The following is a 254,861-nucleotide window of genomic DNA, read 5'->3' as shown; positions in this document are numbered from 1 at the left end:
CGCCTGTTTTTACAGATGTACGTTTGATGCGCTACCACAAGCACATCTTTTTCTTCTGCTGATTTTATTTATCATTTTATCCATTTGTTTTGTTTTTTTCATTCTTTATCTATAATATTATTATACTGTCTAATATATGTTTATTAGCACTTGGTTCTTTTTGCTATCAGCAAATAATTGGACATTATTGTTTCCGTTTAGGAAGTGAGGCTGTGGATGGTTTATACCCATTTTAAGTCTTGGATCCAAACTAGGTCAGAGCCAGAAAGACCTCTTTCACACTGTGGTGCCAACCTGGGTTATTCCCGGGTTGGCGCTGTTCACACTGCACCTGTATGCAGTGGAACTCTTTCTCTGGCGCTTGGAGATGACAATCTCCAAGAACAGAGAAATCCTAATCTCCCCATGCTATAACCAGGACCTGAGTCAGACGACCCGGGTTACCCATCTACACTGAAAGGTAACACAGGTCGTTCCCATGTTAACCCCTGCAAGCTACCTTGGTTGGATTGCCAGGTCGACCTGGGAATTCAACCCTGGCCCCTTTTAAACAGAGCAGAGCAGAAACCCAGGTTTCAGCTGTGGTATAAAATGGGTACATTTTGCGGCTAGAGGGTAAATTTACTGTCTAGCTTCAAATCACAGCATGGCACAAAGACCAGTTATTTCTGCATACTTGCCTATCCTCCCGGAACAGCTGGGAGGCTCCCAAAAATTGGATGGTGTTCCCACCCCTCCGGAAAAGTGGGCAAGTCTCCTGGCTGGCCGCAAGTCTGAGGATTTTATTGGCCTTACTCGGATGGTATTGTGCATTGTGTGCAGTCTCTAACCATCTGCTAAAAATAATGTGCAGTTACTATGTAATAGTTATTGTGATATTTACGTACCTGCATGTATGAAAAGTTCAAGGATAAAGGTAACTGAAAACAACAGCTGCATCCTGGGAAAAACAAAGGAATAAAAATGGTTTGAAAACCACCTGACAGTACATATTAATGACAAACATAATGTATATTTCCAGGCACTCAATGTCTCTGGGGCTGATTCTGTCGCACGCTATTGCGACCACTTTAGAATCTTTTCCCATAGTTGTGTCTGCGACTTTATGCCAATGCTACTGTAGTATCAGCCCTTCCCCTGGTGTGCAAACGTGTGTCTGACTGTACAAGGACTGAGACGCTCGCATGTATACTGTAATCAGTGGTGTAACTAAGGGGGGTCGAGCAGGGCGTGTGCCCTGGGCGCAATAGGACCGGTGGCTCGCGGGGGGGTGCCACCAGTCATGGTCCGGCCCACCCTAGTTAGGCAGTGTAGTGCCGACCGCAGTGAGAGCGGTCAGCATTACACATTTACACAGGACCGGCACTAGGCTTCCCAGCGCCGGTCCTGTCCTGCACAGTTGAGCCCCTACCCTCCCCCTGAGCGCTTGCCCAATAGCGCCAGGAGGAGGGTGGCAGGCGGGCGGGCTCAGGCTGTGCTAACATACACATCACCGCTGAGTGGCGGCGATGTGTGTGTTAATCAGCAGCCAATGAGAGTCAGACAGACTCTCATTGGCAGCTGCTGCACACAAATCTCCGCCAGTGTTGGCGGAGATGTGTGTGTTAAACAGCAGCCAATGAGAGTCAGATAGACTCTCATTGGCTGCTGCAGTGCCCACTGTAAGAGCCGGCTCCCTTCTGGCACCTGCAGTGGGTAGTGGGAGATACGTCATGATGTCATGACGTCTCTCCCATAATGCAGAGCGCGGTGGGAGACGGAGACGGAGCAGGAGCCGGAGCAGGAGCGTGGATGCAGGTAAGTTTTATTTTTATTTTATTTTTTTGCTATGTATTTGGGGGGGCACCTCTACTGGGGGCAATAATCGGGGGGACTACTACTTGGGGCAATAATCGGGGAGACTACTACTGGGGGCAACCTATACTGGGGGCAATTATTGGGGGGACTACTACTGGCGGCAACCTTTACTGGGGCAATAATTGGGGGGACTACTACTGGAAGCTACCTCTACTGGGGGCAATTATCGGGGGGACTACTACTGGGGGCAACCTCTACTGGGGGCAATAATCGGGGGAACTACTACTGGGGGCAACCTCTACTGAGGGCAATAATTGGGGGGACTACTACTGGAGGCAACCTCTACTGGGGGCAATAATCATGGGGACTACTACTGGGGGCAACCTCTACTGGGGGAAATTATCAGGAGGACTACTACTGGGGGCAACCTCTACTGGGGGCAATTATCAGGGAAACTACTACTGGGGGCACTATATAAAGGGCACTGCATAGGGGGACCACAACTGGGGGCACTGCATGGGGGGGACTGCTACTGGAGGCACTATATAAGGGGAACTGTATAAAGGGGGTCTACTACTGGGGCACAAGGGACACTGCACTGGGGGCACTAAATAGGGAGGGGCACTGGATAGTGGGGACCACTGCAGGGGGTTGCATAAAGGGGATTACTACTGGGGACAATGAATAAGGGGCACAACTGGGGGCCTGTATAAGGGGACCACTACTGGGGGCATTGTATAAGGGGAACTAATGTGGAGCTGCACAAGGGGGACCACTACTGGGGGTACTGTACAAGGGGCACTACTGGGGGCCTGCATAAGAGCCACCACTACTGGGGGCACTGTACAAGGGGCACTACTGTGGGCCTGCATAAGAGGGACTACTACCGGGGGCACTGCATAGGGCGGACTGTATAAGGAGCACTACAGGGGTTAAGGTGCATATGGAAAGGAATGTTAAGAGTGACAAGAAAGGGGTATATGTGTCCCGTCGACACGCCCCATTGTTAAGTGACCCCGCCCCTTGTGACCATGCCCATTTTTTGGCGTGCACGCCTTCGGGGGGGGGGCTCCATTTTCAACATTTGCCCTGGGCTCCAAATACCCTAGTTACGCCACTGACTGTATTACTGCTTGGCGCATTTATAGGCGCCATCATTGGTCGTACCATCAAAACTTGAACCAGCCCTATGGCAGGTGCAGATTTTCCATCTGAGTATGGCCTCCTATGTAAGCTCTGTGTCCACAACCAATCCAGCAACACTCACATAACACGCCCATAAGACGGACCATCTTCCTGTGTCTGTATAGCCACCTCCCAGTCACCGCCCAGGAACGCTGAGCACATTACCAGTACATTTCTGATATCATGTATCTCACTCACAGCTGCACCTCTGGGCCTCATGCAGAGCTGTACGCTAATGCAATGGCAGCTGCGATTCCATACGCAGATGCTTTGCGAAAATATGTTCATGCAGAAGCCACCTGGAAATGTATTCGCAGATCCAATCAAGTGCCTAGAAAGACGCAGCGGTTGTCGCAGATACTTCGATAATCACCCATCTAAGTAACCCTGTCGTGCAGAATGGCTGCGTGATCTGAGACAATGGCGCCAAGTTTTCTGCATACGGGATCGCAGTAGTATGCTGAGACATGCCCAAAAAATGGCACACCTGAGTTTTTACTGCCACTCCCTGTAGCTGCCCCCAAACGGTACCCGAATGTCAATCACTTGGTATAAGAAATTCTCACTGCAAGCAGCATCGCTAAGGTATCTTGGTGCATGTGCAGTCGGTCGATAATCGCTCAGCTGTGTAAATATTGCCATTCAATCACATGTGAATCAGCCCCTCTGTGCTACACACAGTGTAACGTATGCGCTTTAGGGGTATTTAGGGGATTTTTGTGCATACGCAATAGTAAAAAAAACACTCAAATCCGTGAACATCGGCGCTGCGTGTGACTCAGAATCAGCCCTCTATGGCCACATAAACAACACATGTTATAATTATGAATGCTGCCATTCATGGAAATCTCATTGTGAACTGTGAATCAAAATGAAAGTCTGGCTGTCTAGGAAATTATTAATGAAGAGACACAGGAGCTGATTCTGCAAGGATCGTAATTACAAAGCTGCACGCAGGCTATAGATAGATGATGTATGCATGCATGTTATAGATAGATAATGTATGCATGCAGGCTATAGATAGATGATGTATGCACGCAGGCTATAGATAGATGATGTATGCACGCATGCTATAGATAAATGATGTATGCATGCAGGCTATAGATATGATGTATGCACGGTGGCAGCTTTGCAATTGCAATCCTTGCAGATATGGTAATGCAGCAGGAGGCATCACGCCTCCTGTGCATTACTGATTAGAGCTGCGTTGTCCAACACAGCATCGGATAATCTGCATAACATCGGCCAGCTACGGTGACCCATGGGGTCACGCAGCCGGCCGCCGCAGTTTAGAGGAAGAGGCCAGGAAAACTCAGTCAGATGACGGAGATCCTGGCTTCTTCCCTCCCACAGTACTTTTCATACCACATTAGCACCCCCTTGTGTTATCCTGATGTATTTTTGTGTCCTAAAGCTTTTTATCTAGACTTGCAGATGTGAGTGCAGTCTGAGGGGCATAATTATTACAATCCGCATTTCAGATGCAGAATGGGATGTGATAAATTCACCCAAAATCGCAATGCAAGGATGTATCAAATATCACATGCATGGACAGAGGGTCTGACTCAGAGCCGGACGCTCTGAATCAGGATGTTTTTCTTTTTTGTTGTTGTTGCGGCCTCCTGGCCACTCGCTAAGCTGTGGGTGACCACCCACAGCTTTTGCGGGCGGCCAGGTGATGGTCGCGATGGATGCGACCATCAGGGCTTGCAACGAGACCCTTGTGGTAGGGTCTCGTTCGTCGCAAGCCCCAGAGAGCTTCCTGCTCTAACAGAGCAGGAAGCTCTCACTGACATCACTGGTGATGTCAGTGGTGCCTCCCACAAATGGCAGGCGTTCCTTCGGGAACACCTCCGTTTGTGTATCCACCCCCCGCCCCGTTCAACATCGACAGCCGCCCCTTTTGTAGTGAGTCCCGGAGCGAGAGAATTTCTCGCTTCGGGGCGGCGGCGCGTGGTGTGCATCGTCTAGTGTGTACCTAGCATTACACTTACCTGCAACCAGGGCCCGGTGATCAATGATCTGGTGAGCTCCTCTGTGACTCTGGTCAGCTGATCGCTGGGATCCTGCTCTGTGACCCTTGTCATCTGATGTGCACTGTAAACTGAGATGCTTCTTTACAGCTCCTGGTTCACAGACCAGGAGCCTGATGATCAGCTTACCGGAGTCACTGAGGAGCTCACCGGATCACAGATCACTGGGCCCTGGTTGCAGGTAAGTGGTTTATTTTCTTTTAATTTTCTTTAAATTCTTTTACAGTAATCAGCTTGTGGTCTATGATCACAGGCGTCAGCTCCCAGATTTGCTCTGCCTGTCAGAGCAGAGCAGGAGTCAGTGAAACCAGGGAAAGTCCTAATAACGCCATCTCCAAGTGACGTTATTATCACAGGGCTCACACCATTATTTTTTCTTTTACAATTTTTTAAAATAAATCTGTAGTTTCTTACGAAAACTGCTCCAAAATCCCTATAATACAATTAAGCAATACTAAAATAATGTGAAAAGGGTATGAAAATAACCGTTTTCACATTATTTTAGTAAAAATAATATTGATTAATTATTATGCCCTATGGAATTTATTTATGATGCTTGGGATTGTAAAACTCTGCCTTCTCATCGTGTTTATACCCCATCTTTAAAAGGTCAATGCCTTTACTAGCTGTGTCTTCCTAGTAAAAGCATTGCCCTTTTAAATATCGAGTATAAACCCAATCAGACAATTGTGGCTTATTTAGACTTGAACACATACTGTATATGCTCACAGTACGTAAGTAGAGAAAGAAATCCATAAAAAAAACATTTTATTGTGAATAGGTTGAGTGTGCAGCTCCAAAACAGTGCCAGGTGTATAACAGGCGCAACAAGTGTGTATACCATACTCGCTGGCCACTGTTGGCAGTGAGGCATTTGTGTCATTATGGCATCACACACATGGGGCAAGGTAATGATGACGACATTCACTGAGAATCGTATTATCACACACCCGCATCCTGCCCATTACACAAGTAAGAATTGGAAGGGTAACATGCTGTCCTTGAGTTCCAAAATTCATGAGTCCTCTGGACATTACGGGAGAGTAATTGTTGCATAAAGAGTTGGATTGATAGTGTTAGTAGTATTGTCACATTAGCCTATTTGTACATCATTTTATAATATAATGAAGTGTCATGTACAAAAGAGAGAATATGTATTAACAGCATTGTTAATAAAGATAAAAGTCATATATTCCATATAAAATGTAATGAAACACAAATATAAAAGAAAAATACATTTGAAATTAAATTCAAACACCTGATGTTTTCCCTTTTAAGAATAACATCGGAATCTTGTTTCCTGCCGTAGTCCAAATAGAAATGTAGGATGGCCAGAGACCATCAATAGTTAACAATAATCAATGGTTTGCCAATGATGGTCCATGCTTTTATCATCAATGGCTGAGATCCAGTGGCTCTCTGCCATTGATGGCAGGGAAGGTGTCAATGTTGTTTTATTCTCTCCTGCCCAGGGGCACAGAGCTTAGCTGCGCCTACAGTGCCCCACTCAGTACCACCCTCTTTTCTGATTTACCCTGTCACTTAGCCCCACCCCCATTGTGTCCCACCCCGTTGATTAGCCTGGTGTCCGCAGTAGGAATGCCCATTGATGGTTTCCCATCGATCATTTCATGCCATCAATGGAAAACACTGATGGCACCATTGAAGGTGGCAATCAATGGTGATCCCTTCATTGACCATCCCTTTGGAAATGTAAATTAAGTAATACAAATAAACAGCAGTACCAGTGGTGGCTCCGGAGGTGAGGCTGCACCGCAATCCAAAATTCAAATAGGGGAGTCACACCAACTGCCAGCGAGTCATGGTCAGCGATGTTTGGCAGCATTTGAGGTGGTAGTTGATGTTGTTCCCCTATTTAAATTTTGGACTACATTGCAGCCCCACCTCTGGAGCCACCACTGGCAGTGACATTATATATTATAGACGTGGCACTAAATAATGAAATACTATCAGCTGGTGAGGTCAAATGAAAGCAGCAATCATCATCATCATCATCATCATCACCATCATCATTGCATATCTTTGAATTAGCCTTAGAGCACCCACAAGAAATATGTCTCTTAAAAGGCAATTTTGCAGATGCGCACACATTTATTTGTTTTGCAGTTACGGGAATACAGCAGTACTATACTTTGCTTATGTTGAACATACCCTGATCCTACTCTCCAGGCATAAGGAGACACATTTATAATTTGTAGTATTGAAATTATTTACATAAATTCTGCTGTTGACACTTTGGATAGATAGATAGATATTAGATAAATAGATAGATAGATATATGATAGATATGTGATAGATAGATATGATATAGATAGACAGATATGAGATAGATAGATATATAGATATGTGATAGATAGATAGATAGATAGATATATATGAGATAGATAGATAGATATGAGATAGGTAGATATGATAGATAGATAGATAGATAGACATGAGATAGATAGATATATATGAGATAGATAGAGAGATAGATAGATATGAAATAGATAGATAGATACGATAGATAGATAGATAGATAGATAGATAGATATGAGATAGATAGATAGATATGAACTAAATAGATAGATAGACATATGATATATATGTGATAGATAGATAGATAGCTAGATAGATAGATAGATATGATATACATAGATAGATATGAGATAGATAGATATGAGATAGATAGATAGATACGATAGATAGATAGATAGATAGATATGAGATAGATAGATAGATAGATATGAGATAGATAGAGAGATAGATAGATATGAAATAGATAGATATGATAGATAGATAGATAGATATGAGATAGAGAGATATAGATAGATAGATAGATAGATAGATAGATAGATATGAGATAGATAGATAGATAGATAGATATGAGATAGATAGGTAGATAGATAGATAGATAGATAGTTATGAGAGAGATAGATAGATAGATAGATATGAGAGATAGATAGATAGATATGAGATATATAGATAGATAGATAGATAGATAGATATGAGATAGATAGATAGATAGATACAGTAGATAGATAGATATTAGATCAGGGGAGGGGAACCTTTTTTCTGCCGAGGGCCATTTTGATATATTTAACAAACAGGCCACGCCCCCTCCATGTAAAGTCGCATGGGGGCTAGGCCGCAATCGCCAGTGATTACAGCAATGCCCAGATCATCCTGAGGATGCTCTGGGGAGCTGTACGGACAGCAGTGTGACCCGCTGAAGCGTCCTAAGAGTGCTCCAGATGGCACTGCTGAATAGATTCTGGCTGCAGGGTGCCATTCTAGGCACCCTGCTAGCCAGATGAGGCTAGCAGAAAAAAGTTCAGAGGGCCAGACCAAATGGTTCCGGGGGCCTTATACGGCCCCCGGGCCTGAGGTTCCCCATCCCTGTATTAGATAGATAGACAGAGAGACAGACAGACAGATATGCAGTGGCGTAACTAAGGGGGATCGAGCAGGGCGTGTGCCCTGGGTGCCCTAGGACCGGCGGTGTTTGTGAGGGGGGCGCCACCGGCCATGGTACTGGCCCACCCTAGTTAGGCAGTGTAGTGCCGACCGCAGTGTATGCGGTCAGTGCTACACATTTACACAGGACCGGCGCTAGGCTTCCCTGCCCCAGTGCCGGTCCTGTGCTGCACAGCCGAGCCACTTCCCTCCCTCTGAGCGCTAATCCAGTAGCGCCAGGAGGAGGGTGGGAGGCCGGCTCAGGCTGTGCAGTTTGCACACACATCACCGCCAGCGCGGCAGCGATGTGTGTGTTAACCAGCAGCCAATGAGAGTCAGACAGACTCTCATTGACTGCTGCAGCGCCCACTGCAAGAGTCGGGCTGGAGCTCACTCATGAGCTCTGCCTTCCGGCTCTTGCAGTGGGAAATGGGAGAGACGTCATGATGTTTCTCCCATAATGCAGAGTGCACCAGCCCAGGAGGACTGACATGCGGCGGCGGGAGCAGTGGCTGGAGCCGGAGCATGGATTCAAGTAAGTGTATTTTTTGTAATTTTTTTTTACTTGTGTGTCTGCACATCGCGGGGGGGGGGCTTCTACTTGGGGCACCATTACTGGGGGGGACCTCTACTGGGGGTGGGGCACTACTGGGGACTACAACTGGGGGGGATACTACCGGGGGCACTGCATTGGGAAGGGGAACCTCTACTGGGGACTACTACTGGGGGGAGAAACTTCTACTGGGGGCACTGTATAAGAGACTTACTACTAGGGGACCACTACTGGGGGTACTAAATAGGGAGGACCACTACAGGGGGCACTGTATAAGAGACTTACTACTAGGGGACCACTACTGGGGGTACTAAATAGGGAGGACCACTACAGGGGGCACTGTATAAGGGCACTGGATAGGGGGGATCACTACTGAGGGCCTGCATAAGGGGGACCACTACTGGGGGCACTGCATGGGGGGACTACTGCTGGGGGTACTACTTAAGGGGCTTACTACTAGGGGCACTGCACTGGGGAGACCACTACTGGGGGCACTAAATAGGGAGGACCACTACATGGGGCACTGTATAAGGGCACTGGATAGGGGGGATCAATACTGAGGGCCTGCATAAGGGGGACCACTACTAGCGGCACTGCATGGGGGGGACTACTGCTAGGGGCACTATAGAAGGGGCTTACTACTAGGGGCACTGCACTGGGAGGACCACTACAGGGGGCACTGTAGAAAGGGACTGGATAGGGGTGATCACTACTGAGGGCCTGCATAAGGGGGACCACTACTAGGGGCACTGCATGGGGGGGACTACTGTTAGGGGCACTATAGAAGGGGCTTACTACTAGGGGCACTGCACTGGGAGGACCACTACAGGGGGCACTGTAGAAAGGGACTGGATAAGGGGGATCACTACTGTTGGCCTGCATAAGGGGGACCACTACTAGGGGCACTGCATGGGGGGGACTACTGCTAGGGGCACCATAGAGGGGCTTACTACTAGGGGCACTGCACTGGGAGGACCACTACAGGGGGCACTGTATAAGGTGCACTGGATAGGAGGGATCACTGCTGGGGGCCTGCATAAGGGGGACCACTACTGGGGACACTGCATGTGGGGGGGACTACTGCTGGGGGCACTATATAAAGGACACTGCACAGGGGGTACCACTACTGGGGGCACTGCATAGGGTGGACTGCTACTGGGGGCACTATATAAGGGGCACTGCATAAGGGGGACCACTACTGGGGGCATTTCATAGGGGGGGCCACTACATGGGGCACTGCATAAGGGATACCACTACTGGGGGCACTGAATAAGGGGAACTAATGAGGGGCTGCATAAGGGGGACCACAGCTGGGGACATTGCATACTGGGGGTACTGTATAAGGGGCACTACTGGGGTTAAGGTGCATATGGAAAGGAATGTTCAGAGTGACGATAAAGGGGTGTTTGTCTTGTTGACACGCCCCATTTTTAAGTGACCATGCCCATTTTTCACCGCCTTCGGCGCACGCACATGGCGGGGTTGGGGGGCCTCCATTATTACATTTGCACTGGGCTCCAAATACCCTACTTACGCCACTGCAGATATGAGATAGATAGATATGAGTTAGATAGATACAGTAGATAGATAGATAGATAGATAGATAGATAGATGATTGATAGATATGAGATAGATAGATAGATATGAAACAGATAGATATGAGATAGATAGATAGATAGATAGATAGATAGATAGATAGATAGATAGATAGATAGATAGATAGACAGACAGATGCGAGATAGATAGATAGATATGAAATAGATAGATAGATAGACAGACAGACAGATATGAGATAGATAGATAGATAGATATAAGATAGATAGATAGATAGATAGATAGATAGATAGATAGATAGATAGATAGATAGATAGATAGATGATCATTTTTAAATTAAGTTTTTTCAGATCATTACTTTTTTACAAATTTGATATATTTTAATTTTATATAAATCTACAAATATCAGAAACCTTTTGCATAAGTTGACAAAGTAAGAGGTGCTAGGCTTGAGCTTTGTATTTAAGATCTTAGAGACTTGACCTTTTTGCTGACATATCATGGAGTGCGTTTGATATTTGCATACACAAATGAAGCCTGGAGAGTGCTAGGCAAATACTGTTGTTATACTTTACTTTACCTGGTCTTACTATTTGCTTCTCTGATTACTGAGATTTAAACAATGAAATGAGTGTAATACATCTGCACAATATATATAATAGTCCTTTTATTGGATTGTTTAAGCTGTTTCTATGAATCAAATGTTCTGAATCCAGTGTATTTCATAATACTCACTATTGTTTATTTTATTTTTAATCTGCCCCAAACTTCTCATCAGCAACTTTCTGTATGATTGAGTGAACAAAGGGAATCAGAAAGCTTTAATCCTTGAGCATTTTATTATTAATTTTTATAGAATTCTCTTTAACAATTGACACCCCTCCCCCTGTAATGTTGATACCCTCAGATATTATCGCCCCACCTCTGTGGCTTATTTCTGTTTTTCCCAGTAGTTTAATTCCTCCCCCACCCCACCCACCACAGTCACCATAGCTCCCTAGCTCCCATTCATTGATTACAGATCCCCCTTTTTGTCCTCCCAACTGCCCATGCTCTCCCTCCCATCCCACATATCAACAACCAAGCGCGCCGGAGTATGTGACAGGCAGCTCAGAGGGGACCTATCAGTCAGTCCCCTCTGAGCAGTAAGCAGCACACAGAGGGGCTGGTGATCACACATCAGCCCGCTTTGATTGCTTTCAGTGATCTAGTGCTTAGAGAAGGGAACTTCAGTTCCCCTCTAAGCACTTTTGCAGTGCTGGAAACAAGACATTCTGGGGCACAGAAACTACCGCCGACATCACAGCCTGGCCCTTCACTGTAGTCTCATACACAGTACTGAAGTATAGGTTGGCCGGGAGCATTAATAGAGTGGCAGAGAAGCAGAGCCTGCGGTTGCAAGGGATGCGACCATGGCAGGGTAACGGCCCTGCTGGTGCCCCCAACAGTTTCTGGAACCTGGAGCATGAGGTCCACCAGCTCCACTCTCGCTACACCCCTGACCACAACACCCAATTACACTATCAGTAGGGAGTACTGACTTCAATAGTGAACTCTATTCTACTTGCATTTAATTTCTCCTGGCATCGGTTAATAACGTTAAGGACCGCATCTCCTAGGGGAAACCAACCTCTTGCAGCCCGTAAATTATAACCTTAAGTAACCTCACAGTTTTCACCATTGACTTCAATGGTGGGAATCGCTCATTGGCTGAGAGGTGGAAGGCTCGCCTCTCTCGGCCAATGAGCCCTCAGCACTGGGATTTCTCTAGTGAAAACCCACCACTCAGCCGTCATTTAGGAAGTACTATCCTTAGAAGACAATACAATGTCCGGTGGTCCGTTAATTTTCGGGGTTGTTGTTTTGCCAAGCCCTGTGGATGCCTACTTTGGAATGAAGAGGACTTGATCCACTCATAGGGAGATTTGAGTATAGAACTTTATTTACAGGTACCCTATAGTTAATGTACTTAACTTACGTTACATCGTCCCAATTCACAGAGGGCTGTATTTGTTACAGGAAGATCTGATACCATTATTTAAATATTTCGCCACTGTATAGATTTAATACTAACTTTAATATGAATTATATATCTTTTTGATGATAAAAAAATGTCTATGCAGTACGGGTATAGTTTTAGTTTTAAACAGTACCCAATAAAAGCTATATTTTATCTTATATTACAATAAAGTATCTTACACAAAAGTGCCCCAGCAATTAGCCCTTCTCTCTTTTTCTCTCTCCTTGTTGTGTATCCAATTATATTTTGGGTTATGGGAGCACCACCAATGATCTTCAATTATCTATTATTATAAGAAAATTATGAAGATTCTTTTTGGTTTATGTTTACGGACCTCTGGGTTCTGTGCAGAATCTTCTTTTCTTTGTTCCCTGTATTTTGGCAACATGGGCTGGCTCTGAATAGCCTGGTGCTGGTTGTGCTTAATACAGAGGACCCCTACGCAGAGCCGGCCCTAGCCAATTTGGTGCCCTAGGCAAAATATTGACTGGTGCCCCCTTCCCCTACACACACACATATATATATATATTTATATATATATATTTAATACACAGAGTGGTGGTATATGGCGCTAGTCTAATCCTTGATTAGTAATATCAAATGTCTCTTTCAACAACAGTCCGTTCAATATTTCAGTCCACTTTAAATGCACTCCCCTGTTTAAAGGGGTGGCTGCTCTTCTTCCCAAACAGCTGTCATTCAACCAGCTCCAATAGTGATCTGAAACGAGGTGGAAAACAGCGCCTCCTAGTGCAGTAATTTTAAGGTACAAATAAAAAATCCTTCACCAGGACTTATAACCCTCTATGTGCTGGAGGTATACCTTATATGGTGGAATGCACCACTTGATAATTCACATATAATGACTCCAATAGCAACCATCAGATCCTTATCCTTTTGGCACAGTTCTGTAATTAACCGTCCAGTAAGGCTCAGAGCAAGCATGAAAGAAATTTAGAATAACATAGTGTAATTCCACAAACACAAATGTATTCACAAATAACATCCAATATCAAATGCCCGTACATGAAATAAATTCAATAAAAGCTTATCTGAAGTGTATCGTCTCCCAATCGTCAGAAGATATAGTATATGACCTTATCAGCTCAACACATTTCGTCCTTGTCTTAACACTTGGACTTCATCAGGAGGAATGACCTCCTGATGAAGTGAAGGATTTCTTATTTGTACCTTAAAATTACTGCACTAGGAGGCCCTGTTTTCCACCTTGTTTCAGATATATATATATATATATATATATATTTATATATACATATGTACATATACAGTCAGGTCCATAAATATTGGGACATTGACAGAATTTTCAGATTTTGGCCTCTATTCACCACCACAATGGTTTTGAAATGAAACAAACAAGATGTGCTTTAACTGCAGATTTTCAGATTTAATTTGAGGGTAATTACATCCAAATTGGGTGAACGGTGTAGGAATTACAACAGTTTCAATATGTGCCTCCCACTTTTTAAGGGACCAAAAGTAATGGGACTATCAACTCAAAAGCTATTTTACGGACAGGTGTGAGCTATTCCCTCGTTATTTCATTATCAATTAAGCAGGTAAAAGGTCTGGAGTTGATTCTAGGTGTGACATTTGCATTTGCAATCAGTTGCTATCAACTCTCAATATGAGAGCCAAAGAGCTGTCACTATCAGTGAAGCAAGCCATCATTAGGCTGAAAAATCAAAACAAACCCATCAGAGAGATTGCAATAACATTAGGTGTGGCCAAATCAACTGTTTGGAACATTCTTAAAAAGAAAGAATGCACCGGAGAACTCAGCAACAACAAAAGACCCGGAAGACCACGGAAAACAACTGTGGTGGATGACAAAAGAATTATTTCCCTGGTGAAGAAAAACCCCTTCACAACAGTTGGCCAAATCAAGAACACTCTCCAGGAGGTAGATGTATATGTGTCAAAGTCAACAATCAAGAGAAGACTTCACAAGAGTGAATATAGAGGGTTCACCACAAGATGCAAACCATTGGAGAGCCACAAAAACAGGAAGACCAGATTAGAGTTTGCCAAATAACATCTAAAAAAGCCATTACAGTTCTGGAACAACATCCTATGGACAGATGAGACAAAGATCAACTTGTACCAGAGTGATGGGAAGAGAAGAGAAGGAAAGGAACTGCTCATGATCCAAAACATACCACCTCCTCAGTGAAGCATGGTGGTGGTAGTGTCATGGCGTGGGCATGTATGGCTGCCAATGGAACTAGTTCCCTTGTATTTATTGATGATGTGATTGCTGACAAAAGCAGCAGAATGAATTCTGAAGTGTTTTGGGCAATATTATATACTCATATTCAGTCAAATACTTCAGAACTCATTGGACGGTGCTTCAAAGTGCAGATGGACAATGACCTGAAGCATACTGCATAAGCAACCAAGGAGTTTTTTAAGGCTAAAAAGTGGAATGTTATGCAATGGCCAAGTCAATCCCCTGACCTGAATCCGATTGAGCATGCATTTCACTTGATGAAGACAAAACTGAAGGGAAAATGCCCCAAGAACAAGCAGGAACTGAAGACATTTGCAGTAGAGGCCTGGCAGAGCATCACCAGGGATGAAACCCAGCGTCAATGCGTTCCAGACTTCAGGCTGTAATTGCCTGCAAAGGATTAGCAACAAAGTATTAAAAAGTGAAAGTTAGATTTAGGATTGTTTAGTTTGTCCCATTACTTTTGGCCCCTTAAAAAGTGGGAGGCACATATAGAAACCATTGTAATTCCTACACCGTTCACCTGATTTGGATGTAATTACCCTCAAATGAAATCTGAAAGTCTGCAGTTAAAGCACATCTTGTTTGTTTCATTTCAAAGCCATTGTGGTGGTGAATAGAGGCTAAAATATGAAAATTATGTCAATGTCCCAATATTTATGGACCTGACTGTATATATATTAGGGGTGAGCGGGTTCGGATTTCTGAAATCCGAACCCCCCCGAGCCCCCCCGATCTGAGTCCGATCCGGGTCAGGCTCGACTTTTCCCGCCTGACTCGGATCTGAAATCGAGGCAAAACGTCATCATCCCGCCTTCCGAGTCTCGCGGGTTTTGGATCCTATATAAGGTACCCGCGTCGGCTCCATTTTCTCACTCGGCTGTGGACAGTGAAGAGGGAGGGTGGGAGTTAGGGCTGTGTAGTGTAGTGTAGTGTAGTGCTGCTGTTGTCCACTACTTCAAAGTCCATAGGGGCTGGCTGTGTTGTGCTGTGCTGTTGTTGTTAATAGGGGCTGTGTCCACTACTTCAAAGTCCATAGGGGCTGGCTGGACTGTGTTGTGCAGTCAGTTCTCCATAGGGGCTGTGTCCACTCCAAAGTCCTGTGCAGTGTCCCAGTCCTAAAGGGGTGCTGTAGTGTTGTCCAGGGGGTGCTCTGTCCATCAGGGGTGCTCCCCCCAAGTGCTAAAAAAATAATATATTTTCTGTTTGTGAATTGTGTGCGCAGTAGCCGCACGTGCATCAACAAAGTAGTGCCAAGCGTGCGCCTGTGTCATAAGTAAAGGGCCGGCTGGCTTGACCGTTAAAGGGTGCTGTAACCCCCAAAGTACACTCCAGTCCAAACCAAAAAAAAAATAATTTTCTGTGTTTGTGAATTGTGTGCGCAGTAGCCGCACGTGCATCAACAAAGTAGTGCCAAGCGTGCGCCTGTGTCCTAAGTAAAGGGCCGGCTGGCTTGACCGTAAAGGGTGCTGTAACCCCCGAAAGTACACTCCAGTCCAAACCAAAAAAAATATTATTTTCTGTGTTTGTGAATTGTGTGCGCAGTAGCCGCACGTGCATCAACAAAGTAGTGCCAAGCGTGCGCCTGTGTCATAAGTAAAGGGCCAGCTGGCTTGACCGTTAAAGGGTGCTGTAACCCCCGAAAGTACACTCCAGTCCAAACCAAAAAAATAATTATTTTCTGTGTTTGTGAATTGTGTGCGCAGTAGCCGCACGTGCATCAACAAAGTAGTGCCAAGCGTGCGCCTGTGTCCTAAGTAAAGGGCCGGCTGGCTTGACCGTAAAGGGTGCTGTAACCCCCGAAAGTACACTCCAGTCCAAACCAAAAAAAAAATTATTTTCTGTGTTTGTGAATTGTGTGCGCAGTAGCCGCACGTGCATCAACAAAGTAGTGCCAAGCGTGCGCCTGTGTCATAAGTAAAGGGCCGGCTAGCTTGACCGCTAAAGGGTTCTGTAACCCCCGAAAGTACACTCCAAAACAAAAAAATATATATTTTCTGTGTTTGTGACTTGTGTGCACTGTGGCTGCACGTGCATCAACAAAGGAGCAGCGCCAAGCGTGCGCCTGTGTCCCATAAGTAAAGAGCCGGCTGGCTCATTTCTTAAAGGGTGGTGTAACCCACAAAGTGCACTACTCTCCAGCAAAAATAAAAAAATATTTTCTGTGTTTGTGTGCGCTTTAGCCGCACGTATATATCAATATAACATAAATGGAGGACCAAACTTTCTCCGATAAAAATAAAATAGGGAAAGATCAAGAACCACTTCCTCCTAGTGCTGTTGCTGCTGCTGGGAGTTGTTCATCATCCCAGAGAGGAAGTAGGAACATCACTACTTTTACTAAACAATTGACCCTCCAACAGTCCCTAGCGATGAGGATGAAGTACGACAGCAGTCATCATGAAGCAAAACGTATAACTGAGGCCTTGACTGCTATGTTGGTGTTAGACGTGCGTCCGGTATCCGCCATTAGTGCAGTGGGATTTAGACAATTGATGGAGGTAGTGTGTCCTCAGTTCCAAATCCCATCTAGATTCCACCTGCATCCTCAAAGCAGCAGCGACAAGCGTGCGTCTGTCTGTTAAAGGGTGGTGACACCCTCAAAGTGTGCTACACAAACAATTAAAATATTGTTCTTTTTTTTCTGTCTTTGTGAAATGTGTGGGCTGTAGCCGCACCTGCATCCTTAAAGCAGCAGCGACAAGCGTGCATCTGTCTGTTAAAGGGTGGTGACACCCTCAAAGTGTGCTACACAAACAATTAAAATATTGTTCTTTTTTTTTCTGTCTTTGTGAATTGTGTGGGCTGTAGCCGCACTTGCATCCTCAAAGCAGCAGCGACAAGCGTGCGTCTGTCTGTTAAAGGGTGTTGTAACTCTCAAATTGCTCCAAAAAATATTTTTTTTTTTAATGTGTTTGTGACTTGTGTGCGATGTAGCCGCACTTGCATCCTCAAAGCAGCAGCGACAAGCGTGCGTCTGTCTGTTAAAGGGTGGTGACACCCTCAAAGTGTGCTACACAAACAATAAAAATATTCTTCTTTTTTCTGTCTTTGTGAATTGTGTGGGCTGTAGCCGCACCTGCATCCTTAAAGCAGCAGCGACAAGCTTGCATCTGTCTGTTAAAGGGTGGTGACACCCTCAAAGTGTGCTACACAAACAATTAAAATATTGTTCTTTTTTTTTCGGTCTTTGTGAAATGTGTGGGCTGTAGCCGCACCTGCATCCTTAAAGCAGCAGCGACAAGCATGCGTCTGTCTGTTAAAGGGTGGTGACACCCTCAAAGTGTGTTACACAAACAATAAAAATATTCTTCTTCTTTTTTCTGTCTTTGTGAATTGTGTGGGCTGTAGCCGCACTTGCATCCTCAAAGCAGCAGCGACAAGCGTGCGTCTGTCTGTTAAAGGGTGGTGACACCCTCAAAGTGTGCTACACAAACAATAAAAATATTCTTCTTTTTTCTGTCTTTGTGAATTGTGTGGGCTGTAGCCGCACTTGCATCCTCAAAGCAGCAGCGACAAGCATGCGTCTGTCTGTTAAAGGGTGGTGTAACCCTCAAAGTGCGATCCACAAACAATAAAAATATTCTTCTTTTTTTTCTGTCTTTGTGAATTGTGTGGGCTGTAGCCGCACTTGCATCCTCAAAGCAGCAGCGACAAGCGTGCGTCTGTCTGTTAAAGGATTACATCGGTGACAGCATCCAAGTAGGCATGTCAGACAGTCCGTACCTGTACTGGCAGGAAAAAGAAGCAATTTGGAGGTCCCTGTACAAACTGGCTCTATTTTACCTGAGTTGCCCCCCCTCCAGTGTGTACTCCGAAAGAGTGTTTAGTGCAGCCGGGAACCTTGTCAGCGAAAGGCGTAGGAGGTTGCTTCCACAAAATGTGGAGAAGATGATGTTCATAAAATGAATTATCAACTCTTCCAGGGAGACCAGCCTCCAGAACGTACAGAGGGACCTGTGGTTCCAGCAGGGACAAATTAATACTCTGTGAGGATGAGGTTGTACACACTGAAGAGGGTGAGGAATCGGTGGATGAGGAGGATGAGGATGACATCTTGCCTCCGTAGAGCCAGTTTGTGCAGGGACAGATTAATTGCCAGCTTGTTTTGTGGGGGCCCAAACGAACCAATAATTTCAGCAACAGTTGTGTGGCAGACCCTGGCGCTGAAATGATTGGTTTGTTAAAGTGTGCATGTCCTGTTTATACAACATAAGGGTGGGTGGGAGGGCCCAAGGACAATCCATCTTGCACCTCTTTTTTTTCTTTGCATTATGTACAGTTTGGGGCCTAGTTTTTCAAACTGCCATCCTGTCTGCCACTGCAGTTTCACGCCTAGATGGGTCACGTGTTTGTGCCGCCCACTCGTGTCGCTTAGCATAGTCATCCAGCTACCTCGGTGCAACCTTTTGGACATAAAAACACTATTGTGAGGTGTGAGGTGTTCAGAATAGACTGGAAATGAGTGGAAATTAAGGTTATTGAGGTTAATAATAGCATAGGAGCAGAAAAACCTACAAATTCTGTGATTTTAGCTGTTTTTATGCTTTTTTTCTAAAAAATACAGATCCAAAACACAAAACCCAGAACCCAAAACACGGAAGGGTGGTTTTGGCAAAACCAATCCAGATCCAAAACACGAAGAAAGATCCAGATCCAAAACCAAAACACAAAACACGAAAAGTGGCCGGTGCACACCCCTAATATATATATATATATATATATATATATATATATTTACATAGATACATATATATATACATATATATATATATACATACATACATATATATGTACATAGTAATGCCCCTGTAGTAGTGCCCATATACAGTAGTAATAACCCCATAGTAATGCTCCTATAGTAGTGCACCCATAGTAATGCCCCTGTAGTAGTGCCCATATATAATAGTAATACCCCTATAGTAATGCCCCTGTAGTAGTGCCCCCATGGTAATACCCCTGTAGTAGTGCCCATATACAGTAGTAATATCCCCATAGTAATGCCACTGTAGTAGTGCCCCTGTAGTAGTGCCCATATTCAGTATTAATACCCCCATAGTAATGCCCCTGTAGTAGTGCCTATATACAGTAGTAATACCCCCATAGTAACGCTTACCGTAATTCCCGCTCCTGCATCTGCTGCCATACTGTCCGCCCGGCTGCTCCTCGGAACTATGGGAGAGACGTCACAATGTCTCTCCCATTGTGCGCATGGGGAGAGCCAGAAGCTGGAGTTCAGGAGAGAACTCCAGCCTCCGGCTATCGCGGCACTGCAGGGAAGGAGCCGGGCGCCTGCTGGTAATAACATCTCAGCGGGCATCCAGCTTGGAGCCCCACTGCGGCACCGGGCTGGAGGACACTGGCACCGCTGGCACAGCCCCCTCCTAGTTGTGGCCCTGCCAGAATGAGCTTCTGTACAGAAGCTCATTCTGACCTGGCCAAACGCTGAGCTGGTGATTGGAGCTGAGCTCCGATAATGGCAGCACCGGGAGGGCAGTGGCAGGTGGGGTGGGGGGGCAGCGGCAGGCGGGGGGCTGCACAAGGTGGGGGGGAGCAGCAGCAGAGCGGTCGGATGCACCTGTGCATTCCAGTCGCCCATAGCCATTTGCTTATAATGCCTATGCCTAGGGCCGGCTCTGCCTCTATGTCGTTTGTCCCCTGTATATAACACAACCAGTACTGGGTCTCCAAAGCCCAGTACTTTTGGGGAGGGGGGCCATGCCATTTTGTTTTTATTTTTACACAGGTTTTAATTTTTTTAAACACAGAAGCACAGACAGATCTTCCTGATCCGTGCATGTAGAGTTGTCAGTGATGGTTAAGTATGTTCATATGTCAAACTTGAATTGAAAAAGGTATTCTATTTGAGACTTCTATCTGGGTTCGTTTTTGTGTCTTTTGCGGATGAATTGCATTATATTTTGGCCGCGATGACATATACGAATCCTTAGTAAATTTCCTATTGATATCTATGGCAAAAGGCTGCCCATGTGGATCTATGTGTCCGAAAACATGTCACTATCCAAGTTTCAGGTTTTCTCTACAGCTTTTTCTGTTTCGAATAGGACAAACTTTTTGGGGGGATTTTTGCGCTTAGTAACTTACGAATATGCTTTTAAAGGCTGATTTCTCCACATTTGATGTCATTCGAGCTTAGTAAATTTACCCCCAAGACTACAATAGCAAGTCATGAAGATTTAAAAAATGGGGAAGCTGTGGAAGGGAATATGCTAGGACTAGTGAAAGTTTATATGTTACAGTAAATATTGGGAGACAGACATTCAGCACTATACTGCAAAGATATGCCAGTATTAGCCCTTGATGGCTAACAATTGGGATTTTTATTCGGCCTGAAGTGCATGGAGGACCACAATGCCGGCAAATACAGTGAAAAAAACAGTGATGGTTGGTAGAGACAAAACAGTGATGAAGCCCTGGGCTCTATGGTACAGTATTTTAATGTACTAAGTTACTAGGTAGCACATTGATTGTGTATGAGGTAGGACCAAAAAAGTATAGTTGAAGGTATTATTGGCAGCACTTTGTTCTGTGGCTTCAGAGAATGAAAACTCTGCATCTGGGAGGCTAGATTGGGAAGACTGACTTTGCAGGTTTGACTTGTACTAAATTGTGTCTCCAAGTATTTACTGAACTTGCTGAACGTAACATGAACACAGCTATTCTGTCATTACTAGCATAAGGGGCGGCAAGTACAAGGTGCGCTAAACTAAAAATTCAGGCATAAAATGTATGATTAGTAATTTTGCCAAATTTCTTGTAGGTGCCAAGATAGCTGCCTTTATCCTCCGCTGCTAGAGAGCCACCATATTCATTTATTATAGAGACACATACTGTGTGTACATACTGTGCTTCCTGCAGTGGCAGATCTAGACTTTTCTTTTAGGGGGGGCGGTTTAAGAATGAATCATGACTCCTCCCCTCTCTACTTTTTCCTCCTCCCAATTCCAATCCTGGCTCCTCCCATTTTAGAGGCAATAACCTTAGGACATAGCTTTGTGTATCCATTCCTGTCTTTATCTATTTATCTTTTTGCTTCTTCTATTCATTTTGTCCCCTTTCATTTCAAATTTCACATTCTTCTCACTTGTCATTATGCCCTGTCCTAAGCACATATTTTATGCACATCACCTCTCCCCTTATATAGTTTATGCCCATCACCCCGGGGAGTCCGCTTTACAATTACTGCAATCTTTGTATTTTTGTGAGCACACTTTAACGATCAGCCCGTACTCTCACCGAAGTGACTGAGCACACAGAACAGTGATAAAAACACACACAAAGGCCCCCACATGAGAGAAAAAACATACACACAGGCCCCCACATGAGATAAAAACACCCACACAGGCCCCCACATGAGAGAAAAACACACATACTGTACAAAAGCTATCACATGAGATAAAAACACACATACTGTACATAAGCTATCACATGAGATAAAAACACACACACAGGCCCCCACATGAGATAAAAACACACACACAGGCACCCACATGAGATAAAAACACAAATACTGTACATAAGCTACCACATGAGATAAAAACACACATACTGTACATAAGCTATCACATGAGATAAAAACACACACACAGGCCCCCACATGAGATAAAAACACACACACAGGCACCCACATGAGATAAAAACACAAATACTGTACATAAGCTACCACATGAGATAAAACCACACACACAGGCCCCTACATGGGATAACCACACACACAGGCCCCTACATGAGATAAAACCACACACACAGGCCCCTACATGAGATAAATACACACATACATAAGCTACCACGTGAGAAAAAAATACACACACAGGCCCCCACATGAGATAACCACACACACAGGCCCCTACATGAGATAACCACACACACAGGCCCCTACATGAGATAAAACCACACACACAGGCCCCTACATGAGATAAATACACACATACATAAGCTACCACGTGAGAAAAAAATACACACATAGGCCCCCACATGAGATAAAAACACACACACAGGCCCCCACATGAGATAAAAACACCCACACAGGCCCCCACATGAGATAAAAACACAAATACTGTAGATAAGCTACCACATGAGAAAAAAAAACACACACACACACAGGTTCCTACGTGAGATAAAACCACACATACAGGCCCCTACATGGGATAACCACACACGCAGGCCCCTACATGAGATAAAACCACACACACAGGCCCCTACATGAGATAAAACCACACATACAGGCCCCTACATGAGATAAAAACACACACACAGGTCCCTACATGAGATAAAACCACACACACAGGTTCCTACGTGAGATAAAACCACACATACAGGCCCCTACATGGGATAACCACACACGCAGGCCCCTACATGAGATAAAACCACACACACAGGCCCCTAGATGAGATAAAAACACACATACATAAGCTACCACATGAGAAAAAAATACACACACAGGCCCCCACATGAGATAAAAACACACACACACAGGCCCCCACATGAGATAAAAACACAAATACTGTAGATAAGCTACCACATGAGAAAAAAAAACACACACACACACAGGTTCCTACGTGAGATAAAACCACACATACAGGCCCCTACATGGGATAACCACACACGCAGGCCCCTACATGAGATAAAACCACACACACAGGCCCCTACATGAGATAAAAACACACATACATAAGCTACCACATGAGAAAAAAATACACACACAGGCCCCCACATGAGATAAAAACACACACACACAGGCCCCCACATGAGAAAAAACAACAACACATATATAAGTTACCACATGAGAAAAAAACACATACTCTGCCACATAAAAAAAATCAAATAAAAAATGTCTATATCATTGTTCATCTCACTGTCAGCCTCAGACTGTGAGCTTGGGGTGGGCTGCTGTGGCATCCTCCATGTGGCTGCTTGGCGTTGGTGACTAGAGCAGACTCAGAGGAAGCAGTGACAGTCCTCTCCTCTCACAATTACATAGCAGTCGGTGCCAGGAACCCCCGAATGGCTCCTAGATTGTAGTCTCACACTCACTGCCACAGCGCAGCCTCCGCCCTCCTCCACTCCAGTAAGAGCCATGCTAAGGCTCAGATTTGTGAGTCAGGCAGACTGTGTTCATAGACCGCGGCTGATGCCTGTGCCTGCCCCCTTAATTCTCTCCGCCTCTGGACAGCCACAGCAGCAGGCTGTCAGAGAGGCAGGCACAGGCAGTACTAAGAGAGGATCAGTCAGTAGTGCAGATGGGTGGGAGGGCAGCGGCAACCGCAGGTTCCTCCACAGCTCACGTCACCCCAGCCTCTGCACAGCCCGGAGCTGCACCGCTGCCTGCAGGATTAGCAGGTGGGTGGGGCTGGGGCTGTGTGTTACGGGGGGCGATCGCCCTTATCGCGCCCCCTGGATCCACCACTGGCTTCCTGTTCTGAGTCACCAGTTGTGAATCAGGCTGTGTCTATGCCACTCTCTCTCCCATACCTTCAACACTCTTAAGTGCTGCTGTAGACCTGCAGTTCATATGCTCCAGGAGTAGAGAAGATATGAGGAGAGCAGCTGTCTAAGACTTTTCTATTCATACTGTCATAGTATAAACTGCATGGCAAATGGCACCATCTCTTCATAACTAAATCCCCTATACTTTGCACATCCAACATCTAATAGTCACCCAGTAGCTTAGCAATAGATTAGCAGCTGCCTTGGAGATCTAGCTTTGACCCCTACATGATGCACAGGAGGTTCCACAGTTATTGATGATTTTGTACTTTTGGAGCTTCCATAATGAAGACAGTGCTGGAAATTTGTCCATGTATAATGTGAGTTATTATGCTAACGAGATGGGGGGGGGAGGGGAGGGGGAGATGGCAGCTTAGACTTTGCACCAAGGTGTAGAACCTTTAGCTACTCTACTGACATTGAAGATGAACATTGGCCAGTAGTGAGATGTAAGATAGGTAAGTTATCAGCTTGGATGATTCTCTTTAGAATATATGCACTTAAGCAGTTGGAGAGAGGGGAGAGTCTCTGTGTAACACACACCAGCAATGCTAAATATAGTTCTCTTTTGCCATATCTAGTCAGCAACCGAGGTGAATCTCGTAGCAGTACTGGCTCTGTCTGTGTAATATATGGCTGGCAATATGCATGAATGATATTTTGCTTTGCTTTATGGCGTTATTTAAATGAGATTCAAAGGGGGGGAGAAAGGCATTGAGGGGGCATTCCCTGCTTAGTGTGTGACCAAAGGCTTTAGAAAATTACAATTGTGAACAGGTAGTACAGTAGGTTTCCTGGGAAGACACCTTTTCACTATTTCCAACATGTACATTCATACCAAACTCATAGATATGTAATAGTAGACAGCTCCCAAAACTAATAATATAAGAATTAACAGCACTGTATACCTAAAGATTGTATAATATGAAAATAAATCTATAATAAAATGTAATAATAAATCATATTATATTGAATATGTTAAAACTTTCCAACATGCATAGGAATTCTGGCACATAGAAAGTACATATATGCACAAAACATATAACTCTATACAGCTTGGTTGAAGAAAGGTAGAGCTTTTTATTCATTGCTGCAATTCATAAAGGGTTAAAAAACATAGAAATCCATTGGATATTTAGAAAATCCAGTTAAAAATAAAGTCTCAGTTGAAATAGCAGATGGCACTTTGTAATCATTAGTAACTGGCCTCAATATAATGGTCCGGAATAATATCCAGCAAGTTGTTACCAGATTTATTTTTGTCCACATATGCTTTATTGTAGTTTCCACCTCCATCTAATATAGACAACAGTTACAGCATCATAAAAATGTGAGCCAAAACAATTGGATATACACAGCAGTTACTCTTCACAATATGAAATAAAATATTGTACCTGCTTAATATTGCAGCAATTATTCCTGCTGGATGGCTGATGCTATTCAGGTCTGTTCATCATTCATTTCTACTGCTTCTAGCTATTCATATTGCCTCACGTCTGATTTTACTATGCAATCACAGATATTTTACTAACACTGGATGCTTTACTCATGGAAATAATGCTTCATGTCTTTGACTTATCACCAGCATGTGCACAGCAATAATTATAGAGACAGAATAAACAGAAAAGAGGAAAAGTAGTTCAAAAGGCGCTGTCAGATAACTGATTTTAATGCAATTATTAAAAAATATATAATGTATAAAAGTACAAAGAAAATGTATCAATATATAACACAGATAAAAATCACATGTCAATTATCACAAATAATCAGTCATGATTAGTATCTAAATGCAGAAGATAGTGATGAAAAAAGGAAAAAATGGACCAGTGGATTTTCTGTTGCTGAGTAATTCTATCTTGTTGGTAGTAACACAGTTGTAATTCTGTATCCACTTAAATGAACAAATTATGTCCACAGCTTTCCTTTAGGTTGTCACATTTGCAAGTATTCTATATACAAAAACATATGTACACACCATGAGAAAAACAGTAGAGTTTAGTTCTTCAATATCAGGAGAATTATTAAAAATCAAAAATTTCTCCAACTGTAGGTCGGCATATGTGATCTATTTAATTACCTGCTCGTATGGCCTACAATATGTGGGACGCACGACCAGGCCATTACATGGTCGTTTAATAGTAATAGTAATACAGTTGTACTTCTGAAAAACAAGAAGAGCAAGGCAAGATTTTAATGTCAAATGCACTGTTAGATCCAGTATTTACTGTAAACATATATCTAAAATATTAAATCTTTATTAGTTGCTATTAAAATATATAATTATCCTAATGAGAAAAAATAAATATTTTTTAGGTGAATATTTTTTAAAATTAAATTAAAGATATTATAAAGTTTAGAAATGTGTTTATTAGATAGCACTTCAAGTATCAAATGTATGGGGTGTTGTTAAATGATAACTGGATAATAGTGAGACTTATTTCCCCAGTGTTCGGGTTTTAAAGTTCATGTCATATTATCCCTTTGTGATTCAGAGAGAAATATCATAAACTTTATTGTAGTGGCAGGGATTTATTTTTTAACAGTGATCTTCAATTGTAATCAGTTGTTTATGGTCACTGGGTATAATTGCCATGTAGTAATTATTGTTTATATCTCCTTGTTTGTACAGCATTACTATTGCTCTTATGCAAACAGTGGTTTCAAATCATTTTCTTCTTTTTCCGATCCTGAGAATGTTATAATTTATATATCACTGTATCATCATTTGTTACAGTGACAGAAATGATTTACTTATTAATCTCTCACTGTGTCACTTTACTTGTGCAGCGCTGCTGTTAGTTTGCTACAGTAATAACTGACACATTATCCCGGTTATTGATTCTAATTCGGGGAGATATTATGATCTCTGTATTAGTATGTCATCAGTTATTGTAGAGAGAAAAGAGGGAAAATAAACAATTTTTCTTTGTCGCTCAATAGCAATTCCCAACTGTATCTCCTTATTTGTTCAGTGTCACTGTCATATTATTGTGAACATAGACTAGCATTTACTCCTCTATTCTCAGAGGCAATTATCAACTGTATCTATTGTTTAGATAGTACCACTGTTACTCTGTTGCAAAGCATAAATTGATATTCACTCTCACTAATTATACTTCTATGTCTCTCTCCAGAACTAATCTCCGTGCCGTGCTTGAAGTCTCTTTTATCTATACAATATAGCCTTAAGCCGGACAGTCCCAGTCACATCCCCCAATGTTGATGTGCTATTTATATATATTTATATTATAGACATATTTTATCAGCACAATGTTGCTGTGTCCGGTGGCAGCAGGTGGACTGCCGACATGCGTTTCGCCGTACAGCTGCTTTTTCAAGGCAGTGTAATCCATTGTCCTCCATATCCTCCTTTTATACCATCTTAGTAGACATAATTCGCCTGTTCAAATTTCGTTCTCCTGCTTATCTCTTGATTGGTTGTCAGTTCTCACTTCATGTGCTAGTGTTTGTTTACGTCATCATGTACGTTCCTTTTGCTACATTATTACCTGAGTGTTGGTTGATTCAGTCAATTAACTATTTTTAGTATATATTATATTATACCATATCAAATGGCTCTCCCTATACTTTATTAGTTGGAAGTGCTGATATTTATTCCATATATTGTTTTGTAAAGGGAGCTGTGTTTATGCCGTATAATAAATATTTAGGATTATAGTATCAATTAGTAAATCATTAGTATGTCTTTTGGCTCTTAGCATGCTGTTACTTTCTGCCTGATTTTTTTTGACCATATAATCATATTAAAGTTCATTACGGTTTGAAGATGTCTATTATTTATGATGGTTGTAAAACATAAGTGCATATTTTCTGGATATAAAGATAGTATGTCCCTATTGATATGGGGTAACCACAAAATGGATAAATCTCCAGGCATTAGTTGTATTGCGGATTATCCATAAATGAATCCCCATTTATTTTGATGTATTCTCATCTTGTTATTTTTAATTTTAATGAGAAGGCATCAATTTTATTGCAGATTTTTCATAAATAATTCACATTTATTTTGATGTATTCTCATCTTGTTATTTTTAATTTTAGTGAGAAATTAATTTTTTTCTACATATATTTTCATTTACCAATACAAATTGTATTTATATTCATCAAAGAATAGGCACTTAGAAATATCATATAGGAGTGAAAGGGAAATTAAGGTGTATTATAATACTTTATATGGGAATTGTCCTTGCTGTCATGGATCCTTCATGTATGACTTCTCTGTCTTAATTATTATATGTAACATCCTTTAATATATAGTCCCGATCCTCATGGATATATTTAATGTTCTTATTATTCTAAAGGGGATTTGTATTTATATTATAATTTCGAACCCTATATAGAGAAATGTGAAAATGTAATTGTAAAATGTGATGGTGAGAATATATAGAATAATATTTAAATGTGAATCCATGAAAAAAAATTTGCTCTTGAAATCAATGTATTATGCTAGTAGTACATGCTTAATTTCATTCATTTGTGATATTTGATTAATATTTGTCTAATATATCTTCTTTTAGTAGATGTCTATTATCTATGATAGTTGATACCTTTGTAAATATCTTGTATATATAATATGTCCCCATTAATATGGGGTGACCACAATTATATAAATCTCTGGTCATTACATTTTTTGCAGATTATTTATAGATTATCTACATTTGTTTTGACGTATTCTTATCATATTATTTTTGATGAAAGGTTTCTTTTATTTACTAGTAATCAATATATATATTCATCAGAAAATAAACATGTAGTGGTGTCATGTGAAAGAGATGAAGAGAAAAAGTATATTGTAATGTTTAATGTGAAAATTAACCATACTTCATAGTCCTTCATATATAACCTCTCTATATTTATTATTATATGTAATTCTTTAAAAAATAATCCAGATCCTCATAGACATATGTGTTGTTATTATTGTTCCCAAGTGAATATATATTTATATTATTATGATTTTAAACTCATATACCACAATAAACAATAATTTTTTTATTTTTACAAAATGTGGAGGTGAAAATATAAAAATTAAATATAAAAAATATGCAAACATGAGTATCTAATATGTGATTCACTGTTAAAAATAGGTGTATTGTGTTGATATTGCATTCTTAAAATCATACATCATATATATAGTGATATTTAATTGATATTTATCTAATGTGTCTAAAATACTTACATTTATACTTTTATTTATTCTCAGTGTCTTGTCTTAATGTATGTGAAATTATGGCCCTCATTCACACCTGCTCGCAAGCGCTATGCGCTCGCAAGCTGGTCGATGGTGGGGCACTGTGCATGCAAGCTTCAGAGCGAGTGAGAAATTCACTTGTTTCGGGCCTTGCTACAAATGGGGCGGCTGTCATTGTTGATCGACAGCTTGTAGGCAGGGAGGGGGGTAGAAAAAGGAGGGGGATTTAACCCCCTATTGTACCTCAGCACACTGAATAATACCTGCAACAATATATGAAGACTATATGATCATAGAAATTCAGAGATATTAGTTGCATGCATTTGCAAATACATGGGAGGCTGCTGGGCCACGTCACGGCTTCTCTGTTACCAGCAGTCCCTAACACTAAGAGGTTCACGTCCGGGGCGCAGTGCACCCCAAAAAACGTCCAGCCCAGGACCCCCCCAGGGCATCACACGAAAATGGAAAAAGAGTGACAGTGCAGTGTAAAGTATAGCTGTGTGTGAGTAATCATTAAGTGTGGAATGAGAGGTTAAAATATATGTGAAAAAAGGGGGGGGTGGCTGGACAAACTGAGGTGTTCCTGAAGGAATGCCTGCCATTTGTGGGTGCCCCTACTGACATCACTCGTGATGTCAGTAGTGAGCTTCCTGCTCTATTAGAGCAGGAAGCTCACTGGAGCTTGCGGCAGACGAGACCCTACCACAAGGGTCTCATCGCAAGCCCTATGGTCGCGATGGTCATGATCATCACCTGGCCACTCACAAAAGCTGTGGGTGGTCACCCACAGCTTAGCGAGTGGCCACGAGGCCGGCTAAAAAAAAAAAGTGTCCGCCCTCATTCAGAGCGAGCGCTCGCTTTTTGCGAGCGGCTCTGAATGAGGTCCTATGTGTACGTCCCCCCTAAATATTTAATGAAAGAATTAAAAAAAGGGGTGAAGAAAGTAAAATCATACTGTGTATACGTAAATTGTTAGCTATATATAATGTGAGTTCCCCTATATTCAAAATCATAATACTTATAGTGTTTATGTGTCCATACTGTATTGGGTTATTATTATTATAATTATCATTGTATGTGTATTAAGTTCAAGTTTATCTTATATGTAGTTCCTTTTGTTAAATTGCTGATCTCTTTACCCTTCCATAAGTCCATTCCTCTCCAATCTGTTCCACCAAGGTAAGTATTGGTATCTTCTTTCTTTTTGTTCATCTTTACTTTAAGATGTATTTTCAATTCATTATTTTGTTTTTGTATTTGGCAGGTTGAGGTGTGACGATAGGTGTTTACAAGTAGGTATTTTCAGACATATAATACTGTCTAGGTTAGAGAAAGGCTCCATATTGGTTATGTTCGTTCAATCCATATTGGTCCATGCTCTTCATCAGGAATATCATTCTAGATTCTTTTTTCAGCAATTCTTTATTGATATCTCCTCCTCTTATCCCTAGATGTATCTACTCGACACCAAAAGCTTTTAGATAGTGAGGATCCCCATTGTGTTCTTTCAAGAAATTTCTTGCTGCACTTGTTATGAGTTTAAAATTGATCCTGTCATTTTGGCATTTCTTACATTCTGCGCATGTTCAGTAATTCTTTGTCTTAGTTGTCTTTTAGTCATGCCTATGTATTTAAGGCCACATGGACAGATAATACACTAAATTAGCCCTATTGTTTTGCAGTTGATGTAATCTCTGATTAAGATGTCCTTTCCATACCTATCTTTAACTTCTTCTTTTGTACTATGTATTTACAAGTAGTACAGTTACCACATTTGTAACAACCTGTCATTTTTGTTGTTGAAGGATTAATTTGTATTTTGAAGTGACTATGCACTAATCTTTTTCTCAGATTATCAGATTTGCGCCAGCTGACGTCAACTTTATTCCCCAGTATTCTTTCCAAGTCTCCATCTGAGGTGAGTATTCTCCAATGTTTTTGTAATATACTTTTAATTTGTTTCCCTTCATTACAGAGAGTACCAATAAATCGAACGTTGTCTTGTTCGTTTTTTTTCTTGTTTTCATTGGTTGGAAAGATAAGAGTTACCCTGTTCTTCTGCTTGGCTTGATGGTAACCAGATCTTATAATTTTATTACTATATCCCCTCCTTCATAATCTGTTAGTTAATTCAGCTGATCTTTCTTCAAAAGTATTTATTTCTGTACAGTTACGTCTTGTTCTTAGGAATTCTCCTTTTGGAATCCCTTTAATAGTTGCTGGAAAATGCGAACTATTTGCATGTAAAATGCTGTTGGTAGCAGTCTGTTTCCGGAACATGTCTGTGATAATTTTCTTTTCTTCTGTTACTATAATTTTAAGGTCTTGGAAAGATATAGCTTTCTGGCTTGTCTCACAAGTAAGTTTCAGATTAATGTTGTTCTGATTTAGGTCTTCAATGAAATTTAGGAGGTCTGTCTTCGTCCCTTCCCATATAATCAATATATCATTGATATATCTGAACCAAGCTATTATATGTTCAGCATATCGATCATTTTTCCATGAAAATACTGTTTCTTTTTCCCACCACCCGAGGTAAAGATTGGCGTAAGTTGGTGGAGGACCTCACATACTTAACCAATAATTACTACATGGCAATTATACCCAGTGACCAAAAACAACTGATTACAATTGGAGATCACTGTTAAAAAATAAATCCCTGCCACTACAAAAAAGTTTATGATATTTCTCTCTGAATCACAAATGGATAATATGACATGAACTTTAAAACCTGAACACTGGGGAAATAAGTCTCACTAAATATGAATTAATATCCAATTGTCATTTAATAACACCCTATACATTTGATATTTGAAGTGCTATTAATAGACTATAATTAGTCCGACGGCAGCAAGGACACACGGTTTTAAATCTGTATCACCTTTTTCTTATATCTAATAAACACATTTCTAAACTTTATAAATATCTTTCATTTAATTTGAAAAACTATTCACCTAAAAATTATTAATTTTTTCTCATTAGGATAATTATATATTTTAATAGCAACTAATAAAGATTTAATAACTAGATATATTTTTCCAGAGAATTTTTGATGAAAAATAAATACAGTGCATTTGACATAAAAATCTTGCCTTGCTCTTCTTGTTTTTCTAAATACTGTTTTCAAGATTGTGGAATTGCACCTCCATAGGTATACAATTTGACATATACAATAACTATACACTATGGGGAAAGATTAGAATCCACTAAACAAATACAATAAACTCTGTTTTTATACTTAATAATACCAATGGTGCGGGAATACACAATTTTGTTTGTATAAAGTGATTTGACTGACACTAGCTCAGTCTTCTAGGATCCCAGCACATATACTATCCATAAAATAACTAAATTGTCCTAATTAAAACACTATATACAACATATAAATTTAACAACAAAAACATCCAATATGTTCTCATTTAGTCTTACTCAGGATCTCATGAGCAGACAAGATAAGAGGAAAACTGATGCTAGCTCCATTTTTGGAGGACTCACAAATAGAGGTGAAGGAACAACAATAGCAAACTGGAGCAATGAACTTATGGAATTAAAATATTTATTACAAAAACAAACAAAGACTTTTTGGAACAAAACCATGTTTGATAATTATCAGCAGCATAATATGGCTCCAAGGGGTCTACGGCCAAAATTATTTCCGTCCTTCGAATTAGAGGAACCCTTAAGAAAAGAGTGGGAAAAGAGCCTTCTGAAATGCTCAAGGGAATTCATTGACATTCTCATCAAACATGATGAAAACACTTTGGAACAGTACAACAAGGAGATTGCAAGTATAGGGGAAAGATTAAAAGAATTTGAAGTTATAGACTCATTTCAGCAAAGCTATTTAAAATATAAAACTGAATTAGAACAATTTGAAAAAAATTTAATTGAGAAGAAACAACAAAAATTCCAACCAGATAAAAACCACTATACAACTGACAACATCTTCAAATGGAAGAAAAATTCAGAGGAACAATAATCAGAAACATATGTATAAATATTCTACTGTACTTCTGAAATTGAAATGGCAGAGGGGGAAACATCAGAGGGTTCAATCACAAAGAACCCATCATATAGAGGAATAAGATATGCATATTTTTTAGGACTAGGTCAGAAAACTTCTATAGATCCAATAAACCATACAGAAGGACCAGGAGAGGGGGAAAGAGGCACAAATCAAAGAATGAGAGAAAGAGGGGAATGGGGCCAGACCATACAAAGAGAGACACAGATACTTCAAGAAATAGAAGAGAGTGAAAATTTACAGATTGTGAATCTCTCAGATAGAGAATTGAATGAACATCATCATAAAGTCCTCTCTAAGGGGATATAATTTTCACCTACAAAACCTATGAATAGATTTGAAGTAGAAAAAGATCTCAATCTTTTTACAAAAAAAATTCTCCTTAAGAAATTCTTCATCAATAAATAAAAATCAACAGACACCCCTTCAAATACAATAGAGGTGGATCTGAGATTCAATGAAGAAGATATACAAGCCCTAGAAATTCTAGAAGAATTATCTGAAAAAAACAGAGGAACATCAAAAGAAAAAACTAAAGATAGCTCCTTAAAGAAGAAACCTACCTTTCTTCCAGGTGTCCAAATCTGTCCTCAGGTGCAATTATATATGGAACAAGTCTCTAAAGAGCTTGACAAATTATACAAACAAAAAAATAAAGAAATTAATTTCAACCTATCTAAAAAAGAATACCAAGCATTACGAGAAATCGAAAAATGGGACGATATTGAAATTAAACCCTCAGCTAAAGGGGGCAATATTGTCCTTTGAATAAAAGAACATTATGTAAGTGAGGTCCTCAGACAACTAGAAGATGTCAGTTGTTATAAAAGATTTATATTTAACCCCACTGCAAATTACCTTGATGAATATAAAAGAATCATTGAGAGAAACTTGAACCAAGGGACCATCACCAAAAAAGAAAAGAATACCTATGGATGAAACACCCAAAGGTTCCAACCTTCTATGCCTTACCCAAGATCCACAAAAATCTACTGCAACCACCCGGAAGACCAATAGTATCAGGGATAGATGAAATAACAGAGAAAGCGAATGTTTTTGTGGACAAACATTTATGAAAATTTGTAAATGAATTACCATCATATACAAGGGACACTTTGGATGTCTTGGGTAAACTTAATGACATAACAGTGACTCCAGAAATATGTACGTGTGAAGTAGAGTTACTCTATACTAGCAGCAACCATCAACAAAGCATAGAAGCAGTAAAATATTTCCTCGACTTGGAAGGAAACTACAATTTTAATACCTTTATCTTACAACTGCTTGAATTTATACTCACAAAGAACTACTTCACCTTCAATGAGAGGTATTACCTACAAACCCGAAGTACAGCAATGGGCACAACATGTGCACCAACTTACACCAATCTGTACCTCGGGTGGTGGGGAAAAAAAAACGGTATTCTCATGGAAAAACAATCGATATACTGAACATATAATAGCCTGGTTCAGATATATCATTGATATATTGATTATATGGGAAGGGACGAAGACAGACCTCCTAAATTTCATTGAAGACCTAAATCAGAACAACATTAATCTGAAACTTACTTGTGAGACAAGCCAGGAAGCTATATCCATCCTAGACCTGAAAATTATAGTAACAGAAGAAAAGAAAATTATCACAGGCATGTTCTGGAAACAGACTGCTACCAACAGCATTTTACATGCAAACAGTTCGCATTTTCCTGCAACTATTAAAGGGAATCCGAAAGGAGAATTCCTAAGAACAAGACGCAACTGCACAGAAATAAATACTTTTGAAGAAAAATCAGCTGAATTAACTAACAGATTATGAAGGAGGGGATATAGTAATAAAATTATAAGATCTGGTTACCATCAAGCCAAGCAGAAGAACAGGGTAACTCTTATCTTTCCAACCAATGAAAACAAGAAAAAAAATGAACAAGACAAAGTTTGATTTATTGGTACTTTCTGTAATGAATGGAAACAAATTAAAAGTATATTACAGAAACATTGAAGAATACTCACCTCAGATGGAGACTTCGAAAGAATACTGGGGAATAAAGCTGACGTCAGTGGCACAAATCTGATAATCTGAGAAAAAAATTAATCCTTCAACAACAAAAATGACAGGTTGTTACAAATGTGGCAACTGTACTATTGTAAATACATAGTACAAAATAAAGAAGTAAAAGATAGGTATGGAATTTTATAATTAAATGAGAATACATCAAAATAAATGTGAATTATTTATGGACAATCTGCAATAAAATTAATGCCTTCTCGTTAAAATTAAAAATAACAAGATGAGAATACATCGAAATAATTGTGGATTACTTATGGATAATCCACAATAAAACTAATGCCTGGAGATTTATCCATTTTGTCACTACCCCACATTAATAAGGGCATACTATCTGTATATCCATAAAATATGTGCTTATATTTTACAACCATCATAAATAATAGACATCTTCAAACCGTAATGAACTTTATTATGATTAGATGGTAAAAAAAAATCAGATAGAAAATAACAGCATGCTAAGAGCCAAAATACATACTAATGATTTACTAATTGATACTATAATCCTAAATATTTATTATACGGCATAAACAACGCTCCCTTAACAAAACAATATATGGAATAAATATCAGCACTTCCAACTAATAAAGTATAGGGAGAGCCATTTTAAATGGTATAATATAATATATACTAAAATAGTTAATTGACTGATGTATAATTCAATCAACACTCAGGGAATAATAATGTAGCAAAAGTAACATACATGATGACGTAAACAAACACTAGCACATGCAGTGAGACCTGACAACCAATCAGGAGATAAGCGGGAGAACGAAATTTGAACAGATGAATCATGTCTACTAAGATGGTATAAAAGGAGGATATGGAGGACGATGGATTACACTGCCTTGAAAAATCAGCTATATGGCGAAACGCGTGTCGGCGGTCCACCTGCTGCCTCCGTACACAGCAACACTGTGCTGATAAAATATGTCTATAATATATATATATATATATATATAGCACATCAACATTGGGGGATGTGACTGGGACTGTCCGGCTTAAGGCTATATTGTATAGATAAAAGAGACTTCAAGCACGGCACGGAGTTTAGGCCCAGAGAGAGAAATAGAAGTATAATTAGTGAGGGTTAATATCAATTTATACTTTGCAACAGAGTAACACTGGCACTATCTAAACCAGCGGTTTTCAACCGGTGTGCCGCGGCACACTACTGCGCCGTGTGCAGTTGTGAAGTGTGCCGTGGCGGCGGTCAGAGCTGCCAGGCACATAATACAGTCATTTGTGATCCATTCATCTCCCCAGGGAGGCTCAGGCACACCCGGGTCGTCACCTGCCTAGATGCAGCGGCATGACATCACAGGTCACGCACGCCGTGTTGCCTCCTGCAAGCCCGATCGCCTTCGCTAGTGACTGAGTCGGTGCTTCCTGCTCGCACCAGTGACAGAGCCATGGCTTCCTGCCGCCCCGTGCCAGTGACCAGCCGATGCTTCCTGCCTGCCCCGCACCAGTGACCAGCCGGCGCTTCCTGCCTGCCCCACACCAGTGAGAGAGTCACTGCTTCCTGCCTGCCCCGTGCCAATGTGAGCACTTCCAGCCCACCCTGTGTTTGTGACCGAGCCAGTGTTTCCAGTCCAGGAAGGGGGGGTCAGTCAATCTGCTTTTTTTTTCAGTCGTGGAGCAATGTGTTTTTTTCCCCTGTGGGGGCCAATGTGATTGCTTTATTTACTGTGGGGGCCAATGTGATTGCTTTACATTTGTGGTGGCCAATGTGATTGCTTTATTTCTGTGGGGCCCAAAAATGTGATTGTTTTATTCCTGCAGGGGCCAATGTAGTGTGTTTTATTCCTGCGGGGGCCAATGTAGTGTGTTTTTTCATAGGTCGTGCACGCCAAATCGCCGGATGGTGTGCCTTGACAATTTTAAAATCTTGTGTAGTGTGCCTTGATTTAAAAAGGTTGAAAAATCACTGATCTAAACAAAAGATACAGTTGATAATTGCCTCTGAGAATAGAGGAGTAAATGCTAATCTATGTTCACAATAATATGACAGTGACACTGAACAAATAAGGAGATACAGTTGGGAATTGCTATTGAGCGACAAAGAAAAATTGTTTATTTTCCCTCTTTTTCTCTCTACAATAACTGATGACATACTAATACAGAGATCATAATATCTCCCCGAATTAGAATCAATAACCGGGATAATGTGTCAGTAATTACTGTAGCAAACTAACAGCAGCGCTGCACAAGTAAAGTGACACAGTGAGAGATTAATAAGTGAATCATTTCTGTCACTGTAACAAATGATGATACAGTGATATATAAATTATAACATTCTCAGGATCGTAAAAAGAGGAAAATGATTTGAAACCACTGTTTGCATAAGAGCAATAGTAATGCTGTACAAACAAGGAGATATAACCAATAATTACTACATGGCAATTATACCCAGTGACCATAAACAACTGATTACAATTGAAGATCACTGTTAAAAAATAAATCCCTGCAACTACAATAAAGTTTATGATATTTCTCTCTGAATCACAAAGGGATAATATGACATGAACATTAAAACCCAAACACTGGGGAAATATGTTTCACTAAATATGAATTAATATTGAATTGTCATTTAACAACACCCCATACATTTGATATTTAAAGTGCTATTAATAGATTACAATTATGCCGACGGCAGCAAGGACACACTGTTTGAAATCTGTATCACCTTTTTCTTATATCTAATAAACACATTTCTAAACTTTATAAATATCTTTAATTTAATTTTAAAATATATTCGCCTAAAAATTATTAATTTTTTCTCATTAGGATAATTATATATTTTAATAGCAACTAATAAATATTTAATATTTTAGATATATTTTTCCAGAGAATTTTTGATGAAAAATTAATACTGGATCTAACAGTGCATTTGACATAAAAATCTTGCCTTGCCGTTCTTGTTTTTCTAAATACTGTTTTCAAGATTGTTGAATTATAGGTATACAATTTGACATATACAATAACTATACACTATGATTAGAATCCTCTAAATAAATACAATAAACTCTGGTTTTATAATTAATAATACCAACGGTGCGGGACTATCCATCTTTGTTTGTATAAACAGTTGTAATTCTGTATCCACTTAAATGAACAAATTATGTCCACAGCTTTCCTTTTTGTTGTCACATTTGCAAGTATTCTATATAGAAAAAACATATGTCTACCAAGCTGAAAAGTACTGAGAGTCTCCAATAAATAGTATATAAGCTTTTGTTTAGTTCTTATTTGTATCTGGAGAAAAAAGCATGTGGGAGATCATGGATATTCGTAGTATTTCCAACATATACTCTCTTGTATCTAAGTGCATGACTAGTATTGCAAGAGATAGCCAAACATGTGCAATCTGCCGATTTTTTCAAAGGTCCCGTTTTTCCCCCCAGTTTTATAGTAAAACACAGGGCTCACAGAAGGTGTAAAATCAGTCAATTTATCCCTGCTATCACTTCTCATTAGTGGCATGCATGATGAGCAGCCACAGGGTACTGGGAGCCAGTGGTAGGTATTTATAACATGTAATTGTCTCCCTCGTTGATTTCCCTTTTGTGGCCTGAGCCTTGCTTGGCGAGGGATGTGGACAAGCATCTTCCTCCACTGCCGTAATCTGTCTGCAGCTCAGATTCTGTGTAGCCATGAGGAGTATTAACGGTGTAGACCAGTCAGCACTTTCAGGTTGGAGAATGAACAGGAAACAAGTCTCTACGCATTTCTCCGCCGCCAATGATTTCATTGGCTTCCTCAGGAGACAATGGTGCTTGTGTTTTACACCAGCTCTTTTAAGTCCAGCGATCAGCTGTATGTGCTTAGATAATTGGATCATTCAGTAATTAAGGCTTTTTCTTCCAACACCAAACTGGGTATTTTGTATCCAAAAATTTAGATTACTTGTGATCCAGTAATATATTTCCAGGTAGTTTAAATCCACTCAGAGATACTTATAGCATATGCAGATCACTATATAAAAAATATATTTACTTCTAATCATGACAATCAATATTAATATCTATGTATATTTTAATCCAATTCTCCTAAAACATACAATGGCTTTGTATTCTTCTTTGAACAATTTTTATTTATTAATTATTCACTTTTGATTTATTTTAATTTCAATTAGTATTTATTGGTTGTGTTACAAATATATATACAGTCAGGTCCATAAATATTGGGACATTGACAGAATTTTCAGATTTTGGCCTCTATTCACCACCACAATGGTTTTGAAAAGAAACAAACAAGATGTGCTTTAACTACAGACTTTCAGATTTAATTTGAGGGTAATTACATCCAAATCGGGTGAACTGTGTAGGAATTACAACAGTTTCAATATGTGCCTCCCACTTTTTAAGGGGCCAAAAGTAATGGGACTGTCAACTCAAATGCTATTTCATGGACAGGTGTGAGTTATTCCCTCATTATTTAATTATCAATTAAGCAGGTAAAAGGTCTGGAGTTGATTCTAGGTGTGACATTTGCATTTGGAATCAGTTGCTGTCAACTCTCAATATGAGATCCAAAGAGCTGTCACTATCAGTGAAGCAAGCCATCATTAGGCTGAAAAATGAAAACAATCCCATCAGAGAGATAGCAAAACATTAGGTGTGGCCAAATCAACTGTTTGGAACATTCTTAAAAAGAAAGAATGCACCGGAGAGCTCAGCAACACCAATAGACCCGGAAGACCATGGAAAACAACTGTGGTGGATGACAAAAGAATTATTTGCCTGGTGAAGAAAACCCCTTCACAACAGTTGGCCAAATCAAGAACACTCTCCAGGAGGTAGATGTATATGTGTCAAAGTCAACAATCAAGAGAAGACTTCACAAGAGTGAATATAGAGGGTTCACCACAAGATGCAAACCATTGGAGAGCCACAGAAACAGGAAGACCAGATTAGAGTTTGCCAAACAACATCTAAAAAAGCCATTACAGTTCCGGAATAACATCCTATTGACAGATGAGACAAAGATCAACTTGTACCAGAGTGATGGAAAGAGAAGAGAAGGAAAGGAACTGCTCATGATCCAAAACATACCACCTCATCAGTGAAGCATGGTGGTGGTAGTGTCATGACGTGGGCATGTATGGCTGCCAATGGAACTGGTTCCCTTGTATTTATTGATGATGTGAATGCTGACAAAAGCAGCAGAATGAGTTCTGAAGTGTTTCGGGCAATATTATATGCTCATATTCAGTCAAATGCTTCAAAACTCATTGGACAGCGCTTCACAGTGCAGATGGACAATGACCCAAAGCATACTGCAAAAGCAACCAAAGAGTTGTTTAAGGCTAAAAAGTGGAATGTTATGCAATGGCCAAGTCAATCCCCTGACCTGAATCCGATTGAGCATGCATTTCACTTGATGAAGACAAAACTGAAGGGAAAATGCCCCAAGAACAAGCAGGAACTGAAGACATTTGCATTAGAGGCCTGGCAGAGCATCACCAGGGATGAAACCCAGCGTCTGGTTATGTCTATGCGTTCCAGACTTCAGGGTGTAATTGCCTGCAAAGGATTTGCAACAAAGTATTAAAAAGTGAAAGTTAGATTTAGGATTGTTTAGTTTGTTCCATTACTTTTGGCCCCATAAAAAGTGGGAGGCACATATAGAAACCGTTGTAATTCCTACACCGTTCACCTGATTTGGATGTAATTACCCTCAAATTAAATCTGAAAGTCTGCAGTTAAATCACATCTTATTTGTTTCATTTCAAAGCCATTGTGGTGGTGAATAGAGGACAAAATATGAAAATTATGTCAATGTCCCAATATTTATGGACCTGACTGTATACATAAAAAGCATACAAATATCCAAGTATACCTACATGTACACAGATATTGATGCGTACACGTACATATACAAAATTGAAAAATTTATAAAATCCTATGATAGACTAGAATTGATATTGCTCTATTTTCTTTAATTGTTTGATCAAATTGATATATGATAATAACCCTAAGATATAAATATATCAACCTAAAAATCAGCCAATCAACATAAATATATCATGTGTTGTAGTACATATATAGATTCTCCGTATCTATACGATGCAAAAGAATTTGCTCTATAAAATCCCAATTTTTGCATAGAATACTCCTCTAGGGAGTGCATGTGTCTATAATTTGCATTTGTACAAGAACTATCTCTGTGTAAATATGCTGTCTATGCCATCAGGGTTGATCCTCATCCAATAAGGACGTACACAGAAACCTCAGAGAACCATCAAAATAAAACTAAGAAACTAAAATTAAGATTAATTTTCTCTTGCATTCCCCGTTGTTCTATTCATACTATTCTAAAAGTCAAATCGCTGTTTACTGCTCTAGAAAGAGAATTCTTAAAATATTAACCAGGTCTACTATGGTTATAACAAACATTAATTATTATAGTTATGACCTTCAAAAGACATTTAGGGGTCTATTTACTAAGCAGTGTTAGGAGACAGAGTGAAAAGTGATAAGGTGCCAGCCAATCAGCTCCCAACTGTCACTTTCCAAACACAGCCTGTGAGATGACAGTTGGAAGCTGATTGGCTGGCACCTTATCACTTTCTTATCACTTTCACTCTGTCTCCTAACACTGCTTAGTAAATAGACCCCTTAATTATATAGTGTCATTCAGTCCCTCTGGCATGAGGGTCCGTAGGCAAAAAATCCAGTATCCATGTTTGCATAATAGCCCAAATCTGTCCCCTCCTCTCTTGGTTGGGCTAATCCACTCAATTACTGTTATTTTAATAGAATAAAAATTGTCTTTCTGACAATATAGCACATGTTTTGCTAAAGGGAGTGTACTATTTTTCTTGTACCAGTATCTTCTATGTTCGAGGAAACGACCATGTAATGGCCTGGTCGTGCGACCCACATATTGTAGGCCATACGAACAGGTAATTAAATAGATCACATATGCCGACCTACAGTTCGAGAAATTTTTGATTTTTAATAATTCTCCTGATACTGAAGAATTAAACTGTACTGTTTTTCTCATGGTGTGTTCACATGTTTGGCAGCCGTTTTTACCACATTTGTACTGTCCCGCTGGTCTTTGTGGTAAGCAGCTTTCTGATATTTTTTCAACTGGAAAGTTTATTTGTTTATTTGGGGGTCTACTATAGTGGCTTGGGGCTAGTTTGCATTTAAGGTTATCCGATTTTCTAAATGTCACTGTAATTTCTAATTGTACTGAAGAGTTAAGAATTTAATCTAATTTTAAGGCTGGTAAGTTCTTTTTAATTATTTTCTTAATATCATAAGCATATGAGTAATATTTAGTAATAAAGACAGCCGATTGGTCCTCCCCAATAGACACATCCTCCCCCGCTCCCAAAAGGGACCTTTCATCAAGCAGAGTGGTCCTGTCTATAGTGGCGACTTCACTCAAGGCCTTATTTAGAACAGATGTGGGATAACTTTGGCTATCTAAGTTTGGCTATCTCTTGCAATACTAGTCATGCACTAGGATACAAGAGAGTATATATTGGAAATACTACGAATATCCATGATCTCCCCCATGCTTTTTTTTCCAGATACAAATAAGAACTGAACAATGGCCCTCATTCAGAGCCGTACGCTCTGAGCAGAGCGCACGCTCTGAATGAGGGCCGGCCTCCATAATTATGGAGCGTCCTCCTGGATGCTCATATAGCTGTGGGTCACCACCCACAGCCTATACGAGCGTGCAGTTTGATGGCCGCGATGGTCTTGACCATCGCGACCATCGCCACTGCGTGCCGGAGCCTGCGGTTGAGGTTTTCAACCGCAAGGCCCGGAGTGATTTTGGCTCTATCAGAGCCAAAATCACTCCCACTGACATCACTAGTGATGTCAGTGGGCTGGCTTCTGACGGTAGGCGTTCCCTTGGGAACGCCCCCGTCAGGGAGGCACGCCCCCGGCACGCCCACCAAAGGGGGCGTGCTGTCAATCAACATCGACAGCACGCCCCCTTTGATCAGACACAACGAGCAAAGGAAAGTCCTTCGCTCGTCGCGTCTGGCGCATGCGCACGACGGAGCTCTCGCCATCGTGCGCATGCGCAGTGCACAACATCGACCCACTTGCGAGCAGACAGCCGCTTGCGAGTGGGTCTGAATCAGGCCCAAAATCTTATATACTTTTATTGGAGACATATGTTTTTCTATATAGAATACTTGCAAATGTGACAACCTAAAGGAAAGCTGTGGACATAATTTGTTCATTTAAGTGGATACAGAATTACAACTGTGTTACTACCAACAAGATAGAATTACTCAGCAACAGAAAATCCACTGGTCCATTTTTTCCTTTTTTCATCACTATCTTCTGCATTTAGATACTAATCATGACTGATTATTTGCGATACTTGACGTGATTTTTATCTGTGTTATATGTTGATATATTTTCTGTGTACTTTTATACATTATATATTTTTTAATAATTGCATTAAAATCAGTTATCTGACAGCGCCTTTTGAACTACTTTTCCTCTTTTCTGTTTATTCTGATCGGTGGGTGTGTATATTTACCACCTTTTGTTCAAGAGGCAGCAGTTAGATTAATTATTTTTATCCAATTTATCTGGAAGGTGTAGCGCCAGATTTCTTTTTGTTGTTTATAGAATGAATCAGTCTTTTAATAGAGAAATCTCACTTCAATATGTTTAAAAATAAATAATTATATTGCATGCTGTACCTCTTCCCCAGACACGGCCTCCCATAGAAATAGGCCCTCAGGCTTAATTGCAGACAGTGCAGTGTTGACAGGAATAAAAATTTTCCTGTCACCACCAGTGGCCATCTGAAGCACAGCACATTCACTCCCCGAGTCCCCGGCCAATTCGCAGCTTCACCCACAACCCACCCAGCTGCCAGTTGCCTGAAGCCCCACCCAATCGTTGTGGTCTGAAGCAGTCACCCGAAGCTCCGCCAACCTTGGCACGGCTATCCGAAGCCCCAGCCACATAGCCACACAAAGCTACACATTTACAGTTTGTTTGCTGTCATGTCATCGTGTGCATGGTGGATTCATTTTACCTGGGGATGTAGATATTGAAGATAAACCATATGAAGAGTGTTGGTCTCCAGAAGAAGCAGAAAGCAAAAAGGAAAGGAAAACCCAGAAACATAAAGAACTCTTCCAGTGGGTGGATTTTGAGAAGTGAGTGGACATTAATTATTGTTTCATGTAGGTAAATACAGGCTCAGACTTAAATCCCCATTCAGCAGTTTTGCAGTGCCTACTCCCATCCCAGGGCCGTATGGAGGGCGGTGCGGCCGATGCAGTCACACAGACGTCTCCCACAGTCTCATGGGCTCTGTATAGCTGCTCGGAGTGTCCTTAGGATGCCCCAAGCAGCACCCTAGTTACCTGGTGAAGTGGCAAGGGGCGCAGGGTTATGACGTACTGGTGCTCTGTTACTGGGCTGCCTATTCCTTTAGAGTGACATCATAGACTGTGTTCTTCTCCTATACATATACTATACAGGACAGTGCTGTTGTTGTCTTCTTGGAGTATGTCCCATACATATGCTGCTGTTATGCAAATAGTAACTAATCTGTCTCATCATTACATGCGGTATGTTGATCTCCATTACAAAAACGTCCGTCCCAATAATTAAGAATGCAACTTGCTGCATGCTACAGCGGTGGCTACTTAACTACCGGAGCTGTCCCCGCAATCCCTAATGCAGGGTACACATTAGCGATTTTGCGACTGACCGCTCCATATGTCATTCACCTGCTCCATTGACCTTGCAGGTGTCAGCAGCTGGGTCACTCTGTCATACGTTCATGCACAGACGATGGAACGACCCCGTTGTTGGGCAGCGGAGGCACGCATAGTGGGTACACACTAGAAGATGTGCCGGATACATATTTTCTAGTGTGTACCCACCTTTACACTACCCCAGCCAACATAGCTGACTGCACATGTGTGACCTGAGGTCTCACAGTGCAGAGGTGGTGAAGGGATCCACTTGGATCCCTCTTCGCAACCTCAGACCTCCTTCCCATCAGAAGGAGCGAGGCTCCAGGAATTATCACCTTCTGAAGTTGTTGTTGGTTCCCACAATCAAAGTAAAGTTTGCTGAATACTAGGCGGCCATTACAGAAAACATGTGGACTAGCATTTCCGCATGTGTAACAGGTCTGTTAGGGATCATGAAAAGGCCCCTAAACACCTTTTTCCTTTTAAAGTTAAAGTCTGCCTTAAATGTCCATGCATCATCAATAATACTATAATACTAGTGTAGAATCTTTAGCAAAAGGCACAAGACATTATAAACTAAGTGCAAACTGCTTTATAACTAATCAGAGTGCTCACTCATAGATAATTAACACAATCAGTCATTAAGTTACACAAAATGCTGCTTATTGTAACTAGGGGTGTGCACCGGCCACTTTTCGTGTTTTGTGTTTTGGTTTTGGATCTGGATCTTTCTTCGTGTTTTGGATCTGGATTGGTTTTGCCAAAACCACCCTTCCGTGTTTTGGGTTCTGGGTTTTGTGTTTTGGATCTGTATTTTTTTGAAAAAAAGCATAAAAACAGCTAAAATCACAGAATTTGTAGGTTTTTCTGCTCCTATGCTATTATTAACCTCAATAACCTTAATTTCCACTCATTTCCAGTCTATTCTGAACACCTCACACCTCACAATAGTGTTTTTATGTCCAAAAGGTTGCACCGAGGTAGCTGGATGACTATGCTAAGCGACACGAGTGGGCGGCACAAACACGTGACCCATCTAGGAGTGACACTGCAGTGGCAGACAGGATGGCAGTTAGAAAAACTAGGCCCCAAACTGTACATAATGCAAAGAAAAAAAGAGGTGCAAGATGGAATTGTCCTTGGGCCCTCCCACCCACCCTTATGTTGTATAAACAGGACATGCACACTTTAACAAATCAATCATTTCAGCGCCAGGGTCTGCCACACAACTGTGGCTGAAATGATTGGTTCGTTTGGGCCCCCACAAAACAAGCTGGCAATTAATGTGTCCCTGCACAAACTGGCTCTACGGAGGCAAGATGTCATCCTCATCCTCCTCATCCACCGATTCCTCACCCTCTTCAGTGTGTACATCCTCATCCTCACAAAGTATTAACTCGTCCCCACTTGAATCCACCACCACAGGTCCCTCTGTACGTTCTGGAGGCTGGTCTCCCTGGAAGAGCTGATAATTCATTTTGATGAACATCATCTTCTCCACATTCTGTGGAAGCAACCTCCTACGCCTTTCGCTGACAAGGTTCCCGGCTGCACTAAACACTCTTTCGGAGTACACACTGGAGGGGGGGCAACTCAGGTAAAATAGAGCCAGTTTGTACAGGGGCCTCCAAATTGCCTCTTTTTCCTGCCAGTACAGGTATGGACTGTCTGACATGCCTACTTGGATGCTGTCACCGATGTAATCCTCCACCATTCTGTCAATGGTGACAGTATCATATGCAGTGACAGTAGACATGTCAGAAATTGTTGCCAGGTCCTTCAGTCCGGACCAGATGTCCAAACTTGGTCCTGCCTGCCCTGCATCACCGCCAGCGGGTTGCTTAGGATACCTAAGTTTTTTCCTGGCAGCCCCAGTTGCGGGAGAAAATGAAGAAGGAGCCGTTGACGTGTCACGTTCCGCTTCAGCTGACAGTGTGTTCACCAGCAGGTCTTTGCACCTCTGCAGGCTTGTGTCGGCCGGAAAGAGAGACACCACATAGGCTTTAAACCTAGGATCGAGCACGGTGGCCAAAATGTAGTGGTCTGATTTCAACAGATTGACCACCCTGGAATCCTGGCAAAGCGAATGAAGGGCTTCATCCACAAGTCCCACATGCCGAGCGGAATCGCTCCGTCTTAGCTCCTCCTTCACTTTCTCCAGCTGCTTCTGCAAAAGCCTGATGAGGGGAATGACCTGACTCAAGCTGGCAGTGTCTGAACTGACTTCACGTGTGGCAAGTTCGAAGGGCTGAAGAACCTTGCACAACACGGAAATCATTCTCCACTGCGCTTGAGTCAGGTGCATACCCCCTCCTTTGCCTATGTCATAGGTGGATGTATAGGCTTGTATGGCCTTTTGCTGCTCCTCCATCCTCTGAAGCATATAGAGGGTTGAGTTCCACCGCGTCACAACCTCTTGCTTCAGGTGATGGCGGGGCAGGTTCAAGAGTGTTTGCTGGCGCTCCAGTCTTCGGCACGCAGTCGCTGAATGGCGAAAGTGGCCAGAAATTTTTCGGGCCACCCAAAGCGTCTCCTGCACGCCCCTGTCGCTTTTCAGAAAATTCTGCACCACCAAGTTTATTGTGTGAGCAAAACATGGGACGTGCTGGAATTTGCCCAGATGTAATGCCCGCACAATATTGGTGGCGTTGTCAGATATCACAAATCCCCAGGAGAGTCTAAGTGGGGTAAGCCACTGGGCGATGATTTCCCTCAGTTTCTCTAAGAGGTTGTCGGCGGTGTGCCTCTTACTGAAACCGGTGATACACAGCGTAGCCTGCCTTGTAACGAGCTGGCGTTTCTGAGATGCTGCTACTGGTGACGCTGCTGCTGTTGCTGCGTAAGGTGATACATCTACCCAGTGGGCTGTCACAGTCATATAGTCCTTAGTCTGCCCTGTTCCACTTGTCCACATGTCCGTGGTTAAGTGGACATTGTGTACAACGGCATTTTTCAGGACACTGAGGACACTTTTTCTGACGTTTCTGTACAGTCTCGGTATCGCCTGCCTAGTGAAGTGGAATCTAGACGGGATTTGGAACCGGGGACACACTACCTCCATCAATTGTCTAAATCCCACTGCACTAATGGCGGATACCGGACGCACGTCTAACACCAACATAGCAGTCAAGGCCTCAGTTATACGTTTTGCTTCAGGATGACTGCTGTCGTACTTCATCCTCCTCGCTAAGGCCTGTTGGAGGGTCAATTGTTTAGTAAAAGTAGTGGTGTTCCTACTTCCTCTCTGGGATGATGAACGACTCCCAGCAGCAGCAACAGCAGCAGTGGCAGCAGTAGGCGTAGCAATGCAGGATCCTCCGGAGGAATCCCGGATAGGAGAGTCAGTCATGCCAGTGATATGGCCTGCAGGACTACTTCCGATCCTGACTAAGGAGGAAATTGACGAGGAGGGAGTTGACGGTGTGGTTTGCAGGCGCTTGGATACAACAGGACAACGGGATTTAGGTGTCCCTGGACTGCTTACAGTCTGAGCCAAAGTTTCTGAACTTGACAGTAACTTTTTATGAACGCGCTGCAGGTGCCGTATAAGGGAGGATGTTCCTAGGTGGTTGACGTCCCTACCCCTACTTATTTCACCTTTACATATGGTACATATGGCAAGACAGTTGTTGTCCGGATTTGGATAGAAATATTGCCAGACCAAAGAGGTGGAATGTTTGGTCTTCTGCCCAGGCATGACCGTGATGGGCTTTTTCATCCCACGGACAACAACTGTCTCCCCCGGAGCCTGATTTAAACAAACCACATCACCATCAGAATCCTCCTCGCCAACTTCCTCCTCAGCGCCAGCTACACCAGTATCCTCATCCTGTTGTACTTCAACAGTGACATCTTCAATTTGCATATCAGCAAGTGGACTGTGGGTGCTCCTTTCAGCACTTGCAGGGGGCGTGCAAATGGTGGAAAGAGCCACCTCTTCCCGTCCAGTGCTGGGAAGGTCAGGCATCGCAACCACCACCACACTTGGACTCTCCTTGGGGATTTGTGATATCTTCTTAGAAAGCACAGTTCTTCGCTGTGCTTTTGCCAGCTTAACTCTTTTGATTTTTTTAGTGGGAGGAGTGCTTCCATTGTCATGTGAAGCTGAACCACTAGTCATGAACATACTAGGGATCGACCTTAGCCGTTCCTTGCCACTCCGTGTCGTAAATGGCATATTGGCAAGTTTACGTTTCTCTTCAGCTGATTTAAATGTCTTTTTCAAGGTCATTTTCCTGAACTTTGCCATTTGGGATTGTATGTGCCCTCTACTATGACATTGGGCATCGGCCTTGGCAGACGACGTTGATGGCATGTTATCGTCTATGTCATGACTAGTGGCAGCAGCTTCAGCACTAGGAGGAAGTGGTTCTTGATCTTTCTCTATTTTATTTTTATCGGAGAAAGTTTGGTCCTCCATTTATGTTATATCGATTTGATATATACGTGCGGCTAAACACAGAAAATAATTTTTTTTTTGGTTTGGACTGGAGTGTACTTTGTGGGTTACAGCACCCTTTAACGGTCAAGCCAGCCGGCCCTTTACTTATGACACAGGCGCACTCTTGGCACTACTTTGTTGATGCACGTGCGGCTACTGCGCACACAATTCACAAACACAGAAAATAATTTTTTTTTGGTTTGGACTGGAGTGTACTTTCGGGGGTTACAGCACCCTTTAACGGTCAAGCCAGCCGGTCCTTTACTTATGACACAGGCGCACGCTTGGCACTACTTTGTTGATTTGTGTGCGCTACTGCGCACACAATTCACAAACACAGAAAATAATTTTTTTTTGGTTTGGACTGGAGTGTACTTTCGGGGGTTACAGCACCCTTTAACGGTCAAGCCAGCCGGCCCTTTACTTATGACACAGGCGCACGCTTGGCACTACTTTGTTGATGCACGTGCGGCTACTGCGCACACAATTCACAAACACAGAAAATTATTTTTTTTTGGTTTGGCCTGGAGTGTACTTTCGGGGGTTACAGCACCCTTTAACGGTCAAGCCAGCCGGCCCTTTACTTATGACACAGGCGCACGCTTGGCACTACTTTGTTGATGCACGTGCGGCTACTGCGCACACAATTCACAAACACAGAAAATAATTTTTTTTTTGGTTTGGACTGGAGTGTACTTTCGGGGGTTACAGCACCCTTAACGGTCAAGCCAGCCGGCCCTTTACTTATGACACAGGCGCACGCTTGGCACTACTTTGTTGATGCACGTGCGGCTACTGCGCACACAATTCACAAACACAGAAAATAATTTTTTTTTGGGTTTGGACTGGAGTGTACTTTCGGGGGTTACAGCACCCTTTAACGGTCAAGCCAGCCGGCCCTTTACTTATGACACAGGCGCACGCTTGGCACTACTTTGTTGATGCACGTGCGGCTACTGCGCACACAATTCACAAACACAGAAAATAATTTTTTTTTTGGTTTGGACTGGAGTGTACTTTCGGGGGTTACAGCACCCTTAACGGTCAAGCCAGCCGGCCCTTTACTTATGACACAGGCGCACGCTTGGCACTACTTTGTTGATGCACGTGCGGCTACTGCGCACACAATTCACAAACACAGAAAATAATTTTTTTTTGGGTTTGGACTGGAGTGTACTTTCGGGGGTTACAGCACCCTTAACGGTCAAGCCAGCCGGCCCTTTACTTATGACACAGGCGCACGTTTGGCACTACTTTGTTGATGCACGTGCGGCTACTGCGCACACAATTCACAAACACAGAAAATAATTTTTTTTTGGGTTTGGACTGGAGTGTACTTTCGGGGGTTACAGCACCCTTAACGGTCAAGCCAGCCGGCCCTTTACTTATGACACAGGCGCACGCTTGGCACTACTTTGTTGATGCACGTGCGGCTACTGCGCACACAATTCACAAACACAGAAAATAATTTTTTTTTGGTTTGGACTGGAGTGTACTTTGGGGGTTACAGCACCCTTTAACGGTCAAGCCAGCCGGCCCTTTACTTATGACACAGGCGCACGCTTGGCACTACTTTGTTGATGCACGTGCGGCTACTGCGCACACAATTCACAAACACAGAAAATAATTTTTTTTTGGTTTGGACTGGAGTGTACTTTCGGGGGTTACAGCACCCTTTAACGGTCAAGCCAGCCGGCCCTTTACTTATGACACAGGCGCACGCTTGGCACTACTTTGTTGATGCACGTGCTGCTACTGCGCACACAATTCACAAACACAGAAAATAATTTTTTTTTGGTTTGGACTGGAGTGTACTTTCGGGGGTTACAGCACCCTTTAACGGTCAAGCCAGCCGGCCCTTTACTTATGACACAGGCGCACGCTTGGCACTACTTTGTTGATGCACGTGCGGCTACTGCGCACACAATTCACAAACACAGAAAATAATTTTTTTTTGGTTTGGACTGGAGTGTACTTTCGGGGGTTACAGCACCCTTTAACGGTCAAGCCAGCCGGCCCTTTACTTATGACACAGGCGCACGCTTGGCACTACTTTGTTGATGCACGTGCGGCTACTGCGCACACAATTCACAAACACAGAAAATAATTTTTTTTTTGGTTTGGACTGGAGTGTACTTTCGGGGGTTACAGCACCCTTAACGGTCAAGCCAGCCGGCCCTTTACTTATGACACAGGCGCACGCTTGGCACTACTTTGTTGATGCACGTGCGGCTACTGCGCACACAATTCACAAACACAGAAAATAATTTTTTTTTGGGTTTGGACTGGAGTGTACTTTCGGGGGTTACAGCACCCTTAACGGTCAAGCCAGCCGGCCCTTTACTTATGACACAGGCGCACGTTTGGCACTACTTTGTTGATGCACGTGCGGCTACTGCGCACACAATTCACAAACACAGAAAATAATTTTTTTTTTGGTTTGGACTGGAGTGTACTTTCGGGGGTTACAGCACCCTTAACGATCAAGCCAGCCGGCCCTTTACTTATGACACAGGCGCACGCTTGGCACTACTTTGTTGATGCACGTGCGGCTACTGCGCACACAATTCACAAACACAGAAAATAATTTTTTTTTGGTTTGGACTGGAGTGTACTTTCGGGGGTTACAGCACCCTTTAACGGTCAAGCCAGCCGGCCCTTTACTTATGACACAGGCGCACGCTTGGCACTACTTTGTTGATGCACGTGCGGCTACTGCGCACACAATTCACAAACACAGAAAATAATTTTTTTTTGGTTTGGACTGGAGTGTACTTTCGGGGGTTACAGCACCCTTTAACGGTCAAGCCAGCCGGCCCTTTACTTATGACACAGGCGCACGCTTGGCACTACTTTGTTGATGCACGTGCGGCTACTGCGCACACAATTCACAAACACAGAAAATAATTTTTTTTTGGTTTGGACTGGAGTGTACTTTCGGGGGTTACAGCACCCTTTAACGGTCAAGCCAGCCGGCCCTTTACTTATGACACAGGCGCACGCTTGGCACTACTTTGTTGATGCACGTGCGGCTACTGCGCACACAATTCACAAACACAGAAAATAATTTTTTTTTTGGTTTGGACTGGAGTGTACTTTCGGGGGTTACAGCACCCTTAACGGTCAAGCCAGCCGGCCCTTTACTTATGACACAGGCGCACACTTGGCACTACTTTGTTGATGCACGTGCGGCTACTGCGCACACAATTCACAAACACAGAAAATAATTTTTTTGGGGGTTTGGACTGGAGTGTACTTTCGGGGGTTACAGCACCCTTAACGGTCAAGCCAGCCGGCCCTTTACTTATGACACAGGCGCACGTTTGGCACTACTTTGTTGATGCACGTGCGGCTACTGCGCACACAATTCACAAACACAGAAAATAATTTTTTTTTTGGTTTGGACTGGAGTGTACTTTCGGGGGTTACAGCACCCTTAACGGTCAAGCCAGCCGGCCCTTTACTTATGACACAGGCGCACGCTTGGCACTACTTTGTTGATGCACGTGCGGCTACTGCGCACACAATTCACAAACACAGAAAATAATTTTTTTTGGGGTTTGGACTGGAGTGTACTTTCGGGGGTTACAGCACCCTTAACGGTCAAGCCAGCCGGCCCTTTACTTATGACACAGGCGCACGTTTGGCACTACTTTGTTGATGCACGTGCGGCTACTGCGCACACAATTCACAAACACAGAAAATAATTTTTTTTGGTTTGGACTGGAGTGTACTTTCGGGGGTTACAGCACCCTTAACGGTCAAGCCAGCCGGCCCTTTACTTATGACACAGGCGCACGTTTGGCACTACTTTGTTGATGCACGTGCGGCTACTGCGCACACAATTCACAAACACAGAAAATAATTTTTTTTTTGGTTTGGACTGGAGTGTACTTTCGGGGGTTACAGCACCCTTAACGATCAAGCCAGCCGGCCCTTTACTTATGACACAGGCGCACGCTTGGCACTACTTTGTTGATGCACCTGCGGCTACTGCGCACACAATTCACAAACACAGAAAATAATTTTTTTTTGGTTTGGACTGGAGTGTACTTTCGGGGGTTACAGCACCCTTTAACGGTCAAGCCAGCCGGCCCTTTACTTATGACACAGGCGCACGCTTGGCACTACTTTGTTGATGCACGTGCGGCTACTGCGCACACAATTCACAAACACAGAAAATATATTATTTTTTTAGCACTTGGGGGGAGCACCCCTGATGGACAGAGCACCCCCTGGACAACACTACAGCACCCCTTTAGGACTGGGACACTGCACAGGACTTTGGAGTGGACACAGCCCCTATGGAGAACTGACTGCACAACACAGTCCAGCCAGCCCCTATGGACTTTGAAGTAGTGGACACAGCCCCTATTAACAACAGCAGCACAGCACAACACAGCCAGCCCCTATGGACTTTGAAGTAGTGGACAACAGCAGCACTACACTACACTACACTACACAGCACTAACTCCCACCCTCCCTCTTCACTGTCCACAGCCGAGTGAGAAAATGGCGCCGACGCGGGTACCTTATATAGGATCCAAAACCCGCGAGACTCGGAAGGCGGGATGATGACGTTTTGCCTCGATGTCAGATCCGAGTCAGGCGGGAAAAGTCGAGCCTGACTCGGATCGGACTCGGATCGGGGGGGCTCGGGGGGGTTCGGATTTCAGAAATCCGAACCCGCTCACCCCTAATTGTAACATACCTTCATATTACATTGTGTTTAAAACCTAAGCCTGTCAATTACTTTGCAAAAAAAATCCTTAATGTTACCGCTTGGCAGGACCATTGCGGCACATGGGCAGTGTGAAATATACGCATGCGCAGTATAAAAAAAATCATCCATTTGCGAAAAACATCAGCATTGCGACCGTCTCTGAATCAGGCCTGTAGATCACACCCTTTTACAAAAAAATATCATTATTTTTGTTATAGCTCTACTATAAAGTGGTTGAAGGTAGGCGCTAGCTATGCCCTCCATGGAGATAGCTAGACCCCACGTCACAGGCAACACTCCCTGTGCAAACCACACTACTAGTTATGCAACCACATTAATAGTCACACTGCACAGCGCTCGTCACACCCTCGGTAGCAGTACACAATAGGCTCTTAATAAATTTCAGCTCCAGGCCCATTTGGACCTTAATCTGGCTCTGCCGAGGCCAGGGATTGTGCTTGTGGACGCATATTTTCTGACCTCCAAGGCTGCCAGCCTGAATAAGCTGGAGCTTACTTAGTCTGGCCAGTGCTGCCGCCATCGAGACCGATAGTCGCGTAGGGATCCGAGGCAGCGTCTACAGACACTCGGATCGCTCATACTGTCAGGAGGCATCTACTTCCTATAGACGCCTCCTGCAGTATACAAATATTTGCTATACAGTATTGCACAGCCGCTTCTTTGCATATGTTATACGGCACTCACTGCGATGCTCTCTGTGTTGTGTTATACGGCACTCACTGCAATGCTCTCTGTATTATACGGCACTCACTGCGATGCTCTCTGTGTTATACAGTACTCACTGCGATGCTCTCTGTGTTATACGGCACTCACTGCGATGTTCTCTGTGTTATACAGCACTCACTGCGATGTTCTCTGTGTTATACGGCACTCACTGCGATGCTCTTTGTATTATACGGCACTCACTGCGATGCTCTCTGTATTATACGGCACTCACTGCGATGCTCTCTGTATTATACGGCACTCACTGCGATGCTCTCTGTGTTATACGGCACTCACTGCGATGCTCTCTGTATTATACGGCACTCACTGCGATGCTCTCTGTGTTATACGGCACTCACTGCGATGCTCTTTGTATTATACGGCACTCACTGCGATGCTCTCTGTATTATACGGCACTCACTGCGATGCTTTCTGTATTATCCGGCCCTCACTGTGATTCTCTCTCTGTATTATACGGCACTCACTGCGATGCTCTCTGTATTATACGGCACTCACTGTGATTCTCTCTGTATTATACAGCACTCACTGCGATGTTCCCTCTGTATTATATGGTACTCACTGCGATGTTCCTTCTGTATTATATGGCACTCACTGCGATGTTCCTTCTGTATTATACGGCACTCACTGCGATGTTCCCTCTGTATTATATGGTACTCACTGCGATGTTCCATCTGTATTATATGGCACTCACTGCGATGTTCCTTCTGTATTATACGGCACTCACTGCGATATTCCCTCTGTATTATATGGCAGTGTTTTGCACTCTATATTATTATTTATTTATTACCAGCTATTTATATAGCGCACACATATTCCGCAGAGCTATTATATGGAAGTCCCTGTGATGCTCTCTGATATATATATATATATATATTAGGGGTGAGCGGGTTCGGATTTCTGAAATCCGAACCCCCCCGAGCCCCCCCGATCCGAGTCCGATCCGAATCAGGCTCGACTTTTCCCGCCTGACTCGGATCTGAAATCGAGGCAAAACGTCATCATCCCGCCTTCCGAGTCTCGCGGGTTTTGGATCCTATATAAGGTACCCACGTCGGCGCCATTTTCTCACTCGGCTGTGGACAGTGAAGAGGGAGGGTGGGAGTTAGGGCTGTGTAGTGTAGTGTAGTGTAGTGCTGCTGTTGTCCACTACTTCAAAGTCCATAGGGGCTGGCTGTGTTGTGCTGTGCTGCTGTTGTTAATAGGGGCTGTGTCCACTACTTCAAAGTCCATAGGGGCTGGCTGGACTGTGTTGTGCAGTCAGTTCTCCATAGGGGCTGTGTCCACTCCAAAGTCCTGTGCAGTGTCCCAGTCCTAAAGAGGTGCTGTAGTGTTGTCCAGGGGGTGCTCTGTCCAACAGGGGTGCTCCCCCCAAGTGCTAAAAAAATAATATATTTTCTGTGTTTGTGAATTGTGTGCGCAGTAGCCGCATGTGCATCAACAAAGTAGTGCCAAGCGTGCGCCTGTGTCATAAGTAAAGGGCCGGCTGGCTTGACCGTTAAAGGGTGCTGTAACCACCAAAAGTACACTCCAGTCCAAACCAAAAAAAAATTATTTTCTGTGTTTGTGAATTGTGTGCGCAGTAGCCGCACGTGCATCAACAAAGTAGTGCCAAGCGTGCGCCTGTGTCATAAGTAAAGGGCCGGCTGGCTTGACCGTTAAGGGTGCTGTAACCCCCGAAAGTACACTCCAGTCCAAACCAAAAAAAAAATTATTTTCTGTGTTTGTGAATTGTGTGCGCAGTAGCCGCACGTGCATCAACAAAGTAGTGCCAAGCGTGCGCCTGTGTCATAAGTAAAGGGCCGGCTGGCTTGACCGTTAAGGGTGCTGTAACCCCCGAAAGTACACTCCAGTCCAAACCAAAAAAAAAATTATTTTCTGTGTTTGTGAATTGTGTGCGCAGTAGCCGCACGTGCATCAACAAAGTAGTGCCAAGCGTGCGCCTGTGTCATAAGTAAAGGGCCGGCTGGCTTGACCGTTAAGGGTGCTGTAACCCCCGAAAGTACACTCCAGTCCAAACCAAAAAAAAAATTATTTTCTGTGTTTGTGAATTGTGTGCGCAGTAGCCGCACGTGCATCAACAAAGTAGTGCCAAGCGTGCGCCTGTGTCATAAGTAAAGGGCCGGCTGGCTTGACCGTTAAAGGGTGCTGTAACCCCCAAAGTACACTCCAGTCCAAACCAAAAAAAAAATTATTTTCTGTGTTTGTGAATTGTGTGCGCAGTAGCCGCATGTGCATCAACAAAGTAGTGCCAAGCGTGCGCCTGTGTCATAAGTAAAGGGCCAGCTGGCTTGACCGTTAAAGGGTGCTGTAACCCCCAAAGTACACTCCAGTCCAAACCAAAAAAAAATTTATTTTCTGTGTTTGTGAATTGTGTGCGCAGTAGCCGCACGTGCATCAACAAAGTAGTGCCAAGCGTGCGCCTGTGTCATAAGTAAAGGGCCGGCTGGCTTGACCGTTAAAGGGTGCTGTAACCCCCGAAAGTACACTCCAGTCCAAACCAAAAAAAAAATTATTTTCTGTTTGTGAATTGTGTGCGCAGTAGCCGCACGTGCATCAACAAAGTAGTGCCAAGCGTGCGCCTGTGTCATAAGTAAAGGGCCGGCTGGCTTGACCGTTAAAGGGTGCTGTAACCCCCAAAGTACACTCCAGTCCAAACCGAAAAAAAATTATTTTCTGTGTTTGTGAATTGTGTGCGCAGTAGCCGCACGTGCATCAACAAAGTAGTGCCAAGTGTGCGCCTGTGTCATAAGTAAAGGGCCGGCTGGCTTGACCGTTAAAGGGTGCTGTAACCCCCGAAAGTACACTCCAGTCCAAACCAAAAAAAAAATTATTTTCTGTGTTTGTGAATTGTGTGCGCAGTAGCCGCACGTGCATCAACAAAGTAGTGCCAAGTGTGCGCCTGTGTCATAAGTAAAGGGCCGGCTGGCTTGACCGTTAAAGGGTGCTGTAACCCCCGAAAGTACACTCCAGTCCAAACCAAAAAAAAAATTATTTTCTGTGTTTGTGAATTGTGTGCGCAGTAGCCGCACGTGCATCAACAAAGTAGTGCCAAGCGTGCGCCTGTGTCATAAGTAAAGGGCCGGCTGGTTTGACCGTTAAAGGGTTCTGTAACCCCCAAAGTACACTCCAAACCAAAAAAATATATATTTTCTGTGTTTGTGACTTGTGTGCACTGTGGCTGCACGTGCATCAACAAAGGAGCAGCGCCAAGCGTGCGCCTGTGTCCCATAAGTAAAGAGCCGGCTGGCTCATTTCTTAAAGGGTGGTGTAACCCACAAAGTGCACTACTCTCCAGCAAAAATAAAAAAATATTTTCTGTGTTTGTGTGCGCTTTAGCCGCACGTATATATATCAATATAACATAAATGGAGGACCAAACTTTCTCTGATAAAAATAAAATAGGGAAAGATCAAGAACCACTTCCTACTAGTGCTGTTGCTGCTGCTGGGAGTTGTTCATCATCCCAGAGAGGAAGTAGGAACATCACTACTTTTACTAAACAATTGACCCTCCAACAGTCCCTAGCGATGAGGATGAAGTACGACAGCAGTCATCCTGAAGCAAAACGTATAACTGAGGCCTTGACTGCTATGTTGGTGTTAGACGTGCGTCCGGTATCCGACATTAGTGCAGTGGGATTTAGACAATTGATGGAGGTAGTGTGTCCTCGGTTCCAAATCCCGTCTAGATTCCACCTGCATCCTCAAAGCAGCAGCGACAAGCGTGCGTCTGTCTGTTAAAGGGTGGTGACACCCTCAAAGTGTGCTACACAAACAATTAAAATATTGTTCTTTTTTTTTCTGTCTTTGTGAAATGTGTGGGCTGTAGCCGCACCTGCATCCTTAAAGCAGCAGCGACAAGCGTGCGTCTGTCTGTTAAAGGGTGGTGACACCCTCAAAGTGTGCTGCACAAACAATTAAAATATTGTTCTTTTTTTTTCTGTCTTTGTGAATTGTGTGGGCTGTAGCCGCACTTGCATCCTCAAAGCAGCAGCGACAAGCGTGCGTCTGTCTGTTAAAGGGTGTTGTAACTCTCAAAGTGCTCCAAAAAATCAAAAAAATTTTTTTAATGTGTTTGTGACTTGTGTGCGATGTAGCCACACTTGCATCCTCAAAGCAGCAGCGACAAGCGTGCGTCTGTCTGTTAAAGGGTGGTGACACCCTCAAAGTGTGCTACACAAACAATAAAAATATTCTTTTTTCTGTCTTTGTGAATTGTGTGGGCTGTAGCCGCACCTGCATCCTTAAAGCAGCAGCGACAAGCGTGCGTCTGTCTGTTAAAGGGTGGTGACACCCTCACAGTGTGCTACACAAACAATTAAAATATTGTTCTTTTTTTTTCGGTCTTTGTGAAATGTGTGGGCTGTAGCCGCACCTGCATCCTTAAAGCAGCAGCGACAAGCGTGCGTCTGTCTGTTAAAGGGTGGTGACACCCTCAAAGTGTGCTACACAAACAATTAAAATATTGTTCTTTTTTTTTCTGTCTTTGTGAATTGTGTGGGCTGTAGCCGCACTTGCATCCTCAAAGCAGCAGCGACAAGCGTGCGTCTGTCTGTTAAAGGGTGTTGTAACTCTCAAAGTGCTCCAAAAAAAATCAAAATTTTTTTTTTAATGTGTTTGTGACTTGTGTGCGATGTAGCCACACTTGCATCCTCAAAGCAGCAGCGACAAGCGTGCGTCTGTCTGTTAAAGGGTGGTGACACCCTCAAAGTGTGCTACACAAACAATAAAAATATTCTTCTTTTTTCTGTCTTTGTGAATTGTGTGGGCTGTAGCCGCACCTGCATCCTTAAAGCAGCAGCGACAAGCGTTCGTCTGTCTGTTAAAGGGTGGTGACACCCTCACAGTGTGCTACACAAACAATTAAAATATTGTTCTTTTTTTTTCGGTCTTTGTGAATTGTGTGGGCTGTAGCCGCACCTGCATCCTTAAAGCAGCAGCGACAAGCGTGCGTCTGTCTGTTAAAGGGTGGTGACACCCTCACAGTGTGCTACACAAACAATTAAAATATTGTTCTTTTTTTTTCGGTCTTTGTGAAATGTGTGGGCTGTAGCCGCACCTGCATCCTTAAAGCAGCAGCGACAAGCGTGCGTCTGTCTGTTAAAGGGTGGTGACACCCTCAAAGTGTGCTACACAAACAATTAAAATATTGTTCTTTTTTTTTCTGTCTTTGTGAATTGTGTGGGCTGTAGCCGCACTTGCATCCTCAAAGCAGCAGCGACAAGCGTGCGTCTGTCTGTTAAAGGGTGTTGTAACTCTCAAAGTGCTCCAAAAAAATCAAAAATTTTTTTTTAATGTGTTTGTGACTTGTGTGCGATGTAGCCACACTTGCATCCTCAAAGCAGCTGCGACAAGCGTGCGTCTGTCTGTTAAAGGGTGGTGACACCCTCAAAGTGTGCTACACAAACAATAAAAATATTCTTCTTTTTTCTGTCTTTGTGAATTGTGTGGGCTGTAGCCGCACCTGCATCCTTAAAGCAGCAGCGACAAGCGTTCGTCTGTCTGTTAAAGGGTGGTGACACCCTCACAGTGTGCTACACAAACAATTAAAATATTGTTCTTTTTTTTTCGGTCTTTGTGAAATGTGTGGGCTGTAGCCGCACCTGCATCCTTAAAGCAGCAGCGACAAGCGTGCGTCTGTCTGTTAAAGGGTGGTGACACCCTCAAAGTGTGCTACACAAACAATTAAAATATTGTTCTTTTTTTTTCTGTCTTTGTGAATTGTGTGGGCTGTAGCCGCACTTGCATCCTCAAAGCAGCAGCGACAAGCGTGCGTCTGTCTGTTAAAGGGTGTTGTAACTCTCAAAGTGCTCCAAAAAATCAAAAAAATTTTTTTAATGTGTTTGTGACTTGTATGCGATGTAGCCACACTTGCATCCTCAAAGCAGCAGCGACAAGCGTGCGTCTGTCTGTTAAAGGGTGGTGACACCCTCAAAGTGTGCTCCACAAACAATAAAAATATTCTTTTTTTTTTTCTGTCTTTGTGAATTGTGTGGGCTGTAGCCGCACTTGAATCCTCAAAGCAGCAGCGACAAGCGTGCGTCTGTCTGTTAAAGGATTACATCGGTGACAGCATCCAAGTAGGCATGTCAGACAGTCCGTACCTGTACTGGCAGGAAAAAGAAGCAATTTGGAGGTCCCTGTACAAACTGGCTCTATTTTACCTGAGTTGCCCCCCCTCCAGTGTGTACTCCGAAAGAGTGTTTAGTGCAGCCGGGAACCTTGTTAGCGAAAGGCGTAGGAGGTTGCTTCCACAAAATGTGGAGAAGATGATGTTCATAAAATGAATGATCAACTCTTCCAGGGAGACCAGCCTCCAGAACGTACAGAGGGACCTGTGGTTCCAGCAGGGACGAATTAATACTCTGTGAGGATGAGGATGTACATAACACTGAAGAGGGTGAGGAATCTGTGGATGAGGAGGATGAGGACGACTTCTTGCCTCCGTAGAGCCAGTTTGTGCAGGGACAGATTAATTGCCAGCTTGTTTTGTGGGGGCCCAAACGAACCAATCATTTCAGCCACAGTTGTGTGGCAGACCCTGGCGCTGAAATGATTGGTTTGTTAAAGTGTGCATGTCCTGTTTATACAACATAAGGGTGGGTGGGAGGGCCCAAGGACAATTCCATCTTGCACCTCTTTTTTTTCTTTGCATTATGTACAGTTTGGGGCCTAGTTTTTCAATGCCATCCTTTCTGCCACTGCAGTTTCACGCCTAGATGGGTCACGTGTTTGTGCCGCCCACTCGTGTCGCTTAGCATAGTCATCCAGCTACCTCGGTGCAACCTTTTGGACATAAAAACACTATTGTGAGGTGTGAGGTATTCAGAATAGACTGGAAATGAGTGGAAATTAAGGTTATTGAGGTTAATAATAGCATAGGAGCAGAAAAACCTACAAATTCTGTGATTTTAGCTGTTTTTATGCTTTTTTTCAAAAAAATACAGATCCAAAACACAAAACCCAGAACCCAAAACACGGAAGGGTGGTTTTGGCAAAACCAATCCAGATCCAAAACACGAAGAAAGATCCAGATCCAAAACCAAAACACAAAACACGAAAAGTGGCCGGTGCACACCCCTAATATATATATATATATATATATATATATATATATATATATATATATATATATATATATATATAATTTCTCTCTCTCTCTACTAATAAAATACATTACATAACTGGTACTGTGTGATAGAAAATTTGTATCTTCCAACCCCTTCCGGGAGGAGATATTTTTATGGACCACCAAATCACCATTATTTTGACTGCGTCTGTAACAAGGTAACAACCACAAATCTACCAGGTTGTTACCTTGATACAGGAGCGGTAAAAGTTAACCATTGCTGCCATGGTCCACCATTGCCATTATAGTTTTTAAAACAACAGCAGCAAAAAAGACAGTTAATTTATTAATTTACTGCAGTGGCTAGGGATGTGGGATGGACACTTATAGAAATATGCCAAAATCAGTGAACAATTTTGGATTTTTTTTCTTATCTTATTAATCTAAAGGAAAGGCAAACCAAACAGTTCTCACTCATAATTTTTTTTCTTCTTATAGCTCCACTATAAAATGGTTGAAGGTAGATGTCACATATGCCCTCCATGGAGATAGCCACACCCACACACTAGGCATGCCCCCACATCACTAGTCAAATCACCACAGCGCTGATCAAACTCCCCTGCGGTGGCACACAATAGGCCCTTCATAAATTTCAGCTCCAGGCCCGTGTGGACCTTACTCTGGCACTGGCCACTAGTGTACTCTCTGCATTATATGGAGGTCACTGCGGCACTCTGTAAATATATGGCGGTCACTGCGGCACTCTCTGCATTATATGGTGGGCACTGTGGCACTCTGCATTATATGGTGGGCACTGTGACAGTCTGCATTATATGGTGGGCACTGCAGTACTCTCTGCATTATATGGTGGGCACTGTGACACAGCATTATGTGGTGGGCACTGTGGTACTCCCTGCATTATATGGTGGGCACTGCAGCACTCCCTGCATTATATGGTGGGCATTGTGACACTCTGCTTTTAGTATATGCTGGGTACTGCAGCACTCTCTGCATTATGTGGTGGGCACTGCAGCACTCTCTGCATTATATGGTGGGCACTGCAGCACTCTCTGCATTATATAGTGGGCATTGCAACACTCTTCATTATATATGGTGGGCACTGTAACACTGCATTACATGGTGGGTACTGTGGCACACTGTATTATATGGTGGGCACTGTGGCATTCTGCATTATATGGTGGGCACTGTGACAATCTGCATTATATGGTGAGCACTGTGACACTCTGCATTACGTTTATGGTGGGCACTGTGACACTCTCTGCATTATATGATGGGCATTGCGACACTCTTTGCAGTATATGGTGGCACTGCGGCACTCTTTATTTATATTATATGGTGGGCACTGTGACACTCCATATTGCGAATATGGTGGGCACTGCGACAATCTCCCTCATTATATAGTGAGCAATGTGACAACTCTCTCCATGGGGCACAAAGTACAGCAGGCGTTGACACCTTAATGTAACAGAACTAACAATGGGTTTTTCCATCACTGTCAGTGGCGTAACTAGGGGGGGACGAGCGGGGCTCATGCCCTAGGCGCCATCGGTCAGTGTGTTTGTTTTGGCAACCAGCCAATGAGAGCCAGACTCTCATTGACTGCTGTGCTGCCCCCACTGCTGGAGCTGGGCTAGAGCTTACTCATGAGCTCCATCTTCCGGCTTCCACAATGGGTGATGGGAGAGATGTCATGACGTCTCTCCCATAATGCAGAGTGCTCCATCCTGGGAGGATGGAGGAGTGGACGGCAGCGGGGGTGCGCAGAAACAAGAGCAAGGATTCAGGTAAGTGTTTTTTATTGTACGTGTTTGTCTTTGTCTGGCACTGCTGGGAGGGCTTCTACCGTGGGCACTGCATCAGGGGGACCACTGCTGGGGGCACTGCATAGGGGGGACTACTACTGGGGGCACTGCATATGGGGGGCCCACTACTTGGGGCACTGCATAGGGGTAACTTCTACGGCGGGCACTATATAAGGGGCTCCACTGGGGGCACTGCATAGGTGTACCACCACTGGGGGCACTGCATAAGGGGGACTACTACTGGGGGAACTATATGAGTGGCACTGCATAGGGGGAACCACTACTGGGGGCACTGCATAGGGGGGGACTACTACTGGGGGCACTATATAAGGGGCACTGCATAGAGGGGACCACTACTGGAGGCACTGCATAGGGGGGACTAATACACTACTACTGGGGGCACTATATAAGGGGCACTGCATAGAGGGGACTACTACTGGGGCACTGTATAAGGGGCACTGCATAGTGGGGACTGCTACTGGGGGCACTGTAGAAGGGGCACTACTGGGGGCACTGCATAGGGGGACCACTACTAGCGGCACTGTATAAGGGGCATTACTAGGAGAACTATATAAGTGGTACTAGTGGGGGGCTGTATAATGGTGCATTACTGGGGGCACTGTATATGGACACTACTATAGGGGGCACTGCTACTGGGGACATTGCATAAGGGGCACTATTACAGTGGTCATTGCAAGAGGGGCATTACTACTTGGGGCTATTAAGGTGCATATGGAATTGAAAGAAATGTTCCCAGAGTGACGAGAGATGATGGTGTGTCATGTTGTCAAGCCCCTATTTTCCAGTGACCATGCCCATTGTGGCAGGTGGCTGCACCCACTTTTTCACCGCGCGACTTCGGCATGCGCACCTACTTGTGGGGGGCTCCGTGTTTTAACTTGCCCTGGACTCCCAATACCCTAGTTACTCCACTGCTGACCGCACATACATTTCAGACTTTACAGTGCTGATAGCTGTATCCAAGCTAGCCCAGGGTGACTAGAGCTACAGCTTCTAAACCCTATGCCTTTAGGGAGACTGACATAAAAATTATTACTTACCTGGTTTGAAACTATAACTAAAATACCAGATTCAGCGTTATTGTTGTTATTTTTAATTTGGCTCTGGACATGTGCATTTTTTTAAATTTTACTTATGCACCTCTGATAGCTGGCTACACCCCTTTAGCTTTGCACCGCCTCCCTTCAGTGGACCCCTACCATTGCATTCCCCCTGTGGGCCCTTCATGTCCCAGTCCGACCCTGGCGGCAGGTCCGGGGGCGGAGCCTACTGCAGACGCTGGCCAGTGGTCTTGGCAAACTGGAGGCATGGTGTAGTGTATTGGTTACTGGGTCGGCGGGCCCCCTAAGCTGCCAGGTCCCATAGCAAGCACACCCCTTGCTCCCTCTATAGTTACTCCTGTGGAAATGTGGGCAGATTATCGAAAATTTTCTGTCTTTGCTGACCGATCAGATAATTGACTTTGACGTTAATCTAACCCATTGGGACTACAATTCATGGCTGACATTTACCGCTACAGCCGCTGCACCCGGAAGGATAGGGACGCTCACCTCCGGCTGATAACTCTAATTGTGAACAAAGATTAAAAGACTACCTGAATTAACTTCCCCTTTCTCTCCACCTTAGCTATAATCACTAGCCTGATCTTGCAGGTACTCCACCCCCCTCTATGCCAAGCGCTTATGTTTATTTAAAACAAATCCTTAGAGCAGTGCGACTCCTTAATAGAGGATTTATTTTACACATTATACTGTACATGCTCCATTTGAGTTTTCTCTAACAATAATACCATCAGTATATTTGCTGTTCATGCAGATACTCTTCAGTAACACCAAACATATAATTAACCCATCCAGGCGCAGACCTTAATAAGTAATAAAAAATTGAAGGAATGCGCTTGTAGGTGTTTTTAAACCATTTTATCAGCAAATTGCCAAAACCGTCATACGCACTATACAATAAATCAGGCCGATTACCCGATTATTGGCAAATGTAACCAATAATTGTAAAGTGTGTACCTGTGTATGTTAGAAAGTTAGAAAGTTTTCAAAAACTTTCTATTCTCTTCTTGGCGAGTGACTAAACAAATGATGAACCACTGACATGTTTAATATAGCACGTACGTCCTTAAACACGAAATAATAAAAAGTGCATCTTTTGATTATAATCTTTATGATTTGCAAAGTCCAGCATATTATGATACTCTGAATTAAAAATCTTCTACTTTGACAATAAGTTTTGTATTACCACTATTAATCTTGCTAAATGTCTACCACATACTAGGGATGGACGTCGATATCTCATCTTTTAAAAAGATCGACTTTAATCACGATTTTTTAATTGATTCTGGAGACATGGGGCCTGTTTCAGAAGTGTACGCAGTGGCGATGTCACATGCAAGCGGTCGATGTTTTATGGCTGCTCATACTCCTCCGAGTCCCACTGTGCGTGTGTTCTGATGGTTAATGCTCAGAGATGCAAAACGGATTTGGATGTAGGGCTTGTGAATTTCAGTGGTTATTCCTGTGAGGTAACAATTGGCTGTCTAGCAGATGTGGGCGTGTCACAGGCAGCAGCTGCATCTAAAAGTGCAGTATCGCTTACACATGTTCAGATGGAGAAATCGCACATGCCATTGGGCTGGTGCAAACTTTGATTGTGCAACCAAGACGCGCTGAGATGGATTAGCGCCGCTGCCAGTGGGCGCTTAAATAGGAAGATCATTGGTTGTGTGCACCTCTAATTCAGGTCCATGATGCTTTAATAGGATCGACTTATAAACACTGATACAGCAGCAATATACTTACCTGGACCCCGGCGTCTAATTTTTTAAATTTAAATTGTGCATGCGCAATACTAACAAAGGTGTTGTCAGGTTGTGGGATTTCTGATTGCTTACTATTTCAAACCTGATTCCATTTGGGTCACATGTTCTGAACTTCCTATGGATCACAGACCTCTAGTATAAAGCCTGTTACTAACTGTGTCTCAGTGTCTGTGCAACGTTACTTTCAGGTCTTTCTTGGACTCCTGCCAGATCCCTGCTATGCCTGTGGTTTGCTGTGGACTTTGCTATATCTCTGCCCGTGTTTCGGTTAAAGTTCTGATACTGGTTACCAGCCGCACTACAGAGCTCAGCATTGCCATTGCCTAAGTATTGTTATTCTGCTCCATTGCTGTGGTTGAATCCCCTGATGGATTATTTATTCCGTGGACATTGAACTCACCTTTACTACAGTTGTCAACTGCACCATTACAGTTATTGTCGCCAGACCCTTAGTGCATCGCAGGGCTCAACCCCACTCCAGATCCCCGTCACACCACAGGGCTCAACCCTGCTCCGGACCCTCACTACATCGCGGGGCTCAACCCCACTCCGGATCCTCGTCACACTGCAGGGCTCAACCCTGCTCCGGACCTTCACCGCATCGCAGGGCTCAACCCTGTCCCAGATCTTCACTACATCACAGGGCTCAACCCTGCTTCGGATCTTCACTACATCACAGGGCTCAACCCTGCTCCGGATCTTCACTGCATTGCAGGGCTCAACCCTGTCATGGAACTTCACTGCATCACAGGGCTCAATCCTGCTCTGACTTTAAGTACATCACAGGGCTCAACCCTATTCTGGATTTTCACCACATCTCAGGGCTCAACCCTATTTCGGATCTTCACTACATTGCATGGCTCAACCCTGTTCCGGATTTTCATCACGCTACAGGGCTCAACGCTATTAAGGTCCATTATACCATCCTGTGGTCTTGCTTCATATTGGACTCGGGGTTCCCTACCACATTTGTATCAGAGACTTTATTTACATATAGGAGTTTACTCCTATATTGATTACTGCCTATCTGAACTTCTGTGTTGTTGAGACTTTATGTGAAATGTTGCTACAATATTCTGCCTGTGAATAAATTCTGTTTACTTTTTTTCCGTGCTACTGAGATTTCATGAAAAGGTCATTCCTAAAACCACCTCAGTTTATAATGCCCAGTAGGCCTGACTCCTTCCAGGAATCTCAAGTGTCGGCAGCCGTGACAGCTCCTTGGCCTGAGAGAGAGAGAGAGAGAGAGAGAAAGAGGAGAGGGAAAAGGAGAAGGAGAGGGAGGGAGAGAGAGAGAGAGAGAGAGAGAGAGAGAATTGTGGAAGCAATAGAGAGGGAGGGGTGAAACAGAGAAAATTAGAGGGGGGAGATGGGAGGGGGGGACAAGACAAATAGGAGAGGCAGGAGGGAGAGGGGGAGGTGGAAGGAATAGAGAAGATGGGAATAAATAGGGGGAGATGGCAGAAAAATCAATTTCTTGCACAGGTGGTGGCAATAGCTAGCGTACAGGCTATGACATATTACTATATGTGCACATTCAGATGCTGATTCTGAGTTGGACGCAGCAGCAATATTGGATGTGTGTCGCCCTCATTTTCTGGGAGTGCCAAAGCCAGGTTCTGTGTCTTCCGGCCAGGGTTACTCAGATTGCTGATGGTCTCGCAGAAGATTCGATGCTGCATGTTAGGATTATTTGTCTTCTGCTGCATATGAAATCTAGAAATCATGGTTTCCTATAAGGCATTGGGCGGGATGCATGATGTATCGCATTTGGGATGCGGTGCATCCCACCACCCCTCGCATGCATGCCGGCATTAGCAACGCCAGTATGCATGACGCACACCGCAATGGACCACTCTCTCGGTAAGAGTAGCCCTTTGCGATGGAGGGACTTCCCGGGTCTATGATCCAGAAGCCTCTGGCGTCCTTCTGCGCATGCACCGCGGGGAGTGCTGGGATTGGATCTATCTCACAGCACTCTCCCAATAGAAGCCCATAGGCTTCTATATGGTAATGCCAACAGGAAGTCACTGCAACCAAGCCCTGGAGTACATTGCATTCCCGGGCTTGGCGCATATGAGAAATAAGGTCAAACCTGCATTTTCGGGGTTTGACTGCAGTTCTTGCTTTGCTGCATCCCACCCAACATCCTATTATATTTAGGAGTTGCTGCATGGACAATAGTGTAATTGTTAGAAAGCAGTGTTCTCCTGTAATTGTCTCCTCACATGCTGGGCACTAGGACCCAGAGTCTGGACTGGAACCATCTTTACTGTGAGAGTGACATGGTGGGAGACAGAAGTCTCCTTCTTAGCTCCTAAACAGAATCTGGTTAATTCCTGTATGTAAAACTGTTCCAGCATCCCAGCAATGCTACCCATTTGCAGCATACACTCAACGACTAGTGTACAGTACATGTAACAGTGAGTTTGGCTGTACCTGCTATCTCTCAACAAATCAACACCACTGGCTAAGTACTGTAACTGGGATGTCCGTAGTTTGAGTCATCAGCGTGTTGGCGCCTACATTTGCAGTATCGACACCTGCAGACACATCATTTCCAACAGTAATACAAGCATGTACAGTATATGCATTTATATAAATGTGATTTTCTTGGTTTATATGTAAACTTATGGCATTATAGCAACTATTAGCAGCTTAACATTACTTATTGTATTAAAAAAAACATTAAGAGTAATTTAAGTACTAGCTTTTATTGGGATGTAGTTAGTATGCCAGCGGATGGGATGCCGGCTGTAGAAATCCTGGCTTCGGAACCCCAACCCGGGACTAAAGATAGGTGGCAAAATCTGATGCCAGTCTAGATCCTGACGCCGGAATATCGACAGCTGCCATCCCGTACTAAGGTACACTGGGGCATCTTAGCTATGAGGGGGGGGGGTTATGTTTAGGCACCACGGGAGGGTCAGGATTAGGCTTGGGGGGGTTTAGGGTTAGGCACCACTGGGGGGGCTAGGGTCAGGCACCACTAGGGAGGGATTAGGGTTAGGCACTAAGGGGGAGTGGTTAGGTTTAGGAACCAAGGGGGGAGGGTTAGGTTTAGGCACTAACAGGGAGGGTTAGGATTCAGGTGAGAATGGGGGAGGAGGGTTAGTATACTTACCTGACCCCTGTCGGGACACCGAACATCGGGATGCCGCTGTCAGAGTTTTGCCAGCAGGCATCCTGACTGCTGATATTTCATACCCAATCCCTTTCATTACATTACATGTTGAACAATACAGATAAAATAATTTAATTTAATGCAAACAATAGTCCACAAGTCTTAGAATCCTGACTATAAAAATAGAGAACACGGAGTCATGTAAAGTTCTATTTATTGTATAGCAAGAGTGCAACATGCAATCATCACCACCATAGCAACATTTTTGGAGGACTGGAGAGACTGGTCCCTGCACTCTGGAGGATCTTGCCCTCTTCTGGGCATGCACCAGGGAGCAGCAGTTCCAGGACTCTAATGCCAGGTTCCCTTCTCCTGTTGCACCCATGGTTGTCATACCACAGTTGTTTAGTACATGTTTTAATTTTAGACAAACACAAATGATTCTATAGTCTCAAGATAAGATGCATGCATGCTTTGGATCCCGTTTTGATAAGACTCAAAATAGACCTCCTTTAGAGGTACCCTTCTTAAAGTCACGAATCCGCCAGTGGCCGGTATCACTCCTGCGTGAATTGCTGCAGCACAGATGCACGAGTTCTAGGGTAAAGAAAATACACAGAATAAAGTACTCTGCTAAACATCAGATACCTTTTAGCAAGCAACTAACACCTACACATAGTGGAAGAAATAATTTTGTGCACCGGACAAAAAGCTTCATAGTGTGGCATTAGTGTGTATTTATCTTCTTTTCACATAACAACAAGGAAAAATCACCTGAAAGATCAACTAAGGAAAAGTGATCCAGTTGGAATGTGGATTAGATATGTGCATACGAAAGATACTTATGAATAAGGAGATTGCCTAAGGGAGCTCCTGTTTCATATATGAAGTGTTAAGGCAGAGGTGGCCAAACAGTCAATCACGATCGACTGGTCGACCATAGGCATGTGATCAGTTGATCACGTTGGCCTGTCCATCAGCGTCCAATAAAAATTAGTGTGATTCTTATTGGCTGCTGCGCTGAAATTACCAGTGGGGATCTGCTCCGCGGCTGGCTGCCATGTTTTCCCAGTCAGGTGCGAGTCACTAGCCAATAGGAATCATGGTGATTTCTATTGGCGGCTGTTCCGATGTCACTGCTGGGGTCGTGGTTTAGTGCCAGCCAATAAGAATCAAGGTGATTCTTATTGGCTAAAGCTCTCAGATGGCACTGTCCATATTGCTTCAGCATTACTGCCTGCTTTTTGCTGGTAACGCTGAGATGGAGCAGACATGTCAGGAGAGCTCACCGTTTGGTACCTTTGGGGGGTAAAACATTTGGGGGGCTGGAGTGAACAGCAGCTGCAGAAATACTGTGCCTGCTATAACATTTATCTGTAAAATGCAGGATGCTGTGTGCTATTTTTACGCAGCCTTACATTTACTGTCCTGTGGGTCAGATTCACTAAGGATCTCAATTCTGCTTATAAGCACACAAAGCAGTTGCTGATATCAGCGGTGCTATGTAAATGTTTGTATTAGCAACACGATCGCAGCCTGACATAAGGACGCCCACTTGCCCTTACTCACATCCGTATACTAGGGCAACATAGTGAAACAATTGTTACAATCGAGTAACATCGGACCCATATGCACACTGGTACAAACCCTGACCTCACTCAGGAATTGCTAACAGCCACGCACGCTATCAGTGCTATGGCTGTGTATGGCCATGCAGTGGATAATTTATGCACGCCCATGCAACGGCATTGAAACGCATTGGCACGCCTGCGTTCGCCCGACCGCCCCCCCGTCACCACCCACAAAGGCCACTTCCTGTCAATCACTCTGCTGTGGGTCTGCGCAGGCCCGCTGAGAGCCGCGGCGGGCCCGGGTAATAGGCGGCGTGGCCTAATCGCGGGAGGCGTGGCCACGCCCCCTTCCCGAAAAAACAAAAAAGAGGGAGGGAGGCGCTCTCGGCCCCCTCAGCCCTGCTCAAAGCCAGGAGGGCGCGATCAGTGTGATCGCTCCCCCCCACAGGCATAGGAGACTGCTGTGGCTGTTGCTCAGCAACCACGAGCAGTGTCCACTGCAGCTCAGCACACGCTGTGTGCTGGGCTGCTGTGAGGGAGGGGGAGCAGCGCCGGGCCCCTCAGGAAGCCCGGGCCCCGGTAATCTGTACCCGCCCCCCCCCTCTCGGCGCCCCTGGGTCTGCGTAGCATCTGCCATTGCACTCCTGATCGCAATAGCTGGCATGTGTAGATCGCAACAATTCGCCTATTGCGTGCGTATTAGCAACTGCGTTCCTTGCTGAATCAGGCCCTGTGTCTGCTGTAACATTTATCTGTAAAACACAGGGTGCTGTGTATTATTTTAAAAGCAGCATTAAATTTATTGTCTTGTCACAGTTGAAAAGAATATCTATTTAAAATATTAAGGCCGCTGTGTCACATTTTATAAAGCAGCACTAAATTAATTCTGTTGAGGCCGGTGTACCTCTATCTACAAAACACCAGTGTGTCATATTTTATAAATTAGCACTAAGTTAATTGTCCTGAGGCCGGTGTACCTCTAGCTACAAAATGCCAGTGTGTCATATTTTATAAAGCAGCACTAAATTAATTGTCCTGAGGCCGGTGTACCTCTAGCCAGAGAGCCAGGGGCAGAACTATGGGACACAATGGAGGCGCCTGCCGCCGGGTGCCAGCACTGTAGGGACACCTCCTCCATTGCCCACAATATATTCACCCCACTTAGGGCTGTAAATATGTACCCGGAGTGTACCGTCACGGCTGCCCAATACATGGTATTTTCCCTTTTTTTAGGGGGGGCAGGTACCAAATTACAACTTCCCTCCGGTTGTCTGGGATGAACTTATGCCACTGCAGAGAGCTATTTTTTTTAAAGCAGATCTAAATGATTTGTCTTCACAGCGGCTTCAGGCACCAGGTACACTTTATTGAGTGAGAGTGGGTTCATTTACTTTTCCCAGTGGCTGCTAGTCTTTACAGGCTCCGGGAGGTGGTGGTGGTGGGGGGGTCCTACAGTGCTGACCAATCAGCAGTGATCGGTAGCATGGCAGACACTCGGGGAGAGTGCAGGAAAGCAGAGGGACCGGGATTCTCTTCCTGCAGCCGACCCAGGGGCGGATTGGGCCACCGGGACGCCGGGCCAGTTCCCGCTGGGCTGGCCCCCTTGGTGGCTGGTGACCGACCAACCCACCCCTCACCCTTCAATGACTGTCCCCTTCCGGCTCTCCCCCGTTGCGCTGCTGCGATCGGAGCTTAGCTCCAATCTGGCAGCTGAACTGTGCAGCAGCACGGCCCCCCTCCCATGGTTTCCTCTACACCGGCCGTCCCGCTGCCGTGATCGAGTAGCTGCACTGTACAGTGTGTGCACAGCTTCTGCACAGTGCAGAAGCTTAGTAACACTGTCACCGACTGACTAGTTGAAAAAAAAAATGGCCGACGGGGGAGCTGCTGCGTATGCCCAGACGCAACAGCTCCTCCCATAAGCCTTTGTGGAGCCCGGGTCTGTCAGTGAACATTGACAGACCCGCCTCCAGCCCCTATGCAGCGGCCCGCCTCCAGCCTCATACACGCCGGGCACAGACGCAACTTCACTGTGTGCCATGTCCCCTCCCTCAGCCTCCATTGCCTGCATTCGGGCCACTCTTTCTTTGGGCCATCCCGTCCTGTGGCCTGGGGCTGTAGAAGCTGTGTCTGGGACGGAGAGGAGCGGGACATGGACACGGATGGCAGCGGCTTTCCCAACACACTTTGGATGTCAGTGCGGAGAGAGAACGACGGCGGTGAGCTGAGATGACCCTGGAGTGGAGGTCATTCTTGTTCAGCTTCTTTCACTTCTAACCAGCCCGCTTATTCCCACCACTACTCCCATTCAGCCCCATGCTCCACACTACTACTCCCATCCTGCCCTCTGCTCCACATTACTACTCCCATCCTGCCCCCTGCTCCACACTACTACTCTCATCCTGATCCACACTACTACGCCCATCCTGCTCCACACTACAACTACTATCCTGCCCCCTGTTCTGAACTACTACTCCCAGCCTGACCCACACTACTACTACTCCAAGCCTGCACCTGCTCTGCCATTACTGCTGCTACTACTCCCATTCAACCCCCTGCTTCCCACTACTACTCCATCCTGTCCCATGTGTCCCACTTCTATTACTACTCCCATACTATTCCCACTACTGCTACTCCCATCCTGTCCCATTTGTCCCACTTTTATTACTACTCCCATCCTATTCCCACTACTACTACTCCCATCCTGCCCATGTGTCCCACTACTATTACTACTCCCATCCTATTCCCACTACTCCTACTCCCATCCTGTCCCATGTGTTCCACTACTATTACTACTCCCATCCTATTCCCATTACTGCTACTTCCATCCCGACCCCAGCGTTGGCGAAGTTTATGACGTTTGTGCTCCAGGTACTAGTTCTGGTGGGGACGTACACTGTGCACCCTATTTTTGTTCTTGTGGAGGACAAGGTGTTTGTATTTTTACCTCTGGGGGCCAATGTATTTGTTTTTTCTGTGGTAGCTGGTGTGGGTTTTATTTGGTTCTAGTCGAGGCTACTGTGTTTTTACTTTTTTCATGCGGGGGCCAATATGTTTTATTACTTTCCGTAGAGGCTATGTGTTGTTTTTTCTGTCAGGTGTGATTGTGTGTATTTTTTTACTGTGGAGGTCAATGTGTGTCTTTGCTTTTGTGAGGGCCAATAGGTTTTTATTATTTTCCTGTGGGGGCCAATGTGTTTTATTTTTTCCATCTAAGTATGGCCTCCAATGTGAGCAATTCAGCGTCTCTATAGCCAACTCCCCTGTAACCACCTAGGTACACCTAACACATTTCTAATACACTACTTGGTGCATGCATCTGAACCTGCACTGCCACTCAGACATCTGTCCATTGTTTTTGATCTGCACATGTGTCTGAGTGGCAGTGCAGGTTCAGATGCATGCACCAAGATTAGTATTAGGTGTTCCTAATACACTACTTGGTGAACTAGGTGTTCCTAGGTGGTTACAGTGGGGTTGGCTATAGAGACACTGAATTGCTCACATTGGAGGCCGTACAGTACTTAGATGGATGATCTGTGCCTTGTATAGGGCTGTTAAAAGTACCAATGGTGCGGCTGATGGTGGGATCTACTCACTAATCCTTGGAGAGATATAAAATGGAGAAAGATGTCCCAGCCAATCGACTCCAAACTGTAATTTTTCCCGCCCCTCGACGAACCCCCACCTCCTCAACAGATCATTAGGGCTGCTTCCATAAAATTCCTGGGCTGGTTTTCCATCCCAATCCGCCCCTGAGCCGACCACACTGTTTATCTGACTGGTTGCATTATTGTGACCAGATCAGATAATGCACATCCTGGTGTGGTCTTAAAAATGCGACCATGGCAGGCGTGTGGTTAAACTGATTTATTGTTCATCGTAAAATAATTTTTTTTATATAAATTGTGTTTTAGCACACTATCTGAATATGAGTGAGTCTACAAGATAAAAAAAAAACTATCATTTTCATGAGGAATGGGAATATGAAGGTTTTTTTACAATGTTTAAAGACAAATGTATGTTTAATATGCCGTGCTAATATTGCTCTGGTGAAGAAGGAGAAGTTACAGAGAAATTACTCAAGTCTGCATAAGAAATATAATCAAGACTTTGCACTTAATGATGAAATAAGGAAGACTAAAGTGAAAACTCAGGAGCGCAACAGCTCACATTCACAAAACATATTTTGCAGGCCCAGGCAGCCGCTGAAGCATCTTATCATATTACACATATTTTAGTGAAGCACAAGAAACCTCTCCAGGATGGTGAAATGCATACTTACCTACTCTCGCCGGAATGGCCGGAGGCTCCCAAAAATCAGGTGGTACTCCTGGTTGTCCGTCTACCCCTGGAGCCCCCTACTCTCCCTCCCACACCCTCACAGCAGAGGGGCTAATGATGCGATACGCGCTGAATCACATCATCATGTGTAACTGGGAAGGGCCTATGATGATGAGCTCATGTGGTCACGCCCCCAATGTGCTTGGCCATGCCCCCTTATGCTGCGGCAGGCCCCATGCTATCCCAGAGGAGGCAGACCGTATGTCGGCCAGTATTGTGAAATGTTGAAGGAAGCTTTCCTTAATGCCGGAAATGTTTTAAAAAAAGACATCTTGAAAGCAATTAAAGATATGCCCCTATCTCAAAAAACTACAGTTAGACGAGTAGAGCAAATTGGCAATGACTAACCAAACTGAGGGGTCTATTTAGTAAGCTTTGTTAGGAGATAAAGAGAATGGAGATAAGGTACCAGCCAATCAGCTCCTAACTGTCATTTTTAAAACACAACCTGTGACATGGCAGTTAGGAGCTGATATAGAGGATACTTCTCAATTAATTGTGTTTATAAGAATGATATTCACTGATATGAGTTACAAGTAGGGGTGTGCACCGGCCACTTTTCGTGTTTTGTGTTTGGGTTTTGGATCTGGATCTTTCTTCGTGTTTTGGATCTGGATTGGTTTTGCCAAAACCACCCTTCCGTGTTTTGGGTTCTGGGTTTTGTGTTTTGGATCTGTATTTTTTTGAAAAAAAGCATAAAAACAGCTTAAATCACAGAATTTGTGGGTTTTTCTGCTCCTATGCAATTATTAACCTCAATAACCTTCATTTCCACTCATTTCCAGTCTATTCTGAACACCTCACACCTCACAATATTGTTTTTATGGCAAAAAGATTACACCGAGGTAGCTGGATGACTATGCTAAGCGACACGAGTGGGCGGCACAAACACGTGGCCCATCTAGGAGTGACACTGCAGTGGCAGACAAGATGGCAGTTTGAAAAACTAGGCCCCAAACAGAACATACTGCAATGAAAAAAAAGACACCCTTATGTTGTATAAATAGGACATGCACACTTTAACAAACCAATCATTTCAGCGCCAGGGTCTGCCACATGACTGTGGCTGAAATGATTGGTTCGTTTGGGCCCACACAAAACAAGCTGGCAATTAATGTGTCCCTGCACAAACTGGCTCTACGGAGGCAAGATGTCGTCCTCATCCTCCTCATCCACCGATTCCTTGGATAAAACAGGAAAAAGGGATTTAGGTGTCCCTGGACTGCTTACGGTCTTAGCCAAAGTTTCTGAACTTGACAGTAACTTTTTATGAACGCGCTGCAGGTGCCGTATAAGGGAGGATGTTCCTAGGTGGTTAACGTCCCTACCCCTACTTATTTCACCTTTACATATGGTACATATGGCAAGACAGTTGTTGTCCGGATTTGGATAGAAATATTGCCAGACCAAAGAGGTGGAATGTTTGGTCTTCTGCCCAGGCATGACCGTGATGGGCTTTTTCATCCCACGGACAACAACTGTCTCCCCCGGAGCCTGATTTAAACAAACCACATCACCATCAGAATCCTCCTCGCCAACTTCCTCCTCAGTGCCAGCTACACCAGTATCCTCATCCTGTTGTACTTCAACAGTGACATCTTCAATTTGCATATCAGCAAGTGGACTGTGGGTGCTCCTTTCAGCACTTGCATGGGGGCGTGCAAATGGTGGAAAGAGCCACCTCTTCCCGTGCAGTGCTGGGAAGGTCAGGCATCGCAACCGCCACCACACTTGGACTCTCCTTGGGGATTTGTGATATCTTCTTAGAACGCACAGTTCTTCGCTGTGCTTTTGCCAGCTTAACTCGTTCGATTTTTTTAGCGGGAGGAGGGCTTCCATCGTCATGTGAAGCTGAACCACTAGTCATGAACATAGGGAAAGACCTTAGCCGTTCCTTGCCACTCCGTGTCGTAAATGGCATATTGGCAAGTTTACGATTCTCTTCAGATGATTTAAATGTTTTTTTCAAGGTCATTTTCCTGAACTTTGTCATTTGGGATTGTATGTGCCCTCTACTATGACATTGGGCATCGGCCTTGGCAGACGACGTGGATGGCATGTTATCGTCTATGTCATGACTAGTGGCAGCAGCTTCAGCACTAGGAGGAAGTGGTTCTTGATCTTTCCCTATTTTATTTTTATCGGATAAAGTTTGGTCCTCCATTTATGTTATATTGATATATACGTGCGGCTAAGGCGCACACAAACACAGAAAATTATTTTTTATTTTTGTTGGAGACTAGTGCACTTTGTGGGTTACACCACCCTTTAAGAAATGAGCCAGCCGGCCCTTTACTTATGGGACACAGGTGCACGCTTGGCGCTGCTCCTTTGTTGATGCACGTGCAGCTACAGCCCACACAATTCACAAACACAGAATTTTTTTTTAATTTTGTTTGGAGTGCCCTTTGGGGGTTACAGCACCCTTTAACGGTCAATCCAGCTGGCCCTTTATTTATGGGACACAGGCGCACGCTTGGCACTACTTTGTTGATGCACGTGCGGCTACTGCGCACACAATTCACAAACACAAAAAAATATATTTTTTATTTTGTTTGGAGTGCCCTTTGGGGGTTACAGCACCCTTTAACGGACAAGACAGCCGGCCTTTTACTTATGGGACACAGGCGCACGCTTGGCGCTGCTCCTTTGTTGATGCACGTGCAGCCACAGTGCACACAATTCACAAACACAGAATTTTTTTTTTTATTTTGTTTGGAGTGCCCTTTGGGGGTTACAACACCCTTTAGCGGTCAATCCAGCCGGCCCTTTATTTATGGGACACAGGCGCACGCTTGGCACTACGTTGTTGATGCACGTGCGGCTACTGCGCACACAATTCACAAACACAAAAAAATATATATTTTTATTTGGTTTGGAGTGCCCTTTGGGGGTTACAGCACCCTTTAATGGACAAGCCAGCTGGCCTTTTACTTATGGGACACAGGCGCACGCTTGGCGCTGCTCCTTTGTTGATGCACGTGCAGCCACAGTGCACACAATTCACAAACACAGAAAAAATATTAATTTTTTTGCACTTGGGGGGAGCACCCCTGATGGACAGAGCACCCCCTGGACAACACTACAGCACCCCTTTAGGACTGGGACACTGCGCAGGACTTTGGAGTGGACACAGCCCCTATGGACAACTGACTGCACAACACAGTCCAGCCAGCCCCTATGGACTTTAAAGGAGTGGACACAGCCCCTATGGACAACAGCAGCACAGCGCAGTACAGCACAGCACAACACTACACTGCACTGCACTAAACTACACTACACAGCCCAGCCAGCCCTAACTCCCACCCTCCCTCTTCACTGTCCACAGCCGAGTGAGAAAATGGCGCCGACGCGTGTACCTTATATAGGATCCAAAACCCACGAGACCCGGAAGGCGGGATGATGACGTTTTGCCTCGATTTCAGATCCGAGTCAGGCGGGAAAAGTCGAGCCTGACTCGGATCGGCCTCGGATCGGGGGGGCTCGGGGGGGTTCGGATTTTAGAAATCCGAACCCGCTCAGCCCTAGTTACAAGGAGGAGTTTTTAACATTCTTTCCTATGAAAGGAAAAACTAGAGGTGAAGACAGTTACCAACAGTTTGTTACTTTTACCAAGGAAACTAGTCTTCCTCTTAAGCTGGGTAAACACTTGTTCAATCCACAGCAGATCAGACCGCAGATCAGACTGTTTACACAATCCTACTGCAGACCTGCTTGCAGATTCTACATCCAAAACTCGCTACTCACTTGTCCAATTTTTCATCAGACCTTCAATCTGTGTCCGCTGAAACAGTCTGCTGAAAAAATACATTTGGCTGTGCTGGAAAGGGGATTTATTAATGAGGAATTTAAATAATTATAAATAATGGTGTAGAGGGGGAGGTTGTGAATTTATAACCTGACTTGGATTTATATCCTGATTGGATGGGGACAGGATTTCAGGTTTCCAAATAAACAAAAAATACAAAGGCCACCCACAGAGGCATAACCATCCCCGGGCTCATTGAGCTGGCCCTGGTTCAAAAAATACAGGGAACAAAACGTTTAGGGGTCCCCCATGTTTGATGAACCAGCACCAGGCTCTTGGAGCTGGCACTGGTTGTAAAAATATGAGGAACAAAACAAGTAGGGGTTCCCTGTATTTTATGAACCAGCACCGGGCTCCACTAGCAGGGGGGCTAATGATACAGCCAGGGGACACACTTGATGGGGTCCCCCGGCCAAAGCATTCATCCTCCCCTATCTGGTCAGCCCAGGCCGGGGATTCCTGAGAAAGTGGGAACCCCCCCAATAAAGGGATAAAGGGATCCCCCCACTCCAGGGCACCCAAGGCCAGGTTTGAAGCCCGGAGCTATCACTGCTACCCCTGGGCGGTGGGTGTTGAGTTGATAGTCCATTAACAAAAACATAATATTGTCTTTACAGGTGGAACTACAGGTTCCAGCAAGCCTCCCTGCATGCTGGTACATGGAGAACCACAAGTACCAACAGGCAAGACAATAAGGGCCTGCTGGTATGTATAGTACCCCTGTAAAAGAAATGTATTGAAATAAAAACACAACACAACACTGAATGTTTTAAGTTTTTTTGACTGCACCTTCACCTGGGGGGGGCGGTGGTATTTAAGCTCTTTTGCATGGCCGCCGCCCAACCAGGACTTCCCCGGCATCTTCACCATTCAGGAGCTCTTCCTTGCTCCTCCTCGGCCGCCAGACTGACTCCCGCCACCTCACGGTGGCTAATATTAGCCGACATGATGATGCCACTTTTTAAATGGGATGCCGTGCCATCGCCTGCTGCCAATCTCAAGGTGACTAGCCACCTCCCGCCGCCACTGCCACTGCCATGCCCACGCATCCTGCCTGCCCACCGCATCTAATGGTGTGTTGGGCTGCCAGGACCGGAGATCGGTCGCCAGCTCCGGTCTCCACAGCCTACACTCTACAACATCGGTCGATTGGTCATCGGTTTGGTCTCCTAGTATTTAAGCATGTTTAAAAACCAGGAGACCTGACAGGCAACTAGGATCGTGTCTGCGGGTCAGTCGGCGGCTGGTACACACTTGTCCAATGTTGGGCAGACTCGTTGGTCGACAGTCGGATCTCCCGCGGATTGGACAAGTGTGCACCCAACATTAGCAAACGTGTGTGCATTGCTACTGATAGGTCCCCAGCCATGGTTGGCAAGAGCAATGGGTTTCTTGCTGTGTCAAAAAAATGAGGCGTTTCTTGATTTTACAAAAATCAGTTGTGTTATACATCAGAATGGACTGTGGGCCTGATTCAGAGCCGGAAACTCTGACAGAGCGCTCGCTCTGAATCAGGGCCGGCCTTCTGTTTTTTTAGAGTGGCCTCCTGGCCGCTCGCTTAGCTGTGGGTGACCAGGAAGATGGTCGCGATGGTCAAGACCATCGCGACCATCGGGCTTGCGACGAGATCCTTGTGGTAAGGTCTCGTTTCCGCAAGCCCAATAGTGCTTTCGGCTCTAATAGAGCCAAAATCACTCCCACTGGGCCGACCCCAGGCGTTAGGCGTTCCCATGGGAACGCCTCCGTCTGGGCAGCCATGCCCCCGGCCCGCCCACCAAAGGGTGCGTGCTGTCACTCAACATCGACAGCACGCCCCCTTTGGTACGAGACCCGGAACGATGGATTGCCCGCTGCTATCCGGGTCTCGCGCATGCGCACGACGGAGCCGGCTCCATCGTGCGCTTGTGCACTGGGCCACCATCGACCTGCTTGCGAGCACATAGCGCTCGCGAGCGGGTCTGAATCAGGCCCTGTGTGCTAAAGTTTTAAACATGGCTGATGTTATGGACATTGCAATGAAAATCGTAAATTCAGTTTGTGCAAGGAGTTTACAAAGATTACTTTTCCGAACTCTGCTGGAGGAAAGTGAGGCTGAATATGAAGACCTACTGTTGTATAATGATGTCAGGTGGTTTAGTCGGGGGCAGTTCTTAGAACGATTCCAATCCTTGCTGCTTAAAATAACTGAGTTCTTGGAATCACTTGGAGAACGTTCATCTCCGCTGCATGATGCATCATGGTTGCTACAGTTAGCTTTTATAACAGACTTAACCAGTCACTGCAATGCATTCAGCCATGAACTTCAGGGCACGGATAAAACATTTTTCAATTAATTAGTTCCATAAATGCTTTTAAATCAAAACTGCAGTTTGTAAAGTCACAACTTGTAAAGGAAAATACGTAGTACCTTGCAGTCCTGTGTTTACCCCCTATTGTTCCTCAGCACACTGAATTGTACCTGCAACAATACATGAAGACTATATGGTGATAGAAATTCAGACATATTAGTTGCATGCATTTGCAAATCCATGGGAAACTGCTAGGCCACGTCATGGCTTCTCTGTTACTAGCAGTCACTGACACTAAGGGGTTCACATCTGGGGCGCAGGGCACCCCAAAATTGTCCAGCCCAGGACCCCCCAGGGCATCACATAAAAAAGGAAAAAGGGTGACAGTGACACTGCATTAAGGTGCATATGGAAAGAAATGTTCCCAGTGACAAAAAGGGTGTGTCATGTTGACACGCCCCATTTTTTTGTGACCACGCCCATTTTCACAGGCACACGTACATAGAACGGGGGGGCTCCATTTTCAAATTTGCCCTGGGCTCCAAATACCCTAGTCACACCACTGTTGGCATGACCCCTCCCTTTCATGCACCTGAAGAGTACTGCATGATTGATTTGAGCAGCTGCCATTTTCTGTTTGTTGTTAGGAGTTGCATGAATGAGCCAGCATTAGGAGGGCATGCTAGTTCTAGTAGTGCTAGTTGGAATACCCAGGGGTGACTCCCAGGTAAGCTGGCTCTCAATTTGGATGCATTTATGTATGTGTCTTTATCATTAGGTCTTACAATTGACAAAATAAATATATGCCTGACCTTGCTCAGAAATTGCAAATCACGTAGCACGTAGTGAGTACTCAAGCTGCGTACAAATGAGTACTCAAGCTGCAACACGCGTTCAAACAGACAGGTATGCCTGCGTTTCTTCTACCACTCCTGGGTCACCACCCCCAAACGCTGACGTCCCTTGATCTGCGATGGCTTTGTATTTGCGTAGGTGATCGCAGTATGATCACAATGCTAACTCACACACGCTCACTGTGGTGCATGCTCAGTACGCTACGCACCATCGGCTGATCTGCATACACTGTTACTGTTGTGATCCATAATGAATCAGGCCCTATGGTAGATCACAAAATATTTTTGTCATTTAGTGTAGATCACCAAGTGCAAAAGTCTGGCAACCCCTGGCTTGAGGGGTCTCTCACCTTCCTTTTCCACCAGTTCCTCTCACAGTAGGGTGTTTGTGAATTTATATAGGTAATGCTATGTTTGTTTTTTATATTGATGAGAATATGTAACCAGAGAAAGTTCCAAAGTGGATCTACAGTTATGAGAAAGCAGTCAGTCAACTAATAAGGAAATGATATAGTTACTAATTGCTCCTAGTTTCCAGGGACAGTGGACCTTATTTAGAGATGAATACAAGTGCCGTTGCTGCTGCAATCCTGTATGCAGCTAGTGTGTGACAATATGCAAATGTCACAGCTGTTGGGGTTTGGTGCTCAGACGCCCACTTGCAGCATCTCAATTCCTCCACTTGTGTACAAAGGCATAGCCATCGGATGCACATTGCTTGATCATCAAACTTCTGAGTAACCTTATGGCTGCGCAGTATGGCCGACGGGACTAAAATGCTGGAATCTTAACAACAGTGTATGAGAACACAGTCGCAGACTGTGACATGCCCCTGAAATGGTCGTATCATGGCAGCATTTGAGCCACCACCCCCCTTTACTGCCCCCACAAATGGTCCCTGTCAATCACTTGACATAATGGCACAGTGTGACTCTGACACATGCGCAGAAGAAAAACATCAACCATCTGCAAAAACATTGGCATTGTGTCCATCTCTGAATCAGGCCCAGGGACATTTTTTCCTTGTGCGAAATATATAATAAACATATAAACTTATGGAAAACATATATGTATATTGTTGTCAGGAATCAACCTTACCCATGGGGTCATGCTGCTCTGTCCTGGCGGGGGTCCCTGCCTGGAGGCTCTCAGGATAGTGCACTGTTGACAGGCTTCCAGCGTGGTGGTGGTTTCAGGGGTCTGGATCTCCGGCTGCCTTCCCGCTGGATACGGTCACTGGGCACCATATCGGTCCTGGCAAGCTGAGTGCACTGTTGATGGGCTCCCGGAGCGGTAGTGGTCTCACAGGCCCAGAGCTCTGGTGGCACTCCTGTCGGCTCCGGACACTGGGTGCCGCCATGTTGGTACCAGTCAGCTGACCACTAATCTCCTGTGACCCAGGGTATAAATCCCTTCCACTGACAGCATCCGGTGCCTGAGCTTTGTTGCTGTTAGACATCCAAGGCTCCAGCTCCCTGGCTAGCTGTCTACGGATCACTTGTCTACTCCAGCGGTGATTCCACTCCATCTCGAGTTGTGCTATAGTCTGGTCCCACTCCGGTTCCAGTTGTGCTATAGTCCGGTCCCACTCCAGCTCCAGTTTGTGCTATAGTCCGGTCCCACTCCTGCTCCAGTTTGTGCTACAGTCCGGTCCCACTCTCCAGTTCATGCTACAGTCCGATCCCAATCCAGCTCCAGTGTGTGTTACATTCTGTTTCCAATCCAGTCTTAGTTTGTGCTACAATCCAGTTCAAGTCCCAGTGTCTTATCCCAGTGCACCTTTCCTTCCAGTACTGCAGACTGCATACATATATTACCTATTACACCTATGAGGAAGTGTTACATACATCCTTCTCTACTCCAAAGCTACCAAGTTATCAGTGAGCAGGTATCTAGGTCTCTCCCGAGAAGTCCAGAGTCCCCAGTCATGACAGTAAGTTCAGGCCTCATGAACTCGGAGGAGTACCCAGGTACTAACGCCCTGCAGACTTTGATCTAGAGGGGTATCTTGTAATCCCTTAGTAGTGATTGTGAAACTAGACCAGTGTATACATCACTACAATGTAAGTGAATAAATAAAAAAAAATGCAAATGTGCCATTAGCAATTTATTAGACCAATCAATATAAAATGAATATATGAATGATAAAAAATAATTTAAGCATAATACCACATATTATAAATCCATAAAACATAGAATAGTGTGAGAAAAATGTTCCTCAGAAGCTATGAAGTATGAACCCAGTGCTAAATCAATCAGGCTGAGTAGTGGTAATAAAATATCGATTAAACGGATGCAACCACAATGTTCCAACTCGTGATTTGTATCAACTTGTGTCCACATTAATAAGGGATAATAAGTAGATCTTCCAGTTCTGTTAGGAGTAGAAAATAAATAGATATATGTGGTGGATATGACACTTGCAAGCTCCGGACTGTATAGCGAGGGAGAGAGTGGTTAAAGCATATAGTGTATATCTGCAGCCACGTCCGGTCTAACTGAAATTGATATTAAAGTCAATGTCTCTACTCCAATATATTACACAGGAAGAGTGTTCCTTTCTTGCCAAAACAGCTCCCCGACAAACTCACTGGCAGTGGGTGCTTAGGATAATATCATGTGGGCACTCACCGCTGTAGGTGTGGGATTTAGGCCGCTCCAAAGTGCCGCTATAGATGGGGGATACTGCCTTCAGCTGAGAATGAGGTGCTTATCCCGCAGTAATTCAAACACTTGTCGTGGGTGCCTATGGGGTCTCGTATGAACGATGCAGTGATAGCTGGGCTGGAGGAAGTCTCTGTGCTGCTGCAACAAGTCTCCAAAAGTTCAACTGATATCATTCCCTAATGCTTTTCTTTCTTAGAAGGATTTCATCAGATGGGTGTGTCCAGACCACGGACCTGCTACATTAATAAACCTTACTTCATGAAGGTTAATAGGATACCTGTAGATCATTCTTGGTAACCCAATCATAGGTGTGTCTCGTACTGGGTACTATGAAGTCTCATTCTTACTTGTGCTTAAACTGCAGCCCTTGCAAAATATATGAAAACGTGTATCATACAATACTAAAAACATTGTAAAGCATGCTACTAATACAATATGACGGCACATTTACATTTAAATAACATAACCTGTAGTGGTACATGTATATAAAATAAATAAACAAATAGAAAATAAAAAATAAAGAATTAAGAATAAATTTATAATAAAAAAATGTGCATATAGACAGTTTATAAAAGACATATATTGTGAGACATAGATATATATATATATATATATATATTTATTTATAAATCAAGAAATGGCATCACTCCGAAGACTTTAAAACTTTAGTGTAACAACATAGTGTTCATATTGTGGCAGCATCACCAAAGGTGGCGCCGGTGAGCAGCAGATTCTGTGTGGCTCAGGGGAGATCCGCCCACACAGACTAGAAAGGCATTGTGGGAAGATGCGTAATGGCTTTCGAGTGAACTCAGTCCAGGGAGGACCAGTCAGACAGAGCTCACTGTGCTAGCTAGCCAGTGAGGGCCAGGAGGCCTGAGCCTAGACCTGTGAGATACAGGGAAGGCTATCCAACTCTGGAACTGAGCTGTGGTACCTGCAAGGAAGCAGGCCAGACTGTGAGAGGCAGCAGCCAACAAGCTAAGGAAGCTATACCAGGCCAGGAGGCCAGTGTCCAGTACTGCATGTGGCTGGAAGAACCACCAATCTCAGAGACAGTGAGAGACTTTCAAGCAGAGTAGCTGCTTCTGTAGAGAGGGTTCAAGAAGTGAGCTAGTGCCCTAAACAAGGGCTAATTTTGTTTATTATTTTTCTGTTTCCTGATTTCACATGCTGGAAGTAAAAGCACCACTTATGTTTATTTAACTGGAATGCTACGTGTGGACTCTAATTCAGCACCTACTCACTGCACCACTGACCCCAGTCTACCGAGCTAATTAACCCCAAGTATCACATATGGTGGAGATGTGGGCATAAAGATTCTACGCACACAGGTCTACGCAACAAGGTCTACACAGAAAGTGGATTACAGCAGCTAATGGAAATATGGATGTTTACTGCACCTGCATAGTGGACTCAACAGTTTAAAGCTCATCAGGTTGGTGAGTGAAGATAAAATCTGTTTTGAAATATTTCATGGAAAAGTTGTGTGCATGTCTGAAAACCGTGCTACAAAGTTTGTTAAAAGTTGTGCACTTTCTTCAGCATTGGAAAGATTAAAAGAAGTTGTGTGGTTTATTCTGTTGAAATCAAGCTCATTAAGACAAGGTGTGCCTAATTATGTGGCCTGGACATTTATTTTGCAAAGAAAAGAGCAAGTGCTATGTTTATTTGCTGGACATTGTAGTTCCACAGAAGTGAAAGCAGGTGTTGTGTTATATTGTGCTGTAAATACAATTGAAAGTCAAGTGTTGTTACAAGTGAAAGAAGAACTGTGCTATATATATAAAAAAGAAAGTGTTTCAACTTTAAAGGGACAGACACCCAATTTATTCTGGTGCGAAAAGACTGTGGTTCTAGGCTCTTCATGGAGCTGACATCTATTCAAGCCGAACCCTGCCTCACTTCTAAATCACCAGACAACATGGATGACATGGTGAAGGCCTTGCGGAAGGCTACAGCAGCTCCACAAGAAGCTAATAAGCAGCAGTGGGCAAAGCTCAAGTCCCAAAAAGAAAGTGGTCAGGGTATGGTGCAAGGTCCGTTCAGAAACGACTATATCAGCCTGGAAAATTTGACAATATGGTAAAGTTTTGAATTAAGGTAATGCGTATTTTGCTGGGAAGGTTGATGACTTAATGGAGCAATTAGCTGATGAGAGAAATGTTCATGAACAAGCTGAAAAGAAATTACGGAGTGAATTGCCACTTTGAAAATGGCATTTGAGCAGCATGAAATAAAAAAAACGTGAAGTTCTTAAAGAGACAGACCTCAAATTGGCAGCTATGTCTGAACGCCTTGAGGAAGCTACATTTTTCCAATGCGTTACAAGTATGAGAATGATGTGCTCCTAGCAAAGAATGACGTACTAGAGCAGGATGTTGTGGAATTGCAGCAAAAGTGGGTGGTAGTGGAAGAATTGAAAGAAGGAAGTGGAAGAATTGAAAGAAGGTGTCCAGAGACATCAGAGTGATGCAGAGCGCGCACAAGTGAAAGTGGCGGATCAGGTTCTGGTATTAAAAGGAAAAGACTCTTTAATTGTCTCCACACAAGTAAAACTTAAAGATTGTGAATTGGAGAAAAGTTCTCTGGCTGAAGAGTTCTGTGAAGTAAAAGAGAAGTATCTCCAGATGCTGCAGACTCGCGCTCAGTGGGAAACTGACAGTGAAGGAAAAGAGATGGAGATGGTCCATCTTGAAGTCAACTGTAAAGAGCAAGTACAAACTCTCCAATCCGATTTAGCTGCAGCTAGAGCAGTTTCAGAATGTTTGACGGAAAGTTTGCATAAAGCCGCAAAGCAAAGTGAATCTTTGGAGAGAGAGAGCTTAACCTTGCTCATGGCAGGGCTTGGAAGTTGCAAGAACAGAAGAACCTTGAAAAGTTTCTGCTAAGTACACAGGACCAGTTGCAAAGATTCCAAGTGGAGAGGCATACTAAAGAACTGGAGTTGCAAGGTGTATTAAAAGTGGCAGCGTCTGAAATAGTTGTATCAAAGTTGGGAAATTCCCTAAAAGTCTGTCTTGGAAAAGTGGATGAGAGTCCTTGAAGTGACTTCCAGCTTACAGTGATAGCTGAGGGTGTGAAGTCCTCCCAAAGGGACACAGGTCCAGATGGCAAAACCGTGTCTGAAGTTGATGATAAAGAACTGACATATACAGATGGTGATTGCATGGCCTGTCAAGCAAAGGAACAGGATGTACAGAAGTCTACGGAGATAGTGATGGCTTCAAAGGATGAGACTCTCTTGTTGCCGTGGATTCAGAGTGATGTGAATGTGACACAATCACACAGATTTGCAGTGCAAAGCAGAACCTTAAAGAAGGTTAATTCTGAGAGTCTTGTGAAGAATAATACTCAGGTGTGTGAAACAATGCCTTCATGCAAGGAGGATGGAACTTGCAATTCTGCTGAATTTGTCTATGAGGAAGCAGGGCACTATGGGAAAATGTGCCTGAAATCCTTAAACCTTGACATGCTCAAGAATGAATCTCAAGTGCTTCATATAGAAAGCAAGAAGTACAACAAAGTGAGGAAAAAAGTTAGGAGGAAAATAAATTCTGGAATCTGGAGGATGAGATCCAAAGAGGTCGCAAGAGTTTGTATGACCATGAATGTGGTGGATTTCCCTAATGAGGAGAGTGAAGAGGGGCATCGTTATGAGAATGCCTCGTCCCATGTCGCTGAACCCAGGGGTTTCAAGCTGGGGAGGGGGATATGTGGCAGTATCACCAGAGGTGGCACTGGTGAGCAGCAGATTCTATGTGGGGCAGGGGAGATCTGCCCACACAAACTAGAAAGGCATTGTGAGAAGATGCCTTATGGCTGCTGAGTGAACTCAGTCCAGGGAGGACTGAGGCAGACCAGTCAGACAGAGCTCACTGTGCTAGCAGAGTAGCTGCTTCTGTAGAGAGGGTTCAAGAATTGAGCTAGTGCCCTAAAGAAGGGCTAGGTTTGTTTATTATTTTTCTGTTTCACATGCTGGAAGTAAAAGCACCACTTATGTTTATTTAACTGGAATGTTACGTGTGGACTCTAATTCTGCACCTACTCACTGCACCACTGACCCCAGTCTACCAAGCCAATTAACCCCAAGTATCACATATTGACGTTTTGGGGTGCGGCAATCCCTTCCTCAGAATACACAATCAAATTGTTTGATTGTGTATTCTGAGGAAGGGGTTGCTGCACCCTAAAACGTCAATATTAAACACTATGTTGTTATACTTAAGTTTTAAAGTCTCAGGAGTACCGCCATTTCTTGATTTCTACGCATCGGGGATACAATCTCCCAGAGGAGGGCACCCGGAGCAAGGTAAAAGGTTTTTAGGAACCAGCAGAGTGCCAGACTGCTTTGTGCGAATATATATATATATATATATATATATATAGCACATACATGGAGAACATATGTCCATATAAGTGTGTATAAAAACCTAGGAGGATAGCATCATAATCACTGACTACAATATAGTAGAAATATGCATATACCTGTATATTTATATATATATATATATATGTATATATATATATATATATGTGTGTGTGTCTAGGGAACATGAGATCAATTTTTGATATATTACAAACCATGTTTATGGTCATATTCTTATGGTAGATTCATTAATCGAAAGGGTCCCCATATGGATGAGGATGTTAGGATAATATGTTAAGTTTTGTTTCCTTTTATTTTATTTTATTATACTATACTATATTTTGTGTTACTATGAAGCCAATAGAAGACAAAAAATCCCCACAATACAAATAAATACACACATATATAGACAATTCCCATCCAACCCCACCCACAAAGAAATGTATATTTACAGAATAAAACAAACAATGGCAACCCAAATGGTTAGATCATGCTGTAACATAATTAGATGGCAGCAGTATGTGAAAACAACCACAGATGCCCCTATGCACATCTACATTATACCAATGTAAGAAATTACACCAAGAAATTTCCATGATACTAAAAAAATGTATATGTAAAAAGCTGAACAAATAAACCCACATTAAGCATAGAATCCGTATTGTAGTTGCATTAAATAGGCCATGGCAAATCCAATTTTATATATGGTATAGTAATGTTATCTGTACATATGTCTGTCAAAGGGTATCCAAAAAGTGAAACCTTGCATGTGGGCAGAGATAGTATCTTGCTGAAGCAGCCTGGCACCTTAGGTTACACAGGCTGAAGTCAGAGGACTGCCCTGACACAAATAGACACCCCAAGAGGGGAATTAGATGGTTGAAAATAAGGACAGACTCTTGATAATTCACAGTACTTCATTAAGATCAAGTGTCTCATTTAAACCGTCAGGGTAGAGGCAATTGAATTTGTGGATCCAATATACCTTTCTCCTGCACAACTGTTTGTACCTATCCCCTTCTCTGCTTGTTTGTTTGATGTGTTCTATGCCAGTGATGAAAAGGCGATCTGGATTACTGTTATGAATGTAATTGTTCGTCCTACATACTACAAGTTGCAACTACATTGTAGTAAATAAATCACATACGGGGTTTTGCAATTAATTTATTCCTTAATTCTATAGTCCTTCTATGAAATTGGCAAAAAAACTTCTTTTGTCTTGTATTTAGCATGTGTACACATAATACATTGTGAGCTAACACACTTGTAGAAACCTGCAGGTGGATTAGGGAGCCACGTTATGCACTCTGAATTATTAGTAATCTTCTCTAATTTATGAAAGCTAGGGGCCAAGATGTTCTTTACATTTTGGATATTTATTTGTGTTTTCTGCAGGCAACTTTTAGTACAGCGCCTAAGTGTATCTGTCTCTGCATTTTATATACCTTTAATTTCATTTTTTATCATTGTTATTTCTTGTATTCCATAGTGCCATAGGTTATTCTCTCCCTTTTTTATCATTCAAACAACCCTGGTAACGACAGTACCAGCGTCCAGTGCCTTTGGTGCCAACGTCAACTCCACTGCTTTCCACTCTTCCCAAGTCTCGTCCGCAGTTTCCTAATCCTAGTAGATTTGATAGAACCCCAAAACTCTGCCGTGGTTTTGTCAATCAATGTGAAATTAAATTTGAGATCTTATAGCAGAACTTTCCAACTCAAAGATCTCGGATAGCTTATATAATTTCACTCCTCTACATTCAGCATTGGAATTGGTGTCTCCTTTATGGGAACGTGCAGATCCTATTGTTTCAAATTATCTGGAGTTCATTGCAAATTTCAAAAGGATCTTCGATGAACCAGGTCATTCCTTTGCAGCTTCTATGGATATCTTGAGAGTCTGGCAGGGCTCCCTTTCAATAGGTCAATATGTGGTTCAGTTCCAAACTATTACAGCCAAACTTGAATAGAACAATGAGGCCCTTAAAACAGCCTTCTGGAATGGCCTCTCTGAAAGGCTCAAAGATGAGCTGGCATCTTGTGATCCTCCTGGGACCTTGCAGGAACTGACCTCTCTCTGCACCATGATTGATCTATGCCTTTGAGACAGAGCAGCCTGTAGGTTCAGAAATTAACGATTTAAGTCTCACATACCCAGTACTCCACAGTCTTCTTCTCCTTCTGCTGATGAGCCCATACAAGTAAATTGCTTGCACATATCTCCAGAGGAACGCTTGAGGCTTCAACCAGAAAATGTATGTCTTTATTGTGCTTTAAAACAAGCCTTTACATCAGCCCCAATCCTAGAGAAGCCTGATCTGGAGAAACCATTCTTCCTTGAAGTCGATGCATCATCTGTAGGAATAGGTGCTGTCTTATCACAGATCATGGCAGACCGGAAGCTTCATCACTGCGGGTTTTTCTCCTGAAGATTTTCTCCTACTGAGAAAACTTATGCAATTGGTGACCAAGAGCTCTTAGCCTTAGAGGTGTTGGGATTACTTTTTTGAGGGTGCTCAACATCCCATGACTATTTTTTCAGATCCCAAGAATCTCTTGTGTCTAAAGTCCGCCCAGTGTCTCAACCTTCGGCAGTCTCATTGGGCTCTATTTTTCTCAAAGTTCAACTGCAAAATCACCTTCTGCCCTGGAGTTCAAAATTGTAAAGCAGACGCTTTATTACATTCTTGGTCTACTGAAGAGGATACTACTCATCAAGAATCTCATTCTATTCTCAATATGCTTTATTTTGCCAACACTAAGGTAGCCCCTGTACCTTCACCTTGTAAGATGTTCATACATCCAGAACTTCACCAAATATTATTAACATGGGCTCATGCATCCTTATTTGCTGGTCATGCCAGTATTAGGAAAACTCTTGAATTCCTTTCATGCTTTTATTGGTGGCCTTCCATTAAATGAGATGTTCAGGACTTCATTGCCTCATGTATCAAGTGCACCCAGCATAAAAACCAACATCAAATGCCAGTCGGCCCTCTCCAACTGCTATCTATTTCAAAGCAGCCATGGACCCATTTATCAATGGACTTTATTACAAATCTGCCTTTCACCAAATGATGTAATACTGTCTGGGTGGTGGTGGATCATTTTTCTAAAATGGCCCATTTTATTCCTTTGTCCGGTCTACCATCAGCACCACAGTAAGCACTAGGGGTGAGCGGGTTCGGATTTCTGAAATCTGAACCCCCCCAAGCCCCCCCGATCCGAAGCCAATCCGAGTCAGGCTCGACTTTTCCCGCCTGACTCTGATCCGAAATCGAGGCAAAATGTCATCATCCCGCCTTCCAGGTCTCATGGGTTTTGGATCCTATATAAGGTACCCGCATCAGCGGCAGTTTCTCACTTGGCTGTGGACAGTGAAGAGGGAGGGTGGAAGTTAGGGGTGGCTGGGCTGTGTAGTGCAGTGTAGTGTTGTGCTGCGCTGTGCTGCTGTTGTCCATAGGGGCTGTGTCCACTGTTCCAAAGTCCATGGGGGCTGGCTGTGTTGTGCTGTGCTGCTGTTGTCCATAGGGGCTGTGTCCACTCCTCCAAAGTCCATAGGGGCTGGCTGGGCTGTGTTGTGCAGTCAGTTGTCCATAGGGGCTGTGTCCACTCCAAAGTCCGGTGCAGTGTCCCAGTTCTAAAGGGGTGCTGTAGTGTTGTCCAGGGGGTGCTCTGTCCATCAGGGGTACTCCCCCCAAGTGCAAAATAAAAATAGTTTTTCTGTGTTTGTGAATTGTGTGCACAGTAGCCGCACGTGCATCATCAAAGTAGCGCCAAGCGTGCGCCTGTGTCATAAGTAATGGGCCGGCTGGCTCATCCGTTAAAGAGTGCTGTAACCCCCAAAGTGCACTCCAAATAATGTATTTTTTTCTGTGTTTGTGAATTGTGTGCGCAGTAGCCGCATGTGCATCAACAAAGTAGCGCCAAGCGTGCGTCTGTGTCATAAGTAAAGGGCCGGCTGGCTCGTCTGTTAAAGGGTGGTGTAACTCCCAAAGTGCACTTCAAACAAACTAAAAAAATATTTTCTGTGTTTGTGAATTGTGTGCGCTGTGGCTGCACGTGCATCAACAAAGGAGCAGCGCCAAGCGTGCACCTGTGTCATAAGTCTTTTAAAGGGTGGTGTAATCACCTAAGTGCGCTCCACAAAAAATAAACAATTCTTTTTTTCCTGTGTTTGTGTGCGAAATGTATGCACAGTAGCCGCAAGTGCATCAACAATGGAGCAGTGCCAAGCTTGTGCCTGTGTCCCATAAGTCTGTTAAAGGGTGGTGTAACCCCCAAAGTGCACTCCAACAAAAATAAAACATTTTCTTCTGTGTTTGTGAATTGTCTGCACTGTACGTGCATCCTCAAAGCAGCAGCACCAAGCGTGCGTCTGTCTGTTAAAGGGTGGTGTAACCCCCAAAGTGCACCCCAACAAAAATAAAATATTTTCTTCTGTGTTTGTGAATTGTCTGCACTGTACGTGCATCCTGAAAGCAGCAGCGCCAAGCGTGCGTCTGTCTGTTAAAGGGTGGTGTAACCCTCATAGTGCGATCCACAAAAAATAAAAAATTCTTTTTTTTCTGTCTTTGTGAATTGTGTGCACTGTAGCTGCACGTGCATCAACAAAGGAGGAGCGTCAAGCGTGCGCCTGTGTCCCATAAGTAAAGAGCCGGCTTGCTCATTTCTTAAAGAGTGGTGTAACCCACAAAGTGCACTAGTCTCCAACAATAATAAAAAATTATTTTCTGTGTTTGTGTGCACCTTAGCCGCACGTATATATCAATATAACATAAATGAAGGACCAAACTTCTCCGATAAAAATAAAATAGGGAAAGATCAAGAACCACTTCCTCCTAGTGCTGAAGCTGCTGCCACTAGTCATGACATAGACGATAACATGCCATCAACGTTGTCTGCCAAGGCCGATGCCCAATGTCATAGTAGAGGGCATATACAATCCCAAATGACAAAGTTCAGGAAAATGACCTTGAAAAAAACATTTAAATCATCTGAAGAGAAACGTAAACTTGCCAATATGCCATTTACGACACGGAGTGGCAAGGAACGGCTAAGGTCTTTCCCTATGTTCATGACTAGTGGTTCAGCTTCACATGACGATGGAAGCCCTCCTCCCGCTAAATAAGTCGAACGAGTTAAGCTGGCAAAAGCACAGCGAAGAACTGTGCGTTCTAAGAAGATATCACAAATCCCCAAGGAGAGTCCAAGTGTGGTGGCGGTTGCGAAGCCTGACCTTCCCAGCACTGCACGGGAAGAGGTGGCTCTTTCCACCATTTGCACGCCCTCTGCAAGTGCTGAAAGGAGCACCCACAGTCCACTTGCTGATATGCAAATTGAAGATGTCACTGTTGAAGTACAACAGGATGAGGATACCGGTGTAGCTGGCACTGAGGAGGAAGTTTGCGAGGAGAATTCTGATGGTGATGTGGTTTGTTTAAAGCAGGCTCCGGGGGAGACAGTTGTTGTCCGTGGAATGAAAAAGCCCATCACGGTCATGCCTGGGCAGAAGACCAAACATTCCACCTCTTTGGTCTGGCAATATTTCTATCCAAATCCGGACAACAACTGTCTTGCCATATGTACCATATGTAAAGGTGGAATAAGTAGGGGTAGGGACGTTAACCACCTAGGAACATCCTCCCTTATACGTCACCTGCAGCGCATTCATAAAAAGTTACTGTCAAGTTCAGAATCTTTGGCTAAGACCGTAAGCAGTCCAGGGACACCTAAATCCCTTCGTCCTGTTGTATCCAAGCACCTGCAAACCACACCGTCAACTCCCTCCTCGTCAATTTCCTCCTTAGTCAGGATCGGAAGTAGTCCTGCAGGCCATGTCACTGGCATGACTGACTCTCCTATCCGGGATTCCTCCGGAGGATCCTGCATTGCTACACCTACTGCTGCCGTAAAGGGCCGGCTGGCTCATTTCTTAAAGGGTGGTGTAACCCACAAAGTGCACTAATCTCCAACAAATATAAAAAATTATTTTCTGTGTTTGTGTGCGCCTTAGCCGCACGTATATATCAATATAACATAAATGGAGGACCAAATTTTCTCCGATAAAAATAAAATAGGGAAAGATCAAGAACCACTTCCTCCTAGTGCTGTTGCTGCTGGGAGTCATTCATTATCCCAGAGAGGAAGTAGGAACACCACTACTTTTACTAAACAATTGACCCTCCAACAGTCCTTAGCGAGGAGGATGAAGTACGACAGCAGTCATCCTGAAGCAAAATGTATAATTGAGGCCTTGACTGCTATGTTGGTGTTGGACGTGCGTCTGGTATCCGCCATTAGTGCAGTGGGATTTAGACAATTGATGGAGGTAGTGTGTTCCCCGTTCCAAATCCCGTCTAGATTCCGCTTCACTAGGCAGGCGATACCGAGACTGTACAGAAACATCAGAAAAAGTGTCCTCAGTGTCCTGAAAAATGCGGTTGTACCCAATGTCCACTTAACCACGGACATGTGGACAAGTGGAACAGGGCAGACTAAGGACTATATGACTGTGACAGCCCACTGGGTAGATGTATCACCTTACGCAGCAACAACAGCAGCGTCACCATTAGCAGCTTCTCAGAAACGCCCGCTCGTTCCAAGGCAGGCTACTCTGTGTATCACTGGTTTCAGTAAGAGGCACACCGCCGACAACCTCTTAGAGAAACTGAGGGAAATCATCGCCCAGTGGCTTACCCCACTTAGACTCTCCTGGGGATTTGTGATATCTGACAATGCCACCAACATTGTGCGGGCATTACATCTGGGCAAATTCCAGCACGTCCCATGTTTTGCTCACACAATAAATTTGGTGGTGCAGATTTTTCTGAAAAGCGACAGGGGCGAGCAGGAGATGCTTTGGGTGGCCCGAAAAATTTCTGCCCACTTTCGCCATTCAGCGACTGCGTGCCGAAGACTGGAGCACCAGCAAACACTATTGAACCTGCACCTGAAGCAAGAGGTTGTGACGCGGTGGAACTCAACCCTCTATATGCTTCAGAGGATGGAGGAGCAGCAAAAGGCCATTCAAGCCTATACATCCACCTATGACATAGGCAAAGGAGGGGGTATGCACCTGACTCAAGCACAGTGGAGAATGATTTCTGTGTTGTGCAAGGTTCTCCAGCCCTTCGAACTTGCCACATGTGAAGTCAGTTCAGACCCTGCCAGCTTGAGTCAGGTCATTCCCCTCATCAGGATTTTGCAGAAGCAGCTGGAGAAAGTGAAGGAAGAGCTAAGATGGAACGATTCTGCTCGGCATGTGGGACTTGTGGATGAAGCCCTTCATTCGCTTTGCCAGGATTCCAGGGTGGTCAATCTGTTGAAATCAGACCACTACATTTTGGCCACCGTGCTCAATCCTAGGTTTAAAGCCTATGTGGTGTCTCTCTTTCTGGCCGACACAAGCCTGCAGAGGTGCAAAGACCTGCTGGTGAAAACACTGTCAGCTGAAGTGGAACGTGACACGTCAACAGCTCCTTCTTCATTTTCTCCCGCAACTGGGGCTGCCAGGAAAAAACTTAGGTATACTAAGCAACCCGCTGGCGGTGATGCAGGGCAGGCAGGACCAAGTTTGGACATCTGGTCCGGACTGAAGGACCTGGCAACAATTTCTGACATGTCTACTGTCACTGCATATGATACTGTCAACATTGACAGAATGGTGGAGGATTACATCGGTGACAGCATCCAAGTAGGCATGTCAGACAGTCCGTACCTGTACTGGCAGGAAAAAGAGGCAATTTGGGGGCCCCTGTACAAACTGGCTCTATTTTACCTCAGTTGCCCCCCCTCCAGTGTGTACTCCGAAAGAGTGCTTAGTGCAGCCGGGAACCTTGTCAGCGAAAGGTGTAGGAGGTTGCTTCCACAAGATGTGGAGAAGATGATGTTCATAAAAATGAATTATCAACTCTTCCAGGGAGACCAGCGTCCAGAACGTACAGAGGGACCTGTGGTGGTGGATTCCAGCAGGGACGAATTAATACTCTGTGAGGATGAGGATGTACACAGCACTGAAGAGGGTGAGGAATCGGTGGATGAGGAGGATGAGGACGACATCTTGCCTCCATAGAGCCAGTTTGTGCAGGGACAGATTAATTGCCAGCTTGTTTTATGGGGGCCCAAACGAACCAATCATTTCAGCCACAGTCGTGTGGCAGACCCTGGCGCTGAAATGATTGGTTTGTTAAAGTGTGCATGTCCTGTTTATACAACATAAGGGTGGATGGGAGGGCCCAAGGACAATTCCATCTTGCACCTCTTTTTTTTCTTTGAATTTTTTACTGTTTGGGGCCTAGTTTTTCAAACTGCCATCCTGTCTGCCACTGCAGTGTCACTCCTAGATGGGCCATGTGTTTGTGCCGCCCACTCGTGTCGCTTAGCATAGTCATCCAGCTACCTCGGCAGTGGCGTAACTAGAGTATTTGTAGCCCAGGGCAAATTTGAAAAGGGAGCCCCCCACCCCCAACATCCCGAAACAAATGGGTGTGGTCACTTAAAAATGGGGCGTGTCAACATGACACACCCCTTTATTTTCACGCTGAACATTCCTATCCATATACACCTTAACCCCAGTAGTACCCCTTATACAGTACCCCCAGTATGCAGTTTTGGTCCCTGTTATGCAGGCCCATAGTAGTGCCCCTTATACAGTATCCCCAGTAGTGGTCCCCCTTATACAGACCCCAATTAGTTCCCCTTACTCAGTACCCCCAGTAGTGGCCCCCCAAATGCAGTGCCCCACGTAGTGTTCCCCCTTATGCAGTGCCCCCAGTAGCAGTCCCCACAATGCAGTGCGCCCAGTAGCGGTATCCCCTTATGCAGTGCCCTTTATATAGTGCCCCAAGCAGTAGTCCCCCCATGCAGTTTTCCCAGTAGTGATCCCCTTATGCAGGCACCCTGTAGTGATCCCCCCATCCAGTGCCCCCTGTAGTGGCCCTTCCTATTAATGCCCCCAATAGTGGTCCCCCACGTGCAGTGCCTCTAGTAGTAGGCCCCTTTTATAATGCCCCCAGTGGTAGTTCCCCCCCAAGTAGTAGTCCCCAGTAGAGTAGGTCCTCCCAATGGCGCCCCCAGTAGTAGCCACCCCTCCCCCAGTAGAGGTCCCCCCAGTAGTAGCCACCCCTCCCCCAGTAGAGGTCCCCCTAGTAGTAGCCACCCCTCCCCCAGTAGAGGTCCCCCCAGTAGTAGCCACCCCCCTCCTCCTTTGTGCAGATAGGTAAAAAAAAAAAAAAATATATATATATATATATATATATATAATAATATACTTACCTGAATCTCTGCTCCTGGTCCTGGTCCTGCTCGCGACGCCGCTCCCGCCCGGGCTGGCACGCTCAGCATTATGGGACAGACGTCATGACATCATGACGTCAGTCCCATTACCCACTGCAGGAGCCGGACGGAAGCCTGGCTCTTGCAGTGGGTGCTGCAGCAGTCAATGAGAGTCTATCTGACTCTTATTGGCTGCTGTTTAACACACGCATCGCCACCAGCGCTGGCGGCGATGCGTGTGTTATGCACAGCCTGAGCCCGCTTCCTGGCGTTATTGGGCAAGCACTCAGGGGGAGGGAACGGGCTCAGGCATGCAGCACAGGACTGGTGCTGGAAGCCTAGCACCGGTCCTGTGCAAATGTGTAGCGCTGACCGCACTCATTGCGGTTGGCGCTGCACTGGCTAACTAGGGCGGGTGGGCCGGTACCGTGGCCGGCGGCACCCCCCCGCGCCGCCGGTCCAACGGCGCCCAGGGCATGCACCCCGCTCGCCCTGCCCTAGTTGCGCCACTGTACCTCGGTGCAACCTTTTGGACATAAAAACACTATTGTGAGGTGTGAGGTGTTCAGAATAGACTGGAAGTTAGTGGAAATTAAGGTTATTGAGGTTAATAATAGCATAGGAGTAGAAAAACCCACAAATTCTGTGATTTTAGCTGTTTTTATGCTTTTTAAAAAAAAAAAATACAGATCCAAAACACAAAACCCAGAACCCAAAACACGGAAGGGTGGTTTTGGCAAAACCAATCCAGATCCAAAACACGAAGAAAGATCCAGATCCAAAACCAAAACACAAAACACGAAAAGTGGCCGGTGCACACCCCTAGTTAGCACACATTAATTTTTTTGTATTCATGGTCTCCCAAAGGAAATCATCTCAGACAGAGGTATACAGTTTGTGGCCAGGTTCTGAGGAGCATTGTGTTCTGCAATGCAAGTCAAATTAAATTCTCTTCAGCATATCATCCCCAAACTAATGGGCAAACGGAGAGGGTAAACCAAGATCTAGAGACATTTATCCAATTGTATTTGTCTTCCTCCCAGGACAATTGGGTGGACCTACTGCCTTGGGTAGAGTTTGCCCACAACTCCAGATACCATACGACTACCAATACAACTCCATTCTTCACAGTCTTTGGCTTCCATCCTCGTGTTCCAGACTTCCAATTGTTACCTTCTGTGGTTGTTCCTGCGGCTGATAATACTCTTCAGTTCTTCACCAAAATTTTGAACAGTGTACATTCCTGTCTTAAAAAAAGTTTCTTCGAATTACAATAGTTTTGCAGATCGGAAATTTCAAGCTGTACCTTCCTTGATAGCTGGAGGCTGTTCTTGGCTTTCAATCTAAAATATTAGACTCAGAGTTCCCAGCATGAAATTTGCTCCTCGTTACATCGGATCTTTTCCAATTTCTCGTGTCTTAAATCCTGTGGCCTACAAGTTGAAAATGTCATCTCAATTGTGGATACTTAACTCATTCCATATATTTCTGCTTCGATCATTAGTTTTAAATTGATTCCAGTCTTCAGCACCTTAAATCAAAACTCGCAGAGGAGCCAATGGCCTGTTTAAATGCAATGGTGTGGCCATTTTGTTCAGCAACTTAGTTTCTATTGTTTTACATTTAAAAGTAGCAGATAAAGATGGGTGATATTTTTTTCTTATGGATCAGATGGAATATAGATGGGTGACCCTCATCTCTGTTTATGCTTCTAATTCCAACCAGGTTCAGTTTCATAGGAAAGTTTGGTTAGCTATTCAGAAAATCAGACGGGGCTCCCTTATATTGTTAGGAGATTTCAACTTAGTTCTTGACCCTAAGTTGGATAAATTGTGGCAGCCTTCCAGTGCTCCCTTTCAATCTGGATCCCATCTTGCTTTACTGGCAGAATTCGATTTATAAGAAGTTTGTCGGATTCAGAATCCAACGGGGAGGGGTTATACTTATTTCTCCCCAGTACATAATACATATTGCTGCATAGACCTTCTGTTAACTGATGAATGGACGTTACAGCATCCATTGGATGTTGTAACAGTCTTTGGATATTTTGCCTATTACGTGGTTTGACCACGCTCCATTATTGTGGGTTTGGGACTTGTCCCACAGTAATATGCCCCCTTCCCCCACACTTGGAGATTATCTCCTCACCTTCTTTCGGATCCTATTACAAAACAATGTAGAGCTGATAGTATAACATCCTATTTGGATACTATCCCCTCTGATACCACTATTCTTACTTTTTGGTGTGCTCTTAAGGCTGTTGTTCATGGTTTTGCTATTCAAGTAGGCACTAGGCTTAAACATCAAGAAATTCAGATGCAGATAGATTTGGAGGCTAAACTTAAGAATTCACAATAAGTTTTGTCCCTCTAAAGAGCTTTTCAAAGAGTGATCAGCTATTGGGAGTCAGCTTCAGAAGCTCCTCATGGCGCGTACTCAAGCTGCCCTAAATAGATTGATTCAAAAGTTTTATTTAGCAGGTAATAGAACTGGGAGAGTTTTGGCTCGTAAACTTCGGACACATCAGGCCAAGGATAGAATTAAACATATTCTCTCCCCTTCAGGAGTTAAGATTACTAACCCATTTCAGATTGCTACCCAGTTCGCCAATTATTAAATCTGTCCTCAGACTCTTCTATCCATCAACCGTCTTTTGTTTCTATTGAAACCTTTCTGTCAGATATTGGTTTACCTTCATTGACTGCAGATCAACTGATGGAACTGAATGCCCCATGGACCTCATTAGAGGTAGCATCGGCTATTCATTATTTTCCGCATGGGAAAGCACCTGGCCCTGACAGTCTTCTTAATGACTTTTATGTGAATTTCCAAGAACATTTTGTCCCTAAGCTGACATCTGTTTTTGTGGCAGAAAAGCATCAGAAATATCCAGCGAGTGATTAATCTCATTGACATGCTTAATGCTTCCAACTCTGGATTACAGTACTTTTGCTTTCTATCGATGCTGAAAAATCATTTGACTGGTTGAATTGGTTGTATATGTGTACGGTTCTGTCCAAATATGGTTTTAGCGCTCATATATTGTCATCAATACTGGCTCTATATAGTTCTATGAAGGTGTTTAGCAATGGTTTTCTGTTGGATGCATTACCTATATCTAATGGTACACACCAGGTGTGCCCTCTCTCCCATTTAATATTTGTTTTGGCCATTGACATACTTGCCAGAGCCGTAGCTAGACTTTTTGGTGCCTTGGGCCAGAAAGAGCATTGCCCCCCCTATTTTCAATTAGGGATATAAGACAGGCATCTGGAAAAGGGGTGTGGCCTCATTGTGAAGGGCCATGACATGTCTGATTTGTTCCGTATGATGATGAAGGGGTACCAATCTTGTTGTACCACTGTTATCCAAGTATCACTGCCAAATACTGTACATTGTGAGTCCAATGGCTGATCTCAGACTGAAGGTATAGAAAGAGTGCTACTTGTAGTGTATATGCAGCAAATATTAGCGGCAAGGAGATATGTGTACTGTATGTACCCTGCAGCTGCAGCTGAACTCACTGACAAGGGTAATCGAGATGTGCTGGTAACAACTGGGTCAAGAAATGTGCTGGTAACAACTGGGTTGAGAATTGCTGGCTTTGTTCAGGGCTGCCATCAGAAATTGTGGGGCAGATAGCCCCATGTATCTGACTGCCATGTGAGATGTGATAGGTTTGAGTACCGGGTATGACAGTATTTTGAAATGTGTGTTAAATAAAAGAGGATGTGCCGGGAGCAGCATTAGAAGCTCAAAAGAGGCTCATGCGGCTCGAGAGCTGTGGGTTGGCCACCCCTGCTTTATTGTCATGTCGAGTCTCCCATATCCAAAATGCTTGGGACCAGGGGTATTTTGGATATCCTTATTTTGGAATATTTGCATACCATTATGAAATATCTTGGTAGAGGGACCCATATCTAAACACAGAATGCATTTATGTATTATATACACCTTATACACACAGCTGTAGGTTATTTTATACAATATTTTCAATAATTTTGTGGCTCAAACAAAGTTTGTGTACATACATGAAATTTATTTATGTTTCATATACACCTTATACACAAAGTCTAAGGTAATTTTAGACAATATTTTTAATACTTTTGTGCCTTAAATAAAGGTTGTGCACACTGAGCCATCAAAAAGAAAAGGTTTCACTATTTCAATCATGCTAAAAAAAAAAATCTGTATTTCGGAATATTTGGATATGGGAGACTCAACCTGTATAGCTTTTAGCATTTGTGTAAAATTCCTGATACTATGTTATTAGTGATAATTGTCTTTCTTTTCTTAAAAATATTGTTTTAACTTATTGCTGAGATGAAGGGTAATGTGTGGCCCTTTTGAAGGTGAAAGGACCACTCATGCGGCGCCTGGAATTTATCAGGTTGCCCATCACTGTATAAGCCTGGCAGATTAATGTCACATAATAAATGAACAATTAAGTATCTTACAGATGTATAGATGTCAGTTCCCCAAATATGGCTTTGTGCATTACATCCTACTGGACAGCGCATTCTAAGATAAAATACAATAATAAAAGCAATTATTATTAAATTAAACATTGCATGCACTTACAAGTTGTACAAACAATGGAGCTCATTCAGACCCGCTTGCAAGATGCGATCGCTCGCTGGCCAAAAGGATCCGGATATTTCAATTAAGCACTCGCACTGCGTCGCGTAAGGACGTCCACTGTGTGTTAGTGAGCTACGGAAAAGTGCGCTCGCAAGTGTCTGAAGATGCCCCCCTGCCTCTCGCAACACACGTCATCTTCGGGAAATGTATGATTAATCGGAACCATCGTGAGCCATCGGAGCAGCTCGCAGCCCTTGGGGTTGCCTTTCCCCGCCGCAAGCCCTGTGAAATACATGCAGGTGACGTGTACAATGACGCTACGTTGCTAAATATGCATGCCCTTTAAACGGCGTTTTGGGGGACTGACATGCCTGCGTTCGCAACACCACTCCCCTGTTCACAAACACCTTCCCCTGTTACAACCCACAAACGGCACTTCTGTCAGTCAAAGCAGCGACCTGATAGTGGCTTACGAGCTACCAAAATCAGATCGCAACGAATGGCTTGTGCACTCGCACTGCGAATTATATGCATGCACAGATGGGCGAAAATCACTCACAGCGAGCGATCGCGCCTTAGCGAGAGTGTCTGAATCAGGTCCAATGTTTCTATGCTTCTAGTAAAAAACTTAAACGCTAATTTATTATAGGGAGAAAAATCATGTAAAATAATGTAAAGATATATAATTATGAATTCAACTAATGAGGCTGAATATAACAGCCATTAATAGCAGGGCCGTAAAGAGCTCTAATGGGCCCGGGTACAGGGGGAAGGGGGTGTTCAATGGGCACGAGTAAGTAGGAACCCCTCCTTATCGGGAACTCTGCTTAATAGACGTAATTGATTAATTAATGTTTAACACTGTGGTGCCCAAACTGTGCGCTGCTGCACCCTGGGGTGCCTCGGGACACTTGCAGGGGTGCCTCAGGTTGGTGGTCCAGCACCAAATCAAATTATTTATGGCCAATGTAGTATAGTTATGTGGACAAACAGAAGTGCAAACCTGTCCACCACCACATAACCAAACCTAAGGATAACAGCTAAGTACAATTGACTTCACTTTACTACTTCACTACATTTTTTTCAGAATTTCTGAATAACTAACGTTTGGTTTAGGGGTGCAGTGAAAACAATTCTGATGCACTAGGGCACCACGAGTGAAAAAAGTTTGGGAACCACTGGTTTAACATATTTATATATTTAGGTATTAGGTTTTTGTAGGCATTAATTTTTATAAGCCACCTTTGTATGATGTTGTATGTGAAATATTATCACTATTAGAGAGTTCACATTTTTTTATTTTAGTCTTTTAATTTATGCTCTTATGCTGATTTATGACCAAAAGCACGGATCAGTATTTTTATTATTTATACAGGGTTAACAGTGTCCTACTTTATGTTCCAGTGGTTGGAAATTGTATATTTAGTGCCAATATACTGTAGGAAATATTTTATGAAATATAAAGATAGATGTATAGGATATAGAATTAATAATATAATAAAATAAATAAAGCAAGGGAAAGTTGGTAAGTCCAATTGCAGTAAATGCATACTTGCCTACTCTCCCTCATTGTCAGGGAGACTACCTAAAATAGTAGCAAACTCCCTGTCTCCCCGAGTCTAGTAATCTCCCTGATTGTACCTTACCCCCATTATGAAGCTGTTATATTAATAAAAAACAGAGATATATACATTCAAATTGTATCATTAGTATCATATCCCTGCATTGGTTATAAGGCACAATGATCCCTATGGCTACATGCATTTCCTGAAATGTATCAGTGTGTTTTCATCAACAAGTAATTCTTACTAACAGCTTTGGGGCTAATTACATTTGGATGTAATGTAAGTCAGTGTTATGACACGCCTCTCAGATGTAGGAGTAAGCGCCAACTTTACTGCCACGCTCATAGATGGTGCTTTCACAATCTCCCTGAAATGCTTTTTCAAGAATAGGCAAGCATGGGTGAATGGCTGAGCAGCAACACCATCCCACTTGTTTGCAATAAAAATCTAAGAAGCTATGATGAAGGAATTAAATAATAGCTATCCATAATGAGCCAGCAGCTGTGTCCTCCTGCATGATCACCATTAATGGACATGTTTCCCTATATACAGAGACTTTACGATATGCAGCCCTTAATCTGCTGTGGAACTACACATCCCAGCATGCCCTGACACATTTTTGCTATTAGGGCATGCTAAAACTGTAGCAGGGCATGCTGGCATGTGTAGTTCCACAGCAGCCAGGAGGCCGTGGACTATAGTATACACTGCAAGTGTAGCACTAAAGAACCAACAGTTTTCTCAATACACTCATTATACTCTTGGACTCCCCTTTTGGCCATGCACACTCCATTGCTACTTAGTACGCTGGTGAATAATTATGATGCAACTGTTTTTTTTAAATTCCGGTTAAGCATGTGGCAAACAATCCAGATTTAGACCAGTATTCTGAGAGGATTAGCCTCAGATCACTAATAATTTCACACTAAACTAAGCAGATTTAGGCAAGCCATTAAGTAAATTTTTTAATGGTTAAATAATCAGATTTACTTACCGTAGGAGGCTCCCTTGCACCGAATCTAAAATTACATAACAGGTAATAAGTCCTGTAAGGGAACAAATAAGACCACATGAATATATTTCATGTTAACACTCATACATTTATTTTGTTATACATTATATACTGTACCATAATATATTGATGTCATTTTATATCATGTGTCAGTTCCAGATGCAAATAAATGTAAATGATTAATTCTGACAAACTATATGTTATACCTGGTTCAGGTCACAAATGCTATTAAAGGAGAGGGAGGTGATGAACCTATAGTAAAAGTGGCTGAACTGGCCTATAATATTACAAAATCATTCATAAAATAAATCCATATTGTAGATTACTGTGTATGTATAACATGTTTGTGCTACATGACATTTTATATGTACAGTATATAGGTGGTGTAGTGCGCTCTTATGTAGCACGATGCACTATATACTTTAATGGATATGTATCATATTTCTAGGTGGGTATGGATAAGAAATTAGATGCAGCCACAGACACTGGTGGTTTCTCCTGGGTGCAGTATAAAAGATAGACAGTTAAAAGGTTGACAATGTCTAGTTAGACACCAGATGTTAGACAGGCAATAGGTTGACAGGGATAAAAGGTTGACAGGTAAAAAGAAGGTCGATAGGGTGAAAAGGTCAATGTGAAAATGGTTGACATACAAATGGTCGACACATGTTTTCTAACCCCAATCTTAACCCTAATCCTAACCCGCCCCTTGGTGCCTAACCCTAACCTTCCCTCCTGGTGCCTAACCCTAACCGTCAGGGTAGTGCCTGAACCTAACCGTCCCTTCTAGTGCCTAAACTTATCTTTCCAGTAAGTGCCTAACACTAACTCTCCCACCTGGTGCCTAACCCTAACCATTGGGGTAAGTGCCTAACCCTAAACATTGGGGGTAAGTGCCTAACCCTAACCCTCTGGTAAGTGCCTAACCCTAAAAATGAAGAAACAATGTGTCGACCATTTATGTGCTGACCTATTTCACGCCAACCTTTTGACCCTGTCGACCATGTATACCTAAAAAGGGGAAATTGAAACCTTGCGCTCCACTATAGGGTTACAATAAATAATTTCAGAAAATTATGAACATAGGATACTTATATCTTTCAGGTTCTTTAGATCTTCCTGTGATTCAGTTTTCTTACACCAAGGGTCCGTACATAAAAGAAAGAAATATGCAACAATAGTGTACTTTGTTTTTTAAAACACAATTTCCTTAAAAAAAGGGAAAAATGGGGCAAAGTCCCAAAACGCCACTTTTTTAATAGATTTCACAACCACGTGTCAGAATTCGAAGATGGGACACCCAGCGGAAAAAATAGGAGTAGACAATGCTCACATTCAAAGCTTACATCAACAAGTATGTTGAAATCATATAAAGGTATCTTTTTATCCTTCACGATTATTCATCAACATTTCCAATCTTATATATTCATATAGCGGTTTCTTTCAATCCCTCCAGATCCCGAAATATCACTCTCACTCCAAAGACGGGTTTGAGTGATATTTTGGATCTGGTGGGATTGAAAGAAACCGCTATATGAATATAAAGCGCCAGTTATATGTAAGCATACATGTAAGCTTTCTTTCTCCTATGAATACGGACATGTGGGTGGTAAAAGGAAATGATGAATAATCATGAAGGATAAAAAGATACCTTTATATGATTTCAACGTACTTGTTGATGTAAGCTTTGGATGTGAGCATTGTCTACTCCTATTTTTTCCACTGGGTGTCCCATCTTCGAATTCCGACACGTGGTTGTGAAATCTATTAAAAAAGTGGCGTTTTGGGACTTTGCCCTATTTTTCCCTTTTTTTAAGAAAATTGTGTTTTAAAAAACAAAGGCCCTCATTCAGAGCCACTCGTTAACAGCAGTACGCTCGTTGCGTTCCGATGTTGAATAACCGCGCATGCGTCGGAGTAACACTGCGCATGTACGTACTGCAGATTGCGAGTTTTTTGGGACTCGTTCCTAAAATAGCGTACAGGAAGTGACATGTCAAATGTGATTGACAGAACAGGGCGTTTTAGGGTGTTGACGAGGGTGGAGATGGAAAAACGCAGGCGTGGCGAGGCGTTTTTGGGGCGTACATACATTAGCAGATGCGAGCGTAAAATGTGTACGGACCGACTCCTACGTCACTGGATGATCCTCTTTCCCTTCCAAATGCTCGCACAGCTTAGGGTCTGGATTACTCGACCACATTGGCGATGGCCTTCTCCTCCGTCCCTGGACTCCACGATGTTGTTGCGATTAATCGCGGGCGGGCAGAAAAGCAATTAGTGTTGGATTGAGAACCGGCTTGGTATGTGTTTTGAAATCAGTTTTTTGGGATAGCACAAAACGTACGCAGGTGGAACTCAGAGCTGCTAATGTCAGGATGACACAGTCAATTTGCGTACATTTGGGGGGGTTTATTTGGGCAGCAATTTGGTGGTTAGGGCCTATTGTAACAATAATTTCATCATGTTTTCAGTTTCGCACCATTTTATTTGTGCCTCTTGAATTTGCCGAATTATATGAATTTTTAAATGTTCCTTAAAGAGCCATTTTTTTTTTTTTTGGCCGAGTTTTTGCCTTTTGGCCCAGGATTAAATGTAACCCATTTGCACAATAATTTCACAATCCAATGTCATTGTTTAATTTCCAATTTATTGCTCAAACAAAAAAACTTATTTTAAAAATTTTGGGGACATCTTTTTTGCCCAAAGATATGTTCCCAAATCAAACAAATTGGCCCAACATAACTGTTGACATAAACATACATCAAAAAAATAAAAACATTTCACAAGAAAGGAGAGGGAAGTTTTGACCGAAAGGAATATGAGCCAAGCACAGAAGGATTGTGGGAAAAGTCACCATTGCTGTCACCGTTTTTTCACCCGTTTGGATGGGGGAGGGAGGGCGCCAGACCGGGTCCGGGATGTCATCGGGCTGGCCTGTCCAGAGGCAGATGTTGTGGCCTCTGGACTAGGCACAGGGCTAGGCACATTTGGAGGATTGGCTGATGTTGTGCCAGAGGTGGAGGATCCTGATGTTCCGGCAGGAAGGGAGGTCGGCTCCACCATGTGCTGGCGAACGAGCTGCTCCAGGGCATTGGCGATGCGGATGTTGGCCCTGGTATTTTCCACCAGGGCCTGACCAATGGTCTCGTTGGCCGCAGCATTTTGCTCCAGGGCCTCAGCCACCCGTAGCAGACTGGCGTCCATCCTCTGCAGAATCTCCGTATGGGAATCCGATTTGAAATTGAGTTCTGTGAGGAGGGCCACTGCCTGTGAGGGGGATTGTCCTGGACTGGCTTCTGCAGGGTCCTCAGCCGGATGTACTGGTTCCTCCCCTGCAGAGCCAGCAGAAATTCGGCGGCCAAGGCTCCCCTCTGGAGCAGACTCATCCGCCTGTGTCTCTGTTAGGAAAAAAGAGAAAAGCCTCACATTACAATCTACATATTGGCACAATAACATTTCAGAGTTGATGACATCCAAAGATTTACCTGGGACAACATGAGGAGCCGCAAAGTCTGGCATGTCCGTATCCATGTTGGACACGCCAAACACCTCCACAGGCTGCACACACCCCTGTGCCAGCTCTTCTAAATCCATCAACTCCAATGACACAGGGGTGGGACCCCCACCTGTCCCCCTTGCATGCCTAGCCCTGTCCGCGAGTTTTTGTTTTAAGCGATATTTGAAGTCGCCCCATCTGTGGGAAAAAATGGAAGCCATTATCCTTTGGTTTAAAATGGGGTTTGTTTTTAGGGGGGGCAAGGGTTTACTTACCGCAGTTTGACATCCCGGGCTAGACGGACATAATCACCCACCCTATTGACAGCAACGGCTACCTCTTCCCACATTCTCCACTTCTGGCTTACACTCATATTCCTGTCTGCCTGTGGCAGGATGTCCACACACTTCTGGATCAAAACCTCCATCTCCTTTCTTGTGAAATGTGGCTGCCTTTTTTTTTTGGCCGCTTTGGCCGGAATACTGGGCCCAGCAGCCTCTTCCATGTCATCCTCCTCACCTATTTGTGTAAATTTACAGAATTCACAAAATCACAACTTGCCTAATCTTATGTTTCAAATTAATCGTTGATAGAAAATGCATGAAAGACTTACCGCCTGACTCTTGGGCATTTTTTCCCTGGTCTGTCGCCATGTCTGAGGTCCAAACAAGAAATACAACAGAATTTGAATGTGTTTTCGTGACGTATTTATACATGCGTCCTTATTTTGCGGCCGCATCATTGATTGTGCGGCCCTATGATCCCTCCTTAATTTGTGCGGGAAACTAAACACTATTTATGGCTTGGTGTATCTCAAGTCGAGGTGGCGTTTTTGGATTGTTGGAGGTTATCTTGGCTGGAGTTTATTGATTGCGTAGAAATGAGTTGGCGGTTGTAGATTCGTTTGTTGGTTTGATTTGCGTTTTTTTTTCCGTTATCTTTGTTGGTTTATATTTTTGGGACCTCGTTTCTTGATTTGGTAAGTTTTGTGAAGTCTAACTTTTGTTCAATTGTTGTTTCATTGTGTTTCTTATTTTTTTTAAATTTTGGATCCATAATTTCTTCTATTGTAGATTTTGTTTATTTTCGACCCAAAAGACCTTTTGTTTTTGACTCTTATATATTTGCTCTTGGTAAGTCCATTTTTTATCTTGTATTTGCGAACTAATTAGCGCATTTTTAGTAGTTACTCTTGTGACTTGTATTAGCGAACTAATTAGCGCATTTTTAGTAGTTACTCTTGTGACTTGTATTAGCGAACTAATTAGCGCATTTTTAGTAGTTACTCTTGTGACTTGTATTAGCGAACTAATTAGCGCATTTTTAGTAGTTACTCTTGTGACTTGTATTAGCGAACTAATTAGCGCATTTTTAGTAGTTACTCTTGTGACTTGTATTAGCAAACTAATTAGCGCATTTTTAGTAGTTACTCTTGTGACTTGTATTAGCGAACTAATTAGCGCATTTTTAGTAGTTACTCTTGTGACTTGTATTAGCAAACTAATTAGCGCATTTTTAGTAGTTACTCTTGTGACTTGTATTAGCGAACTAATTAGCGCATTTTTAGTAGTTACTCTTGTGACTTGTATTAGCGAACTAATTCGCACATTTTTAGTAGTTACTCTTGTGACTTGTATTAGCGAACTAATTAGCGCATTTTTAACAGCTTAATAATCATTCTAACTTTTTGGTGCTTTCTCTTTCGCTTTTTGTGCCAACATTTCGACCCATTTTGATGTACTGTGTTAAATGTCGCTTTGCTGTTTTGCTAAATGGGTGTTTGGCATATTTTAACTTTGGTCTAGCACAAAATTTGTAAACAAAAATGCACAGAGTGAAATGTGTCAAGTAATTTTGGTGTTTATTTTCAGTTTAGACGTATCATGACAATACCCCGGCATGTAAGCAGCAATGGATGGTATCATCAAGCTAAGTTGTTTTAATATAGTTTTGGGGTGGGTCAAAAGCCTTACTTTAAAATCTTTGAATTTCAGGTTGATCTGGGGCGGATTGTTCTGGCCATGCTCCCGGAAGCCGACCAACCTCAATCTCGTCCCAGGCGTAGGCATCGTAGGCATGCAAGGCCCCAGATATTTCGAACACGTGTCACCCTTTTTGGAATGCCCGATGATGAGGTTTTAAGACGCTACCGTCTACCTACCAAAATCATCATAGACACTCTCTCATTAATAGAAAGTGATCTTGAGCGGCAAATTGACAGTCCAACAGCAATACCACCACTTACGCAATTTATGGCGGTGTTACATTTCTGTGCCTCAGGATCGTTTCAAACAACGGTGGGAATAGTGGCGGGCATCTCCCAATCCTCCTTTTCCCGGACCTGAGGGCAGTGATGGAGGCACTTTTCAAGCACCTCCATCATTTTATTCAAATGCCTTTGGATATGGGTGCCCTTAGTGTGGCCAAGGCCAATTTTTACCAAATAGCTGCCTTCCCACACATCATAGGGGTTGTGGATGGTACTCACATACCACTTCAGCCGCCAGCCCGGCTGGAGGCCATATTTAGAAACAGGAAACACTATCACTCCCTGAATGTAATGGTGGTATGTGATGCCTCCCTCCAGATCCTGTCCCTGAATGCTAAATTACCCGGAAGTGCACATGACTCCTTCGTCATCCGGCAATCAGGGATATGGCACAAATTAACCAACCTACAAGCTGGTGATGCGTGGCTTCTGGGTAAGTGGAGACCTTTAGTACATAACAATGTTAAGCTTGATACACAGTGTTCCTGATGTTGTCAATTCTTTTCCATAGGAGACAGTGGATATCCTTGCATGTCCTGGCTGCTCACTCCTTATTTGGCTCCCACACCAGGGCCACAAAGTGAGTATAATTCCGCACACAGCCACCAGGCAAGTGGTGGAGCGCTGTATCGGCCTTTTAAAAGGCCGATTCAGATGCCTCCACCGCTCTGGTGGCGAGCTCATGTATTTGCCGGATATGGTGTTGAAAATTGTGGTCCTGTGTGGGATATTTCACAACATCGCCATAAGGAGTGGTGTCCCAATGCAGCCAAAGGATGCCTTACCTGAGGATGGCCCCCCCGAGGTTGGTCGGAGGTCAGTATGTGGGGGGGGCCATACGCGATGATGTGGTGGCCAGATTTTTTAGGTAAGTTTGAACAAAACAGTGTTTTAACCTAATGTGTTTGTGTTTGTTTGCGAACATCTAATTTTGTTTTCTTTTTTTCAACATCTTCGGTTTGTTCACATAATCTTTGGCCCTACAACGCTCACTACTTCATGCTACCCTTACCAAACCTGGATCTGCTCATTTTGGGAATATATTCTGGAACCCATATCGCAACGCCATGTTTGTGGAATCATTTTGGCATGGTCCTTCCTCAACCAGTTCTTGATTTTTTTTTTTTTTGTTTTTTTTTTATTGGGTATGTGTTGTATTTGAGATTCTCACTGTGTGTTTTTTTTGTGAGTGACCACTTTGATTTCTCAGTTATGTTGTGAATAAATGTTTGGAGAGTTAAATGTTCTTCCTTTTTTTGGACGTTACCAGCAAGTTTAACCAGGTTAACACACCTTACATTTGACTAAGGGGTAATCCAGTACTGACGCCAGTTGAGCAAAAATGAAATATGTTTTGAGGTTCCCAACCCACACCAAAAGGAAGCCTGTCCAATCATTTGGCTTTGTAAGATTCGCCTAAGCAGCTTGCCCACCAACTAGGAACCTGTAAAATGCAGAAATATCTAATTGCCACTACACACAAAAAGGGAAATGACATTGTTACTGTTATGTGTTTCTTGAGGGTGTTTTACATACAAATACAAAACCCACTCTAATTTTTAAAAAATGCAAAACCTTACAGGAACAGTCTACTTATGTCAGGGTTAACTATGTTTGGTTTTGAAAAAACGAATGAGGCAGAACGTATATTAGAAATAAACAATTTATTTTGAAAAATATAAAAACAAAAAAAAACTACTGCCGAAGGATGCCAGACAGCCGGTCAAGGGCCACAAGCACCCCAATTACATTTTGGCGCATGTGTGCCACACAATGTTCGACCTCTTGCCGACGCCTCTGTTCCTCTGTGGGTGAGAAAAGTGTGTGGATTAATCAAACAATAGGGAATCCACATTAAAAAAACGAAATCACTCCAAAACCAAAATGTAAAAAAAAAGGGGTGCTGCAAAAATTACAAGGCCTATGTAGAAATACCCACAGGTGTGATATGTGTATCTTGAAATCAGCAGGAAGAGGTAAAGGCAAACTGCTAAATCACCAAAAAAGAACCCAAAAATCACGAATAAAGGAACGACACATGATTACATACAAACAGTTTGTGGTTAAAAAATACGCAAAATAAAAACATACCGGTAGCCAAAACGGCAGATCCCGAAGTCCCTCCATCTTCATCCTCGGAGGAGCCTTCATTCCCCAAAGAACGGGGCGGGGTTATCACGGACTCCGGGGAGGGGGTAATTGGAAGAGGGGTGGTTGGAGGAGAGGGGGAAGGGGGACGGAGGGGAAGGAGGCCCGACAGTTCTGGGAGAGGCTCTTGGAAGGCTTGGGAGGAGGGGGGAATAGGGGAATTATTTGGGGTGGAGTGTTGGCTGGGGGTGGGTGAGAGTGGGCGGGACCGCCGCCTGGCCGGACGGTGACGGCGTAGTCTTGCCTGTCCCCCTAAAAGATGTCAAACAAATTGTGGTTAGTTTCTGGCCAAATCCTGCCCAAATAACATTTTAAAATCACCCACCACCAACAAAAAACATGCAAATATGAGTAGAATGAATATATCAGAAATAGAGGGAAAACATGGTCATGCAGATATGAGGAGAATGAATAAATAGGACAGACATAAAAACATGCACACGCAGATATGATGAGAATGAAAAAATAGGAAAGACATGAAAACATGCACACGCAGTTTGCCCCACAAAGACAAACATGAAAACCACAATACATAACACTTACTTTCCAATATCTGCATGCGAAAGCATGCCAGCAAGCGGGGCGTTCGCCGTTGCAGGTCAGACCACCTGCGCTCCAGCTGGCCGATGTTGCGGCGTGAGCCGAAGGAGCGCAGGCGGGCCCGTGCCTCCGCATACGCGGAACGCTTCTGCCGGTTGGTGATGGGTGGAGGCTGGCTGGTGATACGCCGATCCAGCACCTCCGTTAGCACCAGCAGCTCGCGCCTGGTGAATGCGGAGGCTCTCATGATGGCAATGGTGTTTTTCTTAAAATTCATTTTTGATAAAGTGTGGCAAAAATTTCTGATTGGCTAATGTAGCTTGGAAATTAACAGGAGCAATTTGATTGGTTAGTGTATGAGTCATGTGTTCGACAGGGCCAGAAATCTCTGGAGAGTTATGATAGGCTTGATGCAGTGACATGCGTAAGCAAATTTAAATAAAGAATTGAACCCCGGAAAATATGCGGGGATCCACAGCAATAGAACAATTGTCTCATTGTGGCTAACATGTTTTTTGAGCAATAAAAGCGAATGTTTAAGCCGTACGTATTCTGCGGGTAAACACAAACACGGACAAGAGTAAAGTTTCTTGCATTGTGTTGAAAAAAAAAAAACATTAAGCTAATTGATACATTGATTGGCATGATACGATTGATGGAGGTAGGCAGAATAAAGGAGCAGGTAATCGACATCTGACATGGCCTCTTCCGGTTTATACTTGTGCGTGCGTTCCCTTCAAGCCATTTCGGGGATGTACGCTCGCTATTTCGCACGCTCGTTAGTTAGAGGAGGGGTCGTCTGAGTTTGGGGAGGATTTTTAGATGCAATCGAAAATACGAGCGAGCCCTTGAATTTAAATATTTTTGTACGTACGCCTAACGTACGTGCGCCCGCTTGCGAGTGGCTCTGAATGAGGGCCAAAGTGCACTATTGTTGCATATTTATTTTTTCATGTACGGACCCTTGGTGTAAGAAAGCTGAATCACAGGAAGATCTAAAGAACCTAAAAGATATAAGTATCCTATGTTCATAATTTTCTGAAATTATATATTGTAACCCTATAGTGGAGCGCAAGGTTTCAGTCTCCCCTTTTTGTGTATATGTTTATTTGTCAGTCTTGATAACACTGGACAGAATCCTGAGCTGCTCCTTTCCAGCGCAATACTCCACTTTTTAGTTTATATGACCATGTATGCCCGTTGACCTTTTTCATGTCGACCTCTAGTGTGTCGGCCTTTTATCCCCGTTGACTATTTGTCCCTGTCGACCTATTGTCTGTGTAACATCTGGGGCCAAATGTAATAAGGTTAGAGTTTAGAAAATGTGAGATAAAACTCTAACATTTTAACTCAGCCAATGTATTAGTCATAGAACATGCAAACTTGGATGTTTTTCAGACTCAAAAAACTCTCAAGATTTAAACTCTCATTGGGGTGTTTCCTGTTTTGAAAATACAACTCGATCAATGTGTTAGTGTGAGAGTTTTTACTGCTAAATTCTCAAATTTTTTAAATTCTCACCCTATTACATTTGGCACCTAGTGTCTATCTAGACATTGTCGACCTTTTAACTGTCTATCTATAGTCCGGATACTGTCTCTCCTTTACCAACTAATAAAATAGAGTAGAATATAGAGGGGATGTGTCTGAATGGTGCAAACTAGAGTCTGATGTTATTTTATCGAATACAATTATTTATTAACACCCAGAGAGATGGCCAATAGGCCTAACATTAGAAATCCAATAGGTAATTTATTATAAAAATTTCATTTATCATTAGACACAATCTTTTTAAAATGTGTAAATGAAGCTTCAATTGCTTACATCAACAATGATCCATTTGCCATAGTATAGAAGATAAACATATTTTATATAAATCCTGCTGCTACCCACATCTGGTAAAATCTTATTGCAGCAGGTTTCTCCTTTCTCTTTTACGGCAATAAATTCCAAAGATAAAACCCTACGCGTTTTGTCCATTAGGACTTCATCAAGGGTAAATGATTCGGTCCAATAATTATGATAATTATGATTCTAGGATAAGGCTTATCCTAGGATCAGGTCAGAGCTCATCACAGGAGGGATTTTAATTCTTTTGAAGTGCAAATTGGTATAAGGATTTTTTCCTGTCCACTTGTTACCAGGATCGGCCATAATCATTTACCCCAGATGAAGTCCTAACGGACGAAACGCATAGGGTTTTATCTTTGTAATTTATTGCCATAAAAGAGAAAGGAGAAACCTGCTGCAATAAGATTTTACCAGATGTGGGTAGCAGCAGGAGTTGTCGAAAATATGTTTATCTTCCATACTATGGCAAATGGATCATTGTTGATGTAAGCAATTGAAGCTTCATTTACGCATTTTAAAAAGATTATGTCTAATGATAAATTACATCTTTAGAATAACTTACCTATTAGATATCTAATGTTAGGCCTATTGACCATCTCTCTGGGTGTTTTTTGGTGAGAAGGACTTTTTTAGAATTGTCTGGATTATCTATAAAAAGATTGCTGAAAAGAAAAATACTGATATACCATTATCCAGCATTGACTTTTTTGTTTGGACTTTTCTTAAATAGTTCCACAATTGAATTGAAAGCTCAAGTTCTTCAGTTGAGGACTTTATGTGAATTCTTGCACCCTCTAAGTGTTTTTTTATATATAAATATATATATATATATGATCAGACAATGTAATTGACCACAAGCACCTACTAGTGCTTATATAAAGTGAACAAATTAGCTTGTGCAAATTTAATTAATTAAGACATCTCAATAAATAGCGATTTAAAAAAAAATATATATTCTTATATTTTTTAAATAAGAAATTGCTATTTATTGTCCCTTATCAGCTTTTTACCTAACCTGTGAATTATCTATGTATTTTATATTGTTGTGATTTGTTTTATGAGATGTCTTATTTAATTAAATAATTCTTTTTATGCACAATATTCAGTATTTTATGAAATCTTAGAATATACCTGCATAGGTTTTTTTTTTATATATATATATATATATATATATATATATTTACTTATATACCCAGGTTCTTATAGATAAATTTATTGCACTATAGTCACTTTATTTACTGTCCCAATTAGGGACCAGCATATTTTGCACAAGCTGCACGATTTTGCACAAGCTAATTTGTTCGCTTTATATAAGCGCTTGTGGTCATTTACATTGTCTGATCATTTCTTTTACCAAGGTGGCTGAGTCACGGCCACCATTTTATTGACCAAGCAGACACCTTATAATTAAAAAGGGAGTGCTACATATACAAATAGTATATGTATATATACATTTAATTAAGTATTAAATACACACTGGTGAAAGATATTTCACATTAAACAGAGTGGGATAAGTTTGGCGCTGTTTTTTCTACTGATATATATAATATATATATAATATATATATTGTATACTATAATTGTGATGGAAAGCTGTATGGGCAGACATGCAAAGAAATCAAACCAAAGATATCCATAAATTAAGTTATGTGTAATAATGTGAAATGACACAGGGAAAAAGTATTGAACATGCTTACTGTAATTTATTTAATACTTCGTACAAAAGCCTTTGTTGGTAATGACAGCTTCAAGATGCCCCCTGTATGGGGAAACTAGTCACATGCATTGCTCAGGTGTGATTTTGGCCCATTCTTCCACACAAACAGTCTTCAAATCTTGAAGGTTCCATGGGCCTATTCTATGAACTTTGGAGCTCATTCAGACCCTCTCGCTAAATGCGTATGCTTGCTCAATGCATATGCAAATCCAGTGCACGCCCTGCAGGGCAGGCGATCGCATGGCAAGGCATTAGCATGCCCACTATGTCTTGGTGTGTGATCACTTTGTGTATGCAGACTCCCACCAGCCATTCATAAGACTCCCACTTGCGCATGTCATCTCCTGGAAGTGCCTGAAACCATTGGTACATCGAGCACCATCGGATTCTATCGCAGCGCTTAAGGTTGTGCCATACCCTGCCGCTAGCACTGCAACCACTTCAGTGTGTATTTCAACCAGGTAACGTGTACAATGACGCTGCCTGTTAATTATGCATGCCTCTGTAACGGCATTGAGACATTCAGGCACGCCTGCATTAGCACCTCCACTCCTGTTTCTAGCCACAAACGGCTTGACCTGTCCCTCATTCAGCTGGCCTGTCTATGCTGGGTGACCATACGCTTCCCGATCTCTCGCAATGGTTCGTGCACATGCATTGCAATGCGTATGTATGCGCAAAAAGCGAAAATCGGCCAGCTACAAGCGATCGCATCCTAGCGAGAGGGTCTGAATGAGCTCCTCTGATCTTTAGTTCTTTCCATAGATTTTCAATTGGATTCAAGTCAGGTGATTGGCTGGGCCATTCTAGCAGCTTTATTTTATTTCTCTGAAACCAATTGAGAGTGTCCTTGGCTATGTGTTTGGGATCACTGTCTTGCTGAAATGTCCACCCTTGTTTCATCTTCAGGATCCTAGTAGATGGCAGCAGATTTTTATCAAGAATGCCTCAGTACATTTTTCTATTCATCCTTCTTTCAACCCCATGAAGTATGCCAGTACCATATAGTGAAAAACAGCCACACACCATGATGTTCCCACCTCCAAACTTCACTGTTGGTATGGTGTATTTGTGGTGATGTGTAGTGCCATTTCTCCTTCAAACATGCTGTGTATTATGGCATCCAAAGAGTTATATTTTGGTCTCATTTGACCAGACTATATTCTCCCAGTATTTCACAGGCTTGTCCAAATGTTGTGCAGCAAACTTTAAACGAACTTCAATATGCTTTTTCTTCACCAATGGAGTCTCGCATGGTGAGCGTGCATACAGGTCATGGCAGTTGAATGCATTACTTATTGTTTTCTTTGTACCTGCTAATTCCATGTCTTTCTGAAGCTCTCCATAAGTGGTCATTGGCTCTTGGACAACTCTTCTGATAATTCTTTGCACTCCTCTGTCAGAAATCTTGAGAGGAGGACCTGGTCTTGGCCGGTTTATGGTGAAATTATGTTCTTTCCACTAATGGATTATGGCCCAAACTTTGCTCACTGAACATTCAGAAGTTTAGAAATCCTTCTGTAACCAATGCCATCAGTATGTTTTGCAACAATAAGGTTGCGAAGGTCTTGAGAGAGCTCTTTGCTTTTACCCATCATGAGATGTTTCTTGTGTGACACCTTGTTAATGAGACACCTTTTTATAGGCCATTAGTTGGGACTGAACCAGCTTATATTAATTTGCACTGACAAGGGGCAGGAGTGCTTTCTAATTACTGATAGATTTCAGCTGGTGTCTTGGCTTTCCATGCCTTTTTGCACCTCCCTTTCTTCATGTGTTCAATACTTTTTCCCTGTGTCATTTCACATTATAACAAATAACTTAATTTATGGACATCTTTGGTTTGATTTATTTACATGAGTGGATTACATGGGTTGTTGCTGACATTTTGTGAAAATTTCATTACAATGGCCCCATTACAAATATATTTACTGAGAAAAATGTTGATGTGTTCAATACTTATTTTACCTGCTGTATAATCCCAAATCAAGAGGCGGCACTCAGAGACTGAGAATAGTGAACCTGAAATTGGGTATTTACTGCGTGGTCGTCAACGTTTCGGGGATCACATCCCCTTCCTTAGGACAAAAGGGCACGTGATCCCCGAAACATTGATGACCATGCATTAAACACCCAAATTCGGGTTCACTATTTCTCAGTCTCCGAGTGCCATCTCCTGATTTGGGATTCTATGTTGGGGGTACACACCCTGAGAAGGGCAATGGAGCAAGTTACTTATTGGATGGTGACAGGTGATTGGAGTGCCGGGGTTGATCAGCATGATATATATACATCACACCCTGTGGTTAACTGCAGATTCAGCACTGCATGTGTGTATTCCAATGAGCACACAATTCTATGAATTAGCAGCTCCACCATTTTGTGAGTGACAGCAATCTCATTCTGTGAGAGTGCTGAATCTGCAGTTAACCACAGGGTGTGATGGCACACCATATCTGTATTGCGCAAGGAACACGTACAATAAGGCGTCAGTCTTGATGATTATAATTTCATTGATTTTTTTAGTTTGAGTGGCACAAATTCAGTAGGTTTTGTTAAATTTCAGATCATGTCTAAGAAGCCTTAATGGGACATGTAAAACCGTAAGGTTTTTTATCTATAGAATTTAATTGCTTTTTTATAATTTATTAACCATCAGGGTTTTGACGAGCAAACCAGGCCACCTGCAGGGCAGAAGGACAACAAATAGGTACACTAACGTGTGGAGGAGCAGACAGCACACAGGAGGTGTTTTAAGGGTGCAGAAGAAGAGACGGCTGTGGGGGCAGGCTGCAGGTGTGTGGGGCAGCGGCAGCAGTGGGGGTTGCAAAGCAGTGACAGCAACAGGCGCTCAAGGAAGCATCAGCGGGCGACAGAGGGACTCACTGATGCTGGTCATGCACATGAGAAAGTCAAATCAATAGGACACAGATGCCTGGACGTATCAGTGAGATCCATCCATGTATTGTTTTAAAAAATAAATGTGTGATATAAAGAAAATTGACGTGCCTCCACAGCACAACCAACATCGGGCTTTGGAGCCCCAGTACTGGTTGTGCTAAACACAGGGGAAAAATTATGTAGGAGTTCCCTGTATTAAGCACAACCAGCACCAGGCTAATCAGACCCAGTATTGGTTGCCAAAATACAGGGGACGAGCGATGTAGGGGTCCTCTCGGAAAAAAATGAATTTTCCCACAGAGAAATGCCAAAGGGGCATGGTGTTTAAAGGGCTACACCTTAAAAGCTATTGGAGCTACGGAGCTGAAATTTGGCATGGGCTGGTAGAACTGTCGCTCAGTGTGTGGGGGCCCCCTAGGTGTGGGGGCCCCGGGATGACCGCAAATTGTCACCCACCCTATAATCAGGCCCTGTATTAAACAAATTAGTAAAGTCCAAATAAAATTGATAAATGGATTTGACTATCTCTGTATACAATTGAAATCTAAGTGCATCAATAATTTAATATTTGCACATTAAGGCACATGATAATACATAGCTAGACCATGATAAAAGGTGAATAAATACATTAAAAACAATATGAACTCATTAGGACGGTGCATAAAATTGATAGCGTAATGTAGAAGCCCAGTACTTATATTGGGCTAGAATGGTGGCACAAAATAAAAAAAAAGAATTTTAATTGCAGCATGAAAAAAACACAGTCCTGGTGTGTGCACACCTCCTACCTCTAGGTGGGTGGGTGAGATGTGTCCTGCTTGTGGGGTGTGTGTTCTGGGTGTATGCACCCTCAGTGGTGCCGATGAGGAAAGCCCAGTAGACTCAAGCAAGAGAAATGTGTTGACCACGTCCCCTTTTGATTAGCACTACCTGGAAGAAGCACCCGGTGGTGAGAAGGACATGTACGCTCACCTCCGGTCCACCACAGCCCGCTCCCACTGTAACCTTCACCTGGCTATACGCTCTCCCCCAGAAAAGTGAGTAGCAGTCAGCTAAGCATCACCTGGAAGCGGGGCCCTGGAGCCAGTAAATGGAGGCACACTGACAAATACATTATCGGCAGCTGGAGACCAGGTGTTGGACCACCGGTGGTGCATACACCCAGAACCCACACCCCACAAGCAGGACACATCACACCCACCCACCTATAGGTAGGAGGTGGAGCACCAGGACTGTGTTTCTTTCATGATGCAATTAATGTTCTCTTCTTTAATTTTTTCCATCATTCCAGCCCAATATAAATACTGGGATTCTACATTACACTATCAATTTTATGCACCATCTGCCAGCTGGTATTATGTTCTAATGAGTACATATTGTTTTTAATATATTTATTCAGTTTTTATCATGGAATATCTATGTATCATCATGTGCCCTTATCTGTAAAATATTACATTATTATCACATTTAGATTTCACTTGTATACCGAGACAGTCAAATCCTTTTACGATGCTGAAGTTAGCTACTTATTCGGCCAGCTTCTTATTCACTTTTATTCGTGCTCCAGGTTCTTATTCACTTCATATTCATGCTCCAGCTTCTTATTCCCTTCTTATACATGTTCCAGCTTCTTATTCATTTCTTATTCATGCTCCAGCTTCTTATTCACTTCTTATTCGTGCTCCAGCTTCTTATTCACTTCTTATTCGTGCTCCAGCTTCTTATTCACTTCTTATTCGTGCTCCAGCTTCTTATTCACTTCTTATTCCTGCTCCAGCCTCTTATTCACTTCTTATTCGTGCTCCAGCTTCTTATTCACTTCTTATTCGTGCTCTAGCTTCTTATTCACTTCTTATTCGTACACCAGCTTCTTATTCACTTCTTATTCATACTCCACCTTCTTATTCACTTCTTATACATGCTCCAGTTTCTTATTCACTTCTTATTCATGCTCCAGCTTCTTATTCACTTCTTATTCGTGCTCCACCTTCTTATTCACTTCTTCAATGTACACCAGCTTCTTATTCACTTATTCATACTCCAGCCTCATATTCAATTCTTTTTCATGTTCCAGCTTCTTTTTCACTTATTATTTGCTCTCCAGCTTATTCAGATTAAGACATACGCACGCTAAGATTAAGGTATATTAAAACACTTAAATAAAGTAGGATTTTCACACTGTAAAAATAAGAAAACGTATCCATTACACAAATTTCAAATGTATTTTGCCTGGCCCAATAAGGTTTAGGGCATGAAATAGGCTGGCAAGGTGGGCACAGGTACAAATGGTATTGATATGAATAAGTAGCTGTAGAGTTGCAAGAGTTACATAGCCTTCGGCCACAAATTTGAAACTTGCAACCAACAGAGGGGGGTCACTTACATATGACCAACTTGCATTTTGCCTGGATCAACAAGGTTTTGGGTATGAAATAGGCTGGCAAAGTGGACAAAAGTACAAATTGTATTGATTTGAATAAGTAGATGTAGTGTTGCAGAGGTTAAATAGCATTGGGCCACAAATATGACACTTGCAACCAACAGAGGGGTGGCACTTACATATGATCCACTTGTAATTTGCTTGTCCCAACAAGGATTTGGGCATGAAATACAGTAGGCTGGCAAAACGGGCACAGGTACAAATTGTATTGATATGAATAAGTAGCTGTAGTATTGCAAGGTTGAAATAGCATTGGGCCACACATTTGACACTTGCAACCAACAGAGGGGGGTCACTTACATATAACCCACTTCTATTTTTCCTTGCTCCACAAGGTTTTGGGCATGAAATAGGATAGCAAAGTGGGCAAAGGCACCATATTTTACATTTTTGAATTAGTAGTTGTAATTTTGCAAGGGTTGAATAGGCTTGAGCCACAATTTTGACCTTTACAACCAACAGAGGGGGGGTATTTACATATGACACACTTGTATTTTGTCTGGTACAACAAGGTTTTGGGCATGAAATAGGCTGGCAAAGTGGGCACAGGTACAAATTGTATTGATTTGAATAAGTATAGTATTCCCGCTATGCTGTTTTCACTGGGAACGGCGCCATGCCCAATTTTAAAAGGTCAAAATGCACCCTGCCCTTTTAGTGGTGCCCCGCTAAAACAGTCTGCCCTGAGTCTTCCTTACCCATGGATCGCAGTGTCCCAAGGGTTGGAAAAGTTGAGGTGAATGATCACCGCTAGGAGAATAGACCTAAGTAAGTGCTGGGATTGCCCCCAAATGTAACAAATTTGAGTTGTGTCACAAGGAATTGACTGTGGAAGGGGGCGTGGCAGATTGAGAGGGGTGTGCCCTTGTGACACTCCACCTAATTTGTCACACTTGGGGGCATGTCCAGCACTAACTGAGGTGTTGGGCTTCCCCCAAGCTCTCCCCTCATGGGTGGATAGATGCCATGTGCATGGCATCTATTCACTCAGCGGTGACTGGTCATTGCAACTTTTCCCACCTGCAGGACACTGCAGTCTGTGGGTGGAGTAAGCTCAGGGCAGACTGTTTTAGTGGGACACCGCTAAAAAGGGCAGGGCACCGTGCCCCGTTAAAACAGCCCAGCAGGAACGCTATTCAAATTAATAAATTTTGTACTTGTGCCCAATTTTCCAGCCAAATTCATGCCCAAATCCCTGTTGGGCCAGGCAAGATAGAAGTGGGTCATATGTAAGTGACCCCCCTCTGTTGGTTGCAACACTATAGCTACTTATGCAATCCAATACAATTTATACCTGTGTCCACTTTCCAGCCTATTTCATGCCTAAAACATTGTTGTGCCAAGCAAAATAAAATTGGGTCATATGTAAGTGACTCCCTTCTGTTGGTTGCAAGTGTCAGATTTTTAGAACAAGGCTATTTAACCCTTGTGAAACTACAGCTACTTATTTATATCAATACAAATTGTACCTGTGCCCACTTTGCCAGCCTATTTCATGCCCAAAACTTTGTTGGGCCAGGTAAAATACAAGTAGGTCACATGTAAGTGTCCCTTTTCTGTTTGTTACTAGTGTCAAATTTGTGGCCCAAGGCTATTTAATCCTTGCAACACTACAGCTACTTATTCAAAATGAGAAAATATGGTGCCATTGCCCAGTTTGCCATCCTATTTCATGCCCAACACCTTGTTGGGCTAGGCAAAATACAATTGAAATTTGTGACTTTCTTGATTTTACAGTGTGAAAATTGTGATCCTACTTGATTTAATTGTTTAATATAAATTGTTCTGAATAAAAAGCTGGAGCACGAATAAGAAGTGCATAAGAAGCTGGAGCATGTATAAGAAGTGTATAAGAAGTTGGAGCATGTATAAGAAGTGTATAAGAAGTTGGAGCATGTATAAGAAGTGAATAAGAGGCTGGAGCATGTATAACAAGTGAATAAGAAGCTGGAGCACATATAAGAAGTGAATAAGAAGCTGGAGCATGTATAAGAAGTGAATAAGAGGCTGGAGCATGTATAACAAGTGAATAAGAAGCTGGAGCACATATAAGAAGTGAATAAGAGGCTGGAGCATGAATAAGAAGTGAATAAGAGGCTGGAGCACGTATAAGAAGTGAATAAGAGGCTGGAGCACATATAAGAAGTGAATAAGATGTTGGAGCACTTATAAGAAGTGAATAAGAAACTGGAGCTTGTATAGGAAGTGAATAAGTAGCTGGAGCACATATAAGAAGTGAATAAGATGTTGGAGCACTTATAAGAAGTGAATAAGAAACTGGAGCTTGTATAGGAAGTGAATAAGTAGCTGGAGTACATATAAGAAGTGAATAAGATGTTGGAGCATGTAAAAGAAGTGAATAAGAACCTGGAGCAAGTATAAGAAGTGAATAAGAATCTGGAGCATGTATAAGAAGTGAATAAGAGGCTGGAGCATGTATAAGAAGTGAATAAGAGGCTGAAGCATGTATAAGAAGTGAATAAGATGCTGGATCATGTATAATAAGTGAATATAAAGTAGGGGTGAGTGGGTTCGGATTTCTGAAATCCGAACCCCCCCGAGCCCCCCCGATCCGAGGCCGATCCGAGTCAGGCTCGACTTTTCCCGCCTGACTCGGATCTGAAATCGAGGCAAAACTTCATCATCCCGCCTTCTGGGTCTCGCGGGTTTTGGATCCTATATAAGGTACCCGCGTTGGCGCCATTTTCTCACTTGGCTGTGAACAGTGAAGAGGGAGGGAGGGAGTTAGGGCTTGCTGGGCTGTGTAGTGTAGTATAGTGCAGTGTAGTGTTGTGCTGCACTGTGCTGCGCTGTGCTGCTGTTGTCCATAGGGGCTGTGTCCACTCCTTCAAAGTCCATAGGGGCTGGCTGGACTGTGTTGTGCAGTCAGTTGTCCATAGGGGCTGTGTCCACTCCAAAGTCCTGTGCAGTGTCCCAGTCCTAAAGGGGAGCTGTAGTGTTGTCCAGGGGGTGCTCTGTCCATCAGGGGTGCTCCCCACAAGTGCAAATAAAAAAAATATTTTTTCTGTGTTTGTGAATTGTGTGCACTGTGGCTGCACGTGCATCAACAAAGGAGTAGCGCCAAGCGTGCGCCTGTGTCCCATTAGTAAAGGGCCGGCTGGCTTGTCCATTAAAGGGTGCTGCAACCCCCAAAGTACACTCCAAACAAAAAAAATATATATTTTCTGTGTTTGTGAATTGTGTGCACTGTAACCGCACGTGCATCAACAAAGTAGTGCCAAGCATGCGCCTGTGTCTTAAGTAAAGGGCCATCTGGCTTGACCATTAAAGGGTGCTGTAACCCCCAAAGTGCACTCCAAACAAAATAAAAAATATTTTCTGTGTTTGTGAATTGTGTGCACTGTGGCTTCACGTGCATCAACAAAGGAGCAGCGCCAAGCGTGCACCTGTGTCCCATAAGTAAAGGGCCGGCTGGCTTGTCCGCTAAAGGGTGCTGTAACCCCCAAAGTATACTCCAAACAAAATAAAAAATTATTTTCTGTGTTTGTGAATTGTGTGCACTGTGGCTGCACGTGCATCAACAAAGGAGCAGCGCCAAGCGTGCGCCTGTGTCCCATTAGTAAAGGGTCGGCTGGCTTGTCCATTAAAGGGTGCTGTAACCCCCAAAGTACACTCCAAACAAAATAAAAAAATATTTTCTGTGTTTGTGAATTGTGTGCACTGTGGCTGCACGTGCATCAATAAAGGAGCAGCGCCAAGCGTGCGCCTGTGTCCCATAAGTAAAGGGCCGGCTGGCTTGTCCGTTAAAGGGTGCTATAACCCCCAAAGGGCACTCCAAACAAAATAATAAAATATTTTCTGTGTTTGTGAATTGTGTGCACTGTGGCTGCACATGCATCAACAAATGAGCAAGGCCAAGCGTGCGCCTGTGTCCCATAAGTAAAGGGCCGGCTGGCTTGTCCATTAAAGGGTGCTATAACCCCCAAAGGGCACTCCAAACAAAATAATAAAATATTTTCTGTGTTTGTGAATTGTGTGCACTGTGGCTGCACATGCATCAACAAATGAGCAAGGCCAAGCGTGCGCCTGTGTCCCATAAGTAAAGGGCCGGCTGGCTCATTTCTTAAAGGGTGGTGTAACCCACAACGTGCACTAATCTCCAACAGATATAAAAAATTATTTTCTGTGTTTGTGTGCGCCTTAGCCGCACGTATATATCAATATAACATAAATGGAGGACCAAATTTTCTCCGATAAAAATAAAATAGGGAAAGATCAAGAACCACTTCCTCCTAGTGCTGTTGCTGCTGCTGGGAGTTGTTCATCATCCCAGAGAGGAAGTAGGAACACCACTACTTTTACTAAACAATTGACCCTCCAACAGTCCTTAGCGAGGAGGATGAAGTACGACAGCAGTCATCCTGAAGCAAAACGTATAACTGAGGCCTTAACTGCTATGTTGGTGTTAGACGTGCATCCGGTATCCGCCATTAGTGCAGTGGGATTTAGACAATTGATGGAGGTAGTGTGTCCCCGGTTCCAAATCCCATCTAGATTCCACCTGCATCCTCAAAGCAGCAGCGATAAGCATGAGTCTGTCTGTTAAAGGGTGGTGTAACCCTCAAAGTGCGCTTCACAAACAATAAAAAAATTCTTCTTTTTTTTCTGTCTTTGTGAATTGTGTGGGCTGTAGCCGCACCTGCATCCTCAAAGCAGCAGCGACAAGCGTGCGTCTGTCTGTTAAAGGGTGGTGTAAACCTCAAAGCTGGCTCCACAAACAATAAAAAAATTCTTCTTTTTTTTTCTGTCTTTGTGAATTGTGTGCACTGTAGCTGCACGTGCATCAACAAAGGAGCAGTGCCAAGCGTGCGCCTGTGTCCCATAAGTCTCTTAAAGGGTGGTGTAACCCCCAAAGTGCTCCAAAAAATAAAAAACAAATTTTTTTCGGTGTTTGTGACTTGTGTGCGATGTAGCCACACGTGCATCAACACAGTCGCAGTGCCAAGCGTGCACCTGTGTCATAAGTCAAGGGCCGGTTTGGACATCTGGTCCGGACTGAAGGACGTGCCAACAATTTCTGACAAGTCTACTGTCGCTGCATATGATACTGTCCTCAAAGCAGCAGCGACAAGTGTGCGTCTGTCTGTTAAAGGGTGGTGTAACCCTCAAAGTGCGCTCCACAAACAATAAAATCATTCTTCTTTTTTTCTGTCTTTGTGAAATGTGTGGGCTGTAGCCACACCTGCATCCTCAAAGCAGCAGCGACAAGCATGCATCTGTCTGTAAAAGGGTGGTGTAACCCTCAAAGTGCGCTCCACAAACAATAAAAAAATTCTTCTTTTTTTTTTCTGTCTTTGTGAAATGTGTGGGCTGTAGCCGCACTTGCATCCGCAAAGCAGCAGCGACAAGTGTGCGTCTGTCTGTTAAAGGGTGGTGTAACCCTCAAAGTGCGCTCCACAAACATTAAAAAATGTCTTCTTTTTTTTCTGTCTTTGTGAAATATGTGGGCTGTAGCCGCACCTGCATCCTCAAAGCAGCAGCGACAAGTGTGCATCTGTCTGTTAAAGGGTGGTGTAACCTTCAAAGTGCGCTCCACAAACAATAAAAAAATTCTTCTTTTTTTTTCTGTCTTTGTGAATAATGTGGGCTGTCGCCGCACCTGCATCCTCAAAGCAGAAGCAACAAGCATGCATCTGTCTGTTAAAGGGTGGTGTAACCCCCAAAGTGCGCTCCACAAAAAATAAAAAATATATATTTTTTTCTGTCTTTGTGAATTGTGTGGGCTGTAGCCGCACCTGCATCTTCAAAGCAGCAGCGACAAGCATGCGTCTGTCTGTTAAAAGGTGGTGTAACCCTCAAAGTGCGCTCCACAAACAATAAAAAAATTCTTCTTTTTTTTTTCTGTCTTTGAGAAATGTGTGGGCTGTAGCTGCACCTGCATCCTCAAAGCAGCAGCGACAAGCATGCATCTTTCTGTTAAAGGGTGGTGTAACCCTCAAAGTGCGCTCCACAAACAATAAAACAATTCTTCTTCTTTTTCTGTCTTTGTGAATTGTGTGGGCTGTAGCTGCACCTGCATCCTCAAAGCAGCAGTGACAAGTATGCATCTATCTGTTAAAGGATTACATCGGTGACAGCATCCAAGTAGGTATGTCAGACAGTCCGTACATGTACTGGCAGGAAAAAGAGGCAATTTGGAGGCCCCTGTACAAACTGGCTCTATTTTACCTGAGTTGCCCCCCCTCCAGTGTGTACTCCGAAAGAGTGTATAGTGCAGCCGGGAACCTTGTCAGCGAAAGGCGTAGGAGGTTGCTTCCACAAAATGTGGAGAAGATGATGTTCATAAAAATGAAGTATCAACTCTTCCAGGGAGATCAGCCTCCATAACATACAGGGGGACCTGTGGTGGTGGATTCCAGCGGGGGACGAATTAATACTCTGTGAGGATGAGGATGTACACAACACTGAAAAGGGTGAGGAATCGGTGAATGAGGAGGATGAGGATGACATCTTGCCTCCATAGAGCCAGTTTGTGCAGGGACAGATTAATTACCAGCTTGTTTTGTGGGGGCCCAAACGAACCAATCATTTCAGCCACAGTCGTGTGGCAGAACCTGGTGCTGAAATGATTGGGTTGTTAAAGTGTGCATGTCCTGTTTATACAACATAATGGTGGGTGGGAGGGCCCAAGGACAATTCCATCTTGAACCTCTTTTTTTTCTTTGCATTATGTACTGTTTGGGGCCTAGTTTTTCAAACTGCCATCCTGTCTGCCACTGCAGTGTCACTCCTAGATGGGCCACGTGTTTGTGCTGCCCACTCGTGTTGCTTAGCATAGTCAACCAGCTATCTCGGTGCAACCTATTGGACATAAAAACACTATTGTGAGGTGTGAGGTGTTCAGAATAGACTGGAAATGAGTGGAAATTAAGGTTATTGAGGTTAATAATAGCATAGGAGCAGAAAAACCCACAAATTCTGTGATTTTAGCTGTTTTTATGCTTTTTTTTTTCAAAAAAATACAGATCCAAAACACAAAACTCAGAACCCAAAACATGGAAGGGTGGTTTTGGCAAAAACAATCCAGATCCAAAACATGAAGAAAGATCCAGATCCAAAACACAAAACACAAAAAGTGGCTGGTGCACACCCCTAATAAATAGCTGGATCACATATAAGAAGTGAGTAAGATGCTGGAGCACGTATAAGAAGTGAACATGAAGCTGGAGAATGTATAAGAAGTGAATTAGAAGCTGGAGCACAAATAAGAAGTGAATAAGAAGCTGGAGCACATATAAGAAGTGAATAAGAAACTGGAGCATGTAAAAGCAGTGAATAAGAGGCTAGAGCATGCATAAGAAGTGAATAAGATGTTGGAGCAGGAAAAAGAAGTGAATAAGAAGCTGGTGCACATATAAGAAGTGAATAAGAAGCTGGAGCACAAATAAAAAGTGAATAAGAAGCTGGAGCATGTATAAGAAGTGAATAAGATGCTGGAGCACGTATAAGAAGTGAATAAGATGTTGGAGCACTTATAAAAAGTGAAAAAGAAACTGGAGCTTGTATAGGAAGGGAATAAGAAGCTGGATCACGTATAAGAAGTGAATAAGAAGTTGGAGCTTGCATAAGAAGTGAATAAGAGGCTGGAACACGTTTATTAAGTGAATAAGTGGCTGGAGCACATATAAGAAGTGAATAAGTATCTGGAGTACATATAAGAAGTGAAAAAGAAGCTGGAGCACAAATAAAAAGTGAAGAAGAAGCTTTAGCATGTATAAGTGGGTAAGAAGCTGGAGCAAGTATAAGAAGTGATTAAGAAGCTGGAGCATGTATTAGAAGTGAATAAGTAGCTGGAGCATTTATAAGAAGTGAAGAAGAAGCTGGCGTATATATAAGAAGTGAATAAGAAGCTGGAGCACGTATAAGAAGTGAATATGAAGCTGGAGCATGTATATGAAGTGAAGAAGAAGCTGGAGCACATATGAGAAGTGAATAAGTGGCTGGAGCATGTACAAGAAGTGAACAAGAAGCTGGAGCATGTATAAGAAGTGAATAAGAAGCTGGAGCATGTATAAGAAGCGAATGTGAAGCTGGAACATGTACAAGAAGTGAATAAGAGGCTAGAGCACGTATATGAAGTGAATAAGATGTTGGAGCAGGTAAAATAAGTGAATAAGAAGCTGGAGCACGTATAAGAAGTGAATAAGAAGCTGGAGCACAAAAGAAAAGTGAATAAGAAGCTTGAGCACGTATAAGAAGTGAATAAGAAGCTGGAGCACAAATAAAAAGTCAAAAAGAAACTGGAGCTTGTATAGGAAGTGAATAAGAAGCTGGATCATGTATAAGAAGTGAATAAGAGGCTGGAGCACGTTTAATAAGTGAATAAATGGCTGGAGCACATATAAGAAGTGAATAAGTATCTGGAGTACATACAAGAAGTGAAAAAGAAGCTGGAGCACAAATAAAAAGTATATAAGAAGCTTGAGCATGTATAAGAAGTGGGTAAGAAGCTGGAGCATTTATAAGAAGTGAATAAGAAGCTTGAGCATTTATAAGAAGTGAATAAGAAGCTGGAGCACATATAAAAAGTGAATAAGAAGCTGGAGCATGTATAAGAAGTGAATATGAAGCTGGAGCACGTATAAGAAGCGAATGTGAAGCTGGAACATGTACAAGAAGTGAATAAGAGGCTAGAGCACGTATAAGAAGTGAATAAGATGTTGGAGCAGGTTAAAGAAGTGAATAAGAAGCTGGAGCACGTATAAGAAGTGAATAAGATGTTGGAGCAGGTAAAAGAAGTGAATAAGAAGCTGGAGCATGTATAAGAAGTGAATAAGAAGCTGGAGCACAAATAAAAAGTGAATAAGAAGCTGGAGCATGTATAAGAAGTGAATAAGATGCTGGAGCACGTATAAGAAGTGAATAAGATGTTGGAGCACTTATAAAAAGTAAAAAAGAAACTGGAGCTTGTATAGGAAGGGAATAAGAAGCTGGATCACGTATAAGAAGTGAATAAGAAGTTGGAGCTTGCATAAGAAGTGAATAAGAGGCTGGAACACGTTTATTAAGTGAATAAGTGGCTGGAGCACATATAAGAAATGAATAAGTATCTGGAGCACATATAAGAAGTGAAAAAGAAGCTGGAGCACAAATAAAAAGTGAAGAAGAAGCTTTAGCATGTATAAGAAGTGGGTAAGAAGCTGGAGCCTGTATTAGAAGTGAATACGTAGCTGGAGCATTTATAAGAAGTGAAGAAGAAGCTGGCGTATATATAAGAAGTGAATAAGAAGCTGGAGCACGTATAAGAAGTGAATATGAAGCTGGAGCATGTATATGAAGTGAATAAGAAGCTGGAGCACATATGAGAAGTGAATAAGTGGCTGGAGCATGTATAAGAAGTGAACAAGAAGCTGGAGCATGTATAAGAAGTGAATAAGAAGCTGGAGCACTTATAAGAAGCGAATGTGAAGCTGGAACATGTACAAGAAGTGAATAAGAGGCTAGAGCACGTATAAGAAGTGAATAAGATGTTGGAGCAAGTAAAAGAAGTGAATAAGAAGCTGGAGCACGTATAAGAAGTGAATAAGATGTAGGAGCAGGTAAAAGAAGTGAATAAGAAGCTGGAGCACGTATAAGAAGTGAATAAGAAGCTGGAGCACAAATAAAAAGTGAATAAGAAGCTGGAGCATGTATAAGAAGTGAATAAGATGCTGGAGCACGTATAAGAAGTGAATAAGATGTTGGAGTACTTATAAAAAGTGAAAAAGAAACTGGAGCTTGTATAAGAAGTGAATAAGAAGCTGGAGCACAAAAGAAAAGTGAATAAGAAGCTTGAGCACGTATAAGAAGTGAATAAGAAGTTGGAGCACAAATAAAAAGTCAAAAAGAAACTGGAGCTTGTATAGGAAGTGAATAAGAAACTGGATCACGTATAAGAAGTGAATAAGAGGCTGGAGCACGTTTAATAAGTGAATAAATGGCTGGAGCACATATAAGAAGTGAATAAGTATCTGGAGTACATATAAGAAGTGAAAAAGAAGCTGGAGCACAAATAAAAAGTAAATAAGAAGCTTGAGCATGTATAAGAAGTGGGTAAGAAGCTCAAGCATTTATAAGAAGTGAATAAGAAGCTGGAGCACATATAAAAAGTGAATAAGAAGCTGGAGCATGTATAAGAAGTGAATATGAAGCTGGAGCATGTGTAAGAAGTGAATAAGATGTTGGAGCAGGTACAAGAAGTGAATAAGATGCTGTATCACATATAAGTGAATAAGAGGCTGGAGCATGTATAAGAAGTGAATAAGAGGCTGCAGCATGTATACGAAGTGAAGAAGAATAGCTGTGGCACATATAAGAAGTGAAGAAGAAGCTGGAGTTTATATAAGAAGTGAATAAGAAGCTGGAGCACGTATAAGAAGTGAATATGAAGCTGGAGCATATATAAGAAGTGTGTATGAAGTAGGGGTGAGCGGGTTCGGATTTCTGAAATCCGAACCCCCCCGAGCCCCCCCGATCCGAGGCCGATCCGAGTCAGGCTCGACTTTTCCCGCCTGACTCGGATCTGAAATCGAGGCAAAACTTCATCATCCCGCCTTCTGGGTCTCGCGGGTTTTGGATCCTATATAAGGTACCCGCGTTGGCGCCATTTTCTCACTTGGCTGTGAACAGTGAAGAGGGAGGGTGGGAGTTAGGGCTTGCTGGGCTGTGTAGTGTAGTATAGTGCAGTGTAATGTTGTGCTGCGCTGTGCTGCGCTGTGCTGCTGTTGTCCATAGGGGCTGTGTCCACTCCTTCAAAGTCCATAGGGGCTGGCTGGACTGTGTTGTGCAGTCAGTTGTCCATAGGGGCTGTGTCCACTCCAAAGTCCTGTACAGTGTCCCAGTCCTAAAGGGGAGCTGTAGTGTTGTCCAGGGGGTGCTCTGTCCATCAGGGGTGCTCCCCACAAGTGCAAACAAAAAAAATATTTTTTCTGTGTTTGTGAATTGTGTGCACTGTGGCTGCACGTGCATCAACAAAGGAGAGGCGCCAAGCTTGCGCCTGTGTCCCATAAGTAAAAGGCCGACTGGCTTGTCCGTTAAAGGGTGCTGTAACCCCCAAAGGGCACTCCAAACAAAATAAAAATATATATTTTTTTGTGTTTGTGAATTGTGTGCGCAGTAGCCGCACGTGCATCAACAAAGTAGTGCCAAGCTTGCGCCTGTGTCCCATAAATAAAGGGCCGGCTGGATTGACCGCTAAAGGGTACTGTAACCCCCAAAGGGCACTCCAAACAAAATAAAATATTTTTTTCTATGTTTGTGAATTGTGTGCACTGTGGCTGCACGTGCATCAACAAAGGAGCATCGCCAAGCGTGCACCTGTGTCCCATAAATAAAGGGCCGGCTGGCTCATTTCTTAAAGGGTGGTGTAACCCACAAAGTGCACTAGTCTCCAACAAAAATAAAAAATAATTTTCTGTGTTTGTGTGTGCCTTAGCCGCACGTATATATCAATATAACATAAATGGAGGACCAAACTTTCTCCGATAAAAATAAAATAGGGAAAGATCAAGAACCACTTCCCCCTAGTGCTGAAGCTGCTGCCACTAGTCATGACATAGACGATAACATGCCATCAACGTCGTCTGCCAAGGTCGATGCCCAATGTCATAGTAGAGGGCACATACAATCCCAAATGACAAAGTTCAGGAAAATGACCTTGAAAAAAACATTTAAATCATCTGAAGAGAAACATAAACTTGCCAATATGCCATTTACGACACGGAGTGGCAAGGAACGGCTAAGGTCTTTCCCTATGTTCATGACTAGTGGTTCAGCTTCACATGACGATGGAAGCCCTCCTCCTGCTAAAAAAATCAAATGAGTTAAGCTGGCAAAAGCACAGCAAAGAACTGTGCGTTCTAAGAAGATATCACAAATCCCCAAGGAGAGTCCAAGTGTGGTGGCGGTTGCGATGCCTGACCTTCCCAGCACTGGACGGGAAGAGGTGGCTCTTTCCACCATTTGCACGCCCCCTGCAAGTGCTGAAAGGAGCACCCACAGTCCACTTGCTGATATGCAAATTGAAGATGTCACTTTTGAAGTACAACAGGATGAGGATACCTGTGTAGCTGGCACTGAGGAGGAAGTTGGCGAGGAGGATTCTGATGGTGATGTGGTTTGTTTAAATCAGGCTCTGGGGGAGACAGTTGTTGTCCATGGAATGAAAAAGCCCATCACGGTCATGCCTGGGCAGAAGACCAAACATTCCACCTCTTTGGTCTGGCAATATTTCTATCCAAATCCGGACAACAACTGTCTTGCCATATGTACCATATGTAAAGGTGAAATAAGTAGGGATAGGGACGTTAACCACCTAGGAACATCCTCCCTTATACGGCACCTGGATCGCGTTCATAAAATAGTTACTGTCAAGTTCAGAATCTTTGGCTAAGACCGTAAGCAGTCCAGGGACACCTAAATCCCTTTTTCCTGTTTTATCCAAGGAATCGGTGGATGAGGAGGATGAGGACGACATCTTGCCTCCATAGAGCCAGTTTGTGCAGGGACACATTAATTGCCAGCTTGTTTTGTGGGGGCCCAAACGAACCAATCATTTCAGCCATAGTCATGTGGCAGACCCTGGCGCTGAAATGATTGGTTTGTTAAAGTGTGCATGTCCTATTTATACAACATAAGGGTGGGTGGGAGGGCCCAAGGACAATTCCATCTTGCACCTCTTTTTTTTTCTTTGCAGTATGTACTGTTTGGGGCCTAGTTTTTCAAACTGCCATCCTGTCTGCCACTGCAGTGTCACTCCTAGATGGGCCACGTGTTTGTGCCGCCCACTCGTGTCGCTTAGCATAGTCATCCAGCTACCTCGGTGCAATCTTTTGGTCATAAAAACAATATTGTGAGGTGTGAGGTGTTCAGAATAGACTGGAAATGAGTGGAAACTAAGGTTATTGAGGTTAATAATAGCATAGGAGCAGAAAAACCCACAAATTCTGTGATTTAAGCTGTTTTTATGCTTTTTAAAAAAAAAAAATACAGATCCAAAACACAAAACCCATAACCCAAAACACGGAAGTGTGGTTTTGGCAATACCAGTCCAGATCCAAAACACGGAGAAAGATCCAGATCCAAAACCAAAACACAAAACACGAAAAGTGGCCGGTGCACACCACTAATATGAAGCTGGAGCATGTACAAGAAGTGAATAAGAGGATGGAGCATGTATAAGAAGTGAATAAGATGTTGGTGCAGGTATAAGAAGTGAATAAGACGCTGTAGCACAAATAAGTGAATAGGAGGTTGGAGCATGTATAAGAAGTAAATAAGAAGCTGGAGCATGTATATGAAGTGAAGAAGAAGCTGGAGCACATATAAGAAGTGAAGAAGAAGCTGGAGTATATATAAGATGTGAATAAGAAGCTGGAGCACGTATAAGAAGTGAATATGAAGCTGGAGCATGTATAAGAAGTGAATAAGAAGCTGGAGCACAAATAATAAGTGAATAAGAAGTCAATAAGAAGCTAGAGCACAAATAAGAAGTGAATTAGAAGCTGGAGTACAAATAGGAAGTGAATAAGAAGCTGGAGCACAAATAAGAAGTGAATAAGAAGCTGGAGCACAAATAAGAAGTGAATAAGAAGCTGAGAATGTATAAGAAGTGAATAAGATGTTGGAGCAGGTATAAGAAGTGAATAAGACGCTGTAGCACAAATAAGTGAATAAGAGGCTGGAGCATGTATAAGAAGTGAATAAGAAGCTGGAGCAGGTATATGAAGTGAAGAAGAAGCTGGAGCACATATAAGAAGTGAAGAAGAAGCTGGAGTATATATAAGAAGTGAATATGAAGCTGGAGCACATATAAGAAGTGAATATGAAGACAGAGCATGTATCTGAAGTGAAGAAGAAGCTGGAGCACATATAAGAAGTGAATAAGTGGCTGGAGCATTATATAAGAAGTGAATAAGAAGCTGGAGCATGTATAAGAAGTGAAAAAGAAGCTGGAGCTCATTTAAGAAGTGAATAAGAAGATGGAGCATGTATAAGAAGTGAATATGAAGCTGGAGCATGTACAAGAAGTGAATAAGAGGCTGGAGCTTGTATAAGAAGTGAATATGATGTTGGAGCAGGTATAAGAAGTGAAAAAGACGCTGTAGCACAAATAAGTGAATAAGAGGCTGGAGCATGTATAAGAAGTGAATAAGAGGCTGGAGCAGGTATATGAAGTGAAGAAGAAGCTGTGGCACATATAAGAAGTGAAGAAGAAGATGGAGTTTATATAAGAAGTGAATAAGAAGCTGGCGCACGTATAAGAAGTGAATATGAAGCTGGAGCATGTATAAGAAGTGTAAATGAAGCTTGAGCATGTACAAGAAGTGAATAAGAGGCTGGAGCATGTATAAGAAGTGAATAAGATGTTGGAGCAGGTATAAGAAGTGAATAAGATGCTGTAGCCCAAATAAGTGAATAAGAGGCTGGAGCATGTATAAGAAGTGAATAAGAAGCTGGAGCATGTATATGAAGTGAAGAAGAAGCTGGAGCACAAATAAGAAGTGAAGAAGAAGCTGGAGTATATATAAGAAGTGAATAAGAAGCTGGAGCACGTATAAGAAGTGAATATGAAGCAGGAGCATGTATAAGAAGTGAAAAAGAAGCTGGAGCACAAATAATAAGTGAATAAGAAGTCAATAAGAAGCTAGAGCACAAATAAGAAGTGAATTAGAAGCTGGAGGACAAATTGGAAGTGAATAAGAAGCTGGAGCACAAACAAGAAGTGAATAAGAAGCTGGAGCACAAGTAAGAAGTGAATAAGCAGCTGAGAATGTATAAGAAGTGAATAAGATGTTGGAGCAGGTATAAGAAGTGAATAAGATGCTGTAGCACAAATAAGTGAATAAGAGGCTGGAGCATGTATAAGAGAAGTGATAAAGAAGCTGAAGCATGTATATGAAGTGAAGAAGAAGCTGGAGCACATTTAAGAAGTGAAGAAGATGCTGGAGTATATATAAGAAGTGAATAAGAAGCTGGAGCACGTATAAGAAGTGAATATGAAGCCAGAGCATGAATATGAAGTGAAGAAGAAGCTCGATCACATATTAGAAGTGAATAAGTGGCTGGAGCATGTATAAGAAGTGAATAAGAAGCTGGAGCATGTATAAGAAATGAATAAGAAGCTGGAGCACATATAAGAAGTGAATAAGAAGCTGGAGCATGTATAAGAAGTGAATATGAAGCTGGAGCATGTACAAGAAGTGAATAAGAGGCTGGAGCTTGTGTAATTAGTGAATAAGAGGCTGGAGCACGTTTAATAAGTGAATAAGTGGCTGGAGCACATATAAGAATTGAATATGTATCTGGAGTACATATAAGAAGTGAAAAGAAGCTGGAGCACAAATAAAGAGTAAAAAAGAAGTTGGAGCATGTATAAGAAGTGGGTAAAAAAGCTGGAGCACATATAAGAAGTGAATAAGAAGCTGGAGCATGTATAAGAAGTGAATATGAAGCTGAAGCATGTACAAGAAGTAAATAAGAAGCTGGAGCACATATAAGAAGTGAATAAGAAGTTAAAGCATGTATAAGAAGTGAATATGAAGCTGGAGCATGTACAAGAAGTGAATAAGAGGCTGGAGCTTGTATAATAAGTGAATAAGATGTTGGAGCAGGTATAAGAAGTGAAAAAGACGCTGTAGCACAAATAAGTGAATAAGAGGCTGGAGCATGTATAAGAAGTGAATAAGAGGCAGGAGCATGTATATTAAGTGAAGAAGAAGCTGTGGCACATATAGGAAGTGAAGAAGAAGCTGGAGTTTATATAAGAAGTGAATAAGAAGCTGGAGCATGTACAAGAAGTTAATAAGAGGCTGGAGCATGTATAAGAAGTGAATAAGATGTTGGAGCAGGTATAAGAAGTGAATAAGATGCTGTAGCACAAATAAGTGAATAAGAGGCTGGAGCATGTATAAGCGAAGTGAATAAGAAACTGAAGCATGTATATGAAGTGAAGAAGAAGCTGGAGCACATATAAGAAGTGAAGAAGAAGCTGGAGTATATATAAGAAGTGAATAAGAAGCTGGAGCACGTATAAGAAGTGAATATGAAGCCAGAGCATGTATATGAAGTGAAGAAGAAGCTCGATCACATATTAGAAGTGAATAAGTGGCTGGAGCATGTATAAGAAGTGAAAAAGAAGCTGGAGCATGTACAAGAAGTGAATAAGAAGCTGGAGCACATTTAAGAAGTGAATAAGAAGCTGGAGCATGTATAAGAAGTGAATATGAAGCTGGAGCATGTACAAGAAGTGAATAAGACGCTGGAGCTTGTATAATTAGTGAATAAGAGGCTGGAGCACGTTTAATAAGTGAATAAGTGGCTGGAGCACATATAAGAAGTGAATATGTGTCTGGAGTACATATAAGAAGTGAAAAAGAAGCTGGAGCACAAATAAAAAGTAAAAAAGAAGTTGGAGCATGTATAAGAAGTGGGTAAGAAGCTGGAGCACATATAAGAAGTGAATAAGAAGCTGGAGCATGTATAAGAAGTGAATATGAAGCTGAAGCATGTACAAGAAGTGAAAAAGAGGCTGGAGCATGTATAAGAAGTGAATAAGATGTTGGAGCAGGTATAAGTAGTGAATAAGATGCTGTAGCACAAATAAGTGAATAAGATGCTGGAGCACATAAAAGAAGTGAATAAGAACCTGGAGCATGTAGAAGAAGTGAATATGAAGCTGGAGCATGTATAAGAAGTGAATAAGATGTAGGAGATTGTATAAGAAGTGAATAAGAGGCTGGAGCATGTATAAGAAGTGAATAAGATGTTGGAGCAGGTATAAGAAGTGAATAAGATGCTGTAGTACAAATAAGTGAATAAGAGGCTGGAGCATGTTTAAGAAGTGAAAAAGAATCTGGAGCATGTATATGAAGTGAAGAAGAAGCTGGTGCACATATAAGAAGTGAAAAAGAAGCTGGAGTATATATAAGAAGTGAATAAGAAGCTGGAGCATGTATAAGAAGTGAATATGAAGCTGGAGCATGTATATGAAGTGAAGATGAAGCTGGAGCACATATAAGAACTGATTAAGAGGCTTGATCATATATAAGAAGTGAACAAGAAGCTGGAGCATGTAAAAGAAGTGAATAAGAAGCTGGAGCACAAATAATAAGTGAATAAGAAGTCAATAAGAAGCTAGAGCACAAATAAGAAGTGAATTAGAAGCTGGAGTACAAATAGTAAGTGAATAAGAAGCTGGAGCACAAATAAGAAGTGAATAAGAAGCTGGAGCACAAATAAGAAGTGAATAAGAAACTGAGCATGTATAAGAAGTGAATAAGATGTTGGAGCAGGTATAAAAAGTGAATAAGGTGCTGCAGCACAAATAAGTGAATAAGAAACTGAGCATGTAAAAGAAGTGAAGAAGAAGCTGGAGCATGTATAAAAAGTGGATAAGAAGCTGGAGTACGAATAAGAAGTCAATAAGAAGATGAGCATTTATAAGAAGTGAATAAGATGTTGGAACATGTATAAGAAGTGAATAAGAAGCTATAGCACAAAAAAGTGAATAAGAGGCTGGAGCATGTATAAGAAGTGAAAAAGAAGCTGGAGCATGTATATGAAGAGAATAAGAAGCTGGAGCACATATAAGAAGTGAATATGAAATTGGAGCATGTATATGAAGTGAAGAAGAAGCTGGAGCACATATAAGAAGTGAATAAGTGGCTGGAGCATGTATAAGAAGTGAGTAAGATATTGGAGCATGTATAAGAAGTGAATAAGAGGCTGGAGCATGTATAAGAAGTGAATAAGATGTTGGAGCAGGTATAAGAAGTGAATAAGATGCTGTAGTACAAATAAGTGAATAAGATTCTGGAGTATATATAAGAAGTGAATATGAAGCTGGAACATGTATATGAAGAGAAGAAGAAGCTGGAGCACATATAAGAAGTGAATAAGAGGTTGGAGCATGTATAAGAAGTGAATAAGAAGCTGGAGCACAAATAGTAAGAGAATAAGAAGCTGGAGCGTGTATAAGAAGTGAATAAGAAGCTGGAGCATGTATAAAAAGTGGATAAGAAGCTGGAGTACAAATAAGAAGTAAATAAGAAGCTGAGCATTTATAAGAAGTGAATAAGATGTTGGAGCATGTATAAGAAGTGAATAAGAAGCTATAGCACAAATAAGTGAATAAGAGGCTGGAGCAATTATAAAAAGTGAAAAAGAAGGTGGAGCATGTATATGAAGTGAATAAGAAGCTGGAGCACATATAAGAAGTGAATATGAAGTTGGAGCATGTATATGAAGTGAAGAAAATGCTGGAGCACATATAAGAAGTGAATAAGTGGCTGGAGCATGTATAAGAAGTGAATAAGAAGCTGGAGCATGTATAAGAAGGGAATAAGAATCTGGAGCACATATAAGAAGTGAATATGAAGCTGGAGCATGTATAATAAGTGAAAAAGAAACTGGAGCATGTATATGAAGTGAAGAAGAAGAAGCTGGAGCACATATAAGAAGTGAATATGAAGCTGGAGCATGTACAAGAAGTGAATAAGATGTTGGAGCACATATAAGAAGTGAATAAGAAGCTGGAGCATGTATAAGAAGTGAATAAGAAGCTGGAGCATGTATAAAAAGTGAATAAGAAGCTGGAGAACAAATAAGAAGTGAATAAGAAGCTGAGCATGTATAAGAAGTGAATAAGATTCTGGAGTATATATAAGAAGTGAATATGAAGCTGCAACAAGTATATGCAGAGAAGAAGAAGCTGGAGCACATATAAGAAGTGAATAAGAGGTTGGAGCATGTATAAGAAGTGTATAAGAAGCTGGAGCATGTATAAGAAGTGAATAAGAAGCTGGAGCACAAACGGTAAGTGAATAAGAAGCTGGAGCATGTATAAGAAGTGAATAAGAAGCTGGAGCATGTATAAGAAGAGAATAAGAAGCTGGAGCATGTATAAGAAGTGAATATGAAGCTGGAGCATGTATATGAAGTGAATAAGAAGCTGGAGCACATATAAGAAGTGAATATGAAGCTGGAGCATGTATAAGAAGTGAATAAGACGCTATAGCACAAATATGTGAATAAGAGGCTAGAGCATGTATAAGAAGTGAAAAAGAAGCTGGAGCATGTATAAGAAGTGAATAAGAAGCTGGAGCATGTATAAGAAGTGAATAAGAAGCTGGAGCACAAATAATAAGTGAATAAGAAGTCAATAAGAAGCTAGAGCACAAATAAGAAGTGAATAAGAAGCTGGAGCATGTATAAGAAGTTAATAAGAAGCTGGAGCATGTATATAAAGTGAATAAGAAGCTGGAGTACAAGTAGGAAGTGAATAAGTAGCTGAAGCACAAATAAGAAGTGAATAAGAAGCTGGAGCACAAATAAGAAGTGAATAAGAAGCTGGAGCATGTATAAGAAGTGAATATGAAGCTGGAGCATGTATAAGAAGTGAATAAGATATTGGAGCATGTATAAGTAGTGAATAAGATGTTGGAGCAGGTATAAGAAGTGAATAAGATGCTGTAGTACAAATAAGTGAATAAGAGGCTGGAGCATGTTTAAGAAGTGAATAAGAATCTGGAGCATGTATATAAAGTGAAGAAGAAGCTGGAGCACATATAAGAAGTGAAGAAGAAGCTGGAATATATATACGAAATGAATAAGAAGCTGGAGCACAAATAATAAGTGAATAAGAAGTCAATAAGAAGCTAGAGCACAAATAAGAAGTGAATATGAAGCTGGTGCATGTATATGAAGTGAAGAAGAAGCTGGAGCACATATAAGAACTGATTAAGAGGCTTGATCATATATAAGAAGTGAATAAGAAGCTGGAGCATGTATAAGAAGTGAATAAGAAGCTGGAGCACAAATAATAAGTGAATAACAAGTCAATAAGAAGCTAGAGCACAAATAAGAAGTGAATTAGAAGCTGGAGTACAAATAGTAAGTGAATAAGAAGCTGGAGCACAAATAAGAAGTGAATAAGAAACTGAGCATGTTTAAGAAGTGAATAAGATGTTGGAGCAGGTATAAAAAGTGAAGTAGCACAAATAAGTGAATAAGAGGCTGGAGAATGTAAAAGAAGTGAAGAAGAAGCTGGAGCACATATAAGACGTAAAGAAGAAGCTGGAGTATATATAAGAAGTGAATAAGAAGCTGGAGCACGTATAAGAAGTGAACATGAAGCTGGAGCATGTATAAGAAGTGAAGAAGAAGCTGGAGTATATATAAGAAGTGAATATGAAGCTGGAGCATGTATATAAAGTGAAGAAGAAGCTGGAGCACATATAAGAAGTGAATAAGTGGCTGGAGCATGTATAAGAAGTAAATAAGAACCTGGAGCATGTATAAGAAGTGAATAAGAAACTGGAGCACATATGTAGCGCTGGCGCCAGTGTCCAGCAGCGCAAGTAAAAAGGATTACAGTGAAACTATGCAGAAACTACATCACCCAGACTGCCTTGGAGTAAGACAGTGCTCAAAGAGACACGCAGAGGCTGTCAGGAGTGGGGGAAGCAAGGAATGGAATGCTTTTGTCCAGAGAAGGAGAGATGGAGGAAGCAGCTGCAATGACTGGAGAGGACGGTGAGGAGAGTCACAGCACAGACCCCAGCTGAAGGGGAGAATTCCAGTTTGATGGACCAGGGAGCCTAAAGAGGATAAAGCATTTCAAAACATCACTTTGGATCCACTGAAGAGAGTTTGCAGAGACAGACACACACTGTGGACACATGTGAGATAAGTACCCTGAGTGGCAGCTATTTACAGTGTTATGTTCCCTGATAAAGACTGAGATTGCTAGTAGAGCGAAGACTAGGGAAAGCTGGGGGACTAGCCCTGAAGAAATATTGTATTCTGGGCTTGTGTTTAGCACTAAAGACTAAGTAGAAAGGTGTGATTTCATCACTAATCAGTTGTGGAACTACAAGTCCAAGCTTTGTTGGAAGTGACAGGAATGAAGGAGGAACTTTGATAAAGTTACTTGTTCATATGTTTGACATTCAAGTGGAAATCCTTAAGGTACAGCTTTTTCCAAGTATGCAGCATGCAGAAGATAATGAGCTCCAACTCATCAGTGCACTATAGATAGTGGGGTCTAATGCTGAGTGTGGTATGTGTGATATTTCTGTGTGATGCTGCTGTTGATGTAGCTATTACCCAGTCAGTGATTGCATAGGCCTGTGTATTATTTGTACTCGGAAGGAAGGTTTTATAACCAAAAGACAGAAAAGACAGTGTGTTATGTTTGTTTTTGATTAATGCTGTATATGCCCTTTAGATGTTTGGAAACACAACTGACTGTACAATTTATCTTTATATGCCTATTTTGTATATGGTTATATTTGTTTACCTTACCAAATATTTTTGATATAAAACCACAAAAAGCAATAGCAATCCCAATCCCATTAATAAATGTGCCAGGGTGGCTTTTGCAACATATCTGTGTGATACATTACTGTGGTGTCGGTGGCCTAAGTACATGTTGGGCAGGGGGTTCCCTGAGTCTCCCCCTGGTGTTCCTGACCCTGAACACTCCCCAGAAGAGCACTTTCTATGAAGATTCGGGGGGAGGCACTGAAATTAAGAGAACCGCATGGAGTGAAGCATTGCAAGGAGAGTATCTTTAAATACAGCCCATTACCTAGGAGACCCAGGTAAAGGGGTGTTACAGTGGAGTGCACTGCTGAGATTCATGCAACAAACTCAGAATTTGCTACCAGGTGGGCACCATGGCAAGATTGACGCCAGAAGAGGTATATGGTTGGTGTGAACAACTATCCAAAGATCCAGAATACTGCTTTGTGTTAAATGGTGAACTGTTTGAAGTTTCAGATGAGGAGGTTGCTAAGATAATAACAGATCGGACAGGGATGCAGAGGCCAAAGGTCCTGAACAGGCAAGGTGATGGCCAGGTGGTAGCATGTGCTGTGCTGCTAGAGAGCCATGCCAGGTTAAAGAGGGGACTGATCCCTGCTGTCATTTCCAATGGGGGAAGTCGACATTGGAACACAGTGTTGCCTCTGAAGCCGAGTGAGTGGGTGGAAGCTACCCAAGAGTCAAGTCCTGCTGAAGAAAGTGTGGAAAACTTGACTCCTGACATTCAGAGAAGAGAAGATTTGCCTCTTGGTCCAGATGGAAGCTCTGAGATGCAGAGTAAACTGTTTTTGACCGCTATGAACAAACTTGTGGAGCAGCTGGGAAAAACCCAACATGACGGAGGGTACAGGAGATTGAGACCTTTCTCTGGTGTCCAACCTGTTCCAACTGGAGAAGATGCCTATGAGGTGTGGAAAGACACTGCAATCCAACACATGGAAGAGTGGCGCTGCCCGGAGACTACTAGGAGACAAAGGATAGTGGAGAGTTTACGTGGCCCAGCGATGGAGATTGTGCAAGCCACTCATCGGAGTGACCCTCAGGCTACTGCACGGGGCTATCTAACAGCTCTGGAAAGGGAGTTTGGGACATCTGAAGATGCCACTGACCTCCTCTACAAGTTAAGAAACACCTGCCAAGAACCGGGGGAGAGACTGTCCAAATATCTCTACCGTCTGGACAAGTTGATTTACCGCATAGTTGAAAAAGGGGGGATGCCCCTTACTGAAATAGATGAGAGTCGCATGCAACAGTTACTGAGAGGCGCTCAATCCTTAGATCCAGTTGCATTGAAGCTTCGGGGAGACTGTGCAGGGAAGCCAGCTCCTTCTTTCAACCAGCTTATCCATGAGGTCAAGCAAGAGGAAGCTATAATTGAAGCTAGAGATCGCGTGGTCAAGAAGACAAAAACGGTCAGCCTGAAGCATATACCCAATACAAGAGAGGAGGAGTTGCTGAAGATCCTTCAAGCACAGAAGGAACAGATAGACCATCTGTTAGCCATCCAGACAGTCAGAGAGACCCCAAGATTGCCGCCTTTGTCATCTCCAAGACACCCAGAGAGGGGAAGTGACCCCAGAAGATGTTTTGAGTGTGACCAAACAGGACACATAGCTAGAAAGTGTCCAGCCAGATGGAATCCAAGGGCACCATTTAAGCAATCACTGCACCCAGAGTGGCCTTTGGGAAATGAGAAAGGGGGACCAGAAGACCCCACACTGGCCCCCTACAGAAAGTAAGCATCAATACTGTGGGGAACTCGCCTGCTGCCTGGGGTAGATTGCCCCCTGGACTAGTAGGCCCAGCACCACATGTGCCTGCCTTGTTGAATGGACACAAGTGTACTGCCCTACTGGATAGTGGATCACAGGTGTCTATTGTGTTTGAAAAGTGGTTTAGTGAGAATCTATCTGATGTGGAAATATACCCATTATCAGGATTAACTATCTGGGGCCTCAGCGAACAAAGCTATCCGTATCTTGGATACATCACAGTGGGCCTCAAGGTTCCAAGAGAAGTGGCTGGGATTGAAAAAGTAGTGCAAGTAGTCACACTAGTGTGTCCTGATCCGGATGAAGAGGATAGAGATGTGCAAGTTATCATAGGGACAAATGCCCATTTGTTCCATACACTAGCCCACTGGTGCCAAGAGGAAGGTGGAAAAGAATACTACCGGGTTCTCACCATTCACCCAGTATGTCTGGCTGCCTATCGGAAGAAGGAGGCAGAAGAAGCTCAGAAGAAGAGCGTGTTGGATGAAGACAGTTTCCAGCTATGCTTTGAAGGCACCGATGCAGAGAAAGCTGATCTGGATAGACTGACCAATGAAATGCTGAAGAGGAGAGAAGTTTTCTCTCTAGGAGATTGGGACCTAGGACTGGCAAAGGGAGTCCAACATAAAATTCGACTTACCGATGAGAAATCTTTTTGAGAGAGGTCACGAAGACTAGCCCCCGCTGATTTGTATGATGTGAGAAATCATCTGAAGGGCTTATTGGAGAATGATGTGATTGAAAAATTGGAAAGCCCCTATGCCTCTCCAATAGTGGTGGCCCGTAAAAAGAATGGTGACATTCGGATGTGTGTGGATTATAGGACTCTTAATAAGCGAACTCTGCCAGACCAGTACACAGTACCCAGAGTGGATGAGGCACTTGACTGTCTGCAAGGAAGCCAGTGGTTCTCTGTGCTAGACCTCAGGAGTCGGTACTATCAGATTCTGATGAGTCCAGAAGATGCTGAAAAGACAGCCTTTATCTGTCCTGAGGGATTCTTCCAGTTCAAGAGAATGCCACAGGGAGTAAAGGGGGCCCCAGCCACCTTTCAGAGATGCATGGATGAGACAGTGGGAGACATGAATTTTCGTGAAGTAATAGTGTATCTGGATGACTTAATCATTTTTGGGAGAACGCTAAAAGAACATAATGAGAGGTTGCTCAAAGTCCTCGACCGACTGAAAAGCAAAGGACTGAAATTGTCTCTAGAAAAGTGTAGACTATGCCAGAAGCAAGACAAGTATGTTAGGCACATTGTCAGCCGAGAAGGGATATCCACTGACCCAGCCAAAGTGGAAGCTGTGGCAGAGTGGCCCCGGCCTACAAAACTAAAAGAATTGAGGTATTTTCTGGGATTCTGTGGGTACTACAGAAGATTTGTTCCAGGATATTCCAGATTAGCCAAACCTTTGACGGAATTGACCAAGGGGTACCCCCCGGTGACAGGGCACATGCCCCAACCAGTGAAGAAACACTATCTTTGTGTTAATGACCCATTTGGGGAAAGGTGGACAAAGGAGTGTGAAACTGCATTCAGGAAATTGAAGGAGAGCCTTACGCAGTCTCCAGTGCTTGCCTATGCAAACCCAGACCTGCCATACACCCTGCATGTAGATGCATCTTTTGACGGACTGGGAGGAGTTCTTTACCAGGAAGATGGGGGTCAGATGAGGCCTGTGCACTATGTGAGCAGAGGGCTATTGCCCTGTGAGAAGAATTACCCAGTGCACAAGCTGGAATTCTTGGCATTGAAATGGGCCATTGTTGATCGTCTTCACGATTATTTGTATGGTGCTACGTTCGAAGTCCATACTGACAATAATCCGTTGACCTACATCCAGACTACAGCAAAGTTGGATGCCACAGGGCATCGATGGCTGGCTGCTTTGGCTGTGTATGACTTCACACTGAAGTACCGTCCTGGCAAAGGAAACATTGATACTGATGCTTTGTCCAGGTTGGCTGGGAGACAGGCTGACTCTCCTGAAGAGGAGTGGGTTGAAGTGCCAGCTCCAGAAGTAAAAGGCATGTGCCACGAAGGAAGAGTGGTAGTACCACCCGTGAGAGAATGTGTCACGGCATTGGGAGTTTCGGAAGCTGCACTGCCTAAGCAGTACTGCTGGCTGAGTCAATTAGAATTGGGTGACCTGCAGAGGCTCAGTAGGAGAGAGCTGAAGAGTGATCAGCAAGAAGATCTGTCCCTAAGAGCAATTCATTGGATGATACAGAACAATGAGAGGCTGGGGCCAAATGCCCTTAAAACAGAAGAAGCCTCCTTTTGCATAGACAGAGAGAATTTCTGGTGGTCAGAGGGGGACTCCTCTATAGGCAAACCACCCGCAGAGATGGAAGAGTGAGAAAGCAGTTGGTACTGCCAAAAAAGCATCGTGATGCTGTTCTAAAAGCCCTGCATGACCAGCATGGACACTTAGGTGTTGAAAAGACAAGCGGGTTAATCACTGATCGTTTCTATTGGCCAAAGATGGAAGCTGCCATTGAAAAATATTGCAGAACTTGTGGGACTTGCATCCTGAGGAAGACACTGCCTGAAAGAGCAGCACCATTAAAAAACATTTCAAATGATGGGCCACTGGAGCTGGTGTGTATTGATTTTCTCTCCGTAGAGCCGGATGAAAACAATACTGCCAATATTCTGGTTGTGACTGATCACTTCACCAGATACGCTCAAGCATACCCAGCCAAAGATCAAAGAGCTACTACTGTAGCAAAGATTTTGTGGGAGAAGTTCTTTGTGCACTATGGACTTCCTGCTCGAATCCATTCTGATCAAGGGAGAGATTTTGAGAGTCGGCTGATAAAAGAGATATGTGAATTGTGCGGGATTCAGAAGTCAAGGACCACACCTTTTCACCCACAAGGGGACCCACAGCCAGAGAGATTCAACCGAACTCTTCTCAATATGATGGGAACTTTGGGCACTAGCAGGAAGGCGAACTGGAGTAGGCATATCAGCCAATTGGTACATGCATACAACTGCACAAAAAATTAGTCAACAGGATACTCACCATACCTACTCATGTTTGGAAGAGAAGCTCAACTGCCTGTAGACATTTGCTTTGGAATAATGGAGGCTCCATACTCGGGGGAGACACATTTACAGTATGTTCAGAGACTGCGAGAAGAGCTGAGAGAGGCTCACAGGTTTGCCCAAGAAGTTTCTACTAGATCTGGCTTGAGAAACAAGACTCGATATGACAGTCGGGTGAAAGAGAATGTATTGGCAGTAGGAGATCGAGTATTGCTACGGTACCTAGGGATATCAGGAAAGCATAAATTGGCAAATCGATGGAGAAGAGATCCCTATGAAGTGGTGGCCAAATTATCAGGGGCACCAGTTTATCGAGTAAGGCCAGAAGGGCAAAGTGGGCCAATAAAGACCTATCACAGGCAGCACCTGTTACCGATTGGGAGAAATGTGTGGTTCAGAGAGGAAGAAGTTATTGGGACCACTGATAGGGTGCCATGGAGGAAGCCAGGGAGACTGAGGTCTGCGAGGAGAGGAGAAACTCTTCAAGGTAATGAAGAAACAGAATGCAGTGAGGATGAATGGGGATTTCATTCCCCCACTATGGAAGTCGAAGATAACATTCAGAATCGTGAGACTACTAGGCCTCCCAGGTCTACTGAGAGGACCTTGGGGCAGCCTAGAATGGGACCGGTACAAAGGTTGGAGGAAGTTGTTCATGAAGTGCCTGCAGAAGTTAGAGTGTCTGAGAGACAGGCTCAAGGCCAACAAGAGAGAGGTGTTGGGGGAGAGGTCGAATGCTCAGGAGGGGTGTCAGAGGGAGATGAGGGAGGCCCTTCAGCTCTTAGCCAACCCAGGCGGACCACTAGAGCTCCTATGATGTTAACTTATGACAAGTTAGGCAGGGCTACTGAGGTGCCCAGAGTAGTTCACCTGCATTGGGTCTACCCATGGCCTTATTTTGGGCCCACACCTAACTTAGTAGGAACCTGTCAGGGTATGTGTGAATGTGTAAACCGACAAAGTGTTTTAGCCCATGTTCCTTTTCAGGGTGTGGAACAGGCTCATCAACTTGTCAGTAGAGTGCCAGTTCCACAGGGGGAGTATGTAGCGCTGGTGCCGGTGTCCGGCAGCGCAAGTAAAAAGGATCACAGTGAAACTATGCAGAAACTACATCACCCAGACTGCCTTGGAGTAAGATAGTGCTCAAAGAGACACGCAGAGGATGTCAGGGGCGGGGAAGACTGGGCGTGGAGTGGGGGAAGCAAGGAATGGAATGCTTTTGTCCAGAGAAGGAGAGAGGGAGGAAGCAGCTGCAATGACTGGAGAGGACGGTGAGGAGAGTCACAGCACAGACCCCAGCTGAAGGGGAGAATTCCAGTTTGATGGACCAGGGAGCCTAAAGAGGATAAAGCATTTCAAAACATCACTTTGGATCCACTGAAGAGAGTTTGCAGAGACAGACACACACTGTGGACACATGTGAGATAAGTACCCTGAGTGGCAGCTATTTACAGTGTTATGTTCCCTGATAAAGACTGAGATTGCTAGTAGAGCGAAGACTAGGGAAAGCTGGGGGACTAGCCCTGAAGAAATATTGTATTCTGGGCATGTGTTTAGCACTAAAGACTAAGTAGAAAGGTGTGATTTCATCACTAATCAGTTTGTGGAACTACAAGTCCAAGCTTTGTTGGAAGTGACAGGAATGAAGGAGGAACTTTGATAAAGTTACTTGTTCATATGTTTGACATTCAAGTGGAAATCCTTAAGGTACAGCTTTTTCCAAGTATGCAGCATGCAGAAGATAATGAGCTCCAACTCATCAGTGCACTATAGATAGTGGGGTCTAATGCTGAGTGTGGTATGTGTGATATTTCTGTGTGATGCTGCTGTTGATGTAGCTATTACCCAGTCAGTGATTGCATAGGCCTGTGTATTATTTGTACTCGGAAGAAAGGTTTTATAACCAAAAGACAGAAAAGACAGTGTGTTATGTTTGTTTTTGATTAATGCTGTATATGCCCTTTAGATGTTTGGAAACACAACTGACTGTACAATTTATCTTTATATGCCTATTTTGTATATGGTTATATTTGTTTACCTTACCAAATATTTTTGATATAAAACCACAAAAAGCAATAGCAATCCCAAACCCATTAATAAATGTGCCAGGGTGGCTTTTGCAACATATCTGTGTGATACATTACTGTGGTGTCGGTGGCCTAAGTACATGTTGGGCAGGGGGTTCCCCGAGTCTCCCCCTGGTGTTCCTGACCCTGAACACTCCCCAGAAGAGCACTTTCTATGAAGATTCGGGTGGAGGCACTGAAATTAAGAGAACCGCATGGAGTGAAGCATTGCAAGAAGAGTATCTTTAAATACAGCCCATTACCTAGGAGACCCAGGTAAAGGGGTGTTACACATATAAGAAGTGAATATGAAGCTGGAGCATGTACAAGAAGTGAATAAGAGGCTGGATCATGTATAATAAGTGAATAAGATGTTGGAGCAGGTATAAGAAGTGAATAAGACGCTGTAGCACAAATAAGTGAATAAGAGGCTGGAGCATGTATATGAAGTGAATAAGAAGCTGGAGCATTTATAAGAAGTGAAGAAGAAGCTGGAGTATATATAAGAAGTGAACATGAAGCTGGAACATGTATATGAAGAGAAGATGAAGCTGGAGCACATATAAGAACTGAATAAGAGGCTGGAGCATGTATAAGAAGTGAATAAGAAGCTGGAGCATGTACAAGAAGTGAATAAGAAGCTGGAGCACAAATAATAAGTGAATACGAAGTCAATAAGAAGCTAGAGCACAAATAAGACGTGAATAAGAAGCTGGAGCATGTATAAGAAGTGAATAAGAAGCTGGAGCATGTATAAAAAGTGGATAAGAAGCTGGAGTACAAATAAGAAGTGAAGAAGAAGCTGGAGCACATATAAGAAGTGAATAAGTGGCTGGAGCATGTATAAGAAGTGGGTAAGAAGCTGGAGCATGTATATGAAGTGAAGAAGAAGCTGGAGCACATATAAGAAGTGAATAAGTGGCTGGAGCATGTATAAGAAGTGAATAAGAAGCTGGAGCATGTATAAGAAGTGAATAAGAAACTGGAGCAGATATAAGAAGTGAATATGAAGCTGGAGCATGTACAAGAAGTGAATAAGAGGCTGGAGCATGTATAAGAAGTGAATAAGATGTTGGAGCAGGTATAAGAAGTGAATAAGATGCTGTAGCACAAATAAGTGAATAAGAGGCTGGAGCATGTATAAGAAGTGAATAAGAAGCTGAAGCATTTATAAGAAGTGAAGAAGAAGCTTGAGTATATATAAGAAGTGAACATGAAGCTGGAACATGTACATGAAGAGAAGAAGAAGCTGGAGCACATATAAGAATTGAATAAGAGGCTGGAGCATGTATAAGAAGTGAATAAGAAGCTGGAGCATGTATAAGAAGTGAATAAGAAGCTGGAGCACAAATATTAAGTGAATAAGAAGTCAATAAGAAGCTAGAGCACAAATAAGAAGTGAATAAGAAGCTGGAGCATGTATAAGAAGTGAATAAGAAGCTGGAGCATGTATAAGAAGTGAATAAGAAGCCGGAGCATGTATAAAAAGTGGATAAGAAGCTGGAGTACAAATAAGAAGTGAATAAGAAGCTTAGCATGTATAAGAAGTGAATAAGATGTTGGAGCACGTATAAGAAGTGAATATGAAGTTGGTGCATGTATATGAAGTGAAGAAGAAGCTGGAGCACATATAAGAAGTGAGTAAGTGGCTGGAGCATGTATAAGAAGTGAATAAGAAGCTGGAGCATGTATAAAAAGTGGATAAGAAGCTGTAGTACAAATAAGAAGTGAATAAGATATTGGAGCATGTATAAGAAGTGAATAAGATTCTGGAGTATATTTAAAAAGTGAATATGAAGCTGGAACATGTATATGAAGAGAAGAAGAAGCTGGAGCACATATATGAAGTGAATAAGAGGTTGGAGCATGTACAAGAAGTGAATAAGATGTTGGAGCCCATATAAGAAGTGAATAAGAAGCTGGAGCATGTATAAGAAGTGAATAAGAAGCTGGAGCATGTATAAAAAGTGGATAAGAAGCTGGAGTATAAATAAGAAGTGAATAAGATATTGGAGCATGTATAAGAAGTGAATAAGATTCTGGAGTATATATAAAAAGTGAATATGAAGCTGGAACATGTATATGAAGAGAAGAAGAAGCTGGAGCACATATATGAAGTGAATAAGAGGTTGGAGCATGTATAAGAAGTGAATTAGAAGCTGGAGCATGTATAAGAAGTGAATAAGAAGCTGGAGCGCAAATAGTAAGTGAATAAGAAGCTGGAGCGTGTATAAGAAGTGAATAAGAAGCTGGAGCATGTATAAAAAGTGGATAAGAAGCTGGAGTACAAATAAGAAGTAAATAAGAAGCTGAGCATTTATAAGAAGTGAATAAGATGTTGGAGCATGTATAAGAAGTGAATAAGACGCTATAGCACAAATAAGTGAATAAGAAGTTGGAGCATGTATAAGAAGTGAAAAAGAAGCTGGAGCATGTATATGAAGTGAATAAGAAGCTGGAGCACATATAAGAAGTGAATATGAAGCTGGAGCATGTATATGAAGTGAATAAGAATCTGGAGCACATATAAGAAGTGAATAAGAATCTGGAGCACATATAAGAAGTGAATAAGAAGCTGGAGCATGTATAAGAAGTGAATAAGAAGCTGGAGCATGTATAAGAAGTGAATAAGAAGCTGGAGCACAAATAATAAGTGAATAAGAAGTCAATATGAAGCTAGAGCACAAATAAGAAGTTAATAAGAAGCTGGAGCATGTATAAAAAGTGAATAAGAAGCTGGAGTACAAATAGGAAGTGAATAAGAAGCTGAAGCACAAATAAGAAGTTAATAAGATGCTGGAGCACAAATAAGAAGTGAATAAGAAGCTTGAGCATGTATAAAAAGTGAATAAGAAGCTGGAGTACAAATAAGAAGTGAATAAGAAGCTAACTACCGCCTCCTCATACTTTTATCGATTTTATTTGGATTTTATTAGTGTGTTTAGTAAATCATTTTATTCGATAAGATAACATCAAACTCTAGTTTGCACCATTCAGATACACACCCCCTGGGGTCATTGCTCTCGTTTTAATACAAGATATTTTCACAGGATTTCTATTTGTCGCAGGTAGGGCCTGATTCACTTCCGTATGCAACTGTGTATGCAATAGCAATTACACACACAGTTCAACTGCGATAGTATGCTAATACATTTAGATCGCTATTTCCTCATAGCACTACTTACCAGACATCCGTAATGCTCAGCAAGACTGCGAAACCATCAGTACAACCATCACAGTCTCATGCACACTTGCACAAACCATGACCTTACTCAGAAATTGCTAACAACCACACACACTATGAGACCTCAGACTGCGTAGGCCAGCGCTGTGGATATTTTATGCATGCCCTGCAACTGCGTTGAAACACACTGGCACGCCTGCGTTTGCCCAACCAACCCCCCATCACCACCCAGAAATGGCACTTCCTGTCAATCACTCTGCGATGGGTCTGCGTAGTCACTGTGATCGCAGTCCCGATCGCAATAGCTAGTTTGCACACTGCGATGCATACACATGCACAGAAAGCAACAATAGGCTGATTGCATGGGTAATCGCAATTACATACAGTAGTCAATCAGGCCCATAGTCAGCATCCCGGAGTGCAGGATGTCGACGGTCAAAATACAGGCGCCGGAATCCTGATAGCATCGGGATCCGGGCTCTAGTATCTCGACTGATGGCATCCTGAAGGTAAGTATCTGGGGTTAGAAGGAGGGTTAGGTTTAGATATAGGCACATGGTGATGCTTAGGGTTAGGCACTATGGGGTGAGGCTTAGGTTTAGGGTGCAGGGAGGAGGAGGTTAGGTTTAGGCACCAGGGAGGGCTAGGGTTTGGGGTAAGGGTAAGTGTTAGGGTACTTATCTGATGGTGTCGGGATATTGACTGTCAAATGCTGCTGTTGGTATTCTGACCGGTGGCATCCCAACCGCCGGGATCCCATACCCAACCCCCATTTGTAGTAGTTATGCAGATTGTTTTTATTAAAAAACTATTTGTTATTTACACTTATTTTTAATTAAATCAGAGAACAGACATTTTTATAAATCTTACCGATATCAGTTATCATTGGTGTTTCAGCAGTTATCGTTGTTGTTTTACTCTGGGTATTAACAAGTGTATCAATAGTGGGAGAAGAGGCAGCAGTGGTAACAGTAGGAGTTGCGGTAGTGGTTGTAAGGCTGGCAGTAGTAGGCATAGCTGTTGTGGTTGTGATGCCAGTAGTAGGAGCTGCGGTAGTGTTTGTAACAGTTGTAGGAGCTGTGGTAGTGGATGTAAGGCCAGCAGCAGTAGTAGCTGTAGTAGCTGCAGTAGTGCTAATAAGACCAGCAGCAGCAGTTGAGAGGCTGGCAGTAGTAGTAGCTATGGTTGCTGTTGGGAGGCTGGTAGTAGTAGTAGCTGTGGTAGCGGTTGTGAAGCTGGCAGTAGTAGTAGCTATGGTAGTGGTTGTGAGGCTGGCAGTAGTAGGAGCTGTGGTAGCGGTTGGGAGGCTGGCAGTAGTAGGAGCTGTGGTAGCGGTTGGGAGGCTGGCAGTAGCAGTAGCTGTGGTAGTGGTTGGGAGACTGTCAGTAGTAGTAGCTGTGGTAGCGGTTGGAAGGCTGGCAGTAGTAGGAACTGTGGTAGCGGTTGTGAGGCTGGCAGTAGTAGTGGCTGTGGTAGCGGCTGGGAGGCTGGCAGTAGTAGGAGTTGTGGTAGTGGCTGGAAGGCTGGCAGTAGTACTAGCTGTGGTAGTGGTAGGAAGGCTGGCAGTAGTAGAAGCTGTGGTAGCAGTTGTGAGGCTGGCAGTAGTAGTAGCTGTGGTAGCGGTTGGAAGGCTGGCTGTAGTAGTAGCTGTGGTAGTGGTTGGGAGGCTGGCAGTAGTAGTAGCTGTGGTAGCAGTTGGGAGGCTGGCAGTAGTAGTAGCTGTGGCAGCGGTTGTGAGGCTGGCAGTAGTAGGAGCTGTGGTAGCAGTTGGGAGGCTGGCAGTAGTAGGAGCTGTGGTAGCGGTTGGGAGGCTGGCAGTAGCAGTAGCTGTGGTAGTGGTTGGGAGACTGTCAGTAGTAGTAGCTGTGGTAGTGGTTGGAAGGCTGGCAGTAGTAGGAGCTGTGGTAGTGGTTGGGATGCTGGCAGTAGTAGTGGCTGTGGTAGCGGCTGGGAGGCTGGCAGTAGTAGGAGCTGTGGTAGTGGTTGGAAGGCTGGCAGTAGTACTAGCTGTGGTAGTGGTAGGGAGGCTGGCAGTAGTAGGAGCTGTAGTAGCAGTTGGGAGGCTGGCAGTAGTAGGAGCTGTGGTAGCGGTTGTGAGGCTGGCAGTAGTAGGAGCTGTGGTAGCGGTTGGGAGGCTGGCAGTAGTAGGAGCTGTGGTAGCAGTTGGGAGGCTGGCAGTAGCAGTAGCTGTGGTAGTGGTTGGGAGACTGTCAGTAGTAGTAGCTGTGGTAGCGGTTGGAAGGCTGGCAGTAGTAGGAGCTGTGGTAGTGGTTGGGAGGCTGGCAGTAGTAGTAGCTGTGGTAGCGGTTGTGAGGCTGGCAGTAGTAGTAGCTGTGGTAGCGGTTGGAAGGCTGGCAGTAGTAGGAGCTGTGGTAGCGGTTGGGAGGCTGGCAGTAGTAGGAGCTGTGTTAGCGGTTAGGAGGCAGGCAGTAGTAGTAGCTGTGGTAGTGGTTGGAAGGCTGGCAGTAGTAGGAGCTGTGCTAGCGGTTGTGAGGCTGGCAGTAGTAGTAGTGGCTGTGGTGGCAGTAGCAGTAGTAGAAATGACAGATGTAGAGTAAGTGGACAAGAAAAAGGAGCTGGCTGACATTGTAGAATTGAGGCTGGTGATTCCATTTTTAATGGATCCAATGTAGTAAGGTTGTCCTGGCATCTTCTGTACTGTGACATAACCTCCACCATTAGAACCTTTTCCAGCATGAATGGCAGCCAGGCATACGGGAGTTTTCTGTAAAGATCAATGTAAAGATGGAATCAAACATGAATGTTTATACAACTAATAATTAAAAAATTAGATATTTTAAAAGAATAACTGATTTTTGTTCAGCGCTGGTCATTATTAATCTTTTCATGGAACTCGACCTGTTCTTAGGACTTGTCCCATTGATGAATTCTTACTACTAAACATAGTTAGTGCCAAGCAGTGGAATGGAGGGCCTGCAGCCAGCAGCTTTTTACCTTTTCACTGACTATTGCTGTTAAATGTAGTTAATGATCTGGTATTGTAGCGCTGTGCTATGATGTCTCCAGGGCCATTGAGAGCTGATCAGGGCCTGGGTACTGTGGTAAAATCCGTGAGGTGTGGCCATGTCGTTTCTGAAAAAAATAAATTCTATACGCTGCGCAACTTTGCTGCAAAGGGGTTACATCTGTCCCCCTCAGCCGCTGACCTGGGCTCCTCCAACAAGCCCTTAGATGTTACACTCTAATGCCCTGGCACAGGCACTTGCAGATAGGCAAAAATCTTGTAGTTTTTGGTTTGTATATGCATCCATAATTACTCTGACACAGTGGGCAACAAAAATTTGCTAATGACACCGGTGTCTCAGATTCACCGCTTTTGTACAAAACACTCAACATCAGGAACATCGGTCGCACCATCAAACTTCTGGGCAACCATATAGCGTCTCAGAATAATACAGATATTGTGCTGCGCTCTACCTTATTATATTATAATGCTATGTTGTGCCATTGATACAATCAAACCTTTATATCTTGAGCCACAATCTGTATCTACACCCGGTAATAAACTAGGACACTATTAGATCTATAAGGTCTTTACTATTAATATCAAAAGTAAAATGCAAATGGATTGCAAGTGCCACAAGTAATCACAATGCATGAAAAAATTAACTAAAATAAAATGAGATTAAACATTCCGTAATACAGTGTCAGATGACAGTTTCAAACACTGTATAAGTGTATAAATCTTCCAAGTCCTTATCTTAGTACATAATAGTTCTTCTTAAACCCAATTTTTTAAATCAGTGGTTCCCAAACTTTTTCAGTTCATGGCACCCTTAGGGTTTCCTTCATTTTTTCAAGGCACCCCTAAGCCAAATGAATTACCTGTTACTGCCCTTTATGTATTTCCCCCTGTAGTAGTGCCCTTATTCAATGCCCCCAGTAGAAGTGCCCCTTAGCAATGACCCCTGTCGTAGTGCCCATTATGCAATGCCCACTACAGTAATGCCCCTTATTCAATGCCCCCAGTAGTAGTACCCCTTATGCAATGCCCCCTGTAGTAGTGCTCCTTATGTAAAGTCCTCTGTAGTACTGCCATTTATGTATTGCCCCCTGTAGTACTGCCTATTATTCAATGTCCCCTGTAGTAGTGCCCCTTATGTAAAGTCCCCTGTATTTGTGCAATGAGTTGGAAGTGCTTAATGAATGATGATGAATATTATTGTGTAACTATGGGATCTATTAATAATGTGTGTATGTGATGATGTGTGTAGTATAGTGTCTGTATATGTATATATGTAATATTATATCTGAAACCACTACCGTAAAAGAAAAACAAATGAAATAAGTTTAAATTAAAAATATAGATTAAATATAACAGTACCAATAAGGAACATAATAAAAATAAATTAAATAAATAAACAAATAATTTTAAAAAATGCATAGAAGACTAAAATAAATGGTGTTGGAAAATAGCAGCATATAATGTTTAAGCTCTTTTACTGGGTGAATTGGGTGCCTGCTGCTGTAATGCAATGCTGCGGGTAACTATTCCTATCTTACCCTGAACCTTGTTGGACGTGGAGTGACTCGCCTGAACTTCCCTCCGGCGCCGGTATTTGATTGCCGGCGCTCTGCAGTTGATGGACACTAACGCTGTGTTCCATCTTCTGTGTGGGGGTGGCGGCTTGCTCCAGTCAGTTTAGATCTTGTCTTCGGCATTCTTTCTGGCTTATAGCTCTATGAGGAGAGAGCCGTCGGCGGGTGTGTAGTAAAGGCTCCAACGTGTTTTATCCATGTAATGGACTTTATCAAGGAAGCCAGAATGTCAGTAGCTGTTTCTATTAGTAGCCTGGGGTCCATTATGATTCTCTAACAGGGTTCATTCCACAAGTGTTAGCTAATTAATTGGTTGAATTCCTCACTTTATTGATGAAATGCTTTTAAAATACTTTTAAAATGGCTTGGCCAAACTGTGGCTGCTATTTGCAATATAAAACGTGTGTAGCTAGTAGGGATATTCCACATAATTTGTATATCCACTTTGGATATTACATTAAATGTAGTAAAAATAATACTAAAAATAAAATGAAAATAAAAATAAGAATGGAACTAATTAGTAATAATAATAATAATAATAATAATAATAATAATAATAATAATAATGAAAATAAAATAATACTAAAAATTAAACTAATACTAAAAATAAAAATAAATAAAAATAATAATAATAAAAATTAAAATTAGATGAAATAAAGATAAAAAAATAAAAAAGTGGACAATAAAAAAGTGGATTGTAACAACTACTGGCATCAAGCAATTGGTACTGTTATTTTTAATCTCAATTTTTAATTTAAACTTATTTCATTTGTTTTTCTTTTACGGTAGTGGTTTCAGATATATTATTACATATATACATATACAGACACTATACTACACACATCATCACATACACACACTATTAATAGATCCCATAGTTACACAATAATATACATCATCATTCATTAAGCGCTTCCAACTAATTGCATTAATATTCACTTCCTATTGAAAATAAGAAGCACGGAAGCAGCTAAAAAACCCAAGGTGCGCTACAATTATTAATACTTGATCCCCTGTATTAGTGCCTATTATGCAGTACCCCTTGTAGTAGTGCCTCTTAGGCAGTGCTCCTACTAGTAGACCCTGTGCATAACTTACCTGACTGAAGTTCACGCTGGCGACAACTCCTCCTATTGTCACTCCTGATGCTGCTGCGCAGACTGGATCAAGCTGGATCCAGCAGGCGTGCAGGATCCTCACAAGTTCCCAGTGATGCATTGAGCAGGGCTGTGGGTGCACGGGCGATGTCATGACGTCACCCACGGCCCCGCGCTCTGCATCACTGGGAACGCTGAAGTGATCAGAGGTTTCTTTAGCCTCTGAGCTTCGGAGCCAGTGTTCCAAGTTCAGTGGGAGCTCTGCGAGCTATCGGTAGATCGCGATCAACGTTTTGGCCAGGCCTAGAAAAAAAAAAACCTGACAGTAGCTTCCCTCCGGCCATGGCTCCCCGGAGACAGCGCCGTGGCACCCTTGGGCACAGTTTGGGAACCACTCCTTTAAATGACTCCTGATAAACATAAGTCTCGATTGTTAATCCATAAGAGATAGTAGCTGATATATAACCATTGCAGTGATGTCCCGCTGGTTTTATTAAGGAACAAGTCTGTGCACTATCAGTGTGGTAATGGGCCAGATATCATACTGGTACTTAGAGCTAGTCATATATGGGGTAATGTCGGTGCTCCAGACTGGGCTCCCTCTCTGGAATCCAGGCAGCCTTGGGTTTGTCTTTTTGCAGAAGATCCCTGGGGCCTGGTATTCACGGGGGTGCCACTGTCATGGGAGAGGATATAGCTGGTTGGGGCTTGTAAGAGCCAGGCGCCAAGTACCCTCTCCGCTACGGAGACTCACCTGGTATTTCCTGCGCTGTCTGTCGCTCCATCTCAGGGCCCAGTCACACTGCTAGCCACGGTGTTCTCCTTTGTTGCCTGTCTCTTCCCAGGTTCGGCCGGTCACGTGATCGCTGCAAAGCTAGCGTTCAAGTGTGGCTTTCTGCTGTCTATATGTGTGAAAGGTAATTTCCTGAATTGTATGTCCCAACACTTTTCAACAGCCTTCTGGTCTTTTTCTGGGGAATGTGGTGTCTTCCTCTTGCCCTTTGTTCTACTTAAGTGGCTCTTTCTTCATATATCCTTGTCTTCATTGGTTGTTTTGTCAATCCTTCCTGATTGACCTCTTTGGCTGTCAACTTTGTCAGTCATCCTGATGTATATTCAATCTTGAAAATGTAACTCTACTGTTATGGAATCAAATATACTGTCAGTGCTAGTATCTAACAGCAATCCACTGCTGCACTTAAAAAGGGACCTGGTACCTTATATATAGAAACAAAAGTAGTTAATAGTTAAGTGTGCTGTAAGTATGCTGTATATATTAAAAATTGGTTGTAAGTTACACAACCATAAAATATATTTAGTGGAAACCGGCTATACAATATACCTTCTGGCAGGCAATCTATATTAGCAACCTGTGGCCACAGGAATTATTATAATACATAGGTTTATTTATATACATATTGACAAGCCTAAAAAATATGTATAAAAACTAGTGTTGGGGATAACACCTACTATAATATATAGAAGTAGACCTCCAAATTAGTATGGGTGTCTCAATGTTATAGCAGCAATCATTATCAGAGCTTTTCTTAGATGTATTGTCCTTCCCAAGGACTAGTGTTATATCCAATTGTCCGTTATATTTCCATAAGGACCATTTTCAAATAACAGTCAAATGCCTTTTGCTGTCCACCATCCAAGTTAGTATAAGAGAAGCAGAACTTGATTATCAAAAATAAAAGCAGCAATATAGATGAATATATAGTAGCAGTGGTAGATCGCAGCAGTGGTGTTAGTGCTTATAGACAGAAATGTCTGTTAGAATAGCAGCAATAGTCTGAATAAATAGCAGCAACGATGTTAGTGTATAAATAACAATCTTTCTCACCAAAGTTCAGTTGATATTTCATGAACAAACATACAGTATATCCATGAAGGGCCAGATTATATGCAGGGCGAAAGGGGCGGTCTGTCACTCATTGATGGACTTTTGATTTAAGAAGACAGAGATAGCTTTTCTCCGCTTCTACAGTGGGTGGCCGGGCAATGACTGCCAAAAATCTGTAAGCCGGGCTCATAATAGCGTGATTCGCGGGTGTATGGTTAGGGGGTGGAGCCTAATGCCATGATATGCCCATCCCTGTCAGGAACATGAAGAAGCTGAAACAGATAGTTTGTGTGCTCGCTGTCTCTCTCTCGGTCTCACTCCTCCTTTCTCCCTTTCTCCCTCCCTCTGTCTCTCTCACTTCTTCTCTCTTTGTCTCCCTCCCTCTCTGTCTTCCTCCTTCTCTCTCCCTCGCCCTCCCTCTCCCTCCCTACCTATCTCTTTCGCCATCTGTCGCTCACTCTCTTTCTTCATCTGTCTCTCTCTCCCTCTCTTTGTCTCCCTCCCCCACTTTCCAACACTTTCCCCCTCTCTCTCTCCCTTTCTTCCTCTCTCTCCCTTTTTCCCCTCTCCCTAGTTAAGGAGCATAGTAGTGGCTGCCGGGGACTGTGAAAATTTTATTGGTAGGGACAACACAACTTAGTTGCCCCGGGGCCCCTGCAAGCCTTAATCCAGCCATGTAGCCATGCATCAATCTGTCAGGTAGTCAATTAGCACACATATACCTGGTTAAACCGGAGTTATGGGCTTAATGATACTTATTGCTATCTATTTGTCCCCTTTGTTATGGGGTTGGTTTCAAAAAGAACAGTAGCCACACTCCTCTTAAAATGCAGTATGTCTAATGACAAGAAAAAAGTCCCGAGCACCAACCTCCTTTGGTAGTATGAAAACTTGAACGGAGATCTTAGCCATAGCCACTCTCTGTGGTGTCCGCTATATACAGACCCGCTTGGTTGATCTATACTGCCTGCTTTACTGCACTGCTTGCCTGCTTTTTATTCTCGCATTGCTGGGGTAGATAGTGCCTCCGAATGTTCTTGACCGTGTATGCTGCTAAGTAGTGTATACCCTAGATCTTGATTCGCCGGTGAGCATTCCACAGTGCGTGCCGGCATGCCTACTTTTGGCGATTTCATCAGAGGATAACCTCTCCCTGCATACAGCTTTATTTTTCTACAACTTGTGGACCAACCAGGGTTTAGTTGGGAGTTGTCCAATAAAAGTGTAATAAGGGAATCCCCTGTTTTTTTCTTTTTATATATATATTTTTGCCCTGATGGACAACTTTTCTTATTTCATTATATATTATTCATAGTGCAACATAACTTTAAAAAACATTTCTTATATAGATAAACTGAATAAATAAAACTCTCCCAAGTGCCTTATAATCTTCATCACATTATTTACAGTATATATCACAACTACCATTACATTTTCAAACATCAAAAAACATATCGGGGTGTGATTACCCAATCACAATATAAAATGATGGGACAATAGAACCGAAAAGTTTTATCTTTTGATTTAACCCACGATATGTACCTCAGATCTATAGCCATATTGGATGCAATCTTTCTTAGAGAACCTATTGTCAAATTAGGTGTGTAATCTGAAGAATTTTTTATGATTTAAACAAAAATTAAGTTAAAACCTATTCTAAAGATGACCACCAAAAATCTTTTTTTAAGTATCAAATTAGTTTAATATGAAGGCTATTGATTATCCAATCTATAATAAAAATAGAACTAATTCTAAGGAAGACTACAAAATAAAATCCCTATTTTATGTATCGATTTAGATTAACATTCTACCGTCACATTTATTTCACAAGATACCCACATACCCCTATCTATTGAGAATATCTAATACTTGAGAGATGGAACACCCCTATTTCAATATATGGATGAGCCTACAGTTGTATATATGACAAAAGGCTATATCAACCTGGTTACGGAAAGGGGTCAGTGCACATATATTGTGCCAGACAGCTCGTATATATATATATGTACAGTCACCCTCCACCAGATCAGTTTGTATGTGTGTGGTTTTTTAGTAAAACATATAAACTACTACTCTAAATATAATTCAATTCAACAGACTCATTTAAACCCAAAGGATGTAAACTTTTCATTCTAAATATCCAGAAGGCTTCTCTCCTACATAGGGAGGTGAACCTATCACCTCCTCCTGGAGTCACCTTGATTTGTTCAAGTTGCCTTCACAGTGATGTTATATAAATTACCCCCATTACACCTATAACAGATGACAAAATCAATGCAGTTTTTTTACTATTCATGTTTTTACATGTAATACATCTTACTCTTCTGCATCTGAAAAAACCCAGAGGTTTATCTGGTAGTTTCCCCATGTTCTCAATGCTTTTTTTTTATCCTGCAGCTCATTCCTGAGGAAACTTGGGGCCAGCTTCTGTTTTAGATTCTGTGATTTACAATAAACTATTTTTATATTTTTGTCAAATTGTGTTCCTAGTATTTTATCAGTTTTTAAGATGTTTAAATTTGTTCTAAGAATATTTCTAATAATCTGTACTATGCGTATTGTATTGTGTAATGAAGGACATATTGAAATCCTCATTTTCTTCCTTTCTCAATCTTTTTGGGGCTTTAATTAGAAGTTCCGTTCTATCCATATGTTTAACTTCCCCCTGGCCTTCTTAAGTATCTCTTCTGGGTATCCTTTTTCTAAAAATGAAGAGTATAATATTTCTACTTGTTTATCAAACCCACTCTCATTTCAACAATTTCTCTTAATACGCATAAATTGACTTTTTGGGATGTTATTCTTCTATGATCGGTGATGACCTCTTCTATAATTTAAGAAATTATTCATAATGACCTTTTTAAAAAAGATTTCTGTATTTATTCTATTGTCCCTAACTGAGAGTGTCACATCCAAAAGCTCAATATTGGACTTACTATGTGAACTTGAGAAAGTCCACCCATAATCATTATTGTTAAGTGTTCGGACTAAATCTAAAATATAATCAGTGTCCCCATCTCAAATAAAAATGTAATTGTCAATGTATCTGCCATAGAGGACTAGATGTGTACTGAGCCCGCCTCCCCAGATCAACTCTTCTTTGAGTCAACCCATATATAGGTTAGCAAAGCTTGGCGCAAATCTGGTACCCATGGCAGCACCCTTAATTTGTAGATAATATTGTGAATTAAACAAAAATAATTGTGCTGTAAAATAAACTTTATACCCATTAGAACAAAATCACATAGCCTTTGATCCATTGTTAGGTCTTGTTCAAGATAATATATTACTGCTAGAATCCTCTCTCATGAGGAATGTTGGAATATAATGATTCCACTTCACAGGTGATAAAGTGATATGTTCACTTCCACTCTATGTTGTTAATTAAATTCAAAAAGTGTTTTGTATCCTTTTTGTGAGATCTTAATGAAATTTTGTGATTCTGTGTCTTATGAAATAAGAAATATTAGATGTGACTGAATTAATTCCTGAAATTATAGGCCATCCTGGAGGTGATATAGTGGATTTATGGATTTTTGGTATATAATAGAATGTCAGAGCAATGGGGTGCATTAAAAAACAAAATGTAGAAAATCTTTATATTTTGATAATTTACAGTATAGTAGGATTGAAAGAAAGTTTGGAATTGAATTTAGTATTATTTACTGTAGCTGACTATTTGCTTCCATCACATAGTCACAAGTATTTAATATTACTACCCCCCCTGATTTTTTTCTGAATGTATATTTTTTGTTAAGATCATTAATCCTAACTTCCTGTTCTTCTTTATCATTATCCTGCGCAAGACTTTCCAGGGTGCCTAATGCTTCCATATCATGTTCATCTAGGAGAATAGGTACTCCCTACTCCCTGGCAAAATTTATTTTTCTAATTAAGTTTTTAATGTATTTGTTAAGATCTACAAAAAGTGTAAATAAATGTGGTTTTCTAGCTGGGGCATCTTTTAGCCCTTTACCTAATAATTCCAATTCTGTTTCATTTAGAGTTTTGTGGACAGATTGAATACTCCTCTTTTATTGTCAGTATTTAATTTAGTCTATAGATTTTATGTTTCCTTATAGATTCCTCCCCTATATCTTTTTCTCTTGTCCTTTTTGATAACCCCATATTTCCTCTTTTTAAACACTCATTGTGTATTGGTCACCTCTCTAAAAAAGATCTATCTTCTTCTCTACTTCCTTTATCTCTTCTATTTGTCATATTGTATGGAACTGTTGGTCTTGCTCCTATATTTTTCCTGCACTTGTCCTGGGTAATGGGTGTTGTTTCTAAACATTTATATAAATTTTTGTGTATTAACCCATTTAGATTATTTTTATTTGGGCTGGTTGAAATCATTGATGGATCCTCATTTCCATTTCCATATTGATATTGTCTACCATAATCATAATCTACATTAGACCACTTCCTTTGTCTATAATCCCTTTTATAATCATTTTGTTTATAAGGTCTAAATGACCCTGATCTATATCTACTTTGTGAGTACTCCCTCAATTTTCTACCTTAAATTCTTACAGTACTTCATCATTCTCATAATCTCCTTTGTCCCTTTATAATTTCTTATCCATTTGTATTATAGATTTCTCAAAATCTTCCACTCACTGATTCACCTTAATGTCTCTTTCATTAAACTCAGGAAATTTCTCAAATTCGTTTAACTGAATTTGAATTTGTTCAATTTCATTTTGTATTGTTTTCAACTATACTCTATTAATAATTCCATTAGTTTTACTTAACAATTATCTAATTCTCTATTTCATTTTTGTGTAAACTTGGGGTCCTCCTTAAAGGAGGCAGACTTAAAAGATCCTAACTCCCCTAGGGATAGCCTCCTCCATGTATTTTTGCAATGTAGTTTGGTCCCACCAGTGTCTACTTTTGGACATACATAATGTTTCTACTTAATTAAATAATTTATGCATGTGTCTGGCCATTGGGTTTCATGTTTCATCCCTTTTTTCATGATTTTTCAAATAATTATTCCTTCTTTCTAGTCTCTTTGTAAGGCACTTGAAAGAGTATATTTTCAAATATATACAGCAGCTGTACAACCAGACAAACTCAAGGAATCAAATATAATGTAGGTGCTAGTATCTAACAGCAGTCCACTGTTGCACTTAAAAATAATGTAATTAACAACATAGAGTGGAAATCAACATATCACTTTATCACCTGTGATATAGTCGAACATTCCTCATGACAGAGGAATTCTAGCAGTAAACTATTATCTTGAACAAGACCAAACAATTAATCAAAGGCTACGTGATTTTGTTCTAATGGGTATAAAGTTTATTTTACAGCACATTTATTTTTTGTTTAATTCACAATATTATCTACAAATTTAGGGTACTGCCATGTGGACCAGATTTGCGCCGAGCTTCACTAACCTATATTTGGGTTGGCTCAAAGAAGAGTTGGCCTGGGGAGGTGGGCTCGGCGCACATCTGGTCCTCTATGGCAGATACATCAATGATTTAATTTTTATTTCAGATGGGGACACTGATTCTATTTTAGATTTAGTCCGATCACTTAACAATAATGATTATGGGTTGACTTTCACAAGTTCCCATAGTACTTCCAATATTGAGTTTTTGGATGTGGCACTCTCAATTAGGGTCAAGAGAATCAATACAGAAACCTTTTTTAAAAAGGTTGATACAAATAATTTCTTAAATTATCATCACCGATCATGGAAGAATAACTTCCCTAAAAGTCAATTTATGCATATTAAGAGAAATTGTTGAAATGAGAGTGGGTTCGATAAACAAGTAGAAATATTATACTCTTCATTTTAGAACAAGGATACCCAGAAGAGATACTTAAGAAGGCCAGGGGGAAGTTAAACATATGGAACTTCTAATTACAGCCCCAAAAAGATTGAGGATTTCAATATGTTCTGCATTACACATTACAATACGCATACTACAGATTATTAGAAATATTCTTAGAACAAATTTAAACATCTTAAAAACTGATAAAATACTAGGAACACAATTTGACAAAATATAAAAAATAGTTTATTGTAAATCACAGAATCTAAAATAGAAGCTGGTCCCAAGTTTCTTTAAGAATGAGCTGCAGGATAAAAAAAGCATTGAGAACATGTGGAAACTACCAGATAAACCTCTGAGTTTTTTCAGATGCTGAAGAGAAAGATATATTACATGTGAATACACGAATAGTAAAAAAACTACATTTTTTAAGTCGTCTGTTTCTAAAGAAAAATTAAATATTGAGAGCTTTATGAATTGCTCATGCATATATATGATTTATTAGGTTGAGTGTGCCTATGGTGTACAATATATTGGATGTACCACAAGCACACTCAATTAAAGATTCTTGGAACATCGAAGGAATATTTTGATTTGTGTCAACCATAGTCTGTCTAGACGTGAATAAGTGTAATGGGAGTCATTTATATAACATCACTGTGAAGGTGTCACAGCTGCCGACACTTGAGACTCCTGGACTGAGGCAGGCCTACTAGGCACAATAAACTGGGGTGGTCTTAGGAATGACCTTTTCATGAAACTCAGTAGCACAGGATAAAAGTAAAATAGAATTTATTCACAAAAGAATTTTAATCAGCAAGGTCTCATATAAAGTCTCAAACAGCACAGAGGTTCACATATGCAATAATAGGTATAGGAGAAAATCCCCAAATATATATGCAGTCTTTAACTTTTAAGAACTAACGTGGTAGGCAACCCCGAGTCCAGTATGAGGCTAACACCTCAGGATGGCATTGAGGACCTTTGCCAGGGTAGAACCCTGCAGTAATGGAAATCCAGAGCAGAGCAAGCCCTGCAGAATAATATATTTCCGGGACAGGGCCGAGCCCTGCAGTGCAGTGAGAGATGAAGCAAACTTGAGCCTTGTGGTGTAGTGAAGTCGGAACAGGGTTCAGCCCTGTAAGGTGATGAGATTCCAGAACAGGGTTGAGCCCTGCGGTGTGGCTAGCGTTTGGAGCGGGGTTGAGCCCCATGATGCAGAGCAGATTGAAGCAGGGTTGAGCCCTGTGATGCGATGAGATTCCAGAACAGATTTGAGCCCTGCGACGTGGCTAGAGTTTGGAGCAGGGTTGACCCCCATAATGCAGAGAAGGTTGTAGCAGGGTTGAACCCTGTGATGTGATGAGATTCTAGAAATAAAAAAAAAATAGTAAAATAGTAAAAAGTAAATATTGCAGCATAATGGGGAAACCACAGTGATGGAGCAGTAAGCAATACTTAGGCAATAGAAATGCTGGGCACTGTAGTGCAGCGGGTTACTGGCATCAGAAGTTCATCTGGAATATAACAAAGTCCATAGCAATCCATAGGCACAGCGGGGATTTGGCAGGAGTCCAAGAAAAGACCTGAAAGCAATGTTGCACAGACACTGAGACACAGTTAGTAACAGACTTTATACTAGAGGTCTGTGATCCATAGGAAGTTTCAGAACATGTGACCCAAATGGAATCAGGTTTGCAATAATGAGCAATCTAGGAATCCCACAACCTGACGACACCTGGGAACAGATGATCACTTTAACACTCTATCCCCTGAATGAGAAGCATGCCAGCAAGCAGGATAGCTCCTCCAATGACCACAATGGAGCTTTGGCAAAAGTAGTCTATCTTTATGTACTGAAATAGTTGCAGTCCTGACAGTAGGTGATTGAACAAATAAAGGCGACTCCTAGGGGAGGTGATAGGTTCACCTCCCTTTGTACGAGAGAAGTTTTCTGGAAGTTTAGAATGAAAAGTTTACATCCTTTGGGAGTCACAGTCCTGACAGTACCCCCCCTTTTTGGGTGGTCTCCGAACACCCACCAGGTTTTAAAGGGAATTTAGCATGAAAATTACATATCAATTTAGGAGCATGGACTTCAGAGTCTTTAATCCAAGATCTCTCCTCTGGGCCATAACCCTTCCAGTCTACAAGATATTGCAATTGTTTTGATGCTTACGTGAATCCAGAATCTTATCGATCTCAAACTCCACACCTCGAGCAGTTGTTATGGGAGGTACTTTAGGCAAGCTGTCATGAAATCGATTAAGAATCAATGGTTTAAGCAAGGAGACATGAAAGGAGTTAGGTACACACATGCTTGGAGGTAACTGTAACCTACATGCCACTAGGTTGATAATTTTTATAATACGAAAAGGACCAATATACCGGGGAGCAAACTTCATGGTAGGTACTTTAAGTCGAAGATTTCTAGTAGACAACCAGACACGATCCCCAACAGAATATTTAGGAACAGCCGAACGTTTTCTATCAGCAAAGGTTTTATAATTATGAGAGGCTTTCCTAAGACACTTATGTACCTGGGTCCAAATTCCAGAAAAATATTGGAGGTTAGTTTTAGCTGCTGGGATATCCACAGTAGGAATTGACTGAAGCTCAGGAACCCGAGGATGTTGACCAGTATTGGCAAAAAAAGGACTTACACCTGTAGCAGACGAATAATGAAAGTTATGAGCGAGCTCAGCCCAAGGCAAAAAATCCATCCAATCATCTTGGGAGGAAGAAATATACATTCTTAAGAAGGTCTCCAACTCCTGGTTCACTCTTTCAGTTTGTCCATTTGACTGAGGATGATATGCAGAAGAAAACTGTAATTTAATTTGCAATGATGAACATAAAGCCCTCCAAAACCAAGCAACAAACTAGACACCCCGATCAGACACTATCTTAGAAGGAAGTCCATGAAGATGAAATATCTCTTTGATAAATATTTGTGCTAATTTGGGGGCTGATGGAATTCGAGCCAAAGGACAAAAATGAGCCATCTTGGTAAAATGATCCACCACTACCCAAATAACTGTACACCCCCTAGACTCAGGAAGATCTGTAATAAAATCCATGGAAAGATGGGTCCATGGTTGGGTTGGAATGGGTAGTGGATGGAGAGGACCAACTGGAGACTGCCGGGAGCCTTATGTTGTACACACTTAGAACAAGAACGTATAAACTCTTGGACATCTTTTTTCATGGAAGACCACCAATAGGAACGTTGCAAAAAAGAGTACATTTTACGAACCCTTGGATGTCCAGAGAAATGAGAATTATGAGCCCAGGAAAGAATTTTACCTTGTAACTCAGGTGCCACAAATATCTTCCCAGGAGGAGGATCAGAAGAGATGGAAATTGAAGAAAAGGCCAATGGGTTTATTATAGGGTACCTTTGATCCTCATTTTGTTCTTTCTCTTCCAACATTGAGCGTGAGAGTATCTGCCTTTTTATTCAAAGAACCTGGATGATACCTGAGGACAAAATCAAAATGAGAAAAGAAGAGTGCCCAACGAGCTTGTCGTGGGTTCAGACAATGGGCAGTCTTCAAATACAACACATTTTTATGGTCTGTAAAAATAGTAACAGGATGTTTTGCGCCTTCTAATAAATATCTCCACTGCTCCAAAGCTAACTTAATAGCTAACAGTTCTTGGTCCCCGATGAAGTAATTGCTCTCAGCTCTAGAAAACTTATGCGAAAAGAATCCACAAGACACTGTTCTCCCATCTGCAGCCACTTGAGACAAAATAGCCCCAACTCCATAAGTGGAAGCATCCACTTTTAGCATAAATGGTTTCTCAACATCAGGTTGAACTAGAATGGGGGCCGCAGAAAATGCATCTTTAAGAGTCTGAAAGGCCTTCAATGCCTCTGGGGACCATACTTTGGGATTAGCCCCTTTTTTGTCTTAGCAGTAATTGGGGCTACAATTGTTGAAAACACTTTAATAAACTTTCTGTACTAATTGACAAAGCCTAAAAATCTCTGAATAGACTTTAATGAAGTGGGCAAAACCCAATCTTGAATAGCCTTTAACTTTTCAGAGTCCATCTGAAGCTCAGAACCAGAGATGATATACCCCAAAAAGGGTATAACTGGAACTTCAAAAACACACTTGGAGATCTTACCATAAAGCTTATTAGCTCGAAGACTTAATACCTCTTTAACATGGCTATGATGATCAGAAAGATTCCTGGAAAAAATCAAAATATCATCAAGATAAACAATAACAAACTGGCAAAGTATATCTCCGAAAATTTAATTCACAATCTCATGGAACATCGCAGGATCATTACATAAACCAAAAGGCATGACGAGGTTCTCATAATGGCCATCTCGTGTATTAAACGTGGTTTTCCACTCATCACCCTCTTTAACTCTGATCAAGTTATAAGCTCCTTTTAGATCAAGTTTATTAAATAGTCGAGAACCCTTAACTCTATCAAACAATTCCGTAATGAGAGGTAAAGGATATTTATTTTTTTGCGTAATCTCGTTTAGACCTCTAAAGTCGATACATGGATGAAGACCGCCATCTTTTTTCTTTACAAAAAAGAAGCCCGCTCCAGCGGGAGATGAAGAAGGCCTGATAAACCCCTTTCATAGGTTATCTTGCACATACTCCGATATGGCTTGAGTCTCAGGAACAGAGAGAGGGTATACTCGACCTTTAGGTGGCATTTTACCAGGGATAAGTTCAATAGGACAATCCCAGGGACGATGCGGTGGGAGTTCGTCTGCCGCCTGCTCAGAAAAGACATCAGCAAATTCATGATAAGGCTGTGGGAGAGAAGGTGGAACATCTACTATCACTTCATCCAATTGTACCACAGGAATCAAACAGTTTAATTTGCATTTGGGACTCCAAGAAAAAATTTGAGAACAACTCCAATCAATATGAGGGTTATGAAGAGTTAACCATTGTAAACCAAAAACTATATCATACATAGAAATAGGTAATACCAAAAACTCTAAACTTTCTTCATGCAAAGCTCCTACCCTCAACTTCATAGACTTTGTTTGATGTGTAACATATCCATTAGAAATTGTAGTCCCATTTACTGCAGAAAGGGAAAAAGAACGGGTTAATTTGACAACAGGAATTTTCAACTTTTGAACCAAGGATAATGAAATAAAATTGCCAGCTGCTCCAGAATCTAGCAATGCAGAAAACTCTTGACATGCAGAACCAAAGTCAGGAATTCTCACAGAAATTAAACAATCCTTTTTGGGGGAAACTTTAGATAGTACCTCTAGTTTGACTTCCCCTCCATCAACTAGGGACGACCGTTTCCTGGCCTTATTGGACATTTAGCCAAAAAATGTTCTGAGGATGCATAATACAAGCACAGATTAGAACGCCTTCTACGTTGCTTCTCCACTTCAGACAATTTGGCTTTATTAATTTGCATAGGCTCATCAGATGTACCATGAACAGAGCAAGACTGGGGAAGATAATTTTTAGAACACTCAGTGCGATTCCTCTGAACCCCTCGTTCTCGCATATGCAGATCAATTTTAATAGTCAATGATATTAACTCATCTAAACTCTCAGGAAGATCCCGAGTCACCAACTCATCTTTAAGTCTCTCAGAGAGACCATTCCAATATGCTGCTCTTAATGCCTCATTGTTCCACTTAAGTTCTGCGGCTATAGTTTGAAAACTAACCACATACTGACCAACTGGAGCTGCTCCCTGCTTTACTCGTAAAATGTCCACAGATGCAGCCACTGATCTTCCAGGTTCGTCAAATATCCTTTTAAAAGTAGAAACAAAAGTTTGGTAATTAGACATTAAGGCATCATTTCTCTCCCATAAAGGAGAAGCCCACTCAAGGGCAGTATCAGACAATAATGACATAATATAAGCCACTTTGACACGAGGGGTGGTAACAATTCAAAATGAATCTCACATTGGTTGAGAAATCCTCTATATGTTTTTGGATTACCATCATAAGAGGTGGGAGTCGGTAGGCGTAAATGAGAAGCAGAAACCCCTGATGTACTTGCAACAGGAATTTTAAGTTTACCAAAATGTGTGGAAAGATCCTGTAGACATTGCAAAACTTGAACTTGAGTATTTTCCTGTACTTCCAAATGGGTGGTCAAACCTTGAAGCACCTGTACCCCAGTAGCCTGTTCCAGATCCGGATTCTTTTTGAGGTCTGTGCAAACTGTCACGGCTGCCGACACTTGAGACTCCTGGAGGGAGGCAGGCCTACTAGGCACAATAAACTGGGGTGGTCTTAGGAATGACCTTTTCATGAAACTCAGTAGCACAGGATAAAAGTAAAATAGAATTTATTCACAAAAGAATAATAATCAGCAAGGTCTCATATAAAGTCTCAAACAGCACAGAGGTTCACATATGCAATAATAGGTATAAGAGAAAATCCCCAAATTTATATGCAGTCTTTAACATACTGTAAAAGAACTAATGTGGTAGGGACCCCGAGTCCAGTATGAGGCTAACACCTCAGGATGGCATTGAGGACCTTTGCCAGGGTAGAACTCTGTAGTAATGGAAATCCGGAGCAGAGCAAGCCCTGCAGAATAATATAGTTCTGGGACAGGGCCGAGCCCTGCAGTGCAGTGAGAGATGAAGCAAACTTGAGCCTTGTGGTGTAGTAAAGTCGGAGCAGGGTTCAGCCCTGTAAGGCGATGAGATTCCAGAACAGGGTTGAGCCCTGCGGCGTGGCTTGAGTTCAGAACGGGGTTGAGCCCCATGATGCAGAGAAGATTGAAGCAGGGTTTAACCCTGTGATGCGATGAGATTCCCGGAACAGGGTTGAGCCCTGAAGCGTGGCTAGAGTTCGGAGTGGGGTTGAGCCCCGTGATGCAGAGAAGATTATAGCAGGGTTGAGCCCTGTGGTGTGGCAAGGGTTCGGAGAAGGGTTGAACCCAGTGATGCAGAGATGACACTGTAACGGTGCAGTTGACAACTGTAACAAGGATGAGTTCAATATCCACAGGAACGGAAAGACAACAGGCAAAGTAAATAGTGCAGCAAAATGGGGAAACCACAGTGATGGAGCAGTAAGCAATACTTAGGCAATAGGAATGCTGGGCACTGTAGTGCAGTGGGTAACTGGCATCAGAAGTTCATCTGGAATATAACAAAGTCCACAGCAATCCACAGGCACAGTGGGGATCTGGCAGGAGTCCAAGAAAAGACCTAAAAGCAACGTTGCACAGACACTGAGACACAGTTAGTAACAGGCTTTATACTAGAGGTCTGTGATCCATAGGAAGTTTCAGAACATGTGACCCAAATGGAATCAGGTTTGAAATAATGAGCAATCTAAGAATCCCACAACCTGATGACACCTGGGAAACAGATGATCACTTTAACACTCTATCCCCTGAATGAGAAGCATGCCAGCAAGCAGGATCGCTCCTCCAACAACCACAATGGAACTTTGGCAAAAGTAGTCTATCTTTATGTACTGAAATAGTTGCAGTCCTCACAGTAGGCGAATGAACAAATAAAGGCGACTCCTAGGGGAGGTGATAGGTTCACCTCCCTTTGTAGGAGAGAAGCCTTCTGGATATTTAGAATGAAAAGTTTACATCCTTTGGGATTAAATGAGTCTGTTGAATTGAATAATATTTAGTGTGGTAGTTTATGTTTTACTAAAAAACCACACTCATACAAACCAGTTTGGGGGAGGGTGGCTGTACTTGTATACGAGCTGTTTGGCACGATATATGTGCACTGACCCCTTTCCATAACCAGGTTGATATAGCTTTTTGTCATATATACTAGGTCCGTCCATACATTGTAATAGGGGTGTTCCATCTTTCAAGTATTAGATATTCTCAATAGATAGGGGTATGTGGGTATCTTGTGCAATAAATGTAAGTGTTAATCTAAGTCGATCCGTAAAATAGGGATTTTTTTTTTGTCTTCCTTAGAATTAGTTCTAATTTTATTGTAGATTGAATAATCAATATCCTTCATATTAAACTGATTTGATACCTAAAATAGGATTTTTGGTGGTCATCTTTAGAATAGGTTTTAACTTAATGTTTATTTGAATCATTAAAATCCTTCAGATTAAACACCAAAATTGACAATAGGTTCTCTAGAAAAGATTGCATCCAATATGGCTATAGATCTGAGGTACATATCTTGGGTTAAATCACAAGATAAAACTTTCCGGTTTTATTGTCCCTTCATTTTATATTGTGATTGGGTAATCACACCACGATATGTTTTTTGATGTTTGAAAATGTAATGGTAATTGTCATATATAAATAATGTGATGAACATATTAAGAGAGGTATAAGGCACTTGGGAGAGTTTTAATTATTCAGCTTATCTATATAAGAAATGTTTTTTAAAGTTGTGTTGCACTATAAATAATATATAATGACATAAGAAAAGTTGGCCGTCAGGGCAAAAAGATATATTTAAAAAGAAAAAAACAGGGGATTCCCTTACAACACTTTTATTGGGTAACTCCCAATTAAACCCTGATTGGTCCACCACTTGTAGAAAAATAAAGCTTTATGCAGGGAGCAGGGACACCATCAGGGGGGGCCTGTCAGGACTGGAGTCCTGGGCCTGGACCCTCGATGGGCCTGTCCGCTTCTTCCGTCCATCTCCAGACTGACCGCTGCTAATATCCCCTTGTGACAGACCCGGGGGCCTGTTCCTAACCCCCGCGGCTGCACAATAAAAGTAAGTGACAGGCAAGGGCCCACCCCAGAATCGGATTAAGGGGGGGGGGGCACAGGGGCACGATACCCTCTCAGGGGGCTCTCTCGGCCAGAGCAGTCCTTGTAATAGATGCAATGCCATACCGAAAAACCGGGACAAATAGATAAAAGGCTTTAACTCTTTTTTTTGCATTTTTAAAATGGCTGCGGACTCCTGTCTATTGGTCCAGGAGTCTGTCAGTCATCTTCAGTGATGATGAGTCAGTTGGGGGAGGAAGGTTACAGTTAGGTCAGTGCTGCTACATCTCAGCCAATCAGTATGTCAGCTGCACTGCACTTGAACCGCAGTGGCGCGGCACCAGCACTTTACAAGAAATGCATCGCTCTATTGGCAGCCAATAAGTGAAACCTGTGAGCGTCCCCATACAAAGAGACCGTCACCAGCTCCATCTGCTAGAACTCAGAGTCCGGGACTCTACAGATGAGCCACAAGAGGTGCCCTCGGATCTCAGTGGTGAGTATACAGTAGATAGTCTCATTCACTTACTAAGATTTATATCCCAGCTCTCCTGTATTTTTAACGATCTTCCTGCTGGATCAGTCTGCAGTGCAGAGTCTGGGAGAAGGAACCTGCTGATTATATAATATGTGACAAGACTGGCAGATGCAGTGTTAATTCCATTGGTGTGTATTTTAGGGTCCATGGGGAGGTGTGTGTGTGTTGTAAGATTGTGAAAGTTATTTTAAGAGCTAGACATTTGTGTTGTCACTAAATATACTTAATATTAAGGTGCACTAGTAACTGTTTACTGCTATACACTCTCTATGGAGGGAGTAGAATGTATGGTCAGCATATATATATTGCTATAGGTTTTACAGCACAGTCAGTCAGTATCAGGGGTCAATCCAATTACCCGCAAAGGGGGAGAGTTGCCTTTGCAACTACATACAAATGCTGGCAACCTTGTACCCACACGTGTCCACTTCTCGTGCGAGACACGCACATATTTGGACATACCTCTGTCCCTGTCCCTGCTGCGTGGGGTTGTGGGGGGGGCAGGGAAAGGGGTGATTATGGCGGGGAAAAGGGGGGTTGTGGGGGGGGCCTTTCTATTTTGTCAGTCCCGGGCCCCACAATTTCTGATGGCAGCCCTGGCAGGGAGAGGTTATCCTCTGATGAAAGTAGGCACGCCAGCACACACTGTGGAACGCATCAAGATTGAGGGGATACACTACTTAGCAGCATACACGGTCCGGAACATTCGGAGGCACTATCTACCCCAGCACTGTAAGAAAATAAAGCAGGCAAGCAGTGCAGTATAGCGGGCAGTTGAGATCAACCAAATGGGTCCATATATATAGCAGACACCACAGAGAGTGGATGCAGCTAAGATCTCTCTGCAAGTTGTCATACTGCCAAAGGAGGTTGGTGCTCTGTCTTTTTTCTTGTCATTAGATATACTGTATTTTAAGAGGAGTGTGGCCACTGTTGTTTTTGAAACCAATCCCATAACAAAGGGAACAAATAGATAGCAATAAGTATCATTAAGCCTATAACCGGTTTAACCAGGTATAAGTGTGCTAATAGACTACCTGACAGATTGATGCATTAACCGCATATGGACATAACAAATAACTGAACTTTGGTGAGAAAGATTGTTATTTATACACTAACATCGTTGCTGCTATTTATTCAGACTATTGCTGCTATTCTAACAGACATTTCTGTCTATAAGCACTAACACCACTGCTGCGATCTACCACTGCTACTATATATTCATCTATATCATACTTGCCGACATTCAGCTCCCTTCTTCCGGGAGGGAGCTGAATGCCTGCATTCTGTGGGGGGCGTGGCCGGGCTATGATGCCGTTTTGGTGGCGGGGCCGGGGGCGTGACCGCCCGATCGCGTCATCATGGCCCCACCCCCTCTTCACAATGCCGGAAAAAAGGCATTGTAAAGCAGGGGGCGGAGCCACGATGACGCGATTCAGCAACATCGGGCCCCCCGGTAGCGGGGTTTTTTACTAGTAGTCTGGGGGGGTAGGCGGCAGCCGGTAGGCTTGCCTGCCTTTCTGGGGGGTCGGGAGTGGCACCCGATATTCGGGAGGCTCCCGACCAAATCGGGAGGGTAGGCAAGCCTGATCTATATTGCTGCTTTTATTTTTGATAATCAAGTTCTGCTACTCTTATACTAACTTAGATGGTGGACAGCAAAAGGCATTTGACTGTTGTTTGAAAATGGTCCTTATGGATATATAACGGACATTTGGATATAACACTAGTCCTTGGGAAGGACAATACAGCCAAGAAAAGCTCTGATAATGATTTCTGCTATAACATTGAGATACCCATACTAATTTGGAGGTCTATTTCTATGTATAATAGTAGGTGTTATCCCCAACACTAGTTTTTATACATATTTTTAAGGCTTGTCAGTCTGTTTATAAATAAGCATATGTATTATAATAATTCTTGTGGCCACAGGTCGCTAATATAGATTGCCTGCCAGGAGGTATATTGTATAGCCGGTTTCCATTGATTATATTTTTGGTTTTGTATTTTTTATAAACAATAAATTACAAACAGTTTTAAATATATACAGCATCCTTAGGCTAGTATCACACCTGCCAGGCGTGAAATATAGTTAATCAGGGAAGCAGGTGGGTCCGTTCACATGGCCTGGACATGGCACGGTTGCCGTGTAACAGCCAGAAATATCTACTGAGAAAGACGGCTGCCATGCTGTGCCCGTGCAATCCCTGCACGCCAGTAGTTTATAGGAATCAATGTTTCCTTACACACACACCGGCCAGCTTGTGCTGCAGCTGCTGCTGCGCATGCCCAGTAGATAAGTTAAAAAAAAGAAACAAAGCCGCTGCTTGTGAAAGGCACTGAGTACCTGAATAACACTGTCTGCCTTCTTCCTGTTTCTAGGCTAGATGGCCAAAACCGGCAGGTGTGAAACTAGTCTTACAGCGCACTTATCTGTTCAACTCTATTGTTATGGTCTGCTGGTTTTAAGCCACAGTGATTACAAAAGGCATCTTATGGTGGTATACACTGACAGATATATTGGCCGATCAAATGATCGGGCAATATATCTGCTGCCCGCCAGCAAGTGTGAACACACAATATGTCTGTGAACTGCATCGTTCATAGACATATCGCATTGGCTGTGCTGCACAGCCGATGGATAGATATGTCTGCAGACATATCTGTCCATCGGCAAGTGTGTCTGGGCGGTCTGCAGGCCGCCCATACACACACAGCTGAAGCCGTGGTGAGGGGGGCGGGACTTGCCCTGCCCACCAGCCATCGGGTCCCGCCCCCCAGTGGCCGGGACACAAGCAGATGATGGTCGTTCAGTGTGTATGATCACTCAATCTGCAGATATATCTGTCAGGTGTGTACCCACCATTACTCTCAGTAAGATGCCTTTTGTATTCACTATTGCTTAAAATCAGCAGACTTTAACAATAGAGTTACATTTTCTATAAAGATATTATGAATAATTATCTAAACCAATAATAAAAGGTGAAGTTCTAATTCTCAGTAAGATGCTTTTGTAATCATTATGATTTAAAACCAGCAGGCCATTACACCTATAAAGTTATTACACATAATTATCTCAACATTATAAATAACTAGATAACTGTCAATTAAGTAATGACTCATCAAGAGTGAATATACATCAAGGTGACTGACAAAGTTGACAGCCAAAGAGGTCAATCAGGAAGGATTGACAAAACAACCAATGAAGACAAGGATATACGAAGAAAGAGCTGCTTAACCAGAGCCAAGGGAAAGAGGAAGACACCACATTCCCCAGAAGAAGACAGCAAGGTGGTTGAAACCCGTTGGTACATACGATTCAGGAAATTACCTCTCACACATACAGACAGCAGAAAGCTGGACCTGAACGCTAGCTTTACAGCGGTCACTTGCAACATTTATATATCAGCTACAATCTCTTATGGATTAACACAATTGAAAGTGTGATCACAATCAAGACTTATGTTTATCAGGAGTCATTTAAAGAATTGGGTTTAACAAGAAGAACTATTAGAAACTTAGATAAGGACTTGGAAGATTTATACACTTATACAGTGTTTGAAACTGTCATCTGACACTGTATTACGGAATGTTTAATCTCATTTTATTTTAGTTCATTTTTTCATGCATTGTGATTACTTGTGACACTCACAATCCATTTGCGTTTTTTTTCTTTTGATAGTAATAGTAAAGACCTTATAGATCTATTAGTGTCCTAGATTATTAGTTGGTGTAGATACGGATTGTGGCTCAAAATATAAAGGTTTGATTGTATCAATGGCATAACATAGCATTATAATATAATAAGGTAGAGCGCAGCACAATATCTGTATTATCGTTATTTCCATAAGACTGGTCACCTAAATGTGCAGCTGCTCTCCATAGTTTACACTAAGCTTTCATATACACTACATTAACTCAGTGCGCAGGTATTACACTTGTTGATTTAGTGCCTCAGAATGTCCATCTCAACTAACTGGTTGACTAGGAGACGCCCAGAAAATGTTGCCGACACGCCTTTTTTTTGTAGCCACCCCCCTCATTACATCCCCCAAACGGTTACTACCTGTCACTCACTTTGCGAATAAATCCACACTGCGTCCGCCGTCGCTAATTCTTCGCCGTGTGGTCGCAGTGTGGCTGTGATGCTTGAGTAGTGGCGAATAAATATTGCTTCACTGCATTCCTTCATCGACATTGTGTCCACCTCTGAATCAGGCCCTCTATCCCAGTGTTTCCCAATTCCAATCCTCAGGTTATCCTAACTGTGCATGTTTTCCAGGTTTCCTCACAGAATCACAAGTGAAATAATTAATACCACTTGTGGATCTTATAAAATGTGTAAGTCAGTAACTTTGATGTTCAATACATCTTCTCCCTCAAGGTGAAGTCAATATAATACGCCTGATCCAGATCCACATTTAATAAGCTCCTCCTATCTTAAGCAGCAAGATTTTTCTGCCTCCAGAGTTGCGTTTATTTTGGCGCTTTTGTCAAGATAAACACAATATATATCTCATTAGAAAGGTGCAGCAGTGCAAAATAACACAGTGTCACAAATAGGTATTTGTTCGATAATAATTCATCGTTTTTTTAGCTAATATTCCAATTTATCTCTGCCAAAAAAGCACTATTACCCCACTGATGGCTTTTTTGGCTTATACACAGCGGAGGCTCATTAGCTGTCAGGCCGGCGGGTCTGTAATTGTGCTCATTTGCAGGGTCCCGCTCATGCGCACAAATGATCAAACTGGACTGCTTCTAGGGACTGCATCATCTGGTGCTCCTAGAAGCTGGTAAGGGCTGACATTACAGTAGAGCATTGACTTCCCATTGGAAGCGCCCTCTGCAGCCTTAAAGGGAGAAAACACCTCCCTTGGGTCTGCCTGTCCGACTGTGACTACCAGGGAGCACTTCCAATGGGAAGTTACTAATACTGCTAGGCAGTCTCTGCTGGTGGCGGTATTTTATGGGTTGAGCCCTGCAACCCCTAGGTAAAATTCACCATGTATACATTATGGTGGGGGTATGCAAATGGTGATGGCAATTTCAAATCTGGACAACCCCCTTTAAACAGTAATCCCGAATAACATCATTAAACAACCTCTTAACATTTTTACATGAGTTTATATGCTTGTGCAATGTGAGTATTGTATATAACCCTCCAAAACAAACAGTTTAATGTCAATTACATTTTAGGATGCTTTTTTGAAGGGATCAACTGCTGTTGTGTGTAGAAACTATAGTATTATACAGCTAGTACATATTGTTTTTTTTTTACCTCTGGGTAGATATCTGTTCCCCATACGGAGAGATTCTTAGTCATACATCCAGCTGGACAATAAACTCTGCAACACATTAATAGAAATAGCTTTTACATAATAGTCTAACTATTCCTTCCCACAAATAGGAGAACCACCGGAATTGAATGCCTGGAACTGACACCCGCCAGCGCTGCAACACTCTCAGGCCCAGGACAGCCGGAAAGTACGAGGGTGAGTCAAAAATTATCTGCACTCTAATTACATTAAAACTTCTGTTGGCCGCACTGTACTAGGTTGCTGGCTCCCCACATGTTATGTCAGTTCATTTGTGACTGTAGTGCAAGAAAATATGGCTGCCCCACTTGTGATTTGCACGAAAGAAGAACAGCGTGCAGTGATTTGTTTTTTTGTGGTCTGAGGGTGTCTGGTGCCTATATTTATTGAAGACTTTGGGGGTCATTCAGACCCGCTCGCGAGCACAGCACGCTCGCAAGCGGGTCAATGTTACCCCAATGCGCATGCGCACGACGGAGGGAGCTCCGTTGTGTGCATGCGCGAGACCCGGACTGCGACAGCCAAGCTGTCGCTCCGGGTCTCGCACCAAAGGGGGCGTGCTGTCGATGGTGGGCGTGCCGGGGTCGTGGCTGCCAGACGGAGGCGTTCCCATGGGAATGCCTACCGTCTGAAACCGGCCCCACTGACATCAGTAATGATGTCAGTGGGAGTGATTTTGGCTCTGATAGAGCCAAAATCACTCCTGGGCTTGCGGGACCCTACCGCAGGGTCTCGTCACAAGCCCGATGGTCGCGATGGTCAAAGACCATCGCGACCATCTTTTTGGCCGCTCGCATATGCTGTGGGTGGTCACCCACAGCTATACGAGCTGCCAGGAGGCCGCTCCATTTTCAGGTAGGAGCTCTGGTCAGAGCGTTCAGCTCTGAATCAGGCCCTTTGTGCACAGTATAGAGAGAGTTTTTGTCGTGAAAAAGTGTGTATGACTGGATAGAGAAGTTCAAAGAAGGTAGCACAAGTGTCAGCCATGAAGAAGGAGCTGGACGCCCATCCACTTCCACAACTGATAAGAACATTGAGAATATAGGACCTCATTCAGAGGTGGTCGCACGGAGCAATTGGTCATAGCGAGCGATGTTTTTTTCAACTACGCATGCGTCCACATTAGGGGTGAGCGGGTTCGGATTTCTGAAATCCGAACCCCCCCGAGCCCCCCCGATCCGAGTCCGATCCGAATCAGGCTCGACTTTTCCCGCCTGACTCGGATCTGAAATCGAGGCAAAACGTCATCATCCCGCCTTCCGAGTCTCGCGGGTTTTGGATCCTATATAAGGTACCCGCGTCGGCGCCATTTTCTCACTCGGCTGTGGACAGTGAAGAGGGAGGGTGGGAGTTAGGGCTGTGTAGTGTAGTGTAGTGTAGTGCTGCTGTTGTCCACTAATTCAAAGTCCATAGGGGCTGGCTGTGTTGTGCTGTGCTGCTGTTGTTAATAGGGGCTGTGTCCACTACTTCAAAGTCCATAGGGGCTGGCTGGACTGTGTTGTGCAGTCAGTTCTCCATAGGGGCTGTGTCCACTCCAAAGTCCTGTGCAGTGTCCCAGTCCTAAAGGGGTGCTGTAGTGTTGTCCAGGGGGTGCTCTGTCCATCAGGGGTGCTCCCCCCAAGTGCTAAAAAAATAATATATTTTCTGTGTTTGTGAATTGTGTGCGCAGTAGCCGCACGTGCATCAACAAAGTAGTGCCAAGCGTGCGCCTGTGTCATAAGTAAAGGGCCGGCTGGCTTGACCGTTAAAGGGTGCTGTAACCCCCAAAGTACACTCCAGTCCAATCCAAAAAAAAAATTATTTTCTGTGTTTGTGAATTGTGTGCGCAGTAGCTGCATGTGCATCAACAAAGTACTGCCAAGCGTGCGCCTGTGTCATAAGTAAAGGGCCGGCTGGCTTGACCGTTAAAGGGTGCTGTAACCCCCAAAGTACACTCCAGTCCAAACCAAAAAAAAAATTATTTTCTGTGTTTGTGAATTGTGTGCGCAGTAGCTGGACGTGCATCAACAAAGTAGTGCCAAGCGTGCGCCTGTGTCATAAGTAAAGGCCCGGCTGGCTTGACCGTTAAAGGGTGCTGTAACCCCCAAAGTACACTCCAGTCCAATCCAAAAAAAAAATATTTTCTGTGTTTGTGAATTGTGTGCGCAGTAGCTGCACGTGCATCAACAAAGTACTGCCAAGCGTGCGCCTGTGTCATAAGTAAAGGGCCGGCTGGCTTGACCGTTAAAGGGTGCTGTAACCCCAAAAGTACACTCCAGTCCAAACCAAAAAAATTATTTTCTGTGACCTCGGTTCCAAATCCCGTCTAGATTCCACCTGCATCCTCAAAGCAGCAGCGACAAGCGTGCGTCTGTCTGTTAAAGGGTGGTGACACACTCAAAGTGTGCTACAGAAACAATTAAAATATTGTTCTTTTTTTTTTGTCTTTGTGAAATGTGTGGGCTGTAGCTGCACCTGCATCCTTAAAGCAGCAGCGACAAGCGTGCGTCTGTCTGTTAAAGGGTGGTGACACCCTCAAAGTGTGCTACACAAACAATTAAAATATTGTTCTTTTTTTTTCTGTCTTTGTGAATTGTGTGGGCTGTAGCCGCACTTGCATCCTCAAAGCAGCAGCGACAAGCGTGCGTCTGTCTGTTAAAGGGTGTTGTAACTCTCAAAGTGCTCCAAAAAATAATTTTTTTTTTAATGTGTTTGTGACTTGTGTGCGATGTAGCCGCACTTGCATCCTCAAAGCAGCAGTGACAAGCGTGCGTCTGTCTGTTAAAGGGTGGTGACACCCTCAAAGTGTGCTACACAAACAAAAAAAATATTCTTCTTCTTTTTTCTCTTTGTGAATTGTGTGGGCTGTAGCCGCACCTGCATCCTTAAAGCAGCAGCGACAAGCGTGCGTCTGTCTGTTAAAGGGTGGTGACACCCTCAAAGTGTGCTACACAAACAATAAAAATATTCTTCTTCTTTTTTCTGTCTTTGTGAATTGTGTGGGCTGTAGCCGCACCTGCATCCTTAAAGCAGCAGCGACAAGCGTGCGTCTGTCTGTTAAAGGGTGGTGACACCCTCAAAGTGTGCTACACAAACAATAAAAATATTCTTCTTTTTTCTGTCTTTGTGAATTGTGTGGGCTGTAGCCGCACCTGCATCCTTAAAGCAGCAGCGACAAGCGTGCGTCTGTCTGTTAAAGGGTGGTGACACCCTCAAAGTGTGCTACACAAACAATAAAAATATTCTTCTTCTTTTTTCTGTCTTTGTGAATTGTGTGGGCTGTAGCAGCACTTGCATCCTCAAAGCAGCAGCGACAAGCGTGCGTCTGTCTGTTAAAGGGTGTTGTAACTCTCAAAGTGCTCCAAAAAATATATATATTTTTTTAATGTGTTTGTGACTTGTGTGCGATGTAGCCGCACTTGCATCCTCAAAGCAGCAGCGACAAGCATGCGTCTGTCTGTTAAAGGGTGGTGACACCCTCAAAGTGTGCTACACAAACAATAAAAATATTTTTCTTCTTTTTTCTGTCTTTGTGAATTGTGTGGGCTGTAGCCGCACCTGCATCCTTAAAGCAGCAGCGACAAGCGTGCGTCTGTCTGTTAAAGGGTGGTGACACCCTCAAACTGTGCTACACAAACAATAAAAATATTCTTCTTCTTTTTTCTATCTTTGTGAATTGTGTGGGCTGTAGCCGCACCTGCATCCTTAAAGCAGCAGCGACAAGCGTGCGTCTGTCTGTTAAAGGGTGGTGACACCCTCAAAGTGTGCTACACAAACAATAAAAATATTCTTCTTCTTTTTTCTGTCTTTGTGAATTGTGTGGGCTGTAGCCGCACCTGCATCCTTAAAGCAGCAGCGTCAAGCGTGCATCTGTCTGTTAAAGGATGGTGACACCCTCAAAGTGTGCTACACAAACAATTAAAATATTGTTCTTTTTTTTTCGGTCTTTGTGAAATGTGTGGGCTGTAGCCGCACCTGCATCCTTAAAGCAGCAGCGACAAGCGTGCGTCTGTCTGTTAAAGGGTGGTGTAACTCTCAAAGTGCTCCAAAAAATAAAAAACTATTTTTTAATGTGTTTGTGACTTGTGTGCGATTTAGCCGCACTTGCATCCTCAAAGCAGCAGCGACAAGCGTGCGTCTGTCTGTTAAAGGGTGGTGACACCCTCAAAGTGTGCTACACAAACAATAAAAATATTCTTCTTTTTTCTGTCTTTGTGAATTGTGTGGGCTGTAGCCGCACCTGCATCCTTAAAGCAGCAGCGACAAGCGTGCGTCTGTCTGTTAAAGGGTGGTAACACCCTCAAAGTGTGCTACACAAACAATTAAAATATTGTTCTTTTTTTTTCGGTCTTTGTGAAATGTGTGGGCTGTAGCCGCACCTGCATCCTTAAAGCAGCAGCGACAAGCGTGCGTCTGTCTGTTAAAGGGTGGTGACACCCTCAAAGTGTGCTACACAAACAATAAAAATATTCTTCTTCTTTTTTCTGTCTTTGTGAATTGTGTGGGCTGTAGCCGCACTTGCATCCTCAAAGCAGCAGCGACAAGCGTGCGTCTGTCTGTTAAAGGATTACATCGGTGACGGCATCCAAGTAGGCATGTCAGACAGTCCGTACCTGTACTGGCAGGAAAAAGAAGCAATTTGGAGGTCCCTGTACAAACTGGCTCTATTTTACCTGAGTTGCCCCCCCTCCAGTGTGTACTCCGAAAGAGTGTTTAGTGCAGCTGGGAACCTTGTCAGCGAAAGGCGTAGGAGGTTGCTTCCACAAAATGTGGAGAAGATGATGTTCATAAAATGAATTATCAACTCTTCCAGGGAGACCAGCCTCCAGAACGTACAGAGGGACCTGTGGTTCCAGCAGGAACGAATTAATACTCTGTGAGGATGAGGATGTACACACTGAAGAGGGTGAGGGATCGGTGGATGAGGAGGATGAGGATGACATCTTGCCTCCGTAGAGCCAGTTTGTGCAGGGACAGATTAATTGCCAGCTTGTTTTGTGGGGGCCCAAACGAACCAATCATTTCAGCCACAGTTGTGTGGCAGACCCTGGCGCTGAAATGATTGGTTTGTTAAAGTGTGCATGTCCTGTTTATACAACATAAGGGTGGGTGGGAGGGCCCAAGGACAATTCCATCTTGCACCTCTTTTTTTTCTTTGCATTATGTACAGTTTGGGGCCTAGTTTTTCAAACTGCCATCCTGTCTGCCACTGCAGTTTCATGCCTAGATGGGTCACGTGTTTGTGCCGCCCACTCGTGTCGCTTAGCATAGTCATCCAGCTACCTCGGTGCAACCTTTTGGACATAAAAACACTATTGTGAGGTGTGAGGTGTTCAGAATAGACTGGGAATGAGTGGAAATTAAGGTTATTGAGGTTAATAATAGCATAGGAGCAGAAAAACCTACAAATTCTGTGATTTTAGCTGTTTTTATGCTTTTTTTCAAAAAAATACAGATCCAAAACACAAAACCCAGAACCCAAAACACGGAAGGGTGGTTTTGGCAAAACCTATCCAGATCCAAAACACGAAGAAAGATCCAGATCCAAAACCAAAACACAAAACACGAAAAGTGGCCGGTGCACACCCCTAGTCCACATGCAGTGCGTGTGCGCAAGCCTGTCTTTCCGACCACAATCCTCTTGCTCGTTAGTCACTACGAGGTCGTAGCTGTGATTGACATTTCTTGCCGTTTGTGGGTGGTTACAGGGGAAGGTGCTTGTGAACGGGGGTGTGGTGGTGTGAACGCAGGTGTGGTTGACCTTAAAAAAGGGCGTTTTAAGGGCATGCATATATTACTGAGCGAGTCATCACTCACATCATCTCGTTGCAATAACAACGCTACTGCTCGCAGTGCTAAAGGTAGCCCAGGGTCTACCCTAAGCATTGCGACTGCAGGTGATGGTTTCTGCCTCAACCGATGTCTGTAGCCAATTAACAATGTAACAGGTGTTAATCGTTGGTTGCAGCCTGCGACCGACTCTGAATTAGGCCGTAGAGATAGGAGGTGTGCTTTCATTGTTGTGGGTGTTTTCCACGCTTACGATGTGTGTTGCGTTTGAGTGCTCATTTTGCATATTCTCGGTCACTTTGGGTGCGACCGATCGCTCCCGAGCGACCGCCTCTGATTGAGGTCCATAGTCCTGATCTTGGCCCATCAGACTATTACCTGTTTGGTCCCCTGAAAGAAGACCTAAGAGGACGAAGATTCACGTCTGATGAAGAGGTGAAGACAGTGGTGCATTTGTGGCTCACAGCTCAACCTAAAACATTGTTTAATGAGGGAATACGACAGCTTGTTGACAGATGGACAAAGTGTATTGAAAAGCAGGGAGATTACATTGCAAAATAATGTATATCTTTTCTGAAAGTTGATTTAAATAAATTCTACAGCCAGAGTGCGGATCATGTTTGACTCACTATGGTATATACAAATGTATTGAAAAAACCCAGTGGGGTTGGATTCTTTTTATATCTGTAAATGTCGGTATTGCGTACACATCTGAATTAGGCCCATGATCTGATGAATACCAATTTCATGATTACATAGTCATTGTATTTTCTAGTCTTAATGCTATACTTTGTTGCTGTACTGTTTATCATAGGTGACTACATATTAGATCACAAACAGCACACAAGTACAGTATGTCATTTAAAATTTCAAAAGGATTATCTGTTCAAAATAAAATGATTGGCCCACTTGTGTCTAATCTCATCCGGTTTTAAATAGCCTTATTTTTCCCCCTCAGCAGCTGCCTTTATCCTGACACACTAAATCATGTATAAACAAAAGCCATAGCAGGAAGCCTCTGTACTCTGGGTTGGCACGTGACATCATGATGTAACATAAGTAGTGCCAGGGAGGCACTGGGAGCAGGATGATGGGTGCCTCCTATGGAAAGCTGGGACGGGATTCCTCACCAGGCACTATGTTTTGGGAGCTTGGCTGCTTTGTATTGCAAATAATCCTCCTGTCACAGACAGCAGCAATGGCTCACCAACGCTACCTAGCTTTATTCTAACACGTGGCGGGCACGCAAAAGAGCTTAAAAGCAGCCGTCACCCAGGTGAAAACGCAGTAAAATGAAATTTTACAATAATACAATTTATTGTGTTTATTTTAATATTTTCTTTACAGGTAGACTACAGGTGCCAGTGGGCCCTTATACCCTGCATGCTGGTACTTGTGGTTCTCCAAGTACCAGCATGTAGGGGAGGCTTCCTGGAACCTATAGTTTACCTGCAAAGGACAATACACTATACACAATCAACCCGGCACCTACTGCCCAGGAGTTCCGGGGATAGCCCCGGGCTATCAGCCTAGGCCTGGGATGCCCTGGAGAGGGGGACCCCTTTATTGGGGGGGTCCCCAGCTCCCCAAGGATCCCAAGCCTGGGCTGACTAGCGGTCAGGGGTAATGCTTTGGCCTGTGGCCATGGTGAAAGGGCTCCTCTGGCTGTGGCATTACTCCCCCACTAGAAAGGACCTGTTGCTGGTTCTGATAAATACAGGGGGACCCTACTCATTTTTCCCCCATGTATTTCCAGAACCAGGACTGGATCTGAGCCCAGTGCTGGTTGCACAAAGTATGGGGGACCCCTATGTCGTTTGTCAGCCATATTTTGGCAACCAGGGCTGGTTCTGACTTGCCCAGTGCTGGTTGTGCTTAAATACGGGGGACCCCATGTCATTTGTCCCCTGTATTTAAGCACAACCAGGACTGGCTGTAAAAAGCCTGGGGGTGGTTGAGGGGGGTTACTACACACAATCAACCTGGTACCCACCGCACAGGAGTGCTGTAGATAGCCCCGGGCTGTCAGCCTAGGCCTGGGGTGCCCTGGAGAGGGGGACCACTTTATTGGTGGGGTCCCCAGCTCCCCAGGGATTTCTGGCCTGGGCTGACTAGTGGTCAGGGTTAATACTTTGGCTGGGGGGCCCGGTGAAAGGGCTCCCCTGGCTGTGGTATCAGCCACCCCACTAGAAAAAGTCCGTTCCTGGTTCTGGATAATAGAGGGGGACACTACTCATTTTTTCCCCCTGTATTTCCAAAACCAGGACCAGATCAGAGCCCAGTGCTGGTTGCACAAAGTACGGGAGACCCCTACATTGTTTGTCCCTCGTATTTTGGCTACTAGGGCTGGTTCTAACTTGACCATTGCTGGTTGTGCTAGTTACAAGGCACTCCAATGCTTTTTGTCCCCTGTATACCAGGACTGGCCATGAAAAACCTGGGTTTGGTTGTGCTTTGGGGGGGGTCACCTTTTTTTAATTTTTTTTAACATAGATGCATAGATGTATCTCACTGATGTGTCAGTGCATCTGTGACTTATTGATTTTATTTTCTCAGGTGCATGCCCAGTACCGGTGAGCCCCCTGTCACCCACTGATGCCCCTGTGCACTGCTCTTCACACACACTGCTGCCGCTACCCCATATGCCTACAGCCCGCCCCTGCAGCTGTCTCTCACTCTGCACCTCTTAAACCACCTGTATGCTGGCCCCTCTTCCACCTGCGCTAGTGTAGCATTTTGTTGCCCTTCTCCCCCACAGGTGGCCCGGTTTGCACTTCCCATCCCTGAAAGTTAATACATTTTTAAAAAGCTATGAAATTCCATAGACAAAAAACCTTACGGTTTCACATGTCCCATTAAGGCTTCTTAGACATGATCAGAAATTTCACAAAACCTTACGAATTTGAGCCACTCAAACTAGAAAAAGCAATGCAATTATGATCACTAAGGCTGATTCCTTAATGGATGTGTTCCTTGTGTAATACAGATTTGGTATGCCATGACACCATGTGGTTAACTGCAGATTCAGCACTCTCACAGAGTAAGATTGCTGTCACTGAGAAAAAGGTTCAGCTGCTAATTCACAGATTTGTGTGCTCATTGGAATACACACATGCAGTCTATTCAACTGAGGTCTGAGCAGCACATAGAGCTGTGCAGATGGGATAAGAGTATTGTGGATGGGGGGAGAAGACAAAGCTGTGTGCATGGGGCAAACAGAAAGGCGTGGAGAGGGGAAGATTAAGTAGTACAGATGGGGGTGAGCCAAAGTGATGCAGATTGGTGGAAAACATTGGTGCACATGGTGGGGAGACAGAGTGGCATGGTTTGGGAGAACAGAGCAACATAAATGGGGGTACAGAGTAGCATAGATGCAGGAAGACAGAGCAGCGCAGATGGGTAAAGACAGATTGGTGTGCATTTGGAATACAGACTAGCACAATGAGAGAACACACAACAGTAGGAATAGGGGAAGACAATTTGGTGCAGATGGGTGGGAAGACAGAGTGGTGCAGGTGGGAGGGGAAAGACAGAGTGGCACGGTTGGGGGGGACAGTGGTGAAGACAGAGGATGAAAGAGTGGTAGAGATGAGGGGAAGACAGAGTGGCATGGCTGGGGCAAGGCAGTTGTGCAGATGAAAGGAAACACAGTGGCATGGATGCAGGAACACAGGGACTGATTCAGACCTGGACGCTATGCTGCGCTATGCTGCGCTCGCTCGCATTGAGCGATTTTTCGCAATCTGCACATGTGTATAAGTCACAATGCATGTGCACGAACCAAGCATTGCGATGGGAAAGTGCACGCCCATAGCCCGCAGTCGGGCCGCTATTTTGAGTGACAGATAGTGCCATTTGTGGTTGGTAACAGGGGAAGGTGCTTGAAAATGGGGGTGTGGATGTGCGAATGCAGGCGTGCCTGACTGTCAGATCGGCGTTTAATGGGTGTGCATAATTAGCAAAGTAGCGTCATTACACACGTGACTGGGTTGTATTTTATCCAGAACTGCTCACAATGTTGTGGTGGAAAAAAGCTACCACAAGCACTGCAAGCAGCTCTGATGGCTCTCGATGTTCCTGATTAACTCTGTGGAGTAGTAGTAATACATAAAAGAAATACAGCGACGCTCCAAGGCTTTCAATTAGGTCAAAATGTGTATTAATAGTTTCTAATGTTTCAGAGCCCACTGGCTCTTTTGTCAAGGTTTACAAGTGAAAAAGAATTCTAGTTGATGAATAAATAGCAACTAGTCCTTGCGCTAATCTCACAAGTAGAAAATACACTTTTGAGCTGCTAGTCCAATTAGCCAGTACCACTTGGTTTAAATAGGCAACCACACAAAAAACTGAAGAATAGGACTGCACTATAGTTATCTGGAAATAAACACCTGCAAATTGTTTGTTTGAATAAAAGATTTCAAGGCTTCTCAATAACTAATTATACAGATTTATTCACAACCCATGATATACATAATTAAAAACACATAAAAACAAAAACCACATATTCAAAATGTTTAAAAATGGCAATAGTAGCTTGTTCTTTTAAAATGCTTGTGACTTGCTTGTTTAAGTCTCCATAGACAGCTCTGTAACCACATATAATATCGAAATGATAAAAGTAGATATGGTCTCCTAGTGTAAGAAAAAGACTTTGGCTGTGATAAAGTGAGGAATCATGTTAAAGCATGACTCCATTTTGTGTTCAAATGCTAAGAAGAAATTATATTCTGTGTGAGACATTGTGCCTGAGAAGGGCCTCATTACTTATCTATCTATTCTAGCTCTTAGGAATGTATTCATATATAAATAACTTATGTTAGCCAATTTAGACTATAGTAGAGTGTATTCATCCTTTGTATTCAAGTCTGAGTTATATGACAGGAAAGATAAGAGATTATATGTTCCTATTGAGAGCAATGGTATATTATGTTGTCAAGAGACTGCCTTATACCAACGATGTATTGTCTCTAAGATTAGACATAGCTAATAAATCCCTTGAGAGGTCATAGATTTATAGCTATAGATAGTAGTACTAATATTTGTTTATTGATAAGTTAGGCAATACGGCCATCTACTGACAATGTATGTAATGCTTGGAATATGCTAAATATATTCATATATACTGTATTTTAATTAGGTAGATAAGAAAATTTGTTGCACATGTGCAGAATAGATTTCTTTGTCTCTATGTTAATTTGAGTGCTATAAAATAATCTGTCTGTTCAAAATAAAGGCAGAGTGGTTTTGGAAACACACAGGTCTTGTTGTTTCCCATCATTCTCCAGCCATAACATGCACTGTGTTAACTGGTGGCTGACTGCTGTATGTGAGCTGTGGAGGATAAAGGGTCTATTAAGATCAGCGTTATCAGCTGTATAAGATTTCAATCGTCCACAGATGGCAAAGTGGAGATATAACCTTTGCATATGCTTATGCTGATAATAGCAACAATATTGGGATCTCACCATACAAATCCAAAGTATACTGATATAACCGCACTGCTGTCTGTTTGCAATTGCAGTCCGTCTTAAGAGACCTCAGCGTGATTGAATTAGGTGGCTGCTCTCCCGCCAGGTGCTCCTTTAATATGCGATTAGTCTCTGTAAATGGTTATGAATATTTCTTTCAGCCAAATGTAATGGTTGCATATGCTGGTCCAGGCGAGTATATGATTGGTGCAAATGCAGTCACAAACGAATCTGCCCCCTCCATGTCGACATGTTTCGCTCCTCCAGGGAGCCTTTTCAAGATTTAAAAGAACAAGCTACTAGTGCCATTTTTAAATATATTGAATATGTGGTTTTTGTTTTTATGTGTTTTTAATTATGTATATAATGGGTTATGAATAAATCTGTATAATTATTTTTTGAGAAGCCTTGAAGTCTTTTATTCAAACAAACGATATGCAGGTGTTTATTACCAGATAACTATAGCGCTGTCCTATTCTTTATTTTTTTGTAAGGATTACAAGTGAAAAAACATATACACATAGAGTCTTACCTTAAATACTTAGCAGTCTGTATAGCCGAGTGAGGCCGGGGGCAGGGGCACATCCGGCTCTCCACGCGAGGTGCTGGCCGAATCGTCCACTGCCAATGATGTCATCCACACCGTGACAGCCGTCACCATGGTAACGCGATGCAGGGTGAATGTACTGTCTCACCGGCCCCACCAACGCTAAAAGACATGCACTACAAGAAAACATAACAACCCTAAAAAAGTGTTAGAATATGTCTGAACATATAAATCTCTCTAAGTCGTGTGTATAGGTCACACGCTAGAAAGAGCAGAGGTATGCATGTATATATAGGAGTCATGGATAGAAAGACAAACCTCATACTATTCTGCACATTTGATACATTTGTAGCCAAGCGAAACCTGGCAAAAAGTAACTAAACTATAGGTAGAATGTAGCAACAACACAAAGATAGCTGGTATTGAGATATATATATATATATATATATATATATATATACACACACAAGATGTGTCCAATGTGCCCGGAACTCCAAGTATAAATAATGCTACGGTGCCCTCCAGGGTCAAAAACAGCCCAATACACAAGAATCCATGAGCGGATGCACTCACGAGACTGAACAATAACATAAAATGGTCCTTTAATCCTATGTTTCGGGATCAACTCCCATCATCAGGGGCATACAGCAACAGTAAAAACACACCCATCACACATATATATACCCACAATACTTATCTAATCAACTTAAAAACATGACACACCTGTTTGGGAGCGAGCCAGAGAGGTCCCAGTCAGCGTGGCCGGACAGCACATCGCCGTCTGATGACGTCACTCACTCACGCCTGCCTCACGTGGGCGCTTTCCAGTGTTGCCAAGCAACTAACCAGACAACAGCCCACGTGGGGCCAAATACAAAAAATCTATCTGTGCAGTGTAAACACAATACACACAAGAGGATAACTTTATACTCACTCTGTGATATCACTTGTCAGCTGCTTTGATGTTGTAGAACAAGGAACTAAAACTGAAATAATAATTTTGTAATTTGCAAATAAATACATAGAGGGAGTGTTGCAAAGTTGGCAATAAAATGAGTGCACACGTGTAACCCACCATATAGGAGTGAATGTGTATGATCTCATAAAGCATAAAGATGCACTTATTGAGCATTATGCTTTAATTCATTACATTAATAATCAGCACTTTTTATGTCTTGCTTGTTAAAACCAGTATGTATGTTATAATAAAATGTTACTTTCACGGTGTATGTTGTGTTTTTTTTCGTATTGCTTTGGTTGTGAAACTACAAGTACCAGCGGGCCCGTAATGCCCCGCATGCTGGTATTTGTGGTTCTCCAAATACCAGCATGTGGGGGAGACTTGCAGGTACGTGTAGTTCCACAACTAAAGACAATATTTAACCATTTATTTTACACTACACACTAACACTATCAACCCGCCACCCACCGCCCTAGGGTGCCGGAGATAGCCCCGGACTATCAGCCTAGAAAAGGGGGACCACTTTATTGGAGGGGTCCCCAACTCCCCAGGTACCCCTGGTCTTTGCTGACTAGCGTTCAGTGCTGATGCTGTGGCTGGGGGGCCCAGTGAAAGGGCTCCCCTGGCTGTGGCATCAGTCCCCCACTAGAAAGGGTCTGGAGCTGGTTTTAAATATACGGGGGACCTCACACCATTTTTTTCTCCATATATTTAAAACCAGGTCTGGCCCTGCTGCCTGGTGCTGGTTCTTAAATTACAGTGGAACGCCATTCATTTTGTTCCCCATAATTTTAGGAACCAGGACTGGCTTGCAAGTCCGGGGCTGGTTATGCTTTGGGGGGGGACCCTATGTAATTTTTTTAAAAATAAAAACACTTTATATTAGGTATACAGGCAGAACCACACACAAATCACACTGATCTGTGTATGTTTCTGCCAAACTCGCAGCTCAGGAGGTGGTCTATTTGAAACTTCTATTTCACAGTGACTTTACTACAATCTCACACGAGATCGGAAACTCGATTCTTAGTAAATTTGCGAGTTCCTTCTTTTTCATGTAAAGTACTTCCTATTTTGGCCGATGGTGAGTTTTTTCGAGTTTGCAATCTCACATGAGTTTTAACAGTGAAAAAAGAGAACTCACTTCCAAACTCACTCGAGTTTGTCTTTAGTAAAGTTGCATGATGAAAAAAATGCCTAAACTCATGTGAGATTGCAAACTCACACAAACTCGAAGCTTAGTAAATTTACCCCTAACAGTGATTGTACAGTACAGTTGAATGTGCACCTGGGTGTTAGGCATATCTAACTAATGTGAATTGGATTGTGCTGTCTGGAAGATTCTGAAGAAAATGGAGGTTCAGCCACCCCAGGCAGTGCTGCCCCCTGCAGGAATATGAGTATGGGATCCTAGGAGATCTGTCTTATCCTGGGTGATGTGACAATGTCTCAGATGTACTGTAACTACTGAAATTATGTTGGTAGAAGATAGTTCAGACATGTCAGGATTTTTCCAGCAAAGTACAGGTATGTAGAATAACTGCAGGAGGATTACATGAGGCTACTGTACTGTGCACTCAAAGCATAGGGGGAGATGTATCAAACTTTGGACAGCGATAAAGTGGATGTAGATAAAGTAACTGTCATTTTAAAGGCTGTATTTGAATAATTACATTTAAATGGTGATAGATTGATTGAATGATTGATACTTCTCTCTACAAGGTTTGATACATCTCCCCCAAAGGGAGATACAGTATTACTGATGTTATGTGATCTTGCTTTTACAGAATATTAGGTACGTGTTTTTGTTATTATGCAGTATCATGTAAGTATTGTTATTATTACATTCAAATATTTTGGGATGTAATTACACCAAATAATCTATAACTGTGATTGGTTGGAGGTTATGGCAATGTGTGAGTAATGTATGCTGTATAATAGAGGCTTTTCCAATGGCTGGCAATGCCACTCTGCTGGTTGGCCTCAAACACCTTCGTCAGCTAGACCCTCCTCTCCAGGGGTGCCACACATTACCTCATGGGCCCCTGCCATTGCAGGTCCATTATGCTCTAGTCTGACACTGTGTTTAGCATACAGTATAAACAGATTTTTACATATTACAGAAACAGAATCAGTTGTTATTATGGTCTAATAGTGTGTTGGGGATTCACGTTACCTGCATATCCGAGCTCACAGGGCCATACCTGCGCATCTGTAACAAAATGGATTCTAACAAATTAAAATTGTCAGTAATTTCTATAGCAAAAACATTAATCAACCTATAGGTATTCATTCTAGTAATCACCGCAAACTGTATCGCTGATATTTTAACTGTAATAGTCATCATGGAGCTGATTCTGAGGTGCACGCAAAGCAGCTGTGTTGTGGGCCAGGCGGAAACCTGATTTGCTACCTTATGCTAATGCCAGAACCCATAGCGCTTATGTGGCGGTTCGCCTCTGCGCACGCTCTGTATGCAAATACTTGCAGTTTGCATCTGTGCACAGAGATTAGTCCAACTCAGAACCGGCCCCCATATGAGAGAGCAAAGAAACATTGGGAACATTAAGTGCTGAGTTTATAGTGCAATCAGTCCATTTAATTAATATCTGGTACCTGCCTTTGTTTTGTGCCATCTGCAACAACTTATATTGAAATTAAAAAATGGACCCAGATTTATCAACGAGTGATATTCTTGTTATAACTCATTTCTAATCTTAAATAGTGCTCCAAAAAAATCAGCTCCTAGCTGTCATGTGTTTGAAATATGAAAGTTAGGAGCTGATTGGGTGGAGCACCAGTTAAGATTAGGAACGAGTGATAACAAGAATGTCACTTGTTGATAAATCTGGGCCCATGTTTCTATTACAATATAGGTTGCTGTAGATGGGTCTTAAGTGTGTCACATTAATTAATGCCATCTATGGACAGGTCTGCTGGAATTGCTCAGCAAGGTGCCTATACATACAGTTTTTTGGTTAAAGTGTTTGGTGTTCAGTATTTATTTAAAGCTGACAATTCATTAATAACTTTTGACTTGATACATTTTGTTCTTATTGCTATAAATACAGTAGCATTTTATTTAGATGTATCCTGTAAAATGTTTTCCACTTTGTTTATATAGGATTAACATAGTTACTTTGCTAAGGGGAGGATCATTTATAATGGAGAGGGAGGGGTCTCAGCACACTATCTACACCCTTATCTGTCTAAGACAGCTGCTATAAGACATACGTACCAGTGTTCATACCATTCATCTGGGGGAAGGTATGAGAAGATAATCTGGTTGGGGCCTGATTATCATACCTCCTGGCACTTGGGAGTGGGGCATCGAGACTTTGTTTGTGCGTTTCAGCAGAGCAGCAGGTGAGAGAGAGACCTCTCAAAATTTACCCTCCCCCCCTCCCCGTGGAACACTGCGGGCCGTGGGTAGGACAATGGGACAGTGCCCGAGAAGCAGGTAGGGATTATGAGAATTGCACCATTAAGTGAGTGGGGCAAGGCATCTAATGCTGTAAATTGTTTCATCACACCTCACTAAGGTAGCATGGTGCTTATTGACACAATTTGTATCATTATAACTCTTACCCATCCACTTTGCAAACCAGTGAGCTGTCTTCAGGGAGAAGTAGATGATATCCCAATAATCTGGTAGTCTCACTGACATTCTGGGAGAGTATGTAACTATGAGGGAGAAATATCACGCCTTCCAAAGTGAACAAGTGGAGAAGTAGCAACTAATCATCTTCTAGCTAATAATTATCAAGTACATTCTATAATATGATAGCTAGAAGTTAATTGGTTGGGCATCTTTTTCATCTGTGCTTTAGAAAGTTTGATGCATCTCCCCTTATGAGTGATAAATTACATGCACATATGCTCTAACGAAGCTTCTGCAAACTTTATTACCGCCAAACATGTTTACCACTGCATGTGCAATATAATATTCTGAGATTCTTTGTACATTAGGTAGAGTTCACCAGTTTGCATCAAACTTTACACCGGGCTTGACAAACTGCATCTTTCCAGGTGTTTTGGAACTAGAAGTCTGAGCATGCCCTGACTTGTAGTTTCCCAAATGGTTTAGAGTCACAGGTTGAAACTTCCTTGCCTACTCTCTTGGAAGTTGCAGAAGGCTCACGATTGTTTGAGCAGTCTCCCGCAGTGGATCTTCTGCATCCCGCCCACTTCCTAGTGAAGTGGGCAGAATGGGGAGACAATACGGGGAAATTGCAGTACAGCACAGAGGGGCGGGATGAAAATTATGCCAATTATGTCTTTAGTCCTGCCCCCTCATCACAGACCCACGAATCCCACCATTTTGCCACAACAGGGATGCGGCTTAATGAGATGGAGACCCTGGCCCCAACCCCAGAGCTGTCAGCTGCATTTCTTCTCTGGGCTTCTCCCGGAGAGGAGCTAATTAAAGTAGGCAAGTATGGGTTGAATACTTCTGCTTTAGACACCTATACAACAACCTATGCTTTCTCAAATAATGTTCTACTTAAATTTCTCTAGCCCAAGTTCCAGGGGCATTTCTAGTGAAGATGGGGCCCGTGTGCAGTCTCCGTCCTGGCCCCCTCCTCCCTGTTCGGCACCCAGCAGCGCACTGAGCTGTGCACTGCCAGCGCCAAAGTTATAGACTCTGGGCACTAGAGTGTGCCCAGAGTCTATAGCGCAATCGCAGGTCACCGACCTGGCATCACCACTTAATTCACATAAATACTTTTTCTTCACTTTTCTATTTGTTTGTTTATTATTTATGTAATTTTAATTATTTCTTATTATATTAGCACTTATTGATTATCTTTTACACATCTATACTTTACACTTCACTATCACCTTTCTTCCATTTTTCGTGTGATGCCCTGGGAATGGTCCTTGGCTGGATTCTTTTGAGGCGCCTTGTGCCTCGGACGCGAACCCCTTAATGTTAGGGACACCAGTATAGAGGAGCCTTGACATTGGCCTAGCGCTTAATCATATATTTGCAAATATATGCAACTACTACCTCTGAATTTCTATTATCATATAGGATTTGAGTATTTTTGCCAATATTGCTGCAGTGTGCTGAAGGGAATATCCCTTTTTTTCTCTGGTTCAGTGTAAACCCCGCCCTTTACAAGCACCTGGGCAATATCATTAAGCTGATTTGAGCGACCACCATTCTTTCTATTTGTACGTTGGAGAAAGGCATAAAAAAGTGGAGAAACCATGCTGGACTCCAAAAAAGTGACAACTTTGTAACCAGAATCATATAGAACACAAGTACAGTGTCAAATGAGTGATGTGTGCATTTTTTTTTAAATGAAACAAATGATAAAAAGCAGACTTTTTTTTTTTAATCTCGAATGAATTAAACGAAAGATTAAGAAAAAAGAAGATTTTGTTATCATTTGAGACCACTTAAAATATTTTCAAAAGCATTTCATAACATGATAAAAATCTATTATTTTTTATGTTATAAAACTTTAATTAAATTTGGGGTGCCTAAACTAAAGAAAAAGTTAATTTGGGGGTAATTTGAGGCCTTTTTAATAATAATTAATATGCAGAAATGGGGGTACAAAGCCAGGCATTTTGCATATTCAATAATATCAAAAATATACAAAAACATTACATTGAAATGATAAAATAAACAGAGACAAGGTCTAGCAGTGATCTAACCCATCAAGATTCTGATTGAGGGGAACAAAGGTCAGTAATATCCACAGGAGCACTATATATAGTAGAGTGTCTCTGTTCTTCTCTTTATTCTCCCCATCTGAACCATTTCATATGAATGGACATAGTAGAGGAGGAATATTTAAAGTTCATTGTTTCGAATAGAAAATGTTTTTGGACTTTAGTCCCAATAATTGCAATGCTGGGTATAGAGGTTGTCTTCCACATCTGGGCGATAGAGGCCTTGTTGGCTACCAAAATGTGACCCATGATATATCTATGTCCATGGGACAACTTTCCAGTTTAGAAATGAAATAGAGCAGTCAGGGGTTCTACAGTAATACACATCCCTACCACTTTGCTAATCATTAGAAATACTGCTGTCCAAAGCAATGGGCATGACCAGAAAAACTGAAGAATATCTCTCACACATCCACAATTTCTCCAGCAATACTGAGAGACGGAGGGCCAGATTTTGTGTTGCTGCTCCAGGGTAAAGTTTGCTCTCTGAAGCAGTTTATAATACATTTTCAAATGATTAATGCACTTAAATAGTGTAAAACAAGAGTGGAAGATAATATCCCACTCTTCTTCGAAAAGGACCCTGGCTAGGTCCCCCTCCCACTTAATCTGGAATGGCAATTTCCCCCTTTTACTATGCAATATCTGATGTTGATACCACCAAGAAATGCCCCCTTTATGATTAGAAGATCGTAAATGAGCTAGTAATAACATGGGAAAGGACGGTTTCTTAAGAGGCGAGAGTAGGCAACTCTGCAACCAGTGTCGCAGTTGTAGATACTTCTAAAACTCCTGCTTCATAAGACCATAGTGCATTTGAAGGTACAAGAAAGATGCTAAATCATTCTCTATGAAGATATTACCCAGGGAGGAAAGACCACCTCTAGTCCAGAATCCTAATTGCAAATCGGGGATCAAATTAGCTACTGTTCTTATGGACAAAGCTGGAGCAGATTCAAATATCTCCTCACTAGAGGAAACCAATTTATGCCAATCTGATGTAGTTTGAACTGCCTTGCAAAGACCGAACTGCAGAAGGAGGCAGCCAAAACAGATCAGGGAGAGGAAAAGGACGCATAAACTCTCTTTCAATGACTACCCAAGGTTTGGGCAAATCAAGTTCAAACCAGTCCCTGACTTGGCTAAGTAGGCAGGCTGAGTGGTATTTTTCAAGATCTGGAAAGTCTACTCCCCTAAAAGTTTAAGGAGGGAAATAGTACTCCTCGCTATTTTAGGTTTATTCCCATTCCAAATGCACCTTATAAGAATCTGATAAAATTTGTTACAAACAGGCTTAGGAAGGGGTCTAGGTATGGTACGGAAAAGATACATGACTTTGGGAAGAAGTACCATTTTAGCAGCAGCAATCCAGCCCAACCAAGACACCTCATGCATCATTTACTCCTTAGTCAGACTCTCCAAAGCCTGCAATAAAAGGCCATAATTGCAATAAATGATGTCACAGTCTCTAGCCAAATTAATTTCTAAATATGTAAGTGATCTGGACTTCCAAGCGTATTTATATATCTCCTTTAATCTTCCTAAGATCTCCGCCGGTATATTAAAGGAAAGGGCTTCAGTCTTATTAGTGTTTAACTTATAAAACTAGACTGCTGCATACTCATCTAAAACAGAGTGCAGTTTAGGAAGGGACACTTCCAGATGGAGCAAACATAATAATATGTCATCAGCAAATAAACTGATCTTACGTGAGAAGTCTCCAAAGGTAGGGCCACATATAGATTCCAGAGCCTTTATCTTTTCAGCCAGAGGCTTATTTGCCAATGCAAAAATGAAAGATAGAAGGGGACACCCCTGACGAGTGCCATTGGTAATTTCAAATCTTGAGGAAAGACGGTCGTTAACCTTAGTAGATGGGAAGGTATATAGAGCCAAAATGGAGTTAACTATTCTATTCCTAAAGCCAAAACATTGTAAACAGTATGTAAATACCCCCAATGCAACCTGTAAAATGGCTTTTCGGCATCTAAAGACAAGATTAATAATGGTTCTTGAATGGAATCATAATATTCTATAATGTTGAGAACCTGATGCGTATTGTCCAGGGCTTGTCTGCCCATTACAAACCCAACCTGGTCAGACTTAATAATAGTAGGTAAAAGATGACACAAAGATTTAGCTACTAATTTTGCAAATATTTTAACATCAGTATTTAACAAAGCAATAGGGCGATAATTGTGCATAGAAGTAGGGTCTTTATCTGGTTTAAGGATAGCTACTATTTGCCTCTTTAACATCTCCTTCGGGAACTGTTACGGTGGCTTCATTAAATCCTGACAGCAACACTGGAGTTAGATCAGTTTTAAAAGTTTTATAAAAATGAGAAGGATATCCATCTGGACTATGCACCTTGTCAGATGGCAAAGAATTTATAGCCACCTCAACCTCTTCCATTGACCAAGGAGAGCTAAGGGACAGACAGGCCTCTGAGTCTAAAGAAGGAAGAGAAAGGTCATTTAAAAAGTTTTTGATATTAACCTTAGTTGGCTGAGGAGTGCTAGGGTCATCTTTAAGGTTGTTCAGTTATGAGTAGTAAGCAGCAAAAGCATTAGCAATCTCAACTAGGTCAGAAACCTTTGCTCCATGAGAGGTATAGACTTGCTGTACTCGCTCTCTCCTGCCAACCTTGTAACTTACAGCCAGCAAACGACTAGCATGGTTACCAAAAATGTAAAACTTCTGATTAAGCAGTGCTATATTGTGCAGCACCTCCTGAAGAGAGAAAACATTTACCTTCTCCTGAGCTCTGAGAAACTGTTTAAATACTATTATTTTTAGAAGGATCAGCTTTATGAGCCTCCTCCAACCTAGCAGCTTAAATTTCCGCTTGAGCATAGTGCTGGTTATAATCCCTCTTGAGTCTAGCTGCAGTCTGAATTGCCAAACCTCTCACAACTGCTTTTAAGAAACACCAAAAATTAATTGTGGAGATGTTCTCAGGGTATTAGTGCTCAAAAAAGGGATTACTATATAGCTTGTTGAGCCTCTGGCTAAGACAGGATATAGTTACTTAACCTCCAGGGGCCCGGGACAAACCTCCTAACACCTATATCCCAAATCAAAAGAGAGAGAAGTGATCCGACCACGTCATAGGGAGTATATCAATTTTACTAATGGAAGACAGTCCACTTATCTGATAGTGTTAAATCAATCCTAGAGTAGGATCTATGGACATGTGAATAAAAGGAAAGGCACGTTCTGTGTGGTGCTTAGTTCTCCACATGTCAAACAGATAATACTCTGCTAACAACTGGCAAAAACCTTTAGCAAATTCTTAGGGATGACCTGAACGAGAAACACTCGAACAAGACCTATTCATCATAGGGTCTAAGACCATATTAAAATCTCCAAGGATCAACACTGCTCTTCTGAAATGTTTTTGAAGTATCGAGCAAAACTTCCCACAAAAGGACAGCTGCCTAGTATTGGGTCCCACTAAAATTAAATATCTCCCCTCAGGACCTGCATGTTGTGATATCAATGAGAATGAATATTGCTGAGAGATAAGAAAGGCCACCCCTGCTTTCTTAGTAGGTCCATTGGCCATAAAACAATAAGGAAATCTAGCATTACTAAATAATGGTGGGGCTGACTGTTGAAAATGGGTTTCTTAAACTGCAACAATATGGGCTTTAAGTCTATGGATACTGATTTAAAGCTAGCTGTCTCTTCTGAGGGGAATTCAATCCTCATATATCAATTAATTGATATAATGTTAACCATGATAGAAGATAAAAGGGCAGTTTACACAGACCAATACAAGAAGGGTCAACATTTGTGATGCAAACCTGACAAGGTAAAGACAAACAAAGGGGTACAAAGGTAACTTAGAAAGGAAACTGAAAAAAGAAAAACTGAAATGACCCCACCTGGGGCCAGAAAGCATCGCCATAAGGTGACGACCCTTAAGAGAAAGTTAGCAGGGGGTAGAGGCCAGTCCCCCATCACCTGTGTTGTTCTTAACAATAAACGATAGAATAGTGTAATAACTTAGACACTAGGCCAGCCATAAACTAAGTGGTATAGGTGTAATGTACCCTGCAAAATGAAGAAACCTAGCGACTGGGCAACATAGAACATAGTACAACATATACAATTTAAGTGAGAATGGCATCAAGAACACATGAAGAAGGCCTAACATCATAGCCTACCAATGCCAGAAGTAAAACATGTGAGGCAGAACTATTAAAGCTGCTCAAAACAAACTTAAACACACTAAACACTTAAATAAAAAGAAAAGGAAAACATTCATTTTAAATGTAGAGCAGCAAACATAAACAGTTGGAGCAACAATGATACTTATGACTGAGAGCCCGCTGTTGACCAGTCCCGCTGAAGACCATGGTCAGGTGTTGAACCAGAAGAAGTTCCAACAATGTTTCACCTAGAGAGAGCTTCCCACCCCTCATCCAGGTTTGTAAACGAAACAGTGAAGCCATCATGAGACACTAATAGCTTGGTAGGAAAACCCCAGTGATACAAAGCATTGGCTTTCCTGAGGGCACTTGTAATCGGATAAAGAGAGCGACGTTTACCCAGTGTCACTTGGGATAAATCACTGAAAACCTGTAGGCCATTAAGGATATCAGCCAACTCCTCTGAAGGTCTAGCAGTTTTCAACAATGCTTCTTTAATGTGAAAGTACTGCATCCTCAATAGCACATCTCTAGGAACCCCCTCTGGTACATTTCTGGCCTTTGGAAACTGATGCATGAAATCAATGAAAAGGTCAGCCAACTGGACATTAGGTAGAAGCTTCTGAAAAATACCATCACATAGTTATGAAGACTACTGTTTGAAATAGTTTCGGGACTAGGATCAGCTTTATGAGCCTCCTCCAACCTAGCAGCTTAAATTTCCGCTTGAGCATAGTGCTGGTTATAATCCCTCTTGAGTCTAGCTGCAGTCTGAATTGCCAAACCTCTCACAACTGCTTTTAAGAAACACCAAAAATTAATTGTGGAGATGTTCTCAGGGTATTAGTGCTCAAAAAAGGGATTACTATATAGCTTGTTGAGCCTCTGGCTAAGACAGGATATTACAGATAAAGAGAGCGACGTTTACCCAGTGTCACTTGGGATAAATCACTGAAAACCTGTAGGCCATTAAGGATATCAGCCAACTCCTCTGAAGGTCTAGCAGTTTTCAACAATGCTTCTTTAATGTGAAAGTACTGCATCCTCAATAGCACATCTCTAGGAACCCCCTCTGGTACATTTCTGGCCTTTGGAAACTGATGCATGAAATCAATGAAAAGGTCAGCCAACTGGACATTAGGTAGAAGCTTCTGAAAAATACCATCACATAGTTATGAAGACTACTGTTTGAAATAGTTTCGGGACTCCTCTCAATTTAATATTATTACATCATGATCTGTCTTCCAAGTCCTCAACCTTATCATGAAGAGTTGCTTCAACTTGCAGAAACTCATGAAGAACTATAAGGTCGTTGTGCGACCCAAATTACCTCCTCCATTTTAGTTTCAAGATTATCGGTCCTCCCACCAAGCTCATCAATGGAGTGCTGACAGGCTTAAAGAGTGGCACAGAACTCCGCCGCTATGTCCTCCTTAAATTGTGATAGAAGCTGTTTCATGGTGCAAACTGTGAGGGTATCACAGTCATTAGGAGAGCTCCGAGCAGAGTCAGCATGGGTAGGAGAAGAGGTCACACTAGATGGAGGGGCAGATGTATCTTTTTGAAAGATCATTACCCCAGGTCTTGTAATTTTAGCAGGCTGAGGAGATGGCTTGAAAAAGGTGACCTTGGAGACAGATTTAGGCCCTCATTCAGAGCCGCTCGTAAGCGGCAGTACGCTCATAGCGTTCCGATGTTGTGAAACCACGCATGCGCCGGTGTTACACTGCGCATGTGCGTACGGCTGATTGCAAGCTTTTTTTTAGTCGTTCGTCGAATAGCGAACAGGAAGTGACATGTCAAATGTGATTGACAGAACAGGCCGTTTTTGGGCAGTGACGGGGGTGGAGATGGGAAAACGCAGGCGTGTCGAGGCATTTTGTGGGTGTCCCTAAATTATCTAATGCGAACGGCAAATGTGATCGGAACAAGTCATACGTCACTGTCTGATCCACTTTCCGTTCAAACTGCTCGCACAGCTCGTGGTCTGGTATACTCTACCACAATGTCGATGGTCTCGTCCTCTTTCCCGTGCCTCTTCGATGTTTCATCGATTTATCATTTCTTGCCAGAAAAGCAATCAACTTAGAATTGAAAACTTGCTTGTAATGTGTTTAGCAACTTTTTTTTTTTTTGTAGCACAAAACCGTACGCAGGTGAAATACTCAGCTGCTAATTTCTGGATTAGACAATCAATTAGCGCACCATTTTTTCTTTGTTTTTTTTATTTTTGGATTTTTAATTTTGGTTTTGTGTTATTGCAACAATATTGTCATCATGTTTGTGTTTTAGCAACATTTTTAATGGTCACGGAAATTTCGCATCCAATTTGTTTTGGCAAAGTGTTCCTTTAAACTCCTAAATGGTTTTTAACCCTTTTGAATCTGAATTAAAATTAATGTTTTTTTTTTTTTTTTGGGGCCAGGATTACCTAAAAACAATTTTTAGAATAATGTCACAATACAATGGAGCAGATATTGAAATGTTTTTATTTTTTACACACATTTTTATATTTTCATGTGCATTTGCCAGTTTGCAGTTCTGGCTAACGTCAAAAATTTTGACCCCCCCCCAAAAAAAAACAACAATAGTGGCATTTGGCAAAATAAAATAACACACATTAAAAACAATTCACAAGAAAGGAGAGGGAAGTTTTGGCCCTTAAGGAATATGGGGCAAGCACAGAAGGATTGTGGGAAAATTAGCCAGTGCTGTCATCGCTTTTTGCCCCGTTTAGCTGGGGTAGGGTGGGAGCCTGACCGGGTCCGGGATGTCCTTTGGCTGGCCTGTCCAGAGGCAGATGTTGGGGCCTCTGGACTAGGCAGAGGGCTAGGCACATTTGGAGGGATGGCTGTTGTTGTGCCAGAGGTGGAGGATCCTGATGTTCCGGCAGGAAGGGAGGGCTGCTCCACCATGTGCTGGCGAACGAGCTGCTCCAGGGCATTGGCAATTCGGATGTTGGACCTGGTATTTTCCACCAGGGCCTGACCAATGGTCACATTGGCCGCAGCATTTTGCTCCATGGCCTCTGCCACCCATAGCAGACTGGCGTCCATCCTCAGCAGAATCTCCGTGTGGTGATCCAATTTAAAATTGAGATCCATGAGGAGGGCCACTGCCTGCGAGGGGGATTGCCCTGGACTGGCTTCTGCAGGGTCCCCAGCCGGATCTACTGCTTCCTCCCCTGCAGAGCCAGCAGAAATTCTGCGGCCAAGGCTCCCCTCTGGAGCAGACTCATCCGCCTGTGTCTCTATGAGAAAAATGAGAAAAGAGGAACATTAGAATCTACATATTGTCACAAACACATTCAGAGTTGGTAACATAACAACATTTACCTGGGACAACATGAGGAGCCGCAAAGTCTGGCATGTCCGTATCCATGTTGGACATGCCAAACACCTCCTCATACTGCACACACCCCTGTGCCAGCTCTTCCAAGTCATTAAGCTCCAATGACACAGGGGTGGGACCCCCACCTGTCCCCCTTGCATGCCTAGCCCTCTCTGCCAGTTTTCGTTTCAGCTGATATTTATAATCGGTCCATCTGTGGGTGAAAAAGTTTGCATTATTCCTGCAGTATTTGGCCCTGTAACCACTTTTTTTGAAAATGTAGTTTTTACGTACTGGCGTTTGACATCCCGGGGTAGATGTTAAAACTCACCCACCCTATTGACAGCACTGGCTATCTCCGCCCACATTTTCCACTTCTGGCTTGCACCCATATTCCGATCTGCCTGTGGCAGGGTGTCAAAACACATTTGTACCAAAACCTCCATCTCCTTTCTTGTGAATTGTGGCTGTCTTTTTTTTTGGGTTTCTTTTGTTGGCCTACTCGGCCCAGCAGCCTCTTCCATGGCATTCTCAACACCTTTTTTCAAAAACATTGTTTAAATTTAGATGTCAATCTTTCTCTAAATTCGGGTTCTAAATAATCCTTTAAACCAAAAGAGACAAATACTTACCGGGTGCCTCTTGGCCATTGTTTTGCTGGTCTGTAGCCATTTTGAGCACAACAACTTGAACTACAGCAGACCGTTTGTGAATTTCCGTGACGTATTTATACATGCGTCCTTATTATTCGTCCGCATCATTGATTGTGCGCTCCTATGATCCGTCCTTAATTTGAGCGGGAAAATAAAGACTATTTATGGCTTTTGGCGACTCGAGTCGAGGTGGCGGGTGATGATTGTTGGAGGTTTCATGTGTAGTAGTGAATTGTTGGCGGGATTAGTGGATTGAGGCGGATTGTTGGTTGTAGTTGTTTCTTGTTTTTTTATTTGGATTTTCCGTTGGCTTTTTTTTCTTGCGGTTATTTTCTTTGTTGGTTATTTTTTGAGTAAGTATTTTTTACAACTCCTTGAAAAAATAAGGCATCTACAAACCAAATGTTCTTATTTTTTTATTTTGTTTTATAATTTTTTAACAGTTATTTTGGCTGGGCCCCATTGAAGTTTTTGGACTGTGACTTATTTGTCGAATTTCAGTAAGTTTTTCTTTTTTCATGATTTTCCAAATTTGATGTGTTGGTCTTCGCATATGTTTTGACCAGTAATGTTTTATTTCTAATTTTATCAATCATTTATTAACACTAAATATAGCGTAATGTTTAGCCAAATATATTTCCTTTGTTTTTCCCTAAAAAAAGTGAACTATTTAGCGCACTAATGTTTCCTTATTCCCCATGTAAAAAAGCGAACTATTTAGCGCACTAATGTTTCCTTATTCCCCATGTAAAAAAGCGAACTATTTAGCGCACTAATGTTTCCTTATTCCCCATGTAAAAAAGCAAACTATTTAGCGCACTAATGTTTCCTTATTCCCCATGTAAAAAAGCAAACTATTTAGGTCACTAATGTTTCCTTATTCCCCATGTAAAAAAGCAAACTATTTAGCGCACTAATGTTTCCTTATTCCCCATGTAAAAAAGAGAACTATTTAGCGCACTAATGTTTTTTTTAGTATTTAATTTGGGCATTCTTGTTTGGCCACTCAATGTAGGGTGCATTTTCAAAATAATGTGTGCTCCCCCCTATCTTTTAATGCATTTGCCAAATTTTTAAGATTCCAATCTGTCCCCCAAAAATTCTAACTCGAATTTCTAAATTGGAAATGTAGGTTGTTGCACTCATGACAATACCCCGGCATGTAAGCATCTTTGGATTTTGCGGCAAAGATAAGTATATTTTTGATTTTACATTTTCAACAAACATTAATTACCTGGCTTACCATTTCAGGTTGATGTTGGTTGTATTATTTTGGCCATGCTTTAGGAACCCGACCAACCTCAACCTCGTCCCAGGCATAGGCAGCGTAGGCGTGCAAGGCCCCAGATATATAGAACATGTGTCACCCTTTTTGGAATGCCCGATGATGAGGTTTTAAGACGATACCATCTTCCTCCACAAATCATCATAGACACTCTCTCATTAATAGAGAGTGATCTGGAGCGGCAAATTGACAGTCCTACAGCAATACCACCACTTACACAATTAATGGCGGTGTTACATTTCTGTGCCTCAGGATTCTTTCAAACCACGGTGGGAATAGTGGCCGGAATCTCCCAATCCTCCTTTTCAAGGATCCTGAGGGCAGTGATGGAGGCCCTTTTCAAGCACCTCCATCATTTTATTAAAATGCCATTGGATATGGCTTCCCTTAGTGTGGTGAAGGCGAATTTTCACCAAATAGCTGGCTTCCCACACATCATAGGGGTTGTGGATGGTACTCACATACCACTTCAGCCTCCAGCACGGCTGGAGGCAATTTTTAGGAACTGCAAGCACTATAACTCACTGAAAGTAATGGTGGTATGTGATGCCTCCCTCCAGATCCTGTCCCTGAATGCAAAATTACCCGGGAGTGCACATGACTTATTCGTCATCCGGCAATCAGGGATTTAGCATAAATTAGACAACCTACAAGCTGGTGATGCGTGGCTTCTGGGTAAGTGGAGACCTTTATTTGAAACCAATGCAAAGCTTGATACACAGTGATCCTGATTGTTGTATTTGTTTTTTCACAGGAGACAGTGGCTACCCTTGCACGCCCTGGCTGCTCACTCCTTATTTGGCTCCCACACCAGGGCCACAAAGTGAGTATAATTCCGCACTTACAGCCACCAGGCAGGTGGTGGAGCGCTGTATCGGCCTTTTAAAAGGCCGATTCAGATGCCTCCACCGCTATGGTGGCGAACTCATGTATTTGCCGGCTATGGTTTCAAAAATTGTGGTCCTGTGTGGGATCTTTCATAACATCGCCATAAGGAGTGGTGTCCCAATGCAGCCAGAGGATGCCTTGCCTGAGGATGGCCCCCCCGAGGTTGGTCGGAGGTCAGTATGTGGGGGGGCCATACGCGATGATGTGGTGGCCAGATTTTTCAGGTAATTATTGTCAAACATTTACTTAATTGACACAATGTTGGCATGTACCATTGTAATGTTCCTTTTTTAAATTATTAATTTATTTTTAACTTTTCTTGTCTTCCTTTACACACCTCGACAAAACGATGCCTACTCCCTGTTCCACTAAATTGTGTACATGTGGCCACATTGGATCTAACTTTGGAATAAATTATTTTATCGCCTCATTTGTGGCTTTATGTTGGCCTGCTACTTATTTCATCAGTTCTTGATTGTTTATTTTGTTGTTTGCTTTTGGTGTTGTTTTTTTTTTGGAGTGTCTTTTCACTGTGTGAATTGCTTGTCACAATTCACTTTCTGTATGTGTTTGGTGTGTATTAAATTTTTGATTGACGTTAAAAAGACTGTTTTTTACTAAATTCGAATCACTTGTAACCTGGCACCAAAAAGTCCAACTTTCGTAATGCCTAATCCTGTAATGTGTGAAATGTTTAAGTCTTTGAACATGCTTTGTGGCTTAACAAAAACATCAAAGCTATTATGTTGATTCAGTAGGTTTGCCAAACTAGGCCTAAGCTGATTTTTAAAAAAATTTACATTACCCACCCAAAGAAAAACAAGAAAATGTTTGAATTTGTAATAACCTATTGGTATGGTGAGGTGTTTAATGTGGCAGCTTACATGCTTCCTAGCGCTTTGTACAATCTAATTTACCTTACTTTAAAGAACATGATCAAATAGTGGATATATGGAAGGTTAAACAATGTAATTGTTTCAGACAATGAATGAGACTCGTTAAAATACAATGAAATTTTAATTGACAAACAATAATTTGAAAAAAACAAACAAGGAAAAAAAAACATCGCCAAAGGGCCGCCGCCATGTGGTCAAGGACCACTAACATGGAAATCATGTGGCCACGCAAGGCGGCCAAACCTTCCTGCATACAATGCATCCGCCTCTTGTCCTCTGTTGGAAAAAAAAAAGAGAAAAAAAGAAAAACCTTACATTATAAGTTTAAAAAACCAATTCCTCCCCAAAAAATAGTGTAAACAAAGATCCAGTTGTGATGAAAAAAAGAAAGTACTGGCAAATGCAAAGATGGCAGAAATACTAAATTACAAATGAACACACAAAAAGGCGACCACAAAAAATAAGAAGTACCCTTGTTAGGGTAAACAATAACTACCCAAGTATGGGTGTTTGGACATGTGTGATATGTATCATTGGTAAAAATCCAATACATTGTCTATCAAAATAAAAATGTCAACAATACAAATGTAAAAATGTATAACTGGGAAACCTACCGGTCATAGGGAATTGGGGGTTTGTAGGCCCTCCATCCTCCTCCTCCTCGGAGGTGGTACAGTGCTGTAGGCTCCACGGAGGGGAGATCTGGGAGCTGCTTGATGGTGATGAAAACCGCCGGGGGGGGGAGGGGAGGGTGAAGAAAAGAGAAGGGGGGGTGGAGTGGAGGCTGAAATTTGATGTGGGCTCAAATTTCCAGAGGGAGGGGCCTCAGGTAGTGGCCGGTCAGGGGTGGAGGGGGAATTGGGGGAAAGTTAGGGAGTTGCTGCTGGGCTTTGCGTCGGACTGAGGGGCCGAGCCAGGCGTCTGTGCCTGCGGCGATGGCGGATTCTGCGTTCAGCCCCTAAATGAGTTGAGAAAAATGTTTAGTATTATTTTGGGGTGGGGGGGTTTGGCCCCAAATTAACAACTACACAAATGTTCTAACATTTAAAAAATTGAAAACATGCACACGCAGGCCTGTCCAAAAACTACCAACAGGGATATACTGAAAACATGCACATGCAGGCCTGTCCAAAAACTACCAACAGGGCTATACTGAAAACATGCACACGCAGGCCCGTCCAAAAACTACCAACAGGGCTATACTGAAAACATGCACACGCAGGCCTGTCCAAAAACTACCAACAGGGCTATACTGAAAACATGCACACGCAGGCCTGTCCAAAAACTACCAACAGGGCTATACTGAAAACATGCACACGCAGGCCTGTCCAAAAAGTACCAACAGGGCTATACTGAAAACATGCACACGCAGATAGGGCCGCAAAAAAAGAAAGGAAAATAAACAAACAAATACTTACTTTCAGCTATCCGCTGCCGAAAACAGGACAGCAAGCGTGATGTGCGGCGGCGCAGATCCGACCACCTGCGCTCTAGCTGCCCGATCTGTCGTTGTGAGCCGAAGGAGCACAGGCGACGGCGAACCTCCGCATAGGCGGATCGCTGCTGGTGGTTGCTGATGGGGGAGGCTGGCTGGTGATCCGCCGGTCCATCACCTCCGTTAGGACCAAAAGCTCCCGCCTGGTAAATGCGGAGGCTCTCATGATGGCAATGTTTTTTTTTACAACAAACAGTTTTAATAAAGGCCAGAGAAAAAATTTGATTGGCTAATGTAGTTGGTAAATTAACAGGAACCATTCTATTGGTTATTGTATGAGTCATGTGTCCTCCAGCCTAAAAAATATAATGTGAGTTATGATAGGCTTGATGCAGTGACATTCGTAAGGTAATTTAAACAAAGAAATGAAAAAACTAAAATATGCCTATCACAAACACATGAAAACAATAAGATCATTGGTTCAAACATGTATTTTTTAGAAAGTTAAACATTGTTGAAACCATACGTATTCTGCGGAAAAAATGACACACGGACAAGAATAAAGTTTATTGAAAATGCAAAAAAAAACGGATTGCAAACATGTGAAGAGCAATTAAGCTAATTAATATATTGATTGGCATGAAACGATTAAAGTATGTATGCAGAATGAACGAGCAGGTAATCGAAATCTGACAGGCTTACTTCCGGCTTGGACTTGTGCGAGCATTCCCTGCAACCAAATTTGGAGATGGACGGTCGCAATTTTGCTCGTTCATTAGCTAGAGGAGGGGTTGGGAGACTTTGGAGCGGAAGATTAGCTACGAGCGAACTTACGAGCGACCGCTTGAATTTACATTTTCTCGCTCGTTCGACGAACGAGCGTGCTGCCGCTTACGAGCGGCTCTGAATCAGGCCCTTAGACTTTAACTTTCTTAGAGCCCATAGTAAAGCCGAGGTATTTATTTTTGTTTTGTAAAATAAATTCAGCAAATAATGTATAGTTTCACATGAGTGGTGGTATCACTTTTCTGAGTAGGAGTTAGGCTATTAGTATATTTGGGTGATAGGAGACATAAAGGACATAATTCCAACATAAAGGAGGTCACATCTCTGCTGTGGAAAACAAATAAAATAATGTAGCTCACTGGCACCTGAATGAGAAACAGATCCCAATGAGAAGGCTCTGAGGCTTTCAATATGTCCTATAATTACAGTAATAATCCACAAGAGGGAGCTCAAGTGACAAAAGTAAATGCTGTTAGGACTCTAGTAAACCACTTCTACCAAAAGGGCTAATAAGTAATAGAAAATAATATATATATAATATAGTGCTCTTTAAATAATCTAATTCCTTGGCCAACAGTCGTAGCCTAATATAGGGGAGACAAGTGACAGTGCAGCTGCTCCACTAAGGCTAACCACTACCACCCGGGGAGGGAGAAAAAATCCTTTTAAAGGCAAGGCAGGGAAGCAGCCCAGTCAGGAATACAGCAATGTCAGGGATACAGCTGCCAATCTATGGAGCAGCGGCCATGGACCCGCCAGCAACTGCCGCTACACAAGATCTCACCCCACCTCCGATACCGCTGCTGCCTGAAGTGCAGTGAATAAATTAAAGATGACGGCATCCACTGTTTCCAGAGATCGGCACCGCCAGACACAGGACACAGGATCCAGAGCAGGAGTTTGAGCAGCTGCAAGGTAAGTGCAGGGTCTTCATGGCCGAGTGATACCGGGCAGCTGGGGAGCCATGGATCATGGCGGACACCCGCGGAGTCACAGCAAAGGTTCCCGGGGTCCTTGCAAAAATCCAGGTCCCGCCTCCAATGAGGGCAGTAGGCTGCAAATTGCAGGGAGGCAGGAGATTTCCCCGGCTTCTACGGTCACTACTACCTACTATGTGCCTGATGAGGTAGGGCATTGGGAAGGTCTCTGGGGCCAGGCAAGTGAGGAATATAGAGGGTCTAATACAGAAAGGCCAGGAGCCCTGATGCCACATGTCATCCTCAAATGGCTGCCAGGCCACACCCTCAGGCCATTTGTTTTTAACACCTAAAAATGACATGTAATTTTTGGGCCAGTTAAGCTAATTGAAAACTTCCATACCTTAAAATAAAAATGTTCTCTACCTTTTCACACCCTCAGAGAGGTTCACACAATATAGTAACTTTATTTTGTAAAAAAAAAGTGAGTTTGGAATTGTATTGCAACTGCAATTCGCAGTGTGAGTTCGCTGTGAGAAATGCTTGCACAAGCCAACTCGCACCTAATTAGATTTCCCCCATTGTTTGTTTATTTATTGTCTCTGTGAAAAAATGTAAACACTACAAATATGTTAATGGTAAATAATCTGAAATATAAACTTAATGTCAGCAAATAATTGAACATTATTGTTTCCTTTTAGGAAGTGAGGCTGGGGATGGCTTATACAGTACCCATTTTACACATAAGTCCTGGATCCAAACTGGGTCAGACCCTGGAAAGACCTCTTTCACACTGTGGTGGCGACCTGGGTTATTCCAGGGTCGGCGCTGTTCACACTGCACCTGTGTGTAGTGGAACTCTTCCCCCGGCACTTGCAGATGACATAATCTCCAAGCACAGAGAAATCCTGATCTCCCCATGCTATAACTGGGACCTGGGTCAGACAACCTGGGTTACCCATCTACAGATGTACCCAGCTAGTTTGTTGCTCCACACGCCATGTAGCGCACCATGCAAGGCGTGCCACATGCCATGCCATGAGTCACGCCACACAGAAAGTTTCATAATGTAGCGTAGTGTAGCACTGGAAAAAAGTCATAATGTGTAATACAACTTTTTGCCCAGCAGGTGTCACTTTTCCTAAACTACATAGCGCATGCATCTGATTTCCAATGCATGTTCTGTATCACTGCCCTATGATTGGATGACAGAAGCGGTGATTCGGTGCACTATACAGTAGTACAGCGTTTCCCACATGGAATCAGGAATGTATAACAAAGCGGTAGAAGAATGTCTAATAAAGTTTGAAATCATTAAGCTCTGTATTACATACTGACTGTGCGGTTGAAATTGCACACTTGTGTCATTGTAAGTACTGTCGGCACTGTCCCAGACTTAGACATTGTAGTGATTTCATTACTTTAGGAACTACAGTACAATAATAATGGGTGAAGCATGTGGCCTAGCGGTCTAATGCCTAGTCTCACTGCTTCTCCCATCTTCTTGTTCCGTGGGTTAGAGACCTTGAAAAAAAAAAAAAAATATATATATATATATATATATATATACATTTTTTAAATTTTCACTCATAGTATTCAGTATTCAATACATGTGAGCGCATGCCCAGTGCTTCAGGAGTCAAACGCAGTGGAAGTGGGATGTCTGTATTACAGTACATACTTTAGAGCACAAACTTGCGTCAATATCAGCGCTGTCCCAGACTTGGACACTATAGTGATTTCTCATGAGCAGCAACTGATAGTGGGCTCTGGGCCTGATTCAAAGCCGGATGCTCTGACAGAGCGCTCGCTCTGAATCAGGGCCGGCCCTCTGGTTTTTCAGAACGGCCTCCTGGCCGCTTGCATAGTTGTGGGTGACCACCCACAGCTATAGCGAGCGGCCAAGATGATGGTCACGATGGTCAAGACCATCGCGACCATCGGGCTTGCGACGAGATCCTTGTGGTAAGGTCTCATTGCCGCAAGCCCAAGAGTGCTTTCAGCTCTAACAGAGCCAAAAGCACTCCCACTGACATCACTTGTGATGTCAGTGAGGCTGGCCCCAGATGGTAGGTGTTCCCATGGGAATGCCTCCATCTGGGCAGCCATGCCCCCGGCCCACCCACCATAGGGGCGTGCTGTCACTCAACATCGACAGCACGCCCCCTTTGGTATGAGACCCGGAGCAACGGTTTGCCCGTCGCTATCCGGGTCTCGCGCATGCGTACTGGGCCACTATCGCCCCGTTTACGAGCGCATAGCCGAGCGGGTCTGAATCAGGCCCTCTGTTTGAGAGAGAGCTTTCTGTATTACAAACTGACTGTGCGTTTAAAGTGCTAACTTACATCAATGTTGGCGCTGTGGTGGCTGTCAGCCAGCTCCATGGGGTTACAAATGGGATCTCTGGTGCATGCCTAGTGGAGAGTTTGCAATGGGATTTATGGTGGTGCGTGCCTAGTGGAGCCAAACCATACACCATGTAGCGCTATTCCATGGCATATGGAAGATCACAGCACTGTGCATGCCCAGTGCTTCAGGAGTCAAACGCAGTGAAAGTGGGACATCTGTATTACAGTACATACTTTAGAGTGCAAACTTGCGTCAATGTCGGCGCTGTCCCAGACTTGGACACTATAGTGATTTCTCATGAGCAGCAACTGGTAGTGGGCTGTGTTTGAGAGAGAGCTCTCTCTATTACAAACTGACTGTGCATTTAAAGCGCTAACTTGCATCAATGTCAATGCTGTCCCAGACTTGTACACTTTAGTGATTTCATGACTTCAGTAACTGGTAGTGGGCTCTGTTTGAAAGAGAGCTCTCTACATTACTAACTGACTGTGCTTTTAAAGCGCTAACTTGCATCAATGTCAACACAGTTGGCGCTGTGGTGGCTGTCAGCCAGCTCCGAGGGTTTACAAATGGGATCTCTGGTGCATGCCCAGTATAGGGGTTACAATGACAATGGAATCTGTGGCACATGCCCAGTGGAGCCAAGCCATATGCCATGTATTGCTACAGTATGCCATGGAGTATGGAAGATCACCACTGCACATGCCCAGTTGTCTCTATTACTATGCGGTTGAACTTTCACACTTGCGCCACTCTGTGCTGTCCTAGACGTGTACACAATAGTAATTTCATAACTTCAGAAACTGCTAGTGGGCTCTGGGCCTGATTTAGACCTGCTCGCGAGTGCAGCACGCTCACAAGTTGGTCGATGGTGGCCCAGTGCGCATGCGCACGATGGAGCCGGCTCTGTCGTGTGCATGCGCGAGACCCGGATAGCAATGGTCAAACCGTCGCTCCGGATCTCGTACCAAAGGGGGCGTGTTGTCGATGCTGAGAGACAGCACACCCCTTTTGGTGGGCGGGCCGGGGGTGTGGCTGCCCAAACAGAGGCGTTCCCATGTGAATGCCTACATTTGGGGGCGGCCCCACTGACATCACGAGTGATGTCAGTGGGAGTGCTTTCGGCTCTGTTAGAGCCAAAAGCTCTCTGGGGCTTGCGGCAATGAGACCCTACCACAAGGGTCTCATCGCAAGCCCGATGGTCACGATGGTCTTGACTATAGCTGTGGGTGGTCACCCACAGCTATGCGAGTGGCCAGGAGGTGACTCTAAAAAAACAAAAGGCTGGCCCTGATTCAGAGCGAGCGCTCTGTCAGAGCGTCCGGCTCTGAATCAGGCCCTCTGTTTGAGAGAGAGCTCTCTGTATTACAAACTGACTGTACATTTAAAGCACAAACTTGCATCAATTTCGATGCTGTCCCAGACTTGTGCACTTCAATGATTTCATGATTTCAGTAACTGCTAGTGGGCTCTGTTTGAGAGAGAGGTCTCTGTATTACAAACTGACTGTGCATTTAAAGCGCAAACTTGCGTCAATTTCGATGCTGTCCCAGACTTGTGCACTTCAGCGATTTCATGATTTCAGTAACTGCTAGTGGCCTCTGGGCCTGATTCAGAGCCGCTCGCTCTGACAAAGTGTTTGCTCTGAATCAGGGCCAGGCTTTTTTTTTTTGGATCGGCCTCTTGTCCGCTCACATACCTGTGGGTGACAACCCACAGCTATTGCGAGCAGCCATGATCATCGGGCTTGCGACGAGACCCTTGTGGTAGGGTCTCATGGCCGCAAGTCCCAGAGAGATTTCAACATCAACAGCTCCCCCCCTTTGGTGCAAGACCCAGAGTGACAGATTGCCTGTTGTTAGCCAGGTCTCGCGCATGCGCACGACGGAGCTGGCTCCGTCGTGTGCATGTGCTGTGGGCCACCATCAACCCGGTTGTGAGTGCTCAGCGCTTGCAACCGGGTCTGAATCAGGCCCTCTGTTTGAGAGAGGTCTCTGTATTACTCCTGAGGAAGCTGGATGTATTTTGAGCCAGCGAAATGCATTGAGTTTACAGACCCTGTGATACCCCTTCTATCCGCTGGCACCACGTATGCTTTGGAATTTTCATCCCTGTTTACTTTGGCACTATCAACATTTTCCAGTGGACCATCACAGCCCTGCAAAATTATCATTATGGCCGCTGCATGCTGCCAAAGACTGTGACAACTTGTGAACTTAACCGGTAATTACCTCACCTAAGGGATATAAAAACTTCATCTTTTCATATCCAGCATTTGACTTTGTTATAATCTGGAGGGAGTATCCACTAAGGACTAATCTATTGGTTCTAACATTTTTTCATTTTAATATTTTGTGGCAACATCAACTATGCATATGTGTTTTGCGTACATATATATGATGTTTTTTTAGGATCATTATTTAATAAATTGTTTTTTATGAGGATATCACCTGCCATTGATATTTTTAATTACCTATATTAGCGCTGGTATTTCTCCTTTTCTGTATTACAAACTTACTGTGCGTTTAAAGTGCAAACTTGCATCAATGTCAGCATGGTTGGTGCTGTGGTGACTGTCAGCCAGCTCTGAGAGGTTACAAATGGGATCTCTGAGGCATACCCAGTGGAGGGGTTGCAATGGGATTTCTGGCGCATGCCCAGTGGAGCCGCTCCATAGCTGTGGCGTAACGAGGCTCATATACTGTAGTAGTAATGCGCATGCCCAGTGTGTCGGGAGTCACACACAATGGAGTCACTCCATACACCAGTCGAGCTACAAGGAGGCTCACTACACATACAGTACTGTAATTCACTGCCGTCACATCACATACATGACAGATGCAATTCTTTCTAGGAAAAGGCTTGTGGGCAAGGGTTAGGTGAACCACCTTGCTTACACTTCCTGTCCACCTGTTCGAGACCTTGAGAATTTATTTATTTTATTTTTTTTAAATGTTCACTACAGTAGTTCAGTATTTTTATCCAACCCTTACTAAACTCAATACATTATACTGTATATGTAGATGTGCCCAGCTACTGTAGTTTGTTGCTCCATACGCCTTGTAGCGCATTGCTAGTCACACTACGCTGTGGCATATTGAGTCTCATAGCACTGTGCATGCCCAGTTGTATGTATTACTGTACATACTGTACAGACTGTGCACACCTGTGGTAATGTAAGTACAGTACAGTACTGTCGGCATTGTCCCGGAGAAAGGGAGAGAGAGAGAAAAAGAGAGAGATAGAAAAAGAGAGAGAGAACAACATAGTGTACAGTACTGTACTTACGCGGACTCGCAAGGCTACTGGGCCCGGCTGGTGGTGGTGGTGGTGGTGTTGTTAGTGGAGGAGCCGGTTGAGCTGTGGAAAAAGAACAGTTTCCATCAAAACCATTTGGAAACAAATAAACCCCTACTGTACAAATCTTGACCAGAGCCTCCATAACACCAAACCAAACACACGAGAGAGAGAGAGAGAGAGAGAGAGAGAGAAAAAGAGAGAGAGAGAAAGAGAGAGAGAGAGAAAGAGAGAGAAAGAAAGAGAGAGAACAATGTAGTGTACAGTACTGTACTTACACGGACTCGCAAGGCTACTGGGCCCGGCTGGTGGTGGTGGTGGTGGTGTTGTTAGTGGAGGAGCCGGTTGAGCTGTGGAAAAAGAACAGTTTCCATCAAAACCATTTGGAAACAAATAAACCCCTACTGTACAAATCTTGACCAGAGCCTCCATAACACCAAAACAAACACACAAGAGAGAGAGAGAGAGAGAGAGAGAAAGAGAGAGCGAGAAAGAGAGAGAAAAAGGGAGAGAGAGAGAAAGAGAGAGAACAATGTAGTGTACAGTACTGTACTTACATGGACTCACAAGACCACTGGGCCCGGCTGGTGGTGATGGTGGTGGTGTTGTTGGTGGAGGAGCCGGTTGAGCTGTGGAAAAAGAACAGTTTCCATCAAAACCATTTGTAAACAAATAAACCCTTACTGTACAAATCTTGACCAGAGCCTCCATAACACCAAAGCAAACACACAAGAGAGAGAGAGAGAAAAAGAGAGAGAGAAAGAGAGAGAAAAAGAGAGCGAGAGAGAGAAAGAGAGAGAGAGAAAGAGAGAGAGAGAACAATGTAGTGTACAGTACTGTACTTACACGAACTCACAAGGCCACTGGGCCCGGCTGGTGGTGGTGGATGTTGTTGTTGTGGTGGAGGACCCGGTTGAACTGTGGAAAAAGAACAGTTTCCATCAAAACATTTGGAAACAAATCCCTACTGTACAAATCTTGACCTGAGCCTCCATAACACCAAAAACAAACACACGAGAGAGAGAGAGAAAAGGAGAGAGAGAAAAAAAGAGAGAGAGAGAGAGAGAGAGAGAAAGAGAAAAACATGTCGTCATCATTTTTACTGAAAACAATGTGGAAAAATTTAAATAAATTCAGCCTGACAGTACTATTACTACTGTATTATTACACTTTACTGACAGTATACACTTGCTGGACAGTATAGGCCATAGGCACTAGACCAGGTGTGTATGAGGCGATATTGTTCGTCATGGTGCTGCCCTCGTCAACTGTACTCTATGCACACTTGCTGATGTCGGCAGCGAGAAAAGACGTGGGAGTGGGAGGGTTAACAATATCCCTAATGCTGCATGTACAGGCCACTGGGGATATCGTTGACACCTCGGGGGAGCACACGCAAGCATCCTGTAGTTGCTGATTGCCATTATATTTTATACATAAAGCAAAAAGATAATGAAAATGCTTTAGAATATCTCCATAGAGCTTTGTTGGAAATGGCCAAGTACTGTACTTTACACTACTGTACAGTACTGTACAGTATCTGACATAAAAGACAATGTGAATCACAGGGACATGGCTGTTTCAGTTCTTATGGATGACCTTAAGGAGAATTTGAAAACAAGAGTTCAGACCTCTATTCCAAATTGGAGAGGGATTACCGTACAGTAGATGGCCTTAGGGAATCAGCTATTGACCATGATAAAAATGTAACTAAGAGAAAGGAAATGCTAAGTGAGAAATTAATGACTGTGAGTACACAGGCCCTACAGGAACAGCATCCACAGCAGCAAAGGTACTGTACAGTGGACGGTATGGTAAGGAAGGACAGCTACAGAGCAGTTGTCATGACAAGAGTTTCTCGGCATGGTGGTCGACAAGTATTACCTGTGAGGTCACTATGGCGGGGGGCATCTGGCGGTGGCGCTGGTGTTTGGTGAGGGGAATTGGCTGTGCATGGTTCTGTGTGGGCATTTTGTCACTTTGGGCTGGTGAGGCCTGGTGGTGCTTCCGTTCCGCATGGGCACCGCTATCTTGCCTCTGGTCACGTGACCTAATCGCTTGGTATTTAGGGAGCTTCAGTGTTTCACTTCATTGCCAGTGCAATGTATTTCTCAGCATAGCTGAGAGAGAGTTCCCTGTGCTCACCACCTGTTTCCTGTGATACGCTACCTGCCTGCTTGCATGTCTTTTCCAACCCCGCTGGACTACCCAGCATCCTCCATTACCTTCCCCTTGCCTGAGTACCTGAGTTTGCTGTTCACCTTGCCTCCACTGACACTCTGCTGGATAATCCTTCCTCAGCCTGCATTCTTCATTTCAGCCACTACACCTGATTTCTCCAGTCTGTCATCAACTGGACATTTCCCTATTAACCAGTCTCTACCTGGACATTTCCCATTGTCTGCCTCTACCTGAACATTCTCTATTAACCAGTCACATCCTGGACATTGTTCATTGCCTGTCACTCTCTGGACTTTTTCCCATTACTTCACCACAGCTCCCAAGTGCACTTATTGCTATATCTGGACTTTAGTTTTTGTCATATTCATGTCTATCAAACCACTCATTAATAGTTCCACCTTTTCATTTAAACCTGCTTCAGTGTCTGCTCCTATCACCACCCCGGGCCCACAACAAAACCGGAACCTCACAACAGTCAGGTACATTACAGTAAGTGTAAAGGGAAGAGAAGAAAGAAAACTCTCTTTTTGGGGGCAGTCTATTATTAATTATGTATGTCAGAAATTCATAATATAATAAATATTTTTTAATAAATATTAATTAAAGTCATATGTTTATGTCTTTGTGTTGTTTGTTTGCTTGTTTGTTTTTCGCTTTTTCGTTTGCTTAAACGTCTCTGCTACTCTTTTAGCAGCTGGATTGTTTGGTTAGCGGGTCTGAACCTGCAAACACTTTTTTAATGCGTATTTATTAAAAGTTATTTATTATATTATGAATTTCTGATATACATAATTAATAATAGAGTGCCCCCAAAAAGAGAGTTTTCTTTCTTCTCTTCCCTTTATGCCTACATATCTATACTCTCAAGGGGAGCACCTCCACATGTGATACTCTTTGATACCCACTTTAAGGTTTAACTGTAATAAACTGTGGATTGATTCATGTCAACTATATTTGTTCATTATTCAATTTAATATTAGATCCTGTGCTCAAATTATATCTCCTTACTTTCGCTTCCCTTGCTTTTTACAGTACAGTAAGTGTTAGACATGTGGACAAATACAGTAGGACATACAGTACTTTACAGTATAGCCAGGAAACATAGATTGGGACAGTACAATAAGGAAAATAGAGACTCAGGTTATTTTAATGCACATGGGAAAAATTACCCTATACAGTACATACAACAGGAACAGGGTACAGTAAATTGGCCTAGAAGGCATCAAGGATTAGAAAGAGGCCCACCAAATGGGAATTTTCAGACAATACCCAAATACCTAATGCTATAGTACTATACATACTGTACCTGTAAAGATAAATATTACTAAGACAATGATGTTTGAAGTTTTAAGTGTACAGAAACAATTGGACTATTGTACTGTATACTGTACCAAAAATCCTACTGTACGACAAGTCTCTACAGGAATAACAACACAAACCAATACAGTATACTGTAGTACAAAACTACTATAGTCTGTGAAGCTGGCATTGGGCCCAACATGCTACAGTATGGTATATAAAAAAATATACAGTACAGTATATACAGTACTACATAAGGTACTGTACTGTGTGACCAAGTGGTGTCACCTCACACAGAGGCTCTGTGAGTGGCACTATCGCCACCCCACGAGCTCTACTTTTGCCTTGCAGGGTGCCAGGATCTGCACCCTGTTGCCAGAATTGCTGCCCTTTGCATACTTTTGGATGCTATAGGCACACCCTGGCATTTAACATTTTTTAGGGGGTCTATTTACTAAGCAGTGTTAGGAGACAGAGTGAAAAGTGATAAGAAAGTGATAAGGTGCCAGCCAATCAGCTTCCAACTGTAATTTTTCAAAGACAGCCTGTGAAATGGCAGTTGGGAGCTGATTGGCTGGCACCTTATCACTTTCTTATCACTTTTCACTCTGTCTCCTAACACTTCTTAGTTAATATTTTAGACCCCTGAATCTGTCCGTGATGTAATAATGTCAGACAGTAGGTCGACATAGATTTGGTCAACCAGGAAAAATGGTTGACTGTGACTCATGATCACACACAGTATTTGCCAACATGGCAACAGATAATAATGGATGAAATGTTGCCAAAATATTTTTGATGACCGAATATAGTATGGTGGATCAACTTGCCTTTTGTTACTGTACTGTAGGTTTACTATACAAACAAGCCATGTCGACCAATAGTGTGTCGACCTTTAGTCCATGTAGATTTAATGACCCTGTCAATCAAATCTCTGCCAGTCATGTTAGTGTGTGGTAACAACTGTCAGTCATCATCAGATATCCAACACCCTACAGTGCAGTGTACTGTATATCAGAGTAGTGCATTGTATTTGTTATTGTACTGTACAGTATACTGCAGTTCATGTAATTGTACAGCAATATTGTACTTACTACGTTGGAGATGCCTCCTTATTGGGCATAGCCGAGGCGCATCCCTGCGCAGCAGGTCAGACCAGCGCCATTGCAGGGCCCGGATGGTCCAGCAGTGCCCATATTTATTAAATATCTCCCTTCTCACTCTCCTGTAAGCGAGCTCTTTCTCTTGGTTGGCAGAGAATGGCTGGTCTCTACACTTGATCAAGAGAAAGACCTTGCCTGGAGAAAACTTCCTCTCTCTTCTGGCCACCATCTTACCTACACACGTACAGCATGACGCACAACGCTAATTCATTACACACAGGTGCGTCACTCGTTACGGCAGGCATCTGTGATGTAGTGGTTAGAATGCAAAGCAGTGTGGGCATCCCAGGATCGAAGCCTGGAAGGCTACAATTTGTCATTTTTTTATTATTTTTATTTTTGTTTAAATCTCCACAACATGATTACACAGAAATCACTTGGTGGTGTGAGAATTCTGTCATTTATACCAACACATACAGGTATCGACGCACAAACAGCATTGAATAAATATAGAGCAATTGAAGTTCAATATTATTAAGTAAGTTTACTCCAATACAATAGACTCTCCTCAACTTCCAACCACCTGCCATTTCGACTGTATGCTACTCTATGCCATCCAGCTGTATTTTAAATGAAACCACAATGCACTAGACATTGTGTTGTTTGTATTGTACAAAATGCAGTGATGTACAGGGTAAGGGCAGACCTTGAGCTGACTGCTTATAGTAAATGGATTAACAGAGCATCCTTTATTTTGGTAATGAGAGGCTATTGCTTGCTTTGGCGGAAGGGACCTGATGCACTGTGTGTGACTCCCGACCCACTGGACATGCGCATTACTACTGTATGAGCGTCCTTACGCTACAGCTACTGAGCGGCTCCACTGGGACAGTGCTGATGTTTTATGCAAGTTTGTGCTTTAAACGCATAGTCAGTTTGTAATACAGAGACCTTTCTCTCATACAGAGCCCACTACCAGTTACTGAACTCATGAAATCACTATTGTGTCCAAGTCTGGGACAATGCTGAGAGTGGTGCAAGAGTGCAAATTCAACCACACAGTCAGTTTTTAATATACAGTACAGACATATTTATAGCGGCACACTAGTTGTCCTAGCAGATGGGGGATGGTGTCCTTGGCAATGGTCACTATTCGAAGCCTTTTCAGGACACAAGGACAGAGCTGACTGCTTACAGTAAATGTCTAACAGAGCATCCTTTATTATGAGAGGCTCTTGCTTGCTTTGGGGGAAGGGACCTGATGCACTGCGTGTGACTACCGACCCACTGGGCATGTGCCAGAAATCCCATTGCAACCCTCCCACAGAGATGCCATTTATAACCCCTCAGAGCTGGCTGACAGCCACCACAGCGCCAACCGTGCTGACATTGATGCAAGTTTGCGCTTTAAATGCACAGTCAGTTTGTAATGCAGAGACCTCTCTCTCAAACAGAGCCCACTACCAGTTACTGGTCATGAGAAATTACTATAGTGTCCAAGGCTGGGACAGCACCAAAATTGATGCAATTTTGCGCTTTAAACGCACAGTCAATTTGTAATACAGAGACCTCTCTCAAAAAACAGAGGTCACTCACTACCAGTTTCTGAAGTCAATAAATCACTATTGTGTCCAAGTCTGAGACAGCACAGAGAGTGGCGCAAGAGTGCAAATTCAACCGCACAGTCAGTTTTTAATATACAGTACAGACACATTCATAGCGGCACACTAGTTGTCCTAGCAGATGGGGGATGGTGTCCTTGGCAATGGTCACTATTCATAGACTTTTCAAGACACAAGGGCAGAGCTGACTGCTTACAGTAAATGGCTAACAGAGCATCCTTTATTATGGTAATGAAAGACTCTTGCTTGCTTTGGGGGAAGGGACCTGATGCAACCCTACCACTGGGCATGCACCAGAGATGCCATTTATAACCCCTCAGAGCTGGCTGACAGCCACCACAGTGCCAACCATGATGACATTGATGCAAGTTTGCACTTTAAATGCACAGTCAGTTTGTAATGCAGAGACCTCTCTCTCAAACAGAGCTCACTCACTACCAGTTTCTGAAGTCAAGAAATCACTATTGTGTCCAAGTCTGAGACAGCACAGAGAGTGGCGCAAGAGTGCAAATTCAACCGCACAGTCAGTTTTTAATATACAGTACAGACACATTCATAGCGGCACACTAGTTGTCCTAGCAGATGGGGGATGGTGTCCTTGGCAATGGTCACTATTCGTAGCCTTTTCAGGATACAAGGGCAGAGCTGAATGCTTACAGTAAATGGTTAAAAGAGTGTCCTTTATTATGGTAATGAGAGGCTCTTGCTTGCTTTGGGGGAAGGGACCTGATGCACTGTGTGTGACTCCCAACCCACTGGGCATGCGCCAGAAATCCCATTGCAACCCTCCCACTGTGCATGCACCGGAGATGCCATTTATAACCCCTCAGAGCTGGCTGACAGCCACCACAGTGCCAACCATGCTGACATTGACACAAGTTTGCACTTTAAATGCACAGTCAGTTTGTAATGCAGAGACATCTCTCTCTCAAACAGAGCTCACTACCAGTTACTGGTCATGAGACATCACTATAGTGTCCATGGCTGGGATAGCACCAAAATTGATGCAATTTTGCACTTTAAACACACAGTCAGTTTGTAATACAGAGACCTCTCTCTGAAACAGAGCCCACTACCAGTTACTAAACTCATGAAATCACTATTGTGTACAAATCTGGGACAGCATCGACATTGACGCAAGTTTGCGATTTAAATGCACAGTCAATTTGTAATACAGAGACTCTCAAACAGAGCTCACTAGCAGTTTCTTAAGTCATGAAATGACTATACAGTAGTGTCCGAGCATGGGAGAGTGCAGAGAGTGGTGCAAGTGTGAAAATTCAACCACATACATTAGTAATACAAACAACTGGGCATGCACAGTGGAATGATTTTCCATGCACCATGGCATAGTGCTACATGGCATATGGCTTGGCTCCACTGGGCATGCGCCACAGATCCCATTGTAACCCCTCCACTGGGCATGCACCAGAAATCCCATTGTAACCCCTCAGAGCTGACAGCCACCACAGTGCAGACATTGACGCAAGTTTGCACTTTTTAAATGCACAATCAGTTTGTAATACCTTACTTTTAAACAGCTTTAAACAGCAACACTACTACAGTAGTTTCACTATAGTGTCTAGAGCTGACAGTGCAAAAAAAACCCGGGACCAGCATTGTTGCAAAGCGATCACCTAACCACTAGCCCACAAGCCAGCTATATTAAGAATCGCACATAGCGGGCTCATCCTTGTGCACTCCATCCACCCGCTGCTGTTATTAAAAATAAAAAAATTGTTTTCCTTTCCAAATATTATACAGTATTAGTACATATACTGTATACACAGTACCCCACCATTACAGAATAATTCATCCCATCTCAGTGAAAGCTGTGCGTGCATCTCACTAATCTACAGTATTGGTTATACTGTGATAACAACTCGGGCAACTTCACTACTGTACAGTTACAGTATGTACAGTATGTGTACTGATTTGCATCCTGTATGTATGTGATATTAAAAATATTGGTCGTGTGAACATGCAAATACTGTACAGTGCGTGAATGTGATATCCATCCAATTTAACAGTATGGTATTCAGTACAAATTACAACAGTGGAGCACTAGCCACCCAGTGGTTAAGCACTGTATTACATGCCATAGCATATCCTTAGTTGAAGAATACCAAGGAACACCACAAGTTCAGACATCTTGTAATGTTCTTTGGCGCAACTCAGAGCCCTGAATGGTGCGCCTTGAACAACAAACTAGCTGGGTACATCTGTACACTGAAAGGTAACACTGGTTATTCCCATGTTAATCCCTGGATTCTCAGGTCAACCTGGGAATCCAACCCTGGCCCCTTTTACACAGACCAGAGCAGCAACCCGGGTTTCAGCTGCAGTGTAAATGGGTATCGGTAAGTTCCTATCAAATCACAGCATGGTACCACAAAGACCAGTTACCTACTCTCCCGGAACAGCTGGGAGGCTCCCAAAAATTGGGTGGCATACAGACCCCTCCGGAAAAGTGGGCAAGTCTCCTGGCTGGCCGCAAGTCTAATAGTGCTACACACTGGGCGATTAAAGTGGACGACTGAATGATAACGATATCATTATTGTTCAGTCGTCCACTTTATCATCCACTTTTAACACAAAAACAATGAACGATAACAACGACGCGGGTCTTTCGTCATTATCGTTCATCGGGTTAACATGCAGGCCAACCTGATGATGTCATCAGGTTGCTGCATGTTGGGGAATGGGGGAGAGAGCCCAGCGCTGAACGATATCATTAATGATATCGTTCAGTGGCTGTGCTCAATGTTGTGAACGACATTGAGCACAGCCTGCCGGGGACACACTAGACGATATCACTCAGGGAGCATGTCGTCTAGTGTGTACGCACCTTAAGAGCCCCATTTATCAAGGATCGCTTTTGCAATGCGATCAGGGCATGCAGTAACGCCCCTGATCGCATTGCAAAATGCAATCCTATCTGCTGGATGTATTAACCGGGATATGCAGGGAGATGGGCTCCAAAAGGAGCCCATCCCTGTGATGTCTCCGGAGGGCAGTCGGGGCTGCTGCGCATGTGCAGTCCTGCGGACTGCACATGAGCGGCTCTCATTGACGGCGGAGGGTTCCGTGAGATCCCTCCGCTGGCTAATTATGCGGTATGTTGCCATAGACTACAGTGGGTAATGCTATGTTCAGATGGCATTAGCTGCTGGGGCCAATATCGGGAATGCTTCGCATTCCTGATATTGATACATTTGGCAGCATCGCATCCCCCGTAGAAACCTATGGGGAGGCTGCTGCCAGCGACAATGGAGGGATCGCAGCACGTACCTCCTGCGGTCCCTCCTTCATACATCCAGGGGATACTTAGCATTTGAGGTAAACCCCCCAAAACAGGTGTTTTCGGGGAATTTACCTCAAATTCACTTTGATAAATGGGCCCCTAAGGATTTTATTGGGCTTACCCGGATGGTATTGTACATTGTGTGCAGTCTGTAACCATCTGCTAAAAATAATGTGCAGTTACTATGTAATAGTTATTGTGATATTTACATACCTGCATGTATGAAAAGTTCAAGGATAAAGGTAACTGAAAACAACAGCTGCATCCTGGGAAAAACAAAGTAATAAAAATGGTTTGAAATCCACCTGACAGTACATATTAATAACAAACATAATGTATATATCCAGGCACTCAATGTCTCTGGGGCTTACTCTGAGTCTCACGCTGTTGCAACCACTTTAGAATCTTTTGCCGTAGTTGTGTCTGTGACTTTGGGGTCTATTTACTAAGCAGTGTTAGGAGACAGAGTGAAAAGTCATAAGAAAGTGATAAGGTGCCAGCCAATCAGCTCCCAACTGTCATCTCACAGGTTGTGTTTGAAAAATTACAGTTGGGAGCTGATTGGTTGGCACCTTATCACTTTCTTATCACTTTTCACTCGGTCTCCTAACACTGCTTAGTAAATAGACCCCTTTATGCCAATGCTACTGTAGTATCAGCCCTTCCCCGGTGTACAAGCATGTGTCTAACTGTGCAAGGACTGAGACACTCGCATGTATACTGTAATACTGCTTGTTTTTTAGGCACCATTGTAACACTGGTTAAGGGTTAAAATAAATATTGTACTAATGACAATATTCTGAGGTAAAATATAAAATATATATATTTAATGTATGTATAAGTTGTGAGGTAAAACTATGAATACAGATATATGTTAAGAAGAGATGAGAACTGATTAAGTTTAAATCTATATATGAGTCCTTAGTTTTTTGTAATCGGTTGGAATTTGTCAGCAGTTGCTAGGCAGAGTAGTTTGGGGGGCTATAATGTTGGTTGGTCGCTGACCATGTGGGAGCTTGTGGGAGTGGCTTGGTGGACTTTATAAGGCTGGTGTACGCCCAGCAACTTCCTTTTCTGGATGGTTTGTCCCTGGGTGCTATCATCTGGAACTGTATCCGGTGACATTTATACTTGTATCTCCCTGTCTTTTATATCTCCCTGTCTGTTTTATTCTCCCTGCCTCTTGTATTCTCCTGTTTTTGTGCCCCTCCTGTCTGTTTGCTTCCCTCCTGGTTTTCACTTTTCCTATTTTCACTCCCTTGTTCCATCAACCCCCTTCCCTTCTCTTTCATCTCCCCTCCCCTTTCCCCCATTTCATGCCCCACTCAAAACGTTCAGTAACCCCCCCGCCGATTCATGGATTCCCCTGTCCCCCCCTCCTCCTGTACGGCACCGCCTTAGCTTGCCGTCCCTTTTGTTTCTGGCCGAGGTCTCCAATGCTGCCTGGGGACCGACCATACCCCCCCGGCTGCCGCCTATATGCGCACTCCTGCCGGGCCCTTTTCCCCCCCAGGCGAGCGGTCCCCGTCTCCTGCGGGCTCACCGCTCACCCTGGCAACCTCCCACCAACAACTCGCGGGTGCGCAGTCACTTCCGGCACCCACATGCAGCTCCAGCCCGGCCCTTCCTCCCTCCGCTCCTGCCCTCCTTCAGTCCCCCGCTGCCGGGTTCCCCCTGCGACACTGTATAAAGCTGCGGGGGGCCCAGTCCTCCTTGCGGCCAGCGCTGCACACCCCTCCCCCTTGCGACGCTGTATCAAGCTGCAGGGGGCCCAGGGGGCCCCCCTTCCCCCTGCGGCCGCCATTTTGTCCCTGGGCCCCGCCCCATGTCACCATCCTTCAGCCCCTATTTACATGGGGGCCAATTTCCCTGGGGGTTCTGTTACAAATCACCCCACAGTTTCTGCGGGGGGGTTCAGCTCCCCCTCTCTATAACCCCCCCTGTTCCTCCCAGCCTCCACCCCCGGCCTGTTTCCTCCCTCCCCCTTTCCTCTTTCAGCAGCCCATCCTGCTTTCCCTGTTTTTTCCTCTGCTCCTTCCCTCACTTCATGGTCCTCCCCAGTTTTTCCTTCAGTTTCCCAACCTTCTGTTTTTCCTTCTTTTACTGGCCAAGTTTCCCATTACCCTCTTTATCCTCCTGCGGGGGCCCCTTTTTCCTTTCTGGCACCCCTCTTTTGCTCAGCCTTACCCTTTCCCACATTACCCTGTGCCCGGTTATTCACCTACCGCCCCATCTTGGCCACAACATTTTGTTCCCCCACAGGGTCCTGCCCCACACCCACCAGCGCCTTCTCTCAGTGCAGTTTGCGCCACCCCTCCCCCTTTACCTCCTTATCCTTCTGTCCCGGTTTTTCACCCAGTGACAGTTCCAGGTACCCCCACTGTGGTGTCCAGTGATTTATCATCCTCTATGTCTCGCTGCAGTGTTTTGCCTAGTGCTCCAGTGATGGCTTCTGGTGGTGCTGGGATCTCGAGTGGTAGCGCCGTGGCCGGTCCTGCTACAGGTGACGTGATTGTTGCCCCTGATGTCATGGTGCTGGAGGCTGTTGGTGACGGGATGTCGGGTCTGGCATTTGGTGAGTCTGCGGTCCCTCCTTTGCTGTTTGATATGGAATCTTCAGGGTCTAGCGATAGTAGCTCCTCATCTAGCTCTCCGTTGCGCCCACGAAAATTAGCTAAACTGGTTGCGCAGAGTTTGGTTAGGAAAGCTGCTAAGCGTCAGTCAGCTCCAGCTGCTATTGTAGCACCTGTTGAAGATGCGTGTATGGTTCACTGTGCCAATACGGCAGTAGACAGGGGTAAGCGGGTTAGGGGCAAGATTTGCAAGGGTAAGTTTGTGGATGTTTTTTCTCTAACCGATGACATGAAGAAAGCTTTAGATAAAGCCAAAAAACCTGGGGGTGGCTGGGAGGATTCTTGCCGTGGTTTTCATCATTGGCTTAGCTGTATGCTGGTTTTTTCGGCCTGCTACCTTGAAACGCGCCCAATGGAGCACCGTAATGTAATAAAGTATATTCATTTGGTGCACAATATTTTTATCAAATCCAAGGGCTTTGTTTGGAGAGATTACGATGAACAGTTTCGTAGGAAGCAGGACGGTCAGCTGGTTATGCCTCTGGGCCGTAATGATGTGGAGGTCTGGTTAGCTGTTACCCAGGAAGCTAAGGTGCCTGCGGAAGGGGCACAGGATAGGAAGGCTTCTCTCTCTTCGCGTGCTGGGGCGAGCGTGCTCAGTAAAGGGAAGTGTTTTGCCTATAATGATTCTTGGTGTTCCCAGGGGTCAGAGTATTGTTTTTGTCACTCCTGCCACATCTGTAATGGTAGTCACCCCGCTAAAGACTGTAAGTCAGGAGCAAAGCAAAAGGTGGTTCAGGGGGCAGGTCTGATGCTACCGGAGTTGACAAGTAAGGCCTATTCTGCGGTGGTTTTAGAAGAGTTAGTGAAATGGTTGGGCTGGTATCCTTTGCGGGACGATTCCCAATTTTTGCTGGATGGTTTTAGTTTAGGTTTTTGATTACCCGTAGCGGGCTCTTTTCATGTAGTCTCCTCCCAGAATTTGCGGTCGGCCAGAGAGCTTCCCCATGTGGTGCGACAGAAAGTCTTTGCTGAAGTGGCTTTGGGCCGTATGTCCGGGCCTTTTCCCTTCTCTCCTTTGCAGGACCTATGCATTTCTCCTCTTGAAGACATGCCCAAAAAGGTGCAGGGTAAATATCGTTTGATTGAGCATTTGTCGTACCCTCATGGGGGCTCTGTGAACGATGCGATCCCCCAGTTGTTTGATGAGGCGCTCGGTATGATTAGGAGTTTTGGTCCTGGGGCATTGATGGCAAAATTGAATGTTGAATCTGCTTTCCGCCTGCTTCCGTTGCACCCCGAGTCCCTATGTTTTATGGGTTTAATGTTAGATGGTCAATTTTTTGTCGTCTGGTGCCTCACCATGGGCTGTGCTATCTCGTGTGCTTATTTTGAAAAGTTTAGCACCTTTTTGCATTGGTGTATCCAGGCTGGTACTGGCCATGCAGGCATTGCACATTATTTGGATGATTTTTTGTTCGTCGGCCAACACGATAGTACAGTTTGTGGGGATGTTTTGTTTTCTGCGCAGCCCCTTTCTCGGGTGCTCGGCGTACCGGTGGCCACAGACAAGATGGAGGGTCCGACTTCTTGCTTGTCTTACCTAGGTATTGAAGTGGGCACAGCTGCGGGGTGCTGCCGGTTGCCGGATGATAAGGTGCAGCGATTGCTAGGTCAGATTCAATGTTGCTTAGATTCTCAATGGGTTAAATTGCACCATGTGCAGTCGATCCTCAGTTCATTTCACTTTGCGTGCCGGATCATCTCTATGGGGAGGGTGTTTTGCCGTAAACTGGAGCGGGCCATTGCAGGGGTCATCAACCCGCATTTTAGTGTTCACCTTTCCCGGGAAATCCTAGATGACCTCCGGGTGTGGGCTTAATTTTTGTTGGATTTCAATCTGGAGTTGATTTGGCCATTGCAGCCGGTTGACAATGCTGAATTGCAGTTGTTCACCGATGCTGCAGGTTCAACTGGCTGCAGTGCATATTTTCAGGGGGAATGTTGCGCTGCTCCATGGCCGGCATCATGGATAGCTCGTGGATTGCAATATAACCTGTTATTATTGGAACTTTTTCCGATAATAGTGGCTGTGGATTTGTCGGCTGACAGTTTGTCTAACCGGAACATAATTTTTTGGTGTGACAACCTGGGCGTGGTGCAAGCTATTAATAATCGTTCTTCTAATATAGCACTGAGGACCTCATTCAGAGTTGGTCGAAGCGGCCGCACGGTCGTACGCCACCGATGTTCGCTATACTGCGCATGCGTAAAGTTTGCAATGCGCGTGCGTAAACTAGCCGCTACGATCAGAAATTTCTCTCTCCTTGAACACAACCAGGTCGGTAGTTTGAGTGACAGATGGAGGCGTTTGTGGATGATAACAGGGGAAGGTGCTTGAAAACGGGGGAGTGGAGATCCGAACTCATTATGCGAACGGCGTTTTACGGGAGTGCATACAGATTATGGGAGTTTATAATTAACAAAGTAGCATCATGGCACATGTGACATGGGAGGTTTTTACACTGACATGATCGTAGAGCTTAAGAGAGGGTATGGTCAACCTTAAGCTCTACGACCAGTTCCGATGGTTCCCGATGGTCTCAATTAATCCTTATATGCCCGGAGATGATGTGCAATGCGTACGAGAAGGGGGCGTATTTTTTTGTCTTCCGACCGCTTCCTCCCCTTGGTTGGCCAACTACCGATGCGAACTTAGGGACGCAACTTGCGAGGGAATCATTTGAATATGCGGCCCCTTTTCCCGTACGACCGTGCGGCCGCTTCGACCGACTCTGAATGAGGTCCTGAGTCTGTTGAGGTTCTTAGTTTTGAGATGTTTGAAGGCGAATATTGTCTTTAGGGCGCGGCACGTACCGGGCATTGAAAACGGGATAGCGGATTCATTATCCCGCTTTCAATTTGACAAGTTTCGGGTGTTGGCCCCTGAGCTAATCCGATTGGGATGACTTGTCCATCTTCTGTCTGGCAGATTGTCGAGCCGGACTAATTGATCTGGCCCGGAAGTCCCTGGCTCCGTCAACTTTGCGAGTTTACAAGGCAGCTTGGCGCGACTGGGAGGCTTATCGGATTAGGTATCCTGCTGTGGGTAAGTCTTTAGATCAGCTTTTAGTTGAGTTTGTGTGGGACCATTATCAGAGGGGCCAATCTAAGGCGGCCATGGCTTCCACCCTTGTAGGTATTACTTTTTTCTCTTGGCTTCACGGTGGTCATGATCCCACAAAGTCTTTTGTGCAGTCTAAAGCCCTTAAGGATTGGGCTAAAGAAAGTGCCATGGTGGCTGATTCTCGCCGACCAATTGATCTGGCATTGCTGCAGCGGTTGATAGGGGTAGTTTCGTCGATCACGTCTTCCGAACTTGAATCCTTTTTGTTCCATTTGGCATTTGCGCTTGCTTTTTTTGGCGCATTTCGGATTAGTGAGCTTGTGGCATCTAGTAAGAGGTCTGCTGATTCAGGGCTATTATTTAAGCATATGGTGATCCAGGCGGTGGCTATCCTGTGCAAAATTCCCCGTTCAAAAATGCATCAGTTAGGACGTGGGCGTTGGGTTACCATCAAGCCTCATACTAATTCTGAGATTTGCCCTTTGCGCTTGGCCGGGATATATGCGGGTCTGTGCTAGTCAGTTGGCTCGCACTGGTTATTACATGCTGACTCCTCCCCTTTGACTAAGTTTCAGTTTGCTGCTGTGTTTAAGCACTGTTTGGGTTAGCTGGGTTTGGATGTTGCGCATTACGGTACTCATTCTTTCCGTATTGGTGCGGCTACTTGTGCAGTGGCTAGTGGGTTGCCTCCATCTGCCATTCAAGTGATTGGGAGATGGAGGTCATCCGCCTATAAATCGTATGTTAGATGTGATAAGCTTTAAGTTGTGTTTTTCTCACCCAGAAACGTAGTTTACCCGCCAGTTTTTGAATGGCTAGCATTCAAAAATTGAGGGTGTGAAGGGATTTTTTCCTCCAAAAAAAGGGCCGTAATTCAATTGGCTTATTATACACGGCTCATGAAACACAAAAAAAGGAGGTTTTTTGGATTTTCTCCTTCGCCTGGGCATTGTTACTAACATTCTCCTCCTAAGTTACCACTCTATCCTCTTTATATAATGTTCCTTTACTGACTTTTAGTTCTTTTTGCTCTTTTACAGCTATGTCCGTGTCTTCTGAGCAAGTGTGGCTTGTGGGCCATTTGTTTATTTATTGGGCTGAAAGGCATGCGATGGCAAAAAGGGCATCCCGGTTGTTTGGGGGGCATCAGGTTCGTTGGTTTGGAGTCAGGGGCATGCGGTGGCCAGTTCTTTTGGAATTCTTGTTTCAGCAGGAGATGCGCTGTGGGCGCCCGGCATGGCTGGTGATTCACCTCGGAGGCAATGATGTGGGGCAGTCTAAGGGTATAGATCTGATCTTGCGGATGCAGGCTGATTTGTGCGCCCTTCTGTCCCGGTGGCCGGAGGTGCATTTGGTTTGGTTGGAAATTATCCCTCGCCATGTATGGAGGGGTTCGAGGGACCTGTTGGCTTTGGATAAGGTTTGGAGGAAGATTAACAAGGCTGTTTCTCGTTTTGTCTCCAGGTCAGGTGGTTTGGTGGTTCGGCACCCAAGTTTACGGTTGGAACAAGTTTCATATTTTTGCCCTGATGGGGTGCATTTATCAGATTTGGGGTTAGGTGTGTTTTTGGGTGATGTTTTTTCATGTTTGGATGCGGTCTAGTATTTTGGCTTGGGTGGCAGGCTGCGGTTCTTTGGAACCTGGTGGTGGCGGGAAGGTGCTTCAATCCAGCGGCCATGTAAAGTGTAAGAATATTCATTGTGGAGCACATATCCTTTAAATGGTCGTAGCATGGCCTACCTCTGAGGGAGGACTTTGGGCGTCAGTCTCTGCGGACACGCTCGTACTATGCAATATCATAGGGGTTGTGAGTCTTCGCAGCTTAGATTACAATGACCACAGGGGGGCGTTTCAGTCGCTCCCTAATATTGGTCACAATGGCCACAGGGGGAGCGTATCAGTCGTTCCCTAACATTGGCTAAGATCATTGGCTGGAGCTGATTGTTTGTAGCATCCTTCTTTGCCTCCCAATAAATTAAATTCAATAATTAAAGTTTAATTCAGGGACATACCTTTAATAAAAGCGAGTTATGACCATTTAACCAAAGCAGTCCGTGTCCTGTCTTTAATTTAGCATAAGTTAGTGTAAGCTGTTATATATTGTGTTTTAATTGCAATAAAGTTATGGACGCCTTATTTATTAAACTATATTATTTATTGAGGTGACGTGTAGAAATGAATGTACATTAATATTAGGGGTGTGCACCGGCCACTTTTCGTGTTTTGTGTTTTGGTTTTGGATCTGGAGCTTTCTTTGTGTTTTGGATCTGGATTGGTTTTGCCAAAACCACCCTTCCGTGTTTTGGGTTCTGGGTTTTGTGTTTTGGATCTGTATTTTTTTTAAAAAAGCATAAAAACAGCTAAAATCACAGAATTTGTAGGTTTTTCTGCTCCTATGCTATTATTAACCTCAATAACCTTCATTTCCACTCATTTCCAGTCTATTCTGAACACCTCACACCTCACAATATTGTTTTTATGGCCAAAAGGTTGCACCGAGGTAGCTGGATGACTATGCTAAGCGACACAAGTGGGCGGCACAAACACGTGGCCCATCTAGGAGTGACACTGCAGTGGCAGACAGGATGGCAGTTTGAAAAACTAGGCCCCAAACAGTACATACTGCAAAGAAAAAAAAGAGGTGCAAGATGGAATTGTCCTTGGGCCCTCCCACCCACCCTTATGTTGTATAAATAGGACATGCACACTTAACAAACCAATCATTTCAGCGCCAGGGTCTGCCACATGACTGTGGCTGAAATGATTGGTTCGTTTGGGCCCCCACAAAACAAGCTGGCAATTAATGTGTCCCTGCACAAACTGGTTCTACGGAGGCAAGATGTCGTCCTCATCCTCCTCATCCACCGATTCCTTGGATAAAACAGGAAAAAGGGATTTAGGTGACCCTGGACTGCTTACGGTCTGAGCCAAAGTTTCTGAACTTGACAGTAACTTTTTATGAACGCGCTGCAGGTGCCGTATAAGGGAGGATGTTCCTAGGTGGTTAACATCCCTACCCCTACTTATTTCACCTTTACATATGGTACATATGGCAAGACAGTTGTTGTCCGGATTTGGATAGAAATATTGCCAGACCAAAGAGGTGGAATGTTTGGTCATCTGCCCAGGCATGACCGTGATGGGCTTTTTCATCCCACGGACAACAACTGTCTCCCCCGGAGCCTGATTTAAACAAACCACATCACCATCAGAATCCTCCTCGCCAACTTCCTCCTCAGTGCCAGCTACACCAGTATCCTCATCCTGTTGTACTTCAACAGTGACATCTTCAATTTGCATATCAGCAAGTGGACTGTGGGTTCTCCTTTCAGCACTTGCAGGGGGCGTGCAAATGATGGAAAGAGCCACCTCTTCCCGTCCAGTGCTGGGAAGGTCAGGCATCGCAACCGCCACCACACTTGGACTCTCCTTGGGGATTTGTGATATCTTCTTAGAACGCACAGTTCTTCGCTGTGCTTTTGCCAGCTTAACTCGTTTGATTTTTTTAGCGGGAGGAGGGCTTCCATCATCATGTGAAGCTGAACCACTAGTCATGAACATAGGGAAAGACCATAGCCGTTCCTTGCCACTCCGTGTCGTAAATTGCTTATTGGCAAGTTTACGTTTCTCTTCAGATGATTTAAATGTTTTTTTCAAGGTCATTTTCCTGAACTTTGTCATTTGGGATTGTATGTGCCCTCTACTATGACATTGGGCATCGGCCTTGGCAGACGACGTTGATGGCATGTTATCGTCTATGTCATGACTAGTGGCAGCAGCTTCAGCACTAGGAGGAAGTGGTTCTTAATCTTTCTCTATTTTATTTTTATCAGAGAAAGTTTGGTCCTCCATTTATGTAATATTGATATATATGTGCGGCTAAGGCGCACACAAACACAGAAAATAATTTTTTAATTTTGGTGGAGACTAGTGCACGTTGTGGGTTACACCACCCTTTAAGAAATGAGCCAGCCGGCCCTTTACTTATGGGACACAGGCGCACGCTTGGCACTACTTTGTTGATGCACGTGCGGCTACTGCGCACACAATTCACAAACACAGAAAATATTTTTTTATTTGGTTTGGACTGGAGTGTACTTTGGGGGTTACAGCACCCTTTAACGTTCAAGCCAGGCGGCCCTTTACTTATGACACAGGCGCACGCTTGGCACTACTTTGTTGATGCACGTGCGGCTACTGCGCACACAATTCACAAACACAGAAAAAAATGTTTTATTTGGTTTGGAGTGTACTTTGGGGGTTACAGCACCCTTTAACGGTCAAGCCAGCCGGCAGTTTACTTATGACACAGGCGCACGCTTGGCACTACTTTGTTGATGCACGTGCGGCTACTGCGCACACAATTCACAAATACAGAAAATATTTTTTTATTTGGTTTGGAGTGTACTTTGGGGGTTACAGCACCCTTTAACGGTCAAGCCAGCTGGCCCTTTACTTATGACACAGGCGCACGCTTGGCACTACTTTGTTGATGCACGTGCGGATACTGCGCACACAATTCACAAACACAGAAAATATTTTTTTATTTGGTTTGGACTGGAGTGTACTTTGGGGGTTACAGCACCCTTTAACGGTCAAGCCAGGCGGCCCTTTACTTATGACACAGGCGCACGCTTGGCACTACTTTGTTGATGCACGTGCGGCTACTGCGCACACAATTCACAAACACAGAAAAAATATTTTTTTTTAGCACTTGGGGGGAGCACCCCTGATGGACAGAGCACCCCCTGGACAACACTACAGCACCCCTTTAGGACTGGGACACTGCACAGGACTTTGGAGTGGACACAGCCCCTATGGACAACTGACTGCACAACACAGTCCAGCCAGCCCCTATGTACTTTGAAGTAGTGGACACAGCCCCTATGGACAACAGCAACACAGCACAACACAGCCATCCCCTATGGACTTTGAAGTAGTGGACACAGCCCCTATGGACAACAGCAGCACAGCGCAGCACAACACTACTCTGCACTACACTACACTACACTACACAGCCCAGCCAGCCCTAACTCCCACCCTCCCTCTTCACTGTCCACAGCCGAGTGAGAAAATGGCGCCGACGCGGGTACCTTATATAGGATCCAAAACCCGCGAGACTCGGAAGGCGGGATGATGACGTTTTGCCTCGATTTCAGAATCCGAGTCAGGCGGGAAAAGTCGAGCCTGACTCGGATTGGACTCGGATCGGGGGGGCTCGGGGGGGTTCGGATTTCAGAAATCCGAACCCGCTCACCCCTAATTAATATAACTCGTGTGTAGTATGTATTAATACCCTTTTGAGGTAAAAATATACCCCAGTGTATGGAATACAAATGCACTGTAGAAGAAGGGGGGGAGTGATATGACTGGGAGTGACTTGGTTCCTGTCAGGAAAAGAAGGTCCGGTTATAGTGAGGTATATAACAGCGGTCAGCAGCAGCTGATAGGGAGTCAGGAGTTCTTTTCCTTGGTTGCTCAACCCCCCTGTGCCCTGATACGCACAGGGGGTGGAGCCAGAGTGGTAGCCTGTCACAGCAGGTGCTGCGATGCTAGTGGGAGCAGCACGACTCACTCTGCATCAGAGGCGGCTGACTGGGCTGCTGTATGCCAGAGTCGGTGACTGGGAGTCACAAGAGGGAGGCCAGTGTGATGCTGTCAGCAGGTCTCCTTCAGCTGCCTGCAAGTTCCAATGAGCAGAGGTACAGTAGCAGGGGTGGATTTTCCACAAGTCAACATAAGTGGCCGCCTAGGGCCCGGCAGGTCCCAAGTGGCCCATAGCTGGGCCCCACAAAACTAAATGGCATGTAGTAGAAATCCTTTCCTGTCCCTGTGTAAAACATTCTCAGAGGAGCACAGCGCACACATCGTGCACCGCATGACCTCACGTGTACCCGCCCCGCACTCCCACAGTGTCTGCACTGTAGTGTAGTCTGCTCTGCTCAGTGCATTGGAGGGGAGGTGAATGGTGTCCAGGCTCCAGCCAGCCCCACTAAGGGGCCCTGCATCCAATTGCCACCGGCATAATGCTGCTGGTGCAGGGAAAGTGATTAGGGGAGGAGGCTGCTGCCTATGAGGAGAGGAGAGCTGAGCCATGTCCGTGGCTGCACTGCAGTGCTGAAGATACTTCCTCTGAAGATGCAGGTAAATGATTCCAGCAACCACCTGCTATAGTCTGGGAGGGGGGTTGATGTTTCCAGCACCCACCTGGTAATGCTATAGACCACGGGTGAGGGGAGTATGTGTGTCTTCTTGTGCTGTGTGAATGCATAATAAATGAATAAGTCTGTGTCAGTAAGTGTGTGTGTCAGTAAGTGTGTGTGTCAGTATGGGGTCAGTAAGTGGTGTCTGTGTCAGTGAGTGGTATCTTTGTCAGTAAGCGTATTTGTGTCACTAAGTTGTGTGTGTGTGTGTCCATAATGGGTATCTGTGTCACTATGTAAGTATGTATAATAATGGGTATCTGTGAGTAAGTATGTATAATAATGTATAATAATGTGCCAATAACTGTCAGTAAGGGGAATCTTTCAGTATGTGGTATCTGTGTCAGTAAGGGGTGTCTGTGTCAGTAAGGGGTGTCTGTGTAGGTAAGTGTGTCTGTTAGTAAGTGGTGTCTGTGTCAGTAAGCAGTGTCTGTTTAGGTAAGTGTGTCTGTTAGTATGTGGTGTCTGTGTCAGTAAGCAGTGTCTGTTTAGGTAAGTGTGTCTGTTAGTAAGTGGTGTCTGTGTCAGTAAGCAGTGTCTGTGTAGGTAAGTGTGTCTGTTAGTAAGTGGTGTCTGTGTCAGTAAGCAGTGTCTGTGTCAGTAAGCAGTGTCTGTGTAGGTAAGTGTGTCTGTTAGTAAGTGGTGTCTGTGTCAGTAAGCAGTGTTTCAGTAAGCAGTGTCTGTGTAGGTAAGTGTGTCTGTTAGTAAGTGGTGTCTGTGTCAGTAAGCAGTGTCTGTCAGTAAGCAGTATCTGTGTAGGTCATGCATGCCGACTATCTGGCTGCCCCTTCCGGGAGGGAGCAGCCAGATCGGCATTACTGGGGGGCGTGGCCAGCAGATGGGGCGGGGCCGGCAAGATGAGACGTTTTTGCGGGCGGGGGTGGAGCCACATGAGCGCGTCATTTTGGCCCCGCCCCCGCTACACACTGCCGATATTACATGCAGTGTGAAGCAGGGGGCGGTGCCTAAATGACACGATTCACGTCACCACCCCCTTCGCTGCCGGGAGACTTGCGGTGGGACAGGAGGGGTTGGCGGCAGCCGGGAGACTTGCCTGCCATCCCAGGAGGTTGGGAGCGGCACCCGATTTTCGGGATGCTCCCGACCAAATCGGGAGGGTAGGCAAGTATGGTGTAGGTAAGTGTGTCTGTGTCAGTAAGCAGTGTCTGTGTCAGTAAGCAGTATCTGTGTAGGTAAGTGTGTCTGTTAGTAAGTTTGTCTGTTAGTAAGTGGTGTCTGTGTCAGTAAGCAGTGTCTGTGTAGGTAAGTGTGTCTGTTAGTAAGTGGTGTCTGTGTCAGTAAGCAGTGTCTGTGTAGGTAAGTGTGTCTGTTAGTAAGTGGTCTCTGTGTCAGTAAGCAGTGTCTTTCAGTAAGCAGTGTCTGTGTAGGCAAGTGTGTTGTAAGTTGTGTCTGTGTCAGTAAGCAGTGTCTGTCCGTAAGCAGTGTCTGTGTAGGTAAGTGTGTCTGTGTCAGTAAGCAGTGTCTGTGTCAGTAAGCAGTGTCTGTGTAGGTAAGTGTGTCTGTTAGTAAGTGTGTCTGTTAGTAAGTGGTGTCTGTGTAGGTAAGTGTGTCTGTTAGTAAGTGGTGTCTGTGTCAGTAAGCAGTGTCTGTGTAGGTAAGTGTGTCTGTTAGTAAGTGGTGTCTGTGTCAGTAAGCAGTGTCTGTGTAGGTAAGTGTGTCTGCTAGTATGTGGTATCTGTGTTAATAAATGTGTGTCAGTAGGTGGTTGTGTTAGTAAGGTGTGTCAGTCAGAGCTCTATTCATCATTACATACTGTAATTAACACTTGTGATAATTATGGTTTAAACTCGCTGTGAGTTTAAAAATGTTTTGTAGGCATTCATCATGCTTCCCTAACAGAAGTATCATTTCCAAGAAGCTGCTCATTTTGCTAAGTCAGCTCTTTGGAAAAGTGATACTTTTCCCCCCTACACCTGCCATGTCCCTATGGATTTTCCAGCAGCCCATGCCTGCCCCAGCCCTGCTACTGTGTGTAAACCCCCATCCTTTCCCGGTGTCCGCTCTGTCTCCCCTGTGTCCTCTCTCTTTCCTCTGCTGCTGTCTCCCATGCACCGCATACTTTCTCCGATGCTGTTTCGGTTCTGTCCCCCTCCATGTCCTCTTTCCTCTCCCTACTGCCGCACCTTCTCTCCCATCTGCTCCCTCTCCTTTGTCTCCTCCACTGGGAGCCTGGATGCCCCCTGCTCCCTCTCCCCTGTTGCCACCTGTAGCATTCTCTCCCCCTTGCTCCCTCTCACTTTCCACCTGGGGAGCATTCTCTTTCCCCCCTGCTCCCTCTCACCTACTTGCTGCCAGGAGCCAGGGTAGTGTGTGTATGTGGCTATGGGGGCAATGTGTGTGTGTGTGTGTGCAGCTATGGGGGCAATGTGTTTGTGTGTGGCTATGAGGGCAGTGTGTGTGCGGCTATGAGGGCAGTGGACCTCATTCAGAGTCGGTCGAAGCGGGAAAAGGGGCCGGATATGCAAATGATTCCCTCGCAAGTTGCATCCCTAAGTTCGGATCGGCTGCGGGCCGACCAAGGGGAGGAAGCGGCCAGAAGACAAAAAAAATATGCCCCCTTCTCGTACGCATTACACGTCATCTCCGGGCATATAAGGATTAATCGAGACCATCGGGAACAAGCGGAACTGGTCGTAGAGCTTAAGGTTGACCATACCCTCTCTTAAGCTTTACGATCATGTCGGTGTAAAAACCTCCCATGTCACATGTGCCATGACGCTACTTTGTTAATTATGCACTCCCATAAACCGTATGCACTCCCATAAAACGCCGTTCGCATAATTAGGCACGCCTGCGTTCGGATCTCCACTCCCCCATTTTCAAGCACCTTCCCCTGTTACCACCCACAAACGCCTCATTCTGTCACTCAAACTACCAACCTGGCTGTGTTCAAGGAGAGAGAAATTTCTGATTGTAGCGGCTAGTTTGCTCACGCGCATTGCGAACTTTACGCATGCGCAGTATAGCGAACATTGGTGTCGTACGACCGTTCGGCTGCTTCGACCGACTCTGAATGAGGTCCAGTGTGTGTGTGTAAAATTGCATGTAAACTGATATCTTGCATAGGCATACATTCCTACCCTCCCGGTTTTCGCGGGAGGCTCCCGATTTTTCAGGTAACCCCCCGTACCCCCGGAAGGGTAGGCATTTCTCCCGCATTCTGCCCACTTCCTGGTAAAGTGGGCAGAATGAGGAGAATACCCGAGGCGATTGCAGGTCTCCATGAAGGGGGCGGGGCTTAAGACGTGATTCTGCATAAATCACAGCATTTTGCCCCACCCCTATGTAAATTTTACCCACTCACGGCAATTTTACTGTGAGGGGGCAGTGCTTGATGATGCAAATCATCAGGCCCGCCCCCCATCGCCCCCTGCTGCTTCTCTTACCCGGGCTTCTCCCGGGAAGAGATTATTAAAAGTAGGCAAGTATGTGCTTAGGGCCCCATGAGGTCTAAATCCGGCTCTGTAGTGAGCAGCTAGTCGCAGACTACAGTTAGGCAGCTGATCAGCTGCTACAAGAAAGTGTATATCAGCTGTCAGAGGGGGAGGCCAGAGGCCCTGATTCAGAGCCCGACGCTCTGACAGAGCGCTCGCTCTGAATCAGGGCCGGGTTATTTTTTTTTTAGAATGGCCTCCTGGCCGCTCGCGTAGCTGTAGGTGACAAGACCATCGCGACCATTGGTCTTTCGACGAGACCCTTGTGGTAGGGTCTCGTTGCCGCCAGCCCCAGAGAGATTTCGGCTCTAACAGAGCCGAAATCTCTCCCACTGACATCACTCGTGATGTCAGTGGGGCCGCCCCCAAATGGAGGCATTCACATGGGAACGCCTCCATTTGGGCAGCCACTCCCACGGCCCGTGCACCAAAGGGGGCATGCTGTCACTCAACATCGACAGCACACCCCCTTTGGTACGAGACCCGGAGCGACGGATTGCCCGTCGTGCACATGCGCACTGGTCCACCATCGACCCCGTTGCGAGCGCACAGTGATTGCGATCGGGTCAGAATAAGGCCCAGAGTTCTCAGCCAGGTGAGGAGGCAGTTTAATGGGAGCCACAGAAGCAGTGAAAGTATCCACAACAGTGAACCCTACCTGCAGTGGGTAATATTATACACTGCTCTAACACAGCTACTAGCAGCAGCAACAGTGGAGAGGAGAACTGGGAGGGAGCAAGGCACATAGAGGGCTGATGTAGTCAGAAGCCAACAGCCAGATACGGTCATATATAGTACTGTACATACCTCCTGCACTCCTACAAACTCTGGAGCTGGGGGAGTTTTATACAGAGAGATTTAAACTGGTGTTTACGCATAGCCTATAACCAGGGGCGGATTGGGTCAAAAAACCAGTCCGGGAAATTTCTGGTAGCAGCCCTAATGGGGGTGGAGTCTATTGAGGGGTGGGGTCTGTCAAGGGGATGAGCCTGGCGACGGGGCAGGATGCTGTCCTCTCAGAATCAAGAGCTTTGCCAGAAAGTAACTGCCATTGTTATATACTGTGTATATATATATATATATATATATGCAGTAGTAAGGTGCGGCACTTGGTGTGCAATTACAGGAATAGACAAATGGATATGATCAACGTTTCAGTGTTAGTAACACTATCGTCAGAATGCTGACAATAGTGTTACTAACACTTAAACGTTTGTCTATTCCTGTAATTGCGCCGAGTGTCGCACCTTACACCGGCCAAGGCTACATTGAGATTTGGAGTGCCGGACCTTGAACATATACTGGACTGTATATATTAATATTATATAAAGTAAATTTGTGCATATAAAGTAAATATACATAACTACCATATACATTATATGTATATATGAAAAGCAATATATATATATATATATATATATATATATATATATATATGATACATAAGTATCATAGATATATCACACATATGTATCATATATATATATATATATATATAGCACACATATGTATCATATATATCACACATTATATATAATTTCACAGGTGTAGGCACTCCTTTTCCAAATTACTTGCCGTGGTGCGCACTTAGTAGTAGATAGATCAAATGTTGGTGTCACTCTCTGACTGTATATTCACACACAGCTGGATGGGGAGTGGAGGTCCGGGGGAGGGTGAGTCACTGAACGGCTAGCTGTGCATCCACAGACCACTATAGGGACTGGCCCATACTATGTATACAGAGCCAGGCTAACTTACACAAGCTGGTTTTCGCAGACTGGCAGGACAGCAGCAGGTCGCGTCGGGTCCTGTGCGTGCACTGCAGGCCAGGGAAGGAGCTGGAGAGGGGGCGGGCCACTGACGAGTGGTAGGCGGAGCCGTCTGTAGTAACTGACGGGGTCCGCAAGGCTTATGGGAGGAGCTGCTGTTGGGCATGCGCAACAGCTCCCCCGTCGGCCATTTTATTTGTTTACATTAGTGCGCTGCCAGATCGGAGCACACAGCTCCGATCGCTGCAGCCCAGCCAGTTGTAGTGGCCTAGGGGTGAATGAAGGGTGGCAGCCCCTAAAGGGAACAATGTGGCCGGCCCAGTGGGAAGGCCCGGCGGCCCAATCCACCCCTGCCTAAAACATTGGTTAAGCTGTTATTCCTACTGTGGAGTTCAGAGCCGTAACTAGACTTTTTGGTGCCCTGTGCCAGAAAGAGCATTGGCGCCCCCCTCATTTTTCAAAGGGACATAATACACCCAAAAAAGGGCCATGGCCTCATGGGGAAGGGCCAGGGAAGAGATAGAGGAGGCCAGGAGATGCTGGGGATGAAATAAGAGGAAGCTTCAAAAGAGAATGATAATAAACAGAAATTTGACAAGCCCAAACAGCACCCCCTGACCTGTGGTGCCCTGTGCGATGGCATCGGCCGCACTACCCTAGCTACGGCCCTGGTGGAGTTCATATCACATTGAACAGACACTACAAGACACTGTCCTAAATGAAACAAAAGGATATGTTATGCAACTGGATAGGTTACAGTATAGTAAGACTAACTTATTGTAGCTGCAGCCAACGAACAGGAGGCTCTATAGTCTATAGCAGTGGTTCTCATACTCCGTCCTCAGGACTCTACACAGTTCATGTTTTCCCGGTCACCCAGCAGGTGCACAGGTGTACTCATTACTCACAAATACATGTTAAAAGATCCACATGTGGAGCTGATTATTTCACTTGTGATTCTGTAAGGAGACCTGGAAAACATGCACTGTTTGGGGTCCTGAGGACCGAGTTTGAGAACCTGTGGTCTATAGACTCTGGATTTTTATTCTTGCTAATTCCTCATACTGGGAGGTGATAATATAATCTTATGCAGTCTCTCCCTAGGATATGACAGAGACTAAATACAAATGGTAACATGGTACACTACTGCATATGTTCTCTACTGCTTATAACGTAAGAGGCAGTGGCATCCAGGAAACCAGTTACTTTATGCTGCTTGAGTGTTAAGCAAATTAACATTACAGAAGACTTTGGGACGCATCCTGTACTGTAAAGGTGGGTACACACCTGACAGATATATCAGCAGATGATGGTCGTTCATACACACTGAACGACCATCATCTGCATGCTGCAGCGGGTCCTGGCCTAATCGCATAATGCGTGGCCACGCCTCCTTTGGGGGATAAAAACAAACATTTGCGGTGCTGGGGAGGGGGCGCTGTGTGCCACTCAGCCAGGCACACAGCCAATGGGGGGCGTGATCAGCGTGATCGCTCCTCCCCTTTGGCATAAGAGACTGCTCGGGCTGCTGCTTTAGCAGCCTTGGACAGTCTCTCAGTGCAGCCCAGCACACAGCAGCTGTGCTTGGCTGCTGTGGATGGGGAGCTGTGCTGGAACCCAGGTAAGTTGTACCCGCTCGCGGCTCCCCCCCTCTCTGCACCCCTGTGTATGGGCTATCGGCTGATCGCCCGTACACACTTGCTGATGGACAGATATGTCTGCAGACATATCTGTTCTTTGGCTGTGCAGCATTGCCAATGCGAAATGTCTGTTAACGACGTTGTTCACAGACATATCATCTGTACACACTGGCTGACGGGGGCACAATATATTGGCCGATCAATTGATCAGCCAGTGTCTACCCAGCATAAGAGTAGCGAACAAAATATAGAAAAGTTGGTCATTAAGTGTTTCTAGAATTATATCTGTCATTAATGACCTGTGGTACATCTTTGTTCAGTTACATTTTCATATCTTCATGTATAAATTGGAGTAATTTACATTTCCATGAAAAATTTTAATGTATGAATTAACTCACTTCCCTATAAAAGTGATAAAATACCATAAAAGTGAGTATGTACTTAACCCAGAAAACTTTATGAAGCAGCGAAGATCAAAGATCCTAAGTAAGACGGTAATGGGTTGTTATGACCAAAGTATACAGTGCATGTAACTCCCAGCAATACACACTATAGCGATGTAATAGGGGTTTCCCAAGTAGGCCCATACTACTTACTTATACTTGGGTGGAGGCACTGATCTAAAGGAGGTACACCACTTAGTGGGAGGTAAAAAGTGGGTACATTAGACTACTTGGAGTAAGTAACCTGTTGCCCCTGTTAGAGAGTAAAGGAGGGTTACATCATCATCGGTCGTACCATCAAAACTTGAACCAGCTCTATGGCAGGTGCAGATTTTCCATCTGAGTATGGCCTCCTATGTGAGAAATTATGCGTCTGTGTACACAACCAGTCCGGCAACACTCACATAACACGCCCATAAGACGGACCTTCTCCCTGTGTCTGTATAGCCACCGCCCAGGAATGCTGAGCACATTACCAGTACATTTCTGTTATCATGTATCTCACTCACAGCTGCACCTCTGGGCCTGATACAGAGATGTACGCTAATGCAATGGCAGCTGCAATACCGTACGCAGATGCTTTGTGAAAATATGCTTATGCAGTAACCACCCAGAAATGTATTTGCAGATCCAATCAAGTGCCTATAAAGATGCAACGGTTGTTGCAGATACTTCGATAATCAACCATCTAAGTAACCCTGGTCATGCAGAATGGCCGCATGAACTAAGACGATGGTGCCAAGTTTTCTGCATACAGGATCGCAGTAGTATGCTGAGACATGCCCAAAAACGGGCACGGCAAACCTGAGTTTTTGCTGCCACTCCCCCTGTAACTGCCCCCAAATGGTCCCCGAATGTCAATCACTTGGTATAAGAAATTCTCTCTGCGAGCAGCATCGCTAAGGTATCTTGTCGCATGGCAGGCAGCCCATAATCGCTCAGCTGCGTAAATATCGGCATTGCAGTCACATCTGAATCAGCCCCTCTGTGCTACACACAGTGTAATGTTTGCACTTTAGGAGTATTTAGGGGATTTTCGAGCATGCGCAATAGCAAAAAAATCACTCAAATCCGTGAATATCGGCGCTGCGTGTGACTCAGAATCAGCCCTCTATGGTCACATGACTTCTGTACAGCTGGCTAACTAGCTTATGCATCTTACTGTATACGCAGCTTTGTGGTGTTTTAGGGATGAAAACACACTGAAATTAAACAAGTAGTATTTAAAAATGCATGTTAATACTGTAAAAACACAAATAGGTATGGTCTGACTTGGGGCCTGATTCTGCAAGGATCGTAATTGCAAAGCTGCACGCAGACTATAGATAGATGATATATGCACACAGGCTATATATTAGGGGTGTGCACCGGCCACTTTTCGTGTTTTGTGTTTTGGTTTTGGAACTGGATCTTTCTTCGTGTTTTGGATCTGGATTGGTTTTGCCAAAACCACCCTTCCGTGTTTTGGGTTCTGGGTTTTGTGTTTTGGATCTGTATTTTTTTAAAAAAAAGCATAAAAACAGCTAAAATCACAGAATTTGTAGGTTTTTCTGCCCCTATGCTATTATTAACCTCAATAACCTTAATTTCCACTCATTTCCAGTCTATTCTGAACACCTCACACCTCACAATAGTGTTTTTATGTCCAAAAGGTTGCACCGAGGTAGCTGGATGACTATGCTAAGCGACACGAGTGGGCGGCACAAACACGTGACCCATCTAGGCGTGATACTGCAGTGGCAGACAGGATGGCAGTTTGAAAAACTAGGCCCCAAACTGTACATAGTGCAAAGAAAAAAAAGAGGTGCAAGATGGAATTGTCCTTGGGCCCTCCCACCCACCCTTATGTTGTATAAACAGGACATGCACACTTTAACAAACCAATCATTTCAGCGCCAGGGTCTGCCACACAACTGTGGCTGAAATGATTGGTTCGTTTGGGCCCCCACAAAACAAGCTGGCAATTAATGTGTCCCTGCACCAACTGGCTCTACGGAGGCAAGATGTCATCCTCATCCTCCTCATCCACCGATTCCTCACCCTCTTCAGTGTGTACATCCTCATCCTCACAAAGTATTAACTCGTCCCCACTTGAATCCACCACCACAGGTCCCTCTGTATGTTCTGGAGGCTGGTCTCCCTGGAAGAGCTGATAATTCATTTTGATGAACATCATCTTCTCCACATTCTGTGGAAGCAACCTCCTACGCCTTTCGCTGACAAGGTTCCTGGCTGCACTAAACACTCTTTCGGAGTACACACTGGAGGGGGGGCAACTCAGGTAAAATAGAGCCAGTTTGTACAGGGGCCTCCAAATTGCCTCTTTTTCCTGCCAGTACAGGTATGGACTGTCTGACATGCCTACTTGGATGCTGTCACCGATGTAATCCTCCACCATTCTGTCAATGGTGACAGTATCATATGCAGTGACAGTAGACATGTCAGAAATTGTTGCCAGGTCCTTCAGTCCGGACCAGATGTCCAAACTTGGTCCTGCCTGCCCTGCATCACCGCCAGCGGGTTGCTTAGGATACCTAAGTTTTTTCCTGGCAGCCCCAGTTGCGGGAGAAAATGAAGAAGGAGCTGTTGACGTGTCACATTCCGCTTCAGCTGACAGTGTGTTCACCAGCAGGTCTTTGCACCTCTGCAGGCTTGTGTCGGCCGGAAAGAGAGACACCACATAGGCTTTAAACCTAGGATCGAGCACGGTGGCCAAAATGTAGTGGTCTGATTTCAACAGATTGACCACCCTGGAATCCTGGCAAAGCAAATGAAGAGCTTCATCCACAAGTCCCACATGCCGAGCGGAATCGCTCGGTCTTAGCTCCTCCTTCACTTTCTCCAGCTGCTTCTGCAAAAGCCTGATGAGGGGAATGACCTGACTCAAGCTGGCAGTGTCTGAACTGACTTCACGTGTGGCAAGTTCGAAGGGCTGGAGAACCTTGCACAACACGGAAATCATTCTCCACTGCGCTTGAGTCAGGTGCATACCCCCTCCTTTGCCTATGTCATAGGTGGATGTATAGGCTTGAATGGCCTTTTGCTGCTCCTCCATCCTCTGAAGCATATAGAGGGTTGAGTTCCACCGCGTCACAACCTCTTGCTTCAGGTGATGGTGGGACAGGTTCAAGAGTGTTTGCTGGCGCTCCAGTCTTCGGCACGCAGTCGCTGAATGGCGAAAGTGGCCTGAAATTATTCGGGCCACCCAAAGCGTCTCCTGCACGCCCATGTCGCTTTTCAGAAAATTCTGCACCACCAAGTTTATTGTGTGAGCAAAACATGGGACGTGCTGGAATTTTCCCAGATGTAATGCCCGCACAATATTGGTGGCGTTGTCAGATATCACAAATCCCCAGGAGAGTCTAAGTGGGGTAAGCCACTGAGCGATGATTTCCCTCAGTTTCTCTAAGAGGTTGTCGGCGGTGTGCCTCTTACTGAAACCGGTGATACACAGCGTAGCCTGCCTTGGAACGAGCTGGCGTTTCTGAGATGCTGCGACTGGTGACGCTGCTGCTGTTGCTGCGTAAGGTGATACATCTACCCAGTGGGCTGTCACAGTCATATAGTCCTTAGTCTGCCCTGTTCTACTTGTCCACATGTCCGTGGTTAAGTGGACATTGGGTACAACGGCATTTTTCAGGACATTGAGGACACTTTTTCTGACGTTTCTGTACAGTCTCGGTATCGCCTGCCTAGTGAAGTGGAATCTAGATGGGATTTGGAACCGGGGACACACTACCTCCAGCAATTGTCTAAATCCCACTGCACTAATGGCGGATACCGGACGCACGTCTAACACCAACATAGCAGTCAAGGCCTCAGTTATACGTTTTGCTTCAGGATGACTGCTGTCGTACTTCATCCTCCTCGCTAAGGACTGTTGGAGGGTCAATTGTTTAGTAAAAGTAGTGGTGTTCCTACTTCCTCTCTGAGATGATGAATGACTCCCAGCAGCAGCAACAGCAGCAGCGGCAGCAGGAGGCGTAGCAATGCAGGATCCTCCAAAGGAATCCCGGATAGGAGAGTCAGTCATGCCAGTGACATGGCCTGCAGGACTACTTCCGATCCTGACTAAGGAGGAAATTGACGAGGAGGGAGTTGACGGTGTGGTTTGCAGGCGCTTGGATACAACAGGACAACGGGATTTAGGTGTCCCTGGACTGCTTACGGTCTTAGCCAAAGTTTCTGAACTTGACAGTAACTTATTATGAACGCGCTGCAGGTGCCATATAAGGGAGGATGTTCCTAGGTGGTTAACGTCCCTACCCCTACTTATTCCACCTTTACATAAGGTACATATGGCAAGACAGTTGTTGTCCGGATTTGGATAGAAATATTGCCAGACCAAAGAGGTGGAATGTTTGGTCTTCTGCCCAGGCATGACCGTGATGGGCTTTTTCATCCCACGGACAACAACTGTCTCCCCCGGAGCCTGATTTAAACAAACCACATCACCATCAGAATCCTCCTCGCCAACTTCCTTCTCAGCGCCAGCTACACCAGTATCCTCATCCTGTTGTACTTCAACAGTGACATCTTCAATTTGCATATCAGCAAGTGGACTGTGGGTGCTCCTTGCAGCACTTGCAGGGGGCGTGCAAATGGTGGAAAGAGCCACCTCTTCCCGTCCAGTGCTGGGAAGGTCAGGCAT

The 254,861-nt window shown here is 43.4% G+C and overlaps 1 protein-coding gene across 1 annotated transcript; it reads right to left on the bottom strand.

Moving 5' to 3' along the window:
* Positions 1-70,424: 70,424 nt before the first annotated feature.
* Positions 70,425-233,232, bottom strand: LOC148506147 (uncharacterized). Its single transcript, XM_088447196.1, has 17 exons — positions 233,225-233,232; positions 231,213-231,265; positions 222,337-222,408; positions 222,048-222,119; positions 221,769-221,840; positions 221,482-221,553; positions 197,989-198,024; positions 195,786-195,837; positions 183,031-183,097; positions 157,791-157,951; positions 157,504-157,577; positions 156,097-156,273; positions 151,093-151,312; positions 149,571-149,710; positions 106,447-106,498; positions 103,764-103,827; positions 70,425-70,727 (listed from the first exon to the last, which is right to left on the bottom strand). Exons 1-17 carry the CDS (start codon positions 233,230-233,232, stop codon positions 70,554-70,556), a joined length of 1,566 nt encoding a protein of 521 aa, XP_088303322.1. The 3' UTR covers positions 70,425-70,553.
* Positions 233,233-254,861: the final 21,629 nt, after the last annotated feature.

Source organism: Taudactylus pleione, unplaced genomic scaffold (assembly GCF_031769625.1).
Source record: "Taudactylus pleione unplaced genomic scaffold, aTauple2 ptg000423l, whole genome shotgun sequence".
NCBI classification, from domain to species: domain Eukaryota; kingdom Metazoa; phylum Chordata; class Amphibia; order Anura; family Myobatrachidae; genus Taudactylus; species Taudactylus pleione.
Note: the sequence above shows the minus strand (reverse complement) of the source record. Positions and strands in the feature narration are given on the sequence as shown.

Excerpts from the sequence above, each read along its gene's own strand:
- LOC148506147 (XM_088447196.1), bottom strand. Across the intron at positions 221,841-222,047 it reads CAGTGGTCTTGTGAGTCCAT|CTCAACCGGCTCCTCCACTA; the intron begins GTAAGTACAGTA and ends CTTTTTCCACAG. Across the intron at positions 70,728-103,763 it reads GAACTGACATCTATACATCT|AACTCGTGCATCTGTGCTGC; the intron begins GTAAGATACTTA and ends TCTTTACCCTAG.